Source organism: Coccinella septempunctata, chromosome 8 (assembly GCF_907165205.1).
Source record: "Coccinella septempunctata chromosome 8, icCocSept1.1, whole genome shotgun sequence".
NCBI lineage: Eukaryota > Metazoa > Arthropoda > Insecta > Coleoptera > Coccinellidae > Coccinella > Coccinella septempunctata.
The window spans coordinates 27,712,843-28,001,200 of NC_058196.1; the positions used below are offsets into that span (position 1 = coordinate 27,712,843).

The 288,358-nt window shown below is 36.7% G+C and overlaps 6 protein-coding genes, 2 long non-coding RNA genes and 1 other non-coding gene across 14 annotated transcripts; 3 read left to right on the forward strand and 6 right to left on the reverse strand.

Moving 5' to 3' along the window:
- Positions 1-1,063: 1,063 nt before the first annotated feature.
- LOC123318918 (homeobox protein abdominal-B) lies at positions 1,064-158,389 on the reverse strand. 5 transcript variants are annotated; one of them, XM_044905701.1, is made up of 6 exons: positions 158,127-158,389; positions 73,006-73,090; positions 15,553-15,643; positions 11,463-11,509; positions 5,396-6,190; positions 1,064-2,897 (listed from the first exon to the last, which is right to left on the reverse strand). In XM_044905701.1, exons 5-6 carry the CDS (start codon positions 6,147-6,149, stop codon positions 2,458-2,460), a joined length of 1,194 nt encoding a protein of 397 aa, XP_044761636.1. In that variant the 5' UTR covers positions 6,150-6,190; positions 11,463-11,509; positions 15,553-15,643; positions 73,006-73,090; positions 158,127-158,389; the 3' UTR covers positions 1,064-2,457. The 5 variants fall into 5 exon arrangements, with proteins under 5 accessions (XP_044761636.1, XP_044761638.1, XP_044761634.1 ...); XM_044905703.1 differs by lacking the exon at positions 158,127-158,389 and adding an exon at positions 143,270-143,474 and having other exon boundaries at positions 1,064-2,858; XM_044905699.1 differs by lacking the exon at positions 158,127-158,389 and adding an exon at positions 143,270-143,474.
- On the forward strand, positions 39,186-39,257 carry Trnaq-uug. The gene has a single exon. It is a non-coding gene; the product is annotated as a tRNA-Gln (tRNA).
- Positions 102,167-172,496, forward strand: LOC123318920. The gene is made up of 3 exons (XR_006538414.1): positions 102,167-102,356; positions 135,944-136,293; positions 172,223-172,496. It is a non-coding gene; the product is annotated as an uncharacterized LOC123318920 (long non-coding RNA).
- A 2,857-nt stretch (positions 172,497-175,353) lies between these two features.
- On the forward strand, positions 175,354-178,956 carry LOC123318969. Its single transcript, XR_006538431.1, has 2 exons — positions 175,354-176,489; positions 178,339-178,956. It is a non-coding gene; the product is annotated as an uncharacterized LOC123318969 (long non-coding RNA).
- A 24,601-nt stretch (positions 178,957-203,557) lies between these two features.
- Positions 203,558-204,741, reverse strand: LOC123319409 (S-phase kinase-associated protein 1-like). Its single transcript, XM_044906348.1, has 2 exons — positions 204,354-204,741; positions 203,558-203,974 (listed from the first exon to the last, which is right to left on the reverse strand). The coding sequence occupies exon 2, from the start codon at positions 203,972-203,974 to the stop codon at positions 203,558-203,560; it is 417 nt and encodes a 138-aa protein (XP_044762283.1). The 5' UTR covers positions 204,354-204,741.
- A 2,312-nt stretch (positions 204,742-207,053) lies between these two features.
- LOC123319302 (S-phase kinase-associated protein 1-like) lies at positions 207,054-213,466 on the reverse strand. 2 transcript variants are annotated; one of them, XR_006538462.1, is made up of 2 exons: positions 213,352-213,466; positions 207,054-207,608 (listed from the first exon to the last, which is right to left on the reverse strand). XR_006538462.1 is itself a non-coding variant. In XM_044906192.1 (2 exons), exon 2 carries the CDS (start codon positions 209,666-209,668, stop codon positions 209,234-209,236), a length of 435 nt encoding a protein of 144 aa, XP_044762127.1. In that variant the 5' UTR covers positions 213,352-213,466; the 3' UTR covers positions 209,018-209,233. The 2 variants fall into 2 exon arrangements, 1 of the variants encoding a protein (XP_044762127.1); XM_044906192.1 differs by lacking the exon at positions 207,054-207,608 and adding an exon at positions 209,018-209,668.
- Positions 213,467-216,835: 3,369 nt separating this feature from the next.
- Positions 216,836-234,758, reverse strand: LOC123319046 (neprilysin-2-like). The gene is made up of 11 exons (XM_044905889.1): positions 234,438-234,758; positions 233,873-234,006; positions 233,022-233,283; positions 230,581-230,809; positions 228,099-228,260; positions 227,817-228,031; positions 226,439-226,594; positions 224,501-224,741; positions 222,547-222,715; positions 219,045-219,286; positions 216,836-217,234 (listed from the first exon to the last, which is right to left on the reverse strand). Exons 1-11 carry the CDS (start codon positions 234,461-234,463, stop codon positions 216,920-216,922), a joined length of 2,151 nt encoding a protein of 716 aa, XP_044761824.1. The 5' UTR covers positions 234,464-234,758; the 3' UTR covers positions 216,836-216,919.
- A 964-nt stretch (positions 234,759-235,722) lies between these two features.
- On the reverse strand, positions 235,723-237,367 carry LOC123319047 (S-phase kinase-associated protein 1-like). The gene is made up of 3 exons (XM_044905890.1): positions 237,211-237,367; positions 236,540-236,714; positions 235,723-236,329 (listed from the first exon to the last, which is right to left on the reverse strand). The coding sequence occupies exons 2-3, from the start codon at positions 236,684-236,686 to the stop codon at positions 235,919-235,921; spliced, it is 558 nt and encodes a 185-aa protein (XP_044761825.1). The 5' UTR covers positions 236,687-236,714; positions 237,211-237,367; the 3' UTR covers positions 235,723-235,918.
- A 3,275-nt stretch (positions 237,368-240,642) lies between these two features.
- On the reverse strand, positions 240,643-241,286 carry LOC123318395. Its single transcript, XM_044905006.1, has 2 exons — positions 241,143-241,286; positions 240,643-241,053 (listed from the first exon to the last, which is right to left on the reverse strand). Exons 1-2 carry the CDS (start codon positions 241,284-241,286, stop codon positions 240,643-240,645), a joined length of 555 nt encoding a protein of 184 aa, XP_044760941.1.
- Positions 241,287-288,358: the final 47,072 nt, after the last annotated feature.

The window sequence follows — 288,358 nt, forward strand, 5'->3', positions numbered from 1 at the left end:
TAGATCTCCTCACATCATCCTTTTTTGGCTTATCAATAAGGAGAAGAGATTAAATCTTTATGGCGCCTTTTTGATAACGTTCCTAGTCGAACGCCATCAAGGAGAGCATAGGTCCATTTGATACAGCCACAGTCAGTGGACTAGTAGAAATTTTGATCGCATGAACAAACAAAAATGTAGTCATTTTCATCTCAACTCATTGCCCCCTCCAGACTTTTGTATTTTCTTTCAGTGATATGAGGCGATTTCTTCTTCATATATTGAACAATTTTAGTATTCTTCGAATCGACCTTGACTTGAGACCTTCCCCAAAGCACAACCGTTCTATAAAGGCCTGCATACATGCATACGAAAAATCTGATGTATTTCTATGTGAGGCTTTGGTATAACTAGCTAATCGAGTGCAAGGTGCACGTTAATTTAATATTACATAAAAAGGATGCACTAGCATTATAATCTCTAATCTCTCTCAATTCACGTAGGTTCTATATCCACCACAAAATATGAGCAATTAAATGAGTTGTTTTTCCACGAGTTCCAAATGTTATTTGAAATTATTACTCTTCAATATCATTAACAGTAAGGTAAAACCTCTCCCATTTGTAAAACTAAGTTTAAGGTTAGATATAAATGTCAATTGTCAAGCGAAAACTAGCATAACCTCAAAACCCTTCTATATGTTGGGATATTTCGAAAAGTTATCAATAACTATTGATTTGATTGGTAACTTTCACAATAATATTCAAAAATGAAAGTGCCTACACGCATAACATCATAGTGGGAAGTTTCTATCGTAATTAGCCTTACTGAATTTGGCCAAAGATGACTAATTCATTTCCCCACATGGTTTAAAAAACGACTATTCGAAGAAGGCCAAAACAACTCATAGAATCATCATGAAATATTGATGTTTTTGGATTATCTCAATTTCAGGTAATTTACTATAACTCCATAAAAATGGGTTACTTGTCATTTGTCGAATAATGCTAACTACGCTCTACGCATGCGCCTCTTGTAGTTCCTACTTACCACTCTTATATCAAGTCAAAGTGAATGGGGTGAATAATAATTGAACTCTTTATTAGTAGAGTTTAACTTACAGTTTACAATATAAAACAAAATATAAATGGATGTTTATAAAACACATTTACTGAGACTTAATAATATTCATGTGTATACATATACATATATAAAAACAACAATATGTATTTCTGAACACAACAATTAAAAATACAAAGTCATAATAAAATCTGCATAGGTACAAAATCATGTTCGAAAATTGAACGATAAACAAACCGCAAAACATAATGAATAAATAAAACTTAATTCGTTTTGTGAAAGACGAGAAGATTGCGTAACATAAACAGCTTTTTTCTGGAAATCGACGAAAGAAATCTTACATTTCCAACAGTTAAATTTTTGGGTTCAAACATGACTGAAAGAAGATGATAGAAAACATTCAATTTGCCTATCAACATTTCGAAATTATACAGAGATTTATTTACATAGTCATAATTTCAGAAATTTTCTTATCAATTACATTCACGAAAAACCTAACATTTCAAGTTTCGATAAGTACATAGTTTTTTTTTATAATTAGTCATTAATTATTAAATTCGGATTTCTAGAGAAGGTTTTCCCTTTCAAGTATGTTACAAGTGGAGTTACATTCAGCAGCAATGTAGTTTTTTTCTTCGTGACGAAAATGAAATCTTGCCTTATCCGTATACAACAAGCCACATGTTTACAGGTACCTAAAGAGTATTTAATTATTATATATACATTAAAGCAGGGCCTTTCTCGAAACATACAAATCGTCCTGTTTTATCATACATTCGTTGGTTAGGTCTGGAAGAATGTGTATACGAACCCAAAAAAATGATTCATTCGACAATTTTTTTTAGAAGCTCCTTTTTTAGTGATGAATATTTACACACTCACAGGATAACATTCATATAATTCGAGAAAAGGCTAAAGAGTAACAGTAGAACAGAAAAGATTGAAATATATGGCCGACAGGTGTCAATCTCCTGCAATAATTTACTATACACATTGAACTACAGAAACATGGATTACATAGTACCATTCAGTTACAATCTAATACAAAGACAGTCAAATTTATGTACATTTTGAATTCTTACATGCTGCAAATGAAAATACTTCGTCACTTAACAAAAGTACTTACTTCGCACTTTGAGAAAAAAGATTTGCACAAGCCCAGAAATTCGAAATGAAAGTCTCGCAAGTTCTGATTTACAAATTCAACCTAACTATCTCTTTGGCACTGCAAAGAACTTGTTCATCTAAGGGTGTAGTAGAGTCCACTCGGTTTATCCCTCTTATATGAACTTTTAGTCTTACAACTCTAAGTTTTGACACATTGAGAGGAGATGCAGCCTAGGTCATCAGACCCTGGTTGTGGTGATGACCCAAGACCATCCCTGAGAACCCCATTGGTCACTGGTGATGTTTGAGAGCCCCATTTGGCGGGACGTGGTGGTTGACTACGTGGTGCTGCAGGTGGTGATGGTGATTGGGCAGGTGGTTCTGGTTGTTCGTCACCGAATTGTTGTTATTCTGCGCCTGGCTCGCCTGCCTCTGGGAGTTCTTCTTGTTCTTCATCCTCCTGTTCTGGAACCAGATCTTCACCTGCCTCTCGGTCAGGTTGAGGTTCCTCGCCAGCTCCCAGCGTTTCTGCTTGGAGACGTACGCGTTGAAGAGGAACTCCTTCTCCAGCTCTAACGTCTGGAACTTGGAGTAGGGCTTGCGTTTTTTTCGAACCGTCACCTGGCCCGTCCACTCCAGGGGGTTGGTGGATCCGCCGCAGGGTACACTGACTCCCATTGATCCAAGGGAACCTGAGGAAAAAAAGGGGGATGGGGAGGATCCCCACATAACTGTGAAAATTAGGCAGTCGATAAAAGTGTCTATTGGTGTCTTATTTTATTTCTCGAGTTCCTTTGTTGTATCTTCGATATTGAAACATTTTCGATGGAAATCTATTTTATTACACCCGAAGAAAGAACAATGATTTCAATCGACATAAAATACAACACAAAAGTTACAACATGGGAAACAAGGTATCACAGAATGTTGCCAATTCCTTCCTTAACCGAATAAAATACAAATTTAATCTGCAATTGCAAAACTAAATAAGAATGTATAGCCTTCTGATCATCTAACCATTGAAATATTATTTTTTCCAAGTGCAGATTTTCCTCCCTTTGCATCGAAGCACATCCAAAGATGTAAAATAAATGAAACCCTTAACAAAAAACCTTAAATATTCCCATAATTCTTGAACGCACGACGCATCTAACAACGTTTCATAAAGAGATATCGAGATTTTCCTCCTTTTGCATCGAAGCACATCCAAAGATGTAAAATAAATGAAACCCTTAACAAAAAACCTTAAATATTCCCATAATTCTTGAACGCACGACGCATCTAACAACGTTTCATAAAGAGATATCGAGATTTTCCTCCTTTTGCATCGAAGCACATCCAAAGATGTAAAATAAATGAAACCCTTAACAAAAAACCTTAAATATTCCCATAATTCTTGAACGCACGACGCATCTAACAACGTTTCATAAAGAAACCTGCTTCCAACTCGCTCTAGTCAGCTGTGCTTAATCACGTGACGGCAGTAAATGACGTCGCCGATGCTGCCACGATATAAAAGCGCGGAAATAAAATTGGAGGAATCCAGATGATTTGGCTCTTGTCTACCTTTGTCTATAAATAATCAGATATTCTTTTTAATATTTAGTTGAATATTTACGAACCGGTATACAAAAATTATGGAATGTATATCAGGTTTTAATTTGGGAACTGGTGACAAAAGCAACAAATGAGCATCTGGTCGCTGTTAATCTTCAGACAAGCTTTGAATAACCGCTTTGAATCGTTTGGAAGCGCTCTTAATTAAGCTCTATTGGACATGAGACTCAATTATTTCTTTATGGAAATGAGCCGATGTTGTAGTTATCATGTGGGGGATCTTGGAAAAGGTTGATTCGGACAGTCATCGTCAATTCAGACCCACAATTTAAAAAAATTGAGTTACAAAAATACACCTGCCTTTTCGTATATGGTGAATCCTGAACATGCATGAATTTTTATACAAGACGTACCTATAGCATGAGATGTTGAAAAAACATTGATTAATTTGTAATTGCTAACCATTCAATTTTTAATTTTGGTACAATCAAGTGATTGGTCGACCGTTCGATGCAATTTCCTGTTTTTTTTTGTGATACTGGCAAAACTACCTGTGCAGTTTATTCCTCTGGGAATATAGATAAAAAATCATTTTGCCGCATTATTTAAATGCAAATAGGTGTAATTATTCCGAATTGAAATGAGTTTCGATAATGAATTTTACAAAGTAGAAGTTTGAATTCCCACTTATTATAGTTAACTCGAAGGAATTCAGAGTTTTTTTAGGAGAAAAAGCTAATAAAACTCCGGACCTATTTAAGTTTGGGTTTGATTCCACAGGACTGACAAGTAATCATATTTTTTTTTTGGATCATACAACAATTTTTCATTCAAAGACCAAAAATATTCATTCAATTAATATTTTATGTCGAACAATGAAATGAATGTGAATAAAACTAAAAATTTATGGTAAATCAACGAAGATGACATCCCCAAAATTGGTAAAAACTTGGGTCCTTCGAAATTAACAGATCTCCATCGAAATAAAAGAGAATATCCGCAGATATGTACGAGCAGCAAATTGGCGGTTAGAATAAAGCACATTAAATGGCCGTAAAACAAATACGTGGATACATCTACAACCCAAACTAACCGAATGCACATTTCTCACAGTTACGATCTGCTAGTTCTTAACCTGGGTCAAACTGTATGAATGATTTTTATGGCTTGTTGTTATCGTTCAATCAAAATTTACGACTGCCGCTTTTTTATTGTTCCTATTTAAATATGTAAATCGGTTCTGCACAATTCGCATCGAGCGGCGCCCCATTAGAAGATTCGATAGGATTTTTCGGTGCACCCAAACACCTTCCCATGGATTCAATGTCACTTCCTAGCCCGTACGTGCGTCTTCGTACGTCGGAGGTGTCAATGAACCCGAAATAACACCGAGAGCAGGTTGAAATCGAGCTAATGCGATATGGCCTAGTATAGGGAGACACCCTCGACTTCCGAGCGTATTTTTGAATCGTGCCGCCATCTATCGGAGCAGGATTGAAAGCTTTTATGGTATTAATAGCGCCTTATCTTCTTTCTCGACATAATCGCCTCGGATTGATTTGTTTATTGTGTCCGTATAGGATGATACATTGGAATATTTTATGATATTAATGATTTTGTAGGAATTGGCAACGTTCTTTGAGAGGTAAATACGGATTGATTCGAGACTCACCTGGAGGAGGGTAGGGGGTCGACGGAACCGGTTCCGAGCCGTAGTTCCTGAGTCCGTAGCCGCCGTCGTGTGCGTGAGCAAAAGAAGCGCCCTCGGCCATGGCAGCGACGGCTCTGCCCCGGTCGTCTGAGGGAAGATAAGGAACGGCCTGATGAGCGTCCACATGATGCCTGGACCCCGTCGTGTACGGCGAATAACCGCACCACCCAGGCGACGAGAAGTTCTGATGGCAGGAGGACACTGAAGGGTCCGCACTGGGACCCGCAGACGGCACACTGGAATACTCGTATTTCGGCGTCACCCCCGTGGCCGTGGCCATCGGGGACCAAAGGGACAAGGAAGCCGCCTTCCTGGAGTCCCTAGACGCCGTTGGATCCGACGCCAGGTTGTAGTAAGTCGGGGTGTTGGCGTACTGGTGGTGGTTGAGACCGACGTCGAAGGCACCACTGCCAGCGTGGTGGTTTTCCGAGGGGGAATAGTTCCAGGGTTGGCTGTGATGGGAATGCCGGATGACGCCGGGTTCCGGACAGTCTCCGTACACAGAACTGAGCCTTTTGGCTGGGATTTGAAGGGGACCGGCTGAACCACCGCTGTTGCTGGTGACACTGGCCGGCGACGAGCTGGACGTAGCCGACGTGGTGGCCGCTGGAGGTGCTACAGAAGCCGGACTAGTCATACCGCTGTTGCTGATCGGCGTGGCCGCGCTTTGGGGCGCTGGGGGTGGGCTCTCCTCGTACAGACCTCCGTTCATCATGGACCACCAAGCTACCCCGGTGGAAGACCCTGATCCGGTGGCTGGGGAGGAATTTGGCGGATGTATCGCATGGTCGTACAGGGTTGGGGCCGCACAAGCCACGGGGTCCGCGATGGTTAAGATGATTGTTGCAAGTTGAATTCACACCGTCCACAAGAGCACCATCACACAGAAGTCGAGGTGACGACAAGTCCGAGTTAGTTCCAGGAGGCACGTAGAGTTGTTATGAAAAAGAAAAAACCACTTCAATGAGAAAATTGTCTACAGAAATGTCACTTCTCAACACAGATCCGATACACTGGAAACGCGTCGCGTTAATCAAACAGACGACGTCGTGTACAAAACATCGGTTTTATGGGGGCCGTAAATTAATTTATTGGAGATCGTAATTCTCGACGGGACACTTTCGACCTGTTCGAAAATCGCGCGGTGCGTCCGTCCCCGGTGTTTTTCACCGACCGATTTATCTTATAAGCGGGTGCATCGACTTGCGGATCGCGGCTGAGCTCGTACGCTCGTATGGGGACCAGTCGGCATCGACGTGCAGGTTTGAAATACACACTGACAGACACTGAAGCCGCTGACGGGAGTCGCGTTTCTCATGGAGCGATGCGCGTGCGATCTAGCGGCCCGCGGTCGAAAGCTCCGTGATATCATCGGGCAACGTACGCAGCTATCCGCGAGTTACGTTCAACGGGAATTATCAGCCCGCTCAAGAATAGCTCCTTGAGCGTTTACCCTCCTCGATTTCCCAACATTCTAGGGTCGACACAGCCGTCTAATCTAAACCACCGATTCAAAGATTCAAACCATTCAACTTAAAATTTAACATCGACTCCGCTTTCAAATTTGGTGGAGGCGCCGGTAAGGCCAAATCTAAAATTTTCTCACAGATTTTATGTAAATCGACCTGCCAATAATTCGTCGATGAGACCCGGATTTCTATTGTTGCCGATTGTACGTAACGTAAACATAACCTAAAATTAGTCACGGTTTTACGACAGTTCGAATTCTTAAGGGACGATTCGTCATAGGTAAGAGGGCCTCGAGAGGCTTCTCATTGTGTAGTCGTCGGGATCTTTACGATGTTCGGGAGAAAAACAATCGGGTTGAAATGGGCGTTTACCTAGTTCGGGGTAGCAGGGGGTTTTCTGGATATATCATTTATTAATTTTATTACTGCGGAACAAAAATACATATTTTAGGTTTATTTATTGACTTATTCTTCTTTTAGTGATAATATTCGGTGAATGTTGAAGCTAATAGGGGGGTAGGCATATTTTAATATTTATAAGAAAGCTTTTCAACCCCCAGCTCTCATAAGTGGTATTCACTGAAGATACAGAAGGTGATTTTTAGGCTAAGGTCGCCTGATGTTTGTTTTTGTGGTGTTTTTAGGGCTTGCCATGCCTTGAAACCAACCTAACCTCTCGTGAAATGCAAATTTGCAGCTGAAAACATAACAGCCGCCGACTTCAATATACTTGTTTAATTTATTCGTGTATTTTTTCTTTCACATCCTAATTTTTTTTTAATATAAATATTATTAAACATAGGTATAAACATATTATCAACTGTTTTCTTCATTAACCTTATTATTTTTTCAATCGAAATTCAAAAAATAGCTATATAAAATAATAAAAATAGTGGAGTCGATTGCCCGTAATCATAGTCGCCCGCAGATTATACAGGGTGTTTCATAAACATTGCGAACAAGACAAAATATTGTTCTCTGAGATATTAGGAGTCGAAAAGGTCCTGTAGGCCTTTGTCCGGAAATGCTTCGTTTCCAAGATACAGGGCGTTGAATGTATTCCAAATAAATAACGAATTTTTCGATATTTTCGAAACGGCTGATGATTTTTGAACAAGAATCGGTAAAAATGGATACCTCATTGAGGTGATTATACCTCGTCTTCGGAAACTGCAGTGGCGTGCCTACTGGCCTTTTCTTTCATATTTTCCGATAAAAAAATAGTACGACAAAATGAAATTCAATCCACAATTATCATTCGATTTAGAACTGAAAGAGTTCCTGGATCTTTCTCTAGGATGCACTGCATTCCAATGAAAAATTGAAAACTGTTTATTATAAAAAAATACGCGACTGAAACAATGAATTTTGTTCCATCAAAAAGCTCTGGAAGATGTTTCCAAATCATGAGTTAGCTCTCTCGAAAATACCACCTATTTTGGCTGAAGTTTTCGAAGACTGATGTATAAATCTCGACTACGATCTCTGCCATTATTTCGAGGAATTGATCCAATTGACGCCAACCAAATTGTGGCCCGTTTAACCGAACACAACATGGCAAGATTCGACAACAAATACATTAATTTATGTCCATCGCAGCACCACTCAGGTCAACAACCATAAAAGATATCGTCTCTACCACTCGCTCCTCACCAATAAATCATCCATCAATTAGGAGGATAGACTGATGGGTACTCTCACAAACATCCATTCAGGATCAGAAACTTATCTGGCAAGTGTTGGGTCTGGACGCTCCTAGCGAGGGAGCTCTCTATCTATTTACGACGATGATTCACTCTATTAATTAAATTGACTTGTAACAAGTAGTCGAACGTTTGAGAAAAAATACTTCTGTCGATTCGCCGCGGTATGAAGATGTTCTTGCAAGGCTATAAATGGCAGATGCCATTTTGAGCTAATGAACGATAACTAATGCATAAGTGCTGCGGGTAACAATATAATCGAAGGTAGCTGGTGATGGGAAAAAACAGGTTGATCCGAACAAAAACAAGAAAAACGCAGGCTGCTCTAAAAGTGTGGGTTGGAAGTTTGAATCATCCGTTAGGTGCGACTCAAGAGGTTTTCTTGTGGGTGCGGCAAAATGAGAATGAAAATGACAACTCTGTATCTTGAAGCACACAGCTGCCTTCTTATATCTAAGTACCACATTTCTCCATTTTGAACTATTCTGCATTAGAACTACGAGTCGTCAGAAATTGCTCATTGCAACTACCATTAGACTATGTCATAAGTCAATGCTTTCCAAAAAAAGTGTTCCTTAATTGGGGGTACAAACGAAAAGAGGAGATTCCTTGATTAATTTTAAGAAAAAAGTCTCATAAACATGCGTCCGCAAACGATTCGTTTTCGAGATACAGGGTGTTGAAGTTTGCATTTTTTTCAAGTTTTTCTCTTATAGTATCTACACTTCACAAGATATTCAACTGAAGTTTGGCATGAATGTTATAATTGATAGTTCACACTATGTGACATGCCAATTTCGATACCAAATCTACAGGGTGATATTTTTTTTAAGACTGTCCCCTGCCTTCCCCCATAAATGTTTTTGGTTGATTTGAACAAATTTAAAAAGCAGCTTTGTGGTCCTTTGTAATTTTGTCGTCTATCGAAATCCTCAGAAAAATCCAAATTGTCATAAGAATTGAGTTAGTAAGCTGTGGTGAATAAATTCATTGTTAGTTTTGACACATCAAATTAAACTCGGTATTCCTAAGGATGAACTTGTTTGGATACCAATCTAGAATTTCAACATTCGGTATCTCGAAAACGAAAAGTTTATGGGACTTTTCTTCTTGAAATTACTCAAGGAATCTCCCCTCTCCGTTTGTACCTCAAATTTAGGAACACCCTGTATAGAACTATATCGAAGAAATGGCGAATCTCGCTAAGGGAAAAATCTGCATGGTTTCCAGAACTAGTTGAAGGAATTTTGATTCAGTCTAAAAGACTAAGGAGTCATTATTTGGGTACATATCGAAGAAGCAGTAAAATATCGAGTTTTATTCTACTGAAACAAGTGTTAAAGAGGGTTGTGACAGCAAAGTTGGAGGCAAGGCATTCATCATCAATCACCCTGTTCCTATATGATTTCTATTCGATATTTTTTGGATGATGTGAATAGCACAGACTGATAAATAAGCCTTTTAACCACCAAAACAAAAAGTACCAGTCGTCTAACACTCTAACAATTGTGATCAATCGCAACAAATCCACCTAACTGATTGACTTATATTCCAATTACAAAAGTCCCCTAATGAAACTCCGTCTATTTTGGGAACATTCCACGGTACAGTGCGTAAAAATAAACTTTTCAGCCTTCCATCAAGATCTCCCAACTTTCTCGCCTTAGACCTGCAAATGGCGATTTTCTCCGCCCTTGTATGGCACCCGCCGAGATGATGATGGCCTCCTGGTGCATTCACATTGGAAAGCAGCGCGCAGTGGCGTAGAACTGGGTAGAGGTGGGTGGCCAGTAAGGTCAGCCGTGGCTGCCATGTTCTCGTTGATTGACATTTGGAGGTTATACAAGGGATGGGCTAGAAATGACGTAACAAGTGGAAAGTGTCATTCGAGGGTACTTGGGGGACTCGGTAACGGGAGATCCGAGCTTCGTCATACAGGGTGTCACAGTTTTGATTGAAGAACATTCATCGCGATATTCATGGTGAGTTACTTAAGGTAAAAAAGTATTTGTTGAAAGAATTCAGAGTATATGCACCATGAATCATATATTCTTTCATTAGGATGGAAAATATCATTATTCTCCAGAGTTTAAATATGTGTTTCGTTATTCATTCTATTATAATTATTTTTCCAAGTGAATTTACTGGAGCGGATGTAATGAAAATCCGAAATTTTTACCTGCTGCATAATTGGATTTTTGTGAAATAATTCGAGTTAAAAACCGATGTCGATGTAAAATTTCTGTACCTCTTTCTCGTCATCGACCACAGATGAAGATCCAGGTATTGTTATTAACATATTTAATTGCTTCGAATCCCAGAATATTTGGTGAATGTTGGTCGTTGGAATGTTTGGGAGATCTCTCGCGCGATATTGATTTATACCTGCGATCAGTGGAAAAATGCCATTGTTGCGTGTATAGCTGGTCCCGACCATCGACAAGTGGTATTACAAGAACGTTGCGTCAGAGCCGAGGACTACTGGTAGCCGAGAAGTGGACACGAAACGTAAATGTCAGAGAGGGATCGATTACAAATTCACGTCGGCAACTGGCAGTAATGACTCCTTCGCACATGAATATTTCATAGGGCGATTATAATCATTTCTTCCCGATGCAAACGCGGCAGAAGCGTAAGTTATGCGTGATGTGGTCGAGAGACTTTTCATTTCAGTCGGTGATATACGGATTAGAGGAGTATTCCACATGAGTCTCGGAATTTCACTGCATTATTTCAGTGACGTCACGTTTGGAATTCTACAGGATCGTGTGTTGAGAAATGAGGCATCTATAATCGCATGTACAGGTTCTCGTGACCAATGGGAATAAATTAAGGCGACGAAAAACGTTTAATTACCTCGGTGAAAGCTGGCCAGGGACGTCCCAGGAAATACTCTCGAGAGCCTGCAACAGAAAAAGAAACATATAGCCTCCAAGAATATCGAATCTGACCTGGAAAGAAGCGATTAACTGAAGCACTGTAGGGTCGCTTTATTCAACTACTCCACTCTCAGGTTACCATATTCACCCTCGAGAAGATGCTATCGTTATAGCGACCCACATGTTGTGGTTGATTGACTCATCTAAGTGAAAATAAGGTGAATATATTTTTAGTGAAATTATGGATTTTTATATATAGGTACGGCCAAATCTATTCAGTAGTACAGTTTTGCCAGGAAATTCGCCAATGCGGACTTATTGGTCTATGATGACAGTTCTACCTTGAGAGTATACTATATTCACATTTATTTTAGCAGTCGCTCGGCCATGAAATAATTTTCTCAAGTTTTTGTAACTATAACGGAGTAAGGTTGGCACTCATGAAATGTCGTTAATGTCATAACGCCGTTGCCACAACTTATATGAATTTTTATTGCGAAAACGCCGAAAGTGATTGAAAAAGAGACAGGGTTTCTGGAAGTGCTATATTATATTATATATATAATTCAGGTCCGCTCATTCGAATAGTTATACCCCGACATTCTAAAATCCACAATACGTCAGACGGTAGCGAACATATTCAATGTAAAAGAATTTATATAATGTTTCCTCTGAATCTAAACGACTTATATTTCAGCTGAATATTTCACAATCAGAAAGATTGTGAATGAAGAGGATGACAAAGAATCTCCTTCTATTGGAAAACTCAAAAAAGTGGTGGCATTTGAGAATTTTATGTTTGAGTGAATTAATGGGAAAAGTTTACTACAGGATTTTCGAATGAATGAATGAATGTCACCGTAGAATAAGTTCCCGAAAATTGATTTTTCTATTTTTCATTTGACTTGTCCTATTCATTGTAAATGTCTTAAGGTACCAATAAATACCTAATTATTATTATTATATCAATGTATTAAGATGAACAGCCACACATACGCGCCAGTTGTCCTGTTAATTGTTTATTAATGTGAAATTTTTGTTCAAAGCTGAAGTTCATCTTGACTTGAAACTTCCTTTATTTCCTTTTACTTATATTGATGCAAGATGATTTTTGTTGAAGAATTTAACATTCTTGTAATTATCTGTTAATTCCTTCGGGAGATACCCATTTCCAACCACTGCATCATATGCATTTCATCTTCGGGTTAATATTTTTGAAATCTACAACTGGTGTAACGTATTCAAACTTTAGCCAAAGAAGATAACGAACATTAACTCTCCTCAAGCTAGTGCATATTATGATATTATACTGATCTATTGTATTTTACATGCAAAGTACTGGATTTGGTATGCCTTCAATCAGTTTGTATAAACTTAAATTATGTTCTTCACATATTTTCCGAAGAGATTCGACATACTGATAAAATACGTATAATAACAGAAATTTTTATGTAGAACGGGCAACATAGCGTTGATTTAAAACCCAAAAATGTTTTGACAAGCTTCATAACCCCACATTTACATACTATACACAGTGAAATGTATCAAATTTCTATGGCCAACCGAGTGCTAAAATAAAAGTGAATGAAGTATAGTTGGGGCGTTGTTATACAGGGTTAGAACTATTTAGATAGGGATATCGAAAACCGTTAGAAATACAGCGTAGCTTAAATTACGAAAAAGTTGCGTTATTCAAGGATGTGTGGGTGGGTGTAAACAGTTCCCAAATATCTCTGATGGTTCCTGAGATATCTCTGGAAATCAAGATTATCATTTTTTCTTCATGACACATTTGTTTTTGGAGATAACTAAACGAAATTCGGTGTGTAGTCAAAATCCTATATAGCGATTATACTGGTGTACTATTTTGTTGTAATTTAAGCCACCCTTTATTTTTAACGGTTTTCGATATTCCTATAGTCAGCCTCTAAATATTTCTAACCCTGTATAGCATGAATACTAACCACGTCTCAAGAAGTGCAGTTTCCGTTCCGTGGGAAACTTCAGAAAGCAGTATAATGATGAGTAACGTCCAAAGGGACAAAAAAATACCGGGATTACACGTCAATCTCACGCGACTGTGCCACAGGACCTATTAACCGATCATTACACGAACTGCTCGCTCGTAAATTATATCGATCCTAATATGTTTCCGTTTCTAATTTACGGAACACGTACGGACCGAATAAAACTAAATATAGAAACAAACATCTAATCTTTTAGACAAACATCGGGTCACGTTCAGCAGATATTTGGAGCGGGGGTTGTATCGGGGCCGTGATGCGTGAAAGCTGGCGATATTGCAATTCACCGCCATGACTGCCGAATATATCCCCCCGCTGACTGAAGTCCGACGTGCGGCCGATGCGATACCCGCGTTGAAGGCATCGATTCGCTGGCTACCGCACCATTCTCGCCCGCCTAAACGCTGGAAGAATTTCAGTTATATTTTCTTAAATTGGTGCAACTTTGGAGTCTGAGCCTTATTTGTCGTTTAGTTTGTTAACATTGTTTTAGTTTGCCTTTCACCTCAAGTTCGATTTGTCCATTTCAAATGGACTTTTATGTACAGGCTGGGCAGAATTCGTTATCCACTGAGGGGATCTCGAGAACTATAAGAGCTACAGGAAAACGGATGACACATTTCCCAACTCTTTTTCAGAGAAACAAAGAATGGTGAAAACCGTAGCCTCTTACTATTCTTCGTTTTCGAGTTATTAGCAAAAAAATGAGATATGGACGATTTCGAAAAGTTGTCGTTGTAGTTACAGATCTGAAATTTGCACCTTCTACAGGCACTTTTTTACGTAGAATCCACTGACTAGCTCTGAATGTTTTTTCATTTCGAATCACTAGGCGAACTTTCGTTTTTTTTTTTAAAGCAAACCTTTATTGAAATTGTTATTTTTGAGTTAGAAAAAAATCTTTTCTCAGTAGATTCTACTTATAAAAATGCCTAAGAAGGCTCAAGGTTCAGATCAAAGACAAAAAAAATTTGAGAATTTTTCGAAATCGTCAAAATCACATTTCTGCTAATAACTCGAAAACGAAGAATCGTAGGAAGCTGAGGTTTTCGCCATTCTTTATTTCTCTGAAAAAGAGCTGCAAATGTGTCACCCGTTTTCCTCTAGCTCTTTTAGTTCTCGAGATCCCCTCAGTAGACAACGAATTTTGCCCACCCTGTACGCGGAAGCCTAGAAATATTGCTTGATGCTTATACAGGGTGAGTATTTGAAACGTACAAATATTTCAACAGTAGATTCTTGTTCAATAGAAACACTCTTTTCTTTCACCATTTTTTTCGAATCGGCTCGGTTTAAAAGATACAGGTTGTTGATTAACCATAAAAATGTTATTTTTAGTTCTATCTCATGAACGGTTTCATCGAATGACATGAATTTCAGAATATAGTTTTTCATTTATTTGATTAATCTTTTTCGAACACAAGATATCATCAACGTCAACCAGTTTTCTCATTATGAGCATTAGGTACCATAGAAATACCAAAATTTCAAGGAACCCAACTCTTGAAACTAAGTTGGACGCTATCTAATGAATATTTGAACGCTTTGTAAAATAAAAGTAGTCTTCATATTTTCTCGTATAATGCTCCGTTTTCGAGTAATTTCATATTCAAATATAAAAAAGTATGTGTGAAATTTGAAAAGCTGGCTACTTTGGCTGAATACAACTCTGTTTGATAGATTCATAGATGTGTATTGTCAAAGATTTAGCTAGTTATTGTGAAGGTAATTTTGTTTTTCCAGGGGTGGCACAGCTCATTATGAGAACTTAAAATAAAAATGACTATATCATCCCAATCAGAAAAAATGGTATAAGAAAACAGTGTTTCTTTTGACCTGAAGAATCTACTGCTAAAATATTTTTACTAGTCAAAGGCTCACCCTGTATAGGTACTGTTTATCGAAAACACTTGAGAATTAGTTGTACAGTGCATCTAAACATGTTCCTGAATCTAGATCTCGCAAGCAGTTTGGCACGTCTATGAAATAGACACATTGATTAACCAAAGACGTAATAAATTATGAACTTTGAATTTTACATACCTGTTAGTCAACTCGAAAGGGTGGTAAACTCTCTCCACGTCCCCGAACAGTTTGAAGCATTAGATTTACCACTTTCGGAAGAAAAACGTGCCTGGAAAAAAAATTCGATGAGTCACCAAGTAGATAGAGACGCTCAGGATTCTGGTGTATGGAAACATTTCTTATGTTAAAAAAATTGTGAAATTTCAGTACTCTTCATCTAAAATTTGATGGAGATTCTAATTTTGACGTTAAAATAACCCCAAACAACCCTCGGGCAGAACAGTTAATCAAGATAAAAACTCTCCTCGCGCCCTCCGGGCTCAATCAGAAGCGAGGCCACGTAAAAAAAAAACTTTCCCGTTTACCAAATAAATCACGTCGTCCCAGAAAACCCCATCTTCCGAATAGGTAATTTCGGGGCCCCTCGCTCGAAAAGAAAGCGTTCGTCTGTACCCGAGGGCCGGGGGGATGAATCCTCCCCCAGAAACGACCCTTTCGTCCCTCCTAACGAAACCTGGGGCATTATCAGGACAAGACTGATATAATTGATATTTGCTGGATAGGAGGAACGTGTCCCCACCAACCGACGAAATGAAATAGTTCCAGTTCCGTTGGTCTTTATCTCGGCTGGAATGTCTTCATAAACTCTGATTACTTTCAAAGTCAACGTCGCCCGGGACAAATAACGAGGAGCGCAGGAAAACTTTTGTTTTTCCCCTTTTTATGGTACTTTTTTTTGTTCGGGAACGAACGGGGGATATTCCGCCTTTGACGGTGACGTTATTGCAGGCAGATGGGGGAAAATAAGCGGAACAATTGCCTCTGTCCGAGATTCATGAGATGGCAGGTTTCGTTGGACGCGAAAGGATTTCTTCGATCGAAAAAATTCAAGTTTTCAATTAAGGACGACGTTGATTACTTGAACTCGACATGTAAGGGTCGATTGATGAATCTTATCATGAATTTGGGTGAGGTAAAACAGACTGATCTCGTTTTATCCGAATTACAGTAGTTTGAGAAAGTTTTAGATGATTATTCGAACAATTACGCCTCTCGTAATTTGTAGCCATTTCTGTGCGTATCAATCAGGGGCGACAAGACAAGAATTCTTGTCAGGGTGACAAACTTGCCTTGACGTTTTCTTGACTTATTAAATCTTGTCTTACACGAAAATCTGGTGGTTACCCGATATTTTATTGTTCTGACGAATTCAATATGACGTTGTGCAGTTGCACTCTGTACCTCGTTTAGTTAAGTGAGGTTATTATCACCAAGAAAATATAGAAAGAAGGCTCAATACTCAATAGCAGATCGAAAAAACTCGGCTCTCTTTGGTATCTCCACACGCCACGTCACACAAGCTTCATTGGCGTAACTATCATATAATCAGACAGTGCAATTTGAATAATAAAACTATCCATGCCCGTAGTGTGGAAGGATCTGTAGGTCACGGTTGGGTCTTTTCAGTCACAGGAGGGCACACAGTCGCAATTAGCCCTAATAAGGTATAAGTCAGTTGGCACCGGTTTCTTTTTCTTTTTTGTCTTTTTGTAGCTTAATTCCCGGTAACGGGATGCAGCAATGAATGTCTGGTAGTTCTGTGATGTCCAAAGGGACTGGTATGGAAATTGTGGGACCTCCTTTTAGGCAGTGTATCCCGGTAGAAAAGAACTGTTCCCTAGTGCAGGATACTACGGAAACACGTCATTCCATATACATATGCTTTGAGAGTCAGGAAACCCTGAAATTTCTTCCTGAGGAAAAGGTCAACTTCTACTCAGTAAGAAAATGCAGGAACTGAGTGAGCAAATACTGGTAAATAATGGACCACAAGCCTTCGATTCAGTTCAGAAGAGTCATCAACAGAACAAGAAGACGAAGAATACTCAATAGAAGCAACCTTGTGGTTCCTGAAGGACTGATGACTTTCTGATTCAGGTGTTGATACCACTGTCCTTCTTGGTCCTCCCTCGATTCTTCTTATTCTTTCAGTGGAAGCAGTTCCAATAAAACTTCCATTTCCTCATTAGAAGTGCTAAAAAGCTGTCTCGAAACTTTCAGTCTTGTTATGGTTGGAGAAGAATTCCAAATTCACTAGTCGCTCGATGAGTGCATTCATGAAAACGAGCACTGAAAGAGGCAACACCCCAATTATCCCATCTCAGCACCATCTCTCCTCCATCGTCAATCCCGTCTCTCGCGTATGAATAATTCACCAAATCGACTTCGCCTCATAACAATGAAGAATAATCCAAAAGCTCCGTCGCCCGATCGATTCTGGAGCAGCGATAACACGTAACTTCCTAGGCGAGGCGTTTCTGCTCCTTTTTGGTCCGACCGAAAGCTTTTCCGCCAGCGTGTCGGGGTAAGGAAGCAAAGGGGCAAGGCCACTTAGCGAGAATATCTGGCCGCCGTTTTTACGGTTGAATCTCGTTGCGAACAAGGCCCGCGTAGCGAGTTCGCGGGCGTTACTGATGGGAATATTAAATTGTTGGTTTCGAAGCGCGTTCATTCTGCCTCGGTTTTCTGCGGGTCGAAATTTTTATGGAGTCGGAACCGAGGGAGCTGATGGATTAGGATGGAAATTAGGCTCATCGGTATGGAGAACGGAGTTCGGAGCACCGGAAATTTTCGATGCCATGGGGTTTGTTTGAAAAAAGGACAATTCAAGGATTGAACTGCAGCTCTTATTTAGGGAATTTGTCGCGAAAGATTCTGCGATCCAATTATTTTTCCAGATAAACTGGATACGTTAAGTATACTGCCATTGGGAAAAATGTTCTTGGGCTCTTATAAGCTCCGTTATAGGTGCTGCGGCTTGTTCAAAAGAAAAAAGTAGTTCTACCTTCGGAGTGGATCAAGATATCAATATAATCAATTCACTGGCTTCGACCTGGGAAATTGACAAGCGCCAGAAGCTCAGCGCTTCGTAAGTTCATGAAAACTCTTATTAGAACACCAAAAATCCAGTTTCTCGATGCAAACAAGCAACCAAGTGCATACCTACCTCAGTAAAAAAATTGAAATTAAAGGGAGTGATAAGAGTGATCTAAATTCAAGAAATCTACCTATTTCAGCTCCTTCAGAAATGAAGAAATCTACTAAAAAAACTGTCGAGTTTTTCGTCTAGGTTATACTCCCAAATCACCGCGTTTATACAGGGTGAGTCTTTGACTCTTATACAAATATTTTAACAGCAGATTCTTAAGGTCGAAAGAAATACTTTTTTCCCTTACCATTTTTTCCGAATCGGCTCGGTTTAAAAGATACAGGCTGTTGAAAAACCATAAAAAATGTTATTTTTGGTTCTATCTCACAAACTGTTTTATCGAATGAAAAAATTTCGAAATATGGTTTTTCGTTCATTCGATGAATCTTTTTCGAACACAAGATATCACCCACGTCTTCCAATTTTCTCATTATGACCATCACTTACCATAAAAATACCAAAAATCCAAAGAACCCAACTCTTGAAACTAAGTTGGACGCTATCTAATGAATATTTGAACGTTTGGTAAAATAACAGTATTCTTCCATATTTCTCGTATAATGCGCCGTTTTCGAGTAATTTGATGTTCAAAAATAAAAAATATCTGTGGAATTCGAAAAATTGGGTACTTAGACCAAATGCAACTTTTTTTAAAAGAACCACAGATGTGTAGTGTCACAGATTTAGCAAGTTATTCTGGAGTTAATTTTGTTTTTCCAGGGGTGGCACATTATGAAAACTTAAAATGGCTGTATCGGTTTATCAGGATCAAATCGGAAAAAATGGTATAAGAAAAAAGTGTTTCTTTTGGCCTCAAAAATCTTCTGTTACAATATTTGTACGAGTCAAGGATTCACACTGTATTTTGAATCTATGTATGTGAAATTTTGCACGTTGGTGCTTCTGGTCAGAATCAATTCAGTCGTTTTCGAGGTTTTGAAGGTTGCCAGGATTTCAGAACTGTTTCCAGAAATTTTCTGATCGTCGGGTACTTTTGAATAGAGGCAGAGGCATAAGAAGCTCCTGAATCTTCTGCTAAAAAAAAAACACTTGATTTTACCAAATATTTGTTCATTTTCATAAATAATATAGTTTGAACTCAGCCGAATTCGTGAATGAACCTGTTAAAGTGTTCGAGTTGTAGAGATCAACCTACTGATGTATGCTCTTCATGCATAGGTGAGTTTTCATCAAACAACGCTAGATATTCCACGAAGATGCCGGAAAACTGCAGACGTTAGCTCGGCGTCCATTTGTATTCGCATAGTTTTATCGCTCTTGTCGGTAAATCATAGAAATAAATTAAATTTATGGAGCCGACTCCCTCCTTGTTTCACTCCGAAGAGTTGGCGCGGGATCTAATAAAAAAATCAATTTTGCGAATGGCGGTATTACCATATATATACAATCTCGGGGAAGTGAGCCTAGATCTAGCATGTGACGCCGCACATTCCGCTCGAAAATGAATATATAGTCGAAAGGATGTGATTCGAGATGATCACCATCGGCAGGCGCGCGCGTTTTATGTTGTTTTCGAAGATGCAATTTCCTAGCTTCCCTCTCCGATTCTAATAAATCGGCCGGGCGTTATATTCGTATAAATATGTAGCGTTTAACCCCGGGTCTCGTTGACAATCGGCTCCATTTCCGGAAGGAAATGAATCTGCGTTAAATGTGTCACTTTTAATACAACTCCGTTAGTCAGGAATCGAAATTAGACCTTCGAGGGTACATATGCCCATACGATATTGATATAGTCCTTTCATTTTTATAAAAACAAGCGGTGGACCTAGGAAATTTGACAATTCACGCTGTGTTGTCCGTCCTACAAGGATATATTGAAAAATTCTTAGCCTACTATAGAACCAAACAAAATTTCAATGTCAAAATATTTTATTACTCAACATATTCTTCTCTTAATTGGATACATTCATTACAGCGAATCTGCAAGGTCTCTAGACCTTTCAAAAAAAATGTTTCTTCTTGCTCTAAAGACCCGACCTCCATAGCTTTTATTACCTCCTCGTTGGAAGAAAATTTACGACCTTTTAAACTTTTTTTTCAGATGAGTAAAGAGATGATAGTCGGATGGAGCCAAATCTGGTGAATAAGAGGGGTGTTCTAGCAATTCAAACCCTAAATCACGAATTTTTTGCATGGCAACATGAGATTTGTTTGCAGGGGCGTTGTCCTGCAAAAACAAAACACCTTCGGATGGTTTTCCGCGTCCTTTCTCTCTAATTTTTTCCCGTAGAGTGGTCAGTAATGTCGAATAGTAATCTCCGTTTATTGTTCTACCCTCATCCAAAAAATCAATCATGATTACTCCATGACAATCCCAAAAAACTGAAGCGAGAACTTTTACAGCAGATTTTTGGACACGAAACATCTTAGGTCTTGGAGAACCAGAGTGTCGCCATTCCATCTATTGTTGCTTTGTTTCTGTATCGTATAAATTCACCCAAGTCTCAACCATAGTATCAAAACGAAGTCTACATCGTTTTCAAATCGAGCACAGATCGAACTCGATGTTTCTACCCTTGCTCGCTTCTGGTCAACATTCAAACATTTGGGATACATTTTGCAGCAATTTTTCTCATGTCCAAATTGACGTGAACTATATCAGGAACGCGTTCGTATGAAATATTCAAAGCTTCAGATATCCGTTTTAGCCCAATTCGACGGTCTTATAAAATCATGTCATGCATCGATATTTTCGGGGACTGACACAGAAACTGGCCTTCTCGATCGGTCATCATCTTCAATGGAAAATTTACCTCTTTTGAAGCTTGCAGTCTAATTTTTCACGGTCGCATACGTATTTTCACCATCATCCATCTGATTTTCTCCTGACAAATTAGTGCAAGAATTCACGCAAGAATTTCAGAAGATACTCTTCAAAAGTCTCTAACATACAGGGTGTTTCTAAATTGGAAGTACAAACGAAGAGGGTAGATAACTCAAGTAATTTTAAGAAAAAGAAGTCCCATAAAAATGGGATTGCAAACGTTTCGTTGAGATACAGTATTTTTTCTTAAAATTGCTCAAGATATCTCCTCTTTTCGTTTGTACCTTCAATTTGGGAACACCCTGTATGTTATGTATTTTCGTACATGGCCAAGATGGCCAATTGAAACCCCCAGACATTCCCTCCTCCTTAGAACTTAAAATTAAACGGCATCCTCGCCAACAAGATATCACTTTGTGATGAACCCGTCAAGAGTCCGACCATCCGACCCTTCCTAACCCCCCATGCCAGCGCTCCGCGAGCGGTTCAAAGTCCGCGCCCGACCCGGCCAAATTTAATCAACTCCGCCGGCCCCGACAAGACCTCTCGTCCACGTCGACGGTCCTGGAAACTGGAAGTTGTCAAATCGAATCATGTCCGTCCATTCGGGCAGCGAGCGCAATGATGGCATAAATTACTCATATCTGTCGAGAGGTCCCGTTTTATTGTTATTTGTAAGCCGGGGCTTACACGAGAAAGCTTTCGACCACTGCTGCGGGTGCGCGCCATCAGAAATTGAATTTCGCGAAGAATAAGATTGAACGGACTTTGGGGCAGTGTGGGGTCGGTTCAGGCCAAGGGGGGGGGGACCGAACATGCTGCGATAATGGATGCGCCAATGTGAGCTCAGTGAATGAAGACGATTTTTTCATCTGAATTTCTGGGAAATCATACGTATCACAGTGTATATGAAAACAACCTGCATGTAATTCCGTATATTTTTTGTACTCAGTGATACTAGGGGTTGCCAAGTTCTTGGAAATTTCAAGACAAGAAATTTTATGTCAATGCCAAGATTTCTTGTCAAGAAAACAAGAAATCTTGAAATATCTTGTCTTACCATGAATATACGGTAAAACGTGTTTGTTTGTGGAAAAGATAACATATTTTAACATGAAATAACTATTTCTATTCATTGCACACATTATTTCTGTCAGAAATGTAAATTGAAAATGATAATCTTGTTGAAACTCCAATTGGAATCTAGATTTGCAATTTTCACTTTCAGGCACACTTTTTTATGTTTATTAAAACGTGGTATAATTTTCGCTTATTTATTATTTTCGATGTTGGTACTTGCGTCCACCTGAATTTCGAAAGAATAACAAAATTTATTTTTATCAGTTATCCATGCATTCATTCATTGCCGTATCCCGTTACCGGGTATTAATCTACAAAAAGACATAAAAAAGAGCCGACTGTGGGCGACTGTGTGCCCTCCTGTGACTGAAGAGACCCAACCGTGACCTACAGATCCTTCCAAACCCTGGGCATGGATAGTCACCAACGAGATCTGGCCGCCGCTGTATTCTTCTAGAGTCTCCATTAGAACTATACACCATAGACCTCCACTGTGGCCTGTCTAACGCTAGTTGTTCTCAGTTATGATTGGCATTAACTGATTTTAGGGATTGATGTAGTGTATCCTTAAACCGCTTATATAGGCCTCCTGGTTTCCGGGCTCCCTCTGCCAATTCGCCATACAGAGCTCTTTTGGGGAGTCTTGTGTCTTGTACCTCATTATGTGGCCGCTCCATCTAAGTCGGGCCCTCGTTACTTGAGTTTCAATTGTTGTACAACTTGCGCGTTGCAAGACTTCTGCATTCGAAACTTTGTGGAACCATCTGATGTGCATTATCTGCCTAAATGACGTTGTTGCGTTTGTTCAAGCTGTTAAAGATGTCGCCTGTAGGGCGTCCAGCATTCGCCTCCATAAAGAAGCGTTGGGAGGACCACTGCTTTGTAAACAGCTGTCTTGGTCTTCAGATTGAGGTCGTGATTTTGAAACACCCCGTCCTTTAGCTTTCAGAATGCCCGTGTTGCTGAATTGATACGGTTGTGTATACCCATGTCTAGGTTAGCCCTAGTATTTATGAAGCTTCCCAAGTATTTGAACTGCTCGACCTGTTCTAGAGTTTCATTCTCTAGGCTGATATCCGTTTGAAGGCTTTCTGGCGAACTAACCAGGATTTTGGTTCTGTCGATAATGAGTCTAAGGCCTAAAGCTTCGTATATTAATTTATAGGTGTGAAACATTATCTGCAGATCCTCTGAGCTGCTAGGGACGTCTGCATATTGAAGTTCCGTGATAAACTTTGTACGGGTTTTTGCTCTGAGGCGCTCTAGGTTAAAAAGGTCTCCATCAAATCTGAATCTGATTCCAACACCTCTTACAGGCATACTCATGTCAGCAATTATCGAGACAGTGAACCGAATGGGACCTTCAGGAACAATAAGCCTGTTTAGTGTAGGCCAAAGATCTGTACCAGGAACAATTTACCTGGGTTGTTCAAAGCAGAAGATGGTACCTGCGAGGTCCCCTGTATGGAGAAAGGAAGTATTAGCCTCCATCACTATCTTGGGAGCCCTCGCATGCTCCCTATATAGTCCATCATCATGCCATGGACTCTGGTACCAGACTATAACCGATATCTCCAAGCTTCCTAAGGACGGGTAGATCTCAGAGTTATTCTCCATGAAAGTCCACCACTCCAGAGATGCCTAGGTTTGTATGGGATTCTCATAACCTTCTGCTACTTCAGTGGCCAAGTGGTTACCACCACCAGGAAAGCATGCAGAGTACGGCAGTGATGAACCCAGCTAAAAGGGAACCACTTTATTAGGTTAACGACAGGAAAATGAATTAATTGAAATGTCCTCTTCGAAAACTGCACTCCACACTCATGAATTCCCCATGCAAGCTCCATGAACATCAATATTCATAAACACAAATAATTATTTATAATTACCGCTGATAAAATTCTGTCCGCGCAACATTGTTTGCATATTTACTGGTATGCATTTCACTGACGAAACAATTAACGTGTCGCTTATGCAACGAAAACCGCAGTATTAACGTAGCCGTGCGGTTTTGAATGATTGCCAATTCAGACAACGTCACATCTTCCGCCTTTAGCGGTCTCCAAATTTGGCATATCGATTATCTTAGCGGTCTTAGATTGGTACGTGAGAGATGAGCGTATGAAGATGAGGAATCTTAGATTTCGCAGTTCCCACAAGCATTCTTGCAGGGCACAAAGGTCACAAATAGGACAACGAGTTTATTTCATTTTTCGCATGAAAGATACACTAAGGATTCTACTGGATGGTAGATCTAGGCAAAGTGAAGGGTCTGCATATTTCTGTCGATTTTTTTAAGGATCTCAGCTATTATATTATTGGTTATCTGGATTGGGAAGTGAGGTTTGCTTTCATAACAAATAATGTAATTCAGTTTTCATTTTCATTGTAGATTTTTAACCAGCATCGGCCACATCGATTCAATATTCGAACTGCCGCCGCCTCTATACGAGTATTCTTGGCGTGATTCTGAAGAGGATACCGTCTTTCCACCTGCTTCTTTCGACGATGGCGATTCTCAGAAGAAAGACTACGTTTCCGGACCATGTTATGCCGCGCACAGGAAACTCCGTTCCATAAACTCCTAACGTTGCCGTCCTAAGGAATGGTCGACGGTCTTCCAAATCCTGGTTCTGCATTCAAGCGACGTACGGGCGTGAAAGGCGGGGGATTTGACAGTTTAAAAACCCGCCCAGAATGTTTAAAAGGTAAGGTTCAAACAAGAAGTTCTTCCCCGAGGGATACATGAATTTTCGAAACTTAAATTAGTTCTCATCCCTGATCATCGTCTGAAGATTGTATACTCAATTATTCATAGGAGGATGTATTGATATCTAGACCAGTTCCATGCATAAAAAAATATTGCGTTACCATAGCAACGATCAATAACTCATTAGAAGTGTCAGTGTGAAGTTTGAGATCAAAAAATTAAACTAGTGTTAAGCCCGTTTGCAACAGCCGAGAATTCTCTAGAAAATTTACTCGAGATTTCATGCGCCGTGAATTATGTACCGTTACATACGCACTTTCGGTAGAATTCTCTGTTCAGTTGCGTACTAAATAGTCTCCGCCCTTTTCTTGCGAGAATTTTGTAGAGAATTCTCCAGAGAATTCTCGGCTGTTGCAAACGGGCTTTACGCAATAAATTGAAAGAATGAAGATGTCCACCGAAATTGTGAAAATCGATAAATTAGAGTATCGAGCCATCATCAAGTACCTGTATTTAAAAGGGTTAAGAGGTAAGCAGAGTTACGAAGATATGCTTAATACCCTTGGTGATCAATGTCCTTCGTATGCGACCGTGAAAAATTGGACTGCAAGCTTCAAAAGAGATAAATGTTCTATTGAAGATTATGACTGATCGGGAAGGCCAGTTTCTGTGTCAGTCCCCGAAAATATCGATGCAGTTAATGACATGATTTTATCAGACCATCGAATTGTGCTGAAACGGATATCTGAAGCACTGAATAATTCATACGAACGCGTTCATCATATAGTTCACGTCAATTTGGACATGAGAAACATTGCTGCAAATGGATCCCCAAATGTTTGAATGTTGATCAAAAGCGTGCAAGAGTAGCAGCATCGCGTTCGATCTGTGCTCGATTTGAAAACGATGCAGACTTCTTAAACCGAATTGTTACTATGAATGAGACTTGGGTACATTACTACGATCCAGAAACAAAGCAACAATCGATGGAATGGCGACACTCTGGTTCTCCAAGACCTAAGAAGTTTTCGTGCTGGAAAAGTTCTTGCTTCAGTTTCTTGGAATTGCCATGGAGTAATCATGATTGCTTCTTTGAATAAGGGTAGAAGAATAACTGAAGATTACTATTCGACATTACTGACCACTCTGCGGAAAAAAATTAAACAGAAAAGACGCGGAAAGCTCTCCAAAGATGTTTCGTTTTTGCAGGACAACGCCCCTGCACACAAATTTCATTTTGCCATGCAAAAAATTCGCGATTTAGGGTTTGAATTACTAGAACACCCCCCTTATTCACCAGATTTGTCTCCATCCGATTATCATCTTTTTCCTCAACTGAAAAAAGTTTAAAAGGTCGTAAATTTTCTTCCAACGAGGAGGTAATGAAATCTGGTCTGGTTTGCAGAGCGAGAAGAAACATTTTTTTGAAAGGTCTGGAGAAGTTGCAGGTTCGCTGTAATGAATGTATCCAATTAAAAGGAGAATATGTTGAGTAATAAAGTATTTTGACGTTAAAATTTTGTTTGGTTTTATAGTAGGCTAAGAATTTTTCACTATATCCTCGTAACTATTGAGGAAGAACATATCTGTTTAGAAATTTGTCTGTTTTTCAGAATAAAAACCATACTCAAATGTATTTTATTATTGAGGAGCCTTCATTCTTGACTCATTTTCTGTTTAGAATGACAAAGGACCTTCAAAATATCGAAAATTTCAACGAAATATCTCTTGCTCTTTCAATTTCATCAGATAAAAGGTGAGAAAGTTTTTTTGTAAAACTGCCATTAAAAGTGACACTTTCAATGACAGCCAACAGAGTTAAAAGTGATTGTTTACATGTTTAAAATACCTTCAACCAAGTGTCTAATCTTCAAAATCCATTAGTTCTCCACGACGCTGGAGTAAATCTCGATTTGGCATCGTCCGCTCCCCAACTAATATGTCAGATGGAGAAATTCAATTGACCAGATCGATGGTTCGTTGTTCATCGCCAAAAATGCATTTATTTCCAGAAGAAATTAATGAAAAAATAATTCTCAATCGCTGGCTACTATAATTCTCTACCTTTTACGCAAATTTCGAAATCCATCTCGAGAAATGCCTCGCCTTCCGAGGCGATCCAGTTCGAGAGCCAATTGTGAGCCAGTGACCAGCCAATCATCCATAAGAGTCCAATTATACCCCGATTTCCAACGTATTTCAATTCATTCCTCATCCTACTGGATACCGAGAAAGTTCCCCAGGAATCAATCTTCTACAATCTCCTGTTTTCCCAGGGATACGCCGTGAATATCCCACCCGCGACCCGCCAAATCCTTCACTGATCGCTGAGGCAGGCGAGATCCGAGCAATTCCGTCCCAGTCATCGCCATCAGCGAGATAACGCCCGGCGGGTTCGTTCGCAAAAGGCGAAAACGGCATCCTTTCCGCCATTCGGCCCGTCGAATGAGTCCTACGAAGGCATTTTACGGCGCGAATGGAGGCCGTAATGTGCCGGTCTGACGCGCTGGGACCGGAGACGGGCTCGGTTGATGGAAGTGGCACGGCAAGACGAAATTCAGATGAAATTCGTCGGGGTTATTTCGTACGGGTGAGTTCCGGGAAGATTTGGACGAGTCCGAACTGGGTATTTTCCGTGCGTGATGGAAGACGTTCGGAGGTTGTTTTTTAGCGTGGAATGGTGAAACCGCAACTTTGCGGTCGCGGAAATTTATACTTGAACGCACGATTCTTCCGCTAGCTAGCGTTAGGTTATTTCACGTTTCCAATTAACATTAAACTGACTGTTTCTTGCTCACTCCAAGCTGAAGTAGATGCTAGAGTTCCATATATTTTTCCTCATTTGAAAAACAATTGAATTTTAAGCAAACAGTCGCTCTGACAACATGAAAAATTACAAGAGTTCAACTTCCTTTCTCTTCAAGGTTAAAATCCCAAATTAGGCCAGAAAACTCTCACATATCGTCAAAATTCGAACTTTGTTTTGTGAAAAAACGGAGAACACTTGCGTGAGTGAGAAGTTCAATGAAAAATATGAACCAAAAATGCAACAACTGTACGCGTACTATTCAGACAATATTTTCAACCCTGATTTCCGTCTAAAAGTATTAATTAATACCTATTTTTTCACTTTGATTGATGTTTAGGTTAGGTAGAGGTTTCATGACTTGAGAGATTTTCAAGTAGAAAAATTGAATGCTGTATTAAATACAGGGTGGGCCATTGGAAAGAACTATAAGTATGTACAGCATTTCATGATCATGCTTTGGATAGCAGATTAATCCATCATCTCAAACCTTATAAATAAAGTTTCTCTAGAAAGAGGAGATGATAAGTATACTCCATTCGTTTATATATGTCCATGAAATAATTCTAATTTAACTAGAACAGATTAAGGTTGGCACTCATGAAATGTCGTTAATGTCATAACGCCCTTGCCACAACTAATATCAATTAATATTACAAAAATGCCGAAAGTGATTGAAAAAAAAAGACAGGGTTTTAGGAAGTGCTATTTGGAATTCAGGTTCGCTCATTCAAATAGTAGTTATACCCTGATATTCTAAAATCTACAATACGTCAGACGGTAGCGAACATATTCAATGTAAGAGAATTTTTATAATGTTTCATCTGAATCTAAACGACTTATATTTCAGCTGAATATTTCCACAATCAGAAAGATTTTGAAAGAAGAGGATGACAAAGAATTTCCTTCTATTGGGAGACCCAAAAAAGTGGTGGCATTTGACAATTTTATGTTTGAGTGAATTGATGCGAAAAGTTTACTGCAGGTTTTCGATGAATGTCATCGTAGAATAAGTTCCCGAAAATTGATTTTTCTATTTTTCATTTGGCTTGTCCTATACATTGTGAATGTCTTAAGGTACCAATAAATACCTAATTATTATTATTATATCAATGTATTAAGATGAACAGCCACAAATAGGCACCAGTTGTCCTGTCGATTGTTTAATCATGTGAAATTTTTGTTCAAAGGTGAAGTTCATCTTAACTTGGAACTTCCTTTGATTCCTTTCACTTATGCTGATGCAAGATGATTTTTGTTGAAGAATTTAACATTCTTGTAATTATCTGTCAATTCATTCGGAAGATACCCATTCCGAACCACTGCATCATATGCATTTCATCCTCGGGTTAATTTTTTTGAAATCTACAACTGATGTAACGTATTCAAACTTTAGCCAATGAAGATAACGAACATTAACTCTCCTCAAGCTAGTGCATATAAGGACATTATACTGATCTCTTGTATTTTCCATGTAAATAACTGGATTTGGTATGCCTTCAATCAGTTTGTATAAACTTCAATTATATCCGGCACATATTTTCCGAAGAGATTCGACATTGTGATAAAATACGTAATAACAGAAACTTTTACGTAGAATGGGAACATAGCGTTGATTTAAAAGCCAAAAATATATTGACAAACGTCATGACCCCACATTTTCGCACTATACAGAGTGGAATGTGTTAAATTTCCATGGCCAACCGAGTGCTAAAATAAAAGTAAATGGAGTATAGTTTCAAGTTTAGGTAGGTACCTATAAATTGCTTCATCTAATTCGATGCCAAAAAAAACTTAATAAGCGTTGAATGAGGCAGGATGAGTAGTCAAATTTCAAAAGTAATTTAGTTGTCATCTCAAAAAACCTCATATCATTCTAACGAACAAAAAACGTTATTCACGAGCAAAAAACTAATGTACCGATATTAAAGAGATCGCAAAACACCGTGAACAGTAGTTCATCTTTGAACTGCAGTACGAAAAGACGATTTCGTTCGAAAAACTCAACGCTTTGATCCGTCAATTAATAAACCGGTCTTCAAACACGAGAATCGAACTTGAACGCTTTAAAAAGTCCCCACTTTCAACGCCAATCACGTCGAATATCCGCTGACGATCCCCCCTCCCCCTGAAAAAACGAAAGAAACGACAATCTCTTCCTTAGCCCTCATTAAGCCCCATTCCCATGCTCGGCGTAACCCTCCGCCGATTATGTATTTGCCCCGCGGACTCTACAGACTTCCCGAATTTCCACACCCATCAACGGCGACGATCAAAAGGAATAATTTGATTAATTATGCAGGGTTAAATAGCCCCCGGAAGTTAAATGGCCGGGAAGTTTAGTGTAATGAAGGAGACCGAATGTCTGTTCTTTATTGTGATGCAGATTGGGGCTGAGCAGCGTCCGGAGGAGAAATTTCGTGCTTAGTCGGCAGTGGGCGGTGGGCGGTGGGGGTTGGCCTGCTGGGAATGACGGAAACCCTCGTTTGTTCCATCAGAGTTACCCGGAAAATGGAACTGTATGCAGATAGCACAGACTGGGGTCATAGGAGTTCGCAGAAATGAAGCCAAATATAAAAAAAAACAAGAATAGAATTAAATTACAAATTATATTTTTCCCCAAATTTTAGTAACTTCCTTAGACAAATAATAATCAGGGAATATTCATATTACTGAACTAATTCAAAGGAGAATGAAACAAAACGACTATTCTCCATGGATGGAACTGGATTTTGTGGGAGCTTCTAATTTGATGAATCTTTCGTGCCAAATAATACAATTCTTCATTTTGTTGAAATAGTAGCTAGCTACTACTAATTTGGAGAAGATAACATTCATTCCATATGCAATATATACAGATAATTTAACACAAAAAACTGATCTTTTCCCCGGCATTCTGAAAAAACTTTGGAGTGGCTGGATGTTTTTCTGAACTTCTGAGCCTTCTATTGAGGATGTTCCAAACCTGCTCAATCGGATTGAGATCTGGACTTCTTGCTGGCCATTCTATTCGAGAGACTTCAACCTCTTCAAGGTACTCCTGAACGATGCGCGCACGATGGGGTCTGGCATTATCGTCCATAAAAATGAAATTTTCACGAATGTTTGGGGCAAATGGCACTACATGCTCTTCAAGAATGTTCCTTATATACTTATCAGCATTCATAGCTCCATTATCAACGACCACCAGGTCTGTGCGAGCAGTCAAAGATATTCCACCCCATACCATAATCGATCCTCCCCGAAACCAGTAGTATTCAGGAAATTGCATTGAGTATATCTTTCATGTGGACGTCTGTATACAAAGGAAAGTCGATCACAATGGTAAAGGCAGAATCTAGACTCATCTGTGAAGAGAAATCTTTCCCAATCGGCCTCTTCCCAATGGATCAATGGATATGCTCTCTCGCAAAATCCAAACGCGCCCTTCGATGTACTGGGGTAAGAGCTGGGCCTCTTGCCGCGACAAGAGGCCTTAAATCATATTCTCTGAGGCGATTTCTTATTGTCTGAGTGTTAATTTGCACCTCATGAGTTTGCTCAAGCTGAATTTGAAGGAGGCGAGCGGTTGCAAACCGTTGTCTCAACGAGGAAACTCTCAAGTAACGTTCTTGAATGACAATTCTTGTGTATGTCCACTCTTCTTCTCGCAAAACTACCACTTGGGCACATTCCTCTTGGGTCAAATTGCGTGTTTCGCGTTGCATAGCGATCGAGTGTAGAGAATCAAACGAAAGAAAAACTATTGATCACTAGAATTGATCGAGAACAACTGATTTTAGAATGGAGCCAATACATTCAAAATCTGATAAAATCATCTTTTTTTATTCTGCTGGGAAAAAACATCTGTATTGAAGAAAACCGTTGAAAGCAGATAACATATGCATGCATAATTCTGATAAAAATAATTATCATTGAGAACACCTTCAGTTGTAGAATAAATTGGAGATTTCCATAATGTGCGTTAATATTTGTGCGCAGTGTATTCGATGAATTTTTCTCGAACACAAGATATCACCCGCAGCTAATCATTCTGAAAGTAATTTTTTTTTCCAGGGGTGGCACAGCTCATTATGAAAACTAAAAATGCCTACATATTTCAATCAGAGCTGAATCGGAAAAAATGGTATAGGAAAAAAGTGTTTCTTCCGACTAACCTACTGTTGAATTATTACTACGAGTCAAAGACTCACACTGTACAATTCGGTTTTGTGGACTCACGGAGCCGATGGTTCGTTTTCAATGGCCCACTGTGTATATAAAATAATTTTTTTTTACCTTTTCCTAAATCTCGGCTTTTTCAAGTGAATGAAACTTATGCTGGCTTTCGAAACCTAAAGTGACAAAATACATAGTAGATCTGGAAACTGATCTAGTCTATGTAATTTTTTGTTATTACTGTGTTGTGATACTGAAATTTTCCGTCACGGAGTTTATTCGGGTTTTTCTTCAATTTGGTTTGTCTACACGAAATTCTACGTAGGTATTCTTGAGAGAAATTCAACTCCTACTCTAGCATCCCATAATTGTCGTGGTACCGTGGACGATTGCAGAAAACTGTCGGAATCGCTCGAATTTTTCCTGCTTTTATCAGACAGACATCTCCTTTTACGTCTCCTGCAATCGCCCCATCTGAAGGTGCATTGTATTTTACCGAGTTTACGCCTTTGTAAAGTCGCGTAATCGAAATCGTGGGCGTGTGAGACTTGAGGATAGTTTCGAAAAGCAATCGCGGGGTAAAGAACGAAAACGCGGAACGGTATTTAGATGGGAGGAGGAAGAACAAGGACCCCTTTGTTCTCCCACCGATCGGAAACTTTATTACACGCTCCGCAGGACATACAAATCGGTTCTTTTTCTTCCTACACCGACGCTGCTACGCGCGCGGTCTATTTCGAGTGTCCCGAATTTTATGGACGGTCGTAAATCATAATTTGTTCGCATTTTATAATGAAGCTGTGCCTCGATGGAGTCGTTTCCCTAAACTGATTCTGATTTTTAGGAGACACTGTCTATTAGCGGAGTGAATTGTGGGAAACCGAGACCAGCTCTGACCCTTTCATGGTGGGATTTCGCCATTAATTAGATATAATAAAAAGCTCCTGCGTTGTTTGGATGGGACTCTGCGAAAGAAAAAATGTTGCGAATGGAAAACGTACGCATAGAAATCCCAAACGTAAACTAGACATCTTTTCCCAAGTTGCTGACAGATATCGATGATCAGAGAAAATTACAGGTTTTTGACAATCGATGTCAGATGGTGACATATAGGTTAACAACTATATGACGCATAGACATAGACGTGGACTGCTTATACCATCATGAAATTGGCTATTTTTTAGAAAGAGAGAAATGATGATCGTCAGGCCAATACCCGTCTATTTTCTGTTAACATAGACGACGTGTGGACCTATCAAAATTTTGGAAAAAGACAACTATCTGACCTGATGTTCAGTTTCTCCTTGTTAGTTTTTTTGACCGTATTTCATGTACAGATGGAAAGGAAATGCTTAGTCCATGTCTCTATGTCTAAAATTTGACGGAAGTGAAGTTGGTACAGATCACAGAGCATGGTGGGACATAAATTCGACTCATAGAGTGTAAAGTATGTGTACTCGTACTGTTTTTGGTCTCGATATTTATGGATTTCCATAGAGTGAAAAGTAAGTTTACCTTACTGTGAGTAATTTCTCATAGAGTGAAAAGTAAGTGTACTGTTTTTGGAGTCGATATTTATGGACTTCCTTCTACTATTGTTTTAGACGATTCTAACAAAAATAGTGTTGTGTTCGTTGCCTGATTCGGAACGTGACTGCAATCCCATCTATTATGATTATTTTAAGGCTACTTTTAAACTATACAGGGTGAGTCTTTGACTCGTACAAATATTTTAACAGTAGATTCTTAAGATCAAAAGAAGCAATTTTTTCCTATATCAGTTTCTTCCGATTCGGCCCTTATAAAAAGATACAGCCATTTTAAGTTTTAATAATGAGCTATGCTATCCCTGGGAAAACAAAATTACCTTCAGAATAACAAGCTATAGATATCTGTGGCACTACACATCTGTGGATCTTTTAAACAGAGTTGTATTCAGCCAAAGTACCCAATTTTTCAAATTTCACAGAATAATTTTTGAACATCAAATTACTCGAAAACTTCGTATTATACGAGAAAAAATGAGGAATACTTTTATTTTACAAAACGTTCAAATATTCATTAGATAACGTCCAACATAGTTTCAAGGGTTGGGTTCTTTGAATTTCTGGTATTTTTATGGTAAGTAATGGTCATCATGAGAAAACTGAAAGAAGTGGGTGATATCTTGTGTTCGAAAAAGATATATCAAATGAATGAAAATCTATATTCCGAAATTCATTTCATTCGATAAAATCGTTTGTGAGATTGAACTAAAAATAACATTTTTTATGGTTTTTCAACAGCCTGTATCTTTTAAACCGAGGCGATTCGGAAAGAATGGTAAAGGAAAAAAGTGTTTCCTTTAACCTCAATAATCTATTGTTAAAATATTCCTACGAACGAAAGACACCCTGTATTTTCCATATTAATTTTTTATTTAATGGATGAAAGAACGAGACCATCGAGGAGGCGATGTTAACCTGGGCAACATTGAAGACCCCCCCATAAACCTCACCGACGTCTCATTCCGAACGAAAGGTTGACATGGAAGAAAACAAAACTGGCTTTGTTGCAGGCATAAAAATAATTAAAAGCATATGTGTAAAATGTGACGGTTCCTACGTTATTTATGGCATTGCTAGGCGCTTTGGATACGGCTTATAACCCCTTCGAATCGTAACGGACCCAGTAATGTCTTCTTCTGGCGGCATTCTCCATCTTTGAAGTCCAATAATAATTCATTAGGTATGTTATGGATCGACGTGTAACAATGTTTCGAAAATAGCCGCGTGGTAGATTCGTTCCGAAGGAAAGAGAGGTAACGTCTTGCTTTGAGACGGTTCGACAACTTGTACGGGTTACAAAAGATGGAGATCAGAAGTTAATCCTGCCCAGAAAAAAAATAATACTTTAAAATGAGTTGCTGAGGAAAATATTTCATTTCACCTATTTGCCTCCTCAAAAATTAATCTCCACGTTTACAATGATGATGGTATAGGAATGCCGAAACCGGTATGGATTTCGAAAACACCATAACATAAACTGGTTACGTCCAAACTGTGGACGCACGTTTGTATGTTCGTACAAGAACTATAACATAGAGCGCCTAATGATTTATATAGAGTTCGCCAAATGATTCGAAATTATAAAATATTTTGAGCTCGTCAGTGGATTCTACGAAAAAAGGTCCTGCAGAAGGTTCAAGTTTCAGATCTGTAACTTCAAAGACAAAAAAGTTATGACAACTTTTCGAAATCGTCTGAATCTAATTTTTTTTGCTGATAGCTCAAATACGAAGAATCGTAAGAGGCTACGGTTTTCACCATTCTTTCTTTCTCTGAAAAAAGCTCGGAAATGTGTCATCCGTTTTCTTCTAGCTCTTATAGTTCCCGAGATCCCCTCAGTAGACAACGAATTTTGCCCACCCTGTACAGTCGACACGAGGAATACACGAGGAAACAAAAAATCGAAGGCGACTTCTGTCCGATCAAATCGTTTTTCTACCTCTATAATTGATTCATTAGACTTTTACTGCATGTTTCCTAATGAGAGTCATAATTAATAAATAGATTATTCGTTAAGATACGAGTTTATAGCCGATTGAAATGCGAAATCGGGTTAATATTCATCGATATCAGATCTGAATCTCATCGGAAATGTCAGTTTTTATTGTTCGTAAGTAGATTCATCTGTAGGGATTCATTAACTTGATGATGCTTCCTGTCAATGGAAAAAGGAAACTGGAATTAGTGAGAATCAGGATTCAACAGCACTTAAATCAAAATAGAAATAGGTATAACTCCATTTACATTTATTCTAGCAGTCGGTTGGCCATGAAATAATTTTCTCAAGTTTTGTAACTAGAACGGAGTAAGGTTGGCACTTACGAAAATGCCGAAAGTGATTGAAAAAAGAGACAGGGTTTCATGAAATGCTATTTAGAGTTCAGGTCCGCTCATTCGAATAGTTATACCTTGATATTCTAAAATTCACAATACGTCAGACGGTAGCGAACATATTCAATGTAAGAGAATTTATATAATGGTTCATCTGAATCTAAACGACTTATATTTCAGCTGAATATTTCCAGAAATCAAAAAGATTGTGAATGAAGAGGATGATAAAGAATTTCCTTCTATTGGGAGACTCAAAAAAGTGGTGGCATTTGAGAATTTTATGTTTGAGTGAATTAATGCGAAAAGTTTACTACAAGATTTTTGATGAATGTCATCGTAGAATAAGTTCCCGAAAATTGATTTTTCTATTTTTAATTGACTTGTCCTATACATTGTAAATGTCTCAAGGTACCAATAAATACCTAACTATTTTTATTATATCAATGTATTAAGATGAATAGCCACAAATACGCGTTAAGTGTCCTGTTAATTGTTTATTCATGTGAAATTTTTGTTCAAAGGTGAAGTTCATCTTGATTTGAACTTCCTTCAATTCCTTTTTCTTATATTGATGCAAGATGATTTTTGTTGAAAAATTTAACATTCTTGTAATTATCTGTTAATTCTTTCGGGAGATACCCATTCCCAACCACTGCATCATATGCATTTCATCTTCGGGTTAATATTTTTGAAATCTACAACTGATGTAACGTATTCAAACTTTAGCCAAAGAAGATAACGAACATTAACTCTCCTCAAGCTAGTGGATATTATGATATTATACTGATCTCTTGTATTTTCCAGGCAAATAACTGGATTTTGTATGCCTTCAATCAGTTTGTATAAACTTCAATTATGTTCGTCACATATTTTCCGAAGAGATTCGACATTGTGATAAAATACGTAATTACAGAAACATTGACGTAGAACGGGCAACATAGCGTTGATTTAAAACCCAAAAATGTTTTGATAAGCGTCATAACCCCACATTTTCGTACTATACAGAGGGAAATGTGTCTAATTTCCATGGCCAACCGACTGCTAAAATAAAAGTGAATGGAGTATAGGTAGTAGTTGAGTGACAGTAGTCTTTTGAAGGTTTTAAGAATTCTCTTTATGAATTGGAATTTTTTTCGGTGTAAAAATGTGAAATGATTATCATTTGCTTTCAGGCAATGATCAAATTCTTGTTCAACGTTTTTTCAACATTTTTTAGCATCAAAGGTAACAATAGTAACAGTTGGAGTCATCTTTTCAAAACGGACCGATGTTGGACCGCCGCGTAAAATTTGGCAGCACTTTGAAATCAAAAATTGTAGACGCTCCGATCATCCGAGCCTGTAACAGTTCGTCAGAACAGTTCGGAATCGATAAAAGGCCATTACCAGGTCCCGTGAAATGCCCCAGGTAATTGTTCAGTCCGTCAGGCAATTTATTCCCTATCCATAAATTACATACCCCGTTCGCGAGTCCGCCGCCGAGTCTGAAACGGGCGCAAATCATGGGCTTGCTGAGATCGTAGGCCTCGGGCCTCGAGCTACGCTTAACAAGAAAGCCGTTTCCTTATTGGATTTCCATTTTCTTCGCAGCTTATCAGCGGTTCGAGGGTCCGACGCGGTCAGAGAAGATGTGGGGACATTGTTTGGCATACTTTCTTCGGAAAACGTGGTATTCTCTTATTATCTTCCCGTGAAAACTGACCCTTATCGTCTTATCGTGATTTTCCGACCTTTTTACACTATTGAAAAGTGAATCTTTTATCCAAAGAATGGTGTATCGAGATTGAAGGGCTGGTTTCAAATGATCCACGAAGAATTTGAGAGTAACGGTAACAATGAGATCAAAAATATATGTTGAGTATTCGACATGAATGAATTGCTGTACAGGGTGGGCAAAAATCGTTGTCTACTGAGGAGATCTCAAGAACTACAGCAGCTAGAAGAAAACGGATGACAAATCCTGGAGCTCTTTTTTCCTGAACAATCCCAATCTGAGAACAGAACCGACCTATCATTTCTAAATTCCGAGATATAAACAAAAATTGAGATTTTGATGAATTCGAAAAGTTCTCATAACTTTTTTGTGTTTGAAGTTACAGAGCTGAAACTTGAACCTTCTTAGGCACTTCTATACGTTTAATCACTGACAAAAGATTTATTTCAAATTCAAAAATAACAAATTGCATTCAAGAACACGAAAGTTCGCCTAATGATTCGAAATGAACGAATATTTTGAGATCGTTAATGGATTCTACGTAAAAAAGTACCTGTAGAAGGTCCAAGTTTCATAACTGTACCTTCAAAGATAAAAAAGTAATGAGAACTTGTGTGGAGGCTTATTACACACGCACAAAATATGGTCCTCATGACACTTATGGCTTGATTAAATAAAAGAAATGAAATGAGGTGTTTGTATGAGCAATAATCAACTCATCTGGTGTTTAGTGGTATCAATTGTTGATGCATTTAGAAGCCTTTCAACTTGAACAATTAATATCTTTGTTGAACGAAGGTTTAACTCAGCAATAAGTTGCTAACTGTCTCTGATTTGATTATAGTTATAGAAAGGATTGACCCAATATCTCTCTATAGACCAAACCTTATGTATTATTGCATGTATGTTAATTATCCACTTCAATTTTTCACATCTTCTGTCCTTTACGAAAGATCAATAATCTTCCCGCAGAGAAATACCAAGCAGGTAGATTATACTCGTGGACAGACGAAGGACCAAATTTAAATTGTAAACCGCAAGTTGCCTAGGGCCATATCTCAAGTGCAATGTCATTTCACAGTCGGGTCATAAATAAACGATTATATTAAGTTTCAACCTTGTTGCAGTAAAGCTGTATTTATATTTGTGTAGGAAATGAACTCCACTGGCATCTCCTTATTATATTCCGAGCCTGCTATATTTAAATGACAGATATAACGTTGCATTAGGTATATTTCGTGGTGATTTTACAGACGCCGACCTGAAAACTGCAAATTACGCTTTATTTTTCGTTTTTTGGAGGTTTATCGGTAGATTTGATTTTTATGGTTCTTCTTGGAAGTATCACGTTTGACTCACTCGTACCTTCTGTGAAATTTTCGGGAATAGTGGTACATATATGTCTCAATGTTAAATGCATTGGAATGATTTTCCCCTTCGTTCATCCTAAATTGATATCATTAAATTAAATTAAATAAAAAAATTATTTGACGGATCAGATCCGATGCTAAATCCTCTCTCAGTACGGAGGTTCCATGGTGTAATGGTTAGCACTCTGGACTTTGAATCCAGCGATCCGAGTTCAAATCTCGGTGGAACCTAAACTTTTATCTACCAACCGAATGAAAAACGATTATCAAATGAAAGGTTTTTCCTACAGCTCGCTGAACTTTTTCAGCGACAAATTACATCTGCAATCAGAAGAAGAGAATTATGTACAAACTCAGTTTACGAATTTTTCGTCGCTGCTAAAAACAAAATTTTGGTTCCCATTCAGCATTCAGCATCTCATTATGCGCACTGATGTATTATCGCCATTGGTCACTTCGAGAGAGATCATGCTGCAATGAGTGTACACCGCCGCTAACTAGATGAAACGAGTTTATCTATCCTAGATAACAAAGTTTACGCGCACCTTCCTATGGTTCTGTTCTCCTAATAAGAAATATATTCTGGATGCAATATAAATCAATTCAAAAACTCATTTGTTTATTTAACTAACTTATTATAAATCCCTCCTTTTCTAGAGGGAGATGGATATATATGGCCCGCCGAATTTGGCAAGGTAGAATCCTACTAATACCGTACTGATTCAACTGTACTCTGAAAACATCATCAAATATCGAGATTTGTTTTGAAAAACGCTACTTGATATTCTTTTGTCCCAAATTTTTATGCCATTTTCGATAACTAATTAATTAGTTAATATGCAATTGCAGAAAAAAAACTAAATTCTCCTAATTCCACAAATCGCCATAGTATAGACGAAACCACAAATTGTCATAAAATATCCCAATTTTTTTCAAATTTTATTAGCTTTTTTCCTTCGGAAATCAGAGTCTATCTGCCCCTCGACAAAACGAAGATGCACATGCAATTGCACCGATCCAATAAGTGCATTTAAAATATCAAAGTAACGAGAGTTCATACGAAGTACACCGGAATTTTATATTGTAATTGATCTATGACTACATACGCCGCAACAGGATCCCATAACCCTGAAGAGGTCCGTTGTTTCGACTTCAGAGACGTTCGAGAGCATATGACGTCACAGTATAAACACACATGATCACGTGACGCTTTAACAAGGGCCTGGAAGATCCACACTTTGACCCGGCCGGTCCACCATTCCGCACGCTGCGCATGCGCCCGTTCGAGTGCGTGATTACTTGAGCACAAATCCTACTCTTTTGAAGTGAAGATAAGAGATAAAATTAATTCCTGATAATTGTGATCTATTGATTTGGCTTTATTGGGCTTTTTGGATCATTTTTGAAGGATACTTGCACTAAGATAAAAATTCTGGTTTCTTCATATTTTTATTTAACTATTATAAATAGCTAGAAAGATAGAGCCATTTTAAGTTTTCATAATGAGCTATGCCACCCCTGGAAAAACAAAATTCCCTTCAGAATTACAAGCTAAATCTATGACATTACACCTCTGTGGATCTTCTAAACAGAGTGGCATTGAGCCAAATTACCTAATTTTTCGAATATCACATATATATTTTTTATTCTTGAACATCAAATTACTTGAAAACGGCGCATTATACGAGAAAATATGAAGACTACTTTAATTTTACAAAACGTTCAAATATTCATCAGATAGCGTCTAACTTAGTTTCAAGAGTTGGGTAACTTGAAATTTTGGTATTTTATGGTACGTAATGGTCATAATTAGGAAACTGAAAGAGCTGAGTGATACCTTGTATTCGAAAAAGATTATCAAATAAATGAAAAACTATATTCCGAAACTCATTTCATTCGATGAAACCGTTTGTGAGATAGAACTAAAAACAAAATTTTTTAATGGTTTTTCAACAGCCTGTATCTTTTAAACTGAACCGATTCGGAAAAAATGGTGAAGGAGAAAAGTGTTTCTTTTGACCTCAAGAATCTACTGTTAAAATATTCGTACGAGTCAAAGACTCACCCTGTATATCACAGGAGTTCTAATTCTCATTCGCGATTCAAAATTTTTTTATTGGGAATTGCGACAACACTGGGCTTGCGCCTCGTATCCCCAACCTATAGGCAGGACAGACCAGCCGCTCTCGCAACAGAATCTAGAATCTATTATAAAACCTGATTGGCAAGTTTCAGACAGGCTAATATGCGAAGCCTCGTTGGCGAAATAGCGCGCCGGTTTTTCTACCTGAGAATCGACCGATCGACTATTGCACTTTATTGCAACAATTATTCGAGAAAAACGCATCCGCACACCGCGGTCGAGCGCAGTAAAGAAAATAATTGATATGCTCGGTACAGACGAGATCCTTCTGGTTCGAGCTAATTGGAATGGGGGATTTTTTATTTCGGAGGTTCGAGAGCAAAAACCAGTTGCGTTCGAACATAGCACTTGGACTAGTACGTACAGCTAATCGTATTTTTCGAGAACGGCGAAAGTCAGTTTTTGCACTGTTTTGGGTCGACGAATGCCAGGATAACGGGACAAGTTCATATATTTGCCTGAATGATTGGTATTGCGTGATGAATATAGGATTTTTTCAATACACAGTTCTCTCACTACCCCGACCTAATTCAAAACCAAATCTGTTCCGAATTACTGCGTTCAGAAATAAAGTTTGAACACTACAACAGAAACAGAATTTCATCATTCATTGCGTTGATTAAAGTTAACCTCATTTCATGAGTCAATTGACTAGAAACCTCGAAAAACTCCAAAAAAATATAATGAATACATATATAAACAGAAATATCTATTGAATAAAATATTGCGCGGAAAAAAACACTGAAATTAAAGAGGAAAATTCGAGCTTTCTCTGTCAGGTGGTGAAAAATTATATTACATATCAACATATAGAATTCGAAATATCAATCCCTGTAAATAACGAAAAACACTTATTACTTTTGGATTCAAGCCGAAAACTTTTATTTTATTTTACCAAAATTAATTCGTATTTGATTTTCGTCCATTGCAATTCCAACTTAAAATATAAGACCTATAATTTGGGTATAAGCTGAGGTACTACGAGGATCTATTGAAACATTCTAAGCCTACCTTAGAATCAAACAAAATTTCAATGTTAAAATATTTCATTACTCGACATATTCTCCTCTTAATTGGATACATTTATTACAGCGAACCTGCAATTTTTTCTTTTAGAGTAGTCAGTAATGTCGAATAGTAATCTCCGGTTATTGTTCTACCTTTATCCAAAAAATCAATCATGATAACTCCATGGCAATCCCAAAAAACTGAAGCAAGAACTTTTTCAGTAGATTTTTGGACACGAAACTTCTTAGGTCTTGGAGAACTAGAGTGCCGCCATTCCATCGATTGTTCCTTTGTTTCTGGATCGTAGAAATGTACCCAAGTCTCATCCATAGTAACCATTCGATTTAAGAAGTCTACATCGTTTTCAAATCGAGCACAGATCGAACGCGATGCTTCTACCCTTGCACGCTTTTGGTCAACATTCAAACATTTGGGCATCCATTTTCCAGCAATTTTTCTCATGTCCAAATTGACGGGAACTGTATGATGAACACGTTCCTATGAAATATTCAGTGCTTCAGATATCCGTTTAAGCCCAATTCGACGGTCTTATAAAATCATGTCATGCATCGATATTTTCGGGGACTGACACAGAAACTGGCCTTCTCGATCGGTCATCATCTTCAATGGAAAATTTACCTCTTTTGAAGCTTGCAGTCCAATTTTTCACGGTCGCATACTTAGGACATTGATCACCAAGGGTATTGAGCATATCTTCGTAAATCTGCTCACCTCTTAACCCTTTAAAATAGAGGTACTTGATGATGGCTCGATACTGCAATTTTTCGATTTTCACAATTTCGGTCGACATCTTCTTTCTTTTAGTTTATTACGTAACTCTGGTTTACTTTTTTGACCTCAAACTTCACACTGACACTTCTAATGAGTTATTATTCGTTGCTATGGTAACGTAATATTTTTTTATGCATGGACGTAGTCTAGGCTAACTAGATATCAATACATCCTCGTATAATGAACAGAGTTTCAAATTTTCAGCAACATATAACACTTTATTGTGTAACTGGACGGGAATTGGAAAGTTACCCACGAAACCAGCCGAAAAAAAAAACAATAACTTCCGAATCGAAAACAACTGTAAAACCATAAAACCCCAGAAGTAACGCCAGATACCTGACAACAGCTACACGATGACGGTAGCAGCGAACAAATCGCCCCGGTGTGACCCAATTTTTTTTGCATATTTCTGGATTATACCGCACCCTCTCTACCGATTGTTGTCTCCGTATATAACGGGGATTCTGTGATCTCCGCTCTTTTCGGGGACGCTTGAAGGAAATGGAACATTTAAATGCATGGAAAGATTTACAGCTACCCCCTTGGGACGTTCAGATAACGGGTGGAGCAAAAAAAATTGGAAAGTTCTCCTTGCCGCTTTCTGCGGTTTTATTCTGCGTTCGAGAGGGGGTTGTCGGGGTTTGATTCGGTCAGTTTTAGGGGTAGTATGGATGTGAGGACCGGTGGTTTTGGTTGATTAGTCTGAAGGAATATGGTGAAGGATGATGGTTGAGTGATTTTGTGATAGTGGATGTCTAATACTTAGCTTCATATAAAGATCATTATCAGCACTGGGATTTGGACAAATCGTGGGGTCAATCAAGGTAAAACTGACCTAGGTTTAAAGCAATTTGTATGGTATATTTCGTCTTTAATTTGTTTTTTTAGCATTGCCTGCAATTTTTAATTTTATTTTTATATAAAGCAGAAAACTCATATGGAATTGAGCATTCTATGGGAGGCAAGAAGGCTTAAACAAAAATTAGTGTTCTCCTCATTTTGCAAGGGATGAAATATGACCTTTTTATATCTTATTCTTCATTAGTCTTACTCTGGACGAAATGAGATCGATGGTTGTTAGATTTTAACACTTTTCATAGTGTTACTTATCGTAGGAGACTGGGGAGGGTTGATACGTTTTTTGGAATTTTTATTTTGGAAACTGAATTATATGAAGAAACAGGACTTTTCTTATATTATATAATTCTTCAATTAATCGTTCAACAAAATAAATATAGAAATCTCAAAAACCTAAACATCTTATTCTGTACAGAACGTTGAACACAAAAACATGCAAACTATCTCAAGCCTCCCCACATATGGGAGGATTGATACGATGTACTGGGAGGCATGAGACACCAATTGAAAATATAAGTCCCATTGGCATCACTTGCAAATGTCACATATAAACATTTTTGTGCCTTTTCTAACACCCGCAAATTCTTCGTCGCGCCATTGCGGGCACACCTGGATCCTGATCCAGAATTCCTTTGATATAGAGGATGAAAATGAACCATTGCAATATATATAGGCTACATCTTCGACCTCTCAATCATATTCTTCAACCGTGTCATCCTCATTGTCCGAAATACCCCGGTCTACATACTCTTTCTTTCGTATACCTCTTTTGTTTGATTTTCTTGGTTCTTGTTCTGCCTTGGCTATGTATGCTGCTGGATGTACTAGGATTATTTAGCTCAGTAGGTAGGTCAGCAATGATAATGGCTTGCTCTGGTCCCATAGGTGTAGAAAAATCAGGAAATGGTCGGTTAGTCACTTACGCACAAGAAAAGTCGGCCTCATTAAATACATGGGGATTGTACGGATAAATTCCAGTTATTAAAAATCCCCTTGATATGTTGGATGGTGAAAACGCCTTCATGTAGTCCAATCCAACAAGCTACGGAATATTTTTCGAAGATGATACATGTATCAGGCCTCCCCACGAGAAATGTCTCAAACCTCCCTGAAAGCTATTTTTAAAGTGATTCATGTTTTCATCTTATACTCATATATTTTGAAAACCGAATTAAACTGTAAATTGAGTAGTTTTATGCCTATTTCCCAGTGAAATTTTTGTTTATGCCGAAGAATTAATGCATGATCATAAAACCCTTAGGTAACTTGAGTGAAAACTTACAATTTCTCACCTCGAAACACTCTTTGTTGAATATTTCACAATCAAACTACTGTTAGCCTTACAGATTAACGTCACGCAATGCCCTCTGCCAAAGAATAGTGTTCACTAATATAATACTTTTGAAAACGGCTACAGACCGCGGATATAAGCCTGTATCAAGCCTCCCCAAGTATCAATGCTCCCTAGTCTCCCCTAATTGTTCTAGAAAAACTGGATACTGTAAAGAAAGATTCTTTTCTTATCCGTTTCTTGAAATCTTCAAGTCTACAAACGTAAACTACGAGAATTAAAGACCATTTGCTTGTTGAAATCGGTGAGACACAAATGAAAAGCCAGCCCACATAGATTTCTACGGCTCTCAGGCTCATCGTCGGAAACCGGGCAAAGCAACAAAATGCAACCATTTTATTTAAATTTAAGACCCCCCTTCCAGCCCCCCTAGGCCGGTTCCACGTATATATAATGCATAAAACGACCGTTTGGATGCAATCGTTGTAAATTAGCATTAGCGTCCACTAACTCCATGCTATTTGTGTCAGAATAAGCCCACGAATCTGTTTCTTGCCAAGTCGAGGCCGGCCGGGATAATAATATCACTATCATTACTACCAAGACTCCGAGAAACGCGAATGTGGCGGAATGGTCAGGATTGGACTGTCTAGGAATTCAACCCTTCGGTCAAATCCGAAGAAAAATACCTTCCTATACTATAACAATGTCAAATCATACTCATGCAAGATCATGGTGGCCCATTGATGAAAAAGTCGTGGTAGAAAGCCTTTCTGCCCATTAAGCCGGTTATATTCAATGGTTTAGGAGTTCTGAGCATCTTTTTCTCAATATTTGTAAAAATACCATTCCAACTTTATTGATATTTGAAACTAGCTATAAGGTTGTACGAAAGCAATCACAAACACACACAAAATAAAAAAAAGTTTGAAATTCACTTTTTGAAAGAATGTACAATATATTATTTAAGAGTCAAGCACCGTCATTTGTCAACTGATGAGAAACGCCAATTGATATAGACAGGTCAGTGAAATTTCTTCTGAATCCAAACGACTTATATTTCCACAATCAGAAAGATTGTGAATGAAGAGGATGACAAAGAATTTCCCTCTATTGGGAGACCCAAAAAAGTGGTGGCATTTGAGAATTTTATGTTTGAGTGAATTAATGCGAAAAGTTTACTACAGGATTTTCGATGAATGTCATCGTAGAATAAGTTCCCGAAAATTGATTTTTCTATTTTTAATTTGACTTGTCCTATACATTGTAAATGTCTTAGGGTACCAATAAATACCTAATTATTATTATTATATCAATGTATTAAGATGAACGGCTACACATACGCGCCAGTTGTACAGTTAATTGTTTATTCATATGAAATTTTTGTTCAAAGGTGAAGTTTATCTTGACTTGAAACTTCCTTTCATTCCTTTTACTTATATTGATGCAAGATGATTTTTGTTGAAGAATTTAACATTCTTGTAATTATCTGTTAATTCCTTCGGGAGATACCCATTCCCAACCACTGCATCATATGCATTTCATCTTCGGGTTAATATTTTTGAAATCTACAACTGGTGTAACGTATTCAAACTTTAGCCAAAGAAGATAACGAACATTAACTCTCCTCAAGCTAGTGCATATTATGATATTATACTGATCTCTTGTGTTTTCCATGCGAATAAATGTATTTGGTATGCCTTCAATCAGTTTGTATAAACTTCAATTATGTTCGTCACACATTTTCCGAAGAGATTCGACATTGTTATAAAATACGTAATAACAGAAACTTTCACGTAGAACGGGCAACATAGCGTTGATTTAAAACCCGAAAATGTTTTGACAAGCTTCATAACCCCACATTTTCGTACTATACAGAGTGAAATGTGTCAAATTTCCATGGCCAACCGAGTGCTAAAATAAAAGTGAATGGAGTATACCTACTCCCTCACACGAACGTAGGTTGGCAAGTCAGTGTATTGGTGTTATTGGTCGCCAAATCTCTCATTACGAGTCTCAGGAACGACCGGTGACAACGATCCTGCTTAAATTTAAGCTTATACCTTCTGAATTTGGGTGAAATACATTCGAAATGAGCCGTTTCTTTAGGGATTATCGGACATCTTCTATGATGATCCTGAAGCTTCTCTCTCGAGTCTCATAAAACGCCCCCAAACCTTATTTTACCGTCCGGATGTTGGCAAATCCTACGAGAAATATTGCAACTCGGTTTATTTCTCGGCCGTCTTATATATGCATGTGAGATAAGTGCCTGTTTCACAATGCTGGACCGGATAAACAGGAATCTAAATTATTTCTCGATATAGATACAGTGCTGTATAGCGATGATTCTCAGGAATTTGCACTTCTAAAGTACTAATTCTGCATATATTCCGGGGTTAATATAACCAAAAATACTGTTCGATATAACTATTAGCTCAATTATATCGTTATTGACTAGGTTTTGCTGAAATTTCGTATAAAATCGATAAAATTAGTTGTTGTACCCAAAATGCAGCTTCATACTTATGTGTTTCAGGTGAAAAAAAAAAAAATTGAATAATTGACAAAAACTATATAACACTGCTTATGTCTTTGAACAAGCGCACAAAAGCTCCTCTGACTCTCTCGATTTAATTTAATTTTATGGCTTCACTTCTTGGGTTATTTAGTTTGAATACTCAGTTTATTGTTTTGGGAGTTCCTCAATTCCTCAATTAATACAATCTATTGCCTATTCTCGCTGAGAATAGTTAAGCTACGAGGATGTATTGATATCTAGTTAGCCTAGACCAGTTCCATGCATAAAAAATACTGCGTTACCATAGCAACGAACAATAACTCAGTAGAAGTGCCAGTGTGAAGTTTGAGGTCAAAAAAGTAAACCAGAGTTACGCAATAAATTAAAAGAAAGAAAAATCGAAAAACTGGAGGCATCATCAAGAATCTGTAATTAAAAGGGTCAAGAGGTAAGCAGATTTACGAATATATGCTCAATACCCTTGGTGATCAATGTCCTTCGTATGCGACCGTGACAAATTGGACTGCAAGCTTCAAAAGAGGTAAATTTTTCATTGAAGATGATGACCGATCGGGAAGGCCAGTTTTTGTGTCAGTCCCTATGATATCGATGCAGTTCATGACATGATTTTATCACACCGTCGAATTGGGCTAAAACGGATATCTGAAGCACTGAATATTTCATACGAACGCGTTCATCATATAGTTCACGTCAATTTGGACATGAGAAAAATTTCTGCAAAATGGATGCCCATATGTTTGAATGTTGACCAAAAACGTGCAAGCGTAGGAGCATCGCGTTCGATCTGTGCTCGATTTGAAAACGATGTAGACTTCTTAAACCGAATTGTTACTATGGATGAGACTTGGCTACATTTCTACGATCCAGAAACAAAGCGACAATCGATGGAATGGCGACACTCTGGTTCTCCAAGACCTAAGAAGTTTCGTGTCCAAAAATCTGCCGGAAAAGTTCTTACGTCAGTTTTTTGAGATTTCCATAGAGTAATCATGATTGATTTTTTGGATAAGGGTAGAACAATAACCGATTACTATTCGACATTACTGACCACTCTACGGAAAAAGACGCAGAAAGCTATCCAAAGGTGTTTTGTTTTTGCAGGACAACGCCTCTGCTCACAAATCTCATGTTGGCATGCAAAAAATTCCTGATTTAGGGTTGGAATTACTAGAACATCCCACTTATTCACCAACTTTCCACAACTGAAAAAAAGTTTAAAAGGTCGTAAATTTTCTTCCAACGAGGAGGTAATAAAAGCTGTGGAGGTCTGGTTTGCAGAGCAAGAAGAAACATTTTTTTTGAAATGTCTAGAGACGTTGCAGGTTCACTGTAATAAATGTATCCAATTAAGAGGAGAATATGTTGGGTAATAAAATATTTAGACATTGAAATTTTGTTTGGTTCTATAGTAGGCTAAGAACTTTTCAATATATCCTCGTACAATGAGCTTAAATTAATGTTACCTCATCAAGAAATGGTAACACATGAAAAGTTCCAAAATGTCGCTTTTTCTTAGAAGATATTTGTATGGTAACGAGTGTATTCGACCGAAAGACGTCCAGATTGTTGAATTTAGCCCCATATCACGATCCTTTCAGAACATATACCCTAAATGGAGCCATCGCACAACAAGCACCTGCGTTGATCAATCGCCATTGCACAAATCACTCTTCCCGATTCCTGTCATGTTTTTCATTCAACTTTTTCCGTCATAAAACGCAACATTGCCCATCTCGAGGGGCTTTCGACATAGCCGCGTCGTGTTTGTCCTCGCCTACTTAGCGTAAATGCCTTTGTCGACTAATAATAGCCAGAAACTGCATGTATAGCGTTCGACAAAAAGTTCGGATTGCGTGAATGGAGAGGAAAGACTTATCACGTCGAAATATTTAGAGCATCAGCGGGCCCGGTCTGCCTGCGGATTCTGGGAAGAACGCCGTGGCGTGGCGTGTTTTCTCCGCTCTGGCATGTTTCATTCGCCCCATTTATCTTTATCTCGGGAACGTCTGGGACTGGTTTCCCCCCCGCCGCCCGCGCCTTTTCGTACAAGTCTAATCCGGGAATCGTGCCTTCGACCATTTTCTCGTGAGAGAGGGTGTGCTTTCCATTCGCACGCGATTTCTGACCAAAAAACCAGCGGTCGAAGAAGAGATTGATGGGAATCGGGCTTGGAACGTTGAAAAAAGTCACGAAAATGCACGTTATGTCTGGGTTTTCGAAGGGGTGTACCGAAATTTACGATTGTTTCAGTCTGAAACATGCATATTGCGAAAAAATTGCAATAGATCAACATGAAGTAATGAATTATGTGATTAAGACTAAAACTCAAAATTTTCTCAAGCTGCGTAATTTTTTTTATTTGTGTTATGATATCTTTTACACAGTGGGGCATTGAAAACGAAACAGCTGCTCTGTTGGTCGGCAGAACCAAATTATATAATTTGTGGGACAATTTCTGAGATAAATTTCAAGACCGTATCACTTCAATCCTTAGTTTTACAACCCCAACCCCTGCATTTCGAAACGGGAAGATGGGTTAAGTGGTACCTTATTTGAAAGGAATTTATATTCTGAGCTCAGCATATTTAATTTTTCTCTTTCCGTCCATTAGTTTTTGATATATGTATTCAAATTCAAATTTTGTACATATATACATAATTGGTCATTTCGTTAAACATGCTGTGTGAATAAATCAAATATTTACTAATTTATCCTATGCTTTCGACGATATTCGTCAACTGCCATGCACCAGACATTAAAATATTATTCTTTGTTTTTTTTTTGTTAACAATTGAGGTAAAAATAGTTCGTTCATTGGCATGCAGAAATTATTCTAAAAATTATTGGAATAATTTCCTTATTTTTCAAAAATAACCTGTGCGGGCGAACCGTATAGAAGATTCATCTTCCGAATTGAAGAATAAATGGGTGAAAATTCGATTGATGTACACAGCTTAAAAGAACACCAACATTGTTTGAAATATTAATGAGAATATTTCGAAAACAAATGGATTGAATGGAAAAAATCAAAGACGATGAACTCAGAACAGAAAAGCCTTTCAAATGATGTACCCCATCTTTCTTTTTCAAAATTTAGGGGTTGGGGTTATAACACTAAGGGTTGAAGCTATATTATTATATAGCCAAGTTATTACTTGAATCGGTATTTGGATAGCATTGTGAAATATTTGAGTGAATCGTTAATTTTTTTAAAATTTTTCCATCACAGAAAAATATTCAATGAAGAATATCAATATTTTACTTATTCTTTCTTAATTTCCACTCTTATGAATGCGGAAGAGGAATTTCTTTAAATTAGTTCGATAAAAGGCAACTCTGAAGCTTATTATCAACCTATAATATAATTATATAATTATTATTATATATTATTATATATAATAATATAGGGTGAGTCTTTGACTCGTTCAAATATTTTAACACTAGATTCTTGCGGACCAAAGAAACACTTTTTTCCTTTACCATTTTCTCCGCATTGGCTGGGTTTAAAAGATACAGGCTGTCGAAAGAAATGAATTTCTGAATATAGTTTTTCATTTATCTATTTGATTAATCTTTTACGAACACAAGATATCACCCACGTCTTCCAGTTTTGTCATTATGACCAATATGTACCATAATAAAAATACCAAAAATTCAAAGAACCCAATTCTTGAAACTAAGTTAGACGCTATCCAATGAATATTTGAACGTTTTGCAAAGTATTCTTCATATTTTCTAGTATAATGCTCCATTTTCGAGTAATTTGATGTTCAAAACTCAAAAATATCTGTGAAATTCTAAAATTGGGTAGTTTGACCAAATGAAACTTTTTTAAAAGATCCATAGATCCGTAGTGTCATAGATTTAGCTAATTATTTGAAGGTAATTTTGTTTTTCCAGGGGTGGCACAGCTCATTATAAAAACTCAAAATGGTTATCTTTTCATCACAAAAATTGGTATCTATAGGGAAAAATGTTTCTTTTGACCTCAAGAATCAACTGTTAAAATATTTTTATGGGTCAAAGACTCAACCTGTATATATGACATAAAAAAAAGTAAAGTTTGAGATAAAAATAACAATATCAATGTGACCCGGTAACAAAAACAGTATCAAATAAAATACTCTAGCATATTTCGAATGACAATCTCCAGTTACTTTTTGATGATTTTCAATTTTTTTCTATTATAAATAAAATATTTTGATGAAAATTAAAACGAGACATTGTGAAATTTTATTTTATTAAAGTAAATTACAACCGATTATCCATTTTAATTTTGTTGACGATTATTTATTAGTGGATTTCTTTGTAATTTCTTATTATTTTGGGTTGATAAATTAAAATCATCGTAATTTCCTTCCAGAAGGAAAAAATCAACAACTGCTTCCATTCCCGATGAGGACCAAACAGCTGCCAAAGATGAGGAACCCCACGACGCTGCTATTGTTGCTCCAAAACCGCCTATCTCCAGTATGGCCTCTACCGCCTAAACCACTGACGCCATTACTAGTCGTACTGAAATCGTCTCCATATTTTAGTGTCTTAATTACCGCGATATCGTTCAAGAATGCCGTGATACTTGTGTAATATCTCACAGTGAGTAACTCAGTTCAATTTGTTTTGGTCGATTCCGAGTTGTTTCGACATGAATCACAGATAAAGGTGGGTAAACAACCAGGCTTAATTTTAGGTTAGTGTTTGTCGAAAACGTATACGCTTGGATATACATACTTACGAGCTTTTACGAACGTGAAGCTCTGTTTCTTCAACTATAATTCAAGGTTCTGCTTAAGAATTTAACCATTAAATTGAAAAAATAATTGAAATCCTTAAAAAATGTCGTGTCTAAAGATTTCTCATGAAATATATTCTATAGAACAAAATGGAGCCCCCCATGCTGGTCAAAAAATATAATTTTTAAAATCAAATCACTAACACCGATAGCTTTTTAATCAATGAATGAAAAAATCATGAGGTTATTTATTTATTTATTTAAAGAAAATTTCATAGGGTCGAAAATGTTCGAGAATAAAATTATAATTTTTTTGAATGTGTTTATACATTTTCCAAAAATTCATTTGATATGAAAATCTACCCCTTAATTGATTATAAATACAAAATGATTTCATTTTTGCATTGGCTCAGTCTTAAAGATATTAATTAAAGAAGCAATAACAATAATTGCACTTGAATTCATAATAGATTGTGTTTTTCTCTTAAAATTATGGAAAATGTGGGGGTATAAATTTCAACTGAAAAAATAATTAAATTTAGACTCTTTCCAAATTATCTATCTAATTTTGTACAAAGAAATTCTTCAGATATAGATTTTATACGAAGTTTTACCTGCTTGATTCACGGTGCTCCTCTTATTTATGTCAAACAGTCGTCTATAAAAAAAATAATGATAATGCAATAAATGAAAATGTGTACACGCGTAGAAAACGTAAGTGGCCAACACCACATTTGCCTACATTAACTTTTTTAATCCAACTGCAGCCTCTAATTGATCAATTATCCTTCATTAAATTTCCAGCAATTAGATGCAATTTGTTCATGTCATATTCTATTAATTATTCAATGAGAATAGTAATTTATAAGCAATTGTCTGGGTAGGCCCTAAGATCAACGCATTGTATTTTATTGGTGCGAATCTAGTACAGTACAACGCCTTGGCCTAGTGCACAACAATAATATACCTCCTGCATTGTTAATGTGAGACTAATAGAAGTACACTATAAATCGTTATAAAATTAACATTTTAAACTTATAGTGACTATCATCAAAAAATGGAGTTGGAATTTTATTGGAGAATTCAAAAAACCTAGAATTAGATGAATAGTAAATTAAAGAAAATTAACATGAAATCTTTACAAATTTAACTGATAAATTCTGCAAAAAAAGTTTTTTTCGCGGAATCTGTGCTGATTTTTAATCATTCTGAATAATTTCTGTTTTATTTTTTTTGTATTTTCATGCATTTTTTTCCATTTTTAATTCCATTTAATCTATCAGAACCAGCTTTAAATGGTGGCCATTTTTTTATGGACATGGACAACTTGAAAAGAACTTGGATTTTTAGACCTCTCATAGATACTCGCATGATAAGAGCACATGTTCTACATTGGGACAGAACATCGAGAGGACAGCATAAAATAACGGTAACATGTAATAAGCGCGACGTTTTCCACGTATTTTGTCACGGCATAAAACGAAACGAACAGCCAATCGAGTCTCCAGTTTATGATGTTTCTGGACATGTTAAGGACAAGACGTCAATTACCGATTTTATACATATACGCTTATTTTCGACTTATTTATCGTCCGTACAGGCAATATCGCGTGCGATTATATGTATCTACATAATTACAAGCATGCGCCCATGGAGCCCCTCGGATAACGTTACGGAAAAACGGGCCTGCGACGATTTTGATCTGCCGCCGCCGGTCGTGAAAAATGGAATAAATCAACCGGCTATTATTTTAATTCCTTGCAATGGGCTAATTTCGCCAGAGAGTCCATCTGAGAAATCGACAGTCGCTGTGTGACTGGTGCGATGAACTCGGAGATGGGATTCGAGCGGAGGTTATTTTTAAGATCGCTCATTTATTCTTTTTTTTTTTCAGAGATTACGGTTTCGTTCCAACGAACAGGATTAAGCTAATGGACAAAATCCATTACAGGGATCAAGATATATGGTGCGAATGTTGGAGTGACTTTTCGAGAGTGTGCAATGAACCGGTTGAATTTTAAACATCTGTATGTATTAATAGGTACCCACCTTTTTCATTGACACAATTTTGGAGTGAAGTATTAATTATATTGAGTACTGGCTGTGCCCACCTGCTACGCAGGACCAGTTTTTTCTTCCCTCAAGTTTACTCATTTTACACAGCTGTTTTACTCTATTTAATATACTTTTTTGTAGTCTGAAGCCTTCCTTGGAGAGTCTCCTTCTCAAAAGCCAGATGAAGCTCAAATTTTGTACGAAACTTCAAACCAACATTTTAGAGCCAATTACTAATCTTCAACTCGATCTGATATGTATTTTTCGAAATATTGGGCTTTTTCCGAGATCCAAGCAGCGTTGAGCTAGTTCAGAACCTGGATGGGTGGTTGACAAGAATTTCAACAAGAAGAGGAAGATTCTTTATTTATGAAATACCATCAGTAATTTGGTCCGTACAGGGTATCCCAAATTGCTTGCTTTTGGCCATTTCTAGTACTTCTATAGAAGTACTATCTTCTAAGAAGACTATAGATATGGAAAAACTTTGATAAAAGTTCTGGGCTCGATTTTCGTGGGAAGTCCATTAGTGAAAACTGTTGAACTATACCTTCATTTCTCTTTAAAATATACCTAAACATATTTTTAATATTTTGTTGATTTCACAAATGTGTCATAACTTCTTTATTTTCGGAAATATCTAAAAATGATGATGATAATGATCTTTCTATAGGCAATTTTTCAATGGAAATACTATACTACTACATTTCTTTTAATCTTTTGTGCTGAGGGTGAAAAAAACACCCTCAAACAACAAAGTTTTTCTTTTATTTGTTGAATCTTTTTCATATTTTCTCGTATAATGCGCTGTTTTCGACTAATTTGACGCTCAAAAATTAAAAAATATCTGTGAAATTTGAAAAATTGGGTACTTTGGCTGAATACAACTCTGGTTGAAAGATCCACAGATGTGTAGTGTCACAGATTTAGCTAGTTATTCTGAAGGAAATTTTTTTCAGGGGTGGCAAACCTCATTATGAAAACTTGAAATGGTTATATCTTTTTATCAGGGCCTAATTGGAAAAGATGGTGTAGGAAAAGACTGTTTCTATCGACCTCAAACATCTAGTGTTGAAATATTTGTAAGAGTCAAAGACACACCCTGTAAATGTCTCCTATAAAAGTGAAATAAGGCAAATTTTATATCAGAACGATATGGAACCACTAAAATAAATCACTTTTCAAATTGTATAGTTTTATTCTCTATTCGGGAATCAGTGGGTGGGAAAACATGGTCCTAATGTCTGTCCAGCAAGATGACCAGACCTCAACCCATTGGATTTCTTGGTATGGGGATATGTTACAAATAGACATAAAAGAAGTTGAATATAGTGTCGTATTCCCAGTGAAAAAATGCCTGTAAGAAGTTTTTATCGTTTTTAGATATTTTCGAAAGTAAAAAAGTACCAGGCCCAGGACTCCTTTCAACGTTTTTATTTATCTAATCGAGAGGTACCAGAAACAGACAAAATCAAGCAATTTGGAATGCCCTGTACACGCTGAAAAAATTTCCTGCCATATAATCCAAAAATATTGAATTTTTTTTACGAGAATAATGGATTTTTTTGCCGTTTAAGTACCAACAGCAAAAAACTTATGAATTTTGGTAACAATACTAACAATGAAGATTTATATCTAGATTCTCCAAGAATTATGTAAATGCTGTTCTTTGCTTCAGGTAGACAATTCAAAATGAGAAACCTACTGTACACCATACTCAGACTTCATAAGAGAACGATGTGGATTGAATGCTGTCCTGTTCATGTTACCCACGAACAATATAATGGTTTCTTCGAATTCCGAGAATGAAATGAAGAAGAAAAAGTTGACGCAGTCAAGGTAATATATTGAAATATTTTTCACATTATCTGAATTGCATGAAACACTAATCCATTCGAACTAGGAAGGTCAAATTCTTGGGAATAATTCAGCAACTGCTGTTAACTACGGCGTAGCCTAGAATATACATTCTGCTGATTTTCACGACGAATGAAAATATTTAATGGAGTAACTGGCCTGTGTTTCATTAAGGTTCATGGTTGAACTATACGAACCATTTTCAGGCTGTTGGCTCATATGTAAAATGTAGATTCATACCTCAATTAGCACCTGTTTCAATTATTCTAGCTCGTCAACATTCAGATCGTCCTGCTGGGACAAATCTGCGTATCACAGAATGTTTGTCGGATAAATGAAGGGATTTTACGAATTCAGAGCCACTTGTAGCTTCTCCACACACCTGGCTCCATCATAAAACATTAAAGTTACGACTTTATGATCGATTTAGCTGTAAAACTAGCGGAGGTGTTTATATTCTTAACAAATAACGGCTACTCCATAAAATGTCTGCTTTTCCTGCTACAACGCATTTTCACTACGTGAATTATAGATGTCGCCTTTTTTCTTTCCCTTCCTTCTTCTGATTGTTCTTATGAATGTTCTCACGATTTGTCATATGACATCGGGGTTCACACCTGATGGTGATTCCCTTAAGGCAGGGAAATTCAGAAAAAAAGATAAAACTGTGGTTTTATCCACGCTACTTTCAACAAATATTTCGTTGAAATTTTCAAATTGTAAAGAGTGCTACAATTGCTGGATTCTTTTAAATACACTGCGCAAAAAAAAACTAACGCACATTCTGAAAATCTCAATTTTAATGAAAGTTAACTCCACATTGACTTTATAACTTATTCTTTATGTTCTCTCGGGAAGGTTTTGAACGAAACAAGACACATTAAATGGAAGAAAAATTCAGGATTTCACCGAATCTTATGTGAAAGAAGAGAAATGAACAATTTTCAAAATACTGAAATGCTGATAAGTGATTTAATACTTGGTATTTCCACCCCTTGCGTTAATTACAGCTCGGCAACGACGGTTCATACTCAAAATGAGCGATCTTAAAATGTTCTGATCTAATCCTTCCCAGATTTCTCCGAGTTGGATTCCTAAGTCATTAGTAGCTGGATGATTTTTTGAACTTCTCAGCCTTCTATTGAGGTTGTCCCAAACCTGCTCAATCGGATTGAGATCTGGACTTCTTGCTGGCCATTCCATTCGAGAGGCTTCAACCACTTTAAGGTACTCCTGAACGATGCGCGCACGATGGGGTCTGGCATTATAGTCCATAAAAATGAAATTTTCACCAATGTATGGGGCAAATGGCACTACATGCTCTTTAAGAATGTTCCTTATATACTTATCAGCATTCATAGCTCCATTATCAACGACCACTAGGTCTGTGGGAGCAGTCAAAGATATTCCACCCCATACCATAATTGATCCTCCCCCGAAACCAGTAGTATTCAGGAAATTGCACTCAGCATATTTTTCATGTGGACGTCTGTATACAAGGAAACGTCGATCACAATGGTAGAGGCAGAATCTAGACTCATCTGTGAAGAGAACTCTTTCCCAATCGGCCTCTTTCCAAAGGATATGCTCTCTCGCAAAATCCAAACGCGCCCTTCGATGGGCTGGGGTAAGAGCTGGGCCTCGTGTCATCATATTATCTGAGTGCTAATTTGCACCTCATGAGTTTGCTCAAGCTGAATTAGAAGGAGGCGAGCGGTTGCAAACCGTTGTCTCAACGAAGAAACTCTCAAGTAACGTTCTTGAATGGCAGTAGTTACCCGTGGTCTACCCTGTCCTGGTCTTCGGACATTCATACCTGTCTCCCTGAATCGCTGCAACATTCTGGACACACTTGTATGGGAAACTCAAAACCTTTCTGCAATTCTTGTGTAGGTATGTCCACCCTTCTTCTCGCAAAACTACGGCTTGAGCACATTCTTCTTGGGTCAAATTGCGTGTTTCGCAATGCATAGCGATCGAGTGTAGAAAATCAAACGAAAGAAACTATTGATCACTAGAATTGATCGAGAACAACTTATTTTAGAATGGAGCCAATACATTCAAAATCTGATAATATCATCTTTTTTTATTCCTGCTGGGAAAAAACATCTATATTGAAGAAAACCGTTGAAAGTTGATAATATATGCATGCATAATTCTGATAAAAATAATTATCATTGGAAACACCGTCAGTTGTTGAATAAATTTGAGATTTCCATAATGTGCGTTAATTTTTTTGCGCAGTGTAGTTGATTGAAAGTTATGAATTTTCTCTCACGAATGAGAAGCTTATAAAAAAAATCGAGGACGAAGTTTGATATAGGCTCCGAAATGTTATCTCCATATTGTTGGTTTTTTCAATGGATAAAATTGTTATCAATTGATCTAATGCAGAAGCATTTTCTAAAAAAATTATGGGAGACCTATACTATTTTTGACAAGAAAATTAAACTGAATTATAGTGAGGAATTCTAAGAAATTTCTACGATTTTATATGAAATTTTGTACACGTACTAAAACGAGTTATATCATTGGTAGCTTCAATGATTTATTAGATACCAATAGGCAAATCAAAGTAGAAAAACAGTGTGAGTGTGAGCCAAAATATAAAAATTAAATGATGCTTCCTCGAGTTACATTCAGAGGGCTTTTGTCATTTCTATGCGCGCGTTATAACGATTAGGACTCTCCAATTAGCCCCTAATATCCCGTTGGAGCCAAATTCATACACACAGATCCCGACTAACGACCCCTTAATTGGCAAAATAAAGAGAAACTTGCGCGTCCATATCTGCTACCAACATTCCACTCCAACGACCATTATCGCGAACATGTCTGCCAACTGTCCCGCTCGTTCCGCTCGAAACTGTCAATTTTCCGCCGGTTGGCAGCACTGGGCTCGGACGGCCGTAGCGTAGCAGGAGACGGACATTTTGTAACCACTATAATCATCGCGGAGTTGGACGGCAGATAAATCCTTGGGAATGCGCTCACCTACCCAAATTAATTTGCAATAAATTCGCAGTAAAGGCCAATATGGCCGAACGACGGCAGCCGGATAATTAGGAGGGAGATCGGCGGTTCGGGGAGACGGGGATACGACCTGGGTGGCCGCATACATTATGCCTAATGTAGTCCGGTTATGGTCCCATATGAAGATAAATATTGAGTGGCTGCACTTCCGTGATTAATTATGTTTAATTTGCCTAAAGTATACGGGCACAACACGCGTTATTTCACGAAGAAAAGGTTCGGTACCAAGCATAAATATCTTGAGCGTCTGCCAAATCCATCCGAACGCTTTTCGACGGTTTGAAGGCCCTCCGAGACAAGATTTTTTAAATTTCTTGACTTTTTCTCAAGACGAAACAAGACAACTATACTTCATTCAATTTTATTTTAGCAGTCGGTTGGCCATGGAAATTTGACACATTTCACTCTGTATAGTATGAAAATGTGGGGTTATGAAGCTTGTCAAAACATTTTTGGGTTTCAAATCAACGCTATGTTGCCCGTTCTACGTGAAAGTTTCTGTTATTACGTATTTTATCACAATGTCGAATCTCCTCGGAAAATATGTGACGAACATAATTGAAGTTTATACAAAATGTTTGAAGGCATACCAAATCCAGTTATTTGCATGGAAAATACAAGAGATCAGTATAATATCATAATATGCACTAGCTTGAGGAGAGTTAATGTTCGTTATCTTCTTTGGCTTACATCATTTGTAGATTTCAAAAATATTAACCCGAAGATGAAATGCATATGATGCAGTTGTTGAGAATGGGTATCTCCCGAAGGATTTAACAGATAATTACAAAATGTTAAATTCTTCAACAAAAATCATCTTGCATCAATATATAAGTAAAAGGAATTAAAGCCAGTTTCAAGTTAAGATGCAAAACTTCGCCGTTGAACAAAAATTTCACTTGAATAAACAAGTAACAGGGCAACTTGCGCGTATTTGTGGCTATTCATCTTAATACATTGATGTAATTATAATAATTAGGTATTTATTAGTACCTTAAGACATTTACATTGTATAGGACAAGTCAAATGAAAAATAGAAAAATCCATTTTAAGGAACTTATTCTCCGATGATATTTATCGAAAATCCTATAGTAAATTTTTCGCATTACTTCACTCAAATAAAAAATTCTCAAATGCCACTACTTTTTTGGGTCTCCCAATAGAAGGAAATTCTTTGTCATCTTCTTCATTCACAATCTTTCTTATTGTGGAAATATTCAGCTGAAATATAAGTCGTTTAGATTCAGATGAAACATTATATAAATTCTCTTACATTGAATATGTTCGCTACCGTCTGACGTATTGTGGATTTTAGAATATCAGGGTATAACTATTCGAAAGAGCGGACCTGAATTCTAAATAGCACTTCCTGAAACCCTGTCTCTTTTTTCAATCACTTTCGACATTTTCGAATTTTCGTAATAAAAATTGATATTAGTTGTGGCAACGGCGTTATGACATCAACGACATTTCATGAGTGCCAACCTAACTTAGTTCTAGTTACAAAAACTTGAGAAAATTATTTCATGGCCAACCGACTGCTAAAATAAATTTGAATGAAGTATAGTCTTGTCGACTCCTAGATCTGCCAATACCATTCACGCAATTTCTGGTTCTCGCCATTTTGTCCCCGAGTAGATACTAATCAAGCTTTCAATTTCAGGTCTCTGGAAACTAGAACATGTGAGATTTCCTTCAACCCTCTGATTAAACTGGAATGACAGCACCGCCTGCAAGAAGAGGCAGATAGAGAAGGAGTAAAAAGTAATTTTGACTAGTGGATTCTTCAATAGACGTCAGTTCCTGCCAGATCTATACCTTCTCACCGAGTGAATTATTATGATATTCAGCGCCTAATTGGCCTGCTTCCAAGACTAATCAGGGATATAGTAAAAGGATCAGGAAGATTTTATAACTTCTCGATTGGAACTTCTGCAGCTTGAAGCCGGGAAGATTGGATTAGAGGATTAATCCCGATTGGATTGTGCGAAATAAAGTCTGGGGAATTTGGGAAATTGTAGATTTTGATGAGTTTCTAATTGGGTTTGTCGAAGATATCTGAAATTCATTCAGTTCACTACAATGTTGGCAGATTCCGGAGAAAATTGGTAATCGTTTGATCCTAATTTGGTTGATCAGAAGAAACTGCCAAAAAAGTGACATAGAGATACATTCTGACAGTGAGGCTGGCAGCAAAGCACTGAGCTCGATTTTAAGAGGAATAATTCGAAAATGAGAACATTCCTGTGGTACAGGTGAAGGTACCTAGGGCAAAATATTCCAATCGGCAACCATTTTTTACTTTTCACCATAACTTTTTCTTCAAACTCATCAAAAAATATGTATTGAAATGACGATTTATTCTTTATTGCCTTTCAACTGTGTCCGTGAATGAATAAATTAGATCCTTTGGTCTGTTTTTGAATACCACACCAGCTTATTCCTCACTTGAAAATTTTTTGGTATAATTTGTGCACAAATTGAGTACACACGATGAACTAAATAGTTAAAACTATGCTGGTGCTCAAACTGACATTCTTGAGAAGATCATGGCTGGTTTTGGTTCAAAAACAAAGCAAGGGACATGGGACATATTTTATTTTTCACAGAAATACTATCATTTTCATGATAAAAACTCAAGAAACAAGTTTTCAAACGAAATTGTCTTTCCAATGCACACATTTTGATGTTGATATCTGAAGTCAGTGGAAAGTTATGGTAGTAAATCAGGAAAATATGAGGATGTATGGACATCTAGTCAGCCTAGACCAATTCCGTGCATAAAAAAAATATTCCGTTACCATAGCAACGAACAATAACTCATCAGAAGTGTCAGTGTGAAGTTTGATGTCAAAAAAGTAAACCAGAGTTATTCAATCAATCAAAAGAAAGATGTCCACCAAAATTGTGAAAATCGAAAAATTCGAGTATCTAGCCATCATCAAGTACCTGTATTTAAAATGGTTAAGATATAAGATTTGGACATGAGAAAAATTGCTGCAAAATGGATCCTCAAATGTTTGAATGTTTACCAAAAGGGTAGAAGCATCGCTTTCGATCTGTGATCGATTTGAAAGACTTCTCAAACCGAATTGTTACTATGGATGAGACTTGGGTACATTTCTACGACCCAGAAACTAAGCAACAATCGATGGAATGGCGACACTCTGGTTCTCCAAGACCTAAGAAGTTTCGTGCCCAAAAATCTGCTGGAAAAGTTCTTGCTTCAGTTTTTTGGGATTGCCATGGAGTAATCATGATTGATTTTTTGGATAAGGGTAGAACAATAACCGGAGATTACTATTCGACATTACTGACCACTCTACGGGAAAAAATTAAAGAGAAAAAAAGCAGAAAGCTATCCAAAGGTGTTTTATTCTTGCAGGACAACGACACTGCACACAAATCTCATGCTGCCATGCAAAAAAATTCGTGATTTAGGGTTTGAATCACAAGAACACCCCCCTCATTCAACAGATTTGGCTTCATCCGACTATAATCTGTGTCCTCAACTGAAAAAAAGTTTAAAAGGTCGTAAATTTTCTTCCAACGAGAGCAAGAAGAAACAGTTTTTTGAAAGGTCTAGAGACGTTGCAGGTTTGCTGTAATAAATGTATTCAATTAAGAGGAGAATATGTTGAGTAATAAAATATTTTGACATTGAAATTTTGTTTGGTTCTATAGTAGGCTAATTATTTTTCAATATATCCTCGTACATCTGCAGAATTTCATTTGTTCTACCTTTGAAAAAAATTGAATAAACCCATATAACCATGTCTCCATTTTCAAGTGACGTAACTCTTAAACGAAGCATTTTCAGAGATGGAGCCATCTCTGGAAACTGTTCGTCTTATTTCGAGGTTCTGAACCCATATACAAATTTATTTCTTTTAATCCTGGGATACAATACACTGAATTCTTAGCTGAGTAAGAAGTTCTTATAGATTATCTTAATTCATCTTCATATTTCAACCACCTATACATGTATGAACGATGTCACAGCCTTCTTGAAGAATAATTGGCACTAAATTTCGATACCTATAAAAATGTAGATTTAGTCTTGTCTCTTTTGGGTGTTTCCATGCGACTATAAGAGTTGTTCTCGACTAGAAGCACTGATATTCTCGAATTTTCCACCAAGTCCCGAATCATAATTGGAAAACCGCATATCGCAGTTAACGTAGCGCTTGTCTCTCAGAGACAAGGCAAAGTCGGTCTGGCAACCATACAAGAAGGGCGTTAAAATCGTATAAACTTAATTAGTTCTGAGTCATATCGCGTTACGGATGTGCATGAGCTACGTATTTAAATTACAAATTGCGAATCGCCAAGATCTAAATCCCTTCTTGCACGGAACGCGCGGGAAATTGCAGGTTATATCGATCGCGGCTTGAGACAATGTGGAAACCAAAATGGAAATCGGGTAAAAATCGATCATGGGGTCTGCGAGAGGTCATCTAAACATGAGATCTCTCCAAGACCCTCGAACACATTTTTATAGAAAGTTGTGCCTCAATTGATGCGAGAGATTATAAAAGAATCAGATAAGGGTACATTATCAACGAATATTAACAGGGGTCTATTAAAAAAATTTTTGTCCATACCATCAAATTTTCCTCCAAGTTGCCTCCTTTCATTTCAATTTAATCCTATATGGAAAAACTGAGGGGCAAGAAATTTGACAGTTAACGCCCATTAAATATAACTTTTGACATTTTTTTATATTTCCATTTTTTATATTTCCAAATGTTATGCAGGGTGTTTGAGAAATCAAACTCTCCAATATTTTCCTCAGAAATCGTCGATGCAAGGTTTTTTCAAATTTAAAAATTGATTCAATAAGATGAATTCATTATCCAAATTTTTTTATTTTGGGAATTTTCAGGTAGATTTAAAAAATTAATAAAATAATACTCAGATTCTGTCCAGATAAATTACCAAGGAATATTTTGAGGAGAAAATTAAGAAATAATAAAAATCTAGTTTCTTCTTCAGCATTCAATAGCAGTCTTAAATTTTAACCAAAAATATGTGAAAAATTCTCTGTATAAATGCTTAATTGTTTTTTTTTTAAGAGGCGTCAATGTCCTGCAAACGACATCACACAACTGGTCATGATCTCCAGAAGATACCACGAATGAATAAGAAAAACCCCAGATACATCGAAGGACACCAGTCATCTCCAATTAGTGTCCAAAGAATAAACATTAATTAACATCTCAACATCTTGTGATATGTGAATATATTCGAGATAAACTGTAGAGATGCCATCGATAAGATAAAAATGTAAATGCTGACTTCCAATCAGTATTTCCTGTTCTCTTGTGAATCGAAATTGAGAATTTCACCTAATTTATGTGTAATAATTTTTTAAACAATAATAATTCATGTATCAGTGAGAGGAATCTGAATAAATAACGCATTTAACGATTGTGTTCAGAAATAATTTGAATAATATTAGAATTTTTAAATATCTCATCTCCTTTACTTAACTGTGTATCATTTTGTTTTTTGAAATTGTCATCCATCATATATTAATAATCAAACATTGAATGCTCTGCCTCCAACCTATTGAATTCGTTATTACTAAAATTGAAAAAAATGAAGGCGAACTTCTTGTAGATGAAAAACTTTATAATTGCTCTAACAAGATTGTATTTTCAAAAATAAAAATTAAATCATTTGTAGATTAGCTATATAAACTACATACATCCTTTTATGTGCCGAAACTATTGATCGAATTAACTCGTATATAATTTTATAATGGATATTTATTTTACAAGTATTTAACTAAAGAAATTTTCAAATTTTTTTTTATCAATATCTCATTCCATGAAAATTATCAAAAAATTGTCCATTTAGGTAAATATAAAAAAAATTATTATTTTCATTCTTTTTTTCATACAGAGCAATAACTCTGTTTTCGTACCATAATTGAATTTATTGTATGTTAATTATATAACGAATTAATTGATTTTATTTCAAAAATGTGAAGAAAATAAGTATTTGCCAATATTAGATGTTTTATTAATTTTTTTATCATTGTGATTCGGATCATACCAAAAATGGGGTTTATTTCATCATTTCTACAAATGATTGACCTTAATTGGAATGAAAACCAATAGTCAATTAAGAAATTTTTTTAAAGCATTTGAAAGAGGCCCCCCCATGCCCCCCTGTGCATCGTACACATCTATATAGAATTTCCAAATTTTCTGCGAAACGATATTTCATTATTTTTTTTCAGTCAAGATTTCACTGCCTATGAGCGAAAACAGGATTGAATCTCATGAATTTTCACCACATTACAGCCAAATTTTCCGAAAGAAAATAATCGAATTGGATTAAATTCAAATTTCAAACGATAAACTTTCTTCTTGATTTTATCGAGTTTGGAAGATGAGAAACTCCATCCGGGTTCTTAAAAAAGGTACTCGAGACGGAAACAAAAAAAATATAAGGATAGGCATGACTCCCCTACACGTTATCCAGCGCCATCTATACTTGCAACAGTGAAGTTGCGTTTCTGAGAGGCAACATTATTGCCGGAAACTGTAATGTCACGCGTGGACTTGCAGAAAACTCGACAACGGGCGGACTCCACAAACGTTTTTATGCCGCGTTAATAAAATGCCCATAAATTCGAACGATTGTTTGCCATTATTACGTAGCGGAAAAAGAGAGATGTGCCGAGCATTATAATTATTTATGTTCACTTTCGCTGTTAGCATAGATGACAACATAAAGTCCTACCGAATTAAGACATAAAACGTAAAAGTGTAATAATGATAATGGCTTGTTGCTAACAGTAAAATGCCACTTTGTTAGCATTATAAACTGTTTAAGTACAGCATTTACGGGCTGTGCGGTTAAGAGGACAAACGATATTAATAAATGCACTCTGGACGTACGCCACTGCCTTCACGATGGAAAATATCGAATCTGAAGGAGGTATTTAATCACCACCTGCTAATTAATTTATTGACCATATTCCATAATTGTGGTATGGTATTTTCATCAATTACCACACCCGTATATGGCTTCATATAAGGAATAACGTTTAGAGAATATCTTTCAATTAACAGAATTAGTGGACCATAAATATTCTATCGCCATTGCTGGAAATAAGAACTCTCTGTTGAAAAAAAAAACAATTCGACTCATCCCAAAACCCCCACATATACAAAGTGTCACCTGTCCTTGGCAAATTTTGACAAACTGATCGAAAATATAGAGATATATATTGGTGAATTTCAGGACGTAGATCGATATAATTTTTCCCCATTTTTTGACCTCTGGCCACCCCTGGCAAAATAAAATTAGCTTCAGAATAACTAGTTAAATCTGTGACACAAAATATCTGTGGATCTTTTAAACAGAATTGTATTCAGTCAAAGTCAAATTTCACAGATACTTTTTAATTTTTGAAAATCAAATTACTGGAAAACGGCGCATTATACGAGGAACACTTTTATTTCACGAAACGTTCAAATATTCATTAGGTAGCGTCCAACTCAGTTGCAAGAGTTTTTTTGGTATTTTTATGGTACTTAATGGTCATAATGAGAAAACTGGAAGACGTGGGTGATATCTTGTGTTCGAAAAAGATTCATCAAATAAATGAAAGACTATATTCCGAAATTCATTTTACACGATAGAACCGTTTGTGAGATAGAACTAAAAGTAACATTTTTTTTATGATTTTTCAACAGCATGTATCTTTTAAACCGAGCCGATTCGGAAAAAATGGTATGAGAAAAAAGTGTTTCTTTTGACCCCAAGAACCCCAAGAATCAACTGTTGAAATATTTGGACGAGTCAAAGACCCACCCTGTATATTTGAAAATTATAAAGATGACAATCGTTTGTCAGATATTCTTTTGAAAACTTCAATAATCTTGTGAAAATTTGTCATGAAATGCTGTCTGTTGCACTGCTTTTGATTAACTTACTCAATTCTTCGAAAATTTCGATAATTCTCAATATATCTCGAATTCCACACCCTGTATATACCCAAACTGTCCAGTCATCTTTCATCGCGTTCCGAGCATCCTTCCCCGAAACCCATTTGAATATCGACCGACCTTAGCATAACATCCCAGATATCCGAAGAGCCCCTAGGTATCCATAGAAACACCGAACACAAAAAATACATAAGAGATGAGTCCGGTCGTAAAGTGGACGTCGGCGCGGACGGGGACCGTCATGGGTACAAAGCCCCGTTTAGATACGCTCTTGCTTTTCGCCAAAATACCCTTTTACTCCGGACGTGTGGAAGTTCCAAATCTTATCCGAAGGACTTCCACTGCTTTTTTGCATATGTCATTCCTTCCCCCCCTGTACAACTTCGGGGATAAGTCGGGCAGGGTCCGTCTCTTTGGACGTTTACTATAGGCATTTAGATTTATTGGTGTGATCTACAGTTTATGACGAATACTATGGGATGTTTTATATGTATATTGTCGCAGGACTTATATGTAAAGATGAGGACGAATTTCTGTCTTGAGTTCAGCTCTGTTTTTCCACAGGAATAACAGAAAATGTCTGAAAAAATTTCGATATTTTCGTCGAGGATAAACTATAAATTCATACAAGACGATTCCTCTGTGAAAAGAATAATAATAATTATTAACAGAAGCCGAATGATATTATATTCACAAAAATAGAATAAATTGTTATAGAATATTTCGAGAATTGGGTGTTTACCACATAGGTATACTATCTTCGTAGTTTGTTGAAATTACTGAACGTTATCATACTTTGTAATTATTATAATGGATGTCTTACATTGGTTATCAATTAATGATAAAATACTGTTCGATGTTTCCAAGTTTATTCACGTGAAACATTAGAAGTAACTTATTTTACATGACAGGATGACATATTTGGAACAATGTCACTTAAAATGAATACTCATCGATAATTCGTTGTTTTCTAGATTAAGCGAAAACTCTGTTGGAACATGAAGGTCATAGAATGGAGAAAGAAATTATTACATGTAGAAATACATTATTCATAATCTATAGATTCGATAAAATAATGCAATCCTGCACAACACATCACCTTCTCTAGTAATTATACTCAATCAAATATGACTGAGCATAAATTAATATTACAATGTGAATTGGTTTTAATTATGAGTGGCATTTGTAACGAAAACATTGTACCTATTCTTAAGACATTTAGCGTGAAGTTCATTTTATCCATACAATATATTTCAGGATCAGAGAAGTTTAGGTGACATTTGACATTAGGGGACAACTATAAGAGTTCCATGAGTGAGGATATTTAGATCTATTTCCATTTTTAATTCCAATTTTTTAAATCAACCTCGATATCATTAACTTTTCAGCATTTTTTACCAAAGAAGTTGTATTTCCGAGAATTGTAGTCATTTTTAATTGCACACTCAGTATACTATGTTGATAGAGCAAATATGTACCCACTCAACTGAATCATAACTAAAATTACAATTTTTTTTATCAGAATTGAATGACATTATAATTTATCGTCTACAAAGGCGAAATTTTTAGGCAAAAATGTTTCGAAACTGTGTTTTTTGCTTTGTCATTTTCAATGGTGAAACTTTGGAATATCCACAGTTTAAGGAATATAGATAGGTTCGAGAAAATAATGACAAAATTAGTTTTTCGTTAGACATTCAGTTTTCTCCTTGAAGATAACTGGAAAAAACATGCTTAAATTTGGTGCGAGTCTTGTCTGACACCAGGCAATAAATCTCCAAACTCTTGACAATAATTTCGAAGACAAAACACTCAAGAATAAAACATAAACAATTATTTCAGAGAATATTTTCCTTTAGGTATGGAATGTCCAATATTTTTATCTTGCGAATCTATGTTTGCACACCCTGTAATTGGGGTAAATTACGGTCATCGAGAAACAGCAGTCGAATATAGACAACCAATAATTTCCCAACCAACTTTTACCTCTTAACCAAAAACTTTCCTGGAATTCCTTCTTAGGTCGGCCGCATTCAGTCTTCCAGCCATACACAAGCCTGCCTCCTACCGCGGTCATTATCGGATCTGGTTTTTCTACGAACGGCCAGTGATAAAGAACCAGAAACGTCGAAAACCAGACGTTCCCAACGCCCAAAGATGGCGACCGCATACCTTATCGAGTAATTTACAATGTGTAACAGACGGGGCACCTAAGACGTTCACCAAAACGCCCACAGCCACGGAGATGGTACGTCTCTATAAGAATTCTGGCAATGAACCTCACGAGGGGGCCATGTGGTAAAAATACGCCCGACCGGTAGAGGCATTAATTAAAATGTTGATTGGGGAGAAGCTAAGGATGGAGGATGCACGCTAGATGCAGGAGTGGATCAGGGTTCAAGAGAAAAATACCAATATTCGAGTTACTACGTGGTAAACCAGGCATACGAACTAATCACTCACAAGCCAGCAGACACAACATAGTCTCAGTTTTCAGTTACCTTTATTCAGTGGGCGTACTGTGAAAGCAACACCTCAACCTATACTTACAGGACAATATTCCTGGTGAAGTATGAAGAAATATCTACCATTGATACACTTATATTGTCTGGTAAACCATCGTATTATCAGCCTTTGAACTGTTTCGTTTTGTCAACACAGCACAAATGCCATGAGCAACGTCATATGTCACCGGACAGCCAAATTATCATCATCTTCGACGAAATCACAAAATTCGCTTTTCGACAAAAGGAAAAGACAAGCCAAGGTTAGGAAAAAAACAGTTCTTCGTCAATAGTTTTCATTTTTATTTCTTATTTTAGGTATATTATTTCTCGTTACGTATTTTCTGGTTTAATTTGAATTTTTTCATATTTTTGTTTCTTATTTCATTTAATTCGCTGTTTTCACTGCCCTCCATCTATTTTTCAAAAAATTCTGGATCTGTGTACTCTGTGATCGAAATTACCGATGTCGAACAAAGTTTCCTATGCACTTTTTTCTAATTCAGCATTATTGAAAATGGCAATTTCTCAATTTTCGTTTATAACTCAAAATCTAGTAATGTAAGGTCGGTTCTGTTTTAAGATTTGGCTTAGTCAGCAAAAAGTAGCTCGAGAATGTGTCTGTTTTCTTCTAGCTGCTATAGTTCTCGAGATCCCCTCAGTAGACGACGAATTTTGCCCACCCTGTACAGGGTGGGATGCTTTCTTTGAAAATTGATAGATTTTTCAACAGGAACATTGAGAGTGCCAACAGACATTCTCGATGTATATTCGATTTTGACTCTAATATAATAAGAATGTATAAAGAAAGATAATTAAAGAAGACATTTGGAACTATGTGCACTCAAACCACATTCCATCTTCGAAAATTTGAGACCCAAGTAAAAACAGATGAAAAACCTCATTATACTCCACTTTCCAATTCGAAAATCATCGAGGCATCTCTCCCAGCCTAAAAATCCAAAATCTACCTGCAGATTCGGAACATTTTCAAATTGATTTCAGTCCGTCCCTGCTTAGTACCCTTGGGAACCCGAAGCACCAAACCGAATAAAAATATCTTCAGCGAACACTCATAAGATACCATAGTTAATGAAGCCGCTCCGACAGCTACGAGCTCTGTAAGTAACTAACCCCGTCCTCACACGCAGATAAATCCGGCCTGTATCAGATAAACATGTCAAAACGTGGGGCATGCACCGCCTCATTTCCAGGCCAAGAAGATGAAAATCTCCGCGTTGAACTCATCTGCGACGTTGCCAAGCCGCCTGTATCACAAACAACGCGATTTGATACGAAATTGATAGAAGCGAAGAAAAATATGGGGACCCGACGAGATCCCTGGGGGACACACTCATGCAACACTACCGCGAGTGCTCATCGAAATTGCACCCTTCGTAGAGACACGCGCGTCCGCCAGGTAAACTACCCAGCTTCACGCAACAATGTATTATGCAAATTGTAATAATTGTTGAGTAGTTAAACTCTACACTTTCGATGTAGACAACCACTTAGAGCCAATTAATACCTCGTTTCAATGATGACCAATCAAAGTATGCATACATGGCTTATTATCACAATTAAATGTTGGTATACCTGCATATTAACGATGTAATTGAGTGGAACGATATCATCGATATTGATCGATAAGTCGATATAGGTAAATTGAGACATTAGAAGCCAATTGAGACATTCGAGGCAAAATGGAAAAAATTGAGATCATAATTGAGGAATGATTTATGTTTTCAATGAAACATGAGTTTTATCCAAATTAGATGACTCGTCTATATCCTAATTTGATTGAATCTGTATAATTATAGTTTTTAATATTTGAAGGTGAGGCTTTTTTTTCTACAGAAGGTAGAACAAGTCGAAATGAAGCGTTTCATAAAATATCACCTAGTAAAAACTTTCGAAATGACAAAGTTGAAAAAAAAAAATGAAAATGATTACTGAAATAGATCCTAATACGACCCAAGAACGTTTTTCAGCTGAATTATCGCAAAACAGTGGGAAAAAACTCATCTCCTGCTTCGACCATGTGGTTTGGTTGAGGATATTGGCTCGTTCGATATTGTCATGGTAATGAAAATGGAAACTTAGGATTACCGAATTGTTCTCATTATTTTTTAGTAACTTACACGATTTTATGAAATAGCTCATTTCGATACCAACTGACAGAAAAGACTTAATACACAAGTGTAAAAAATAAAATAATACTTCAAAATTTCACCAATACAATCCGTCTAAATTATTCACGAATTTTTTCACAATGGGCATCAAAATCTTCTTGTTCGAACATTCCAACAATCGTCGTGAAAATGGGATGAAATGGGGAAACATCATAGCACTGTTTCAGCATACCTAACATAAGCATTTTCAAGAAACTGTCTCGATTTTCTACATTTTAATTTCACCCTAAATTGCACGATACAATAATTATATGATTCTCTCAAAAGTGACCTGATGCATCTAATCCGATGAACTTGGTACTAAACCATTCATTGTCCAGCCATATGTTAGTTTGGTTTCGTTTTTGCGATGCCGGAGACACCTCCCATAGCCCTGTACTTGAAATTCAATGAAATTTTGTCGAACTTCTAGGGGTTGTATCTCAGCCATCTTTTGATATTTTATATAGACAATTTTTGGTTGAACGAATTATTTTGATGAGTTCTACCTTCTGTCGAAAAAAGCCCCACCTTTGAAAACACCCTGTATACATTTACATGTATTGGGCATAGCCATAAATATTCAATTAAAATGGATAAAATTTGATGGAATTTTCCAATTCAACTTTTTTTCTTCGATGAAAGAAAAATTTCGAAAATAAAAGATTGATTATAGTGTTAGATTTTCCAATATATTTAAGTTAAAATTCTCATCACTTTTGAGATGACTTAAAACTGAATTTTTTCGGTTATTACAAATTACTCACCCCAACACTCTTCAAAAATCCAAAAAAATGAAACGAGAAATTCACAATTGCAACAACTGCACAAAAAACAAAACCAAAAGAAAGAGTCCACCATCACCCAACAAACTTTTTCACGACAGGTTCGACAATTTTTACATGGCACCACTAGAAATGACCCTATTATCTTGGTCAGTGGGGTTTCACATGCTCAGTCGTTGACTAAACCTTTGTTAGGTAACGTGGATAAAGGACCCCCCAAAAAATATATTCCAAAACTTACCTAAGATGGCCGACGGGACAGATGTGAGATAATTCCAGACAAGCCTGACTTTTCTCTACTCCATTATGGATTGCAATGCGAAAACCTGAAAATAAAGCGTGTATCAATGCATCGATAAAGTAAGTTTTGTGAAAAAAAATCGATTTTATGTTTTAGTCAATCATACACTCCTCATTCTTCGTCGATGAAAATGTTTCTATGTCATATTGTTTGCAGAGTATAAATATGTATTTAACATTTTTTATAACGCACATAAATAATGAGTAAACATTTATTTAACTCACTTGTTGTATAAGTAGGTAACTATTATTCGAAAGTGTCAAATCTGGATGAATTTCTTCATAGGAAAAATTATTAATTTTTTCGATAATGAAAGATAAGATAAACCTTGAAAATTCTTCTTGCAAACTTATTACTGGTTTTTTTTCAACATTTCACATTACTTTTGTTTCACAGATTAAACAGATTTCCTTTAAAAAGTATATCTTTATTCATAAGAATATTATCTACACATTGAATATAACAAGATCAATAAAATAGGAGTAATCCTAACTGATTCATAAAAACAGGATAAGTAGAAAATCATAAATGAAAGTTTCATACTCAGAAACTGAAACTGTAGTTTCTAACTGAACTGAAATTAACTCAAATTGCATCCTGCTGACCTGAGATACCTAGTGAGAATTCCACTCCTCCACCAGCGCGTAAAGCACGCACCATCTACCGCGGCCGGCTAATCTCCCAGACTTATCTCATGAATAATTGGATTAAGAGCCGCAAGACTTTTTCAGCCTCGTAAACGTTCACGGTTCCATTCGAAGGGAATCGAAAATATGATATAGCGTTACGTTTATTTCGTCCTTGGGGCCGGTAAATTGGAAAATATGTATCCTTTCGAGATAAGGCAGAGGGAGTGCCTTTCATACTCCTGCATAACTTAACTAAATTATTGCATTTCTTGACACTCCACTTTGTCCGACGGAAAACGTTCCGAAACCCGATAGGCTCTCGAGTTTATCGCTACGGGTTGGCATTTTTTTTTCTGGAAAAAATTGTAAATGTCGAGGGCAAGCGGCAATAATTTATCGGGTTCAATGTTTCGTTTGGCGGCCGACGTTTTTGCATTCAGAGCAGCGCAAGAGATGCTCTGGACTGGTCCATTTTCGTTGTTGGTGTTTAAATCGTTTCTGACAAGTTATGATTGAATTTTTTTGATGAATGAAATAGCTACGATAATTTTCCACCAAGGATTGGAGACAACAAAGCGAGATGATGATGCACAAAACTGAGAATAGCCTCTGGTTCTGTCGTATGTCCTTCGCAAATGAAAAGGGATGCAATAATGGATACTCAGGGTCGTATGATTATATTCAAAGGTATGGGATTCCCTTCAACTTATTCAGTTGCATTCTGGATACTAGATGAGTTGCATCATGATGTTTGAAATTTGAAAATGAGAGGAAATCACGTTGTCGATTGCAGTTTGTTTGTTTTGTTTTTTGCGTGAGGAGTGGATGAGGTTGCGAGAGTGATTTTTTGAAAGCAGCTTCAAAAACTTCCGGATATACGAAATATAGAGAAAATTCGGAGTGTTCTTTATGTATATAGGATAAACGTTGAAAGGTGAAATTTAAATCTTCTGTTGTGCACCCTTAGATATGCTTCGAGATTACTGTCAGTTCAGGTTCTTTAGAAGCTAGAATGTAACTAAATGTTTGAGTGTAACTTGGAGATAAAAGCGAACTGAATAAAATATTTTTTTCTTGACGGAAAAAAATCACAAAATCCTCATTATGAGAGCGATTTTGAATCTTTTATATGACGTTCACTACATTGGATTTGAGTTCGATGAATCGAATGACTGTAGGTAGGATACAAAACCAACATTCCTCACCTTTCACGAATGCCAATAATTATTAAAAAACTTGAGAATTGAGTGAAAGGCGGTTATTACAAGAACTTATCTGGAAATTACTGCAAGTAAATTTTACATTTGGACATTTTTTCCTCAATTCTTGTGTATGCATTGAAAGAGGAAACTTAGCGATAATCAAAATCGTGAATTCATATGGAGAACTGGGACATAAAAATTCTTGGTGATGTTTTCAAGCAGAAGTTTTATGAGGGCTTTATTCGGCATGAATCTTGATGTTATTCCCTAGCAATTTACATGAACCGAAGGTTTCCTATGCTTTTGCGACTATTGATTATTCAGACCAAAACATCTTTTGTCCTCAAGTTCTAGTTTGTGTTTAGTGAATGAATTTATCGTTTTTTCCTATCTTATTTAAAAATTCTTTCTGAAAATATCAACAGTCAAGAAAATTCCTGTTCGAAGCATTCCAGTATAATTTTTTTTGTCCATTCATTATCATCCAAATGACCTCCTTCAAAACATGTTCGAATTATACTGAACATATATTTCTAAGGTAATATCGCATGACTACATCTAGCTATACTTATGGCTTAGGTATTCTACTCCATATCAGAATAAAAAATTTGCTGTCTTTTTTCAGACACGTTATTCATTACATTACAGAAGAAGAATGTTCTCACAATATAATGTACAATTAATGTTCTTTCCTTTCAACGAGTAAAGATTTCGAGATATACTCTTTCCGTCGGACTCTTACTTGTTGGCAAGAATTATTCTACAATTATTGTACTTGAATCAATTTTAAATTGAATTCTTGCCATATAATTTCTTGACATGTAAGTTATCATTATTATTTATACCCCATTTTGAATTTATTGCAATTAATGTATCAATTTCGGACTTCCATGTGGGTCTCAGCCAATGTTTAGTGATGAGGGTATGATCCACATCGAATATTTGTGGAGGAAATTTAAAAACATGATTTCAACAGAAGAAGAATAATTTGTAGGTACTCATTTGTACTGGGAGTACAAATTTGTTCAATTAGTGTGAATTAATGACTTTGATAGTTAGTTATATCTACAGTATTTGATTCGTACAAATATTTCAACAGAAGATTCTTGAAATCAAAAGAAACTCTTTTTTCCTATACCATTTTTAAGTTTTCATAATGAGCTGTGTCACCCTTAGAAAAACAACATTACCTTCAGAATAACTAGCGAAATCTGTGATACTACACATCTGTGGATCTTCTAAACAGAGTTGTATTCAGCCAAAGTACCCAATTTTTCAAATTTCACAGATTACTTTCAAATTTTCGAACATCAAATTATTCGAAAACGGCGCCTTCTATGAGAAAGTATGAGGAATACTTTTCTTTTACAAAACGTCCAAATATTTATTAGATAGCGAACAACTCAGTTTCAAGAGTTGGGTTTTTTGGTATTTTTTTAGTACGTCATGGTCATAATGAGAAAACTGGAAGACGTGGGTGATATCTTATGTTCGAAAAAGATTCACCAAATAAATGAAAAACTATACTCCGAAATTCATTTCATTAGATTGAACCGTTTGTGAGATTTTTGTATGGTTATACAACAGCCTGTATCTTTTGAACCGAGCCGATTCGGCAATAATGGTGAAGGAAAAAAGTGTGTCTTCTGACCTCAAGAATCTACTGCTAAAATATTTACTCGAGTCAGACACTCACCCTGATTATGGCTCATATATTTCTGCTAGGATTATGTTAAATTGTGAAAAAAATATGAAGAATTTTTCAACAGAGCTCAATGAACAACTATTTATTGTTAACCTATCTTTCTTTGAATTTTGTACTTTAAGTTTTCAGGAAATAACTTTCGGAAAATGATTCAAATTATTATTAACTTACTTATTCATGCATTCTTCTTGAAATTTGGGAAAATATACTTATGTATATCTCCCTATAGTTTTCTCGGTACTTCAATTTTCAACAAAACCATATTTCGACAAATTATGATAGAAAATTCGATGTTAGTTATGCTAAAAAAAAATGAACAAGATTCCTAAATGTACTTTTTCGATTCGAGAATAAAACCCAAAATGTGTGCCGTCCTACGGCACTGAAACATCGGCGCGCGTCAGTGGGGCCGACGCCCGTACCCGCGTATTGATTTCAGGCAGGCAAGATGGCCGTCGTCTGGCCGCGCATTGGGCCCGACTCCGGTACACTCGTCAGTCACGGTAGACTTCCAAGCCACGGCACCCTGCCGCGCTCCCTTCCCCGCCGACACGTCGCTAGCGATCCGAAGCGCAAAGCTCGATCTGCGATGGGTGGCAGGCAGGCAGGGCCCGGCCTCGCCATTCTGCCCCTTAACCCAAGCGCCCTACGAGCTACATTCGCTCGGACCGCGCGGGGTACGTGCCGGAGGCTGAAATGGATTCCCGGAATAAAATAAATTGCAAGACACGCTGCGCTATCTCAGGTCTTGGATGTTTTTGCCGGAGTTATAACCTTCGTGAGCTGCGACCGGAAGTGTCTGATGGTGCAGAAGGAGTTTGCTGAATTCTAATCTTACGGAATGGGATTCGGCGGGAGTAGGAGGAGATGGGGGTTTTATAGGAAAGAAGGATATTGTTCCCTGGGGCCTGGGGGTTTTGAGGTTGACTCCGTCCAAGGGACGGGTTGAGGATCGTTTTAAAGGCTGATGGGTTTCTGGAGGAAGGGCTATTCGGGATCAATCGGTAATTGGGAATAAAGAATGGGGGTCAAGAGTTCCTTGTCCTTCGTGAATAAATGATGGTTGTAAAATGTTTTTTTTCTTGACAATGGTAATTCAGATAATCAGCAGACGGATATATAAAAACTTCATTTTTATTTTAGCACTCGGTTTGCCATGGAAATTTGACACATTTCACTCTGTATAGCTGGGGTTATGAAGCTTGCCAAACATTTTTGGGTTTTAAATCAACGCCAGGTTGCCCGTTCTACGTAAAAGTTTCTGTTATTACGTATTTCATCACAATGTCTCGGAAAATATGCGACGAACATAATTGAAGTTTATACAAACTGATTGAAGGCATACCAAATCCAGTTATTTGCATGGAAAATACAAGAGATCAGTATAATATCATAATATGCACTAGCTTGAAGAGAGTTAATGTTCGTTATCTTCTTTGGCTAAAGTTTGAATACGTTACATCAGTTGTAGATTTCAAAAGTATTAACCCGAAGATGAAATGCATATGAAGCAGTGGTTGGGAATGGGTATCTCCCGAAGGAATTAACAGATAATTTCAAGAATGTTAAAGTCTTCAACAAAAATCATCTTGCATCAATATAAGTAAAAGGAATTAAAGGAAGTTTCAATCGAGATAAACTTCACCTTTGAACAAAAATTTCACATGAATAAACAATTAGCAGGACAACTGGCGCGTATTTGTGGCTGTTCATCTTAATGCATTGATTTAATAATAATAATTAGGTATTTATTTGTACCTTGAGACATTTACAATGTATAGGACAAGTCAAATGAAAAAAAAAAAGAAAAATCAATTTTCGGGAACTTATTCTACGACGACATTCATCGAAAATCCTGTAGCAAACTTTTCGCATTAATCCACTCAAATATAATATTCTCAAATACCACCACTTTTTTGGGTCTCCCAATAGAAGAAAATTATTTGTCATCCTCTTCATTCACAATCTTTCTGATTGTGGAAATATTCAGCTGAAATATAAGTCGTTTAGATTCAGATGAAACATTATTTAAATTCTCTTACATTGAATATGTTCGCTACCGTCTGACGTATTGTGGATTTTAGAATATCAGGGTATAACTATTTGAATGAGCGGACCTGAATTTTAAATAGCACATTCTGAAACTCTTTTTTCAATCACGGCATTTTCTTAATATTCATTGATTAAAGTTGTGGCAACGGCGTTATGACATTAACGACATTTCATTAATGCCAACCTTACTCCGTTCTAGTTACAAAAACTTGAGAAAATTATTTCATGGCCAACCGACTGCTAAAATAATGTGAATGCAGCTGTTGGAGCTTTTACTTGCAAGAAATCATGATTGAATGATTAAAAAATTCGATAGTCTCTGAAGAATGTAAATCATCAATATACTGATTAATCAGTACATAATCATAAATATAAGCGAATACAAAACTTAGGGATGAAAAACAACATTTCCAGTGATGTGTGAGCCTGAACCTTGATTTTTTTCTATTTACGATTCTGTAGCCTTTATGGAAATAAATGTTATTCATTCCTTCGAATATTTTCCAGGTGCAGACAACGCCTTATCAATCTAGGGCAAATATGTGGTTGGCCAGCCAAGGTTTTATTGCGGACTGAAACGCGAAGTGATATAACTCGCGCAATATACTAATGACGTGTTAATTGTTGCTTTTTTCTTACGGTTAACTCCCGAGTTATTGAGTCTTTTATTATTCAACGGTTATCCAATGGAACTTATTGGTTTTAGTTATTGCCCCTGGTGTAATTGCCGTTTAATGGCTTCGCCGCTAGTGTGCGGAAGGTTTTCGGACATCGTTTTCTGTTCGAGAAGAATTTAGAATCGAGAAAAAAATTAGATGTGAAGGTGAAATTCGCTGAGTGTTACGAATCTGAAGATTCTGTTCAATTTGCATAATCAACAGAGTGATCGGAAAAATAGAGATTTGCGATATAGCCATTTTAAGTTTGACCCTTAGAAAAACTAGCTAAAACTGTGACACATCTGCGAATTTTCTAAAAGGAGTTGCACTATATTAGCTTACCGGTAGATTCGGGTGACTTGGGATAGTCCTGTAACTTGGGACAATCACCCTCTTGCAGATTTCTTTGTTTCTTACCATTTATGAGTGAAAGGACAAACTTATGAGATTGTGCAGCGTCTTTTCTGTTAGTTTAACAATTAATTCCTGTTGAGTTTGCCGTGACCAGAGCGTTTGAATTGACAGGAAAATTTAATGAATCCAGGAGAGTAAAAGCGCGTTTTTTTATGGCCCTTATACTTTCTAGTGTCCTCTACATGTGTTTCACTTTGTGCATGTGTAATTTTTTTCTGGGCACGTGGGATATTTGGATATTAGATATGTCATGAATCAAGGTTGTTCACAAATCAAACGGCAACACGGATATCATTAATTTATTTTGTTGTTTCAAAGGGTGACTTGGGACAATGCCGAATAGATACAAGCGGCGCATTGGCAGCAGGAAATATGCCGATTTTTCGTAGGCTATTATTATTTACGTTATTTCCACAAAGAAATGACCAAAGAATGAAAGAAATCAGAGTTCCCTTGTTTTGTTTAGTTTTTTTAAATTTGAGTTGCAATATCTTTACTTTCGCTGTAATAGAGGATCATCATTTAATTTCCTCACCGAATATCAACTATATAATCACAAATTCTAATTTTTAAAAACTATACACCGTCCCAAGTCACCTAGTTCATTTGAGAGTTGAGAAATCAATGGATTTTAACTTGTGTCCCAAGTCTCCCAACTCGGTGGGTGACTTGGGACAAGTATATTTTATTTTTTTCATAATTTATATCCGAATTCTGAAGCATGGTATATATCCTAATCAATAATCATATTAATCATATTCGAACCTCTTTTTCAGATGAAAGTAGGTAACCGTTTTGAAAATATGACAAGTTGAATTCAAAAATCGTCCAAGTCACCCGAATCTACGGTATCAAGAATTTTCATCGAGTATTCTCAGCATCTTTTAACATTTTTTGCAGCATATATTATTTAGCCCACACAACTTGATGCGAACATTATTTTTCAGTATAAAACTGACATGCTTGAACACGTCCTTTGACTTTTTATTTTACAACTTACATGTTCAGTACGTAACCTCGCAGGAAGTAAACATATGTCAATAAGAAACGTCAAAATCATTTAACAATTTGAATGTCCAGTATAAGGAAGTTGACATATGACAATTAGAAACGTCAAAACCATTTGACAATTCATATGTCCAGGAAGGAGGTTGAAAACGTTAAGACCATCATTTCTAAAAAATTGCGGTCAATATCTATAATCCGTATAAGAGAGACCATCCCAGAATAATACCCCGGTAACATCCCCGACCATCCCTCTTGTCGCATGTCTCCGCACCATAAAGGAGCAGATCGATATTCCCTCGGGAAGCGGTCGCTTTTTTCCTTTTCCTCCTTCACTCCGTCTAATTGACGTTTACGTCTTAGCTAGCCGCCCGCCGAGATGGATTTTGCGTCGGACCCGTGGAAGAAAAACATTCATTCCATCTCGGGGAAATTCGCTAAAAGGAAAAAAAGGAACGGGGACCGTAAAAGTCGCGGTACGGGTGAAATAGGACTTGTCGGCAAGTTTTGCTTCTCGCAAAGTGCCGTAAAAGCGGAACGAACGGCGGATAAAAAGTCGGACGGATACGCGGAGTCGAGTCGGCTGAACGAATTGGAGCGTTCCTCCAAGATTGGACCAATTTTTATTGATCTACGTCGTTTTCACATCGTTCATTCGCGAATGACAGCGGTCAATAGGATGAGAGAATTTGAGCACCGTTTGATTTTCTCCTTTCAAATTTGAGGCTCTGTTTTTCCCTTTACCGTAGGTTCGGGTGACTTGGGACGATTGTTGAATTCAATTGTCATATTTTCAAAAGGGTGGCATATTTTTATCTGAAAAAGTGGTTATTCTGGGATGGTCTCGCTTATACGGATTGTAGATACTGACCGCAACTTTTTAGAAATGATGGTCTTAGGTGCTCAACTTCCTACGAGGTTACATACTGCTGGACATTTGGTTTTGACGTTTCCAAATGATATATGTCAGATGAAAAGTCAAATAATGTGTTCAAACATGTCAGTTTTATACTGAAAAATAATGTTCATATCAAGTTGTGTGGGCTTAATAGTCTAAAGAATAGTCTATGCTGCAAAAAATGTAAAGAGGCTCTGGCTAAGAATACTCGATGAAAATTCTTGATACCGTAGATTCGGTTGACTTGGGACGATTGTTGAAAACAACTTGTGATATTTTCAAAAAGGGTGACCTATTTTTATCTGAAAAACAGGTTCGAATATGCTCAATGACTCAGACTATTGATTAGGATATATAACATGCTTCAGAATTCGGATATAAATTTTGAAAAAAATAAAATATACTTATCCCAAGTCACCCACCGATTTGGGAGGCTTGGGACACAAGTTGAAATCTATTGATTTCTCAACTCTCATATGGAATAGGTGACTTGGGACGGTGTTTAATTTTGAAAAATTTGAATTTGTGATTATATAGTTGAAATTCGGTAAGGAAATTAAATGATAAACCCCTTTTACAGCAAGGAAATATATTGCAACTCAAATGTAAAAAAACTAAACAAAACAAGGGAACTTTGATTTCTTTCATTCTTTGGTGATTTTTTTGTGGAAATAACGTAAATAATAATATCCTGCGAAAAATCGGCATATTTCCTGCTGCCAATGCTCCGCTTGTAGCTATTCGGCATTGTCCCAAGTCACCCTATGAAACAACAAACTAAATGAAAGAGATCCGTGTTCCGTTTGATTTGTAAACAAACTTGTTTCATGACATATCTAATATCCCAATGTTCCACGTATTCAGAAAAAAATTACACATGCACAAACTGAAACACATGTACAGGACACTAGAAAGTATAAGGGCCATAAAAAACGCGCTTTTACTCTCCTGAATTCGTTAATTTTTCCTGTCAATTCAAACGCTCTGGTCACGGCAAACTTAACAGGAATTAATTGTTAAACTAACCGAAAGGACGCTACACAATCTTATAAGTTTGTCCCTCCACTCATAAATGGTAAGAAACAGAGAAATCTGCAAGGGGGTAATTGTCCCAAGTTACAGAGGACAGTCCGAAGTCACCCGAATCTACTGGAACTATTCTTTTCAATAAGGTCTGGTACATTTGAAAAAACTCTGTTCTCGAGAAAATGTGTTCAAACATGAAATCGTGCATTTTCCTTTCAATGTAGTATTATTATTGGTTGAATATTTGAAGATACCTTCAGTTTTTCCGTTGATACGTTATTTTTGAAGATAAAAACTCATAACTTTTCGAATGAACCATCTAAATCTTCACTTTTATTAGAGATAATAGACTGAAATTCCCAATATGCATCTCAATTTGAAAACTCTGTTTGATTTAAACATTTGGTTCGAATCGAACCAACATTTTTTGAGTGAATTAACTCAATTTATCGAATCGACCATTGTAACCTCTGTATAAATTTGCAAATTTTTTCCTCAGTTATCCATACTCCAAATCCAGATGCATCTCGAACCATCATTTTCCTCCGAGCATCCACCGCCCTTTTACGACCTTTTCCCGACCCCGCAGGACAAAAAAAACAATTTCAACAACAACGTCCATCTCCTGGAACGCCTCGAAGAAGTCCAGGGCCACGTTTTATGTCCATCAGATAAACAGCGTCGAATTGAAATTTTATCAGGCAACCGCCCGGGCGTCTCGGCCGGCCGAGAGCGTCGCGGCGGTCGTAAAGGCCCAACAATGCCGGAACCCCTTCCTTACAACGAGTGAGTGGGGCCAGGGGGGCCGGGGGGGCCGGGGATAAGGATCAAATTTCCGCCTCGCTCCAGAATTGCGGAAAATGAGTTCCGTATGATCTGAGAAACACAATCGATGGTGTAGGTGCGACCAGGAAGGCCTCTGTTTCGATATACGACCGTTATTTCGCGATGGTGAGGTTGGCAACCCTTCGTCATCGGTTTATTGACCCCGGTGTGGGCGTCCGTGAGAGTGATGCTGGGTTCGCATCGTTGCATATTATGATAAGGTCTCGTGATATACAATTACCTTGAGGTGAAGGTTTTTGATCGTTATTGTTAGTGTGTTGCATTGAAGATGCAAAAATTTTGCTAGATTTTGTATTTTTCTCCTTCTTGCTTAGATATGATGGGTATCGACAAGCGTGGTTATCGAAAAAATCATCGTAAAGCCTAATGTGATGCATGTTCTAGAAGAACAATTCTTCTAGTTATAAATTTCGAAATTTCATCAGCCTCAGTCGAACCGTTTGGTTTGGACGAATTTTTAAGTGATCCCATCTTTTTGGGAATTTTTGGAAGGTTTATTTCCCAGAAAAATCATTGTAGGGCTTAATATGATACATATTTTAAAAGAACAACTCTTCTAGTAATAAATAACGAAATACCATCAACTTCTGTGAAACCGTTTGGTCAAAAACAAAATCCTGGTAAGTCCACCAGAAAGCCTTCAAACAGATATCAGCCTGGGGGATGAAACTCTAGAACAAGTCGAACAGTTCAAATACTTGGGAAGCTTCATAAATACAAGGTCTAACCTGGACACGGAAATACACAAAATCGTATCAATTCTGCATCAAGGGCATTCTAGAAGCTAAAGGACAGAGTGTTTCAAAATCACGACCTCAATCTGAAGACCGAGCAGCTGTTTACAAAGCAGTGGACCTCCCAACGCTTCTTTAAGGAAGCGAAAGCTGGACGCCCTACAGGCGACATATTAAACAGCTTGATCAAACGCAACAACGTCATCCACATGGTTCCACAAAGTTTCGAATGCAGAAGTCTTGCAGCGCGCGAGTTGTATAACAATTGAGACTCAAGTAACGGGGGCCCGACTCATATGGAGCGGCCACATTCTGAGGATGCAAGACACAAAACTCCCCAAAATAGCTCTGTATGGCGAATTCAAAGAGGGAGCTCGGAAACCAGGAGGCCAGTATAAGCGGTTCAAGGACTTGGGAAGCTTCATAAATACTAGGGCTTACCTGGACACGGAAATACACAACCGGCATCACGGGCATTCTGGAAGCTAAAGGACAGAGTATTTCAAAATCACGACCTCAATCTGAAGACCAAGACAGCTGTTTACAAAGCAGTGGTCGTCCCAACGCTTCTTTACGGAAGCGAAAGCTGGACACCCTACAGAAGACATATTAAACAGCTTGAACAAACGCAACAACGTCATCTAAGACAAATAATGCAGAAGTCTTGCAGCGCGCGAGTTGTACAACAATTGAGACACAAGTAACGAGAGCCCGACTCACATTCTGAGGATGCAAGACACAAGACTTCCCAAAATAGCTCTGTATGGCGAATTCACAGAGGGAGCTCGAAAACCAAGAGGCCAGTATAAGCAGTTCAAGGATATACTATCCGTCTGTTCCGATATTCCTGAACAGTACTGTCAGTATTTCAGAGACGATGCCTATTGGCCCAGTCGTTCGAGTTCTATTGTTATTCGATTGCTGGCCAGTCAAACCAGCAATATCGGAACAGGCCCTACATCAATCCCTAAAATCAGTTAATGCCAATCATAACCGGGAACAACTAGCTTCAGACAGATCACAGTGGACGTCTTTGGTCCACAGTTATAATGGAAACTCGAGAAGAAGATAGTTCTGTTTTTGTGTCTTTTCGTAGATTTATTCTAAGTAACGGGATACAGGCTCTGTTTGGTCAACTTCTATGGACGTAAAGAATGTTCCAGATGTGTTCTATGGGAGAAAGATCAGAAAATCTAGGTGGCCAGGGCAATGAATCGACTCGAATCTTCGCAGATGGCGACAGACTCATGCTTTTATCCTCCTTCTGTAAATCCTTATCTTCCCTAGTTTTTCGGTGACAAAAATCAATGCTAACCCGAACTAAAACTTCGAAAACAACGAACCTAAATTGCCGACGTGGATAGAAGCGGATGGTTGGGTTTTTCAATCTTCTTAATCTACTTTGGAAGGAAACCAATCTCGTCTGCGCCATATAACTCGACTGGTGAAGCGGAACATGCAATAATAAATTGGGCGGATGAGGTCGTGTGTATTGCAGTTTATCTAGGAGTTTCATTATGTTCACCTCGTAAAACTCCGCCTTGTTTCGAGAGTTTCGCTGTCGACTGAAGGCAAATATTTTCGTTTCTTATTGTGCCAGACGACAAAGTTTCTTCGAGATGCTATATATTAATGAAGCACCGGGGTCTATATGGAAAAGATGAGACATGATATCTATAGAAGGTACGAAATGTAAGGTTAAATGGGTTATGTTCGAATCTGGTAACTCTTGTGATATTTGACGCTCTTAGAGTTATTTAGGGAGAAAATCTTTAGTTCGCATAATCATATTACGAAATTTGCAGCTTCTCAAGAAGAAGAAAAATGAAACCTCGACGACCATTTTCTTTCATACTGAACGGGAATTCACGACACGTAAATAACGAGAACTGCCTCTCGCTCTACAGATTACTTCCATATCGTTAATCGCCAAAACAACAAGATCTATCGTGACTCCAGCAGATGAAAAATATTTCGCTGACTGATCCATACCGCGACAGAGTAGATGCCGAATTTACGACAAAAAAATTTATCGTTCTGTTTACGTCGGTAGGGTTTGGACCGACCCTTATCAAGAATTGAATTTTCTGGGGGTTGGAATATTTTTGGAGGACGTTCTAGGGTGCAGGGTAATGGGGCGGTAAAAATTGAAAAAATGATGGGAGCTCCAAGTAGTTTCTACAGCATCCAATGTGTCAGAATTTTTTACTGCTTCAAACATTTGATTTGATGATGATTTATACTTCTATGAAGATGTAGAATGGCTCAAAGAGAGATAACTCAAAATACACTGCGCAAAAAAATTAACGCACATTCTGAAAATCTCAATTTTGATGAAAGTTAACTCTACATTGACTTGATAACTTATTTTTTATGTTCTCTCGGGAAGGTTTTGAACGAAACAAGACACATTAAATGGAAGAAAAATTCAGGATTTTACCGAATCTTATGTGAAAGAAGAGAAATGAACAATTTTCAAAATACTGAAATGCCGATTAGTGATTTAATACTTGGTATTTCTACCCCTTGCGTTAATTACAGCTCGACAACGGCGGTTCATACTCAAAATGAGTGATCTTAAAATGTTCTGATCTAATCCTTCCCAGATTTCTCCGAGTTGGATTCCTAAGTCATTAAGAGTAGCTGGATGATTTTCTGAACTTCTCAGCCTTCTATTGAGGTTGTCCCAAACCTGCTCAATCAGATTGAGATCTGGACTTCTTGCTGGCCATTCCATTCGAGAGACTTCAACCTCTTCAAGGTACTCCTGAACGATGCGCGCACGATGGGGTCTGGCATTATCGTCCATAAAAATGAAATTTTCACCAATGTATGGGGCAAATGGCACTACATGCTCTTCAAGAATGTTCCTTATATACTTATCAGCATTCAAAGCTCTATTATCAACGACCACTAGGTCTGTGCGAGCAGTCAAAGATACTCCACCCCATACCATAATCGATCCTCCCCGAAACCAGTAGTATTCAGGAAATTGCACTGAGCATATCTTTCATGTGGACGTCTGTATACAAGGGAACGTCGATCACAATGGTAGAGGCAGAATCTAGACTCATCTGTGAAGAGAACTCTTTCCCAATCGGCCTCTTCCCAATGGATATGCTCTCTCGCAAAATCCAAACGCGCCCTTCGATAGGCTGGGGTAAGAGCTGGGCCTCTTGCCGCGACACGAGGCCTTCAATCTTATTCTCTGAGACGATTTCTTATTGTCTGAGTGCTAATTTGCACCTCATGAGTTTGCTCAAGCTGAATTTGAAGGAGGCGAGCGGTTGCAAACCGTTGTCTCAACGAAGAAACTCTCAAGTAACGTTCTTGAATGGCAGTTGTTACCCGTGGTCTACCCTGTCCTGGTCTTCGGACATTCATACCTGTCTCCCTGAATCGCTGCAACATTCTGGACACACTTGTATGGGAAACTCCAAACCTTTCTGCAATTCTTGTGTATGTCCACCCTTCTTCTCGCAAAACTACCGCTTGGACACATTCCTCTTGGGTCAAATTGCGTGTTTCGCGTTGCATAGCGATCGAGTGTAGAAAATCAAACGAAAGAAAAACTATTGATCACTAGAATTGATCGAGAACAACTGATTTTAGAATGCCAATACATTCAAAATCTGATAATATCATCTTTTTTCATTCCTGCTGGGGAAAAACATCTGCATTGAAGAAAACCGTTGAAGATGGATAACATATGCATGCATAATTCTGATAAAAATAATTATCATTGAGAACACCTTCAATAAATTTGAGATTTCCATAATGTGCGTTAATTTTTTGCGCAGTGTATATACACGAATAGTTGATAATATTAGAATTAAGTGCGTGGTTCAAGAAAAAACAATAATAAGCAATAAACTCTCTTTACATTATACACTGCACATCATTGCTAGCAATAGTAAAAGAAGAAATACTTCGTGAAACTCCTTGCAAGTCATTCACTACATTATGATCTTCCTAATATGCTCTTGAGTATATGAATGTCGAAATTCATATCCATCAATCTCAGCTATAACGAAAGCCGAGTTTCCAGATTAAAATTGCAATTAAAAGCGCATAGTTATATTGTGGCGTTTACGATTTACACCTAATGGCTCATAAAAAACGGAGCGTGAAGTGGCAACAAATTCAATAAGAGCATCGAAGTAGGCATTGCTCCTATGGGCCCGAAGATACCTATTGCCGAAACTAAGCGAGGTGCGACATTAAAAAATTTTATTGTCCCCGGACTCGGTGAGGCGGTAGTTCACACACGTGGTAAAACGGAAGAACCCATTATGATATTGTTACATCAATAAACGTATCTCCCTTTCATCTGACCGTTTGACACGAGTTTATATGTCAATAAAAATTTAATTTCATATATGATTGACGAACTCGTTAGCGTCTGTAAGATTCGATTTCTCCGAGTGTGTGTTTTGTGTGTGTGTGTGTGTGGAGCGAGCGTTTTATAACGAATGAAAATTTTAGCACCTGAACTAAACGACTAGGACCAGGCCCAATGAAGTATTGATTTATTGATGAGTTTATTTGGAGTTAAGACGTAATTATGTTTTATGAAGGCTCGTATATTTTATTCTGGCCGGTTAGTTTTATCACTGAGAGGAAGGAGCTGATTTCAGGATAACATCAAGTAATTGGTTCAGCGAAGCGTTGGAAGATAGGGTATATAGCTACAGCAAACTGTGTGGTCGGTGGAGACTTTAAGGTGATATTTCAAAGGTTTTTTCTTGTCTTTTGAGAATTCTTCAACAACTGAACCCAAGTTTGGTAAGCAAATGTAGGTTTTCGAACATGCTTGATCTCTTGCGAGCAATTTCGAAAGTCTATTTCACTTAGGTTAGATTTTGATCTCAGAAATGGAATTTTTCAAAAATTGCAATTTTCAATCTGCGATATCTCCAGTTATATTCGTCTGATCGAAATGGGATTTCCGGTTATATAAATCAGCGTTGTTTAGGCTTCCACCCTAGCACAAAAACTCGATTTCGAAAATCTCGAATTTTTGGGTCAAAAATGAGCAAGGGGTTAGACCCCCCTAAAATGACATATTTGCTACTCTGTCTGAAAATTAGGATGTTCTATTACTGTCTTAGGATATGGAGTGCATAGAATTTGTTTTGAAGATTCTAGAAAACCAAACAGTTGATGATTCAATAGAGAATTGCACTCTAGAGAGGCCTTCAAAGTGAACTCAAAAATGAAAAGTGGAAAAGCAAAAAAAATTATTTTCTCCTAAACAGGGCCAGATATTTGAAATTTTGGTATGAAAATATAGGTTTTCAAACACGCTGCATCTATTGCAAGTATTTTCGAAAGCCTATCTTCTTTCGTTTAGATTTCCATCTTGGAAATGGCATTTTTCAAAAATTTGCAGATTTCAATCTGCGATATCTCCTGTTATATTCGTCTGATCGAATTGGGATTTCCGGTTCTGTAATCAGGGTTGCATAGGCTTTCACCCTAGCATAAAAACTCGATTTCGAAAATCTCGATTTTTTGGGTCAAAAATGAGCAAGGGGTTAGACCCCCTAAAATGACATATTTGCTACTCTGTCTGAAAATAAGGATGTTCCATTACTATCCTAGGATATGGAGTGCATGAAATTTTTTTTGAAGATTCCAGAAAACCAAACAGTTGATGATTCAATAGAGAATTGCACTCCAGAGACCTCTTCGAAGTCAACTCGAAAATGAAAAGTGGAAAAACAAGAAAAATTATTTTCTCCTAAACAGGGCCAGATATTTGAAATTTTGGTATGAAAATATAGGTTTTCGAACACGCTCAATCTATTGCGAGCAATTTCGAAAGCCTATCTCTCTTCGTTTAGATTTTCATCCTGGAAATGGCATTTTTCGAAAATTGCAATTTTCAATCTGCCATATCTCCTGTTATATTCGTCTGATCGAATTGAGATTTCCGGTTCTATAATCAGCGTTACCTAGGCTTCCACCCTAGCACAAAAACTCGATTTCGAAAATCTCGATTTTTTGGGTCAAAAATGAGCAAGGGGTTAGACCCCCCTAAAATGACCTATTTGCTACTCTGTCTGAAAATTGGGATGTTCTATTACTGTCTTAGGATATGGAGTGCATAGAATTTGTTTTGAAGATTCTAGAAAACCAAACAGTTGATGATTCAATAGAGAATTGCACTCCAGAGAGCTCTTAGAAGTCAACTCGAAATTGAAAAGTGGAAAAACAAAAAAAATTATTTTTTCCTAAACAGGGCCAGATATTTGAAATTTTGGTATGAAAATATAGGTTTTCGAACACGCTGAATCTATTGCAAGTATTTTCGAAAGCCTATCATCCTTCGTTTAGATTTCCATCTTGGAAATGGCATTTTTCAAAAATTTGCAAATTTCAATCTGCGATATCTCCTGTTATATTCGTGTGATCCAATTGGGATTTCCAGTTTTATAATCAGCATTGCTAAGGCTCCAACCCAAGCATAGCAAGTCGATTTCGAAAATCCAGATTTTTTGGGTCAAAAATGAGCAAGGGGTTAGACCCCCTAAAATGACCTATTTGCTACTCTGTCTGAAAATTAGGATGTTCCATGACTATCCTAGGATATGAAGTGCATAGAATTTGTTTCGAAGATTCTAGAAAACCAAACAGTTGATGATTCAATAGAGAATTGCATTCCAGAGAGCTCTTCGAAGTCAACTCGAAAATGAAAAGTGGAAAAACAAAAGAAAATATTTTCTAGTGAACTGGGTCAGATATTTGAAATTTTGGTATGAAAATATAGGTTTTCGAACACGCTCAATCTATTGCGAGCAATTGCGAAAGCCTATCCACCTTCGTTTAGATTTTCATCTTGAAAATGGCATTTTTCAGAAATTGCAATTTTTCAATCTGCGATATCTCCTGTTATATTCGTGTGATCCAATTGGGATTTCCAGTTTTATAATCAGCATTGCTGAGGCTTCAACCCAAGCACAAAAACTCGATTTCGAAAATCTCGATTTTTTGGGTCAAAAATGAGCAAGGGGTTAGACCCCCCTAAAATGACCTATTTGCTACTGTGTCTGAAAATCAGGATGTTCAATTATTGTCTTAGGATATGGAGTGCATAGAATTTGTTCAGAAGATTCTAAAAAACCAAACGGTTGATGATTCAATAGAGAATTGAACTCCAGAGAGCTCTTCGAAGTCAACTTGAAAATAAAAAGTGGAAAAACAAAAAAAAATATTTTCTCCTAAACAGGGCCAGATATTTGAAATTTTGGTATGAAAATATAGGTTTTAGAATACGCTGAACCTATTGCGAGCAATTCCGAAAGCCTATCTCTCTTCGTTTAGATTTTCGTCTCGGAAATGGCATTTTTCAAAAAATTGCAATTTTCAATCTGCGATATCTCCTGTTATATTCGTCTGATCCAATAGGGATTTCCGGTTTTATTATCAGCATTGCCAAGGCTTCCACCCTACCACAAAAACTCGATTTCGAAAATCTCGATTTTTTGGGTCAAAAATGAGCAAGGGGTTAGACCCCCCTAAAATGACCTATTTGCTACTGTGTCTGAAAATCAGGATGTTCAATTATTGTCTTAGGATATGGAGTGCATAGAATTTGTTCAGAAGATTCTAAAAAACCAAACGGTTGATGATTCAATAGAGAATTGAACTCCAGAAAGCTCTTCGAAGTCAACTCGAAAATGAAAAGTGGAAAAACAAAAAAAAATATTTTCTCCTAAACAGGGCCAGATATTTGAAATTTTGGTATGAAAATATAGGTTTTAGAATACGCTGAACCTATTGCGAGCAATTCCGAAAGCCTATCTCTCTTCGTTTAGATTTTCGTCTCGGAAATGGCATTTTTCAAAAAATTGCAATTTTCAATCTGCGATATCTCCTGTTACATTCGTCTGATCCAATAGGGATTTCCGGTTTTATTATCAGCATTGCCAAGGCTTCCACCCTAACACAAAAACTCGATTTCGAAAATCTCGATTTTTTGGGTCAAAAATGAGCAAGGGGTTAGACCCCCTAAAATGACCTATTTGCTACTCTGTCTGAAAATCAGGATGTTCAATTATTGTCTTAGGATATGGAGTGCATAGAATTTGTTTTGAAGATTCTAGAAATCCAAACAGTTGATGATTCAATAGAGACTTGCACTCTAGACAGCTCTTCGAAGTCAACTCGAAAATGAAAAGTGGAAAAACAAAAAAATATATTTTCTCCAAGACAAGGCCAGATATTTGAAATTTCGGTATGAAAATAGAGGTTTTCGAACACGCTAAATCTATTGCCAGCAATTTCGAAAACCTATCTCCCTTAGTTCAGATTTTCATCTTGAAAATGGCATTAATTCAAACCCAGTGCAAGTTCCGCTAGAAATTCGGCTTTCAATCACAAATTCGCTGATTTTACAATGATTTTCCGGTTTCTGGAATTGATTCCCTTATTTAGGGATAGAATTTCTAGCAATAATACATGATCGTATCCCAGACTGCAATCTAGGCACTTTTTCACTTCAATCCGCAGAAAACAAACGGAAAAAACAATCGAGATTGTTTTCCCCATCGAAACAAAGACAGCTATTCTCGATCATACCGCGTTTCGTGACCGATGTGCATGCGCCGGCATACATTAAAGGGGATCTCATCGGATTAGTGCACCTGCACGGGGATTCGGTGCGCCGTAAGTTCGAAACGCCTCCGCCTCGGACTAACAACACAATGTCCGAATTGTTCTGTTGCGTTTTCCACGAAAATGGCCTTTGGCGTGCAGTCGATATTATGGCAGCAGCGCCGACCGCTAACGAGCGTCCAATTAGTGGAAATTGTAATCTCTGATAATGGCAGAGCCAGCCAAAGTCCCGGACAAGTTTGTATCGGACACGACATTGAAGGTTTTAAACGGACGACGGCCATAAATTATGCGGTAAATGCTCGTGTCGGGAATTTTCTGAATGGAAAATGGACGATTTCATGTTTTCGCGATGAATATTCATCGCTCAATGTCGCCTTGAAAACATGAAATATTCTTCATGAAAATTCGTCAGAAGTTTGACTCTCCCTGTATAGTGGAGAAAAAACCAAAACTTAAAACAAAAAATAAGCTCAGATTTCTGATGGGCAGATCAACAAAAAGAAAACAGTAATAAACTCCATATATTTTATATTCTCAAGATGAATAAAAAGCTTCAAACTCTTCCAAGTGGTAGTGAATTAATACAAAGTTAAGCAACTACTCTGGAAATGAAACTATTTGTAATTTCTGAAGTGTTCATGAATCCAATCGATAAAAATCCAAACTTTGATTAAAGAAACTGTGATTTGCTATGTGGGAGAGAGAAGATTTCAATTCCTGAAGAATCTATTAAAATAGCAAAAGTCATCTTTGTGAAAAGTATGTGTACAAGTTGTTCAGTATTTGCCAATGTCTCTTAATTCTTTCATTCTACACAATTATCGTTTTTATGTAGTGTCATTATTGATTTAAAACAAAGGTGATGAAAAATATAGAATGCAGCAAACATAGAGTGATACTGTTGTTAAACACAAGGTTTTATCGTATATCATCCTGTATAGTCTCAAATGCGATATTATGTGAAAGTAAATGACATTGTGTCCACTTTGAACTAAAAATAACCGAATGAATTATGCTCAAGAGTTATCAGATAATCGAAGAAACTCTCAAGGTGACAATTATTCGATTAAGTCTAATCGTCCTACGTCAAACAATTTGACACGGCTATAATGCGTCAATTTAGACAAGCACATTTCTTCAGTGTTATTCCGTTAATGCCGATGAGACATTTCTGTTGTAAGAAGAAGGATAATTGTGCTATTAACGAATGAAATTATCGGTTATTTACAGGAAATGCATAAATGAAGATATATTCGATGAACTGAAGTGATAATGATACCATTATAATTTGAGGAACCAATGAATCTACCTTTTTTGTCTTCGAAAACAAAATACATATGGAACATCAAACTTTAGGAGTGAATAAAACTGTAGAATTCGTTCTTTTTCCAAATGTAGCTAATATACAGGCTGCGTCTTTGGCTCGTACAAATAACAGTAGATTCTTGAGGTCAAACACTTTTGTCCTATACCATTTTTCCCGATTCGGCCCTGATAAAAAGATATAGCCGTTGTAAGTTTTCATAATGAGCTGTTCCACCTCTGGAAAAACAAAATTACCTTAAGAATAACTAGCTAAATTTGTGACACTACACATCTGTGGATTTTTTAAACAGAGTTGTATTCAGCCAAAGTACCCAATTTTTCAAAATTCACAGATATTTTTAAATTTTTGAACATCGAATTACTCGAAAACGGCGCATTATACGAAAAAATGTGAAGAATACTTTTATTTTAAAAAACGTTCAAATATTCATTAGATAGTCCAACTCAGTTTCAAGAGTTGGGTACTTTGAATTTTTTGTATTTTTATGGTACGTGATGGTCATAATGAGAAAACTGGAAGATGTGGATGATTTCTTGTGTTCGAAATAAATTAATCAAATAAATTTAATCATTTTATTCGATAAAACCGATTGCGAGATTACATTTTTTATGGTTTTTCAACAGCCTGTATCTTTTGAAGCGAGTCTACTCGGAAAAAATGGTGAAGAAAAAAGTGTTTCTTATGGCCTCAAGAACCTACTGTTGCAATATTTGTCCGAGTCAAAGACTAACACTGTATATTCGCTGAATCAGTGGATTTGTAGATGAGGTAATATTTTTCTGCCTGAGTGATTTTTAATGATGAAAAACTGAAATCGCAAACTGGTGCTACAGACCTATTCCATTTGGAATGGAAAAATTTTAAAAAAAACATGATAATTTGAAAAAAATTTCATACGAGCGATGAAAAAATTAGTGTTTGAAGATTCTTGTTAACAGAAACAGAGGAACAATCTGTGATCATCACAATATTATAATCTTTACACCATTAACAACGTGTTTTTCTTTTCAAGCAGCAAAGACATATCGGAATTACGATTAGATGGTGAAACGGTTTCTCATATTGCATAACATAACAACTAACTGCTACTAAAATAAGAATTAGTCCTAACAACAGCATCAAATATGAGAGTAGAAGGAACGGCCCTCAGCTCCTCATTCCTCGAACATCAGGAGCACTCTGACCATAGTTGACTTTGAATGAACGCGTCCTCTTAACGACCAATGAAATCGTATCTTAACCAATAAAAGGTGAAAATATCCTCCAACTGGTAGTACCTCGAGATAAGCATCTCGTATACAAAGTTGCATCCCGCAGCCCGAACAACATTCCGAAGCTCGAAAATTACTCGTATATCTCTGGACTAACTGGAGGAAAAATTTTCAATTTTTCTCCGCGTTGGAAGAGACGCAGGCAGAGAACGCGCAACAGACAGGCACGAACTGGCTGACCGGGGTCGTAAATTGGCGTAAGAATATGTCGGCGTTTGGCTTTATACCTAGGTACACACACATACGCCGTACGGGTAAGAGAGTTGGACCGTGGAGGCTGTAAATTACACCAGGTAGTATATTTATGGTTCATGCCACTTCGGCTCTGATATATCCGAGGGATAATTTTGCCGCAATACGGGCAAAAATGCAACGTGTACCGTTATTTATGTAGCGGCTACTGGCGTTTTATAGATTTAGTGTCGTGGTTTCACATTCTTTGTGTACGAAAGGGAAAAAATGTCCTCCAGGAAATTGGGAGTTACTTAGAGGTTGATAATTAAGATTATCCTGAATATTGGATGGTGTAAAAAAGTGCCATCCATCTGCCTTATTGACTATTCGTCTGTGAAATTTGAAAAATTGGGTACTTTGTTTAAAAGATCTACAGATGTGCAGTGCCACGGATTCAGCTAGTAACTTCGTTTTTCCAGGAGTGGAACAGCTCATTATGAAAACTTAAAATGGCTATAACTTTTTATCAGAGCCGAATCGGAATAAATGATATAGAAGAAAAGTGTTTTTTTACCTCAAGAATCTACTGTTGCAATATTAGTACATATTCTTTGCAAGTTCTCATCGACAAATTAAGCATGATATCCAACTCTCAATCTCTAATTGAAGAATAACTTCGATATCGCTGAGTTCTCAGAATGTTTGGGATTTTTGGCAAGGTCGTACATCTACGCCATTCTAGTGTATAAAATCTTCACTTCATTTTTATAACAAGCTTCATTCCACGTTCGCGAGTTCCGTCATCATAATAATCATAATACCTCGAAATTAGCGCTGAAACGCGAGTTGGCGCCCGAGCAGGGAACTAAACGTCTTCTAAAATGGCGACAAATTTTCATATTTCACGATCGATCCGACGTTGGTGGCCCGGCGATTGGAGACGGCGGCAGCGCTGACGATATTTCAATAATGAGAAATTAAGAGGTGGATTATTAAGCAATACGACTTATTGAATTATTAAGCCGCGGTCCGTGATAGACCATTTCGCAGCGTTTGGATGGAAAATTCGATACTTGATTGAATAATAATGCACCGTGAGTTCCGCTTGCGGACCGACCCGCTCGATTCGGAATTTTAACGATCAAGAGTTTCTTGAAGGCTGTTTCACTGCTAAGTGGTTCTTTCGTCGCGGTTTTTTTTTTTCCGCGAAGATTTTTCCCGTAAAACGCGAAATGTCCACGCGAAGTTGGACTGGCGAGAGAAATATGCATTAATTTACTCCATTCACATTTATTTTAGCAGTCGGTTGGCCATGAAATCATTTACTCGAGTTTTTGTAACTAGAAGGGAGTAAGGTTGGCACTCATGAAGTGTCGTTAATGTCATAACGCCGTTGTCACGACTTATATCAATTAATATTACGAAAATTCCGAAAGTGATTGAAAAAAGAGACAGGGTTTCAGGAAGTGCTATTTAGAATTCCGCTCATTCAAATAGTTATACCCTGATATTCTAAAATCCACAATACGTCAGACGGTAGCGAACATTCAATGTAAGAGAATTTATATAATGTTTCATCTGAATCTAAACGACTTATATTTCAGCTGAATATTTCCACAATCAGAAAGATTGTGAATGAAGAGGATGATAAAGAATTTCCTTCTTTTGGGAGACCCAAAAAAGTGGTAGCATTTGAGAATTTTATGTTTGAGTGAATCAATGCGAAAAGTTAACTGCAGGTTTTCGATGAATGTCATCGTAGAATAAGTTCTCGAAATTTGATTTTTTTATTTTTCATTTGGCCTGTCCTATACATTGTAAATGTCTTAAGGTACCAATAAATACCTAATTATTATTATTATATGAATGCATTAAGATGAACAGCCACAAATACGCGCCAGTTGTTCTGCTAATTGTTTATTCATGTGAAATTTTTGTTCAAAAGTTCATCTTGATTGAAACTTATTTTAATTCATTTTACTTATATTGATGCAAGATGATTTTTGTTGAAGAATTTAACATTCTTGTAATTATCTGTTAATTCCTTTGGAAGATACCCATTCCCAACCACTGCATCATATGCATTTCATCTTCGGGTTGATATTTTTGAAATCTACAACTGATGTAACGTATTCAATCTTTAGCCAAAGAAGATAACGAACATTAACTCTCCTCAAGCTAGTGCATATTATGATATTATACTGATCTCTTGTATTTTCCATGCAAATAACTGGATTTGGTATTCCTTCAATCAGTTTGTATAAACTTCAATTATGTTCGTCACATATTTTCCGAAGAGATTCGACATTGTGATAAAATACGTAATAACAGAAACTTACGTAGAACAGGCGTTGATTTTAAACCTAAAAATGTTTTGACAAGCGTCATAACCCCTCATTTTCGTACTATACAGAGTGAAATGTGTCAATTGAGAAGTCAATAAAACTTCTGGTAAATAAGACTACCACTTTGTGATCATCAAGAGTAGGCATAGAGAAACTGCAATTCAGTTCAAAGCCGATTGGAAGGGTTACGACGTATAAGGTGGCAAAGTCAAGTTCATTGACAGAAATGTCAAGAAAAGATTTTTTTTTATTTCTCGACTTTCTCTTGAGACATGACAAGAAGGCAAGAATTCTTGTCTTGCCGACCCCTAAATGTACAGTTCGGTGTAGTTATTGCACTGGTAAAACAATAAGCCTACTTTTCTTCGAAGGTTGACAGTTATGCCGCTCTAGAACCGCTATTGCCAATCAATTGATGACTTTTGTGGCCTTGAATTGAATAATTAGACATTTCCTGTTGCAACTACATATTTACTTTTGCGGACCGAAGATATACCCATTTGTCTATCCATAGTTATCTGAATTCATAACAGTTCGATTTAAACCGAGGCAAATACATTAAATTTTCGCATACTAAGTGAATTTTTAAGTTAACGGTGGCATAAATTTCAAGAATATCCTCAGAACCACGTGAAGTGCCGGTGATTTATTCAGGATCGATGCAGTAAAAACCTATCGGTCGTAAATTATACAGTTTTTCATATATTATGCCAGTTTACTCCTGAATTCGAAGGAATTCATCTCCTGAATCATCCGAGACAACATTTAAACATCTCAATCAGGAATTTATTGATTAATTCATTTTAGGAATTACAACCAGAGAAGGCGATAAAAAATTTGTAAGGCCCATAAAACAAGAGACAAATTTTCGACTGAATGCACTTAAATTTTTTTTGAGGAAATTGCATAAATTTAGCCCACACTTCTGTCCACAAAGTCACAAATTTATCATACCACTCCAAGTCAGAAGAGGCCTAGCAATGCATACATTTAAGACGAAAAAAAAAAAAACAAACACAAAACAACTACCTTGAGACATAACTCCGGGAATGGCAGTCAAAGCCCACTTTCACTGACACTCTCACGCATCGTCAAAGGGTTTAGGGTTCAGCGGCCTTGGACTGGGAGAGCGCGTAAACGTAAACGTCCGCAACATTAACAGTACAATCGCTCTATGATTCGGAACGAAATGGTATCGTACTTGTTGTGGGTCCCCCTCGGCCAACCAGGGGAGTTTCAGATATGCAAGACAAGGGGTTGAAACGCGGGCCCGGGCGGAACCCCTCTACGCGTTTTGGGGCCGAGGATGTAAATTATGCCATCAGGGTCGGCTGTGGGGTGTGAAATTGTAGGTAAACTTGGAAGCGATAGAAGATTGTGCTAAAATATCTATGTGAAGGTTGTTCTTACGCGGATATATTGAAAAATTCTTAGCCTACTATAGGACCAAACAAAATTTCAGTGTCAAAATATTTTATTACTTTAAATATTCTCCTCTTAATTGGATACATTTATTACAGCGAATCTGCAATGTCTCTGACCTTTCAAAAAAAATGTTTTTTCTTGCTCTGCGAACCAGACCTCCGCAGCTTTTAGTACCTCCTCGTTGGAAGAAAATTTACGACCTTTTAAACTTTTTTTCAGTTGAGGAAAGAGATGATAGTCGGATGGTGCCAAATCTGGTGAATAAGGGGGGTGTTCTAGTAATTCAAACCTTAAATCACGAATTTTTTGCATGGCAACATGAGATTTGTGTGCAGGGGCGTTGTCCTGCAAAAACAAAATACCTTTGGATAGCTTTTCGCGTTTTTTCTCTTTAATTTTTTCCGGTAGAGTGGTCAGTAATGTCAAATAGTAATCTCCGGTTATTGTTCTACCCTTATCCAAAAAATCAATCAGGATTACTCCATGGCAACCCAAAAAACTGAAGCGAGAACTTTTCCAGCAGATTTTTGGACACGAAACTTCTTAGGTCTTGGAGAACCAGAGTGTTGCCATTACATCGATTGTTGCTTTGTTTCTGGATCGTAGAAATGTACCCCAAGTCTCATCCATAGTAACAATTCGGTTTAAGAATTCGTTGAAAAAATTTAATTTAATTTTTCTTTTCTCTCGGTTCTCTATTTTTGGCAGAGCCGATTCTGGAATATCCCTCCTCATTATTTTCGATGCTGGGGAGTGCCCATACAGATACAGCGACAATGCACAGTAGACTTTATATAATCGCTGAGGCTAGATTAAGACACCAATAAACTCATAAAATTTAAATTTAAAATTGGAGGGCGTTCTTTAATGGGATAAAGCCAAACTGTCTCGATTTAATCCTCTGCCTTGCAGGTCATGAAAATTCAATACATTTCGAGTTCACAGTTTATGTTTTGTACGTGAATAGGTTGTAATAACTGAAACACACCCTTCTCCTCCACTAGTCCGAATAATTGGCTTCTTTTATTTCTTCGAACCCATCAATTTTTATATTATTATCTATGCTAAAACTGATAATGAAATATGACATATGAAATAGTTCAAATTTGACAAATTGCTTGTCTCTGGTTTTCCATTTTAAAATTATGATACAATAGTTAACTTATCGCTGTTATCAGGAGCAAATTAGAAGTCGATAAATGATTGTCCATCATCAAGTAACATCAGGTACTCAAAAAAGTTGTCTTCGATCACTGAAACCATTTGAAAGTGAAAAAATGCTACGTTGATTGATGTAACTAGATTTCAATCTATGTGCTACGTTAGCACATGGCATTTATAAATTTACCAATTCGATATGGATTCGAAACCTGTGTTTTTGTACGAAATCCTTTCAAACCTTTCTTTCAGCAAACGCCAAACCTTCTGCTGGCATCTTTTGAGCACTCGAAGTGTTTTGTTACACCCAAGAATCAAATTTATAATGAGAACATCACACTAAGCTAACCTAACCTTGTGCTGCCAGCTTCTAAGCACTCGAAGTGTTTTGTTACACCAAAGAAGCAGATTCAAAGCCAAAACACTACACAATTTCAAGTAGAATAAACAGTATTGGATGAAAATCATCTGCATCTATGTTTTTTTTTCATTAAATTATTTTTCGACGATTGTATTAATTTTTTTTTTTCATTTGCATTGTATCGTTTGATGTACAGAGTGTGTATATCTTGAATAAAAAATAGATGAACGAATTGTTGTTGTTTCTTTATGTTAATCAGATACCCTTAACATTTCAGGAAAATAACAACAGAATAGAGAACTGGATAAATTTAAGTTAGTCCTTAGAATATATTTTAGCAATTCATTCTTCTTATATCGATTGAAATTTATTTTGGGAGGATTTTGCATCTCTTCATAAACTTTTTAGGGTTTTCACTCCCAATCTCTGAAACAAAATCAATTAAAAATGAAATCAACGATTTGCTCCTGCGTAAATTCTTGCACTAATTTGTCAGGAGCAAATTAACTAGAAAAAATTGTTGCCTGACAATGAACTCAAAATAAATAACGTTGAAATTATAATTCTTTGTAACGTTTCGGAGTCTATATCAGACTCCTTCATCAGACGAAAAAATCTACTTTTGAAAATCTTCTGAATTGTCGCTTTTTGTCTGACATTAATTGTCAACACACAGAAACAGAGACTGCACAGAAACGTTGATTCATTTAATTTTGAAATTACCGGATGACAGTTCCTTTTTTAGCAAATTGATCCAAATACGATCCACTCCTACCGAACAATTTGCCAAATTATTATCTTGATCTAATAGAATACACGTAGACTCTTTAATTTTTCGTTTAAAATGGTCTGGTTCTGTCATTACACTTAATGTCAAAATCATAGGAATTATCAATCAATTCAACTACTATAACTCCTACTACAAGAACGAATGAACAAAAACCAAATAACCGAGGAACTAGAAATAAAATCAATAGGTCCCATACAAAAAAAAGAAGCAGTATTTCCCTTTCAAAAAGCAACAACATCCAAAGGGACGGAAGAAAGGGTTGCACCATAAATAACCCGACCGGACCGACATTTGCATAGGCGCAATAAAAGAAACCGAGAGTGCAAACAAGAGATCTAGGACGACTCCACTCCAATCAGGATAATTTTTACAGCATGTCGTAAACCAGGCTACCGAACCATATGCATATACGCCGGATCAGTAGCAATAGGAAAAAATGTTATTGTCCGTGGGCAGATTTCACTTTTCAGGTAAGCGTGCACTTTGTTGCGGTGGGATTTCTAACCGCAAGAAAACCGAAAATTAGTTTTCGGATTTTAGCCGAGAAGGGCACACGTTTCGGGGTGAAGTTGAGTAAAGGGTTGAGCAGTATTTTTCGATGGATTTGTGGACTCAAGTCGTATTTTGTAATGTTGCAGATTTACATACGTGAGTTTACTTTTTTTTTTTTCATTTTTTCTCAGTTTTATTAGAAATTTTCATCATATTTTCAATTATTCAAGAATATAACAAAAGAAAATGAACGCCTCAAAATGAGAGATTAAATCTTCTTATGTAACAGTGTAACTGTCTAATCTTATTATAGTGAATTCATACAGTAAATAGAATAAAATGAATCACAATAAAAAGTAAATAAACTTACATAAACGACAGTATGAAACTTTCATGCAAGAAATAAAATAAAACAAAAATAAAAATCGGAACAAAAAATCGCCAAGTTTCATTTTTTCATCTTATTCATTTTATGTTATTTCTTATTTTATTTACTCACTATACAGGGTGAGTCTTTGACTCGTACAAATATTTTAACAGTAGATTCTTGAGGTCGAAGAAATACTTTTCCTATACCATTTTTTCCGATTCGGTCCTGATAAAAAGATTTAGCCATTTTTAGTTTTTTTAATGAGCTGTGCCACCCCTGGAAAAACCATATTACCTTCAGAATAACTAGCTAAATCTGTGACACTAGAGATCTGTGGGTTTTTATACAGAGTTGTATTCAGCCAGAGTACCCAATTTTTCAAATTTCAATTTTAATTTTTGAACATTACTCGAAAACAGCGCATTATGCGAGAAAATATGATTAATACTTTTATTTTACAAAACGTTCAAATATTCATTAGATAGCGTCCAACTTAGTTTCAAGAGTTGGGTTCTTTGAATTTTTGGTATTTTTATGGTACGTAATGGTCATAATAAGAAAACTGGAAGACGTGGGTGATATCTTGTGTTCGAAACAGATTCATCAAATGAATGAAAAACTATGAACCGAAATTCATTTCATTCGATAAAACCGTTTGTGAGATGGAAAAAAAAAACATTTTTTTATGGTTTTTCAACTGCCTGTATCTTTCAAACCAAGCCGAATCAGAAGAAATGGTATAGGAAAAAGGTGTTTCTTTTGACCACAAGAATCTACTGTTGAAGTATTTGTACGAGTCAAAGACTCACCCTGTATAAACTCATCTTTATAGTCCACCATCAATTCCCTTTAAAAAAAATCTACAAGATCTTTTCCATCGTATATGTAGATGGATTTATGACAACAGAAGAAACCCCACCCTCCCAAACCCCCTCACAACCCCTCTCAACCCCAGCCCTGTTACACGAGGGCGTAGACGTTTTTCCGTACGGTTCAAAAGACAAGATACCCCGGGAAAACAAATTCAAATCCTACAAATCCCTTCTCGGAAAGACCGGAACGACAAGATCCAATAAAAATTCCCGATTTTACTACCCTGGACCCGGGCAGAATTCAAGAAGCTGGAAAATTTCCGCATACGAAGCGTATACGATCCGTGGAGCTTATGCGTTGTGATGAAATTGAGTTTAGGTACTTTGAGCATAAGAAGAAAGGAATGATGGAGGGCCAATAGAGAAAATAAATGTGATTAGAAACATAATGGCGATGGGAAATGAGTGAATATGATAATGCCAGGAAAAAATGGTGCAGAGTCATTTTTAGAGTTCATTTCATGAGTTTTCACTCAGATTCCTCCATCTTGTTTTTCGACGTAGAATATAGAATTAATTTCAACTTAATTTCTGGGCATTCACGAATTTCACGAAAAAAATCAATAAATAACAACAGTGAGTGATCACTGTGATTCATTCAGAATGGCGATGTACCCAACAGCAAAGATTGAGTGCTTTTTACAGAGATTTCACTCAAGATTCATGACCAAACCATAGCCGTGTTGTCTTCCCAAAGAAACTCCCACTAAGAATAGCACAGCATTTCCTCGAAAATAGGACTCGTGGATCGAGAATTTTCCGTGCCCAATACTTGACATACCTCGACGGTATTTGTTGGAAATAGGTTAACCGTATGCCACGAAATTGCTGCGGTTGGATTTCGTGTCTGAAGTAAATCACTACGATTCTTTATGCCCCTCGCTGGAATCCAACGAGGTCTATACGTAATATCGCTCAGACAGTACAACGAAAATAAATCTGGCAGAAAGAGTTTGTATGATAATGAAATTGCAGGAATCTGACATTGGATACATAAGGTCTGGAAGTTTTAAGCCACGTTTAGAATTATTTCGATGTTTTCAGGATCTTGCAAATCTATTGGGCAAGTACTAAAATCTACTACTTGCACGCATGTTCATTTAATAATTTCCTAGGAGGGTTTGTTCTTTAATTTTAGGGAAGAAAGGGTTGTAAGCAGAAAATTAAGAATGTGTACTGACAGGATATTCGTGAATGCATTATTTTCGACTAGAAAGCTCAGAGAGACAGTTAGATTTCTAGTTAAATTTTGAGTATTGTGTTAATGTGGCTCATACTTCATGAAAATCTGTAATATAATACAGAATATTAACAAGGATGAGGTTTTTACCACTAATGCTTGTTTCGTGTTGAATGTAGTGGTCAAGAAGCTCATGTTATTAGGTTTTAGCGATCTTGAAAGATCACATTTTCAGATTCAAAAAACATTTAAAAGTCAATATTCGAAAGAACTAACTCAAACTATTGAAAATAAAGTGCCTTTTATTATAAGAAGGATAGAAGATTGAATAAAATTTCGAGATTTCAGTCAAACTTTAACGAAACTTCCAGTTCTAAATCGGGATTCAGCGCAAAATATTTATATTTAGGCTTACACATTCATAGAAAGTGAATCTTGAATTTTTATGTCCAAACAACCAGTTGCGAAAGAAAATCTCAATCAAGAATCATTTTTGCAATGGATAAATAGTTTCACTTGTTGAATTTCGCTCCATAGCTTCGGAGAATTTGTTTTTCTGATTTAAAAAAATAGCTGTCCATCACTAGGAACACAAATTTCGAAAAAATTCTGTATCTCAGAACCTTGTCGATGGATGGCTTTCTTTTCTGCAAGAACCTTCAAATCTTCATTCTGAGATCAATTACCTACCAGTTTTTAACTCGATGAGATATCTGTTTCTGGAAATGCATGGTGAAAAAATTGTGTTTTCTTAGGGAAAGGAACAGCTTTCAGAAAATCATGGAAAAATCTAGTCAGTAGAAATGTTTTTTTACAGCGACGGTTTACAGTATTTCATAAAATATCTCAGCATGAAATTGTTGGCCTTATCTAAGTGAAAAATTCGTGAACTTATGGTTAAAGAAGAGAAGTAAAATGTGGATTTTAGTTTAGAATGTAGAATTAATCTGGCTTTTGAACATCTTCATCCAATCGAGAATTAGGTAATCCTTCACCTAGTCCAATCTTTTACAATTGCGAATAATAAAAACACCCCTATTGTCGATGATCCTCCAGCGCAAACGACCTAATAAATTTTTACTACAAGACCCATAAAAGCACAACATACACACGATAAGCATCTCCAAGAGTTAACCCTGCCATGCGCAAATGTCAAAATGACTTACTTAACGTCCTGTCACTTCACCCCTATCTCTATGGTTCCGTCGCATACACACTCGCGCACTTTTTTCCCTTTTTATCGATCCGACAATGGTCAACAACAATAGTTTCGTCTTATCTCGAATTACCATAGGGGTTCGGCAACAAACAAACTCACAAATTCGACGGCGGTACAGCTATAAGCGCTTCTTGAGGGACATTTCGACCATACGTTGTATAGGTTACATTATTTAAAGACTTGAGCGAGCGCGCAGCACCGTCGTAGGTAAAACATGGCCACCGCGTCGAAAACAAAAGATGGAAGATCGCGTTCGTTTGTTTCTGGACGAGGACGGACTGCAGGGATCAGTCTTGGCGGTGTTTGGGTACGTCTTTCGTCCAATGCCGATGTTCGCTCTGTCGGTAGAACTGGTTTAAAACGTTGTATCGGAGTCCGTGTGGAGCTGGTAGTTGAGAGTTTAAAAATATCCGGGATATATTGTGTTTAATGGGGGAAATCTTGAATTTCCTTCGGAAATATGAAACGGGTATTCAGTTGTATCTTTACCTGATCATCTTACTTAGAAAGCATAATGAGGCCCTAGTTGAAAACTTCAAGATTATAAAACTTCGTGTTTACTTGGACTCTGGTTTTAACTTACTGGTGATGAGTACATCAAAATCAGTTGAAAAAAATGAAAACTATTGCCAGATTGAAAAGTCTACTTAATACTGGTGAAACTTGGGGATACACCCAAAAGTACTACAATGGATGTACCTAAATTATCATTTATGGGCCAAAAGTCTGGCCTGCTAAGTCAAGTAACTACTGGAGATCACTACAGATCTTATACACCCTCATCTGGAGATAGATGATTCTTAGGCCATCCTAGGAATATCCAGGAAAGGTATACGACTATGAGAGAACTAGGAAGCAGATCAGAAAACCTGGTCCTCTCTCACTAAGTATATAACGAATCTTCCAAGTAAAGAGACGATAAAGGAAACAAAATTCGAGAAATATCTGTTGTCAGATATGTGTGTGTCACTTTCCAAAAATACAGCTCTGAGCACTATAATATAAGTCTAATACATATAATTATCCACGAAAAATTTTAGTTTCATGGGACGAATATTTTATCTTATTTTTTATACCAGAAAATTCTTTATCTTTATCGAACTTTTAGAAATATTGGGAAAAGGATTTTTTCTGAAAGCCAAGACGCTTTGGGTGAGCATAGTATCTGTATGGATGATCTCTATACAGGATGAGTCTTTGACTCGTAAAATATTTTAACAGTAGTCAAAAGAAATACTCTTTTCTATACCATGTTTTCCGATTCGGCCCTGATAAAAAGATGAAGCCATTTTATGTTTTCATAATGAGCTATGCCACCCCTGGAGAAACAAAATTTCCTTCAGAATGATTATAAACGCCTCAAAATGAGAGAATTAGATCTTATTAAATTGAGTTCATATAGCAAATAGAATAAAATAAGTCACAATAAAAAGAAAATATACTTATATGAACGACATTATGAAACTTCCACACAAGAAATAAAATAAAACAAAAATTAAAATCCGAACAAAAAATCGCAGTTTCATCTTTTCATCCAACTATCCATTATTGCTTATTTTATGTTATTTCTTATTTTATTTCATTTACTATACAGGATGAGTCTGACTCGTACAAATATTTTATCAGTAGATTCTTGAGGTCAAAAGAAACACTTTTCTCCTATATCATTTTTTCTGATTCGGCCCTGATAAAAAGATTTAGCAATTTCATTTTTTCATAGGAGCTGTGCCACCCCTGGAAAAACAAAATTACCTTTAGAATAACTAGCTAAATCTATGACACTACACATATTGGATCTTTTAAACAGAGTTGCATTCAGCCAAAGTGCCCAATTTTTCGAAGTTCACAAGATTTTTTTTCAACTCAAATTACTGGAAAACGGCGCATTATATGAGAAAATGTAAGGAATACTTTTATTTTACAAAACGCTCAAATATTCATTAGAAAGCGTTTAATTTAATTTCAAGAGTTGGGTTCATTGAACTTTTGGTATTTTTATGGTACGTAATGGACATAATGAGAAAACTGGAAGATGTGGGTGATATCTTGTGTTCGAAAAAGATTAATCAAATAAATGACAAACTATATTCCGAAATTCATACCATTCGATAAAACCGTTTGTGAAATAAAAATAATTTTTTTATGGTTTTTCAACAGCCTGTATCTTTTAAACCGTGCCGATTCTGGAAAAAATGGTAGAGGAAAAAAGTGTTTCTTTCGACCTCTAATTATTGAATTTCTCATTTCTTTTTCTGATGATAGGAAGAATCAAGTTGCTTGGCGACATTCTCTCGTGGAAAAACGCTTCATTCAAAAATTACCAAAAGAGCTGACAAACAGGGTTAACGTCCCTTCCCTAAAGAATCCCCACCGTTTCCACAAAAATAATTATTCGAGATATACGGCTTATCGCCAAAAAAAACCGATAAAGACCGGTATCTTGTACCCCGTAAAAGCCATCGTTATTCTTAATTAAATTCCTCAAATAACAAACCGCACACGATGAAATCCGCTTAATTAGGAGCTTCCAAGGCCCTCTGGATATTCCGTCAGGTGGTTTAGCCGCGAATAAAATGGCTCCCGAAGATGGGAGTCGAAAAAGGTAGCGATGTGAATTGAAAAAAATAATACGCGCACTAATAATGATGAAAAGGACATGTACAACGTGATCTGTCTTAAATTAACTCAATGGTTTGAGAGGATACCTACGTAATAAGTGTGTATATCAAGCAACTACAAAAAAAATTAAGAAAACATTGAAAAAATTGGTTGTCTGACTCTACGAAAAGTAGGGGGATACCAGTCCTAGATCTCCACGAGATGGCAGTCAAGGCTTCTGAATACGAAATCGTATCTGATTGAATAGGTCTGGTATAGTTGACCACTTTAATGAGACGAAAATATGATTTATACCTCGTTGAAAAGAAGAAAAAATAACATTTAATTATGTTTGTAGATACAATGGAAACAAAGGCTTGCTTTGTGAATATACAGGACAAAAAATGACAATTCAAAATATTATCAATAGGCTGTAACTGGTCGTAGGTAGGTAAAGAATACAACAAATTGTAGCTTGAAGTACATAGGTACAAATTTTGGCTTTTACCAACTCGTAGGGCAGACATTTTTGACAGTATAAAATACCAGTCCTGTCGATTTTAAGCCACGAAATGATCAACCCTAGTTTCCCCATTGTAATCGCCATAAAAACCACATGACCGAAAACAAGGACCTGTCCTTCTATCAATGACATACCAGCGTTGAAAGAAAGCAGTACGATATGCATTTAACGCCGTTGTTCAGCCGTTAAAACGATCGAAATGCGTCTTGAAAAACGCTCTATATTCGACAAGCCGCCCACGCTTCATAAGGTTTTTATGACTTTCCACTCGTTGCGATAAGAAAAATCATTGTTGGAAACACGGGCGGGTCGCTCCTAATCGAAGTAAACAATCGACAACCATTTTCCTTATCGCCCTTATCTGTCCCACTATTTTATCGAAAAAAAATATTGGTCGATCCAACTTCCTCGTATGAGTAAGTGCCAATTACAGCCAACCTCAATATCGAAAGTGATTAAGAACAATAGAAATGCAGGAGATATCACATACCATGAAGAAACAGTTATTATAAAGGTTGTTCCAATAATCTATTTGGGGTAAGAAATACCTCATTTAAGAGGCCTTTCTATCCTGAATTCGGCATATTCCTTTTTTTTTCATTCGATCCATTAGTTTTCGAGATATTCAAATTTAAATTTGCTATGCAATGCGAAACACGCAATTTGACCGAAGAGGAATGTGCCCAAGCGGTAGTTTTGCGAGAAGAAGGATGGACATACACAAGAATTGCAGAAAGGTTTGGAGTTTCCCATACAAGTGTGTCCAGAATGTTGCAGCGATTCAGGGAGACAGGTATGAATGTCCGAAGACCAGGACAGGGTAGATCACAGGTAACAACTGCCATTCAAGAACGTTACTTGAGAGTTTCTTCGTTGAGACAACGGTTTGCAACCGCTCGCCTCCTTCAAATTCAGCTTGAGCAAACTCATGAGGTGCAAATTAGCACTCAGACAATAAGAAATCGCGTCAGAGAATATGATCTAAGGTCTCGTTTCGCGGCAAGAGGCCCAGCTCTTACCCCAGCCCATCGAAGGGCGCGTTTGGATTTTGCGAGAGAGCATATCCATTGGGAAGAGGCCGATTGGGAAAGAGTTCTCATCTTCACAGATGAGTCTAGATTCTGCCTCTACCATTGTGATCGACGTTCCCTTGTATACAGACGTCCACATGAAAGATATGCTCAGTGTAATTTCCTGAATACTACTTGTTTCGGGGGAGGATCGATTATGGTATGGGGTGGAATATCTTTGACTGCTCCCACAGACCTAGTGTTCGTTGATAATGGAGCTATGAATGCTAATAGGTATATAAGGAACATTCTTGAAGAGCATGTAGTGCCATTTGCCCCATACATTGGTGAAAATTTCATTTTTATGGACGATAATGCCAGACCCCATCGTGCGCGCATCGTTCAGGAGTAACTCGAAGAGGTTGAAGTCTCTCGAATGGAATGGCCAGCAAGAAGTCCAGATCTAAATCCGATTGAACAGGTTTGGGACAACCTCAATAGAAGGCTGAGAAGTTCAGAAAATCATCCAGCTACTCTTAATGACTTAGGAATCCAACTCGGTGAAATCTGGGAAGGATTAGATCAGAACATTTTAAGATCACTCATTTTGAGTATGAACCGTCGTTGCCGAGCTGTAATTAACGCAAGGGTTGGAAATACCAAGTATTAAATCACTTATCAGCATTTCAGTATTTTGAAAATTGTTCATTTCTCTTCTTTCACATAAGATCCGGTGAAATTCTGAATTTTTCTTCCATTTAATGTGTCTTGTTTCGTTCAAAACCTTCCCGAGAGAACATAAAAAATAAGTTATAAGGTCAATGTAGAGTTAACTTTCATTAAAATTGAGATTTTCAGAATGTGCGTTAATTTTTTTGCTCAGTGTATTTGATAGGTTTTACTCGATGCGTTGAATCAAACAGCATCCACGTCAGCTACTCCCTTCTCGCATCCTGATAAGAGCCAGGAGGACATTTTCCGCAGATGAGTTTCACGCAATAATGACTAAAACGTTTAAAGATCAACCCCCCCCTGATGGTCGTTTCCCTTGGAAAGCAATCAACTCATTGCGTGATGTCATAAAGTTGGAACCCCATCACCAAATGGATCGTGTGTTGTCAGGAGAAACATTTTCTCTCGTGCGGTGAGGTATCATACAGAGTGACACGAAATTCTGCAGATACTTGAGGCGTAAGTTCAATAGCAATAGAAATAAAAATGAAAAATTTCTTAAATAAGATTTTTCTTCGAAAAGTTTCATTATTATGGTTCATTTCCAGAGTATTCTGGATCAAATGTGAACAAAACAATACCCAAGAACTGGGTGATTGATCTCATGACTCTCATAAACCTCCCTAAGAGGCCCTTCTACCTAAGCCCCTGGCATCCCTTCCATTTTCTCATGAATTTTTGATCATAATTTTATTTCGTCAACAAACAAGACCCCTGCCTGGCAAAACGACAAATTTATTTCGTTATAGTGCTCCCTGATTTATGTGTATGAGCACAGTAGCTCTTCGATCTTGTTTCCGATACCGGACTAGGGTCTATTTTGATTCTCTTATCTGCGAATGGGTTTTACCGTCAGGAATTTATGACAGAATCCAGTTTGTCCCCTGAAGTATGTGATAAGTAACTGACGCTCTGTTAACAATATGAGTAGGTACTCAAAAGATATAGGTGAGTTATAGAAGAAGTCATAACAATCCACTGAATGTCTGGTTCTTTAGGTGTTTTATGACAGGGGGGAATGAAAGATTTTTTTATGGAAGTGAAGAATCAAGAAGGCATGATTGAAGTCGACTGGGACAAAATGGAGTTTCAAAACGGTGTAATATTTCGTGATGGATGAAAAGTAGGAACAAGCTATTGAACTATTGTGATTTGTATTTACATATTGCTGAGGAATTATAAGAAAGTTATCTCTTGTTCGGGTACAGACTCATTGTAATACATATGGCGAAAAAAATTAAACCAATAGTAACATATCAGGTACCAAGAGAATTTTTTCATACTCGTTCAAATTCATTTATCTATCCAGTTAACTGAAAACTTAATTAAATAAGTGACATTGGATTTAGAAACAAATTCAAGAAATAAGGGTTCATCAAGAACTCAAACAATTAAAGAGAAAAAAGCTAAACCAAATCAGAAAAATGTCATTTTCGAAAAACAAAAAGATGATGAACAAAAAAGATGATGAACAAACAGAATTATTCAAAGGAAATTAATTTAAAGTTCTTCGAGAAATTTCTCTGATACTCCCATCGGTGTTGAATTCTATTAAAAATGTTGAATATTTGTAAATTACAAAAATCAGTCAGAAAATTAAATTCCAATAATTAGGTTCAAAACTTTCCATTTATTTCGAGTATTTCAGTGCTTTTACTATAGTCAATTAGGGAGAAAATTTTAAGGTTTTTATTGAGGAATTGAGCAGTGTGTTTATTCCTGAAGCTACTTCGTATTTACTATCAAAAAATGTACTAAATATTCTTCCCTGGTAAAAAACACCTAGGAATAAAATATCTCGAATGTGGACTGAAAAACGACCCAAAAAATTCAAATTGATTAAAATTGAATAGTTATCACACATTATAGATACTAGAATGAATCAAGGTTCGTTATTTATTGTAAAGATGTTTTATTTTCATTTTTCATAATTTTTTTACATTTTTTGTTTTATTTTTGGGATATATATCTATATATCTCTCTGTTTTAGTGAGTGATAGGTATATAATTAATTCATTAAAATGATAATCAAATATAAAGTAGTAACAATACAATTTTGAAAAATGGGCAAAAAATTACTTAGAGTATTAGAATTAAGCTTCGGCAGATCCGGTCCAGATAAGGGCAAGGCGTCTGTATAGCAACGTATCGGCGCCAATCCTATTATTTAAACACAGGACAATGATACAAAATCTGAGAGCAACCCCACGATTTATTTAATGTCGACAATAAAACCGAGGTTATTAATGTATTAAAAGGTTCAATCGTAAAATTCCCTTCTCTCGCGACAGTCTCTGTTTGTTTGTACTATTCTTGGTCCCGTAATTCCAGTCGTAAATCAGGAAGTCCCAGATTTCACGTAGTAAGTGACAGCGATTCTCCTCATCTAGATTTATATTTTCCCCGAATTCACAACTGTTGCCGTTTTCAACAAAAACACTGCGTTTTGGCGATGCAACAAGAGTCAACTCTTATTCTGCAGTTCAACAAATGCCTACCTAAATTTAATACAAAAATGTGGGGAAATTCTTTCCAAGAAATCCATATGTGTATGTACATAAAAAAAAGCGTTTTTCAACGCATCCAGAAGTCTGGTAACAGTTCGCGCATTCATGGTAACCGCTGTTCATCATCCAGTTTTACGCGAAATAAGTCTGCAACAGTTACTTAACTTTATCGCACCATTCCATGGAGTATGATCTCACGTTTATGACTTGGAAGAAGTATATCGCTTTTTTGATGTGAATTTAATGCAAATCAGCCACTGGTTATGTGAGAAACTCAAATTTCACACTGGATGATCTTCAAAGGCAAGCAGGATCTGAATATCGTATGTAATAATGGACTCTCTACTAGGATGTTTTTTTTGTGAATATGGTTATACTTATACATTCATACAGATTGTTTCATAAACGGTAGATGTAATAAAATTCATTGTTCGATTGCTCTACACGAGTATTGTTTTGAATAACTAACGGTTTTCAATTTTTTACTGAGAAGTGGTGAGGAATTCGTTATTTCTTGCCAAATATTCAACGCCCTGTATCTTGGAAACGAAGCATTCACGGACAAAAGCCTTAGGGACCTCAGGGACTCCAAATATCACAGAGAATTTGTTAGCGATGTTTGAGAAACACCCAAAAATCACTATTTTAATCATTTGGAGATGGGAAACAGGAAAGAACAAAAACGAATGTCATAAAAAATTATTACATCGCAGATATCTCATGTCACGACAGTGAAGCGGGTAACTTGGGAAACAACAGTAGTATATCAGCAGACATGTATCTAACACTCCCCCATAAACATAACTAACTTAATTTAGTGCGAGCCATTAAGGATAAGTTCTGAGCTTACACATCTTCCCTCGTATATGGCAATTTCTTAGGAAAGCCCATCTGCACAAGAGATTAGTCCCTCAAATAACTCCCTCGAAGTAACTTATATAATCCACATCCCTATTTCACAATAAGGGTGAGGACGAGAGAATGGTAGAAATTATTTTTACAGTATGAACAAAAAGCAACATGAGAACTACATAATTTGATGGTTTATCAACTGGCGAATATATTTTTTCGATGTTAGCCATCTCTTGGTAGATTCACCTTTTAGGCCTCGGCCGTGTCTCATGCCTCGGCCCTCACGGCTCGCCTCGGCAGTGGCTCGGGCCTCGCGGTTACAAAATTCCCCAAACCTCGTTGGCCTGTTTCACGTCCGGTATAAAGACGTAAAATGTTCATATTTCAGCCATGTCCAAATGGGTGGAAACCTCCCCTTCACTGTAATCACGTACAGGACAGAGCGCCATGTTCCCGATTTCGGCACATGGATATCATTTATGGACCCGACATAGGAAACTTCCACCCTAGCGTCGTCGTTCCTTCATAATTGCTCAATAAACGTAATCCGTAAGGGAGCATCGTTTAATTACTGTTTCCATTAAAATAACACCATTCCTCGGGCGGAAATTAAATTTAAACTCCTGATAGACGCTACGCACCGCAACACAGTCTGATAGGGGTCTTACAGGACGGACGGAGTTCTAATTAACATTTCTAGTCGGTAATGAAGTCCTTTAATGGATGAGGGTGGAGTAATCTAGCGCGTGATAAATTTTTGCCGAGATATTACGTTGAAATTTGCTATGTTGAAGTTGCAATCTGGAATGGCTGCATTGCATACCCTGCAGATATGTCTCATAGCAAAAACAGCAACATAATCTTGATACATACATATTGAAATCCCCACTTCTTTCTGTAATAGATAGGTAGCCCAAGATACATTGGACCATGTAGAGTACTTCTACCAATTGATGCCTTATGATGGTGTATATGGAAAAATAGAAGTGATAAACATTTTTTGCTATCATTATTACCATACATCAATTTTTCCAGGATTATTTATACGGAATACGAGGATGTATTGATATACAGTTAGCCTAGACAAGTTCCAGGCATTTAAAAATATTGCGTTACCATAGCAACGAATAATAACTCATTAAAAGTGTCAGTGTGAAGTTTGAGGTCGAAAAAGTAAACCAGAGTTACGAAATAAATTAAAAGAAAGAAGATGTCCACCGAAAATGTGAAAATCGAAAAATTTGAGTATATATCGAGCCATCATCAAGTACCTGTATTTAAAAGGGTTAAGAGGTAAGCAGATTCACGAACATATGCTTAATACCCTTGGTGGTCAATGTCCTTCGTATGCGACCGTGAAAAATTGAACTGCAAGCTTCAAAAGAGGTAAATTTGCCATTGAAGATGATGACCGATCGGGAAGGCCAGTTTCTGTGTCAGTCCCCGAAAATATCGATGCAGTTCAGATTATATCAGACCGTCAAGCACTGAATATTTCACGTCAATTTGGACATGAGAAAAATTGCTGCAGAATGGATCCCTAAATGTTTGAATGTTGACCAAAAGCGTGCAAGGGTAGAAGCATCGCGTTTGATATGTGCTCGATTTGAAAACGATGTAGCCTTCTTAAACCGAATTGTTAATATGGATGAGACTTGGGTACATTTCTACGATCCAGAAACAAAGCAACAACCGATGGAATGGCGACACTCTGGTTCTCCAAGACGTGAGAAGTTTCGTGTCCAAAAATCTGCTGAGAAAGTTCTTGCTTCAGTTTTTTGGGATTGCCATGGAGTTATCATATGATTGAGTTTTTAGATAAGGGTAGAACAATAACCGGAGATTACTATTCGACATTACTGACCACTCTACGGGAAAAAATTAAAGAGAAAAGACGCGGAAAGCTATCCAAAGGTGTTTTGTTTTTGCAGGACAACGTCCCTGCACACAAATCTCATGTTGCCATGCAAAAAATTCGTGATTTAGGGTTTGAATAACTAGAACACCCCCCTTATTCACCAGATTTGGCTCCATCCGACTATCATCTCTTTCCTCAAGTGAAAAAAAGTTTAAAAGATCGTAAATTTTCTTCCAACAAAGAGGTAATAAAAACTGTGGAGGTCTGCTTTGCAGAGCAAGAAGAAACATTTTTTTTGAAAGGTGTAGAGACGTTGCAGGTTCGCTGTAATAAATGTATCCAATTAAGAGGAGAATATGTTAAGAAATAAAATATGTTTACATTGAAATTTCACTTGGTTCTGTAGTAGGCTAAGAATTTTTCAATATATCCTCGTAACATACTTCGCCCCATGAATCGCAATTTATCTTGATCATGCTCCCCTCCCTCCATCGAACAAAATCATGTGTGTAAACTTCTCGAACGCCATGTACGAGTTCCGACGGACTAAATCGTGGGGCAAGACCGGAAGAAGGGCGGAAATAAACCGTTGTAACATAATACCTTAAATTTCGTATTGTGTACAGCAATAAAATTAAACTTATCCAATAAAACCCCTTAATGCGAAAAGCAAGCAAGTTTTAAAGTACGCGCATTACAAGGAGCGGGCAGAGCGCCGGCAGTAAATGTCTGGAAGATATCCCGATAAAATTGGAGCAGACGAAGACGTATATACCGTTCGGGAGATTGGAAAGTGAACTCGTTCAATTTTTTTTTCGTAGGAGTGGAAACTCCAATTTACGACCCGGATTAAAATCAGGCGGATGGGGAGATGGATCCTGGTTGTATCGTCGGATTACGGTTTACATATAGGACGATCGTAAAAATTTCGCATTTTCTCACGACGATCAGCTTATGGAAGATATCTCAATTAGGTTATAAAAAATGGCTAGGCAGACGTTCAGTTTGTCATCATTCTTACTTAGGATAAATGTCATTGGATGAATTGAAAGGTGTTCAAATTTGAAGGGTCTCTAGGGGGTCACCAGTTGCCCCCCTGCCCCCCCTTGGCGACTTCCATGCTATATACTGTGCAGTATAGCTGATTCCTAACCAATAAGAACAGCACAGGCTTATGTGCAGCTTTTTCTAATTATTTTTCTGTTAATTCATTACTTTTCCGTGTCCAGAATGTTTTTTGACAAATATTGTCAATAAAATGAAAAAATATTATATAAACAATAAACTTATTCCAGAAACAATATCGGCAGAAAATGTAAAGCAAGAAAAATTAGGAGAATTTGTCTTCTCAACAAAAATTTTCAATTTAAAATATTCCAAGAGAAAAGCTCAGAAAAAAAAAATGGGACAATTAAGCCCCTTGCAGATTTCTTCGTTTCTTACCATTTATGAGTGAAGGGACAAACTTATAAGATTGTGTAGCGTCTTTTCGGTTAGTTTAACAATTAATTCCTGTTGAGTTTGCCGTGACCAGAGCGTTTGAATTGACAGGAAAAATTAACGAATTCGGGAGAGTAAAAGCGCGTTTTTTTATGGACTTGGTATATGTGTTTCACTTTGTGCATCTGTAGTTTTTTTCTGGATACGTAGGATATTGGGATATTAGATATATCATGAAACAAGTTTGTTTACAAATCAAACGACAACACGGATCTCATTCATTTATTTTGTTGTTTCATAGGGTGACTTGGGACAATGCCGAATAGATACAAGCTGCGCATTGGCAGCAGGTAATATGCCGATTTTTCGCAGGATATTATTATTTACGTTATTTCCACAAAGAAATCACCAAAGAATGAAAGAAATCAAAGTTCCCTTTTTTTGTTCAGTTTTTTTACATTTGAATTGCAATATATTTACTTTCGTTGTACTGGGGGTTTATCATTTAATTTCCTCAACGGATTTCAACTATATAATCACAAATTCTAATTTTTCAAAACTATACACCGTCCCAAGTCACCTATTTCATTGGAAAGTTGAGAAATCAATAGATTTTAACTTGTGTCCCAAGCCGCTCAAATCGGTGGGTGACTTGGGACAAGCATATTTTATTTTTTTCAATATTTACATCCGAATTCTGAATCATAGTATATATCCTAATCAATAGTCTGAGTTTTCAGTTAAAAATAGGTCGCCGTTTTGAGAATATGACAAGTTGAACTCAACAATCGTCTCAAGTCACCCGAATCTACGGTAATGAATTTTTATTCACATATAAATTTTTTAATTGAAGAAATATTGAACTAAAAAATGTTCTGATGCAAAATATCGTAGGATTGTTTTTCTGTATCCCTTTCAGGGTAAAATTGTCAGAATTACAAAAATTATCTGAGTAATATTCAAGAAACTGTCAAATTTCGTTCTTCCCAATTGTTACACATAAAAGATATTAAATAAAATCAAAATTTCAGTCTCAATATCAAAGGCAGTAGCTTAGAGGAAACTTTCGTCGTAGTATTACCACATAAATATTTCAGAAGCATATAGAAATGCTTCAGTTTTTCAAAGCTCAGCACAAATTTGAAAAATTTCCTTGATAATCCTATTTTCACTGCGAGATATTATTGTTTTATGATCAAAATGGAAAAGTTATCAAATTATTTTTGTTTCACATACTCATATTATCTTAAAATCATTCGCAAATCAATCTGAGCATCGATGCTATCCGATAGGCGATATCAGTTCAGTATTCTTGAGTTTCCCATCACCGAATGCGTCATGTGGTTCATGCAACCTCTAGCCCAGTGGGTGGTCGACAGGCCTGCCAACCCTCCATTTTTCACGACCATGCACGGCCTTTCTGACGTCTCTTTTTCACAGTTTTTTCACACGATTCGCCAAACAAAAGATAACAAATTATAGAGGCGGCGTTCCGACTATGACGTTTATCATCCACTTCAATGTCGGATGACAGCTTCCAAAAAACAGAACCGCCATCTTCGAGAGTTGGGTCCGATCGGTATCTAGAATTTTTCGGTTCACATGTCAAGCGAGACGAGAAGCAGGCTTGGGATGGGCCATTGGTGGACGAGGAAAATTGATACTCGAGATAAGCACGAAGATATAGGAACAAGATGAAGTTGATGGTTGTCAGGATGTACCATCTGGAATGATGGAAGTTCACCCATAAACTAATTCAATGGAATTTTATGTTTTTATGAAGAGCAGTATGTGATGCTCCTCATTTTAAACCTTAAATATTTGATATGGTATAAGGTAATAAACGGTAAACTCGAACGCGACACATCTGACGGTATAGTAGAGAAAATTAGTGGACCTAGAACACTTCCTTGTGGAACTCCCCAGTATTGAGTATTGAGGATGAATTTTACTATTCGTTGTTCAAACTAAAAAAGAGAAATCATTGATTCTTATTCAATGACCTCATCTGTTATTTCGCCACCTTTTTTAATTGGAGTCGACATTGTCTATTGGCGGCAAATTCAATTGAGTGAAAATGAGAGAAGAATCCTCCCCTAGGCCATTACCTCATTGAAGTCTCCGACTTTGTAATTAACTTTTATTCAACGTCTGCATTGAATTAGCGCCGTAGACTTGGAAAATAAATTTCGGGAGCGCTTTGTCAAAAGTCCCTTTTATTTCCCCAGGGAATGCGGAGGAAATGACATGAAAACTTGTTTATAAGGTTCATGAATAATAAGACGGAAGGAAAATGTACGTCGCAGTAGACTGCGACCCTCGTTTTCCGGAGGCTTTCCTTAGAAATTCATAGGTTTTTCATGAAATTTACGGCTTTCGCAAAGGACCTACAGTCCCGCCCCTTGCATTTTTCACGAGTGGGGAAAAAGGGGTAAGATCCCTTCAAGGCTAGGACTGGATACAATTTGGAGACGATACACCTTGGTATCGACGACGATAAACTTCGAAAGTTTGATTCAACATCGATGGGTAATGAAAAAAAATTCAAATTGTTTGGATTCTTATTCAATAACTAAAATTCTTTTCGCAAGTTTGAAGAAATCATTATTGAATCTGCTGGTAAATTTTTCTGAAGAAAAAGTGATTTTTCATACAGAATTACGATATACAGGGTGTATTCGAAGGTGCGGCTTTTTTTCAACAGAAGATAGAACTGGTCAAAAGGAAGCGTTTCATCAAAACTCACCTATAAAAAACTCCCAGAATGACAAAGTTGAAAAAAAAATTAAAAATGATTACTGAAATAGATCCTTATACGACCCTAGACCGTTTTTTAGATGAATTATCGCAAAGCAGTGGGAAAAAACGTATCTCCTGATTCGACCATGTGGTTTCGTTTAGGATATTGGCTCGTTCAATATTTACGTTGTAATGAAAATGGACACTTAGGATTGCCGAATTGTTCTCATTATTTTTTAGTAACTTACACGATTTTATGAAATGGCTCATTTCGATACCAACTGATAGAATAGACTTAGGACACAAGTGTAAAAAATAGAATAATACTTCAAAATATCTCCGATAAAATTCGTCTAAATGATTCAAGAATTTTTTCACAATGGGCATCACAATCTTCTTGTTCGAACATTCCAACAATCGTCGTAAAAATGGGATGAAATGGAGAAACATCATAACACTTTTTCAACGCAACCAAAATAAGCACTTTCAAGAAACTGCCTCGATTTTCTAAATTTTTTTTACACCCTAAATTGAACGATACAACAATTATGATGCTCTCAAAAGTGACCTGATTCATCTAATCCGACGAACTTGGTACTGAACCATTCATTGTCCAGCCATATGTTTATGTTTTGTTTCGTTTTTACGATGCCGGAGTCACCTTCCACAGTCCCGTACTTGAAATTCAATGAAATTTAGTAGAATTTCTATGGGTTGTATCTCAGCCATCTTGGATATTTTATATAGACAATTTCAAGGTAAAACGACTCATTTTGATGAGTTCTACCTTCTACCAAAAAACTCTCACCTTTGAAAACACCCTGTATAAGGTTAAAGCCATCGATGTTATTCAATCCATATCAAATTATTCTTCTCGAAGAAAATTGCGAAAGTTTAATAATTTTTGAAATTTTGAGTTACAAACGTCCTCATTAAAAACAATAAACCGAAACCCATGAAAGAAACCATCCAATCATCAATTTCATATTTGCCTCCTACCCCGTATATTATGATTTCAGCAATAATATTTAATTGCTCGTTCTACACTAAATTAACCAAATTCGCTTGATGGTTCATATGAGATCAGTGGCGAAACATAACCTGCTTTTTGCATCCGCGAAGCGAAGGTATACGTGCGTTGGTTTTACGATTATATCATTATAACTATAACTAATATTTAATGCAGCTTTATTGTTTGGAAATGTGCTACGATTCACTCAAGTAGACACTTCGTTTCAGACTTTACGGCCGCCTTGATTGAACACCACTTCCATGCTTAATGGTAGGGTTTGAACGACATCACCATTGGGTTCTGGAGCGTGAAGTACTTCGGGCCAATACGGAAAATTGAGTATGAATGTTGTAGTTATCTCTCAATACGAACATTTCATAGTAAAACGATAGTTGAGATACAAGGTGTTTTCAAAGGTGAGGCTTTTTTTGACAGAAGGTAGAACTCATCGAAATAAGTCGTTTAACCAAAAATTGTCCATATAAAATATCAAAGATGGCTAAGATACAACCCCTAGAAGTTCGACAAAATTTCATTGAATTTCAAGTACGGGACTGTGGAAATTAACTCCGGCATCGCAAAAACGAAACAAAATATGAACATATGGCCGGACAATAAATGGTTCAGTACCAAGTTCATCGGATTAGATGCATCAGGTCACTTTTGAGAGAATCGTAATTGTTATATCGTGCAATTTAGGGTGAAAAAATACAGAAAATCGAGGCAGCTTCTTGAAAGTGCTTATGTTAATTATGTTGAAAAAGTACTATGATGTTTTGATGATGAATTTTTGATGCCCATTGTGGAAGAATTCGTGAATAATTTATACGAATTTTATTGGTGAGATTCTGTATCATTCTATTTTTTACACTTGTGTCCTAAGTCTCTTCTGTCAGTTGGTATCGAAATGAACCATTTCATAAAATCGTGCATGTAAGTTACTAAAAAATACAATTCGGCAATCCTAAGTTTCCATTTACATTACCACGTAAATATCGAATGAGCCAATATTCTAAACGAAACCACATGGTCGAATCAGGAGATAAGTTTTTAAATCTGTTATCCATCCTGTTCATTGGAGTTTGACTGATAATGAAAAACAAGAAATTTTCGTGTCTGCTCCAAATTCTTCATTTAAAATTGCGACATATGTTTCGACACTTACAAAATTAGGGCCATCTTCTGGCATCTGCAGACAAATACAAAGATGTACGAAAACAGTAATAAAATAAAAGATAGCAACAGAAAAATACATGGAAAGAGAAAACAACAGTACAAAGACAACTGTAAATCAACATATATTGAGAGTGGAATTGTAACTGGACTGAGTTCCTGTTAAGTGTCAAATACCGGGTTGTGTGAAATATCAAAACTGGAAAAAAAGGGGGAGGAATGGAATTGGAGTCACCGCGATGGGAGATAAGTTTTTTCCCACTGCTTTGAGATGATTCAGCTAACAATCGGTCTAGGGTCTATTTTAGTACCTAATCATTTTCAATTTTTTTTCAACTTTGTCATTTAGAAAGTTTCCTTAGCTGATTTTTAGTGAAACGCTTCGTTTTGAGCAGTTCTACCTTCTGTTGAAAAAAAGCCTCACCTTCAAATACACCCTATATAATCAGAATAATTAAAGAAAGGAAATAAGACGACGCTATACCAACTACCAAAAAGATCATGATTTCAGGGGCCTCGAGAGTTTGAATTGAAGAGTTATCAACTAACTTTTCTTCGGCAGCTCAAGCTCCGAAGATATTGCGGCCGCACAAAACAACAACCTTTCTAAAGCCTGACCGCTCAATCAGAGCCCACCAATACGAAGCCCAGTAATGGTCCAGGTAGATTATATGGTAATAAGTATCTCCCCGCGCCTCGAAAATCGGTCATCCAAATCCCCAATTAAGAACCGAGCAATTAAGTACTATCTGGGCGTACGTCGTATAAATTTTCCGAAAAACGCCATTAGCCGGATTTTAATCCGGAGAAGTTACTTCGCGATGTTTCTTCCGTCGGTCCGATCTGATCGTAAAACTGACAATTCTTTTAATTCTTTATTAGGCTTAATAAAAAATCCCTACCGTTTCTCGTTCGTCCGACAGGCTTTTTACGGCGGGTCTGGTCGCGATGCAAGATGGAATATTTTAAAATTGGGATGACTGCTCAATTTTCGCCCCCTCCTTTTTCATTCGGCATCATCCGATCTGTTCATTTATTCATGATCTACGATTTTTCTGTGGAATACGCGTGTCGAAAGTTGACCTTCGAGAAATCGCAAAAAAGATGGGGGTCAGCAAAAATTAGTCGGGACCAAACGATTGCAACGAGTTATATAAAACTTCGAGATTTATTACTAGAAGAGTTGCATTTCTAGAATATGTATCACACTTAGATCTACGACAAAAAATATTATTTTCTTCTAAACTGGGCCAGATATTTGAAAATTTGGTATGATTATATAGGTTTTCGAACACGCTGAATCTATTGCGAGTATTTTCGAAAGCCTATCTTCCTTCGTTTAGATTTTCATCGTGGAAATGGCATTTTTCAAAAATTTTCAAATTTCAATCTGCGATATCTCCTGTTATGTTCATCTGGTCCAATTGGGATTTCCGGTTCTATAATCAGCGTTGCCTCGGCTTCCACCCTAGCACAAGAACTCGATTTCGAAAATCTCGATTTTTTTGGGTCAAAAATGAGCAAGGGGTTAGACCCCCCTAAAATGACATATTTGCTACTCTGTCTGAAAATTAGGATGTTCCATTACTAACCTAGGATATGGAGTGCATAGAATTTGTTTTGAAGATTATAGAAAACCAAACAGTTGATGATTCAATAGAGAATTGTACTCCAGAGAGCTCTTCGAAGTCAACTCGAAAATTAAATGTGGAAAAACAAAAAAAATTATTTTCTCCCAAACAGAGCCAGATATTTGAAATTTTGGTATGAAAATATAGGTTTTCGAACACGCTGAATCTATTGCGAGTATTTTCGAAAGCCTATCTTCTTTCGTTTAGATTTTCATCTTGGAAATGGCATTTTTCAAAAATTTGCAAATTTCAATCTGCGATATCTCCTGTTATATTCGTCTGATCGAATTGGGATTTCCGGTTATATAATCAGCGTTGCCTAGGCTTCCACCCTAGCACAAATACTCGATTTCGAAAATCTCGATTTTTTGGGTCAAAAATGAGCAAGGGGTTAGACCCCGTTAAAATGACATATTTGCTACTCTGTCTGAAAATTAGGATGTTCCATTACTATCCTAGGATATGGAGTGCATAGAATTTGTTTTGAAGATTCTAGAAAACCAAACAGTTGATGATTCAATAGAGAACTGCACTCCAGAGAGCTCTTCGAAGTCAACTAGAAAATGAAAAGTGGAAAAACAAAAAAAATGATTTTCTCCTAAACAGGCCCAGATATTTGAAATTTTGGTATGAAAATATAGGTTTTCGAACACGCTGAACCTATTGCGAGTATTTTCGAAAGCCCATCTTCCTTCGTTTAGATTTTCATCATGGAAATGGCATTTTTCAAATATTTTGCAAATTTCAATCTACGATATCTCCTGTTTTATTCGTCTGATCGAATTGGGATTTCCGGTTATATAAAAAGCGTTGCCTAGGTTTCCACCCTAGCACAAAAACTCGATTTCGAAAATCTCGATTTTTTGGGTCAAAAATGAGCAAGGGGTTAGACCCCCCTAAAATGACCTATTTGCTACTCTGTCTGAAAATCAGGGTGTTGTATAACTGTCTTAGGATATGGAGTGCATTAGAATATGTTTTGAAGATTCTAGAAAACCAAACAGTTGATGATTCAATAGAGAATTATACTCCAGAGAGCTTTTCGAAGTCAACTCGAAAATGAAAAGTGGAAAAACGAAAAAATTTATTTTCTCCTAAACAGGGCCAGATATTTGAAATTTTGGTATGGAAATATAGGTTTCCGAACACGCTGAATCTATTGCGAGAAATTTTGAAAGCATATCTCCATTCGTTCAGATTTCCATCTAGTAAATGGCATTTTTCAAAAATTGCGAATTTCAGATTTGTTACTAGGAGAGTTGCTCTGTCGAAATATGTATCACGTTTAGAACTGCGATAATTTTCCTGGAGGTTAAATCGCTCGAAAGTTGACATTCGAAAAATTTCCAAAAAGATGGGGTCAGTTAAAAATTCGTCAAGACCGAACGGTTGCACCTAGGTGGATGAAATTTCGAGATGCGTTACTAGACGAATTTCTCTTTGAGAATTTGAGAGAAATATCATTTCGAATATCCCAAAATGATTTTATCTTCCCCTTCAAATAAGAAATAAATTTCAAGGTAGTTTCCTCTCAAACATACAGCTCCCAAATCATTCCTGGAACCGCCACTGTGTTATACCTACGTGTTTAGGCTAGACAAAGCATACAAAAATGAGAAAAGCTCGCTCAGAGATCTTAAAAATATATATGTATAGTCTGTTCGCTCGCAACGTTGTTTATTTCTAGGTTACCGATTGCGAGCGACGCTGGAGACGCCCACGACGACGTTGAAAATAAATTACGACTTATACACTCCCTCCTGGTTACAGACAAAAGGGTTTTGTCTTCGTCGAAATTGCGGAGTTGCCGGTGTCTTTCGTACAAAATTTGGGGAAGTGTGAATTGAAATGAAATAAATGAGGAATAATTGGGAAAAATTAAAGATAAAGCAAAATCAGAAATAGTGAATCGATTAAATGGTTTATAAAAATAACCAAACTGAAATGAGAGCTAAAAATACATCAATTAAAATTTCAGTTAGATGATTGTTTTATATATAAATTGCAATTTTTCTTTCTGCTGATTGATTTTGAATTCACTATTATTAGGTACTACTAAGAGTAAAGTTTAACATGAAGTTTATTGAAGTGAACGTCATGATTCAACGAGAAGGACGATCTTCGTTGTCCGTAAAGTTCACGTTTATTCAATTTGTTACCTTAACAACAAAGGTCATAATAAACATTTTATAGCCGATATCTGTGTAGCTTTTATTGCTCTGATGGAACCGAGTTGTGACTGCCGATTTTTCCTGTACCAGTTTGTTTATACCGAAGTTATTGTACGCGTTTTGTACAATTCAATGTACCTTGCCATGGCTCACCCATTTGATAGGCATCTAGAAGCCGCATGCGCGATCTAGTTGGCATATCTGCCTACCCAGCGATATCGGTAGATTCGGGTGACTTGGGACAGTCCTGTAACTTGGGACAATTACTCCCCTCGCAGATTTATTTGTTTCTTACCATTTATGAGTGGAGGGACAAACTTATAAGATTGTGTAGCGTCTTTTCGGTTAGTTTAACAATTAATTCCTGTTGAGTTTGCCGTGACCAGAGCGTTTGAATTGACAGGAAAAATTAACGAATTCAGAAGAGTAAAAGCGCGTTTTTTATGGCCCTTATACCTTCTAGTGTCCTCTACATGTGTTTCACTTTGTGCATGTGTAATTTTTTTCTGGGTACGTGGGATATTTGGATATTAGATATGTCATGAATCAAGGTTGTTTACAAATCAAACGGCAACACGGATCTCATTCATTTATTTTGTTGTTTCATAGGGTGACTTGGGACAATGCCGAATAGATACAAGCGGCTCATTGGCAGCAGGAAATATGCCGATTTTTCGCAGCATATTATTATTTACGTTATTTCCACAAAGTAATCACCAAAGAATGAAAGAAATCAAAGTTCCCTTGTTTTGTTTAGCTTTTTTACATTTGAGTTGCAATATATTCATTTTCGCTGTAAAAGGGGTTTATCATTTAATTTCCTCACCGAATTTCAACTATATAATGACAAATTCTAATTTTTCAAAACTATACACCGTCCCAAGTCACCTATTTCATTTGAAAGTTGAGAAATCAATAGACTTTAACTTGTGTCCCAAGCTTCCCAAATCGGTGGGAGACTTGGGATAAGTATATTTTATTTTTTTTTAATTTATATCCGAATTCTAAAGCATGGTACATATCCTAATCAATAGTCTGAGTCATTAAGCACATTTGAACCTCTTTCTCGTCACCGTTTCTGAAATATGACAAGTTGAATTTCAAAATCGTCCCCAGTCACTCGAATCTATGGTAGGTGACGCACCTATCTGTATATCACTCAATAAATCCTCCCCATTTGCAATAATATGGGAGTTAGACGAGTCAGCAAGTCAAAGCATAATGTTCCAATATAAAAACAAGAAACATAATCCAAAAATTAAGATAGAAATTAATGATAAAGATATAGAATGGCAAAATGAAGTAAAATATAGGAATAACAATGATTAAAAACTTGAATATGAATAAACACATAGAGGAAACAGCAAAAAAAGCGAGAAGTATCAAAGGATATCTCTATCCTCTCATAAACCGAAAGAGCAAACTGGACCCAGAACTGAAAGTAAGACTTTACAAAGCAATCATTAGACCCACCATGACATACTGAAGTAAAATTTTAATAATGAATACGAATCAGCTCAAAAAATTTGAAACAATCCAGAACAAGACACTCAGAGAAGCCCTAGACGCAGAGTGGTACACAAGAAACAAAGAGATCAGAGAGATGACAGGAACCACAACAATCGAAGAACACGTAACAGAACTGACAAAAAGAGCCTACGAAAGAATGGAAAGCCATTAAAACAGTGGTACAAGGGAAAGTGTAAACTATGACGAAAACGAAGAATCAAGAGACCAAGAACCAGGTTGAGAGAAAACCTGGAGGAGAAACAGAAAGAGAAAAATTGACCGAGAATAATTTGAAATGAAACAGAAAAAATCACTGGAAAACGAAGTAGAAGATAGCAGCGAGAGAACCAAGTTCTAGACTGCAAAACACAGACACAGGATACAGTCAGCCAGTCGAATACCAATCTGGCAACCTCTACAGCCAAATGGCGTTGGTTCAAGACCATCATAATCCGAATACATCTGGATATTCACTAATAAACCGAAATTTATACGAAAACCCTTCTAATACGGTCCCTTTCATCCACCATCTAATACAGTTCTGGTCCCTTTACGCCTCTTACCTAATCCCCGTCTGGCAGGGAGCTGTAGGTCTCCGTTTGCTGGGATTAACGAAAACGTTTCCTCTGTCCCCTTCGCGCCATGGGAACCGGGACGTGCCTCCAGTGTAGGCTGTCATTAAGGCCCCGGTGAGGTAATTAAATCCGGTCCCATTAATCCTCGAGCAGCGAGCGCAGCTCGGGCTTTGTTCAAAAATAGATGTGCTCTCGTGTACAGGGATGAGGCAGCGTACATCTGATGCCAGCATGGCGGCGGGAGAGGCAGTCGGGGGATGTTTTTTCAGTGCCGTCGCTCCGTCAAGATGCGTAGGGGGACGTTCTGACTAAATAAGAATCTATTGATGAGGGGATTTTTAACTCTACACGGAAGTGACCCCGAGGTGTGTTTATGTATGCAGCATTATACTGAGAACTACTCAAAAATATACGAAAAGATATATAGGGTGCTCCTAACTTCATGCGACAAAATTCAGTACCGCACTGACTATACATCAGTCATTGAACTTTAAAAGAACTGGAAGGGCCTCTTAGGTACCGAAAAACGACGAAAAGTGTGTCCAACTGAGACGGAAGATGTAGAGCAACCCATCTCTTTCTAATGGTTCGGCAACCAATCGAATAACCGCATCAGACGTCGGACGCAGCAGTCGTCTCACTTCAACGCCCCGGGTTGTTTTAGTTTACATCGTTATAATAATAATGATAAGTGGAAGCTGAAAGATATCAAGACCATCCCTATTGTCATTTCATCTACAGGCCAGATACCGAAGAAACTACTGGAGAACTTGAGGAAATTTCAGTTGGACGAAGATATCTATAGAGTCATGCAGAAGGTGGTACTGCTGGGAACGGCGAGAACTGTACGCAAGCACATGGGGAATGCAGAGGAACACCGTCTGCTCCGACAGGAAGTGCGGGTGGAGCAGGAATCCAACCTACAGCAGGGAGCCGAGGAGCGACCCGGACCCGACCCACGAGCCCGAAAACCTGGAAAGGGTTCCAACAGAGCTTAATCCTTTTGATATCTGAGATATCTGGGATAAGTGTATTTTCCTCTGGAGAGGAGTGTGAAAGCCGCAAGGCTAAAGTCATAATAAGGTTCTTTATTTTCTACAGGTTAACACCCAGTTACAGAAAATCTTACAAATAACATCACATGAGTGAAACGAAAAAAGAAATCATAAACCAATTGACAGAGCGCAGAGAGAGATAGATTGCTCTACATCTTCCCTTTCAGTCTTCCTCAGTTTGCCTGCATCGAGATGCCATTCCAGTTCTTTTAGAGTTCAATGACGTCAGTGCTCTCCCCATTTCTTCCAACATGAATTCATTCCCCGATAAACATAATCATCATCATCATTGCTGTATCCCGTTTCCGAGAATAAATCTAGAACAAGTCAAAGAAAAAACGGTGCGAACAGACTTATAAGTCGTATTCGGGTTCGGCTTTCTGACAGTCCGAGAATTGTTCTAGGACTGCGCAAAACTCTTGCGCCCTAGTACTAAATCCTCTGCGCAGTTCTAGAACCATCCTCGGACCGTCCAAAAGCCGAACCCGAATACAGCTATAATTTCTTAGGGCAAAGTGCGACTGTGTGCCCTCCTGTGATTGAAGAGACCCAACTGTGACCTACAGATCCTTCCACACTCTGGGCATGGATAGTCACCAACCAGATCTGGCCACCTCTGTATTCTTCTCAAGTCTCCATTATAACTGTGGACCAAAGACCTCCACTGTGATCTGCCTAACGCTAGTTGTTCTCAATTATGATTGGCATTAACTGATTTCAGGGTTTGATGTAGTATATCCCTAAAAAAATTATACTGGCCTCCTGGTTTCCAGGCTCCCTGTGTGAATTCGCCATACGGAGCTAATTTGGGAAGTGTCTTGCATCCTCAGAATGTGGCCGCTCCATCTCAGTTGGCCCCTCGTTACTTGAGTCAAAATTGTTATACAACTCGCGCGTTGCAAGACTTGCGACTGTGTGCCCTCCTGTGACTGAAGAGACCCAGCCGCGATCTACAGATCCTTCCACACTCCAGGCATGGATAGTCACCAACCAGATCTGGCCGCCGCTGTATTCTTCTCGAGTTTCCATTATAACTGTGGACCAAAGACCTCCACTGTGACATGTCTAACGCTAGTTGTTTCCGGTTATGATACTGTTCTCCTGGTTTCCGAGCTCCCACTGAGAATTCGCCATACAGAGCTATTTTGGGGAGTCTTGTGTCTTGCATCCTCTGAATGTGGCCGCTCCATCTGAGTCGGGCCCTCGTTACTTGAGTCTCAATTGTTATACAACTCGCGCGTTGCAAGACTTCTTTATTCGAAACTTTGTGGAACCATCTGATGTACAGCAGTAAACAGCTTTCTTGGTCTTCAGATTGAGGTCGTGATTTCGAAACACTCTGTCTTTTAGCTTCCAGAATGCCGTGATGCCGAATTGATACGGTTGTGTATTTCCGTGTCCAGGTTAGCCCTAGTATTTATGAAGCTTCCCAAGTATTTGAACTGCACGACCTGTTCTAGAGTTTCATTCTCCAGGCTGATATCTGTTTGAAGGCTTTCTGGCGGACTTACCAGGGTTTTGGTTTTGTCGATATTGAGTCTAAGGCCTAAAGCTTCGTATATTTGTTTATAGGTGTCCAACATTATCTGTAGATCCTCCGAACTGCTAGCGATAAGTGAACAGTCGTCTGCATATTGAAGTTCAATGATAAACTTGGTACTGGTTTTTGCTCTGAGGCGCTTCAGCTTAAACAGGCCTCCATCAAATCTGAATCTTATCCCAACACCTCTTACAGGCATGCTCATGTCAGCAATTATCGACACAGCTATGGCGAAAATATTGAACAGTAGAGGCGCTAATACGCAGCCTTTTATTCCAGAGTTGGTTGAGAAATGGTCGGTTGTAGAACCATTATGCTGTATTCTAGCGGTGTTGTTGGTATGAAGGCTTTTACACACTGCTAAGAATTTTTCGGGTACTCCAAGACGTGCCGTGATTTTCCATAGCGCTCTCCGATTCACCGAATCGAATGCCTTACTTAGATCGATGTAGGCTGTATAGATCCTTGATTGTTGTTCACGGGCCTTCTCTTGCAGCTGTCGCAGTGTGAAAATTAGGTCCACCGTACCTCGATTCGGTCGAAAGCCACACTGGAGTTTAATCCTTCAAGCTGACATCTGTTTGAAGGCTTTCTGGCTGACTCACCAGGGTTTTGGTTTTGTCGATATTGAGTCTAAGGCCTAAAGCTTCATATATATATATATATTTATAGGCGTCCATCATAACCTGTAGAACCTCTGAGCTTCTAGCGACAAGTGCGCAGTCGTCTAGATAGCATATTGAAGTTCCTCATTTCTTCCAACATCAATTCATTCCCAGATAAACGAAGCCCATTCAGCAACCATCGGCCAAAACCAGACCCTGATGGCATTAATCAGATGGACCAATGAGGCTGCCACCCGGAACAAACCCCCTTTCCCGTATATATCGCTTTTACGGCCGCTCCATTTGATTAACCCTGCGTCCGTCCGAAATTTATAATCTATTCGATTTTAATACGTTTTAACGATAAGTTATCTCCGAGGCCCGCGGCCGCTGAAAGGGTTGGATGGGTATACGGCCACGTGACGCCGCGATGCGGGATCGGATGTAAACATCCCCCGTTTTATTTCCGCCATTACTGACCGTTGTTTATCAATTTCGGCGATGGGGGTTATGGGGGGACGCTACCCGCGAACAGCGGACCAAAACAGGGCATCGACGTTGCCAGTTGATACACAAGAGGGTCATTATCAATAGTTGTTATTTTATATTTAATTTTGCCAGCCAGTTATAGGTATATCGCCGAGTAAATATTAAAAATCGTTCAATTAGCCTGAGAACATCAAGGTGTGGATGGTTATATCTATCGATGTTTCAAATAAATTTTTCAAAAATATTTTTGTGAATATTTGTACATCTTGAGAAAAATAAGACACTAAACAATGAAAACAAAAATAGAAATTAAATATCCTTAAATGAAACATCTTGTTCGTTAACAGCGATGCTTCAATTCAGGTTTTTATATTTCATGAAATTCTGTCAGTGTTGAAGAATAATTTTATCAGTTTTTTTGAGCGAAATCCAATTTTTGTACTCGTCTACTATCACAGTTGACACAAATATAAAAAAATTGCATTCAACTAATAGTACTTGTCTCATTTCACTAAAAATATCTACTAAGAGTAATTCTGAAATGGAAAAAAAATTCTAATCAACAGAACAAAGAACAAAACTGAATTAAGCAGTAAATACATACAGGGTGACAATTTAAAAACTTGCCAGTCCAATTATGTCACAACGAGGATGTTTTCAAAGAAAATGCTAGAACTAGTCAATTTTTATTCGGAGGGGGGCATGTTTCTAGCGGAATCATAAGCCAAAATCTCCTCAATCTAAGGTGTAGGGATTGTCACCCCTAAATTTTCAATAGGGAATAGAGGGTGAGCAATTGGAAGAAAATAGTATTCTATAGGGGGACGTATAAAGTCAAGAAACTGTTATTTTTGCAAATCATGGCACTACAGTTATTATGATAACTATGTACCAACTTCACATTTGCTGCACTGTACCATTATTTTTAAAGAGATTGTTCCACAAATAATCAAGTTAGCTGGCAAAATTTGCTTTCCAAATTGCCTCACAAAAATTGCCCCTAAAAGACTTTTTTCCTTCTAAAATAAGTATAAATCTACTTTTGAAAAAAATCTTCTACCATGCTTCAATTTTTGTACCGCAATCACTTAGACTCAAAATCATTCTGAAGAAAATGGTCCTTCAAATTATTCGGATATTTTCGTGAAAAAAATGCATTGAAGAAAAATATAACATCTCTTCATTAGGAAATTGTTTTTGTCGATTTTTCCTACATAAAATTTTTTTCCATGAAATTGTTTATGGTATTTTCCTCCTAACATCCACAAGGAATAGAAATTTTAAAAAATCTTGAATATGAAGCTTCACAATTGAAGAAAGTATTTTTGAAAATTTTTAATTCATTGTCCGATGAAGTAGCCCCATCTACGATCCGAGAAGTTTCTAGATTATTCATTTTGCAACTTCATAAAATTCTTTTTGACAAATTGTGCTACACTCCTAACTCAGAACTAAACACAGATTATATTATTTTCACAAAAATGAGTTTTTAAGCCACGATACGGGTTTCGCTATCACAATATATAGCATCTTCAGGTAAGCTGACCTGATATTTTGATAGCAAAACAAGTGTCGTGGTTTAAAAGCTCATTCATATAGTCTGTTTTTAGTTCAGTTATGGATTTTCATCAAGTATCCTAGCGCGGAAGCAATTTACAAACAATTTATGATTTTCCTCTTTGCATTTCAAGTTTCTGGAGAGAAATGTTTCATTTAAGATTCGAAAAATGGAATTAACATTTTATGGTCCCCCTTAAGAAAAAAAATTCTTAAAAATATGAGCCGATAAACAATTTCGGAAATAAAACATTCTCACTCAACTCAGTTAACCGTTAATGAACTGTTGATCTCGAAGAAGCAATAAATAAACCATAGAACACCGATTTCTGCTGTCCAGAAATTATGTTACACTAACATTACCGTTTTCAATCGTCAACAATAATAATTCAAAATTGATTTACAGCAATTTCATAAATCTCTTAAGGTACGGACGGATTCTTCACGGTTTTCTTATGAATATTCACGGACATAGATCCATGTTTTAATTTTTTATGGCATCGGTTGACTTTCACGATGGGCATTGGCTGTCCCTTGTAACGGTTCAGTGGTTCAGAAAATAATAATAACTTCATTAAAACGTATCTCAGTGTTAGTAACTGATTCTTTGACATATGTTGTTAACGATGTCGAAGGTATTCGAGCAGACTTTTAATAGTGCTGATTAACTTGAGGAAATGACGCCCTATGAATAAACATATTGTTTTAAGGGTCGTTAGAAATCGGAGAAGAATTATTATTAACAGAAAAGAAATATAAATGGAATCCCAGTTTGACAGGGAAAACGGAATGCCAGACGAAAGAGCTATATAGATCATACATGAGAAAAAAAGCTCAAGAATTTTTTTAAATGAGTTTTCAAAAAATTTCGTTCAGTACTTCCTCAAAAAAATCGCGATAACAAAAATTACAATTCTTACACTACACATAAAATATCGATACATATATTGATATGAAAAACTTATGTCTATACCTAACTCTATATTAAATTGTATAGAGGACCCAACTATTTCACGCATAGCTAGAATACTCCACATAACTTTTGCTTCTACCCTAACATTCAGCCGTTGACAAGGTCGTACCTTGTCTCCTTATCTCTTCCCAATTTTTTGTCCCCTTAGCATACAATGAATATGCAATTCAGGTCATTACCATACAAAATGTCAACCTTGACGTCTGGCAGGTTTACGAACGAATTTCGTAGAAATCCTACGAAAGTGAGAATGGATTGCACAAAAAATTTGAATGAGGGACGATGCAGAAGGGATTTCAGATCGAAGGTCTTATAAGGGACAGCTGAGAGGCTGCATGGATTTATATGGCACCATAAAATCCTTTCGGTTGAACAAGATCCTTTGTGGAATGCGAAAAATAAAGCTAGTAGGTACAACAAGAGTAAAGGAAGTTTGAAATTCCATAGGGAACTTGATTCGAGAAACGTACTTATCTATAAAAATAGATAGATAATCAGCTATAGATAAAACTATAGATAAAACTTGCATTATAACATCAGCTCTGATTATCACATATTTTCTTTCAGTTATCTATCTGGTAAATATTTTTCAAATTATAGAAGTACTTCGTGTAGATTTATAATTTCTTGAGATCTAGCAATCGTTACTAAATTAAGTATATTCAATATTCCATTTGTCACATTTGGGTATTGTCCAAATACTAATACTCTAATGTTCATATTAGTTTTAATTTGATATATTGCTTTATATCTTTGTTCACTGACCAGAAACACATTGCCAAAAAAATATTCGCTGACTATGTATATGAAGGCAACACATTATCAACTTCGATATTATATATAAAAATTATTTTCAAAATTCAAAGATTCAAAGATACATAATTCTTATTAATGAAAATAGAAAAGAATATAAATAATACTACGGCAGATCTAATTGATCTTAGGAAAAAGCATTGTTTCTTAGACTCATACTGCTTTGGGTTTCTTGATACATATATATATATAATCCAAAGAAGTTTTATCCAAGTCAAAAATATCATACTTAGGTACGATATAACAAGAAACAATTGGACCATCACTATTCAAAAAGAAAAAATCATGTGTGCCCTCTACAAATGAGAAAAACAAGTTGAGTTCAACTCTAGCTGCCCCTAAATAGTTACCTCTCTTATAAATTCAGACAGACAGAAAGGAACCTACATTTCAAATCTTGCGCGCCCTCTATGCACTTCCCCCATAACTACGTAGTTTCGACTGAACGTTATCAGGGGGCGCGTAGCTTTATGCGACATCTATCCCCAGCGGGATGATTCATATTTCGACAGGAAACTTCTTTCGATTCGATTTATTCAGTTTGCCACTAGCTCTGTCCTCATCAGACAGAGGAAATTCAGACTGTGTTGTGAAATTAAAGTAGACTTGAGGAGTTTGGTAGTCCTTTGAAGAAATATAAAAATATATTTAGTTTCTTCACTTGAAAGACCGAATCAACCCTTTCGCATATCGAAAATGAGCTTCGAGACAATATACTTTTTCATCGATGTTTTTTGTAGTTCCGCAGCGATTCCAACCCTACCGGCAATTACAGGAAGTTTTAAGTGGCGCTTACCAAGATCCCATTCTCCAAGGGAATTTACAGCTGGATGCCAATGACATTCAGAAATATACGACCGTCGTTAAATTCTTCATGGCTTCCCGCCCAATGCACCTCCATCTAACGGTAAACGGAATAATGCCAGGATTCCGGGGTGGGGGTAGAATCCGCAGTTGCTATTGGCCGGCTTCGACTGACGTCACCCGAACCATTACAAAATTGGCGGGACTTCTACATCGTCCCTCCTCCGATTGCCATCATCAGGAACTTAGTGGTGGGGGGTCATACAAGTCGATGGTAACCTACTAGGTGAGTAAATGAGTTTTGCTATCGAAGTCTAATTATTATAAACGAATCTGAGCTATCAGGAAATTCAAGGTGAATGGTTTACGTTGCTCCTGAATACAATAAGCTGACGACAAAAAACAACGCAGGTCGATGCTCGGTAAGACCAGCTATAATAAGAATAAGAGTATACTCGTCTATGGGGCAGACGCGAGAATCAGGAGTCATCTGAGTAGTTCTTAAATCAATAGGTTCAATTTTAAGGTGACGTTGATTCGATTCGTCTAATAGGTATGGAGATCGAAAATTCCATAGAAGCGGTGGATGTATCTGTCAAGACAGATCACAGAATCAGAGATGCAGGTAGTAGTAGATCAAAACAGCTAAAGATTAGGTGTTGAGGTGAATAGAACCGGCGGTAAAGAAACAATGGAAACTTTATGGGTTATCATGGAGTAGTATAGCTAGCTATATCAATATTGCGATGGAATACGTCAGTTTGGCGGAAGTGAAGTTGACAGCGATCACAGAGCGCGGTTGGTTGAATCGACTGATAGAGCGAAGAGAGCTTTTTTGATCCCCTGGCCTAATGGTCAATATCCTAACGAAACAAAGACGTCACTGTAAAGGATAAAGGTTGTAGAGGGACTCGCAGACTAGGCCTACCATATCTATGCAGACAAAAAAATTCCTGTCCAACATAACCCTCCAGGTTATATCATATGATCTACTAATAGCTAATAGCTGACGTTAGAGTGTTTGACAATCAATGTCTGTTTAGTAGATAGAGGTGAATGTCAGTGCGGTGTGTAGATGTGACATTTGTTTGAGTCATAGAGCGGAGTGAACTGTTTTTGGTCTCAGTTATAATAAATGTCATTTCATTCTCATTTTTTTGGCAATGTGGTTCAAAAAAATGGATCAACGGGAATATTTCTTCTGGCGTTACAGTAGTTATAAACAAAACGTAATGAATACATCCAGTGGCGCGTTCTAATTACCGTAATACCAAGTCCAAACAGTATATTAACCACGTTGATCATAAATATCTAGGTGGGCAAACATAAGAACCAATATCTCATTCGATTTTAAACAACTCACTAACAAAGGCCGCAAACAAAATCACTGTATAAGTTAAAGCCGTCGTAGGTCAGTTTTTAGTGGTCCCACTTTCACAGTATGTAAATAGTTGATGGGCGGTATAATTAGCTCGAATGAACCGGCAAACAAATAAAAAGACGAAATGGCATCTATAAAAATGCCTAGATATGTATATTACGATGCCTCCGTCGCCTGCCTACAGCTCAAGAACCACTAGACGCTCAGGTGGCCAGCCAGAGATCAATAAGTAACAATTTCAGACTCGTTATTGTTATGTCCGTCGTAAATTAATGATATTGCCGGTTTATTGCGTGTTAATAATTTATGGGTGAGAAATGTTCTCTTGTAGAATTCGCGGTGAAATTGCTGTATTTTTAGTATAATAGTTGAGGATAATTCAGCGGTTCAGTGCCGAGGCGCATGGGCAGCAACGCTTATAGCTTATAGTATTGGAATGCCGAACACGCGATAAGCCACCTGGTGTCAATTTTTGTAAATGAAAAGTTGGTAGACTTTTGTTTGTCGAGGAACGGAGAATATTTTGGTGTTTTACTAGGAGTTTTCATGACCTGTTGAAAATATCTTCATCTCAGCTTAGTGAACTTTCCATAATTTGGATCCTTTGAGTAAATCTCAAACAGAATGGTCCATTTTATTTTGGATATAGTGGCAATATGTGGAATTCCACAGGGATCTCGCTTTGGTTCGACAAATTCCAGCAGATTCATAATTTTTTGCCACCTACACGATTGGTAACTGTTCTATGTTGAAACCAGCGGATTGAAGGCACCAATCTTCTGATTCACTCCAAAGATCTACCTTTAATCTTGTTTTCTGCTGTTTGGGTTCTTTCTATGTGGCTCTTTGCCCAGAGTCCCCACGAAACTGATCTATAGGCCATTTGAGGCCTAGGATCAGCCTTGCACACTTTCAATTTTGTCTCTCGGCATGTAGCTCTTTCTACCTAGCAGTATCCATCGCTGCCTTCATTTTGTCTATGGCTAGCTCGCTATGGCTTTTCCAAGTCAAACCCTTGTCCAGAGTATAATACCTAAATATTTTACTACATCCTTTCCCCCAAATTCCCTTCAACAACCTCCAGATTGATTGTAGTTCTCAATTTTCTGTTCAACATACTGCTCACGCGCAATATCAGTTCGTTACCTCCGAATCCATAAATTAACAAACTCGTCAATTACGCTGTTAATGGTGTGAAATGAAACTGCATCGCATCTGTGGTAGTAAAGTTGTCTGATGCATTGTTCCACATGTGTCCACGTCCATGATATGAAGTTGCATTATGAAACTTGATTTAAATTCATGAGTAGACCCGCTTTTAACTGCCGCTGCAGACGATTCCCATATAGCGAGTTATGTCAGTGGTAAATTTCCGGATTCTTTCAGATTTCAACATCACATCCTTCATATAAAGATTATTTGGATATTTGGAGAGAGGAGACGTGTCATCATTGAGGCGTTCTTATAATTTATATGCTTGGATGCAGCTCGAAGCAAAAATATCTTCTTAGGAGAAAACGAAAGAGTTATTATGGTTCTCATTGAGTGCAACATGCGTTATATCACATGTTATGTTACCATCATACCGGTTTGGGAGAGTGAAAACCTTCTAAAACAATTTTTTCACCGCAAGTATCTTGCCAAACAGGACTGGATGTTTCCTAACATCTCAACGTTAGCAAAATATTGAAATTGACAGCGATCTGGCAGGAAAAAATGAAATTATGCATAAAAACCCTTTAACGGCGACGCAGAATATAAAACGGTTTTGTTGCGGCCGTACAATAAAAAACAATTTACATTTTAATGGAAAAATTATATGGTAAATAAAGTTTACGATTTTATTTTATGCCAATTAATTCCATAATTGTATCAGTGGCTCTTAAAAATCACTTTTTATTGCTACGATATTCCTTTCCGTCGGCTGGCAAGCGTGGCATATAAAGATAATGAGAAGATTTGTACTGGCGGAGGTGGTCCGATGAAAAGTTCTTGAAAATGTATACATCGAAGGGCCATCTCCAAGAGAAGCTACCATAGAAGCCTTCTTACTGTATCCTTTTTTTCTTGGAAATTTCGCAATTTTGAGATACATCGATGTGAACTACGAACTGAAATCACCAAATTTTATTGTTAATTAAACTCAAACATCGAATAAAAACAAAAAGGTCAATTTCTGCAGTGAACAAAAACAGTTTTTGAAAACCTGGTCCAAATTTTTATATGCACCAACCTTCAGGACACTCAAAATCAACTGCATCATCCGCTGACTAGATTGACCCGAGTGAGTTGGGACGATTTTGAAATTCAACTTGTCATATTTCAAAAACGGTGAAATATTTTTATCTGAAAAAGAGGTTCAAATATGCCTAATGACTCAGACTATTGACTAGGATATATATCATGCTTTCAGAATTCGGATATAAATTTTGAAGAAAAATAAAATATACTTGTCCTAAGTCACCCACCGATTTGGGAGGCTTGGGACACAAGTTAAAATCTATTGATTTCTCAACTCTCAAATGAAAAAGGTGACTTGGGAAGGTGTATAGTTTTTAAAAATTAGAATTTGTGATTATATAGTTGAAATTCAGTTAGAAAATTAAATGATGAACTCCTATTACAGCGAAAGTAAATATATTGCAAATCAAATGTAAAAAAACTAAATAAAACGAGGGATTTTTGATTTATTTCATTCTTAGGTGATTTCTTTGTGGAAATAACGTAAATAATGATATCCTGCGAAAAATCGCCATATTTCCTGCTGCCAATGCGCAGCTTGTATCTATTCGGCATTATCCCAAGTCACCCTATGAAACAACAAAATAAATGAATGAGATCCGTGTTGCCGTTTGATTTGTAAACAACCTTGTTTCATGACATATCTAATATCCCAATATCCTACGTATCCAGAAAAAAAATTACACATGCACAAAGTGAAACACATCTACAGAACACTAGAAAGTATAAGGGCCATAAAAAACACGCTATTACTCTCCTGAATTCGTTAATTTTTCCTGTCAATTCAAACGCTCTGGTCACGGCAAACTCAACAGGAATTAACTGTTAAACTAACAGAAAAGACGCTACACAATTTTATAAGTTTGTCCCTTCACTCATAAATGGTAAGAAACGAAGAAATCTGCAAGGGGGGTAATTGTCCCAAGTTACAGGACTGTCCCAAGTCACCCGAATCTACCGGTGTCACATTCTGCATTTGATACCACTGCTATGAATTTTTACTACCTACGACTGTATTACCCACACCTACCTTACACCGTAATATTCGTAGTAATATTCTTACAGAATAATGAACGAATGATATAAAAATACACACAAACATCGTTTAAGAATAACATTCACAATTGACAAAATACTTGACTGAAATACTTAGTAGATTTTCAGACGCCATTTTGCTTTCGAGAGTACCTTACTGAAATACTGCCAACCTTTGCAATTGCCAGAATCATGCACGAGTCATAGAATCTACTTGCCCTCTGATTTTCCGTCGTTAGTCACTGATCAAATCAATACTTAGTTACCTATAAAAATCGTATGATAATGTTCGTTTTGTTGGTGTTCCTTCGGAACACAGAGAACCGGAATTGGAGCACCCTTTAAACGCATAATCCTCCTGATATTTTCCCCATAATAATGAAAGTTATTTTCACGGCCCTTACATAAACTCGAAAACGCCAACTTCATTAACTTACAGCTGTTAAACCCGCAATTCCTTGTTCTCACCACCCATCGGCGGTATGGCAGGAACGTGCCAAGTGGTGGCGGACTGCGCCTCTCTACAATGTGATAATTTAATGCTCCATTTACAATGTTATAATGTTTCGAGTTTAGTGTCGAGGTGAGTTGCTATAGTGGCCCTCGTAAATTCGCGCGTTTTGAATCGCGCTAATTTGATTATTATAAGCGTTATAGGATCAAAGCATAAAGGTGGATTTTGTAGGAATAGACAATCAAGTTATCCAAATTACAAGAAGTCCATCCTAAGCAACAACAAGATAATATCATGGCGGTTTTTGGATGGTTGTTCAAAAACAGAGCAAAGGACATATTTTATTCTTCACGGTAATACTATCATTTGTTCCATAAAAACTCAGGAAACAATGGAGTATTCAAATGAAGTTTTTTGTCCATGCATAATTTTTACTGATGATATAATACATATTCGAAGCCTATGAAAAGTTATGGTAGAATGATCAAAAAGGGTTGTACATGTCACCCTACTTTAGCTTTCAGGTGCTTCGAAAAATACGAGGATGTATTGATATCTAGTTAGCCTAGACCAGTTCCATGCATAAAAAAAATATTGCGTTGCCATAGAAACGAACAATAACTCGTTAGAAGTGTCAGTGTGAATTTTGAGGTTAAAAAAGTAAACCAGGGTTAAAATGGATGGAACATGGAATGTTTGAATGTTGACCAAAAGCGTGCAAGGGTAGAAGCATCGCGTTCGATCTGTTCTCGATTTGAAAACGATGTAGACTTCTTAAACCGAATTGTTACTATGGATTAGATTTGGGTACATTTATACGATCCAGGAACAAAGCAAAAATCGATGGAATGGCGACACTCTGGTTCTCCAAGAGCTAAGAAGTTTCGTGTCCAAAAATCTGCTGAAGAAGTTCTTGCTTCAGTTTCATGGGATTGCCATGGAGTAATCATCATTGATTTTTTGGATAAGGGTAGAACAATAACCTGAGATTACTATTCGACATTACTGACCACTCTACGGGAAAAAATTAAAGAGAAAATACGCGGAAAGCTATCCAAAGGTGTTTTGTTTTTGCAGGACAACGCCCCTGCACACAAATCTCATGTTGCCATGCAAAAAATTCGTGATTTAGGATTTGAATTACTAGAACACCCCCTTATTCACCAGATTCGTCTCCATCCGACTATCATCTCTTTCCTCAACTGAAAAAAAGTTCAAAAGGTCGTAAATTTTCTTCCAACGAGGAGGTAATAAAAGCTGTGGAGGTCTGGTTTGCAGAGCAAGAAGAAAAATTTGTTTTGAAAGGTCTAGAGACGTTGCAGGTTCGCTGTAATAAATCTATCCAATTAAGAGGAGTTTGGATCAAAATGAAAGTTGACCTATTCGCGAATTTTTCTACAAAATAGTGAAGTACTGAAGATATGAATTTGTGCTTTAATTTTCACTCACTCTCTATGTATATGAGGACACAGACCCCTATAGAAACTTGTAATTATATAATTTGCGATAACTCTCTGGATTTTCCTTGAGTAATTATTCTATAAAAGGCAATTTACATTTGAAATTGCCAAGGATGAATGAGAGATTAATTTGGATAAGATCAATTATCATAAGAGTTGAAATTTATTCGCATATTGAATGAAATTTCGCATAATGCGGTATAAAATTGAATTTTACACTTGAAAATACATTGTCCTTCGAATGTTAAGCTGAAGAAGAAAGAAAAATATTCAATATGTAGCTTTTTAAAAATAATAGTTACATCTTGTGATGAAAAGAGAGTTGACAAAGAGAAAATTTGCCGCGATATATTCGAGTCTAATTGAATTTTACTTTATATTCAACTCATAGACTGGAGAAACGGAAATTATCCTCCTAAACAAATCAATGATGACAATTTGGACCTAGAAATATAAGTTGAGTAAAGCAGGTTATTAGGGATGAGATAAATTCAATAGAATCTCAGAAATTCCCAATTTTTTGCGACTCAGTCATTCGATTCTGCATTGCACAAAACAGGAACCCTCATCACCCTCACCTGAGGGTGAAACGGAAGAAAAGCATTGGAAAAGCGCCGGGAAAATGACAGACCACGGCCTACTAACTTGCGGCCACCTAGACCCATTGAAATCTAAAAACACAGTAACTTACGTGTCGATGACGAAGCTCTATATTGTAACAACGGCGAAAATAGGATCCATAAAAAGTTTAATAAAATTTTTATTCTCACTATTACCGTTCAACTATTATCACACACTCGACACTTGTTATTCTAGTTTCGGATTCATGGCAACGCTTTAGAAGAGTGGTTACGCCCGCTGTTAGAACTTTACAAGTCAACTTCTATGCGCCTGCGTCCGTCTCGACGGAGACATTACGAATATCTATGGTGTATCCGCCGCCTAGATAGCTTCGCGGAACAAATGCTGAAAGCTTTGGGAGGCATGCGCTCAGTCGCTTCCGTCTCCCTTCAACTGGCACCGTCGCGCATCTCACCCTCTCCTTTCAGCTTCGGCCATTATCGCTGAATATTTATGGGGTTTAAGCTCGACATTGGGGCTGATAAATGAATGGAGAGAGAGGGTATTTTTGGATTCATTAGTTACCTCTAATTTATTGATCGCAGACAGGGGGCACCTGTTCAAAGAAATAATCACTGTTTTACTTATAGTTTTTCGATGACACTCCAATGTCAATTGGGCTATGAGGTTAGTTTTCTACCATAACTGGAAAAGTGGGTGTTTTGGCTAGAAATTTCAGTTCCTTTCATGGTATAGGTAGGTGAATGCCTCGTTATGCGGTTAATAAAAAGACAGTTAAATTGTAACATTAAACAATGAATTTCGAACTCATTTGTGTGCAGCTATAAGACTGTCATCCAGGGGTGGAAGCAACTTTTTATGAAATTCAACTCAAATCGATCTGCAGCATATATTTTATTCAAAATATTTGGGTATGGAAACATCGATTCATTATTGCGGTTGATGATAATATAAAAAAAATATCAACTTGTAAAATTAACATTGTTCCATTTGTTCTGAATCTGTTCATAGGACAAATGTATGTTTGCGAATCTATCTGTAGTTTATTTGTGATAGATGATGCGAATCTTCTCAACCGTATCAAATAAAAATGAATTTAATATACTGGGTTTATTTGAAGGTGAGGCTTCTTTTCAACAGAAGGTAAAACTGGGCAAAATGAAGCATGTCACCAAAAAACGCCTATACAAAACTTTCAAAATGACAAAGTTGAAAAAAAAATTGAAAATGATTACTGAAATAGATTCTAATACCACCCCAGACCGTTTGTTAGCTGAATTATCGCAAAGCAGTGGAAAAAACTTATCTCCTGATTCGACCATGTGGTTTCGTTTAGGATATTGGCTCGTTCGATATTTACGTGGTAATGAAAATGGAAACTTAGGATTGGCGAATTGTTCCCATTATTTTTTAGTAACTTACACGATTTTATGAAATGGCTCATTTCGATATCAACTGACAGAAGAGACTTAAGGACACAAGTCTAAAAATAGAATAATACTTCAAAATCTCACTAATAAAATTCGTCTAAATTATTCACGACTTTTTTCACAATGGGCATCACAATTTTCTTGTTCGAACATCCCAACAATCGTCGTAAAAATGGGATGAAAAGGGTAAACATCATAGCAATTTTTCAACATAACGAACAGAAGTACTTTCAAGAAGCTACATTTTTTTTCACCCTAAATTGCACGATGCAACAATTATGATTCTCTCAAAAGTAACGTGTTGCATCTATTCCGATGAACTTGGTAGTGAACCATTAATTGTCCAGCCATATGTTTACGTTTTGTTTCGTTTTTGCGATGCCGGAGTCACCTTCCACAGTCCCGTACTTAAAATTCAATGAAATTTTGTCGAAATTCTAAGGGTTGTATCTCAGCCATCTTGGATATTTTACATAGACAATTTTTGGTTGAAGGACTTATTTTTATAAGTTCTATCTTCTGTCAGTGGCGAAATACTTGAACTTCTAGGGGTTGTATCTCAGCCATCTTGGATATTTTATGTAGACAAAAAAGCCTTACCTTTGAAAACACCCTGTACAGGTTCATTACCATCTTCATCTTACGAAAATTTGTTCATGATTCCCAAAGAAAGGTCGCAGCCAACTAATGAGCAACATTTAACGACCGCGTGTCGAATCCACCCCTCCACCTTTAAATTTCAACCCCCCGGGTAAGTCAACCATCATCGCCCCATGTCCCAAGGCTATTAAGGAGGGTTCCGGCTGACATTTAGATTGAAATATGTTGCAGGGAAAGGCATCAGGGAATTGGATATTTTTGGACTCGTCCTTTTTTTTCAATTTATGGTTTACATGCTGACGGGCACCTGTTTCAAATTTCAACGATGGCGGGGTGCGGGGGTTGGTAAGATTTTGACGGTTCAATTCTGACCTACAGCGGTATGATTTTAATGGCCGTTTCACCATCAGGATGTACAGGGTGGTACAACAAAACTCAATACCTCGAATCTCGATATCTATGTGGAAAATTGCTCGGACCGTCAATTTCTACTGATAGGGGCTTTTTTCATCCCCGTTACTTCAATTTTGAAGCGAAATTTCAGGATAGGATAGTACTAGATGAGATCTTCAACATGAGGTATCGCAACATCCCTCATCCTCATTCAAAATCAAGGGGTTGTTCTCACCCCCGTTAGGGGGTTGCAGTTACGTTATGCAGTTATGTTTGGAGATTTATTATTACCCCTTTCATGAGGTTATGTATTTAAGCTATCCAATTTTCAGGAATGATCTGCATAAATATTACATACCTAATATTTTTACATCTGAAAATTTAAGGTGTCGGAGTTCTTAGTAACCTTCTTTTTAATACAAAGGTTTCATGACTTATGGAGTACATCTGTTTGGCTATTTTTGTAGCATTTTTAGGTAACGTTTCAGTGAAAATCATGTGTTACAATTTGATATTCTATTTCGTCCGTAACTTCTCATCAAGTTTATACGAACTTTTTACTATGCATTCGTTACATTTACATACAGAACTTTACACGAATTTTTTTTGTTGAAAAATGCTAAATTCACCTGAGTGAGAGTGAAATAATGACTAGTGCAGACATGTATGAATGGAGCTTCTACGTTTTATATTGCTGATCATAAAACTGTTAGTGTAATCATTACATGTTAGATATGGAGAGATTTATGTTTATGGCTAATAATGAGAATGGTTTGTTTATGTTACATTTATTCACTTGAATTTCTTTGCGCGTATATCTTAATCATTCGGTTTTATGTTAAACTGATTGATTTTTGACATTTTCGTAGATAAATTTAGTAGAATACACTCATAAAAAGATGCGAATTAAATTGTGAGCGACTGTTCCTATTTATTCATATAACTCCAGTGAATTATGAAGCCCTCCACAACATTACATTTTAAAGGCTGCAAAATAATCGAATATTCATTTTTTGACCAACTATTTGGTCATATAATTAAGGTTGACGCATGACTTTTGCGTTCTAAAGTTCCCAAGCCATCATCGTGTGCACTTGCAAGATTTTTGGAAGGATTTATAACAAGCTCAGATTACCCACTTATAAATGAAAAATATACACATCACTCAATGAGAAATATAAACGAGTTTTCTTTAAAACTAGAGGCTAGGAATTTTTATAAATTGCGTTTGTCTTAGTTCTAGCTGTTACTATTGGTATGACATTTTCCTATACAATGGAATTTTTCCAGGATGGTGTTTTTCCTTGCATTCATCAGGGGAATGCAAATTTATCCTTATCAGTTCTGTCGACGCACGACAAACACGATCCATGGAAGACAGCAAAATTTCGACGAATTCCATCAAAACGTTTTGAAACGGCAGCGTGACCTAAGACATGTTTCAACTTCAGTTACGGCCGCACGATTTTCAATTATTATCATGAAAACGATAAGCAAAATGGTGGATTTTTACGAGGACTTCACGAAAGTTTCAAAATATGCGGGGTACAAACAGAAAAAAATATTCTTGTTACTTTTAGCGATGAGGAAATGATTGTTAGAACCCTCACAATTTTATCAATGATTGTAACATCACAGTTGGCTTTGAATTTTAACCATGCGGCGTAACTCAGGGGTTTTGAACTTATAACGTAATTATTTTTTTTTCTTTTTTCGAAATCAGATTTAGATTCTGTTTTCAACTGAAACTATTTCGAACAAGGAAAATTTCGTTTTTCTTCTATTTTAAATTCAATTTCAACAATAGTGACGGGTTCGAACGTTGCCAGATTTCAAATTTTTGCCGGAGGATCAGGAAAAACTCGCACATGTTGCAAGAAAGCCCTCGTAACCAAAAGCGTGATTTCCGATCCTTGTTTACTCTCAGAAGAGTAGGTAATTTTCCGTCTGAAAAACATCCGAGCAGCCATAGCGTAACAGCATCCGCTCCATAAACCACGTTTACGAATCGGTGAACTCTGTGATATTAATGCATCTGTTTTTGATTTACGACTCGTTCGAATATTTGTTTGATGTTTACAGTAGCTGAAAATGAGAAAATATTTGCTCCGTTTATGTGGGGAGTGTTTACCGTGAGCTCTACGGATCGCATTTGTAATAAGCGCAGAGTGGGCTGCTGTGGAATCAGTATTTTTAGTTATCTGGAAACCTCTACAAATAGATTGTTTGATGCGAGACTATCGACTCAATTACAGATAAATCCGAGAGTTGTAATATTGCATTTCGATTATTAGAATCGGAATTTTTCTCTGTTGCTCATTTAATTATTTAAGATCTCATTTTGAGCAGTGAAATTACTGCAGTAACCGAAGAAGTGTTTCAATATCGAGAGTATCGATTCTTCTACACTGCAGACTGTGTCTCAGTCTGAAGACCTAGACAACTGTTTACAAAGCAGTGATGCTCCGAACGCTTCTTTACGGAAGCGAAAGCTGGACACCCTACAGGCGACATATTAAACAGCTTGAACAAACGCAACAAAGTCATCTAAGACAAATAATGCACATCGGATGGTTCCACAAAGTTTCAAATGCGGAAGTCTTGCAGCCCGCGAGTTGTATAACAATTGAGACTCAAGTTACGAGGGCCCGACTCAGTTGGAGCGGCCACATTCTGAGGATGCAAGACACAAGACTCCCCAAAATAGGGAGCTTGGAAACCAGGAGACCAGTACAAGCGGGGATCCTACTGCATCAATACCTAAAATCAGTTAATGCCAATCATAACTGGAAACAACTAGCGTTAGACAGATCACAGAGGAGGTCTTTGGTTCACAGCTATAATGGAGACTCGAGAAGAATACAGCGGTGGCCAGATCTGGTGGGTGACTATTCAATGCCGGAGTGTGGAAGGATCTGTAGGTCACGGTTGGGTCTCTTCAGTCACAGGAGGGCACACAGTCGCAAGTAGCCCTAAGAAATTTGATCGCACCGATAGTTGGTTTTTGAGTCTTTCTGTAGATTTATTCTCGGTAACGGGATCATCAATGAATGAATGAATGAATATGAGAGTTTACGTCGAGATAATTTCATACAAACATTACTCCATAACTGTAGTGAGCTGATGATTCATCGCATTCAACTTGGGGGGAAGATCGTCCTTGAATTCCTTTTGGAAAATACATTTTTTTCGAAAGGGATTGATTCTACGGCCTCATTTCCTTCAGCCAGTAATATTCAGAGTAAGTATTTGAATTGTAAAAGTATTTCAACAGTAAATTCTTGTGGTCAAAAGAAACACCATTTTTTTTTCGGCCCTGATAAAAATATATAACCAATTTAAGTTTTTATAATGGGCTGTGCCACTCCAGCAAAAATAAAATCTCCTTCACAATAACTAACTAAATATGTGACACTACACAGCTCTGGATCTTTAAAAAAAAATTGCATTTGGTCATAGAACCTACTCCTTTTTTCGAATTTCACTGATATTTTTTATTCTTGAACATCAAATTACTAGAAAACAGCGCATTATACAAGGAAATATGCAGAATACCTTATTTATTTTAAAAAACTTTCAACTATTCATGAGATAGTATCTAACTTAGTTTCAAGGGTTGTGTTTTTTGAATTTTTGGTACTTTTATGGAAGGTAATGGTCATAATGGGAAAACTGGTAGACATGGGTGATATCTTGTGTTCGAAAAAATTTAATCGAATAAATGAAAACCTATATTCCGAAATTCGTTTTACTCGATAAAACCGTTTGTGAGATAGAACTAAAAATATCATTTTCATGGTTTTTCAACAGCCTGTATCTTTCAAACCGAGTCGATTCGGAAAACATGGTATAGGAAAAAAGTGTTTCTTTTGACCTCAAGACTCTACCGTTAAAATATTTGTACGAGTCAAAGACTCACCCTGTATAAGGGGAAGTCGTTGCTATTAATGGTTACCACGTGAAATTACACAATTCGTCTGATCTATAGATCGTTCCCTGTAAATTTCGAGAAGATTCTGATACCTTAACCAGAAATTCCGCTTTTTCAAACGAATTTTTCAATCTTGATCTGAATTTGAAATGTTTCAAAACATAAAATCTGGAATTTTCATCTGATTGTTTTTGAAGCATCATAATTGTAAATACCTAATAACATATTATGACACCGTCATCATCATTTTTACTCCTGACAGGCATAGTTTGCCTTAAGCCTTAAGTTAATACTACACAAGTGATCACGGATAAGTTAGGTAAATTAGAATTTGCCACCCATTGGTTCGTGATTAAGGGAAAATTAACAGTAACGAAGAAAAACGAGAAATGGCTGATTTAATTGGCGTGTAAACTGAGCAAGGCATGCTTAGATTTTAACTGTTCAACCGCAATAACTATGCTGTTAAACGAACCGCTAGGTATCAATCGATTCGCACAACTATCTCCAACTGGCAATATTTAAAACAGCCTGGAAGAAAATATTAAACCAACGCTAAAAGAATATACCCTATGACGAAATGGAAAGCCATGAATGGAGCGGGAAGTGTTGATAAATACGACGGAAACACGTTATTGAAAATATACTGTGCCGGGGCATTAAAGATTTTATTGCTCTTCGCGAGCAAGAACAATAACAACATTGAATAAATCGAGATGCTGATGGAAATTATACAAAAATCCACAGGGTCCTCGGCAGTCATCACGTAGCGGTAATGAAATTTTTTCATTTCGTCGGAAATGAAATTGCGTTTTGATTAAGAAACGAGGAGGTTGGACGCTCAGGTTATGGACGTCATCAGTGATTTCATTGCAGGATGAAATTAATAGTTGATTATTTCAAATTGAAAACATTATCTTCTAATGGAAATTTTAATCTGATATTTTTCGAGATTCATTCTGAATATTTCATGGTGAAATGACGTGGACTCGAGCAATAAAGGTTTGTTCGATGAGAACGCACAAAACCACCAGTATAATCCACCTTTTTCCATATAGCAAAACAAATAAACAGGCTGAACAAGCAGGTGCAGAATTAAATATTTCATTCTCAGATATATCTCGAGAAGAATTTCATCGAATGTAATGATTTTCGGAATGTAGTTTTTCATTGATGTGATGAATCTTCACCGAACACAGAATTCCACACAAATATCCCAGTTTCTTCATAAGGATGTCACTTATGAATATTTGATCATTTCAAAAAAGAGTAGGTAAGTACTGTATGTTCGGGTGACTATTTTGAAATTCAACTTGTCATATTTCAAAAACGGTGACCTATTTTCATGGGAGAAAGTGGTTCAAATATGCTGAATAACTCAGACTGTTGATTAGGATATATAACATGCTTCAGAATTCGGATATGAATAAAAAAATATATATATACTTGTCCCAAGTCACCCACCGAGTTGTGATGCTTGGGACGCAAGTTAAAATCCATTGATTTCTCAACTCTCAAATGAAATAGGAGACTTGGGACGGTGTATACTTTTGAAAAATTAGAATTTGTGACTATATAGTTGAAATTCGGTAAGGAAATTAAATGATAAACCCCTATTAGAGCGAAAGTAAATATATTGCAACTCAAATGTAAAAAAACTAAACAAAACAAGGGAACTTTGATTTCTTTCATCTTTTGGTGATTACTTTGTGGAAATCTTGTAAATAATAATATCCTGCGAAAAATCGGCATATTTCCTGCTGCCAATGCGCCGCTTGTATCTATTCAGCATTGTCCCAAGTCATCCTATGAAACAACAAAATAAATGAATGAGATCCTTGTTGCCGTTTGATTTGTAAACAACCTTGTTTCATGACATGTCTAATATCCCAATATCCCACGTATCCAGAAAAAAAATTACACATGCACAAAGTGAAACACACGTACAGGACACTAGAAAGTATAGGGGCCATAAAAAAACGCGCTTTTACTATCCTGAATTCGTTAATTTTTCCTGCCAATTCAAACGCTCTGGTCACGGCAAACTCAACAGGAATTAATTGTTAAACTAACCGAAAAGACGCTACACAATCTTATAAGTTTGCCCCTTCACTCATAAATGGTAAGAAACAAAGAAATCTGCAAGGGGGTAACTGTCCCAAGTTACAGGACTGTCCCAAGTCACCCGAATCTACCGGTATCAGTTATAAAAGCTTCGAATAGCGTTGTCTTTTAATCCAGGCTCAATCCTCCGAAAATATGATAGATAAAGGAAAAAAGTTTTCCTTCTGACCTCAAGAATCTACTATAGACATATATCTACAAGCCAAAGACTCACCCTGTATGGAAAATAGTGTTAAATTAACAAAATAAAAATGTTGGCACAACCCGTTAAGCTTTGATCAACTGGACACAACGGTCATTTCGCCAGCTAGGATTATGAGACCCTCTAATATTTGGTTACAGTAAATATAACACTTCCAGCGTCGAGAAGCACGACAAAAGAATATATCCGAACTTTCAGCTTGCGTTTGTTTAGTTTCGCTTTTTCTGTTGATTTTCTCGATCGTGTTTGTGTTCGAGACATGGTTTAATGTAAACATCTCGGAGCGTTTCAAATATAGATATGTTTATAAAGCGCTCTTTCCTATGGTCCGGCTCATTCTGTTTCTTCCGCTAAACATACAAATTAGTAACTCAATATCACAGAAGGAAAATAATCTGTTTCATAACTTCATTTAGCCACCCTATTCTTATTCCTACTTCCTAGCCTTCTTTTCGGAAAATAGTGTAGGCCAAGAACATTAATTTGAGCTCTCTGTGCCAACTTAATCTATTGGAAATTCCAAACAAGCGAGTTGATATACATATGACTTTCGATAACAGTCACACAAACTCCATTTAGAAAATCATTTTTAATTTCCAGTGCAACTTGGACAAGTTTTCACGATCTATACTCCATTCACATTTATTTTAGCAGTCGGTTGGCCATTAAATAATTTTCTCAAGTTTTTGTAACTAGAACAGAGTAAGGTTGGCACTCATGAAATGTCGTTAATGTCATAACGCCGTTGCCACAACTTATATCAATTTTTATTATGAAAATGCCGAATGTGATCGAAAAAAAAAACAGGGTTTCAAGAAGTGCTATTTACAATTCAGGTCCACTCATTCAAATAGTTATACCCTGATATTTTAAAATCCATACAATACGTCAGACGGTAGCAAACATATTCAATGTAAGAGAATTTATATAATGTTTCATCTGAATCTCAACGACTTATATTTCAGCTGAATATTTCCACAATCAGGAAGATTGTGAATGAAGAGGGGATGACAAAGAATTTCCTTCTATTAGGAGACCCAAAAAAGTGGTGGTATTTGAGAATTTTATGTTTGAGTGAATTGATGAGAAAAGTTTACTACAGGATTTTCGATGAATGTCATCGTAGAATAAGTTCCCAAAAATTGATTTTTCATTTGACTTGTCCTATACATTGTAAATGTCTTAGGGTACCAATAAATACCTAAATATTTTTATTATATCAATGTATTAAGTTGAACATTCACAAATACGCGCCTGTAGACCTGTGATTGTTTATTCATGTGAAATTTTTGTTCAAAGGTGAAGTTCATCTTGACTTGAAACTTTCTTTAATTCTTTTTACGTATATTGATGCAATGATTTTTGTTGAAGAATTCAACATTATTGTAATTATCTGTTAATTCCTTCGGGAGATACCAATTCCCAACCACTGCATCATATGCATTTCATCTTCGGGTTAATATTAATGAAATCTACAACTGATGTAACGTATTCAAACTTTTGCCAAAGAAGGTAACGAACATTAACTCTCCTCAAGCTAGTGGATATTATGATATTAAACTGATCTCTTGCATTTTATATGCAAATAACTGGATTTGTCTGCCTTCAATCAGTTTGTATAAACTTCATTTATGTTCGTCACATATTTTCCGAAGAGATTCGACATTGTGATAAAATACGTAATAACAGAAACTTTTACGTAGAACGGGCAACATAGCGTTGATTTAAAACCCAAAAATGTTTTGACAAGCGTCATAACCCCACATTTTCGTTCTATAAAGAGTGAAATATGTCAAATTTCCATGGCCAAATATATATAAATGCCCTATTATAAAAGGGGCAAGATCATTTGTATTTGGACTAGGATCGCTATAAGTGATAACGTAGTAGGCTATAGGGAATTTTAGAGTTTTTTTCAGGAAGGTTGCGTGAATCTTTCGGTAACTGGACTTTGTTTTTAGTTGTCCTCATCGTTACATGCTTTTAAACTTTGTGATGGTGGTTTGTAATTATAATTTCCTTTCGATTTCATTTATTATAGTGAGGTTTGTTGATTATCTGCTCATCTTTAAGTTTGAGCCATTAATAGTTATAAATTTGTGCCATTTGACCAGGAGTTGTCAAAACTCGTCATAAATTCCCTCAATCACGTGAAATTCCTTCCAGGCCTCAATTCTCTCCATCGAAACCTACGAACCAGAATCGAATAATGCCTGTGATCAACTTTCATAGCCAACCAAACTCTCCCAGCACCGCCGAAACCAGTTTTCAACGTCCGCGGACCGGCATACTCGATCGCCCCGTCGTCGACCGCTGCTGGCAGATACGTCCCAGCATCCGGCCGGCTCGTATATCACGTCTCCCGTGACAGCCCGGATTCCGAAGGACCAATGACAACGGAGCCCTGGTATCGACCCGACCGGGTATCGTCAGGGCAACCGGTAATCCAAGCAAAGAGTAACAACTCTTTGATCCAAGACCGCACGCTGCGAGGGTACAACTCTCTCCGTTTCGGCCATCGGAAGGGGGGACGACGACGTTATTTTCGGAATGGTAAGTTTGGAATTCCGTCGTCGGAATCCTGCCGATGGGTTTTGGGACGTTGGCGCGGCTTATACGATACCCCGTTGGGGGATAAAATCGGGGATGGGCGGCGGGTGATGTGTTTTTGGTGGTAATTAGTTGATTGGAACTGAGAGGGGTCTTGATGCTGATTTCGGGATGATGAGATTCCTCAATGGGCGATTAAGAAGTATCTAATAGGATAATAGGAAATGATACAGAGCAAGAGGCTATTGAAAATGAACTAGCGGCTCTGTAGGTCAGCTATAGAGTCATTCGGGGCAACTGTGCGCACTTTTGCCTTTCAAGCCATATCCTGTTTCAAATGTTGAAGCTAGGAAAATTAAAACATATTCATAAGATAGAGAATTTTCTAATCTATAAGAAAACATCACAAAGCAAGCAAACAAAAACGTTTTCTTCACGCAAAAAAGAATTTAATAGAGAAAGTCGGAGTGCGTTCACATGCCCCGTATTGCGGGTAAGTGTGCGCACCCTCACGGGGTAAGTGAACGCAGTGCTTAGTGAACCACACAATCAAAGAAATTACAAAATAATGTCATCAAAATGTTACAATATTAAAGAAATGCTGTTTATTGTCAATACAGAAGCGCCTTTTTACAAGCAGTGCATTATTGTTCGTGACACAATTCTTGGTGAAAACAACACTTGATACATTCCCCTGTTGGTGGCTCTTCATATTTTTCTGAACAAATAGGACAATATTGATCGAGTCTTAACCAAGAAAATCAACAATGTCATAATTTATTACTCACCGAGCTAATGCCCATATAATGAATTTATGCGCACACTTTCCCCAGTAAATCGAAATTAGAATTGACGTTCTTATAGAGTTGAGCAGCTAAGAGAACCTAAAATTTTTTATTATATATTTAGATTAATATGCCCATGATCGAATAAAATATTGTTTAATACTGAGGGACTCGGAACTTGGACCTGGCAGAATGTGCAGAGATGCTAAAAATTAACAAGAAAACTAGTGAATTTGATTGATTGCAAATAAAAATTTAAAGAAACGTGGCACGGCGCACTCCTATGAAAAACTAATAAGGCGATTCTGCGCCTTTGCTTCACCCAAATGAACCCCTCTTTCATACATTGCATAGTCGAGATATACGCACTGCGCACACTTACCCACTGCGCTCAGTTACCCCGAATGACTCTACCGTCCGAATTATATAAAAAAACACTCAGATTGATTCCAGGAGTACGACTTTTGGGATCAAATTCAAACCTTCAACTCTTAGTGCTACAACCCCAACCCCTATACAGGGTTAGAACTATTTAGAAGCCGACTATAGGAATATCGAAAACCGTTAAAAATGTAGAGTGGCTTAAATTACAAAAAAGTAATACACCAGTACAATCTCTATATAGGATTATGACTACACACCGAATTTCGTGTCGTTATCTCCAAAAACAAATGAGATATAAAGAAAAAAGGATAATCTTGATTTTCAGTTTTTTTCGAGATATCTCAGGAACCATCAGAGATATTTGGGAACTGTTTACACCCACCCACTCATCCTTGAATAACGCAACTTTTTCGTGATTTGAGCTACCCTGTATTTCTAACGGTTTTCGATATCTCTGTAGTCCTAACAGTTCTAACCCTGTGTTTTGAATGGGAAAGAGAAAGTGATAGGTCATTTGAAAAACCTTCCTTTCTGAGTTCAACATATTCAATTTTTCCTCATTCAATAGATTCCTGTTTTAAATCAAATGAATCTCTGTGAATTTTCCATTTTTTAACTGGGAAGTTGCAGTTGTGAATTTGCTTCAATAATTGTATACAAAAATAATGCGTCGTACAAATATTTTAACAGTGGATTATTCTTGAGGTCAAAATAAACACTTTTTTCCCATACCATTTTTTCTGATTCGGTCCTGATAAAAAGATATAGCCAGTTTTCATGGTGAGCTGTGCCTGCCCTCGAAAAACAAAATTTTCTTCAGAATAACTAGCTGAATCTATGACACTACACATTTGTGGATCTTTGAAGTACATTCAAATTACCCAATTTTTCTCTCGAGAACGGCGCATATACAAGAAAATGTGAAAAAAAGTACTTTTATTTCACAAAACATTCAAATATTCATTGGATAGCGTCCTACTCAGTTTCAAGAGTTGGGTTCTCTGAATTTTTGGTATTTTTATGGGACGTAATGGTCATAATGAGAAAACTGGAAGACGTGGATGATCTTGTATTCGAAAAAGATTCATCAGATGAATGAAAAACAATATTCCGAAATTCATTTCATTCGATAAAACCGTTTGTGAGAATTAAAAATGACATTTTTTATGTTTTTTTGATAGCCTGCATCTTTTAAACCTTGCCGATTCTGAAAAAATGCTAAAGGAAAAAAGTGTTTCTTTTGAACTCAAGATACTACTGTTGAACCATTTGTACGAGTCAAAGACTCACCTTGTATACAATATGTAACTGTCTTTTTTTAAGTACTGGTAATCAAATGGCTTATAAAGTAAAATCGAACAATGGGTACTAATTTTTTCAGCTGACATGAATGCTTTTGTATTTTTTTTTCAGAAGGTACCATAAAACTGTTGCGTGGGCTACTTCTGAATAAATAAAAAAGTTACATACAAGGAAACAAATGTTTCATGAGAGCTATCCAAAGAACTTTATGACAAACTCAGAAAACTGCGATATCTGCTGTTATATTTCTAGCTAGATCAAATTGAGATAGATCTTCGGCTTCATAATAAACATTGCTTAGGCTTTTCCACATGAGAATATTACAGCTATTTCGAAGATATAGATTTTTTGGGTCAAAAATGAACAAAAGGTTACACTCCGGACTCCATTAAAATGACATATTTGCTTTCCTGTCTGAAAATCAGGTGTTTCATTACTATCCTAGGATATGAAGTGTACAAAAGTAACAGTTGCTTTGCAGAATCCACCAGAATTGCACTCTAGAGTGTACTATGAAGTGAACTGGAAAATGTTAAATGGGAAAACAGGAAATTGATGTGGAAATATAAGTTTTCGAACTCGCTGAATCCATTTCTAGCAATTCTAGCATATTCTTCTCAGTTTAGATTGAAAATTTCAATCGGCGATATCCTCCTTATATATGGTCCTTCGGATTTTTTTTTTTTGGCAAAGAATCAGTAAGTGGTGGACCACTTTAGAATGACATATCTACCCTTGTATCTGAAAATCACCCCAATGAGTTGAACGTATAAATGAAAATACTTGATCTATACAAAAAATGTAGTCTTTCAATCTTTCAGCGACCTGTTGAACTTAAAATTGAAAAAGAATCCATCCATAGATGCATAGACAAATCGAATCATTTTTGGATTCCTTTCCCTCATGGATTGAGCATAATATTTCAGGTGGTTATAACGTTAATTCTATCTAAAATCAATACTTAATCGTCAGCTTCAGTTGTGATGTGAGAAACGCCTAAAGATTTCGTCTTGAATTCGTAACGAAAATGTTGTAACTTACAGGATTTTTTACCCTGAAAGTATCGATCAACTGACATGCTGAAGAATCCAATCAAAGTGATCAAAAATTTTATAATCTCATATTCCTATATCAGAAACTGATGTAACGAGCACCAATACAAGACCTGCAGCGGAGTCTAACACTCCACTCTCATTTTTTTTTCAGAGATAGCGTGAAATGGAGTTTCAGCGTTACAATAAACATTCCATTAAGATAACACATACCATCTTGTAGGTTCTGGCAATAAAAAACCCCTCCCGATTGGTCGCACAAGGACGTGTTCATTCCAATAGGTCGAGTTTCCTCCTAACAAACAAACACACAACAATTTTTCTGTTCGACCGTTTACATCAGACGCACACGTGTTTACGAGAACTACCAGACAATTTTCTAATCCGTGTAAAATGTATACGGATCGGGCCACTGTAAACTGTCGAAGACGAACTACCAAACACTGGCTTAATGAATCTATCCAGAGCACTCTTCATCACTCAACGCCGATTCGATAGATTGAATAGGTCGATTCTTATATGGATGTTCCAGACTGATCGAAATCTAAAGGACCTTTCGTGTAAATCTCCCAAGCATGAATGTGTGGACTCACGAAGTGACTAAAGTAATTTAACTTCTTCGTCGTGGTCGGACGGATAGTAAGGAATTTAGTAAGTTGGTGCTAATTACTACGACAAGCATTTGAGTTCTTTCGGCGAGTTGTTTTTGTAGACACACTGTCGTGTCCATATAGAAGAAGTTTTTAGACGGTTACCCTGTTTCCGTTTGTTCCTCTAAGGTATGAATGACGAAGGACGAGTTGACAACTTTTTTTCTTGAATTTTTTACAGATATTCAACGATTCTTGTTAAAATGTTGAGACCACTGAAAAATGAGGAAACTGTTCAATTCAAATGAGTCTTAATGCATTTATTATTTCGCCAAATGCCTGAAATATTAAATTTGGGCAAAAATAGCCTAAAACGGTTCGGATTTACTAACAATAATCTCAACCATAAGTACAGGGTGTATTTGAAGGTGAGACTTTTTTTTTGACAGAGGGTAGAACTGGTCCAAAAGAAGCGTTTTGCCAAAAATCACCTATAGAGAACTTTCAAAATGACAAAGTTGAAAAAAAAATTAAAAATGATTACTGAAATAGATCCTAATACTACCATAGACCGTTTGTTAGCTTACAAATTATCGCAGAGCAGTGGGAAAAAACTTATCTCCTGATTCGACCATGTGGTTTCGTTTAGGATATTGGCTCGTTCGATATTTACGTGGTAATGAAAATGGAAAATTAGGATTGCCGAATATTTCTCATTATTTCTTAGTAACTTACACGATTTTATGAAATGGCTCATTTCCATACCAACTGACAGAAGACACTTAGGACACAAGTGTAAAAAATAGGATAATACTTCAAAATCTCATCAATAAAATTCGTCTAAATTATTCGAACATTCCAACAATCGTCGTAAAAATGAGATGAAATGGGGAAACATCATAGCACTTTTTAGACAAAACTAACATAAGCTCTTTCAAGAAACTGCCTCGATTTTTTACCTTTTTTTTCAGCCTAAATTGCACGATAAAACAATTAAGATTCTCCCGAAAGTGCCCTGATGCATCTAATCCGATGAACTTGGTACTGAAACATTTATTGTCCAGCCATATGTTTATGTTTCGTTTCGCTTTTGTGATGCCGGAGTCACCTTCCACAGTCCCGTACTTGAAATTCAATGAAATTTTGTCGAAATTCTAGGGGTTGTATCTCAGCCATCTTGGATATTTTATGTAGACAATTTTTGGTTAAACGACTTATTTTGATGAGTTCTACCTAATAAAAAAAGCCCCAACCTTTGAAAACACCCTGTATACTAGGTCAGTCTTTGACTCGTACAAATATTTCAACAGTAGATTCTTGAGGTCAAATGAAATTTATTTTTTTTCCCTTACCATTTTTTCCGATTCGGCCCGGATAAAAAGATATAGCCATTTTGGTCAATGTACCCAATTTTACGAATTTCATAGATATTTTTACTTTTTGAACAGCAAATCACTCGAAAACGGCTCATTTTACGAGAAAATATGAAGAATACTTTTATTTTGAAAAACGTTCAAATATTCATTAGATAGCGTTTCAAGAGTTGGGGAATTTTTGGTATTTTTATGGTACATAATGAAGAAGTTGGATGATATCTTGTGTTTGAAAAAGATTCATCAAATAAATGAAAAACTATATTCCAAAATTCATTTTATTCGATAAAACCGTCTGTGAGAAATAAAAATAACCTTTTTTTACGGTTTTTCAACAGCCTTGATCTTTTAAAGCGAGCCGATTCGGGAAAAATTCTTTATTTGATCTCAGTAGTTGTTCTCTGGAATAAAAAATCGATATATTGTATCTTTTTCAATGATCCACTCTGTACAACGATTATATTCACAGAAAATTGTTGTCTCAGTGATATCCGAATGAAACTTTAGTCGACCATCGCCAAAATGAAGCTTCATCGGAATGAAAAGGTGCGATATTACCTTTTATATAAACCGTAAAAACCGACATGATTGAGATTCAGTCCAATATCTAGCCTGCAGCCCGGAGTAAAATTTTCAATTCGTCCTTTTGTGAAAATTTTTAAGGTCGTACCGGCATGTATACCGTAATTTTATTAGTTATCAATTTTATTGAATCGTAAAACCTAGAAATTTCAGCGATAAAATCGATCATATAAGATGAGGAAGGGAATATCGGGAATTTTACGATATATTTCTGGGATTAGCCGAACAAACGTCGGTTTATTCCGAAGACAATAACCAGACTCCCTCAGTTTTTCGACTTTTTACGGGGATGATAAGATGAGGAAAATTGAATTGGATTTTTAGATGCCGCCCTGAAAAATGCAGGGGTATAGAGAGTAGAGGGACACGAATATGTGAAAAATATGGAAAAATCATAAGAAGTTATTGCTTCAGTGTATCTTTTCTTCAATGTTTTTTTCCCAGCAGGAATAAAAAAAGATGATATTATCAGATTTTGAATGTATTGGCTCCATTCTAAAATCAGTTGTTCTCGATCAATTCTAGTGATCAATAGTTTTCCTTTCGTTTGATTTTCTACACTCGATCGCTATGCAACGCGAAACACGCAATTTGACCCAAGAGGAATGTGCCCAAGCGGTAGTTTTGCGAGAAGAAGGGTGGACATACACAAGAATTGCAGAAAGGTTTGGAGTTTCCCATACAAGTGTGTCGAGAATGTTGCAGCGATTCAGGGAGACAGGTATGAATGTCCGAATCTACAGGGTAGACCACGGGTAACAACTGCCATTCAAGAACGTTACTTGAGAGTTTCTTCGTTGAGACAACAGTTCTCCTCCGCTCGCCTCCTTCAAATTCAGCTTGAGCAAACTCATGAGTTGCAAATTAGCACTCAGACAATAAGAAATTGCCTCAGAGAATATGATTTAAGGCCTCGTGTCGCGGCAAGAGGCCCAGCTCTTACCCCAGCCCATCGAAGGGCGCGTTTGGATTTTGCGAGAGAGCATATCCATTGGGAAGAGATCGATTGGGAAAGAGTTCTCTTCACAGATGAGCCTAGATTCTGCCTCTACCATTGTGATCGACGGTCCCTTGTATACAGACATCCACATGAAAGATATGCTCAGTGCAATTTCCTGAATACTACTGGTTTCGGGGGAGGATCGATTATGGTATGGGGTGGAATATCTTTGACTGCTCGCACAGACCTAGTGGTCGTTGATAATGGAGCTATGAATGCTGATAAGTATATAAGGAACCTTCTTGAAGAGCATGTAGTGCCATTTGCCCCGTATATTAGTGAAAATTTCATTTTTATGGACGATAATGCCAGACCCAATCGTGCGCGCATCGATCAGGAGTACCTTGAAGAGGTTGAAGTCTCTGGAATGGAATGGCCAGCAAGAAGTCCAGATCTCAATCTGATTGAGCAGCTGTTGGACAACCTCAATAGAAGGCTGAGAAGTTCAGAAAATCATCCAGCTACTCTTAATGACTTGGGAATCCAACTCGGAGAAATCTGAGAAGGATTAGATCAGAACATTTTAAGATCACTCATTTTGAGTATGAACCGTCGTCGCTGCCGAGCTGTAATTAACGCATGGGGTGGAAATACCAAGTATTAAATCACTTATCAGTCTTTCTTTTTTTCCCTCAATATTTTTTCCAAGTCGGCAACATACAGACTGTTGAAAATCAAAAAAAAATATGTTGTTTTCAGTTTCATCTCACAAACAGTTTTATCGAAAGAAATGAATTTTGGAATATAGTTTTTCAGTCATTTCATGAATCTTCTTCAGTGTGAAAAAAATGATGTGAATATATCAGCAGAATAAATTGCTCATGCAGGTACCTCAGAGAACTATTATGTCGATAAAAATTACCTGAAGCAGCATGGCAAATTTTCAGCATCTCAGTGTTAATGCACGCAATTTTTTTTATTACCTTTATCTCGAATGCGTCATATAAATTGCTGCAACAACCAGTTCCGAACGAATACCTACCCGTCCTGACTGTTCTCAGAAAAGGCTGATCTTGTTTTCACGTCCTCGTATTATTAACTTTTAACGACTCCCGGTTTGTTATGGTTAATTCGGAGAATCAAAGTGGCCACTCATCCTTTTTCAGGTCGGTGAAAAAGGAAAAATTGATGCCTCGGTATAAATGGTTGTTTTATATTTGTACAACCTCCAATTATAAGTACAGTAGAAATAAGACCTCCCATAAAAAAGGCCGATGGTTTGAAAATACATATTGTATTGAGGATATGGACTTGTTGGTATGAACACTTTTTATTGAGACTCGCCTAAAATTTCTTTTTCAAATATCATTCATATGATAAAATAGCGATTATACAGGATATCATAACTTAATCCTCCATAATTTCATTGATATTTTGAATATTGAGACATGTTGATGTATATTAACAGATAGAAATATATAAAAATACAGGGTGCTCCTAAATTGGAGGTACAAATGTGAAAAGGATATATTCCTTGTGATCTTGTATAATTTCAAGAAGCAAAAGGCTCAAACATGGGCCAGTATATATTTCGTTTTCGAGATGCAGGCTGTTGAAGTTTGTGTTTTTATATTGGAATCAAAAAAAGTCTTCAAAACACTTTCATCATCAAAAACACTCAGATCAATTCGATGGGTCAGAACTTATGATGAATTTATTCACCTCAGTTCATAAACTGGAATTATATGGCAATAGGGAATACTCCTTCTGACGAAAATGATGTATTTTTTATGAAATATCTTTGAAACGTCACATTTTGAAATAACCATTTCAACCGTTTCCCAAAAAAAATTAGTTTGAGCACTTAAAAATGAAAAATAAAAATGGGTATTTAAAGTTTAAAGCGTTTTGTGAGAATTGTACAAGCTGGCAACATCGACTGAAATATGCCTTGATAATAAAGGGCAACAAATGCATTATCTTGATGAGATAGAAAGAGATGGCTGTCTATGAAGTCTGCGACGAACGAGGAAGGTCGTAAAATTTTATGGGATTTTTATGGCCGGTTGCAGTTGAAGCTCGCCAGTAAGTACGCGCTCGTAGATCAACAGCTATTATTTTATAAACAAGCTGATCGGACATTGTCTTGTATGTATTGTTGCCAAATCGTGAACTCCGCACAAAGCGATATAAATTTTGAAACCCCATATTTGAAGGATGATTTTGAATAGTTTCCGCGGTGGATTTGAAAAAATCATGAATTAAACTCATACTTATTCAGTTTGAACTTGCATATGCAGTGATAACCCAAATTGAGGAGAATTCCCCATTTTCCTGGGAACTAAAAGATTCACCTTTTTGCTAGATCCACCCTTTTGGACCGATTCGCCAATAGAAGTAATAATGAAGTGATATTCATAAAAACTGAGGACCGTTGAAGATCAAAAGTGTTGGTTAGGTTCATGTTTTTGTGATTGCGAGTGATTTTTATAGACATAGAAGACCTAGGGAGACACGTCTCATTTTTAGGCGTCGTTTCATGGAAAAAAAGGCTCCTAGGGAGAGATTTCTTTTCCTATTTATCAGAAGATGAAGACGAGGTCGTTTATCTGACTTTGAAGAGCGAAACCTCGCTCTTGGTGTGGACGCGGCATTAGATTCAAAGACAGAATGCCGATAGCCTCAAGTCACGTACTTCCAATACATCCTTAGATCGATCTTCATCGTGAATAATCATTCCAATCGATTTAGAGAAGATTGCCTTCGTTTTCGCACCCTGTAGACACGGAATTACCGCTGATAAAACAACATCAGCGTTAGTACTCGTACTTAAGCTTTGAATAGCAACTAAGTAGAGCCAATAATGCGGACTAAAACAAGAAACTTCACTGCTCCACTCAGCGAATGATGTATGTCCTATTAAACGTACCTGTTTATTGTCGATGCCCCCTGTTCTCCAATAATTAAACTCACGCTAATGTCCAGGGCCTCGTACGAGGTAGATTCCGCTCCACGATGCGGCATCGTATGGAGCCAGCCCGTTCAGCCTCAGGTAGACGTGGATTGTCGAACGAAATTTACGAGACAGTCTGCTCATTCTGGGTAACGTAGGCGAGGGCATTCCCGGTCGTTTTAACGCGCGCCATCTTTGACGACCCGGTATGTCGAGGTGCTTTTTGAAGGATACGCACTGATTTATAGAACGTGCTGTTGATGCGTACAAAATGGTGTCCTGGATGACTTTTGTTCGCTAATGAGTTCGGACCAGTTTGATTTTTTAGAAATTGGAGAACAAGGGCTCGATATTTCCTCTTTATCTGTGAATACATAAGGCTTGTTCGTAGAGTGGTTCACAACGGTTGTGAACTGTACAGAGCAAGCGCAAATGGATTTTCGCTAGTCTAAAATGGAATTGCACTTGCTCTGTACAGTTCACAACCGTTGCAAACTACTCTACGAACAAACCTATTGTGTCTCAGAATTGACTTCGACAAAAATCTGTAATTTTCGTTTTGTTTTTCAATTCATTGCTGTATCCCATTGCCGAGAATAAATCTGCGAAAAGACTCAGAAACAGAACTATCAGTGCGATCAAACTCATAATTTCTTAGGGCTACTTGATACTGTGTGCCCTTCTGTGAGTGACGAGACCCAACAGTGACCTACAGATCCTACCACACTCTGGGCATGGATAGTCACCAACCAGATCTGGCCGTCGCTGTATTCTTCTCGAGTCTCCATTATAACTGTGGACCAAAGACCTCCACTGTGGTCTATCTAACGCTAGTTGATCCCAGATATGATTGGCATTAACTGATTTTAGGGATTGATGCAGTATATCTTAAACCACTTTTACTGGCCTTCTGGTTTCCGAGCTCTCTCTGTGAATTCGCCATACAGAGCTATTTTTCGGAGTCTTGTGTCTTGCATCCTCAGAATGTAGCCACTCCATCTGAGTCAGGCCCTCGTTACTTTTGAGTCTAAATTGTTATACAACTCGCGCGCTGCAAGACTCCAACATTCGAAACTCTGTGGAACCATCTGATGTGCATTATTTGTCTTACATGACGTTGGTCCATCTGAGTCGGGCTCTCGTTACTTGGGTCTCAATTGTTGTACAACTCGCGCGGTGCAAGACTTCTGCATTATTTGTCTAAGATGGCGTTGTTGCGTTTGTTCAAGCTGTTTAATATGTCGCCTATAGGGCGTAAAGCTTTCGTTTCCGTAAAGAAGCGTTGGGAGGACTACTGCTTTGTGAACAGCAGTCTTGGTCTTCAGATTGAGGTCGTGATTTTGAAAAACTCTATCCTTCAGACTCCAGAATGCCAGTGATGCCGAATTGATACGGTTCTGTATTTCCGTGTCCAGGTTAGCCCTAGTATTTATGAAGCTTTTCCAGTTTCTAAACTGTTCGACAATGCAACTCTTTTTAAAAGATCCGCAGATGTGTAGTGTCATAGATTTAGATAGTTATTCTGACGGTATTCTGGCACAGCTTATATGAAAACTTAAAACTGCTAACCGTGGTTGTCATAAAGCTTGATCGGGGAATCAACGCTTGATTGACGAATAGACGTTAATTCGATTTCAGTCATGATCATTCTCGCATCAAATTATGATGTTCATACGTCCATTCCATTATTCCAATTATTCTCAATCGCTACTTCTTCAATATATTCAGAAATGAAAAGGTTTCAGTGATTTCGTTTTAACAATCGAGTGACTGTCAGTGTCGTTGATAGGACAATCAAAGTTTTGTGAAACTGATGTGTAGTAGGCTTGTTCGTAGAGTGGTTCACAACGGTTGTGAACTGTACAGAGCAAGCGCAAATGCATAGATTTTCGCTACCCTAAAATGGAATTGCGCTTGGTCTGTACAGTTCACAACCGTTGTGATCCACTCTACGAACAAACCTTATGTCACAGATTCAGCTTTAAGCAAAAACTTGTGCAACTCATAATTTCCGAATAATAAATCACGTACATCGAAACCACCAACTCGGCGACCATAAAAGAAAAAAATCCGGCCATATCTCCCTAAACGTCGGCATCCCTTAAAACGAGATCGCTCCGAATTTCGACATCCTTTTACGACCTCAATTCCACAAGAATCGCAGAACAGAAGGCGGAAACGGTTACTTAAAGGGCCTGTTCCGATATTGCTGAACAGTACTGTCAGTATTTCAGAAAGGATGCCTATTGGCCCAGTCGTTCGAGTTCTATTGTTATTCGATTGCGGGCCAGTACTAACAGCAATATCGGAACAGGCCCAAAATTTATAAAAACAAGCAGAAACCGTCGCGTCGGTCGGACCGGTCTGACAGAAAGCGAAAGTTGGCCTCGTTGGGAAATTGCACGCCATATAAAACTTTGTGTGTTTGCGTCTATATTCAAAACCGGGGGACCCGAAAGTTGTAAAAATAAATCGTTCAGAAGCGTCCGCATAAAATAAAGGGTTTTGTTGGCCGTCGAAGGGTTTCTCCTACTGTTCGGAAGGCCGGAGGTTGTTGTGGCTCTTTTTTGTCTCCCTGTTGTTGCAGGCGTCAAAATTGCCTGAATGTAAACAATCCGAAGAGCTTTCGCTTTCGAAACTAGTTTAGATATCCAAATTTGTTGCATTTATGTTCAAAGTACGCCGCTAAGAATCCCAATGTCTTGCTGACAGTGAGTTCACTGGTTGCTGAGTGCATAAGACATTATGGTAGATTCTTGAGGTCAAGAGAAACGCTTATTTTTATACAATTTTTCCGATTCGGTCCTGATAAAGAGATATACAGGTCGATTCTGTTCGCATCTTGTTATAACATTGCTAAATCTTCAACATTGTTATAATTATAAAATATAGCAATCTGACTGAGCGAACGAATATTCTGTTTCACCGTTTTACACAAGATTGGTTATGAGTTTTGGCCATAGCAATATTGTTGAAAAATAATCGAATGTTTGAGCTGACAACACTGTTTTGAAGGGTAAGATTCTCATTTCATAGAAAATAACACGTAACTCTATAATTGTTCTATGGAAAGGAAGAATAAGTTGTGTTTAATCAAAGAGTATCATAAATTGATACTCTTTGGTTCAAAGTTTTATTCGGTATTTGGATTTGGTGAGTTTTTGGTTGAACTGTGCATCATGTCTTCGTCTTCTTCTTCTTCTTCTTCTTAGTCAGCCTTCCGTTATCCACTGCTGGACATAGGCCTCCCTCATGCTTCTCCATACTGATCTGTCCTGCGCTATCTGAAACCACCTCCTACCCGCATATTGCTTGATGTCATCTAGTCATCTTCTCTGTGGTCTTCCTAAGCTACGCTTTGTCAATCTTGGTCTCCAGTGTACGAGCTTGTATGTCCATCTCGACTGATCTTGTCGTGCGACATGACCCACCCATTGCCACTTCAAGTCTGCAATACGGGCTATAATATCTACGACCTTAGTTCTTCGTCGGATTTCTTCATTTCTTATTCTGTCCCTTAGACTAATGTTGAGCATTGTTCTTTCCATGGCTCGTTGCATTACCCTCAGTTGATTAGTTGTGGTTTTTGTCATCGCCATTGTTTCCAGGCCATAAGTCGCTACTGGCAATATGCATGTCTCGAAAACTCTTCTTTTTAGGTTTATAGGAATTTCGCTGTTTCTAAATATATATTTCAGTTTTCCGAAGGCTATCCAAGTTAGTCTTATCCTTCTCTTAATCTCTGCTGTTTGGTTTTCTTTTCCTATTCTCATTGCGTGTCCCAAGTATATATATTCCTCCACATTCTCGAGTTTTTCACCGTCTATATATATTTGTTCTGTTATGTTGTTATTTAAGGTTTTGGTCTTCGAAATGTTTATTTTCAGCCCGATCTTTTTAGAGGCATCATTTAGTTGATTCACCATCTCCCTCAGCTCCTGTATGCTGCTACTTATAATGACGATGTCATCGGCGAAACGTAGGTGACTCAAGCACGATCCATCTATATTTATGCCTTCAGTTTTCCACTCCAATGATCTAAATACATTCTCATGTCTAGGAATAAAAAAACAACAAAAAATCAGATGGAATTGATTTGATAATCAATCTCCTAGAAATTCTCTATGGATTTTCACTCACTTGTAGATAAAAAGGAACTGTATTTTTACTGATCGCTTCCTCAACCAATCCATTCGACTCTTCTTTCCTTATTCAAGCGAAACAATTCCAGAAACTTTTCTTCATCAGGCAAATTCAAATGGATTGCTGGTGTCCCTAATATATAGAAATTGTAGTCTCATATTTTCGCTATAAAAAAAAGTTCAAGTGAAGGTTTCCAAAAAGTTACTAAAACGAAGCATGTTTATGATTACTTGCCCATTTTCTAAATTTCCAACGCTTGGAAGAAATGTAGAAACAAGAGATTCACTGCCATTTTAAACTTTGTTATGAAATAGCAAGTAGGTACTTAAATGATGCTGCTGATATAGCAAACTGAAATAACAAGATCTTCTAGAAATTGACAGATCATATTGCTCAAAATCAATGATTAGAATACCAGTTTTTCAAACTTTGCTGTGATAGCAATATCTTTTCTATAACCATATTACTATTTCCAAACAGAATCGACCTGAATGTCATTTTAATTTTTCATACTTAGCTATGCCAGTTATGAGATACCTGCAGTAACAAAATTCCCTTCAGAATAACTAGCTTGATCTATGACACTACACATCTTTGAATCTTTCAAAAAAAGTTACATTCAAAGTACCCTAGTTTTTCGAATATCACAGATACTTTTTAATTTTTGAACAACAAATTACTCGAAAACGGTGCATTATACGAGAAAATATGAAGAATGCTTTTATTCTACAGAAATTTCAAATATTGATTAGATAGCATCCAACTTAGTTTGAAGAGTTGGGTTCTTTGAATTTTTGGTATTTGATGGCACGTAATGGTCATAATAAGAAAACTGGAAGACGTGGGTGATATCTTGTGTTCGAAAAAGATTCACCAAATAAAGGAAAAACTATATTCCGAAATTCATTTCAGTCGATAAAACCGTTTGTGAGATAGAACAAAAATAACATTTTTATGGGTTTTCGACAGCCTGTATCTTTCAAACAGAGCCGATTCGGAAAAAATGGTATAGGACCACCTCAAGAACCTACTGTTGAAATATTTGTACGAGTCAAAGACCTGAATATTCATTATAAAATCGTAAAGAATGAAATGGCTGTGACCCCCTCTTAAAATTCGAAATTCACATGCCAGCAACAATCCAACATCTCCGATGGCTAATTCAGCCTAGTTATCGCGGAATTATTCATAAACCCCCCATAAATACACCCGAAATTGAATTGTAAATTAGATATCCGACAGGGACCGTCGAAATTTCTATAAGAGTCATGGATGTGGCCCTTCCCACACGCCAACAAAATCCGAGAACCAGTTTCGGCTTTTACTGGAATGGAAACCACTCTAGCCCCCAGACCGGCTGTCTCATATTTTACGGGACCCCCTCCCCCTCGAAAGAAATATATCAAGGTTCAGATTAAGTTCCAATCCGTTTCTTTTTTCTTTGAACGGTCCCCGACATTTCTCGTCTCATTTCACCAGCCATGACTTTTTTTTAAGCGGACGTCGTGATGGTGCGTCTCTTGGATGGTCGTAAATTCAACGATTTAATGGTTTAGTCCCAGTGACAAGTAATTCTTGATTGGCTTGCATGTTGGTGTTTTAATTGGTGGAAGTTGTCAGGATTTGTATTGTTTATTGTCGAAATAATGCTTATTTATGGTGCTTTCTTATTTTTTTCGACGTTTTGTTCCTCGTGTCTAATTGGGAATTAAATTGGTTGAGGAAAGAGCATAGTATAGTACCTTCAAAGTAAAACGAAAAGTTTATTGCTGTATAGAGGTAAAATTTGAAATTGCCGAAGTTCCTCAGGGTCCGAATTTTCATAATTCGAAGGGACCCAATTTTTCCCAAGCCCTCCCCCTTTTGCACCACGATTTCATGACACCATTATTCCTTTATCTAATTTCCTCAGTTTGAATATCAACTTTGGACCATTTATAAGCCAGCAGAAGTGGAGATAATTCCTTTCATACACTCGGTCTAGAGTCGTAAAACGTTGAAATTCTAAACTCAATATTTTATCACGTCATTAACTAAACTAAATATGTTCATGACATCGCGTAAATCTAGCTAATGCTCTCACTTGAGAGTGTGCTGTGTATTATAATATATTTCTTTACATGCGACTGGTTCTCTTCAGGAGAGCGAGAGTTATTTATGGCGTCTTATTTTGTATTGTTGTTTTGTGCAATGGCATACAAAACGTGCAAAATGTCGTCTACCTACTAACCCATAAATGGGTGGATGGTTCTGGGGTGAATTTGTTCTGGCCTGATAGGAAAAACAACCATCATCTATCGTTTAGATTCGTCAGGCTGACTACGAAAACATAATAGTTGAGGAGACTTCTCACTATTCGAATTTGAAGCTGCTCAAAAAAAATTTACAAGATCGAATCCGAATAACTTGCTCTCTACCTAAAAACTCAATGTATGTAATTCTTTCTAAGGCAGTTAAATGATAACGACAAAATAGAAACAGGGAAAATCAAAAGACATTTGCATTTCATACATTTCATGACCTCGAATACAAAATGGACATCAGTTTGCCTTCCTCGGGCAAACATTGAAGTTTCAACGCTGCCAAACAGGCAGAAGGGGATAAACAGCCAAACTCATTTGTTCGATAATTAAGTTTGGACACGTTCTCTGTGAAACATTAAAGTTTGTGTGTTCTGGCAAAGCAATAAGATTAAATATCAGCCGAAGTTGTCTTAGAGGGTGAGAGGGTGTCGTTGATACTTCATTTCCAGCATGGAAGCGGTATGGCTGAAAATGCAGGGACGGCTCCAGGTTGATTCTGGCAATGGACTTGATCTACTTTTCATTCATGAAAGATGATAACTGTATTGAATTATTTTCGACTCATTTATGAAGAATATTCTTTTTCATTGAAATAGATGAATATGTAGGGTGACCGGCAAAAATACCTATTTTAAGAGTATATAGATTCTTCACTTTTTTCTGTTACCATTTATTCTAATCAGCTCGGTTCAGAAGATACAGGCTGTTGAAAAACCATGAAAATATTTATTTTTAGCTTTATCTCATAAACGATTTCATCGGATGAAATGAATTTCAGATTATAGTTTTTCATTTATTTGATGAATCTTTTTCGAACTCAAGATATCACCCACGTTTTTCTGTTTTCTCATTATGACGATTACGTACCATAAAATTTCAAAAAATTCAAAGAACCCAACTCTTGAAACTAAGTTAGACGGTATCTGATAAATATTTGAACGTTTTGTAAAATAAAAGTACTCCTCATATTTTCTCGTATAATGTGCCGTTTTCGAGTAATTTGATCTTCAAAAATGAAAAATATCTGTGAAATTTAAAAAATTGGGTATTTTGGCTGAGTACAACTCTGTTTAAAAGATCCACCATGTGTAGTTTCACAGATTTAGCTAGTTATTCTGAAGGTAATTTGTTTTTCCAGGGGTGGACAGCTTATGAAATCTTAAAATGGCTGTATCTCTTTGTCAAAGTCTAATTGGAAAAAATTGTATAAAAAAAGTGTTTCTTTTGGCCTCAAGTGTATACTTTTAAAATATTTGTACGAGTTAAAGATTCACCCTGTATAATTTATGACCTATAACGTTGAATTTTAATTCAAGGGTTCATGTTTGAGATTCAAACAAAAAATTATCAAAATACGTGTTCGTTATTCAACACTAGGGATAAACAATTGGAAAAAACTTTATTAACTATGTTCAATATTTGCAGATAGATGTCAAATCCGGACCTCAACATGGCGTTGGATCCAGAGCACGAGCAGACAGACCCAAAACCCCTCTTTATGGATATTAGCTGCTGAGCAAACCAAATAAAAGGAAAATTCAATTAAAGCGCTGAAGCTTCCCAGTGCCGTATTGCATCAGTTTGAATGCCAGACGTAAAAGCCTTCGGGAAAACTGGTTGGGGATTTGTTTTATTATCGTTCTACTTCTGAGCAGAGGACCGAATGGAGAAATAGATTTTGATGATATTGCTTGCTATTATTGACTGATAGAATTAGTTAAATTTCTTTATATTTGAGTTTTTTCAACTTGAATAATCGATTAAAAACACAATTGGTAATTTCATTCTGTAATTAATTTGGTGTCCATTTTATATACCGTGTGCATTCAACTATGTTGAAATAGAATAAAAGTAACACACACATAAAGTCTGAAATGGAAAATGATTAAAACTACTATAAAACGTACATAAAAAATTCAAAATTGCAGAAAAGAAAAGAAAACATTATTATACATATTTCACTTAAAAATATCCGTATCACCGAATTGAAAAGTTCTTATTTGTAATTGAGGGTAGTGGGTGGATGGATCACTTGTCCAGAAATTCTTTCATTTAAAGATTTTAATATTCCTAATATGAAATAGATAAATTCAAAAATTTTATCATACGTCATGTCCGCTCAGCACATTATGAATTCTTCGACAATTATCCATCCCGGAGGGTTGAATCCACCCCTATCTGATAATTATTCCTGTTAACGAGGCCATCTTTGATGCTCAGTTTACAATAGTCGTCTCGGACATAAATTTCAGTAGCGAAATGGAATAAATAAAATTAAATAAACGGTCGCGTACAAAGAGGAGGAATAAAATTTAATTTAATTAAGACGTTTCGGCTGTTTTATGACATTTTTTATGGCACATCCGATAGCTATATACGGAATGAAATGGACGGAGTAGTTTTTGGGATGGGAATCAATCAAAGTTGATGGAAGCGGGCAGGATTCATATCGCAATAAATCCGAACGAATGAAAAAATAGAAATAACCACCGCGACTGGGGTGAAATTGCGGAGTGCGAGACAGAGAGAGAGAAAGAAGAAAACTGAATAGTGCTTTCCAGAGCGGATTCAGCCGCAGAAATGAGTTTATACAGTGTGAATTCTCGAACATTGTTCGAAAAGTTTCAGATACGACGTAATATACTCCATTCACATTTATTTTAGCAGTCGGTTGGCCATGAAATAATTTTCTCAAGTTTTTGTAACTAGAACGGAGTAAGGTTGGCACTCATGAAATGTCGTTAATGTCATAACGCCGTTGCCACAACTAATATCAATTTTTATTACGAAAATGCCGTGAAAAGTGATTGAAAAAAGAGACAAGGTTTCAGGAAGTGCTATTTAGAATTCAGGTCCGCTCATTCAAATAGTTATACCCTGATATTCTAAAATCCACAATACCTCAGACGGTAGCGAATATATTCAATGTAAGAGAATTTATGTAATGTTTCATCTGAATCTAAACGACTTCTATTTCAGCTGAATATTTCCACAATCAGAAAGATTGTGAATGAAGAGGATGACAAAGAATTTCCTTCTATTGGGAGTCCCAAAAAAGTGGTGACATTTGAAAATTTTATGTTTGAGTCAATTAATGCGAAAAGTTTACTACAGGATTTTCGATGAATGTCATCGTAGAATAAGTTCCCGAAAAATGTTTTTTCTATTTTTCATTTGACTTGTCCTATACATTGTAAATGTCTTAAGGTACCAATAAATACCTAATTATTATTATTAGATCAATGTATTGAGATGAACAGCCAGAAATACGCGCCAGTTGTGCTGTTAATTGTTTATTCATGTGAAATTTTTTTTAATTCTCTTGACTTTCATTGATGCAAGATGATTTTTGTTGAAGAATTTAGCATTCTTGTAATTATCTGTTAATTCCTCCGGGAGATACCCATTCCCAACCACTGTATCATATGAATTTCATCTTCGGGTTAATATTTTTGAAATATACAACTGATGTAACGTATTCAAACTTTAGCCCAAGAAGATAACGAACATAAACTCCTCAAGCTATTGCATATTATGATATTATACTGATCTCTTGTATTTTCCATGCAAATAACTGAATTTGGTATGCCTTCAATCAGTTTGTATGAACTTCAATTATGTTCGTCACATATTTTCCGAAAAGATTCGGCATTGTGATAAAATACGTAATAATAGAAACTTTTACGTAGAACGGGCAACATAGCGTTGGTTTAAAACCCAAAAATGTTTTGACAAGCTTCATAACCCCACATTTTCGTACTATAGAGTGAAATGTGTCAAATTTCCATGGCCAACCGAGTGCTAAAATAAAAATGAATGGAGTATACCTACTCAATTTCTTGAAAACAGCATCAATTTTCTTTAGGAAAAAGTTCATTCAATTTTATTTATTGATACCTATCTAGTCTTTATTCTTGCTTATTTTCGGAAACATTAAATTTCATTGTATGTTTTACATTTCTTTATTTGGTTTGAGAAAACTGCATAAACAAGACCAGAAACTTAAGCTACTCTACGTTTATAGAGCAAGGAATATCAATTGAACAGAACAATCTGAAAACTTGGTTGCTTTGTGCGATCGAAGGCGATATCAAACAAGCATATATAGAGTTATTAACCCGTATACCAACAATTCGAATGGAAATGCAGAAAAATAATCAGAAATTCACCTTATCGAAAATTATTTACTGATCGATCTGGGGGTTATTCTTGAATATGTAATGAATTCGTAATTGAAACTGGATCAAAGTGAGCATTTACGGTCAATTTTACGATCGATCTCAATGGTTCCCTTTATGGTTGGAAATTGAAATGTTCATTGTTCGCGTTCACCTTTATCAAAACATACGCACGATAGGATTTATCGTCAATTATTCGACTATTTTGGAATAAATGAGTCTGGTGTTCCTTGTGTGAGATATAATGAATGCGACGTAAAAATTTTATCCCATGGCAAAGTTGCCCATTATAAAAGTTATACCTACCTATACATATTCATGATTTGGGACAAATATCGAATTTTATAAAGGTTCAAATTATGAAATTCCCGATCAAATTTGAAATTCTTTGACGTATTTTTATTCTGACTCTATATAATCTTATACATTTGTAAGAAATTATTCAAAAGGTATTGAAATAATTAGATTATCTTAATTAAAATGACAGACGACAAGCTCTCCATGTGTACTTTTAAAAATTCATGAATAAGATATAAAGAAGCCTCTATGGCTCAGCAATATGAAAACTGGAATGATGATAATTAATTCAGATATATATCCGAAAAGCCATAACGCCATAGTGGCCAATAAAATTTAACACTGATGGGTATATAAAGAGTAAACTTCTCATTGCAGTATCATATAAGAGAACACCCAGGTATAATGATGCTACCGTTTTTTTCCTGGGTAATTTGCTATCGATAACCTGATAGATTATATTTTCTCAATGCGATTATACCTAGAAACGAATCAGTAATGAAAGTATATCTCGCATAAATGAAATCAAAGTTATTAACAGATAAATAATAAATGATCTAGAACAGAAGAAACATAGGATATTTGAAACAAAATTGATAGACTAATCTGATATCTATTGGCCAAGAAACCACTGAGAACACCGTTGTAGAAGGGTTTCTACATCGATGAGCTTTTCAAGGCAGAGAAATCCAAAGCCTTCTTCGAATAGCGTCATGCACTGAAGCCGTAACATCGTTGTTGCTTAAAAAACCACACGACAATTAAACTTAACCATAAGAAACACTTGAAGCCCTAATGGTCATCAAAAAGCCATCAAACAATTCTGCTTGCACCTTGGAAGTTACACATTGTTCACCACAGTAAATATAAATTTTCCACAAGGTATTGGAGCACTCATAACCTAGTTTTTATGTACTTGTAACATCATAAAGAAACACATAAATTGTGGAACATAAATGAATATTTAAGTGTGATGGTCATTCGAGAACGTGTTAAAATTAGCGTTAAAATTTCACGTAATTTAATGATGGATTAAAGAGTGTAATGAATTATTCGTTGTAATTTATATGTCTTGTTCAGTTACCATAACATACTGCAATAATTCACTCTGTGAAATTTATTGTTTCGAGTTTCTTTCTGATTTGTGTGGAACTCTTGGTTAAGTGTTTTGCTGGACTATATTGGAAGATTGCAACTGGGTTGTTTTGTTTCGAAATGTATGTTTGTATTCTTTAACACAGTTGGTAACATTTTTATTTTGAATTTTTTCAACTCATTGAGATTTATTTAATCGAACACTGATGTTGAGGAAATTGAATTCGCATATCTGAATTTTTTTAGGTTTCACTTCATCATTCACGTGTAGAAAGAATCAGTTATGAACTTTCATGAAAAATTCTGATCGAATTAAAAAAAATAACGACCATTAGCGACGTGATTTCTAAGAATCGTAAATAAGGCTCTATAAAAATTACATAAAAACGCCAAAATGCCACGCAAGATGTATACGAGGTAAATCTGGTTATTTATGATCCTCTACGAAAAATATACTCTCGAAGTCCCAACATGAACGTCCATAAGGGAATATGCAAATGAGCAACGTCGCTAGTGAGGAGGTGACCGCGATGTGACTTGACAATACATAAAACTATCACCTTAAGTTATGGCCTGTCGAAAAGATTTTTAATTGTGGATACGTAGGAGGCCAGCCTAAAGGTCACATAGACGACGTGACTCTTAAATAGGGCAACAACATCGAGTCCCTTGTTGAAATTCTTTCGAATATCGGTGAAGTAGGAGTAACGCAAGACGCCAGTTTTAGTTTATAATTTTTTATATTGAAGCTTTGAACACGAGAACAACATTATGACTTTTTCTTAGAAAGTTTCACAACTTAATTAATCACAACAGTAATTGTGATTCTTGTAAAACCATTTAATGTTATTTCTCTTTCTTTGTTTTTATCTCATGCGTTTCTTTACATTATTCTTTTCTTCATGACATTCGTGTTATGATGATAAATTCAATCGGTGATTGGATATGTTTACCTGATAATTGGAACATTTCTTCATTTTTCCATTCTTGATTTGATCAAACGAGATTTTGTCAGTAATTTTATTGGTTGGAATCACAAGTTTAATATTTTGTATATTATCATATTTTTATCTTATATTTCGATTTTATACGATGTTTTTTCTTCTCTCACTCTGAAATTAATCGATAATTTCTCGGTACATATTGTCCACCATTTTTCCCAACTCGACTTATTTTTTAATTACTTTTTTTTCGTTAATAATCTAGGATATCCACTCCGAATGTGTATAAATTCGATTTTCTTTTGTCCGTTCGGCCCATGCGATCTCGATAACCTGATTTCACCTTTTCCACATTGGGAGGACAAAAAACGACATTATTTTATGGCCTTCTCGAAGCGGCCTCACCGGCCAGCCCGCACCGAATTCGTGAAGGCGATTGGACAAGGACAACGAAATCCCATTTTATAAAAAGCATAAATGTCGGGGACCGGGTGGAATATCAGATAACATAATAATATATCACCATGGAATGCTTGTTCATTGGAAATAAGAAATGGTAGACTTAATACCGTGACTAATTTATGTTCGGGATTCGTGGTCGGGAATGGATTGGTCATGAGAGAAGAAAACTGAATAAATCACTCACAGTTATAGTAGTTTCTTTGACCAATAAATGAAAAATGATTATAGGTTCAGTTTACAAATTTCAAATCAAAATTCGAACGAAAAAATCTGATAAATTAAATTTCAGTATAAGATACATACAAAATAGGGTATTTTTAGTTTTGAAGAATCGCTTAGATAGTATTCATTAGTATATTTCCTCTCATTTCATTTCATGTTATATAAAATACTAGTTATATTAGTAAGCCCATAGATTTGCCTTTTCAAACTGATTCGCATTTTCGAGCTGATTCGCTTTTCGTCCGTAGCTCGGGCCTGCGGCCCTCTAATCCACATGGATGATACGATCGAAATGTAAACCTAGCTTCCTTGGCGTAACGATTAAAAATAACATCTTATTTTTCAGGCACGAAGAAGACAGGATCTGCGTTAGCCGAAAGAGAGTCAGCCCAAACGGAAGTAGTAAAACCGGAACCCCATCCTCTATCCCCTATCGGAGTTCTCTCAAATAGATGCGTCGTCACAACCGACGCTCAGGATGTGACTATAACCACTTTAGCTTGGATTGCTTCTTTTCTGATTGAGTCATATACTGCCGGACTATAGAACTTTTATTCCCTTTCGATAATGTCCTCTCTATGGGCTGTCGAGGACATTAAAAGACAAATGAGTTGAGTGGACCTAAGACCGTAGCGAGCAGAAATGAAGGAAAAACATTTCTATCTGAAAATTCCATTACTGAATGCACTATAGCAAATCATTCAATAAATATTCCATTTTTTCTTTCTTTTATATCATATGGTTTGAAATAGGTTCTTGAAAATCAATTCTCTCACTTTAACTAATTTTTATTTATTGTCCCCGAACTTTAAGTTTCGTTTTGTGATATGTTTTTTGTTGCATTATTGTTTTTTCTTAGTCAAAATAATGTGAAATATGTTAACCCTACTTTTTTTGTTATTATTGATGCATTTAAAATTCGTGTATATATTTTTATCACGAAAAATAAACAGCCCCTCCAGAATTTTCAGCCAAATCCGCCCCTTGCTAAGGAGAAGGAATAAATCTACAAGAATCATTTCAATCTTATGAACTGTAATCTTATGAATGAATATTTCTTATTGCATCAGTTATAAGTGTTATAACCCAAAATTCGAATAAAACCCCGAATTGTGTTTATGTCATTCCCGCATGAAATATAAAAATCTTCTCATTTGTATTCATGGGTTCATTTATATCGAGAAAAAGGAGACTATTTCAGATGGAAAAAAGATCCAACCCGAAGAACTGTCGAGGTCCATATCAGGGACTCTGAAACTGATACAATGGGGACGGATGAAAATATGGAGATCGTAAAAAACAAGATGCAGAATTCAGTTAGCTCAGCAGCAATGACATCGAAAGAAGACCGGACATTTGGCGGAGACATAAACCACATTGTTCTTCTTCTTTACGACAGGATCACATCGTGTTCCTCGATAAAATTCCTGGGTTAAAATTATTTTCATGTTTCATCAAGATACAGTTGCAAAATATACTTATAAGTTGAGATTATATCATCACAGGGTCAAGAAAACGAGTTACAGGGGTTGAAGAATTTTAGAACACTAATAAACTAATAAAATAAGGCATGGGGTAAATTTTTTCTGGAAAGGACCGTCAATTATGATATTCACAAATTCTTTGCCTTATTTCTATTATTTTTTTATTATTTTTTTACACTTATAAGTGTTCAAATGATTATAGCAATATCTATTGATTTGACACGTAGGTAGTTAATTATGTAGATGAAAGAAATAAAAATTTAAATGAAATGAATTAGAAAATTTTTGTGCAATCTTACAGGATCTGTAATTATGATTGTTCTCAACAGTGCTGTTGTGTCCGTATGTACTATTTCGAAATCCTGGGTTTCCAGGTTTCCAGGATGAAGCAACATAAGAATATTGTTATGCCAATTTATTCATATACCTGTTTTTCTTTGGAAACTATTCTTTTTTTTTCAGTAGTGTTGTGGCAACTTGATTTTCTTGAGTTTCTGTACCTTTTAGGTTAACGTTATGGTAATTTTGTATTTTTTCCTGTTTATTCACTTGCGATTTTGTAATATACTGAATAAAAAAAGAAAAAATTGTTTGCCATATTAAGAATTCAGAATATAAATGAACATTAATGTATAATACTAAAAACGTTTAGAGATGTATGAATAAAATCGAAAATTGAAATCCAACAATGGAATAAGGGAGGTTATCTAATTTGAAATGAGTGTTTGTTGTTTGTGTCTGATTCTGAAGATACTAATATTATTAGTAGTTAAGAAATATCTACAAAGTAGAAGATTAAGAGACGTTAGCACAGGAAATTTATTACATGCAACAACTTCCCTTAGCTTATGAATAGAAAAAATTATAATAATAATTAAAATAATGAATATTTCACAGCTACAGATTATTCAACATCATCAGAGCCAACTCAAATCGTTTGAAACGCTTTTTGGCTTGAAATTCTCTCTCAATTTTATAAGGAACAATCGCTCAAAAATTATCATTTGTTATGATTTTTTTGGGGTGGGGATCTGTAAACATGAAATTTTTCCAACGGTATGATGATAACTTACATAAATTCCAAGAAGCAGTCGTGCCGGTCGAGGAAAAACCTAACTTAATTAAATCCCGGATAAACGTTTTTAAAGGTTTTTCCATTCCCTCGGGAAAGCGTTTTTTTACGGTTCATTGTTTACGGAGTTTTAGCGGGGAATGTGGAAAAATCCATAAAATTAGAATGAGAATGCACATCCAGGAGCTGCCGACCATATTTAAAGCCCCCCATTTTATGCTCTAGTTATGAGCTCGTCATGTCATATAATGTTTCATGAATATGTGAGTACTTCTGCAGTACACGTTTTTCCACTTTTTCACCGGGGTAATTTTGCCTTGGTCTCGCCCGTTTATTACCCGGTGAGCGTTTCGAATAATCTGCATTCGGGATGGTGTCCGTACTTTGAATAATCCAGTCGTTGCGACTAGAGCATTATTAAAATTGCGAACGTAAAACCGGATTTCGTTTTTCTAATGCGGCGTCCAGACCAGAGCTCTATACTAGGCGTAGTTGAAAACCAACAGAAGAATATGTGGGTTTAATAATTATTCTTTGGTCAGTTAGTCATTGCAGGTAAGTTATGAGACAAATAAAATAACAACAAATACTACTCTCTTCTCAGTAATAACCTCTCAGGAAGTTAACGAAAACCAAATTGTTTCAATTTGTAGTATGTACCCTGAAGATATTCAAATAAAATGTGCGAAATTCAGTTCCTCTCATATTCGCGTTCCCATCAGATTGTTCTGTATGCATATTGAGTAAATTTATTGAGAATTTTGCATACACATGTTCATTCATTGCAGTATCCCGTTACCGAGAATAAACCTACAAGAAGATTGAAAAAAAAATCGTTGCTATCAAACCCTAATTTCCTAGGGCTACTTGCGACTGTGTGCCCTCCTGTGACTGAAGAGACCCAACCGTGACCTACAGATCCTTCCACACTCCGGCCATGGATAGTCACCAACAAGATCTGACCGCCGCTGTATTCTTCTCGAGTCTCCATTATAACTGTGGACCAAAGACCTCCACTGTGATCTGACTAACGCTAGTTGTTCCCAGTTATGATTGGCATTATCTCATTTCATGGATTGTGATATCCTTAAACCGCTTATACTGGCCTCCTGGTTTCCGAGCTCCCTCTGTGAATTCGCCGTACAGAGCTATCTTGGGGAGTCTTGTGTCTTGAATCCTCAGAATGTGGCCGCTCCATCTGAGTCAGGCCCTCGTTACTTGAGTCTTAATGGTTGTACAACTCGCGCGTTGCAAGACTTCTGCATTCGAAACTTTGTGGAACCATCTGATGTGCATTATTTGTCTTAGATGACGTTGCTTCGTTTGATCAAGTTGTTTAATATGTCGCCTGTAGGGCGTCCAGCTTTCGCTTTCGTAAAGAAACGTTGAGAGGAACACTGCTTTGTAAACAGCTGTCTTGGTCTTCAGATTGAGGTCGTGATTTTGAAACACTCTGTCTTTTAGCTTCCAGAATGCCGGAGATGCTGAATTGATACTGTTCTGTATTTCCGTGTCCAGTTTAGCCCCAGTATTCATGAAGCTTCCCGAGTATTTGAACTGCTCGACCTGTTCTAGAGTTTCATCCTCCAGGCTGATATCTGTTTGAACGCTTTCTGGTGGACTAACCTCTTGATTTTTGTTTTGTCAATATTGAGTCCAAGGCCTAAAGCTTCGTATATATGTTTATAGGTGTCCAACATTATCTGTAGATCTTCTCAGCTGCTAGCGATAACTGCGCAGTCGTCTGCATATTGAAGTTCCGTGATAAACTTGGTACGGGTTTTTGCTCTGAGGCGCTTCAGGTTAAACAGGCCTCCATCAAATCTGAATCTTATCCCAACACCTCTTACAGGCATACTCAAGACAGCAATTATCGAGACGGCTATCCTTCTTTTATTCCACAGTTGGTTGAGAAATGATCGGTTGTAGAGCCATTATGCTGTATTCTAGCGTATATAAATATTATTCTTTCGACGACCTAAACAATAGCTTCCGACAAAAATCGCCTATATTTGAAGGCAAGTACTTTTCGTCCGCATACGCTTTTCGTCCGCAAACTCTTTTCGTCACTATAGCATACCAATACTATATAGAGGGACGATTGAACTAATTGGATAGTGACAGCGATATGTATGGATATTAGTAACACTACTCCAGAGCTGTGGGAATTTGCAAATATGTACGTCGACCTAGACGAGGCCATCAAACGAGTAACAACTTACTTTCAAAAAGGTATGAGGTAGACGAAAAAATGTAATATGCACCTCGGCAAAAACTGTCAATATTATCTCGCCTGCGTCGCCTGTTTTTTTAGAGGCTCGACTACAATCCACTCAAAATCGTCCTTATAGATGGTGCCATCTATCGAAACACCACTGAAGTTCGCTAAATATAGACCAATTGGTTGCCACGGATAGTAACCTTCCCATAAAATGGATTATTACTGATTTTTAAGCACGCAGGAATAAAAAGCTTTCACTGCAATTCTATACAGCCAAATGAAATTGTTCAATTTTGTCTGCATCTGAGTATGAGATGAATCAGATGCAAATAAGACATACGAGAAGTATAATATACATATATATGAAAAACTCAATCAGAGCCATCTTTCGAGCGAATTCCAAACTAATTTATTCAGATTCTGACGAATTACAGTTTCCTATATCGATTCAGAAATTGGTGAAATGATAAAAAAATTTAATAAATTTGAAATTCTGTGTTTATTGTTATAAAGATTATGGGTATAAAGTCATGAAAAATCATCCGTCTCCACGACATCTAGCGAGAGTGGGAGGGTCAGACTGATCAATATGACTGCAGCATGAATAGAGTTATTGATTACGAATGCATTAAGTATACATCTTGATACTCCTATGCTCCTGTTCTTGTATATCAAGCTCCCCCACTGTTTTACCCCCACAGACGGAGTGGAAGTGGAAATAAACCCCTGGGGGAAAATTCTGTTGGATTACACTACGAATTTCCACTTCGTCTATTCACGAGATTAGTTGGCAGAAAACTCAATTTGTAATTTATATTTTTTATAATTTCATAACGTTCCCTTCTCATAACATTCATTGTGGGGAATTTCGAAAGCCTATCATCATCTCCCTTCGTTTAGATTCTTACCGTGGAAATGGCATTTTGAAAAAATTGGGTATTTCTGTATTTCAAGCTGCGATATCTCCTGTTATATTCATCTGAACCAATTGGGAATTCAAATGTAGATTGCAGCGACATATTGGTGACAGTTCGAAGTAAAAAGTTAATGCCTTTATGTCATTTTTCTACGTTCCTCGATGTGAACCATAGACCTAATAATACATTTTATTTTATTAGGTCTATGATGTAAACAAACAAATGACAAAAGTGCCTTAACTTTTTATTTACAAAAATAGCCACCAGAGGGCGTATCGCTTGTTTTGAATTCCCAATTGGGATTTCCGGTTCTATAACCAGCGTTGCCTAGGCTTCTATCCTAGCACAAAAACTCGATTTCGAAGATGAGCAAGGGGTTAGACCCCCCTAAAATGACATATTTGCTACTCTGTCTGAAAATCAGGATGTTCCATTACTATCCTAGGATATGGAGTGCATAGAATCTATTTTGAAGATTCTAGAAAACCAAACAGTTGATGATTCAATAGAGAATCGCACTCCAGAGAGCTCTCCGAAGTCAACTCGAAAATGAAAAGTGGAAAAAAAAAAAAATTATTTTCTCCTAAACAGTGCCAGATATTTGAAATTTTGGTATGAAAATATAGGTTTTCGAACACGCTGAATCTATTGCGAGTAATTTCGAGAGCCTATCTTTCTTCGTTTAGATTTTCATCTTGGAAATGGCATTTTTCGCAAATTTGCAAATTTCAATCTGCGATATCTCCTGTTATATTCGTCTGATCCAATTGGGATTTCCGGTTCCATAATCAGCGTTGCATAGGCTTTCACCCAAGCACAAAAACTCGAATTCGAAAATCTCGATTTTTTGGGTCAAAAATGAGCAAGGGGTTAGACCCCCCTAAAATGACATATTTGCTACTCTGTCTGAAAATCAGGATGTTCCATTACTATCCTAGGATATGGAGTGCATAGAATCTGTTTTGAAGATTCTAGAAAACCAAACAGTTGATGATTCAATAGAGAATTGCACTCCAGAGAGCTCTCCGAAGTCAACTCGAAAATGAAAAGTGGAAAAACAAAAAAAAGTATTTTCTCCTGAACAGGTCCAGATATTTGAAATTTTGGTATGAAAATATAGGTTTTCGAACACGCTGAATCTATTGCGAGTAATTTCGAGAGCCTATCTTCCTTCGTTTAGATTTTCATCTTGGAAATGGCATTTTTCGCAAATTTGCAAATTTCAATCTGCGATATCTCCTGTTATATTCATCTGATCCAATTGGGATTATCGGTTCCATAATCAGCGTTGCATAGGCTTTCACCCAAGCACAAAAACTCGATTTCGAAAATCTCGATTTTTTGGGTCAAAAATGAGCAAGGGGTTAGACCCCCCTAAAATGACATATTTGCTACTCTTACTGAAAATCAGGATGTTCCATTACTATCCTGGGATATGGAATGCATAGAATCTGTTTTGAAGATTCTAGAAAACCAAACAGTTGATGATTCAATAGAGAATTGCACTCCAGAGAGCTCTCCGAAGTCAACTCGAAAATGAAAAGTGGAAAAACAAAAAAAATTATTTTCTCCTGAACAGGTCCAGATATTTGAAATTTTGGTATGAAAATATAGGTTTTCGAACACGCTGAATCTATTGCGAGTAATTTCGAGAGCCTATCTTCCTTCGGTTAGATTTTCATCTTGGAAATGGCATTTTTCAAAAATTTGCAAATTTCAATCTGCGATATCTCCTGTTATATTCATCTGATCCAATTGGGATTTCCGGTTCCATAATCAGCGTTGCATAGGCTTTCACCCAAGCACAATAACTCGATTTCGAAAATCTCGATTTTTTGGGTCAAAAATGATCAAGGGGTTAGACCCCCCTAAAATGACATATTTGATACTCTGTCTGAAAATCAGGATGTTCCATTATTATCCTAGGATATGGAGTGCATAGAATCTGTTTTGAAGATTCTAGAAAACCAAACAGTTGATGATTCAATAGAGAATTGCACTCCAGAGAGCTCTCCGAAGTCAACTCGAAAATGAAAAGTGGAAAAACAAAAAAAATTATTTTCTCCTAAACAGGTCCAGATATTTGAAATTTTGGTATGAAAATATAGGTTTTCGAACACGCTGAATCTATTGCGAGTAATTTCGAGAGCCTATCTTCCTTCGTTTAGATTTTCATCTTGGAAATGGCATTTTTCAAAAATTTGCAAATTTCAATCTGCGATATCTCCTGTTATATTCATCTGATCCAATTGGGATTTCCGGTTCCATAATCAGCGTTGCATAGGCTTTCACCCAAGCACAATAACTCGATTTCGAAAATCTCGATTTTTTGGGTCAAAAATGAGCAAGGGGTTAGACCCCCCTAAAATGGCATATTTGATACTCTGTCTAAAAATCAGGATGTTCCATTATTATCCTAGGATATGGAGTGCATAGAATCTGTTTTGAAGATTCTAGAAAACCAAACAGTTGATGATTCAATAGAGAATTGCACTCCAGAGAGCTCTCCGAAGTCAACTCGAAAATGAAAAGTGGAAAAACAAAAAAAAATATTTTCTCCTAAACAGGGCCAGATATTTGAAATTTTGGTATGAAAATATAGGTTTTCGAATACGCTGAATCTATTGCGAGTAATTTCGAGAGCCTATCTTCCTTCGTTTAGATTTTCATCTCGGAAATGGCATTTTTCAAAAATTTGCAAATTTCAATCTGCGATATCTCCTGTTATATTCATCTGATCCAATTGGGATTTCCGGTTATGTAGTTAGCATTGCCTAGGCTTTCACCCCAGCATAAAAACTCGAATTCGAAAATCTCGATTTTTTGGGTCAAAAATGAGCAAGGGGTTAGACCCCCCTAAAATGACATATTTGCTACTCTGTCTGAAAATCAGGATGTTCCATTACTATCCTAGGATATGGAGTGCATAGAATCTGTTTTGAAGATTCTAGAAAACCAAACAGTTGATGATTCAATAGAGAATTGCACTCCAGAGAGCTCTCCGAAGTCAACTCGAAAATGAAAAGTGGAAAAACAACAAAAATTATTTTCTCCTTAACAGGTCCAGATATTTGAAATTTTGGTATGAAAATATAGGTTTTTGAACACGCTGAATCTATTGCGAGTAATTTCGAGAGCCTATCTTCCTTCGGTTAGATTTTCATCTTGGAAATGGCATTTTTCAAAAATTTGCAAATTTCAATCTGCGATATCTCCTGTTATATTCATCTGATCCAATTGGGATTTCCGGTTCCATAATCAGCGTCGCATAGGCTTTCACCCAAGCACAAAAACTCGATTTCGAAAATCTCGATTTTTTGGGTCAAAAATGAGCAAGGGGTTAGACCCCCTAAAATGACATATTTGATACTCTGTCTGAAAATCAGGATGTTCCATTATTATCCTAGGATATGGAGTGCATAGAATCTGTTCTGAAGATTCTAGAAAACCAAACAGTTGATGATTCAATAGAGAATTGCACTCCAGAGAGCTCTCCGAAGTCAACTCGAAAATGAAAAGTGGAAAAACAAAAAAAATTATTTTCTCCTAAACAGGTCCAGATATTTGAAATTTTGGTATGAAAATATAGGTTTTCGAACACGCTGAATCTATTGCGAGTAATTTCGAGAGCCTATCTTCCTTCGTTTAGATTTTCATCTTGGAAATGGCATTTTTCAAAAATTTGCAAATTTCAATCTGCGATATCTCCTGTTATATTCATCTGATCCAATTGGGATTTCCGGTTCCATAATCAGCGTTGCATAGGCTTTCACCCAAGCACAATAACTCGATTTCGAAAATCTCGATTTTTTGGGTCAAAAATGAGCAAGGGGTTAGACCCCCCTAAAATGACATATTTGATACTCTGTCTGAAAATCAGGATGTTCCATTATTATCCTAGGATATGGAGTGCATAGAATCTGTTTTGAAGATTCTAGAAAACCAAACAGTTGATGATTCAATAGAGAATTGCACTCCAGAGAGCTCCCCGAAGTCAACTCGAAAATGAAAAGTGGAAAAACAAAAAAAAATATTTTCTCCTAAACAGGGCCAGATATTTGAAATTTTGGTATGAAAATATAGGTTTTCGAATACGCTGAATCTATTGCGAGTAATTTCGAGAGCCTATCTTCCTTCGTTTAGATTTTCATCTTGGAAATGGCATTTTTCAAAAATTTGCAAATTTCAATCTGCGATATCTCCTGTTATATTCATCTGATCCAATTGGGATTTCCGGTTATGTAGTTAGCATTGCCTAGGCTTTCACCCCAGCATAAAAACTCGAATTCGAAAATCTCGATTTTTTGGGTCAAAAATGAGCAAGGGGTTAGACCCCCCTAAAATGACATATTTGCTACTCTGTCTGAAAATCAGGATGTTCCATTACTATCCTAGGATATGGAGTGCATAGAATCTGTTTTGAAGATTCTAGAAAACCAAACAGTTGATGATTCAATAGAGAATTGCACTCCAGAGAGCTCCCCGAAGTCAACTCGAAAATGAAAAGTGGAAAAACAAAAAAAAATATTTTCTCCTAAACAGGGCCAGATATTTGAAATTTTGGTATGAAAATATAGGTTTTCGAATACGCTGAATCTATTGCGAGTAATTTCGAGAGCCTATCTTCCTTCGTTTAGATTTTCATCTTGGAAATGGCATTTTTCAAAAATTTGCAAATTTCAATCTGCGATATCTCCTGTTATATTCATCTGATCCAATTGGGATTTCCGGTTATGTAGTTAGCATTGCCTAGGCTTTCACCCCAGCATAAAAACTCGAATTCGAAAATCTCGATTTTTTGGGTCAAAAATGAGCAAGGGGTTAGACCCCCCTAAAATGACATATTTGCTACTCTGTCTGAAAATCAGGATGTTCCATTACTATCCTAGGATATGGAGTGCATAGAATCTGTTTTGAAGATTCTAGAAAACCAAACAGTTGATGATTCAATAGAGAATTGCACTCCAGAGAGCTCTCCGAAGTCAACTCGAAAATGAAAAGTGGAAAAACAAAAAAAATTATTTTCTCCTTAACAGGTCCAGATATTTGAAATTTTGGTATGAAAATATAGGTTTTCGAACACGCTGAATCTATTGCGAGTAATTTCGAGAGCCTATCTTCCTTCGGTTAGATTTTCATCTTGGAAATGGCATTTTTCAAAAATTTGCAAATTTCAATCTGCGATATCTCCTGTTATATTCATCTGATCCAATTGGGATTTCCGGTTCCATAATGAGCGTCGCATAGGCTTTCACCCAAGCACAAAAACTCGATTTCGAAAATCTCGATTTTTTGGGTCAAAAATGAGCAAGGGGTTAGACCCCCCTAAAATGACATATTTGATACTCTGTCTGAAAATCAGGATGTTCCATTATTATCCTAGGATATGGAGTGCATAGAATCTGTTTTGAAGAATCTAGAAAACCAAACAGTTGATGATTCAATAGAGAATTGCACTCCAGAGAGCTCTCCGAAGTCAACTCGAAAATGAAAAGTGGAAAAACAAAAAAAATTATTTTCTCCTAAACAGGTCCAGATATTTGAAATTTTGGTATGAAAATATAGGTTTTCGAACACGCTGAATCTATTGCGAGTAATTTCGAGAGCCTATCTTCCTTCGTTTAGATTTTCATCTTGGAAATGGCATTTTTCAAAAATTTGCAAATTTCAATCTGCGATATCTCCTGTTATATTCATCTGATCCAATTGGGATTTCCGGTTATGTAGTCAGCATTGCCTAGGCTTTCACCCCAGCATAAAAACTCGAATTCGAAAATCTCGATTTTTTTGGTCAAAAATGAGCAAGGGGTTAGACCCCCCTAAAATGACATATTTGCTACTCTGTCTGAAAATCAGGATGTTCCATTACTATCCTAGGATATGGAGTGCATAGAATCTGTTTTGAAGATTCTAGAAAACCAAACAGTTGATGATTCAATAGAGAATTGCACTCCAGAGAGCTCTCCGAAGTCAACTCGAAAATGAAAAGTGGAAAAACAAAAAAAATTATTTTCTCCTAAACAGGGCCAGATATTTGAAATTTTGGTATGAAAATATAGGTTTTCGAACACGCTGAATCTATTGCGAGTAATTTCGAGAGCCTGTCTTCCTTCGTTTAGATTTTCATCTTGGAAATGGCATTTTTCAAAAATTTGCAAATTTCAATCTGCGATATCTCCTGTTATATTCATCTGATCCAATTGGGATTTCCGGTTCCATAATCAGCGTTGCATAGGCTTTCACCCAAGCACAAAAACTCGATTTCGAAAATCTCGATTTTTTGGGTCAAAAATGAGCAAGGGGTTAGACCCCCCTAAAATGACCTATTTGCTACTCTGTCTGAAAATTAGGATGTTCCATGACTATCCTAGGATATGGAGTGCATACAATTTGTTTTGAAGATTCTAGAAAACCAAACAGTTGACGATTCAATAGAGAATTGTACTCCAGAGAGCTCTTCGAAGTCAACTCGAAAATGAAAAGTGGAAAAACAAAAATAATTATTTCCTCTGGAACAAGGCCAGATATTTGAGATTATGGTATGAAAATATAGGTTTTCGAACACGCGGAATCTATTGCGAGTATTTTCGAAAGCCTATCTTCCTTCGTTTAGAATTTCATCTTGGAAACGGCATTTTTCAAAAATTGCACATTTCAATCTGTGTTATATCCCTTCGATCCGATTGAGATCTCCGGTTCTATAATCAGCTTGGCCTAGTCTCCCAGCCTAGCCAAGCCAATAGACTCGATTTCCAATATCTCGATTTTTCGTATCGAATATGCGCAAGGTATTAAACCCTCCTAAATTGACTAATTTCGAGGTAAGTACCAGAGGTGACCGCCTTAGTCATGATTCGAACCAGCGAATCAAAATCATATAATAAGATATGCTTCAATTGTTCAAAACTCAGTCCAAGTTGATACGGAAACAACGTCAGTTTGTACTTGTTTCTCGGAATTCAACCTGATATGTTCTCAGCATAACAGCTTTTCCAAGAAACGCACAATACGTCCCCGAACCTTCAAAAAACTCATCCGCACTCCAAATGGACCATCTCTTTCACGTTTTACGGCACAAACGACCTCAACTTTTTTCACTCCTTGAAAGTGCAGTCATTGTTATCTCACTCGTAACTGTTGTTTCGATTTTATGCGTGTTTTATTACAGACAAACGTGCCCCAACATCATTTCCTGCATCCAAAGGCCAGCTCGAGACCGACAGAAAGAGTTAATTCATAATTTCAGTTGGAGACTCTTGCTCGAGCAACGACGATGACGATGATGAAATTTTCTTCGTTCATTCGATGTGTGCCTACGCCCCAAAGAAGCGATTCGGTCGGAGAAGATGATGAGATTAATTTCCATAACTAGCCGTTTGTCGGGCGGTAGCTATAAATCACAATATGTGTTGTAAATCATGTGTGTCAAGTGTTGGGACTGGTGGATGTGAAAACAAAGGAACACCCTGTAGTCGGGATCATTCGGAGGTTTTTTTTTTAGATCGACTGTGCTTTATTCATTCAGTTTTGGGGTCATTTGTATGAGTTTGCGTATTCCAAGTTATTGGAAAGGAAACAAGAAATATTGTGAATCTTGAAATCATTTCTGTGACGAAATTTATATAATTTCATGTTGGTTTTCGTGATGAGTCCATTGGTGGAAACCGTTTCACGATATCTTCATTTGTCTTGGAGATATAACCAAATTTTGATATTTTGTCGATTACGAAAATGTACTATAACTTTTTCATTGTCGAAAATATCTAAACCGATAAAATCTTTTTATAAGCACTTTTTTACTGGGAATACGACACTATATTCAACCTTTTTATGTCTTATATTTAGGATGGAAAAAAATAATTTTTCTATTTGAAATACAGATGGTATCTATTTTTGATCTTATGTTGTACAAAAAAAATATATTTATGTCGATATATTACTTCCTCACATAAGGCAAAATCACCATTTAAGTGAAATTTCAATTTTTCATTGAATTCTATGAAACCATTCAGGTACCACAGAATTGTACACTCTCAGTTTATAGAATTTCTTTCTTTTAGCTGACACATATAAAGAGTGAGCCCTTGACTCGTATAGATATTTTAATAGTAGATTTTTGAGGTCAAAAGAAACACTTTTTTCTCATATAATTTTTTCCAATTCGGCCCTGATAAAAAGATATAGCCATTTTAAGTTTTCATAAAAAATAACCTTCAGAATAACTAGCTGAATCTGTGACACTACACATCTGTGGATCTTCTGCACGGTGTTGTATTCCAAAGAACCCAATATTGCAAATTTCATAGATACTTTTTAATTTTTGAACATCAAATTACTCGAAAACGGCGCAATATACAAGAAAATATAAAGAATGTTATTATTTTACAAAACCTTCAAATATTTATTGGATATCTTTAATTTTTGGTATTTTTAAGGTACGTAATGAGAAAACTGGATGACGTGAGTGATATCTTGTGTTCGAAAAAGATTCATCAAATAAATAAAAAACTATATTCCGGAATTCATTTCATTCGATAAAACCGTTTTGAGATAGAACTAAAAATAACATTTTTTCATGGTTTTTCAACAGTCTTTAACTTTGGAACCGTGCCGTTTCGGCAAAAATGGTAAAAAAAAAAGTTTTTGTTTTGACCTCAAGAATCTACTGTTGAAATATTTGTACGAGTCAAAGACTCTCTCTGTATAACTTTAATAAAATCATGTTATTCATATTACACTCAATTTGAATAAATCTGGAGCAGAATTTGTATCGTCAGTTTTATTTTTACTCATAAAAAGTTCTCAAATTGAGCACACAAATTCGACATCTTTTTCTAACAGACATCATTCAAATGGCATTCTTGAAAAATTGCAAATTTCAATCTGCGATATCTCCTGTTATATTTTCCCGATCTCCGGTTCTTTAATCAGTATTGCCAAAGAAAGCTTCTACTTAAACACAAAAGCGCTTTCGAAACCCATGATTTTTTTGGTCAAAAATTAACGAAGGTTTAGACCCTCTGAAATGGCCAATTTGTTTGTGCGCCAGCAGTTCTATTATTATCCTAGGATATCCGTATGAAACCTGAATATTGTTGCAACAATATTCGTTGAATATTATTGATATATTTTTCTCCGAAATAATGTTCAAGCCAAACAACTTCTACAGAAAAACAAAATATTTTTATTTTCATTCATTTGGGAGCGAAATTAGATATTTCAAGACAAGTGAATTCTTCTGCAATCTACAAATATTATAGAAATTGCATTTCTATAAGCATGAATTCCGTCCTGTTCTTCAGACAACCCGCAGCACCCTTTATCGAGGGGTGGTTATTGGTGGAAGGAAAAGCTTCCATTACAAAAAGGGCGGGACCATCCAATAGCTCAGGTTTAAATATATTGGGGTGGATATCATCCCCTCTGGATATCGATTTTTACCAGGGCTGGACTCCCACTTCTAGAATATGAACCATTGTCACAAATTTTCTGGGGTTTTAGGTAGACCGTGAGAGATAAATATGAAATTTTGTATATTATTCCTGAAGACACAACTTTTAGGAATAAAATACTTGATACAAAGTACAGATAGACTGTTATTATTCGAGAAAATATTTTTGGCGTACCTACTATTAACAGTTTAGTCGTTTCACTGATAACACAACATATTTATAATTTAGAAATGTCCGTTTCTTGTTGAAAAGTTTGATTCATTTAGTTAAGATTATATTTAGGATAAGTGGATATTAATGAATACCAGAGAATCGAATTAAATGGATGATTCTCAAATGTCGCATTACGATTTTCACCTCAATAAATACAATCATTCCCAGAATTATAATCACAAGATCACCTGAATTTTGGTGGTATTCTGCTTTCATCTGTAAGACAATCTGTAACGTTTCATAAGTCTACAGGAAAATTGCAATTTTTGACGTGTTTAGTAATCTGTAGCTTACTGGAATCCGTAACTATTTACGATAAGTAGTTCGAAAGTGACACGGTAAAGAAGATAATTACAGGAACATTTCCAGAATTGCATTATTTACGAATCTGTGAGTCGGACACTGACAGATCGATCGTACGCTACAGATTTGTAACTTACAGATGAAAAGCAGAATACAAGCATTAGTCTTAATCTAGTTAGTCATCGAAACTACCCTGCATAACAACTGATTTGACGATATTTTAACTGACCCCATCTTTTCGGGAACTTTTCGAAGGTCAACTTTCTACAAGCGTCTCTCCCACAAAAATCAGCGCAGATCTAAATGTGATACATACAGAAAAACTGCAATTTCCTTTCTCTTCTGTGGACCTGCTTGTATACTTGTTTTCTCTTGGCATTTTTCTCTTCTCTGGCTGATTTTAACCCAATATCTGTAAAAGGATTCAAATTGATGTTGTATTCAGTGAAATATTTTTCCATCAGTAATTTAGCGGTTATACAGGGTGTATTTAAAGGTGAGGCTTTTTTTTTAACAGATGGTAGAACTGATCAAAATGAAGCGTTTCACCAAAAATCACTGAGGTATACTAACAAAACTTTCAAAATAAAAAAGTTGAAATAAAAATTGAAAATGATGACTGAAATAGATCCTTTAATACGACCCTAGACCGTTTGTTAGCTGAATTATTGCAAAGCAATGGAAAAAACTTATATCGATTCGACCATGTGGTTTCGTTTAGGATATTGGCTCGTTCGATATTTACGTGGCAATGAAAATGGAAACTTAGGATTGCCGAATTTTTCTCATTATTTTTTAGTAACTTACACGATTTTATGAAATGGCTCATTTCGATACCAACTGACAGAAGAGACTTAGGACACAAGTGTAAAAAATAGAATAATATTTCAAAATCTCACCAGTAAAAGTCGTCTTAATTATTCACGAATTTTTTCCACAATGGGCATCACAATCTTTCTGTTCGAACATTCCAACACTAGTCGTAAAAATGGGAGGAAATGGGGAAACATCATTGCAATTTTTCAACATTACTAACATAAGCACTTTCAAGAAACTGCCTCGATTTTCTACATTTTTTGTCACCATAAATTGCACGATACAACAATTATTATTCTCTCAAGTGACCTGATTCATCTAATCCGATGAACTTGGTACTGAACCATTCATTATCCGGCCATATGTTTATGTTTTGTTACGTTTTTGCGATGCCGGAGTCTCCTTCCACAGTCCCGTACTTGAAATTCAATGAAATCTTGTCGAATTTCTAGGGGTTGTATCTCAGCCATCTTGGATTTTGACAATTTTGGCGAAATTACCCATTTCGATGAGTCCCACCTTCTTTCAAAAAAAAAGTCTTACTTTTGAATACATCCTGTATATCCAAATCGTTTTAACAGTATATTGTTCATACTCATCGCCATTTTGCTCACGCATATTGAATGGCCAGTCCGTTAAAATTGTTGCCAGACCATTAATTTGTGTTTTTTCATCCAAGATATAAGATATTTCTCAGCACAGAAGTTCATAAACTGACTCCACACGTATTTTCTCTATTTTTTGTGTTACTTGGTTCTCCAACATTTTTTTTTTCAATAACTTGCAATGAAGCACGAGCAGAACGAAACATTTTCAGTATATTTCAATAGAATGATTTTGACATGACTTGTGGAACTGACGTAGAATGGAATTACCACGGATATGATCTGTGCAATTATTGCATGGCTCCTTCTCTTTCTACAATGCAATTATCGCTATCATTATCAATAATTGCACTGCATTTACAAGGGATTTTCGACAGAAGGGAAATAATCATAAAAATAAACAAAAAATGACATTTTACGTACTAATTTCCGAACGAAAAGTCGACTATTTTGGAGGGCAAGTACTTTTCGTCCGCAGACATTTTTCGTCCTCCAACACTTTTCGTCCAGCCTAACAATATTCGATCCCAGGGCGATTTAATCAATTTTGTGAATACGAATTTGATAAAAACATGAGTGGCTGTGACAATAACTGTCATTTGCTGTTGTCAAATTATTTTTTTAAGAAATCCTCCATTTTCCCGCAGCTTCACACTCGTTTCCACACCAAATACGCCGTGAAAGGACGAACCTCAACATCGAGGCCATTTGCAATATGCGTGCATAGATCCTTTTTACGAGCGACAAAGTCCAAACGTCTTTGCGTTGTCGTAAATAACACCCATCCTGGTCGAGCAAAATGTGCGGGGATATTTTTTCGTGGAGTCGCAAAAGTGCACAATAAATCAGGTCGTTAGAAAACGCCACAAGGACGACCACGAAAAAGAGGTGTAATAAAAGGTAACGTGGAAGCTGTCGCACTGAAAGACCAACAAAGTATTCGTTAAGAGTTTGTACCCTTTCACCGTGGATCATGCTCGCTTGTTGCAGTTGGTGGTCGTTAAATTTTTACTGCCAAAATACTTATCATATGGCTTTTGTCGATACACACATAAATTAGTAGTTTACGACGATCCTAGTTGGTATAGAAGGCGGCGCGCGAAGGTTTGACGATGAAGGAGGTACGATTTTTTTAACGCTGGGTTTTTGGGGATGGTGAGAAAATGGACGGACAAAAAAGAATGTGCGTTTTATGCCGAGCAACAGAAGCTTACTTATTCACAGATGGAATTTATCGTGGGAAATCGAATGATATCTGCTTTGGGAGTATTTGAATTATCTCCACCATTTTGTAGGTTGTAGATGTTGGAGAGAATTTTTTGAAGCTTGCACTTTTGTGATCTCTCCTTGTGTTTGATCCTGATATTTTTTGTAGTTGTATTGTTTAACATCACTGTAAGGCTTGCACCCTATTGTTTGTTTTACTGATTTGATGATATGCAATTAATATTGTAGGAACCTGAAGATAGGATGCATCTAAGTCATCCCGAAACCGGTAATGATTTCTCGAATAAAGTTGTGAGAGAGAAACCTTTAATTGGATATTTTTGTCCTATTTCGAGAACTCACACCACACTTTTTCATTTGAATTATCTACTTGTTATTAAAATACGTAATTTAAAAACATTGAGGCTGAGTTACCTTGTAGTTATATGGTATTTCAAATACTCATGACCCCAAAATGAATTTTCACATGAATACAGTTAGCGAATTGTCAAGAAAGTATTCTCAGTGTTTTCTCAATTTTCATTGTCATCCTCAAACTGTTATTTTCACGAAGTTTCTCTTCATTTATTCTATTGTTCATTCTGTAAGTTTATAAAAATGTCACGATGGATAATCGAATGTACCTATTCCACATAAAATACATCTATTTAGTAATCATGATTGTAATTTTTTTTTCAATAACGATTAATCAGTAACCAAACTTCTTTTTGTTTTCCCTAAATTGTTCAGGCACTGTATTTTTCATTTTATATTTCAAATACATGAATTATAAATCAGTACGTCATATTTAGTAGTTTGTATACACCTTACTGTATTGTGAATAAAATAATTAAAATACTGTATTTTGTTTATTTATATTTCAGATACAAAACTTGGAAATATTTTATATTTGAATACAGCTCTGTGAGTTGTATTTTGATCAAGTATCAACTTCAAATAAATATTTTCGTTGATTTTTCGAATGGCTAATACTGAATCTTGGCCAATTTTCAATTTGAGTTTATAAGTTTTCGAAAATTTTACTGAAACGTGTGTTTCACAGCACCTATTTTTTATTTTTGAATATCAAATTACTCAAAAACGGCGCTTTATACGAGAAAATATAAGGAATACTTTTATTTCGAAAAACGTTCATTCAAAATTCAAAATCTTCATAATATAGCGTTCAACCTTGTTCCAAGAGTTGCGTTCTTTGAATTTTTGGTATTTTTATGGTAGATACATAATGGTCAAATAAGAGAACTGGATGATATCTTGTGTTCGAAAAAGATTTATCAAGTGAATGAAAAACTATATTCCGAAATTAATTCCATTCGATAAAACCGCCTATGTACTGAAAATAACATTTTTTTTTATAGTTTTTCAACATCCTGTAACTTTCAAACCGAGCTGATTTGGAAAAATGCCTATATCATTTTTCCGTGTTTCTTTTGACCTCAAATATCTACTGTTAAAATATTTGTACGAGTCAAAGACTCACCTTCTATAGAAGCGTCCCTAGCAGATTCCATTTAAATCTTCTGGTGAATTCTAAAATATATGTTTTTACTTGTAGTACTTGTACTTGTAGTTCTATGTACTACTTGTAGGCATTTTCCACATGAGTTAGGAACAATATTTTTCCTACTAGCATAAATGAAACACTTTCACGCGGTAAACTTATCGTCGTGAAACTGACGTTATAAGAAACTATATTTTTGTGCGCCCAGCCGCATAGAGAAACGTTTGAATTTCATGATTGGCGCATAGAGACATGCCAAAATTTTATGATTGATGCGACTATTTAATATTTTTCTACGGAAAAGTACCAAACGTCAATGCGTGTGAAAGTAATACTTTCGATATGCTAGTAGCAAAAATACCTTTTCGAATTTTGACATAGAAAGTAAAGTTACATTTGACAAAGCTGAATCTTGAGTCCTTTCAACTGACTTTGTTAAATCAATGTATGTAATATTTCAATTCTATCGAAAGTTGTTCACATCAAAGTAAGTATTATATAAAACGGTTTGATTTGCTTATTATATATGATACAGGGAAACAGGGATACAGGGTGTGGGTAATAAATTGTAATAAATATGTATAACAAACTGTAGTATGCTTTCAGTTTTTGTTGCTGTGGGTTTAACCCTTAATAACCTGAGTTATGATCACTATTCTAATTGAATAAATATTCGTTATAGAGTGTACAAGACAAAAACAACTCAATTTCTGTTTGAAAATTGTACAGTTTTTGTTTGAGAAAAATGGTGTTACATATATGTAACGCTAATAGCTACAGTTACTGAGAAATAAAATAGATTTGCCAGTGAAATTTGCGTTACATATGTGTAACACTAGGTTATTATGGGTTAAGTCACTGGGTAAAGCATGTACCTACTTGAACAACATATTTTCGAAAAATTAAGTGACAAAATTATAAAGGTTAGGTATATATTATTTGCTTCTTGAAATATAACACATAATCAAGTTTTGTGAAATGGGGCAATGAATCTTGAAGGATTGGCGAAATATAAACGTTCTTGAAATTTCCAATTTATTTTTTTTTCAAGTATGGGAAGTCCGGAAGAGTTGAACCCCTTTTCAGTTGTATCTGTAAATGGTAGCCCCTCATTTTTTTGTGTGTAGATATCATGCCCAAATAGGTAACGATACTTGACCATAAGTTTGTTCATCAGGGGAAAAATTGAAAGAAAACAATTTCCAATGACCAACGATTGTCTATGTCAAGGTATCAGCGTATGAAATACGTATTTTCTATTTAAGAGTCACTCTCACTTATTTCCGAGATGTTTGTTACTCTTTTGATCCTTTGTATATTTTTTTATATCTATTTCTATTATTCAATTTTCTTTTTATGAAGCAAACTATTATCTAAGCTCAGTGCAGGAATTTTGGACCACTGAGTCAAGTCTGCCGCACTCCCTTTTAGTCTATTCAACAGATGTTTTCTTGAAACTTTTACAACTATTATTAAAAAGGTTCATCGTTTGTGAAACAATATTAATCAATGAAAGCAATAAAATTGAAGATTAACACGCTCATATTAAACTTTCCAGTGTAACAAACAAAAATTATTCAATTTCTTACTTACTAACAACAAAATCACCCTCTCACTCCCGAACTGTTCTGATGGCAGTCAAAATGGAGCCGCCACTAGGGGTGCCTTGTTACGAGAATGTCTCCTACCTGAGCAAGTCTCTCAGATTACCCCTACACGCCTTAATGAAAAATAAGTCGACAAAATTGAAAAAAAAAATTGAAAATTAACGAAATAATGGCTAGTTGAATTCGAGAACATCTTTAGGATGTATTTCAGATATCGACGCTACATTTCTTGACTAAATGTAACAAGGGCGATCAATATGCCTTGAAAAATTAAACTTGGGGACAATTTTGCGAACGAAGCATCATAAATGATATCAGACCATCGAATCTTTATACCAAAAATTTACGGCTACCCAGATAAACCCCTGATTCCGTCCTCCCCAATATGTCGCCGATCTATTTCCACCATAATGAACGACATCTTGAAATATTAAATTCCCCCAGCGTAACGACCGCGCAGAGCATAAAATTAATTAAATTTGGGGCTTTGGGTTGGCCTGTCAATTTCCCCCGCGACATAAAACTTTAGTGTGCCATGTGTATCTAGGGGTAGTAAAAGATTTACGATTTTCTGCGGGCTCCTATTGGTCCTGGCCAGACTGCGGAGATGAAAGTTCACATATCCTTCGGAGAAATGACTGCAGGACCCCACGAAATGCCTGCATTTCTGGGGTGTAGGGCGATAAATAACTGCGGTATACGAAATGGCGTTCATGGTAATAACACATTGCATTATTCTCCCTTCTAGCAAGGGATGAATAGAGAGAACTGGATGTGAATGCTTTTTTTTCTGCGGTGAATTAATCATCTCATTATACAAAGTGATTCACCGTGGTGGTTTGTCAGAGGTTTATAGAGAACTGATCAAAATTTTGTGCTGAAAATTTGCATGTTTTCCACATGAACTTTTTCCCTAAAATATTTTCAGACTTTTACCGAGAACAACCTTCTACTTTGTTATTTCAAATGGCACCTTCAGTATATCTTTGCAACGTTAGATAGCTGATATAATAGCAATCTAATATGTTTTTCAGAAAAATCTTTGCAATTTTCAATTTTTCCATAGATATGGTATTACAACACTGTTTTCTGTTGGCACATAAAATGTGCATGGTGTGTATGAGAAAATCATAAAGTTGTACAAATCGAATTCACGGAAACTCAAGATTTTCAAATAACAACCTATATTTTCTATTGTTTCAGTCGATTCTACATTTAAAAGAGAGGGGGTTACCTCAATCAATAAACCCTTTTAGGTATCTAAAAAGGAAACTTTCAGAGTTATCAAAGAAATACTCAAAAAACGGGAAGAGAGCCATAATTATTATTATTATTTTGGGACCAGAGAAAAAATGAAGTTTTATGTTTCGATACATATTTTTGATATTACATGTATTGAGTTATCTTTTGAACTATACAGGTAAGTCTTATAAATAACTCTTATATATATTTTAACAGTAGATTCTTGAGGTCAAAAGAAATACTTATTTTTTATACCATTTTTTCTAATTCGGCCTTTACAAAAAGATATAGCCATCTTAAGTTTTCTTGATGAGCAGTGCCACCACTGATGGAAAAGCAAAATTACCTTACCCAGATTAACTAGCTAAATTCTACGCATCTGTGGATCTTTTAAAGACAGTTGAATTCGGTCAAAGTACCCAATTTTTCGAATTTCACAGATATTTTTTATTTCTGAACATCAAATTATTCGAAAATGGCTCATTATAAAAGAAAATATGAGAAATATTTTACAAAACTTTCAAATATTCATCAGATAGCGTCCAACTTAGTTTCAAGAGTAGGGTTCTTTGAATTTTTGGTATTTTTATGGTACCTAATGGTCATAACGAAAAAACTGGAAGACGTGAGTGATATCATGTGTTCGAGAAAGATTCATCAAATAAATGAAAAACTATATCTCGAGATATATTTCATTCGATAAAACCGTTCGTGAGACCAAAAAATAATATTTTTTTAAGGTTTTTCAACAGCCTGTATCTCTTAAACCGAGCCGATACGAAAAAAATGGTGAGGGTAAAAGTATTGCTTTTGACCTCAAGAATCTACTGTTGAAATATTTGTAGGAGTCAAAGATTCACCCTGTATATTATTTTAAGTTGATAAAATGTTGTTGGAAATCGATGTGTCCAATTTCTGAAAACGAATATATAACTAAGACATTTTTATTTCTTATTGGCCTCCCTTCTCAGTATATAAGAAAAAGTTTAATCAGAAACTTAAAGAACAAATTGAGATTGAATTAAGACATTGGTAATCCGTTGATGATTAAAAATATTATTATTAAATTATAAATTACATATTTTTTATTTGCTGTAATATTTCGAAGAATACTACATGTATATGTAGGTACCTATTCACGTGATAAGACAGGAATTGAGGATTACCGATATGGATGTTCAGTTTTTTTAAATTTGATAATTTAGTATCAACATTTTTCTGAACATCTTTTATAGTTTTGTAATACTGAATTCATGTATTCGATTCAATGAGTAGGCTATGAGTATTTACTCAATAGGTACCTATTTTGCTTATACTCAACGCTTGTGAGTAGACATATCGAAAGATAAAACTTGATATGGTATAAAATATAGGGAACATTGAGAATGTTCAGATATAATTAAACAAAATAATTTTCTGCTTTATTCCGGGTGATTTTCGGATTGACCCAACTCATTTTCACAGGACTATGACAGCTTGAAAAAAGATTTTCATTAGATAAGCAATTTTCCTCTCAGCTCCCCAACATTCCACCGTCATCTTGGAAAAATTGAGTACAGTAAAGAAGTAAAGAAAAGCGGACGAGCACAGATAGTCTTTTTGAAAATTCTCCTTCTTTACACTCCTCTATGTGCCCGTTGTTCATGCAATTTGTCACTCGCAAAAAGAATTTGGAACGACAGAGAGTGAAAAAAATATTGTCAATTTTTATGCTTCGTCATTTTTACTAAAACAGTAGTGTTCATATTTTGGACAGTTTGAAATTACTCGGACATAATTGGGCGACATCTGTCAACTCATACTCATACTATGTAAAAGTTCAATATCATATCCTGGATGGTAGTTGCATAGTTTCTATATCGAAAGTACAATTTCATGAAAATAAGTACCTACGTTTCACATTTTTAATCTCAGCGAAATTTCATGTTCGAAATTTGATTTGAAATTTTTGCCAACGATAGCAGAATCTTCAGGAATTCCATCTGGCGCCACCTACAGTACATTTTATAACTTCTGATTTGTCCTTCCAAGAGAGGCCGCCAAATCCCATATCCCAAAGAGCTTCGTGATAAAATCAATACATATATCTCGACAAATGAGAAAACTGCCTGAAAAATAAGGGAACAATAAAATCAGCTTGCATAAAGTTATCACAGATGACGCCCCTGAACTAATCTTGTATCTAGTGACTATTTGAAGGAATATTAGGCAAACTTTTGGAGTTTCTGCAGGGAACATTTGAACTCACATAACTTGAGTTTCAGGTTTTTACATGAAATATGATACTAATTTTATCAATCTGAAATTTTTCCTATTTATTATCTCTGAATTTTTTCAGACATTGTGTTTATAACCGAGTTGATACCAAATTCCGTATAAAAAAATTACATTTACTGGTAGTCAACAATCTTTTAATAATATATTTATAAAAAAAAATTAGTTCTTCTGATAAGGGATACACGTCTCAACGTTTTGTGTTATCAAAAATTCAGAATATCATAATGTTGATAAATCACCAATGATTCTGATATACACCGTGACCCAACGAATATTTTACCCCTAAAAACGGAAATTGAGCTGTTTTTCAAATTCTTCATTTCGTAGTTCTGGTAGGGGTCAAATTTTCGTTGAGCCACCCTGGAAAGGTACCTTATCCTTCGTATCACGTAAAATGAGTTGAAGGATGATTCAATTTTGAATGTCTGCGGGTGGAATCTAACATGTTTCAATAAATTCTATGGTAGAATATACCATAATTAGGTAAATAAAATAATGTTGAAATTTTTAGAGTTTTATTTAATAACTGAACATATATGTACATAAAAACAAGATCAGGAAAAAATATTTGATACATAAAAATTAAAAAGAATGCCTTCATTGCCTTTAGGCGTTGTCACTTAATCATTTAAGAGTTTGTCATGATTTTATAAGTGGCACTAACTTCATGTGGTGACATCCACGACATTCTTTCTGCCATAACCACACTAGTAGCCTCGAGCAGACTTGGAATATCGAGGTAATTGGAAGCTCTTGCAAGATTGAATATTGTTTCCGTGTCGACATCTAAAAACTGATAATCCCAGTCGCAAAGGTAGAATTCATCATCTTCCTCAAGTGGCGGATCATTCTGATGGTAGGTTGACCAATCTATCACCCTCGCTAGAGTGTCTGAGTCTACGTTCGGCAAAGGCACAATTTCGTATTCTATGCCCTCCATACCTAAGGTATCCAACATTGTTTTGATGGTCAAAGAAACGATGGCAACCTCGACTTCGACTGAGAATACATCCCCTTCGGATGATTGTAAATTGATTAAAGGCATCTGAAAAAAACTTCATATTATATCGAAAATTCATATTGGCTGTTAGTAGTTAGAATATGTACAAAATATGTCTTATTGTTTGTCCCTCGTTTGCAACAACAGAATGAAGGAACATTTAGGGTGGAATTCATGATTAAAATCTTTTTCTTTCAATGATCAGACGACCAAAAGATGAGCAACTTCATTTATAAGCACAAACCAATGAAGGAAATTGAACATATTATGTATTATCAACAAAAAATATGTGATATTCGAGAATAATAAGGAGTTTCAAAAAACACTTAAAACAGGATGTGAAAAGGTTGAAAATTTTGAAACAAAATTGTTCTACTCATAACCATATCAAACAGTTTTTTGAATGCAAGCATGAAATACTAACCTTCAACAAAAATGTGAATTCTACTGGAACTTGAAATGAAGACAGCCACTAGGGAGGTATACGCTTATGGTTTGTGACAGGACCTGCTCACAACTAGAAATGGTTTGAAATGAAGGATCCATTTTCTTATATAGGTTGTCCCCAAGTAATTAGGTAAGAATTTCGAAGAAAAGGGTCCACCCTAGGTACATTCATTTAAGTACTTCTTTTCTAACGGATAAAGGTATCGGTGAAAGTTGAAACACGATCAAAAGATCTTCCCAGAAACGATTTACCAACCTACTAGAGATACGTTTACTGCACTTTTGTTCAATTTTATGAGAATATTACTAGAAATAATCCTCTTCAGCGATTTGCAATGAATGAATGATATTGATAATGTGGTTGATGTTCCAAGAACTCTAGAGTAGAAGCTGAAGATTCTATTAAACCTATATATTAAGCTTTTCTTCAAGCGAAAAAAAAGACTCAGAAATCCTGTCAATTTCGAAAATATAATCCAAAAAAAATTCCAGGAAACATCTTCTAATTTCAGTTTTACACCGACAAACTAAAAGGGTAACTTATTATGATAAAAGTGAATATTTCAAAGGGACTTAAGTATAAACGTCGATACCCTTCGAGTTAGTCATTTGAGAAAGTTTATGAACAATCATTATTACTACCTGGGGGTTCGGAGAACAAATTATATCCGTAATTTAGACAATATGGTTCATTTCCTGGAAGGAATTACCATTCTACTAAAATTCGTATTAACCTGAAAGAGGGCCAGGAAGAGAAGAAAACTTCAGCCTCCTTGTATACTCTGTGTTCCTACCAAGATATAGGACCTATGCAAATTATTTGTGTTTTGTGCTAGCCATAGACAAGTCTTCGGAGAGGGTAGTTGTGACCATAAATTCATTGCTTCGTTGTTATTCGAACAGTTATACTTGGTGGAAAGTTTTTAATATTTGAAGATTGTTTAAATTGGAAGTGTGCATTTGCAGTATTTTTGAAGGTATGTGGTGATTTTTAATTGTGAATTTATTGGAAGTAAATGTCGAACATCGAAGTCACTTGAAAAATTAGTAGCATATTTTTGTGAATTACATAATATTTATAATTGTTTGATTCATTTGCGAGATTATTTTTATGGGAGATTCATTCTTGATTTTTAATCTGTGAATTATTTCCATGCCATTAATACAACATAGAAGTTCTCAATAGTTCCTTCGTTATGTTTTGTTGCATTCTGACTATATTTGTAAAACTCTTTTTCCCCTTAGTTCAAACTAAATGAAACATGTTGATTTTTTTCCAGATGACCCTAAACTTACAGACATCTGATGGTGAGATCATCAGGGTGGAACTAGGTGTGATAAAATGTTCTATCGTGATAAAAACAATGGTTGAACATTGTGGAATGGAGGATGGGGATGAGGAAATTGTACCAATTCCAGCGGTGAATTCAAGAACCATGAAGAAGATTCTGGAATGGGCTGAATATCATAAGAGTTATCCCCCCACTTATTTTGAATATGAGGGGGATGAGGTTGTAATCACCTCATGGAATGAGGAGTTTTTTAAGGTTGACGCGAAAACGTTATTTGAAATCACGACGGCAGCCAACTACCTAGATATTCGACCTTTGTGGAAGATGGCTTGCCGTACTGTGTCCATCAAAATTGTGAATGATCCATCGTACTTTCAGAAGTAAAATGGTTCTTTCGATTAGGAAACTTGTGAAAATGTAAAAATATGTATATAAAATAATAAAAATGTGTAGCTGTCATAAAAAGTGTTTCATTTTTACTTCAATAATAATAATCATAATATCTTTATTCCACTGAATACAGTGACGTTAGCAACTTGAAATGTTTTATAATGAACAGAAAAACAGAGTAAAAAAACAAGTGAACAATAAAGTTAAAAATACAAATAATCAAATACATATAAAAAAAAAATAAAAAAAAATATAATATGATGAGGTATTGGGGATGTTCTTATCTTGAGGAGTTGACTTGAATTTTCGAGTAATAGCGTGTACTTATTCTCCAATTTGTGATTTAGGACTGGGATATTGCAGCATCCCAAATAGGAGAAAGTTGAAAGTTCTTAGAATTAGGACAATGGTAGTAAGTATACAAATTCTCAATCAGTTTTAATATCTCCCTTAAACATTCTCTGCAATGAATGAATTGAAAAATATACTATCGAGCCAAATCGTACTAAAATAGCCCGTATAAGATTTTCATATCGAGGGTTACTTTAGAAATGAACATGAAAAAGAAGGAATATTCCGGTCCTCATATTTTTTCGATGTATTTGTGATTGTTGCATGTGAAAAATAATCTATCTACTTCTTTGGTTCTTAATATTGGTCCCCCTTCTTTTGAAGGGGGCATTGGGAATTTTCTTATTATCTCTCATCAAAATTGAACTTTACACTTGTACCAGGCTTCAGATATTTCGATAGAAATTCGAACAAATGAAAAACGTCATGCCTATATCGTTATTTATGGCTTCAATAATTTAGAATGGAAAAAAAGACAAATGTAGGTTGAAGATTTTATAATAACTTCTGGTCTCAAAAACAGCGCACAATAAAAATGTTTTCATCATTATGGAAACTTTAAATGGCCATATCTTCTTATCAGGGCCGAATTGGAAATAATGTTTTGCGGAAAAAGCGTTTTTTCCTACTTCAGGAATCTACTGTTAAAATATTTGTACGAGACATAACTCCTGTCATTGGGATATCGAACATCAATTTAACAAGTATGTAAAACTTCAACTGTTCCAGTTGATTAAAGAAATGATTCTGTTTTTTCTTCGAATTCAATGGAACAAACTTTATCCAATATTGTTTTAAACTTCCGTTTCATATTTTCCTCTCATGAACTTTTCACACATAACTTTCGAAGCATAGTTGAGTAAACGTGGTATGTACAAATAATTAGCAGCTTTCATTATTTCTATCAGTTGTGAAAATGGGAAAGAATCCAAGAAGTATGTATCCCAAGTCGGTACTACGAGATTTCTGCAATCGTCTCCTCTTTGTGGATAGGGAGGATCGTCTTTGTGCTGAATCGCCCAGTATATCACCCAGCTCATTATTTCAGAGTTAACACCGTCAATGGGTATCACCTCATCCTCTAGATCGTTATCGCCTAATGTCTCTAACATTGTAGATATCACACACGAACATGTCATAATTTCAGAGTTGATATTGAAGATTTCTCCATCAGAAGTACGCAGTTTCATAACAGGCATCTGAAAATGAATAATGATATTATTGCAAATGTTTGATTCTGAATTTCGAAATAAAAGAACGTATTGATATCTAGTTAGCCTAGACCAGTTCCATGCATGAAAAAAATATTGCGTTACCATAGCAACGAATAATAACTCATTAGAAGTGTCAGTGTGAAGTTTGAGGTCAAAAAAGTAAACCAGAGTTACGAAATAATTTAAAAGGGTTAAGAGGTAAGCAGATTTACGAAGATATGCTTAATACCCTTGGTGATCAATATAAGGTAAATTTTCCATTGAAGATGATGACCGATCGGGAAGGCCAGTTTCTGTGTCAGTCCTCGAAAATATCGATGCAGTTCATGATATGATGATTTTATCAGACCGTCAAATTGGGCTAAAACGGATATCTGAAGCACTGAATATTTCATACGAACGCGTTCATCATATAGTTCACGTCAATTTGGACATGAGAAAAATTGCTGCACAATGGATCCCCAAATGTTTGAACGTTGACCAAAAGCGTGCAAGGGTAGATGAAACGCGTTCGTGTCCAAAAATCTGCTGGAAAATTTCTTGCTTCAGTTTTTTGGGATTGCCATGGAGTAATCATGATTGATTTTTTGGATAAGGGTTGAACAATATCCGGAGAATACTATTCGACATTACTGACCACTCTACGGGAAAAAATTAAAGAGAAAATACGTGGAAAGCTATCCAAAGGTGTTTTGTTTTTGCAGGACAACGACCCTGCACACGAATCTCATGTTGCCATGCAAAAAATTCTTGATTTAGGGTTTGGATTACTAGAACACCCCTCTCATTCACCAGATTTGGCTCCATCTGACTATCATCTCTTTCCTCAACTGAAAAAAAGTTTCAAAGGTCAAAATTTTCTTCCAACGAGGAGGTCATTAAAGCTGTGCTCAAAAAAACTGTCTGTGACAAAGTGATTAATGTGTTCGTCGTTTTGTATATCTTCGTTAGTGTTCACCAATTACTGATCAAACCTTCCATCTATGTTGTCTGAATTTGACATAAAAAATTGTCATATAGTAATGGAAATGCGCCAAACCTTTTTCACAGTTTTGAAACTTTGCTATTGCATTCAAGTTTCTTCGAAATCAGATTTATGTCTGAAACACAAGGGTCCATATTTGCTCCCGATAGAATTTTACAGGAATAATAAAAGAGAAGAATGACGTTTGCAAAAATCATTACAATATTGCATAATATTTCATTTCATGATTCTGATAGTGTCAATATTCTGAAAGCTCATATTCTTCATCTGGTGAGTTTCCTGTTTACCCACTTCAAGTTTTAAGTCGTTGAGGTTCAAAAAACGCTGCACCTAACCTATTCGACTTATTCATTGAACTTTATTGAAAAAAAAAGAAATTATTTGTGTGGATTCGAAATAAAAATCAAGGAACATTTTATCCTTTATTGAGCCAATGATAAATATTACATAATTTTCGGTATATTCAGAAAAACAGGTATCATCACATAGAATTTTTTTTCAGCTATTCTCTCTTAGCCACACTTCGATAATTAGAAAATGTTTGATTACATATTCCTAAACATATTCACCTACCAATAATTGATTTCACACAATAGTTGATTGATGAACGTTTAAGGAATAATTGTTACAATCTCGAACTAAATTCTTCAACCAATTGCTGATCGGTGTAAAATAAAGTAAGAATCTGATTATTTGGCATGTTCTGCATTCTACTGATCACCTTCTTGCGCGCGATATTCATTAAACTTTGTATGCCTAAAAATAGGGCCGCTATCAGTATTCTGAACAATATTTTATTCTCAACGTTCAAAAATTCCGAATCCCAGGGGGGGATGGTGTCTACGTCGTCCGGCAAGGGATTGTCTTTGTGGTGCGTTGCCCAAGCGATGACTCTCCTCAAAGTGTCAGAATCGACATTAACCAACGGCCATACACGTGTCAGCAAACCTTGCATGCCTACGTCTTCCAGAACATCGGATACGAGATGCGCACATTTTATGACCTCATAGTCCACATCGATAACGTCATCGTCCGTTGTCTTCAATTTCACTAATGGCATCTGAAAAACAAATTTGGTGATGTGAGGCTATCAAAAACTTCAATAAGATATTTACCTAATGTTTTATTATTATTATCAAACGTGATGTTCGATTCACCTCAGTCTATCTTGAATTCTTAAGAACGTTACAAGTGTGCCAAAGCGATTGTAAATTTGTAGTAGAATTGAATGGTGTAATCCGTGGAAGAAAAAGTGACGCTATTTGGTTCAGTCGGAAACAAATAGAGGGTGCATGAAAGAGACGAAGCGAGGGACTTGGCTGTCTTCGGTCATGTAGCAATGAATCCGACCTTTAGTACTAAGAAATAATAACAACAGAATACGCCAATAATATGGAAATATCCCAATATATTTTCGAAAAATTTTCAACCATCAATTATTTCACTTGAAGAATTGTTATAAGAAGTCACGTTTTTTATGTGGAACATCCTGTATAACATATATACTCCATTCACATTTATTCTAGCAGTCGGTTGGCCATGAAATAATTTTCTCAAGTTTTTGTAACTAGAACGGAGTAAGGTTGGCACTCATGAAATGTCGTTAATGTCATAACGCCGTTGCCACAACTTATATCAATGAATATGCCGAAAGGGATTGAAAAAAGAGACAGGGTTTCAGAAAGTGCTATTCAGAATTCAGGTCCGCTCATTCAAATAGTTATACCTTAATATTCTAAAATCCACAATACGTTAGACGGTAGCGAACATATTCAATGTAAGAGAATTTATATATTGTTTCATCTGCGAATCTGAACGACTTATATTTCAGCTGAATATTTCCACAATCAGAAAGATTGTGAATGAAGAGGATGACAAAGAATTTCCTTCTATTGGCAGACCAAAAAAAGTGGTTGCATTTGAGAATTTTATGTTTGAGTGAATTAATGCGAAAAGTTTACTACAGGATTTTCGATTAATGTCATCGTAGAATAAGTTCCCGAAATTTGATTATTTTATTTTTCATTTGACTTGTTCTATACATTGTAAATGTCTCAAGGTAGCAATAAATACCTAATTATTATTATTATATCAATGTATTCAGATGAACAGCCAAAAACACGCGCCAGTTGTCCTGTTAATTGTTTATTCATGTGAAATTTTTGTTCAAAGGTGAAGTTCATCTGGACTTGAAACTACCTTCAATTCCTTTTACTTATATTGATGCAAGATTATTTTTGTTGAAGAATTCAATATTCTTGTAATTATCTGTTAATTCCTTCGGGAAATACCCATTCCCAACCACTGCATCATATGCATTTCATCTTCTGGTTAATATTTTTGAAATTTACAACTGATGTAACGTATTCAAACTTTTTCCAAAGAAGATAACGAACATTAACTCTCCTCAAGCTAGTGCATATTATGATATTATACTGATCTCTTGTATTTTCCATGCAAATAACTGGATTTGGTATGCCTTCAATCAGTTTGTATAAACTTCAACTATGTTCGTCACATATTTTCCGAAGAGATTCAATTGTGATAAAATACGTAATAACAGAAACTTTTACGTAGAACGGGCAACATAGCGTTGATTTAAAACCCAAAAATATTTGACAAGCGTCATAACCCCACATTTTCGTACTATACAGAGTGAAATGTGTAAAATTTTCATGGCCAACCGACTGCTAAAATGAATGTGAATGGAGTATAGTAACAAGTGAGCTTCCTCACCACGAACTAAGTTTGCATTCTATGGTTTTACTTGTTTTTTCTCCTCTTTTCGAACTATTACCTAACCTCACAGCTAACAACTACGAAATCTTGAGAAATGATACAATAAATCCATATGTAAACTGGCGGATGTCTTGGCGGAAGGTGGCCGTGAGACAGGCTTACAACTCGCTATCCGTATATTCCACCGATTCACGGGAAAATAGAGCAAATATCTCCTGGGAGGAGATGGGATCTCGCAAAGCGTTCCCAGTAGCTTCAAGGAGAGCGAGACCAGATTAGCTGGTCCTAAGAAGTTGGCGAAAGAAAATGCAGTCGGGATTTCTCGCAGGAGGCATTGATGCGTTCCCTGCAGGGCGGCCCTTTGATCTTTTTTATTGAAAGACCATCTATTTCCTACATCATCGTCTGCGAACAATAACATTGTGAACGAAAAGGAATTTGAATGCTCTCCGATATATAGGTTTCGGTTTTTTTGGATGCTGTACGGATAGGAGATCCTCGTGTGCATTTGGCGATTGGATTTGGAATTCACCCGAGGAGGTGGGTTCAGGGTCTTTCAAGTTTGAGTAACCCCATTAACAAAATTCTTTGATAAATTTACTCTACATTATATCATCTCAAATCCTTATAATGGAGGTTTAACGGCATGAAGACCGAAATTGAATTTTGAAAAAAGTACCACCCAGAGCAGGACTCGAACCTACGTCCCCCTGATTACCGGTCAGGTACTCTTCCAACTGAGCTACCCAGGCAGACGTGATGATCCATCTGCAATGTCTGGAGTTCGAGTCCTGCTCTGGGTGGTACTTTTTTCAGAATACAATTTCTGTCTACATGCCGTTGAAACTTTCATTACCATAAAAATACAGAAAATTCAATGAACCCAAGTATTGAAATTAAATTGGGCGCTATCTGATGAATATTTGAACGTTTTCTAAAATAAAAGCCCGTATAATGTTACGTTTAGTGTCACAGATTCAGTTTGTCGTTCTGAAGAGAATTTTGTTTCTCCAGGGGTGGCATAGCTCATTACAAACACTTTAAATCGCTTAAAACACAGAACACATACGTAATAGATTATTTATTCCTCGAAATGGTCGAAATCATATCATAATTTTCAGAGTTATGAAACTTTTTGTGGAGAATTTGAGTTTTAGGAATTGAATCTCCACTCACCACATAATATCCATCACATGCGTCGATTATTTGAACATGAATTCAGTTTGAAAGGATTAGAATGAACGAACATATTATTCAATCCGATTATCCATAAATGATCAACTAGTTACATCCCAATTGTTATTATAGTGAAATAACGTTGAGTGAATATTGATTTTGGCTCGTTATTTTCAATTTGATATTAAATACAAGTAGATTTTGGCAAACCTAATGGTTGCGATTCGACATATTTCCTATATGTTTCAGATTTCGCTATACCACATACATGATACATGATATGATACTGTAACCTCACACAGTGTACATAAGATGATTAGCCAGTATTAAATGATATTTCATTTTGAATTTTCATGAATATTAGTATAAGTATTGGGAATTCAGCTATTTTATACAATATCCAGCGAACAAAACAAAAAATAAGTTTCATACAGTGATAAAAATATATTAGACGAAATGCTTGTGATAATAAAATGAGATCAGGTCATTGTTAGATCAAAAAATTTTCATACAGAAAACAATACACAATTCGAACATTTGTGTAAGGTGTGATCAGTCATCAACAAAAAAGAAAAATTGAATGAGTGAAACTACCATCAATTTCGATATTTTCTATTATTTCTGATTACTTTTTATGTATTTATTCTTTCTCGAATAATGTTTTTTCACTCCTCAATTTATCTTTATATTTGTTTCAACCTCATAGAATGGTTGGACTTAACCTTGAAACTTCCTGAAATAATTCCTCCATTTATAGGAGAAAATTGAAAATACACTAAAATAGATTAAACTTCTCATAACAATTACTAAAGAAAAATTTCTACTCACTTTGAACAGTTAATTAACGACACACAAAATAAAAATACGGTACAATTATTACAACAGTTTTAGTTGACGTCACACAAATAACTGAATAAAGATTCTACCTAAAATCAATATACATACGAACATATGCGAACAAAAAATTTAAAGCATTAACAACAGACAATTCCAACCCACGATAATTCCAAATGAAATCCAACAGATGTCATGATGAGCAGGTACTTATTAGGCTACAGATGTGCCAAAATATACGTTCTTCTATTTTCAGTTAAATATTCTTGTCATTAATAGTATTGAATTGTTTCCTTCGTCCTAATAATGTCAACTTATCCAGAAAAATCTGAGTAACAACAAAAGTTGGCTTATTTCATCCCCTCGATTTATTGGCCAAGACGAAAAATGGAATTATTAATTTATCAAACAAAAAACACAACAATGTAGTCGAGTGTATGTACCAAAGTTCCGCTGCTGACTCCCAAGTTGTCCAATAACAGATCACGTGGAAATAATTCGCTCACCCAGACGTGGACATCGCATTTTCCTTTCGAATAGGACGCAGGAATCTGCAAAAAAAACCTGATACCGGGGGGGACGGTCTTTTCAGCATGTGAATTTTTAAAGTGTGTAAAGATCGCCAAAACGTCAAAGCTTAATGTGAATATATAGGTGAGTTCGGTATAGAAAAGAGCACACTCTTCTGCGGCCACTTAGTTCCTTTGTGTTGGGGGTGAAAGCATTCAGATCAGAATGAATGTGTTTGGGGACGACCCAGTGCAGTGGCGGCGATTTCAGGCCTGAAATTTGGGGATTAGCGATTGTAAATGCTCAATGTTTTATACAAATTCTCCGTTACGTAATTGATTCAAATACAAAATATTTGCTGATTTAAAATCAATAAAGTTAAGATCTGAATCACTCGAAATATATTAACAGAAATACCGTTGAATCTAGCAAGAGTGGATGCTCATAATGGTTTCGGTCTCATTCGACCTCGTCAGAGCAACACAACGCCAACCTCGACGAAAATACACGCCGCCACCTTCACTGTGAGAGTTAGCAAAGTGTATTGCAGTTGGAGAGCCCAAGAGGGAAATTCGGGATTTACTCTAGCGTGTCAGATTAATAAAAGGGAAGATACCTTGGAGCCTGGAGTACCTCTTCTAAAAATTACATCTGAATATATAGTCTAGAAGAGACAGAATAGTAAAAAAAGATCATTGTACATACTCGAGCGTGTAAGATTGAGATATATGTTGTTAATTAGATGTTGAAAAGTAGGTATTCTCTTTATCTGACAATTTAAGCGACACGTAAATAAGTAAGAGGGCGCCAAACTTCACGTGTACATTCTCGAGCGCGGTGGATTTTTTCTTAATTTGAAGCTAATGATTCAAGAATAACGGAAAAATGTAATTTGACAGTTTCAGCAAGCCGAAACAATAAAAATTGACCATAAGGGTCACACAAATCAGTGTTTTTGAATTATCTCCTCTCCTGGGCTTCAAATTGTTTCAAATTCATCATAAAAGTTGTAGAGCATAACATTTTCTACAAATTTTGTCCGAAGCAATTTTTTTTACTTTTTAACGTCTCTGAGGCGATGAATGTCCCTTAGACTGGGTTTCTACATTGACCTTGGCTTTTCGCATGTGTGGCTAAGCTCCTCGCCTTTATCCTCTAGCTCAAAAACAGTTAGGGGTAGGAAAAATTGCTTCAGACAAAATTTGTATAGAATTTTATTATCTACAACTTTCATAATGAATACAGAAACGATCAGAGGTACAGGAAGAGAAATATCTTCAAAAACATCCATGATATCATCTTTAAACTGTCAGATTAAGAAAACCGCCCTGATTATTGCCAGATTAATGGGCCAACACGTCTGCAACACCGAGATTAACCATCTGTATGAAAATCTGACACGCTCGAGTATGTACAAATAACGATTTTTTTGCATTTTCAAAAGACCGCTGTCTCTTGAAAAGTACCTTCATTAACATATCCTCTAAAAATCAGACATGCTCAATTTCTCTTACCATTTTCAACTCTTCCGTACGGCTAGCCCCACCATGCAAACTGTCAGATTAATATGAATTCATTATCAAATAAGACACATAGGGCATGTACGGTATCATAATCTGACACGCTCGAGTATGTACACCTGACGATTTTTTCTCACATCTTTGAGCACCTGCAGACGCTTTCCCCACCACTGAAAGTGCATTAACCATAGAACCTTCTTTTCTTTCTACCATCTTATCTTCAAAATCCACTAGGTCTCCACGACTCTGAATCCAACTCTGTTTGAGAGATCAGAGATGTGTAGTGTCACAGATTTAGCTTGTTATTCTGAAGAAAATTTTGTTCTTCCAGGGGTGGTATGGCTCTTTATGGAAAAAATGTTCCAATTTTTACGTGGGCTCCCTATTCTTACCGAGGAATCTTCTGAAGAATTTCCCCGTCTACGTTACTGCCCCCGAGGCTGTCAGCCCTCCGCCACATCCCCCCCGCATTCGTCACGGATGAATCCACACTGCAGCATCACATGCAGATTTGAATATCTCCAGGCTTGGCGTTCAGCGTCGTGTTAGATGTTCCGGATTATTACATAACGCCATATCATAAGCGCGAATGAATTTTCAATTTCGCGCCCTTAATGCTTGTTCTTTTTCCATTACTGCGCGCCGCCAGCCCAGGGGGGTGGGGGGATTACCGCTGGATAACGTTTTTATGGCGGTTTCTCGGTTTCGAAGGCGGGAGCTTTGTGGATCTCCAGAAATTTGCTTAAAGATCCAATGTATCCGGAAAATTGCTTTGAGTCTCATCACGCTGAATCGTTAAGTTTTGATCAATAGGAGCAGGGATGATGTCAGGAGCGTTTTGTCGGCTGCTATTAAACAATTATTCCTTTGTTGGAGTTCTCTGCATTTCTTGCGCTCTGTAATGAATATTGCTTTGATGCTACACAGCGTCTTCGTCATCTGTTAATCGCTTATTGAGAAACATTGTCTGAGGTCATGAGGGGAGAAGGTGTTCATCCAGCCAAGTGGAAGGAATTCAAATTTTTGGTTAAGGTACAAGTCATTGCTAAAACAATACAGGGACTGGTCGACTTTGGAATCCCAAGTGACATTGCGTTAAATTTTCAATTTACCTTTTATTCATAAACTGAAGTCTTTCATCAATTTCAAACGGAGAAGGAGCTGAGTTCCTCTGACGAGGTCAAATGGGACCAAAACCATGGTCAGCATCTGCTGTTCTTCGGTGGAACGTTCTCCATTTAGTGGTCCTGACGATGGCAAAATTGTGTGCTTCAATTCAGATCGTAACACTTGTTGATATTCATATCGGCGGATGGCATTAATCTGAATTGATTCTTTTCTGAAGCGGTAACAGAGCAGTAATAATTAAAAAGAATGCATGAATATATCTTTGGACTGTCGATATTTGCCCCAATTTGGACAGTCGCTGACATATAAACAAAAATAAACTGATTTTGAGGCTGATATCATTCATCAATTTGTACAATATGAATAATTTAATTTACAACATCCATCTTTAATCACAGATTATCTCAAAATATATCACATTTCTTCTCGAAATTCATGTTGTCCCCAGAGCCACAACTGAAATCCTCCACGAATTCCTCGATATTGCTGACGATTCCATTGACTCTCACTTTCTCTACAGAATCTAGATAGTTGGTGTACTTGGCACAGAACGGCCTTGCGAAATACACCCAAAATAGCTGTTCTGGAGGCAGTTCTACCCCTGGCAGATTTGGTTCCCTACCATTCCTCTCCAACCAATGTTTGTAAGCTTCATATGACGCTTTAACACCGGCTAAATGCATGAGGTCTTCTTCGGAGGCTTGGGTAGCGTTGTGTTTCTGTGGAAAATGTTGAGGAAAATATTAGAATGTGGTTTCCTTTGACCTCAAGAATCTACTGTTAAAATATTTGTACTATAGTCAAAGATTCACCATTCACCCTATAAAGGGTCAGTCGTTGACTCGTTCAAATATTTAAACACGTCAGTTATGTTCATCACATATTTTCCGAAGTGATTTGACATCGTGATAAAAAGCGTAATTGCTGAGACTTTACGTAGAACGGACAACACAGCGCTGGTTTAAGATATAAAAATGTTTTGACAAGCGTCATAACCCCATATTTTCATACTATACTCCATTCACTTTTATTTTAGCAGTCGGTTGGCCATGGAAATTTGACACATTTCACTCTGTATAGTACGAAAATGTGGGGTTATGACGCTTGTCAAATAATTTTTGGGTTTTAAATCAACGCTATGTTGCCCGTTCTACGTAAAAGTTTCTGTTATTACGTATTTTATCCCAATGTCGAATCTCTTCGGAAAATGTGTGACGAACATAATTGAAGTTTATACAAACTGATTGAAGGCATACCATAGCCATATGCATGCAAAATACAAGAGATCAGTATAATATCATAATATGCACTAGCTTGAGGAGAGTTAATGTTCGTTATCTTCTTTGGCTAAAGTTTGAATACGTTACATCAGTTGTAGATTTAAAAATATCAACCCGAAGATGAAATGCATATGATGCAATGGTTGGGAATGGGTATCTCCCGAAGGAATTAACAGATAATTACAAGAATGTTAAATTCTTCAACAAAAATCATCTTGTATCAATATAAGTGAATGGAATTAAAGGAAGTTTCAAGTGAAGATGAACTTCACCTTTGAACAAAAATTTTACATGAATAAACAATTAGCAGGACATCTGGCGCGTATTTGTGGCTGTTCATCTTAAAACATTGATATAATAATAATCATTAGGCATTTATTGGTACCTTAAGACATTTACAATGTATACCACGAGTCAAATGAACAATAGGAAAATCAATTTTCGGGAACTTATTCTACGATGACATTAATCGAAAATCCTGTAGTAAACTTTTCGCATTAATTCACTCAAACATAAAATTCTCAAATGCCACCACTTTTTTGGGTCTTCCAATGGAAGGAAATTCTTTGTCATCCTCTTCATTCACAATCTTTCAGATTGTGGAAATATTCAGCTGAAATATAAGTCGTTTAGATTTAGATGAAACATTATATAAATTCTCTTACATTGAATATGTTCGCTACCGTCTGACGTATTGTGGATTTTAGAATATCAGGGTATAACTCTTTGAATGATCGAACTTGAATTCTAAGTAGCACTTCCTGAAACCCTGTCTCTTTTTTCAATCACTTTCGACATTTTCGTAATAAAAATTGATGTTACTTGTGGCAACGGTGTTATGACATTAACGACATTTCATGAGTGCCAACCTTACTCCGTTCTAGTTACAAAAACTTGAGAAAATTATTTCATGGCCAACCGACTGCTAAAATGAATGTGAATGGAGTATATGCTGAGCGGAATGTATCAAATTTCCATGGCCAACCGAATGCTATAAAATAAAAGCGAATGGTGTATACTTACACCCTCTTTTGAAAAGTTTAATGAATGTAATTCTATAAATTCTCTTTCCTGAGAAGGAAAAGAGGCTAGTATTTTCTACAAATAAGGAATATATCGCCACTCTTGAAAACAAAGGCACCAATCCAGAATTCCGTTTGAGTGCAACGATCAATTTTCGTGGCCGCCTTGGATTTATCGCAAAAAACGAACTGATTATCCGCAGTCAAACGCGGTATTTATTATTTACATGGTCGTCTGGGGTGGTCGTCCTCCCGAACAGTCTGCCCAAACATTTAAGCCTGTCTTCGTAATTCAGAAGGGTGACAGGGGTCCACCAGCTCTTGGCCTCTCCCCCCATTTCTTTGTGTTTCGTCGCTGCGAATATTTGCCATACTTTATTGCCGATGACAGAGCCAAGTGCGCCGTAATTCAAGTATTTTGGCCGGTCCTTCTCGTAGTAGATGCTGTTGAGGATGCCGACTGGGACCACTGAAAAAAAAAGGTAATTGATGTTTCCCACTGACTATATACTTTTGGTGGTTTTTGAGCAATCTCACCATGAATAATCAGATAAGGACGAATGGACTTGAAATTTGGTTTATCATTTTACAGGCTGAGTATACTGAGTGAAAGTAACGCACAAAATTCATATTTATGGTAGTTACTTTTTTGTAGAACAAAGGCTAGCTATAAACAGATTTATTTTAAATCACGCAACTTCAACGTGCCATGAATAATTGAGAATTTTGTCATCCTACTTCCATGAGAGGTGAAAGGTAGTTGAGTTTTTCCATGGTAAACCTAATGGTTGAGGAACCCAAGAGGAAAATTGGGGATTTACTCGAAGGTTAATATAGGGGGAGTTACTTTTTACCCTGTAGAGTACTTCTACCAAAAATTAGACATGTATATAGGGGGAATTGTCTAGTAGGGGAGACTAGGGAGCCTTGATACATGGGGAGGCTTGATACAGGCTTATATCCGCGATCTGTAGCCGTTTTCAAAAGTATTATACTAGTGAACACTATTCTTTGGCAGAGGGCATTGCGTGACGTTAATATGTAAGGCTAACAGTAGTTTGTTTGTGAAATATTCAACGAATTCGATGTGAGAAATTGTAAGTTTTTACTCAAGTTACCTAAGGGTTTTATGATCATGCATTAATTCTTCGGCATAAACAAACATTTCACTGGGAAATATGCATAAAACTACTCAATTTACAGTTTTATTCGCTTTTCAAAATATATGGGTATAAGATGAAAACATAAATCACTTTAAAAATTGCTTTCAGGGAGGTTTGAGACATTTGTCGTGGGGAGGCCTGATACATGTATAATCTTCAAAAAATATTCCGTAGCTAGTTGGATAGGCCTACATGAAGGCGTCTTCACCATCCAACATATCAAAGGGATTTTTAAAAACCGTACAATTCCCATGTATTTAACGAGGCCGACTTTTCTTGTGTGGAAGTGACTAACTGACAATTTCCTGATTTTTCTACACCTATAGGACCAAAGCAAGCCAGAATCATTGCTGACCTACCTACTGAGCTGAATAATCCTCTCGATTACTCTCCCAGTACATCGTATCAATCCTCCCATATGTGGGGAGGTTTGAGACAGTTTACATGTTTTTCTGTTCAACGTTCTGTACAGAATAAGATGTTTATGTTTTGCGACTTCTATATTTATTTTGTTGAACGATTAATTGAAGAATTATATAATATAAAAAAAGTCCTGCTTCTTCATATAATTCAGTTTCCAGATTAAAAATTCCAAAAAACGTATCAACCCTCCCCAGTCTCCCCTACAGCCTGACGAAAATGTGTGGGAGGGCGCCAAACTTGGCGCGACGTGTACATTCTTGAGCGCGGTGGTTTTTTTTCTTAAATTGATGCTAATGATTAAAGAATAACGAAAGAAATATAATCTGACAGTTTCAGCAAGCCGAAACAGTAAAAATTGGCCATAAGGGTCACAAAAATAATTATTTTTGAATTATCTCCTTTCCTAGGCTTTAAATTGTTTCTGCATTCATTATAAAAGTTTTAGAACATAACATTTTCTACGAATTTTGTCCGAAGCAATTTTTTTCTACGTTTGAAAGTTTCTGAGATACAAGCCGATGAATGTACATTAAACTGGGTTTCTTTAATGACTTTGGCCTTTCGCATGTGTGGGTAAGCTCCTTGCCTTCAATACCCTCTAGCTCAAAAACGGGCAAGAAAAATTGCTTCAGACAAAAGTTGTATAGAATTTTATTATCTACATCTTTCATAATGAATACAGAAACGATCAGAGGTACATGAAGGGAAATATCCTTAAAAAAGCCTTGATATCATTTTCAAACTGTCAGATTAAGAAAACCCCCCGATTTTTGTCAGATTAATGGGTCAACACGTCTGCAACACCGAGATCAACCATCTGTATGAAAATCTGACATGCTCGAGTATGTACAAGTAACGATTTTTTTTTTGCATTTTCAAAGGACCGCTGTGACCTTGCATCAAGTCTGAATTGTCAGCTACTTGAAATGTAACTTCCTTTGGGTCCAATTAACCCATCCTCTTAAAATCTGACACGCTCAAAAAAATATTTTTACCATTTTCAACTCTTCCGTACGGCCAGCCCCACCACGCAAACTGTCAGATTAAGATGAATTTATTATCAGAGACACGTAGGGCATATACAGTATCTTAATCTGATACACTAGGGTTAGAGTATGTACAAGGTGATTTTTTACATCTTTGAGAACTTGCAGACGCTTTCCCCACCGCTAAAATTGCATAAATCATAGAACAGTTTTTCTTTCTACTATCTAATCTTTAAAATCAACCAGGTCACCACGACACTGGAGTAAATCCCAATTTAGAATCGTCGGCTCCCCAACTCCCCTTTAGCAAAGTGTAGTAAGTAGTAAGTAGAGCATGGAATTGCTGTATGGGATGGAAGAGCAAGAGCTGCAACCGTTGCTCAAGATCGACTAATCAGAATCAATAGGCCAATCTGACAAGCTATAGTTTTTGTTCAAACAATCAGAAATTGGGAATAGCGGCGGTTTTAAGGTATCCATGGGCACTGTGTATTGTGAAAACAATGAAGGATAATGGAAGTACGACAGCGTTTCAAAAACAACTTTTTAATTAAGCGTCTATTCGTCTGTATATTCAGACTTATTCACTGCTAAAATTATAATAAATCGAAAAACAATAAACATCGATTATTTGTTTAGCCTACAACGATTAATTTTGGGTGAGTCTCTCTTGTGTGTTGGATGTCCTTTATTGTTTTTTGATTTATCATATTTTTAGCTGTGAAAAAGTCTGAATATACAGACGAAACGTCGCTTGATTAAAAAGGCTGTCCTATTTCCATTATCCTTCATTGTTTCCATAACCGATAAGGACGTGAATATTATTCTAATGTGTATAATGAACATGTCTTGATATCAACATATCTTTTCGGTGGTGGCACAGTGTGCGTTTGGATAGAAATTTGTTTTTATGGGTGCAACTATGATAGCTGGTTAAGGTGATTTGATTGTAAAACCTTTTACGTCTCAATGTGGTGAATAATTTTCCATTCCACAGTTGAACAGGATGAGCAGGCTGAGCAGGCTGATAGACCCACCCTGTAACTCTAATTTATTTACGACCGAAACGAACAACTAATTACCCCCGCTTCCGAAATCTTCTTACGGAATTCGGCTCAACGGCGCGAGGGTTCACGACCCCAAATTCCAACACTTACCAAGAATGTTATCGAAGGGTGAAAGTGCGATATTGAGTCCTGTGACGAAGTCTGGATCCTCCAGCCAGTTCGTGCGAACCCGCCGACTAAGCTTGCGGAATTCGGCATCCAATCCGAATTGGTCCAGGTTCATCACTGACAAAAGGAGATTGTCCTCGTAGATTTTCACCTGGGAATAAGACGTCGATTTAGGTTTAGGCGAGAATGGGGAATTCTCCTCAATTTCGGTTACACAGCATATGCAAGTTTAAACTGAATAATTATGAGTTTCATTCATGAATTTTTCAAATGCACCGCGGAAACTATTCGAAATCATTCTACAAATATGAGGTTTCAAAATTTGAATCGCTTCGTTTCTAGTTTACCATTTGGCAACACCGCCTACTAGAAAAACAATGGCTTGTTGATTTACAGCCATCATAAGGCGCGTACTCACTGGCTAACCTCAACAGCAACCGGCCATAAAAATCCCATAAAATTTTACGACCTTCCTCGTTCGTCGCAGACTTCATAGACAGCCATCTTCGTCTATCTCATCAAGATCAATATTTGTTCTCCTTTATTATCAACGCATATTTCTATCTAAGATGAATTGATGGAATATAAACCGAGCACTGCATTATGGGTTGGAAATCGAGAAATATTGATGTCAAATGAGAATCAAAAATGTTTCAAGTCAATTTCAATTTTAAACAGCACAAGTGGAAATGTTCTTGAGTATTTCTTCCAAAAATGGTTAGATATGCTTAGGTTAGTTAAGGTTAGGTTAGCTAAGGTTAGGTTATAGCCCACGATACTAAATTGGGATTTACATGAGCGTCGTGGAGACCTAGTGGATTTTGAAGATTAGATGGTAGAAAGAAAAAAGATTCTATGATGTGTATGCACTTTCAGCGGTGGGGAAAGCGTCCGCAGGTTTTCAAAGCTGTAAAACAAATCGTCAGGTGAACATATTTTAGCGTGTCAGATTAAGATACTGTATATGCCCTTCGTGTCTCTGATAATAAATCATCCTAATCTGACAGTTTGCGTGGTGGGGCTGGACGTAAAGAAGAGTTGAAAATGAAAAAATATTTCTGAAGTGTCAGATTTTTAGAGAATATGTTAATTGGACCCTAAGGAAGCTACTTTTCAAGAGACTGATAATTCGAACGTGACGCAAGGTCACAGCGGTCCTTTGAAAATGCAAAAAAATCGCTACTTGTACATACTCGAATTAATCTGACACTAATCAAGGGGGCTTTCTTAATCTATCAGTTTGAAGATGATAACAATTTTTTTTAATATCTCCTTTCCTGCACCTCTAATTGTTTCTGTATTCATTATGAAAGTTGTAGATAATAAAATTCTATACAACTTTTGTCTGAAGCAATTTTTCATACCCTTAATCGTTTTCGAGCTAGAGGGTGATAAAGGCGAGGAGCTTAGCCACACATGCGAAAGGCCAAGGTCAATGTAGATCCCCAATCTTATCTACATTCATCGCCATATATCTCGAAAACGTTCAAACATAGAAAAAATTGCTCTGGACAAAATTCGTAGAAAATTTTATGCTCTACAACTTTTATAATGACTGCGAAAACAATCTGAAGCCCAGGAGAGGAGATGATTCGAAAAAACTCAGTTTTGTGAACTTTGTGGCCAATTTTTATTGTTTCGGCTTGCTGAAACTGTCAGATTATATTTTTTCCGTTATTCTTGAATCATTAGCTTTAGATTTAAAAAGAAGTCACCGCGCTCAAGAATGTACACGTGATTTTTTTTTGCAAGTTTGGCGCACTCCCACACATTTGTGGCACGCTTAAATTGTCAGATTACGAGATTATATACTTTTCAACATGTAATCAACCACATATCTTAATCTGAAACGCTTCTGAAATAGCTATGCGTTCAAAAACTGCACAAAGTACAAATTGGTAACCATTCTTTCACTGAATCATTCACTTATACTCACTTCACCGAAGGACGTACAAAGCTGATTCAATGAACTGAGATCCTCGTAAGAAACGATGTCGACGGCGCTATCCAGTAGTTTCTCCAAAATAACCTTCCTGGACACATCGTCAATCCAGTCGAGACCGCTCAGGATCTCTTTATATTGGTCCTTTATGTTATGGACCATATCGGTAACATCCCGTCTCGTTTCTTCGTCGAAGTATTGTTCGATATAAGCCGACGATATGACAGGACCCATTCTGAAAATTCATTTAGTTGCATTAGGAGTGCAACGGACAGTGAGGGATAGTGGACATTGTTATTTTTCAATGTATAAGAAGAATGGAGGGTATTGAGAGTATAGAATCATGTTTTAAATCATTAGATCGGAAGTTTTGTCTACCCATCAGTTTGGGTTTTCACAGTTTCAGGTGTAAAGTTATTTTTAGTACTGGTAGTAAGTACAAAATCATTTAAATTCACAATTTACCGAACAACAATTTGACAATTGACATTTTGACAATTGACAAGTGGAGAATGGCAGTGTAAAATTTGGTCCTATCATTTGTGTTGCACTTCTAAATGTTCGTAGGACCACATGATATCCAGAAATGTACTATTTACTTATCTAAAGAGGCAACAACGCCAAGTCGATGAAATCCCATAAAACTACGTTGGCAACGAAATTTTTTAATTGCATCCCAACGGATGATTCGCATCCGACCGCAGAGGCTCTACGCATACTTCGAACCATACGGATAAGTAAACACTTCGATCGATAATTTTAATTAACCGAATACAGTGGATGTTTCTTTGTCAAAGAAACATATGTTTCCCCCCGGGGACCAGGGACGATTGTACTTTACACGGTTTTCACGTAGGCTATTGCTTCTGCAAACATTCGCAGTTCCATGCTGTACTGGAAGTATTGAAAAATGCAGATTTTAATTCCAAATACAGGGTGTTTTCAAAGGTGAGGCTTTTTTCGACAGAAGATAGAACTCATCAAAGTAAGTCATTTAACTAAAAATTGTTTATATAAAATATCCAAGATGGTTCAGTACCAAGTTCATCGGATTAGATGCATCAGGTCACTTTGGAGAGAATCATAATTGTTGTATCGTGCAATTTAGGGCGAAAAAAAAAATGTAGAAAATCGAGGCAGTTTCTTGAAAGTGCTTATGTTAGTTATGTTGAAAAAGTGCTATGATGTTTTCCCATTTCATCCCATTATCACGACGATTGTTGGAATGTTCGAACTAGAAGATTGTGATGCTCATTGTGAAAAAATTCGTGAATAATTCAGACGAATTTTATTGGTGAGATTTTGAAGCATTATTCTATTTTTTACACTTGTGTCCTGAGTCTCTACTGTCAGTTGGTATTGAAATGAGCCATTTCATAAAATCGTGTAAGTTACTAAAAAATAATGAGAACAATTCGGCAATCCTAAGTTTCCATTTTCATTACCACGTAAATATCGAACAGGGCAATATCCTAAACGAAACCACATGGTCGAACCAGGAGATAAGTTTTTTCCCACTGTTTTGCGATAATTCAGCTAACAAACGGTCTAGAGTTGTATTAGGATCTATTTCAGTAATCATTTACAATTTTTTTTCAACTTTGTCATTTTGAAAGTTTTGATTTTTGGTGAAACTCTTCATTTTGAGCAGTTCTACCTCCTGTTGAAAAAAAGCCTTACCTTCAAATAAACCCTGTATACAACGTAATATAAAAAGCAACGCTAGAATTTCAAGTAACTTGTTGCAAGACACTATAATTTCATTAAGAAAAAATAAATGATAATAAAATTCAAATGAGGACTATAAACTCAATAATTCATATCAAATAATAATAATTTATAAACAGAAAAAATAGAGTGATATGCCTACACTTTATATCTTGAGAAATGAGATTCAAAAAAATATGTACCAAATATTGATGGACCACTCACTTTTCTTTCACAGATTCAACGCACATCTGCCACCTTGGCCTTCTTGAAACAGCAGTCAGAGATTCCATATATTCATGGGCTTTATTCACCAAATCACTCGGCATGAATTTGATGAAGTACTGTAGCGTATGCCAAGCCACAAAATTTGCCAGAACTCTGAAATTTAATTTAAGAATGAAGGATGTTTAAAGATTCTTTCAATATTCACTTTAATCATTTGTGATTTCATTCATGTAGTTTACTAATTACTGAGCATTTTTTATTGTTATGCATTTAGACATTAAGTACCTACACTGTTGTCTTCTCTTTAATTCTTTTTTGCTTAATTGCTTACTGCAATTAATAATAAAATAATGCCTGCAGGCATTATTCACTCTGTTGAATAATAAATTAGATAATAATGTCATTTCAGTTTTGTTGCTTAGTTCCTAACCTAATTATATTATTAATACATTTTACCTTTTTTAACTACTTCGTATTTTTCGTGTTTATGACTCCAGGCATGCGATTACATTATAAGTAAATAGATCAGATGATAATCATCAGTTAATACTTATGTTTCTGTTGTTAAAAACAAGGAAGTAACTAAGCAATAAAAACTTGAATAAAATTATCATCAATAAACAACAAACCCCTCATATCTACAAACGACTGGAACAGAATAACGCAATAAATCCACTACAAGAGTAAGAGAAGAAAATCAGCAGAAGCAAATATGAGGGAGTGAATTTCTTGCCGTTTTGCTCGAAAAGTAAGAAATCCGCAATCGGAAGGGCCCTATTCAATTTGTTGCCATATCTCACTCAAAAAAGTCGCTCTTGTAAATTATTGACGAGAGTCTATCGAGCAACGAAAAGCTCGAGATGGTGGAATGAATATAGAGAAGATACGAGCGATGCAAACCCGATGGCGGATATTGCGGAAATATCGGAATATCTAAACATATCGATCAGAGCCCGAAATAGTTTGTTTATAGTTCGCCGGCCGGACCTGCTAGCTGCACAGCCACGTTTACAGTTATGGGATCGTGAGCAGGCCAAGGAGAAACTAGGGTCTTTCTGAAGTATCAGTTGTGGGATTGCATAATGTAATCTTGGCTTGTGCGTCGTTCAATCCGAGATCGGGAGTTTCTGCCAAATTGTTTCATAATTAATAGCCCCGAGATATTGGCGGCTGCCCGAGCTCTACAATAGTTTCGTACGCCAAGCCACTCTGCTGACCCTTCGAATGTTACTCTTTATCTCAGGGAACATGGGAGAATCATTTGTATGATGATTTTCTCTTCGTAGCCATCATGGTTGAACGTATGACAGTGTTAAAACAACGTAGTAGACTTATATATCATTAAAATTAATTAAATTCAACTCAAACATCTCACCGTTTACTTGTATTCAGCATCAAATGCTCCAACTCCCTCAGATAGAAAGGATCTGGCACCAGAATCTGGTCATCGTAGCCAAACTTGGCACCCGGTGATAAGATACCATTTATGTATTCGTACCAGTTGATACTCCTGAAGTCGTATATCAGTTCTGACAGCACATACAGATTATACAGGTTGGTCATATTGTTTCTCATGCCGTTGTTGGAAATCTGGAATGAAATGGAGATAAAAATTCAAGGTTCCCCTGAAAAGGGTTCGGGAAAATAATGTACTGACCTCTGCTAGTTTCTTCGTGAATTCCAAGACATCTTTCTGTTCAATCCTAGCATTAACAAGGCTGGAACCGAAGTAGACTGCTACTTCCTCCATGTACCGTAGGTAGGTACGTTGGATGTCAGCGTCTATTGGCTGGTTATGAGTTTTATAGGGATCACTGAGCTACAACAATCAATAATAATCAGAATATGCAGATTTATTATTCATTTATTCTTTCATAATATTGCCTCTGAAACCATCATCTTGGATATAGACTGCTCAATGGAATCAACACATGCAAACTATACGGAGGTAAGAAACAGAACACCCAGTATTAATGAATTAGGCACCGAAGTGATCGACTGGCTTCGTGCAGAGAACGGAGAACGACCTTGAAAAATTCATAAACTTCAGTGATGATTTCAGACTTTGTTTGGCCATATATAATGGTTGTACAAGAGTGAGAAGGCTCGGGGCAACAACCTTCGTGGTTCCCAGTCCGACAGAGGTCGCTTTAGAATAAATATAAGTGTTGAAGAGCTAAATAAGTCAATAAGGTTAGGAAGTAACGTCAATTTAATTCTGTACCGGGTGATTGTTTATATTTCATTCAATAGCTATCTCAGTTAACATTGGTCTTACGAAAACCTTTAAGTGGAAACACTTGAAGAAATTGTTGCACTGGAACCTTACAGTTTCTGTATCGATAATACTGCATTTAAAGAATGGAGTCTTTGATATACAGTTACTGTATAGTTTCAGCATTGCAGCGTCGAGGGTAGGTAGGTACTAACGTTACAGTACGTTATTCTAAAAAAAAACACTTTTTTCTCATACCATTTTTTCCAATTCGGGCCTGATAAAAAGATATAGCCATTATAAGTTTTCATAATGTGCTGTGCGAAAGTACCTTTAGAATAACTTGCTTAATCTGTGACACTACAGATCTGTGGATCTTTCAAACAGAGTTGTACTCAGCTAAAGTAGCCAATTTTTCAAATTTCACCGATACTTTTTGGTTTTTGAACATCAAATTACTCGAAAACACCGCATTATATGAGAAAATATGAGGAACAGTTTAATTTTACAAAACATTCAGATATTCATCAGATAGCGTCCAACTTAGTTTCAAGACTTGAGTTATTTGAATTTTTGGTATTTTTGTGGTACCTAATGGTCATAATGAGAAAACTGGAAGACGTAGATGCTCTTGTGTTCGAAAAAGATTCATCAAATGAATGAAAAACTATATTCCGAAATTCATTTCATTCGATAAAACTGTTTGTGCAATAGAACTGGAAATAACATTTTTTTATGGTTCTTCAACAGCCTGTATTTTGTAAACCGAGCTGATTCGGGAAAAATGGTTAAGGAAAAAAGTGTTTTTTTCGACCCCAAGAATCTGTTCAACTTATTCAATGAATAAAAGTTTTGTTTGATCAAATGAATTTTTTTTTGGATTATTATACAAACAGAATATGGGATCCGTTATTGCGAGGCAGTTTCTTTATCATTTGAAGTGCATTGCTGTACATTTTTGTACAGACTATAGAATCATCGCTGTATTCTAAGTGCAGCAACGCTGAACTATATTCATATATGAAGTGGTACCCCTCAGAAGCTCCGTAAGCTTGTACGAGTTCGGAGAATCAGTTGTGTTCTGTGTAGGCTTTGTTACTGTGTCTTCACGCTACCTTAGACACAGCACTGTCGATTTGAACCCAACAGTGAATGTTGGTCCGTACCCGCATGGACTAGAAAATTCCTTCTCTAGCCCGGGATCGAACTCGGTACCTTGTGGTTGAGAAATTATGAGCCGACGCTTCTAACCACCAAGCTACGGACGCTATACTGTGGCTATGCATCAAATACAGTTTGTACTGTATATACAGTAACTAAGAAGTTCAGCGGGACGTATACGGTCTGTTTAGATAGATTGAGTTTAGCATTTCAAGGGCAGCAACGCTGTACTGTTTTTATGCAGTGACCAATCAAGGTTGAAACTGTAATTCACAACATTTCTGCTTACAATTCACATCAAACAGGGTTCTTTTGGCAGAATTCGAGAGAGCGAACACCTGTTAAAAGTAAGAAAATAAACTTTCACCTAATAACCAGTTCCAATAATGAATTTCCTTCGGCATCCCTCACCCCTTGTCAAGAATCGGACCTTTCCCTATAGGATTCGATTCCGTCGGCCAACAACTCTATCCCGAGTCATCTCGGCCCGTCCTAACTGATCGAGCACCATTCCCTCACCGAAGCAATCTAAAGCCCCAGAACTTTCTCGTGCCCGAATACGTTTTCCGCGGAATTAAAAACGAAACGGGTGTAACTCAATGAAAACATCACGTGAATTCATCGAAACAGCTCCGGGACGAATTCAAAGTTGTTTTTTCCGAGAGATAAAATCCCGAAATGAACGTTACGCTAGAGAAAACAGGAAGGAGATAACCCCGTACCGTTTATGGCGGCAGGGTCTCGGATTAAAATTTTCACTCACTTGTAAAACGTATTTGGTCGGGTCTTTTTTATCCCGCTCCACAGACACATCAATGAAAAATTCGAAATTGACGCCCATCCGTCTGAGCTTGTGCACGGCCTGCTGCCAATCAAACTCCTGCTCGTTCCAGTTGTCGCCCTCGAGTATCGGCCATCCGCCCATCCTTCTGAAAATTTGTTTCATCCACTTCAATCCGTCCGTCTCGAGGGCTGATTCGTTCATGCAGGCCCTGAAACGGATTAATGCGACATTGTTAACAGGATAAGTCGACTTTTTTTTAGAGGAGATGGATCAGACGGAAGATTTCTAGTACCCAGAGTTGTTGAAAAGGGCAAGGGAGTTCATAACTTATATTTTTCGGTGTCTATTACTTGTCTGATACATTTGGGATTAGCCCGTTTTGTTTCTCGATCATTTCCACATTTTCTACGTTCGTTGTTGCACCTTTAAGGTGCCGAGGAGACACAGTTAGAAATATGTTCCTTATTTGCTATGTATCATTTTGAGACCACGCAGGAAACGCGATTTTAAAAGATATATTTGTGCCATATTTGTGATGTATCATTTCGAGATTATGGAGAGAACAATATTATATGAGAGTTTTATGATCCCTGGTGAATTATTTAGAAATTGTTCTTAATTGTTTCGTTTTAACATCATGAAGAGAACAGGATGAGCGAAAGTAGTGAAGGGGTTTTATTGATTTAGTTCTTGGAAGGGGGGGTATAATTACAACCAGTACCGCCCCCGTGGGTGCGCCCCTGACTTGAAATCGTTCGATAGGTACTTTAAGAGATATCCATCTCTGTAGCCATCTATCTGGAAAATCAAGCTCAATGGACAAAAGAGCCAAGCAATATTACTACAGAAGAAAAGAATGCGACCCACAACGAAACTGGATGTTGACGGCGAAGAAATCGACTGGAAAAATGAAGCCAAATATTTAGGAATAACGCTTGACAAAGGACTTACTTGGAAAAGTCATATCGAACAAGCAATCGACAAAACGAAAGCAGCGATGAATAGACTCTATCCTCTGATAGGAAGAAGAAGCCACATGTCGAAAGAGACAAAATTGAAGATAATCAGAGCCGTTGCTAGGCCTCAACTGACTTATGGATCAGAGTTGCCTGGGGTTTCGCGGCAAAGAGCCTTATCAAAAGAATTCAGGCCACTGAAAACAAGCTGCTACGATGTGCAATAGATGCACCTTGGTTTGTCAGGAATAGACAGATTTATAAGGACCTGGAATGGGAAACCATAACGGAATTCATGAACAGAAAAGCAGAGAAATTATTCGAAACAGCGAAAAACCATCCGAATCAAGAACTCAGGAGACTAGTGGATTACGACCCAGAGGAAGACAAAAGGAGAATGCGAATTTACCGAAGGAGACCAAGAGATCAATTAAAAAGAGATTAAAATAACAACAGAAACTTATTGAAAAATTCAATAAAGTGTTAATCCAATAGAGGATAAACACATAAATCCCAGCACGATAGTGTGCGAGAAGAAAACCGACCAAGAGAACGGTTTATAGGCAAATGCCCGGAACCAAAATTCAAGAAGCAGTTGAGGGTTTTTAGTGGGTCTCGAGCTCAGGAGAGTGAGAAACCCCACACTGTTCCCCCTCAGGAGGGTGGTTCGTCTGTCTTGCAGATTTTCCCCCTGCTACACCAAAAAAAAAACATTATGTATTTCTTTTTCCCCAGATTAATGATTGAGAATTTCTTCTATATTTGCGATGTATCATTTTGAGATCATGGAGGTAACATGATTGTATGAGCGACATATTGGGAAATAATTCTTTGGTCCTTGGACATAAATGAATTTCCTCAAATACCTCATCGAATTAATATATGATTTGTTAAAATATTTCCTTGTCAACAATGAATGATACTAACGTTGTTTCTTTAAAATCCAGAATTTGAGGTCAATATTCATATTCCTTTCACTTTGCATTAGGAATATTACGAAAATGAGTTTTGAATATATGCTGAGCGAAAATATAAGGTATTTCTCAATTTTTTATAACAGCATTTTTCTATTTCTCAAAGGTATCAGCGAAAGAGCTAATAAGGAACAAATATTTACATGATCTATATTCGCTCCAAAAAGGTCATTTATGTTATGTATTTGTGACGAACAAAGAAATCTATAATAACAGAGGATAATCCGCTTAATTAATTGAATAATTTCAACATGAATTTTTTTATCTTGGTTTTGGAGAAGTATGTTCTTATGCCTAGGTATTTCTTGTACCCAATTTTCTGCTTTGGCCATATTCAAAAACTTATTGTCGATTTTCCTGCATTTTTTCAATCATATGATTACTGTAAAGAGAAGGGATAGTCGCTAATGTGGGTAACGTTAAATTCCTCTTCCGCTCGAAGCAATTCTTTTCCAATATAATAAGTGGACAGTAGAAACATCAAAATTACCTATAAAATTTTTTCGCTTGACCTAGAGGCTCGTCCGATAGATCAGCCTGCTCCAGCATGTTCTTAATCCTCGATTGGATCTCCTCCCTCATAATATCCGGTGCAGTGCGGAAATGCTCCCTCTCCAGGTTTGTGTTTTTCAGGAAATTTCCGCAGGAGAATTTATAGAAGTCGCGGCACGGATCCAAGCCAGCGTCGATTTGATTGAGCAAATTCATAGAGCTCTCCAGGCAGGTTGAACTGGTGCATATTTCCGGTTTTCCTGAAAGAGAAATAACTCAGATACTTTGGGAGTACACAACTCGAGTTTTAGGTAATACTGGACATGTTTTCATGTTCGGGTTGACCTCAATGATAGGAGTTGCGGAAAAATAGTCTCCTATCTTGAATTCCGAGTCTTGAGGTGCAAGAATTCACGAATATAAAGGAATTAATGGAAGAAAAAACCATTACATCAGTTAGAATAAAAAATATTGGAAATATTGAATTTACTTTTATGTTCAAATAACTCAGCAAAAAAAATTTCGAAAAAAATTAAAAAATTAATCGAATGAACAATTTCAACCATTATGCTGGGTAGATTTATCACAAAAGAAATAAGACACCAACTTCTACAAAAAGTTTATGGAAAACTAAAAATTGTTTAGCTTACTCTTCTCACAATAAGAATATCAAAAATAAATTTGTTTTCATTTTTCAAAATTTGTATTAGTGAAACTATGCTAATTTTTTAATTTTAACATTTTGAAGTTGAAATTGATACCGGATTTTGTTATATTTTATATTTCTCAATGAGCGTTTTCACTGGATGAAGTTGAGCACGACAAATTTCAAATTTAGTAAGTACTTACTCAAAATGATGTACAATAGAAGAACGACGAGGAATATTGTTACAAAAACAACTGCTAAAAGAATAAGACGCTTCTCCAATTTTGATCTTGGCATCCACAATTTCTCATATAAATTTTTTCGTTCTTTGAGATCTCTGAAATGCAAATAAATATTGAAATTATTCATTTATTTTTTTTATGATAAGAAATAATTTTATTCATCCCCTAGGAAAAGTACATTTATATAGGAAATGTCAAAGAAACCAATTGCTACAATTCAGAAAACAATAAAATAAAAGGAAACTCTATATAAGATAAGTAACAAAACAACGATGCAGAAGAGAGTGCAAATGAAATTCATGTATTGAAGTTACACAGTAAAAAACGTGTTGAATAAATATTTTTCTGTGAAATTTTAATAAATGAATTATTTGCATATTTGGCAATTAGTGGTTGAAATGATTGCAATTTGAAATAAATGTAAAATGGCAAAAATTTTAAAGAATGTAAACCTATTCAAGCAGTGAATAGTGCGGAGATTTCAGCTCTGATATAAAAAAACAATAGAATCAATATATATACTCACGATTTTTCCTCACTTTTTTTACCCATGCTAGCCGAAATGGATTACATCAATATCTAACCACAAGTCACAGAACAAATATAATAGACGAACGCTCATGAAAGTCACGAAACGTATGATACAATAGTTGCAACTAATTCAATGATGGATCGGTTATTAAGAGATACCCTAATTAGTGACCGCACTAATAAAAACCTTTATTAAGTACTCATTTGACGGTGCCATTCATCCAGCAAGGTGTTATTCAACGTCGAGTATTTTTGAATGCCAAACGTTGAGTGGGTGGTTCCTCTAATGGTCATTGTCGTGCATGTTGTTGGTAAGTTATGCGAAATCAACTGTGTAATCACCAGGAATTGACCCAGGCTGCAAGCGTAATCTATTTATAGACGTGAGAAATGACGCGGTATTGTATAATTAGGGGGGCATTATTTCCAGATGAAAATTGTGGATTTTCGAAATTGAAATATTTCTTCAACCTAAACATATTTTTCTAGGTATATTTTATAGGTGAGTCTACGCCACTGGTTTAAACGCCCGTTAAGGTGTGGCACCGTTGATTGATTAGGATAATGAAGACATCATGAAATGTTCTCAAAAAGTTTAATCTCGCAGAAGGAATAACCCTTACAGCAAATTTTCGAAAAGAACAACGCATCTGACACAGATTAGAAATTGCACCTGTTCATAAGGACCTAACCTACTGTAACCGCAGTATGGTCGCATGATATAATCTGACCATACCATCCTATTTGATTCAATTTTAGCCTATCAGCGCTGGATTCGCACACGTTATAATGCTACAAATACAGAAACAGGTGGTCTTGTGATACGCTTCACACGGTCCTCGATAATTTATTTGTGACAATAGAATATCTAGGCACAAATCGGCAGGATATCACCCAACCCAATGACCCAATTACCAGGAATTCATCATAGCCATTCTCCAACTGGGAGAGATTGAACATGCAGGCATGAAATGAAAAATTTCGCACCACTGGTGAATGGAAGTGTTCTCGAACTTTTTATAAAGTATAGAAATGAAGATATCAGTATATGAGAATAAATGTTAACACATATGAAATGCTTATCATGAGCACATAACCTGAACCAAAATGACTTTCTAAAAATAATTTGCAGGTAGTTGAGGGTATTGATTTCATCGTTCTCATGAATGCTTTCTTGGAAGGGTATTTTCGAAGAGAGAAGGATGTTTTTCTCATCATATCTGCACTAATATTCATAAACCTCGTTACAGAAGTGCGAGAGTCAAATTAATAACATCAAAAACATAAAACAGTCTTATTATTTCAGTATATGTTGACACAATTATGTTTGTTTTATGGAGAGTACAGAGTACAACTAAAACAGTTTAAACTATGCAGGTCACTCGCCTACCTCATTAATATATATAACAAAAAACAACAAACACCTTTAAAAATTTTACCTACATTACAAGTCATAATATCTATACAATATTCAAACTAACATCGAATCAAATAGAAATGCATTTCACAAGGCCTTTTACCTCGTATTCTGCTGACGATCTTCTTGCATACAACCTTCATCAAGCTCTTTATTTCTAAATAATCCGCAGCTAGCAATATATCGCATAATATTTCTTTATCAACATTGAAAAATTGACTGTCCCAGCTAGGTAGGTTATCCGGATTGTCATCAGTTTCGAGAATCATATAATCATCCTTATGATGCGTTGCCCAAGTTTCTATCGTATTCAAAACGGTTGAGTTAACTTGTATCGGTATTTCCATTTCTCCCAAATCGTCTACGCCCAGATTGTCGACCATATGTCTTATTACAGAAGAGCATCGCATAATATTTAGGTCCAAAAATCGTAATTTTCCGTTAGACGTGCGTACTTTCAGTAGACATATCTGAAAACAAAATTGGTTTTGGGTTTCTAGCTTTTCAAGCGATATTTTCTACTTTGTGTTGTGCAAACTGTAGTTAGAAATTTAATATTCTGTGCTTGAAAGTAGTGCACAGCTTCTGGAATACCATTGTCATTTTCTACATTTGATATAAACCGTAAGTTCAGGGACTAGCCATGAAATAAATAAATACATTTCATGCTGATGACTTACAGAATTCTTTGCTTTTTTACTGGAACTTTCTTCTGAATCAACCACTACTTCTTCATTTCTCAATCTTTTACTTCCTTCTCCTATTTCAGCATTATTGAAAGTAGATGTGGAAGGTTGTTGTTCCATATTTTCTTTATCACAGTCCATTGCTGATTGAAGATTTTCGAGTGGAATTCTGAAAATATATGAATTCCAAGGAATAATTTTCATAAAACAAAAACAACAGATGTCAAATTAAAGAAATTAGAACATGGAATAATTATAATGAATATCTTGATAGTGAAAAGTTCAAGCATGTGAATATTATCAAGGTTTCCTTCAAAACGAAGCATTATTAGATATATTTAATAATTTTACTCAGATAACGATAATATAAAACATAAATTATTAACAAAGTTCATTTACTCTTCGAATGAAAGTAAAAATATGTAGGAATTTGTGAACCTTTTCTTCAGCTATTGTGTTTATTGACTTTCCCTTTATTGATATGTGTTTCTGTCTTCGAAACAAGTGCAATTTTGTTGATGTAAATGTATTCGTTAAGGAAAATAAAATTTTGACCCATCTCGAGTTTCTCGAAGAAACTATTTCGAAATTTCCAACAGATGGTCATGTTGACCATGTAATGAATGGAAGAAACATAAGCGTAAACTTAACACTATAATACTCACGTTAAAAATGGATTTTACAGTTGAAAACAACTTCAGTCAAAATTAAAGTTATTGCAAATATTTAACAATTCATAGTCCACAAGAAGTCGACCAGTACATATGCGACAAGGAGAAGAATGATTAAATGAAAAAAGAAATATGTGTTTTTACCAGAATGCGGCGAATCAAGAGAGAAGGTTATGTGTTTGCCTTTATTTATAACCATTTCTGTGGTCTCTTCCAGCTCATTGAAAAGTCCTTGAATTGAAAGATCATATTTCCAATAAATGGATGAAAAATTGAATGACACATATAATTTAATGTGAACTTTTAAAGTTTGAAAAGCATAAAAATTTTTCGTAGATTAAAATTACTATTAAATGGTAAAAAAATTGTCGCTTATATTCATAATGATATAGTTATGGGTACCTTTTATGTATGAATAAAATTGTCAAGGATTTCTCAACAATCGGGGTGGTATATTATATTTGATCAATCTTTGGAGACCCAGCGTTGTTTGCTTGAGTGAAACGCATATAACGGCAGAGATAACAATAGAAGAAATAAATATTGATGGCTATGAAATACTAAACTGTGTTTCAAATAACAGCAGAACTGGAGGAGTACTGATTTTCATGAAAAGAGGGTTGACTTACACACCTAAATATAAAATCATAGAGCACCCTTATTTGTGGCTCCTTGCGGTCGAAGTGAAGATCAATAGAGACAAAGTACTCTTGGTGACGTTGTATCATCCCCCGGGTGTGCGGGTTTCTAAATTTTTGTCTGTCTTGGAGGAATTCTTGGAGGAAATTTGTTCATTTGGATGATATATTATTTGTTTGGGTGATTTCAATTTAGATTTCAAGAAAGCAAGCTTTTATTCCAACAAATGCAGGTTGATCATCGAACAGAGTGGTTTGGAACAAATCGTCTCCGAATATACTAGAGTAACCGAAAATAGCTCAACACTTATCGATTATGTCATAACGAATTGTAAAAAAATGGAACATACCGTTCACCTAACTCCAAAGATCTCTGACCACTCCATTATAACTTTGACATTAAATAATTGCATCGATAGATCAGATCCAACTTTTCAGAGCAAACGTTCTTACGCAGGATATGATATTGGTATTTTTCAGGATCAGTTGAGACAGAGCCATTGGAATAGTTCTTCTATTGACGTGAATACCTTGGCACTAAATTTTGAAAATCTAATCAGTGAATCATTCGATAATATTTGTCCTATCAAGAAGAAAACAAAAAAACGTGTCCCCCTACTTCCTTGGTTATCTGATGATATAAAACATATGATGAAAGCTAGAGATGTTCTTTACAGAAAAGCTGTATATACAAAAAATGAAATTCATTGGAAAGAATTCAAATCGCTCAGGAATAGAGTCGTGAACGCATTGAGACTGGCGGAAAGAGACCACTTCTACAGTATTGTTGAGAACAGCTCGAGTAAAAATATATGGCACAATCTGAAAAAACTACAAAATGAATCTTCCTTCCCGAGTTGTATCTGTTTCGGTGATGTAATTGTACGAAACACAGTAGAAATAGCTGAAAAATTCAATAATTTCTTCGTCAACAGTATACAAGAGATAGTCGCAAACATTCCAATTAGATCAGAGGACTACATTTTCTTGCAGGAGGTTGATTCTTTTCCGGGGTTTAGCAGTTTTTCGAAGGTGAACATGAGGCAACTCAGAGGTTATGTCAGATCGTTGAAAAAGACTTGTAATCCGGAGGATGGTGTAACGACGGGGGTGTTCAAGGATGCATTCGAGGTGATAGGAAACTATTTGCTGGATGTTGTGAACACTTCATTGGAATATGGTCGTTTTCCTGACATATGGAAGACTTCTGTGGTCATACCGATTGAGAAGATACCGGGCACTAATATTTGTAGTGAATTCCGAGGAATACACACATTTTCGGTATACGAGAAAATAATAGAAATGGCTGTTAACGAGCAAGTTTTGGGATATTTGAACAAGAATCAGATAATTATAAAGAATCAGTCTGGATTTAGGGCGGGTCATTCCTGCGAAAGTGCTCTCATTAGTATCTGTGACGATTGGTTGAAAAGAATTGATGATAATAAGATAGTGATCGCGGTATTTATCGATTTTCAGAGAGCTTTCGAAACTGTAAACAGAAAGATTTTATTACAAAAATTGAAGAAGATAGGATTCGACGGGCTTGTTTTGGATTGGTTTGAATCTTATTTGGAAAATAGGAGACAAAAAGTTAAAATCAACGATGTTCTTTCGGAAACCTTGGAAAATATATGCGGCATAATACAGGGAACAAAGCTGGGGCCCTTGTTGTTCTTACTTTATATTAATGATATTGTGAAGCCTATCAAATACTGCAAATTATCTGCATTTGCCGATGATACGATGATATACATAGTGGGAGATAATGTCGAGGAGATGGTTGCATGTCTGAATGAAGATTTAGAAATATTGGATGACTGGCTAGCAAATAATCAGCTCAAAGTTAATTACACGAAATCAAATTTCATGCTGTTTGGAAGGGAATGTACACTGAGAAGAATCGAGAATGAGCGAAGTATAGAGGTCAAAATTGGAAAAAACATCCTAAAAAAAGTTGATTCGATTAAATACTTGGGTGTCAGATTAGACCGAAACTTGAGTTTCAAACTACATGCCGAATATATAACATCAAAAATGGCACAAAAAATCGGCTATATAGCTAGATTGGGTAATAAGATCAACTTCAAGACCAGAGTATTACTGTTTAAAGCACTTGTTATTCCACATTTGGATTTCTGTAGTTCACTTATGTTTGGCTTGAAAACATTTTTAATTGATAAGTTGCAAAAAGTTCTGAATAGAGGTATGAGAATGGTACTTCGATGTGGTAGAAGAACTCCAATCAAAACTATGTTAGAGACGTTGAACTTGATGAGTGTTAAGCAACGAATCACATATAAAACTTTCGAACTCATTTATAAAATTCGAAATAAAAAATTACCCGAGTATTTGCATGAAAACCTGAAGTATGCATCTGATATCCATGGATATCCAACTAGAGGTAGAGATAAATTTTTTGTTGACACGTTTCGGACAGATTGTGCATCTCGATCAACATTGGTGAGGGGCTTGGTTTCTTATAATGGTTTGCCACGTGAGATCGGGGCCTGTAGTAACCACAGAAGATTCAAAAATTTATTGTCCAAATATGTGAAGGAGAACTATAGATGATTTATGTTTGAAGTTTTATTTTTCTTGTTGAATTGTAGTAACTAGTATTTTTACTAATAAAAGGTATTATTATATTATTATTATTAATAAAATCAGAAATTTGGTTTTGAATTATTTATTTGCTTAAAGTATAAAAATTTACAACTATGTACAAGCATCATCTTGTATGCAAAAACTCGGAGAATCTTCATACAATCCTAATCGAAATAATCTTTCAGTTGAATTTGTCTAATTTTTTGAACGCTTGTTCGAATGTTGACGTTTTACATTCTCCGATTTTCTTACATAAAACCTCCTTTAGAGAATCTATTCTAAGGAAGTACGCTGCCATGAGCATGTCAACAAGGCCTGGTTTATTGGCATTCAGGAATCTTTCGTTATATTTTTCTAATTTCTGACGAGTTTTTTCATCTGTAGCTGGTGTATTCGCATGGATCCTCGCCCACTGAAATATTTTCCTGAGGATGTCCGAATGAACCATCGGAACGTCAATGGCATCATCCACAGAGTTATCCTCGTTAATATCCAGACAATCTATCATATAGACCAGCGTATCCGAGCATTCCAGATATTGATAATTCACTTTCAGGAGACGGCTGTCCCGAGACATCAAACGAATTTTTAACTGTAAAAAGAAATAATAACGATTGAAGGATCAAAATTCTGAATTCTCAAATTTCAGGACTTTTCACGTGGAAATGTTTGATTACTTACATTTTTCCTTGCTGCCCTCCTGGCTACAGCTTCCGGAGTGTACTCCAATTTCTCCGGTATTGAAGATTTACTTCCTATCACAACGTCACTGAAGTAGTCAAGGGCAGAATTTCCTGACGTAGGCGGGCATTTAAAGTCACTCATATTCTGAAATCTGAATAAAAACGTTTTTGTTGGAACGTTAGGCATGAAATCCGTTAAGAAAAACATGAAAATATGTATAAATGAAAAGATGAAATAGAGAAATAAATTTATTTACCTGACACTCTTCCAATTATAACACAACTCCCGAAGAAGATTCACAATTGAAGTTCGTATACTGAAGATGTTGAAAAGGGTACTTTTTGATATGCCAAAAATTTCTTTCGAAGCCAACTTGGTTCACTTCTACCAACGAAGAAGAGACTGTGTTTGGTTCTGTCACTGAAAACCTTTTATACCATTCTGGTTTGCCCAAATCCTCCTCGATTGAAGGCATCATAATTAACATTTTCTTGGAAACCAACATATAGAGTGATTAAAGGGTAACGAACAAATGTTTTTCCTTCAGTACCTGATCTTAAATAAAAATACTTTCACATATTGTATTCACTCTAATGTAGGTGTTGAGAATTTATGATATCTTTTGTAGCAGGTATAAGAGGTTAAGTTAAGTACCTTCCGAATCAATTAATCTTTCTAGGAATTCCTCACAGACTTCAGGTACGCCTGAAAGTTTAACGATTTTTGATTTATGCGCTCGTGTGAGACGTACAAAAGTTGGATTTTGGTCAATGTCGATACAGAAATTTATTGCTCGTCGTGTATACTGAGTTTTCGAATGAGTTTCATTTCAGTTTATGAAAAATCAATTGTCTTTTTTCCAAAAAAGAAACCATGATGCCACATCTTACTTAAAACGATAATTGGGAAATTCCAGAATTGCCAGAATGTTTCATCTGAAACTTAACGACTTATACATATTTAGCTGAATATTTCCACAATCAGAAATATCGTGAATGAAGAGAGTGACAAAGAATTTCCTTCTATTGGGATACCCAAAAAAGTGATGGCATTTGAGAATTTCATGTTTGAGTGAATTAATGCCAAAAGTTTACAACAGGATTTTCGATGAATGTCATCGTAGAATAAGTTCCCGAAAATTGATTTTTCTATTTTCCATTTGACTTGTCCTATACATTGTAAATGTCTTAAGGTACCAATAAATACCTAATTATTATTATTATATCAATGTATTGAAATAAATAGCCACAAATACGCGCCAGTTGTCCTATTGATTGTTTATCATGTGAAATTTTTGTTCAACTGTGAAGTTCATCTTGACTTGAAACATCCTTTAATTCCTCTTACTTATATTGATGCAATATGATTTTTGTTGGAGAATTTAACGTTTTTGTAATTATCTGTTAATTCCTTCGGGAGATACCCATTCCCAACCACTGCAACATATGCATTTCATCTTCGGGTTAATATTTTTGAAATCTACAACTGATGTAACGTATTCAAACTTTAGCCAAAGAGGATAAAGAACATTAACTCTCCTCAAGCTAGTACATATTATGATATTATACTGATTTCTTGTATTTTCCATGCAAATAACTGGATTTGGTATGCCCGCAATCAGTTTGTATAAACTTCAATTGTGTTCGTCACATATTTTCCGAAGAGATTCGACATTGTGATAAAATTCGTAATAACAGAAACTTTTACGTAGAACGGGCAACATAGCTTTGATTTAAAACCCAAAAATGTTTTGACAAGCTTCATAACCCCACATTTTCGTACTATACAGAGTCAAATGTATCAAATTTCCATGGCCAACCGAGTGCTAAAATAAAAGTGAATGGAGTATAGAATCAATACATAATTGTTTGTTTACATCGAGAAACGCACAAGGTTTTTGATTTTTTTTAAGAACACGTGGAGTGCCGTTCTTCTGGCGCTTGTAAAACCTCTGGGTTAAAGCCAGCGTATTAAATCTACCCATCCTCTTCGGAGGTGAATCTATTTTTAATCTTGTTTTCAATTCTTCCTGCGGTTTTCCGGACCGAGCGCAACTTGACCATAAGAGATTATTTTCATACGTTCAGTATCAAAAGGCCGCACAAAGAGGAACAGTCAATCAACCCTTCATCCCCCTGACTGACCTCTGATTCTGTTCCGGCAACGCTCTGTTTGTCAGCAGTGCATAACCGAGCCGCGCTGCCTCTACAGATCCGGATCGCACTAATGGACAGGACGCCACAGACAAATCAAGCAGATTAAAGGGCGGCATCACTGGAGCGATATGCCCGAACTTGAGCATGCGGTGAATAGGATCAATTCTTCACGATTCCGATTTATAGGTCTTTCCGGTGCTCTAGGTTAATTATTGTCGGAGGAACTCCGGGTATCCATTTCGAGGATCTGTATCCAGTGAAAAAGTACAACTCTTCTTCGGATTGTGGAGTATTGAAAAAGGGGAATATTTATGATGGACAAATCCCGATGTTTGAAATCGGTGAAGATTAGGGAAACACGGATTTATCTAGGATCTATCCATTTTAGGGAAGCAATGACGCCAGGAATCAATAGAAAAACAACATTGCCAGATTGTCCAAACTATCGTCTTGTTGTTGACGAGAAATAATTCATGATAATGAAGAATTGTAGTGGGATTAGCTTTTTCCATCATTTTGGCTTATTCTATGCACTTGCCAGCCGTCTTCAGGAAATATCTGGTTACTAACCAGAAAGAGGATTTCTTTCACGTCACACTCCATTCAGAAATTTTCTTCAAATTTCACTTTTCTAATCATAAAATTTTGCTTCATTTCTATACTGGATTCCATTTCTGATACAGGATGAGTCTTTGACTTATACAAGTATTTCAACAGAGTAGATTTCTGAGGTGAAAAAAAAATCTTTTTTCCTTTAATATTTTTTAGTCTCTAGGCCTATAGGCCTATACAACCTAAGTCTTCGACTCGTACAAATACCTCAACAGTAGATTCTTGAGGCCAGAAGAAACATTTTGTCCTATACCATTTTTATATATAAATATATAGGTTAGGTATCCATTTTAAGTTTTCAGAATGAGCTATGCCACCCCTGGAAATCTAACACTGAATTTTTTCTAAGGATTTTATGTACCAAAGTACCCTTAGAAATAAGCTACTATATTAAAAAAACAAGCCTAAGCTTACAGTTTTCATTCCAGTTGGTGAACGCACCTCTAGTATTTCTAATGCAATAAATGAGTTATTGCAATTTCGTAGGCTATAAATAATGAATATTATTCTCTTGATTTTAGATGATATCGACGAATTTATCTTACAACCACTCATATAATTTATGATTCTGATCTCATTTCTTTTGGTACAGATTCAAACATAACTCATTTAACCTTCAATTTCATATGAATGAGTGATATTTTCTCTGATCGTGAAGCGTTGCCATGTTAACAGAAACAGAACATTATAATGGCAAGACAACCAAATTCCCTTCAGAATAAAACAGTGGGTTTCATAAAACTTTGATTGTATGATCAACGTTGGGAAAGTAGAAATCACTGAAACCTTTCCATATATTGAACAAGTAGCAATTGAGAATAATTTAATGGACGTATAAACATCATAATTTGATGCGAGAATGATATTCTGAATGATCATGACTGAATTGTAGATTGAAAACAAATTGACGTCTGTTGGTCAATCAAGCGTTGATTCCTTGATCAAGCTTTATGGAACCCGAGGTGAATCTATGACCCTATACACCTGCAATGTATTCCAATTTTGTGAAACTTTCAAACAGGAATGTATTCGGCCAAAATATCCAATTCTTCGAATTTCAGAAGAAGAAGAAGAAGAACCCAACTTTTAAAACTGAGATGGACGCTATCTGATGAATATTTGTTTTATAAAATAAAAGTATCCTCAATATTTTCTTGTATAATGCGCCATTTTCGAGTAATTTGATGTTGAAAAATAAAAGTATCTGTGAAATTCGAAAAATTGGGTACTTTGACCGAATTCAACTGTCTTTAAATGATCCACAGATGTGTAGTGTCACAGATTTTGCTAGTTATTCTGAGGGAAATTTTGTTTTTCCAGGGGTGGCACAGCTCATTATGAAAAATTAAGATGGCTATATCTTTTTATCAGTGCCGAATCGGAAAAAATGGCATAAGAAAAAAGTTTGTCTTTTGACCTCAACAATCTACTGCTAGAATATTTGTACGAGTCAAAGACTCACCCTGTATATACAAGTGAAAGATTTACCTTGTATATTCCACAGCGTTTTAATTTTTCTCGGAATATTTTTTTCCATTGATAGCTTGGAAAAATTCCTAATGACCCATTCGATTCAACATTCAGCAGTCAATTTTCCATCAACCGTTATACGCCGAGTAATCCAGGACTCTGTAAAATTCTCTCCTGGGCATGAAAAGACCGCCAGTTCCTCCTTTTTATCGGAAAAATCCGAAAACGCAGTCGTATACCACCTTAACTACCCCATTTTTTTCATTCAATTAGATGCACCGGATTGAAAAAGGACTGATTTCCAGAGCCAGGATTAAGCGAAATCTAGTTGTAAAGGTCCAGATTTAAATGAATCAATTTCCATTCTCCCAGAGCGTTCGGACAGACGAAGCTATCGAGGCATGTCGGTTGGATAATGAGCTTATTATGTCCGGATCCGCTACAAGAGGTCGCCACATGCATATGGCCGTGCAGTCGGGGATGGAACAGAAGATGATTGTTGGATTATGTTCGGATGAGATTCGATTCTGAACAGAGTTGCATGGCGAACAACGATCCATAATTTCTGTACGGAGACGTTGCTTCGTGATCAATATCGGGTGTCCGGTTATTAACAATGGAACTGGTGCGTTTGTGCCTTTTGAAGAAACGGGCATATAAGGAAAATTCCTTGAATCATTTACCTACGGTTACTTCTGCATAATGGTGAGGTGGTGATCACTTGAATAACATCTGCCAATTAGTTATACTTCACTTCTTACGTCTTCTTTCGATTCAGAATTATAATTCATTCACGAAACTGTCTTCGGACAACCAATGCAGTAAAATTCGTAAAGATTCTCGACAAGTTTCACATCAAGATATGCAGAAATCATATGGCATCGTTTTATTGGTTAAACTTGCGAGATTTGTTGATTTTAGACCATATTTTTATAGATTCTTCATTAATTTGTAAGAATTCATTCGAATGAATGTCCGTCAACCTGATAATGTTCTCCTTTCTCTTAGATTTTTGAGAAATTGCAAATTTCAATCTTCAATATCTTCTGTTGAAAAATAGAAGAACAAAAAAAATTATTTTCTCGTGAACGGTGTCAGATATACCAAAGTTTGGTACGAAAATGTAGGTTTTCGAACATATTGAATCTATGGCGAATAGTTCCGGAAGATTATCCCCCTTCGTTTAGATTTTCATCGGTGAAATGGCATTTTTCAAAAATTTGCAAATTTCAATCTGCGATATCTCCTGTTATATTCATCTGATCCAATTGGGATTTCCGGTTCTATAATCAGCGTTGCCTAGGCTTTCACCCTAGCACAAGAACTCGATTTCGAAAATCTCGATTTTTTGGGTCAAAAATGGGCAAGGGGTTAGACCCCCCTAAAATGACATATTTGCTACTCTGTCTGAAAATAAGGATGTTCCATTACTATCCTAGATAATGGAATGCATAGAACTTGTTTTGAAGATTCAAGAAAAACCAACAGTTGATGATTCAATAGAGAATTGCACTCCAGAGAGCTCTTCGAAGTCAACTCGAAAATGAAAAGTGGAAAAACAAAAAAAATTATTTTCTCCTAAACAGGGCCAGATATTTGAAATTTTGGTATGAAAATATAGGTTTTCGAACACGCTGACTTTATTGCGAGTATTTTCAAAAGCCTATCTTCCTTCGTTTAGATTTTCATTCTGGAAATGGCATTTTTCAAAAATTTGCAAATTTCAATCTGCGATATCTCTTATTATATTTATCTGATCCAATTAGGATTTCCGGTTCTATAATCAGCGTTGCCTAGGCTTTTACCCTAGCACAAAAACTCGATTTCGAAAATCTCGATTTTTTGGGTCAAAAATGAGCAAGGGGTTAGACCCCCCTAAAATGACATATTTGCTACTCTGTCTGAAAATAAGGATGTTCCATTACTATCCTAGAATATGGAGTGTATAGAATTTGTTTTGAAGATTCTAGAAAACCAAACAGTTGATGATTCAACAGAGAATTGCACTCCAGAGAGCTCTTCGAAGTCAACTCGAAAATGAAAAGTGAAAAAACAAAAAAAATTATTTTCTCCTAAACAGCGCCAGATATTTGGAATTTTGGTATGAAAATATAGGTTTTCGAACACGCTGACTTTATTGCGAGTATTTTCAAAAGCCTATCTTCCTTCGTTTAGATTTTCATTCTGGAAATGGCATTTTTCAAAAATTTGCAAATTTCAATCTGCGATATCTCTTATTATATTCATCTGATCCAATTGGGATTTCCGGTTCTATAATCAGCGTTGCCTAGGCTTTCACCCTAGCACAAAAACTCGATTTCGAAAATCTCGATTTTTTGGGTCAAAAATGAGCAAGGGGTTAGACCCCCCTAAAATGACATATTTGCTACTCTGTCTGAAAAATAGGATGTTCCATTACTATCCTAGGATATGGAGTGCATAGAATTTGTTTTGAAGATTCTAGAAAAACAAATAGTTGATGATTCAATAGAGAATTGAACTCCAGAGAGCTCTTCGAAGTCAACTCGAAAATGAAAAGTGGAAAAACAAAAAAAATTATTTTCTCCTAAACAGGGCCAGATATTTGAAATTTTGGTATGAAAATATAGGTTTTCGAACACGGTGAATCTATTGCGAGTATTTTCGAAAGCTTATCTTCCTTCGTTCAGATTTTCATCTTGGAAATGGCATTTTTCAAAAATTTGCAAATTTCAATCTGCGATATCTCCTGTTATATTCGTCTGATCGAATTGGGATATCCGGTTATATAATCAGCGTTGCCTAGGCTTCCACCCTAGCACAAAAACTCGATTTCGAAAATCTCGATTTTTTGGGTCAAAAATGAGCAAGGGGTTAGACCCCCCTAAAATGACATATTTGCTACTCTGTCTGAAAAATAGGATGTTCCATTACTATCCTAGGATATGGAGTGCATAGAATTTGTTTTGAAGATTCTAGAAAAACAAATAGTTGATGATTCAATAGAGAATTGAACTCCAGAGAGCTCTTCGAAGTCAACTCGAAAATGAAAAATGGAAAACCAAAAAAAATTATTTTCTCCTAAACAGATCCAGATATTCGAGATTTTGGTATGAAAATATAGGTTCTCGAACCCGCTGAATCTATTGCGGGCAATTTCGAAAGCCTATCACCCTTCGTTGAGATTTTCATCTAGTTAATGGCGTATTTCGAAAATTGCAAATTTCACTCGAGAATTTGTCAAGACCGAACGGGGGTACCGAAATGAATTAAGTTCTCAGATTTATTACTAGAAGAGTTGCTCTTTCAGAATATGTATCACATTTAGATCTACGATAATTCTCCTGGAAGAAAAACTACTCACAAGCTGACCTTAGAAAAACTCCCAAAAAGATGACCTTTTTGTTCCTCTGTCCAAAAATCTCGACTTTTCCATGACTAGAACAACAGCCACCGACCCAAAATTCAATCCGAAAGGTGGAACGAAAAACACTCGACGATGTTATTCTAACTATACGCCCGCGTTCTTAATAAACAGCCTCTCCGTACCAGGACCTAGATTTGAGCGTCCCTAATGGGCACAATGTTTCTATTTATTCCTCCAAAAGGCTATCTGATTTATGACAACGTATTTGTTTCTGCTACGATCGTCCCGATCGCACCATCGCTGCGCAGTTATTTTTCGCCGTTTGGAACGTTTTATTTTTCTGCTCGGTGTTATTGTGTTTTGTCACTGGAGATTGGGTCCGGGGGTTGATGGATTCAAAAAAATGTTTTCGTATTGTCGCTTGATTTATTTGGACTGTATCGAGTTGTTTTCCAGGCTGGTTGGTTCGAACGCGGATTGGTCGTTATGATAGGAGAAACGTTGCAAATTCATACACAGGGTGGAATGCTAGAGTAGCTATACAGGGTGAGTCTGCGACTCGTTCAAATATTTCAATGGTAGATTCCTGAGGTCAAAGTGAACACTTTTTTCCTTTGCCATTTTTTCCGAATCTGCTCGGTTTGAAAGATACAGGCTGTTGAAAAACCATAAAAAAATTATTTTTAGTTCTATCTCACAAACGGTTTTATCGAATGAAATGAACTTCGGAATATGGTTTTTCATTTATTTGATGAATCTTTTTCGAACACAAGATATCACCCACGTCTTCCAGTTTTCTCATTATGACCATTTCGTACCATAAAAATACCAAAATTTCACTTGAAACTAAGTTGGACGCTGTCTAAGGAATACTTGAATGTTTTGTAAAATAAAAGTATTCTTCATATTTTCTCGTATAATGCTTCGTTTTCGAGTATTTTGATGTTCAAAAATTTAAAAGTATGTGTGGAATTTCTAAAATTGGGTACTTTGGCTGAATACAACTCTATTTGAAATATCCACAGATGTGTAGTGTCACAGATTCAGCTAGTTATTCTGAACGTAGTTCTTTTTTTCCAGGGTGACACATCTCATTATAGAAACTTAAAATGGCTATATCTTTTTATCAAGGTTGAATCACAAAAAATATTATGGGAAAAGTGCTTCCTTTGACCTCAAAAATCTACTGTTAAAATACACTGCTCAAAAAATTCAACGCACATTATGGAAATCTCAAATTTATTCTACAACTGAAGGTATTCTCAATGATAATTATTTTTATCAGAATTATACATGCATATGTTATCCACTTTCAACGGTTTTCTTCAATACAGATGTTTTTTTCCAGCAGGAATAAAAAAAGATGATATCGTCAGATTTTGAATGTATTGGCTCCATTCTAAAATCAGTTGTTTTCGATCAATTCTAGTGATCAATAGTTTTTCTTTCGTTTGATTTTCTACATTCGATCGCTATGCAACGCGAAACACGCAATTTGACCCAAGAGGAATGTGCCCAAGCGATAGTTTTGGTAGAAGAAGGGTGCACATACACAAGAATTGCGGAAAGGTTTGGAGTTTCCCATTAAAGTGTGTCCAGAATGTTGAAGCGATTCAGGGAGACAGGTATGAATGTCCGAAGACCAGGACAGGACAGGTGCCATTCAAGAACGTTACTTGAGAGTTTCTTCGTTGAGACAACGGTTTGCAACAGCTCGTCTCCTTCTAATTCAGCTTGAGCAAACTCATGAGGTGCAAATTAGCACCAATTAGACAATAAGAAATCGCCTCAGAGAATATGATTTAAGGCCTCGTGTCGCGGCAAGAGGCCCAGCTCTTACCCCAGCCCATCGAAGGGCGCGTTTAGAGAGAGCATATCCATTGGGAAGAGGCCGATTGGGAAAGAGTTCTCTTCACAGATGAGTCTAGATTCTGCCTCTACCATTGTGATCGACGTTTCCTTGGATACAGACGTCCACATGAAAGATATGCTCAGTGCAATTTCCTGAATACTACTGGTTTCGGGGAAGGATCGATTATGGTATGGGGTGGAATATCTTTGACTGCTCGCACAGACCTAGTGGTCGTTGATAATGGAGCTATGAATGCTGATAAGTATATAAGGAACATTCTTGAAGAGCATGTAGTGCCATTTGCCCCATACATTGGTGAAAATTTCATTTTTACGGACGATAATGCCAGACCCCATCGTGCGCGCATCGTTCAGGAGTACCTTGAAGAGATTGAAGTCTCTCGAATGGAATGGCCAGCAAGAAGTCCAGATCTCAATCCGATTGAGCAGGTTTGGGACAACCTCAATAGAAGGCTGAGAAGTTCAGAAAATCATCCAGCTACTCTTAATGACATAGGAATCCAACTCGGAGAAATCTGGGGAGGATTAGATCAGAACATTTTAAGATCACTCATTTTGAGTATGAACCGTCGTTGCCGAGCTCTAATTTACGTATGGGGTGGAAACACCAAGTATTAAATCACTTATCAGCATTTCAGTATTTTGAAAATTGTTCATTTCTCTTCTTTCACATTAGATTCGGTGAAATCCTGAATTTTTCTTCCATTTAATGTGTCTTGCTTCGTTCGAAACCTTCCAGAGAGAACATAAAAAATAAGTTATACAGTCAATGTAAAGTTAACTTTCATTTAAATTGAGATTTTCAGAATGTGCGTTAATTTTTTTGCGCAGTGTATTTGTGCGAGTGAAAGACTCAACCTGTATAACGATTCGTTAGATTATGTTCTCTAATTCAGAAAAAGCATTTTCAGAGACCTGCATTTGGCAATTTTACTAATGAACTCCCAACTTTAGTTAAACACATCGAAAAATTTTCTCATAGAGAGCATTTTCCCCACTATACCTGTGTTTTTAAATATATTTTCACCGCCGACTACGGTAGTTCGAATTAAAAATTGAGCTCTTGTAGAATTTTTCTACTTTTTACTGACTTTCTCGTCTTTATGAAGCCGTAATTCAAAATATACTTGACACCATAAAAAATGTTCCACTGAGCGTTTAAGTGTTGTCCGATATCTTGATTTCAACAATTTTTAAAACTTTATGAAGTATCGTATGTCTTATTTTTGCACAATTTTCAACTTTTCAAACTAGTTTATAATTCAAATCAAAAACTGGAATGTTATTTAAACCTAGCACTAGAATTTTTGCGAAATTTCGTGAATTCACAATGGGAAACTTTGTAATAACTCAATAACATGTTTATCCACCCAATTTTCTCAAAATTGTCCACGCCAGGACGAATCGAATCGCTTCCGCTTAAATAATCCCACGAATTCTCACATTCCGAGAATCATTCCGTGTAAAACTGCGGGGATATTTCGTCCGAATTATCGTCCTTTCAGGGGGGGATTTCATCTTGAAGTTATTTCAGGGATAAATATTCCTAGAATCATGCCGGATCCAGTCTTTCGAAACGGTAAAAAGAGAATTGTTCGCGGAAATTCGCGAGGATGCTACACCCTCCCCACCGCCAATTCCCGATTAAACGATACCCCAAAACTCGATTTATATCGCCGGTTTTTCTTTTCTTGCGAATCCGAGAGGAAAGAATTCCTAACGCCTTCGGAAACCTTGGGATTTCTTTCGTCAACAACAGAAGTCAGTGGTGTTATGAAAGCCTAGCAAGACTGCGATATGGAGATGGAATTTACGATTTGAATCGAACTAGCCAACCTCCGTAATTCAGGATGTCACCGGAAAGACCTTCCCATTGAAGATGCTGACCTCGATTTCAGACTTATTTGACCTCAACAGATGCGGAACTACCTAACTATATTAAATAATGCCATGCTGCCAAGTGCAAGAAAAAATTGTTACTCCACACATTTTTTTTTGAGGTTATGGAGGGAAAGTCGATCTTGGCTTGCTACCAAGGTATTTCATTTCTTTCTGGCATCTGTCAGCCTTGAATAAAATTAGAAGATTTTGTATCTGTCCTCAGTGAGGTAAGAGTTGTGTTGTTTTGATGAGGTCAAACAACACTGAAACTATGGTCAGCATGTAATCTTATTCAATGGGATGGTTATTGCATCGGGATTTTATTATCTTCATCCTTTTTTTGAGTTCATGTGAATGCCTGCTTTATTTATTTAGGTATATTCATTCCTGTGAAAAGGAATTTCTAGATTTTAGATTTTAATGATGGTTGCGGTGCACTGCGACCTCAAGGTCTGTCTGAAGCTAGTCGTTCTTGCGCTGACTAGCAATGGCGAGGTACTCTGTCGCCAGGTAATCTGGTGATACAGGATCTGCACTCGTCTGTTTCTGCTAGACCCCATTAGGTGCTCCCTGAGGTCTCAATGCCCCATAAGGCTTCCAGATTTAACTACTACCTACAGTCAACGAATGTACAACCATTCGTCAAGCGACTGCAGGTGAGTCGAGAGGGTTCTCGAGCAAGACCACATTGGGTCAGGAAAAAACATTAAAATGAAGAACAGTGTACTCCATTTCAACGTTAGAGACTTATTATGCTAAGGAGGCGAAGGACTGCTATACAAATGTCAGCTTTGCTTTGCTACTAGAATAAAATGTCGGACCTTCACTTGGCAACGCTGTAAGAGAACTTTCTTTTATCATTCAGATCCAATAATTGCATGAGAGTCTATGGCATTATACGTCGTTTCCTTGAATTCCGCACTTGTGGACCATAACTGAAGTAAAGTAACTTGAAACCCAAGAAAAGTCGAATAATAATAATAATATATCTGCTGCGTACTTGCACTTCGATTGGCAACGTGGGACCACGTCACTATGGTGATAACTGAAGAAGGCGACGCTCAAAATGAAGGCCTCAAGTCTATTGGTCACCGTCATTCACATGAATTGACGACGTTGCCAAACTTTCAACAGGAATTTCTCTCATACCGTTGCAGAATTAGTAATTCTATATTACCATCCATGAAAAGAAAAATAATGAATAATATTCATACACAGTGCTTGAACGTCAACCGTATCAATTCGGCATCACGGGCATTCTGGAAGCTGAAGGACAGAGTATTTCAAAATCACGACCTCAATCCGTAGACCAAGACAGCTGTTTACAAAGCAGTGGTCCTCCCAACGCTTCTTTACGGAAGCGAAAGCTGGACGCCCTACAGGCGACGTATTAAACAGCTTGAGCAAACGCAACAACGTCATCTAAGACAATTAATGCACATCAGATGGTTTCACAAAGTTTCTAATGCAGAAGTCTTGCAGCGCGCGAGTTGTACAACAATTGAGACTCAAGTAACGAGCCCGACTCAGATGGAGCGGCCACATTCTCAGGATGCAAGACACAAGACTTGCCAAAATAGCTCTGTATGGCGAATTAACAGAGGGAGCTCGGTAACCAGTAGGCCAGTATAAGCGGTTTAAGGATATACTGCATCAATCCTTAAAATTAGTTGATGCCAATCATAACTGGGAACAACTAGCGTTTGATAGACCACAGTGGAGGTTTTTGGTCCACAGTTATAATGGAGACTCGAGAAGAATACAGCGGCGGCCAGATCTGATTGGTGACTATCTATGCTATGTGTGGAAGGATCTGTAGATCGCGGCTGGGTCTCTTCAGTCACAGGAGGGCACACAGTCGCAAGTAGCCCTAGGAAATTAGGGTTTGAGAGTACCGAGTTTTTTATTTCAATCTTTTTGTAGGCTTATTCTCAGTAACGGGATACAGCAATGAATGAATGCTTGCACGAACTTTGAAGATCTTTTGAATATCAAGAACTTACCCTGCATAAAGTAATATAACCTTATCGACAATTTTATAGCCTATTGTTTTCGAGCTCCCGCAATAACTTCTTCTCGAGAATAATTAAAGAGACAGTTAAAAAAATTCAAAGCGCGGTTAAAACTGTGCTAAACGTCTTATTACCACCTCCTCATCCCTCGGTTGTTGGACAATATTCCCGACTCCGTTTCAACAGCGAGCGCACGTCAAAACTTGTTCAAACTCCTTCAAACGTGAAACTAACGAAAATTTACCACCGCGTAGCTTTTTCCTACGGCGGCGGCATGAAAAAAATCGCATCTTTAATGGGGGAGAACTTTCCTCAACTTTCCTTGAAACCATAAAGGGGTGAGTGAGGTACTTGCATCCGATATTATATCTTCATTGAATAATTTTGCTGGTTAACGTTGTCCTCCGCCGCCGCCTTGCGCAAGATGAGGTCCGGGTGGTGGGGGCTGAACCCGGGCGCAGCGTCCCCTCCCCAGTACGTAGCGCGCTTTCGCTTGACGCTGACAGGATCGCCTAACCTCAATCTCGACCTCCGGAATTGTACCCCCGATCGGCGGCGTTTGACGTCTGAAAAATACGCGGCCCGACCGCTCCTGCTAGCTGTCGATAGACGTGCGGTCTGTACCTGTTACGTCGCTGGCTTGTATGTGCGCTTCCACCGCGATTTGATTCGAGTTATGTGCATTGGTTTTGTTCAAGTGAACTTTTTGGAATTTGGGGGTGTTATCATTGGATGTTTCTCCGGATAATCAGCTTTAAGACGGCCGGTGAGTCCTTCGATACTTTGATGGTTTCATCGCACAGTATTTTGGAAATTGAAGGACCATCTGCGCCACAAAAGTTGAGGAAGTTCTGGGATTTTGTGACCGATTCCTTTCTACCAAATGTTCATTTATGAGAAATATTATATCTAATTGTTTTTTTTTTAGTTTCAGTTATGTTCTTGTCGTTTGAGTTTCTACGAATTTCGGATCAGTTATTGTTTGGCATTCTTCAACTCTGATTCAAAATTTGAAAATGAAGTTAGTGAGTCCGTAGTTTCCATCGTTATCGAAAGATCGAGAAGAGGACGACCAAGATCTACCACTCCTGCACAAGATCGGTAACTGACTGCGTCTACCCCTAAAGAGCCTTCGGGTAGTTGTCGAGTGGCTTTTAAACGCTTCTGGTGTTTTGGTTACGATTGAAACATGTCGTCATAGACTTGAGACGTCAATCTACATTCTTGGCGACTTTGACGACGCTACTTCGATTGGAATGGGCCATTGGCATCCGAATCGAAACGATCAGTGGAGATCTGTACTGTCCACAGATGAATCGATGGTTTTTGGATAGTCTACTTGTTGTGGTATGGACCCATCCTCTGTTGGTCAGAAATCGCAGATCGGTTCAGGAAGTTCATCCTTTTAGGGGTGGTACAGTTGCTGTTTGGGGATGCATTTGTTCCAGTGGACGTACAGAATTGTTGGGGCTTAATGATACCATGAATGCGCAGACTTATAAAGTGCGAGTCATTGAACTGTCGTGCTGCTATTGGGTCAAATTTCTTATTTTTGTGCTATAATGCGTACGGGAGTCGTCCATTTATATGGCCCTCTCGACTCCCAGACATCAATCCCATTGATCTCTTTGGATCAGCTACAAAGAGCCTTGGATTCTCTTCAGCCACCTCCACGAACACTTCAAGGACTTCACCACAACTCTGAAGAGAAACTGATTGAGGCTACTTCAACAATTTGATCGGAAGTATGCATAGGCGTTATCAGGCTGAACTTTGTTTTTCAATTGGAAAAGTTTTAAGAATGAAGACCAATCTTGGTCTGTGGAACTGAATAAAACATTCTGGATTCATAGCAACTTTTCTGCCCTATATTTCGTCTTTCTCTGGCTACAAAGATGATTAAATAAAGAATAAGTTGACAAAATGTGATCAGATAAATTGGTATATACAAACTCATAAAACTCTTGAAGATCATTACACAAAGACGATTAAAAATAGAACAAATACACCATAACACAATTCTCTGGTTGGAGACTGACTAGATTGTCTCTTTGTCGAATTCACACTATCAATTTCCTAACTTAGAAAACCTATATTCTGCAAGATAAGAATTTTTCATTGATGAAGTCAAAAAATAAAAATGGCAAGTAATATTTCTCGATGAAAACAAAAGATTTTGTACTAGAGATACTAATAATAAATTTTCACCCGAAACTGTAAAACTTATGAAGGCATATGCAAACAATATTTTAGATAAGTGAGTAATCATTTAGATTTCCAATGATGAAAATGTTAAAAAACATCTCAAAATTTCTGACCCTCTTCAACTCTTGAGAAGCACCTTGAAGGACCCATTCAACGATGGAAAAATTTAGATTTTTCTCTCACAAGTTCGTGGTTCATTTCAAAAAAATCATTGAATTATAGAAAAATTTGAAGGAAAAGTTTTTCACTACATGTGTTTCGCTATCACAATAGTATGTTCAGGTAGACAAAGGTATTATATATTATATCAAATGCTACCCTACAATTCTGTTCAACCGAGGTTTACCCCTATTTATGTTCTTGGACAAATTCGACTTCCACATGGAAAGGGGTTGATAATTAACAGATTTTATCAAGGAATTATTTCAGATATGTGACTGACTTGAAGTTTCTCGTGGAAAGCCGCTCATCTAAGCTTTCAAAGATTCGATTTTGCGAAGAAACCCTGCATTTGGAAATAACCGAATTCGATATGGTTGAAATTCCATTTATTTCTTTCAGAAAGTTGCTTCTTTCCCTCCCCCTTTTCATTCTCTCACGCACGTCTCTCCGTGATACAAGGTAAATGTGTGGAAAATTCGATTTGGCTCATAATGTAATACTCCTTCTTCTCGCATTGTTCGGGAAAACTTGGGCATCGTCCCATATTGTCTCCAATTCTGGTAAGTGACCCTTGGAAGTGAAATCTTGTCGAAGCGGCGGTCGGTATTGGGTGAACAACTTTGTTCTCTTCGTTCTCCTCAAAATTCAGGACATTTTTAGCCAGACTGGTAATACATTGGACCAAGGAGAACGTCTTCATTTGACATTACAAGATATACTTCATTTCTCGATGAATAATTTCTCCTCAATTGGATATCAAATAGATTCATATTAGATTGTAATATATGGAAATGAATATTGGCATGAATTTTGCATCAAAACGTTAATTATGATGACATTTTGGTGGCATATGACATGCGCTACTTGACAATTGTATGTTTGAAACGAAGGAAACGGTGTCTGAAATGCGACATCAGTACTTGCACACTCTGTATTTGGGAATTACCAGAAATCTCATCTTGAATAAAACCCAGCTGACCTAATAACACCCACAATAACATAAAATAACCCATTGGAGAGCATCAACATTGGGATTACAGTGAAACATGATAAACTCATTGTGTAGAAATGAGTGTACCTACCATAAATTAAGAAACATTTACCTTCAATAACATGAACGAAGAGTAAACAAAACTCGGAGCGTTGCAGATACCTACTTTTCTATGTTCTAATGCGATTCTAAGTGGAGACCAATCTTCCCATCTTCAAGATGCACCGAGGACATCTAAAACGTTGTCCCTTGACAAATTGAATGTTCTCCCGGGGTATTATGAGGTAATAAATAGGGAGTATTTGAAACAAGGGGGATAATTATGAGGTCGTTACTATCTTGATGAAGCGTGAGACGCTGTACGTTCCCTACGTTAGGAATTGGTCGCATAGAGCCGAAGTCTCTACGAAATTAACCTTTGGTTAAATATGAAAATTGAAGGAATTGAATTTCATTTATTGGAAATTGTACCAACGAATAAAATTTATCGATGAATTTAACACAATTTCTTGTGTTAAACTAATACACAAAAAATTAAAAAATGATGGATCCAAAATAAGAGCGATTATTGTGAACTTGTGAAGCGCCAATTAATTTTTGACTTGCGCATTCACCAATTTGCAACGGTGTAGTATTGCAAATTGGTGAAGGCATCATCGAAAATTTATTGATACATAAACCCATCGTTATTTTCGACAATAATCTGAAAACGTGCTGGAAAGCATTTCAGCGTTCGTGTGGAATTGATGACTTCAATCAAATTATCAGATTTTTCTCAAAAACCTGCTTGCTTTTCATGAACAAATAGGACTTTCTAATGGTTTAACAATTTTCGAGGAATTCGATGTAAATTCGACTTATCAGGTAGATTAGCCTATTAGGTAGACTATTTTTTTCACATATTTGATTTATCCGCTTATACTGAGGTATACAGGGTGAGTGTTTGACTCGTACAAATATTTTAACAGTATATTCTTGAGGTCAAAAGAAACACTTTTTAATTGGTGAATTCTAAATAAATACCTGTACTTTTGAATCGTTGAAAGCAGCAAGAATTTCTTTTCTTTTGAAATGAAGGAGCCTTAATCAGACCTCATTCATAACTCACCCTTTGTTTTCGTCAAGGAGGGTCATCCCTACTCAATACAAATTGTGAATTTCGACATTCTGAAAACCGAAATAATTATGAATTACTGAAAGACATCTCTACCTATTCTTTTGTACCCTATACACCTTTTTTTATTGTGGTTTCCGGAATGAAGTTCAAAGCAATTTCAGAGCACCTATATCGTAATATATGACCCTACACCCTCACCAGGAATGATTTTGTCAGAACACTCCGTTTTTTCCATATTAAACTATAATTGTTCATCCCGTTTATATAACCTAACGAGCTGCTTTTGCCTTTGAATGCACATCGAATTTCGCATTTTTCTCGAAATGGAGTAAGCGTCACATTCAGCGGAATATGCGAAGCGCACAAAATAAAAATTCAACTTTTGCAGCCTTTCATCTGATTCCACTCGATGACTTTCGCGTCTAGATGAGAAAGATCCTGAAAAGAATTATCTAGGGTATTCGTGATATTTCACTTCCGTTCCACGGCTTTTTGTTCATTCGACTGCTAGTTGAGCAGAGTTTGGAAAATGCTTTCGTCTATTCCTCCCTTTCCCAAAGAGGCAACAGCGAAATGAATTGCAGATTCGGTAAATGAGGGAATAATTTCTGGATTCTCTGGGGCTAGGCCACGTGTACTGTGAATGCTCATTTTTAAGCGATTCTTCTTGTTTGTTCACGTTCATTCAGCGAATTTTTTTTAGTTCGTCAATCATCGGTTTGGCAAAAGTAAATGATGGTAGTGTTCCCAGCCACTCCTTAAATTTATTTACAAAAAAAATATTTCCTCATTTTTATTAAACCATTGGAACATCAATTTTTGTTACATCATTTTGACAAAGAAGGTCTTCTGTAGTTTCTTGTTAGCATTAACGAAGTATCAACAGGTATCTATACTCCATCCATTTTTATTTTAGCACTCGGTTGGCCATGGAAATTTGACATATTTCACTTTTTATGATAAGAAAATGTGGGGTTATGACGCTTGTCAAAACAATTTTGGGTTTTACATCAACGCTATGTTGCCCGTTCTACGTAATAGTTTCTGTTATTACGTATTTTATCACAATGTCGAATTTCTTCGGAAAATATGTGACGAACATAATTGAAGTTTATACAAACTGATTGAAGGCATACCGAATCCAGTTATTTGCATGAAAAATACAAGAGATCAGTATAATATCATAATATGCACTAGCTTGAGGAGACTTAATGTTCGTTATCTTCTTTGGCTTACATCATTTGTAGATTTCAAAAATATTAACCCGCATAAGATGCAGTGGTTGGAAATGGGTATCTCCCGAAGGAATTAACAGACACTTACAAGAATGTTAAACTCTTCAACAAAAATCATCTTGCATCAATATAAGTAAAAGGAATTAAAGAAAGTTTCAAGTCAAGATGAACTTCTCCTTTGAACAAAAATTTCACATGAGTAAACAATTAACATGACAACTGACGCGTATTTGTGGCTGTTCATCTTAATACATTGATATAACAATAATAATTAGGTATTTATTGGTACCCTAAGACATTTTAAATGTATATATAGGACAAGTAAAATGAAAAATAGAAAAATCAATTTTCGGGAACTTATTCTACGATGACATTCATCGAAAATCCTGTAGTAAACTTTTCGCATTAATTCACTCAAACAAAAAATTCTCAAATGCCACCACTTTTTTGGGTGTCCCAATAGAGAGAAATTCTTCATCCTCTTCATTCACAATCTTTCTGATGACAAAGAATTTCCTTCTATTGGGAGACCTAAAAAAATGGCGTCATTTGAGAATTATATGTTTGAGTGAATTAATTCGAAAAGTTTAATTTTTTTATTATTCATTTGATTTGTCCTATACATTGTAAATGTCTTGAGATACCAATAAATACCTAATTATTATTATTAATTATTATTAAGTATTAAGATTAACAGCCACAAATACGCGCCAAATGTCCTGTTAATTGTTTATTCATGTGAAATTTGTGTTTAAAGGTGAAGTTCATCTTGAATTGAAACTTCCTTTAATTCCTTTTACTTATATTGATGCAAGATGATTTTTGTTGAATAATTTAACATTCTTGAAATTATCTGTTAATTCTTTCGGGAGATACCCATTTCCAACCACTGCATCTTATGCATTTCATCTTCGGGTTAATATTTTTGAAATCTACAACTGATGTAACGTATTCAAACTTTAGCCAAGGAAGATAACGAACATTAACTCTCCTCAAGCTAGTACATATTATGATATTATACTGATCTCTTGTATTTTCCATGCAAATAACTGGATTTGGTATGCCTTCAATCAGTTCGTATAAACTTCAATTATGTTCGTCACATATTTTCCGAAGAGATTCGACATTGCGATAAAATACGTAATAACAGAAACTTTCACGTAGAACGGCAACATACCGTTGATTTAAAACCCAAAAATGTTTTGACAAGCTTTATAACCCCACATTTTCGTACTATACAGAGTGAAATGTGTCAAATTTCCATGGCCAACCGAGTGCTAAAATAAAAGTGAGTGGAGTATACTTGTCAATGCACTCGTCTCCTATGGGATGGTACTGAGTACTTTGAAACGTAGGTACGTCATCCTAATTTATGGATCACCGAGTCCTTGAAATGAGAAGTTTGACAAGTACCTACTACAGGGTTCTTTTGGTACTATTCGCTCTAATGGGGAATTCTCTTCAATTTTTGTTATCACTGCATATGGAAGTTTAAACTGAATAATTATGAGTTTCATTCATGATTTTTTCAAATTCACCGCTGAAACTATTCAAAATCATCCTTCAAATATGGGGTTTTAAAATTTAAATCGCTTTGTGCGGAGTTTACGATTTGGCAACAGCGCATACGAGATAATGAAAAGAACAATGTCCGATCAGCTTGTTTATAAAATAACAGCTGTTGATCTACAGGCGCGTACTTACTAACGAGCTTCAACTGCAACCGGCCATAAAAATCCCATAAAATTTTACGACCTTCCTCGTTCGTCGCAGACTTCATAGACAGCCATCTTTGTCTATCTCATCAAGATAATGCATTTGTTGTCCTTTATTATCAAGGCATATTTCAGTAGATGTTGCCAGCTTGTGCAATTCTCACAAAACGCTTCAAACTTTAAATACCCAATTTTATTTTTCATTTTTAAGTGCTTGAAATAATTTTTTTTGGGAAACGGTTGAAATAGTTATTTCAAAATGTGACGTTTCAAAGATATTTCATAAAAATACATCATTTTCGTCAGAAGGAGTATTCCCCATTCTACACATCTTCGTATACGAGATAAAAAACTTGTGATAACATAATTGTTATTATGTTCGCCATCTTGAATCAAGATGAATCTTGATCGAATATTCGTAGGAACCTTTGAAGAGCCTTGAGAAATTACCGAATCTGATAAAATTCATCAGAGGAATATCCAGCATGAGCCAGCTTCGTTCCGAAGTAATCAACAGCCGTCTTCCTAATCCCCTCTAATCACCACCTCATCCACGTTAAATCATTAATCGACTGGCATTATTCCCGAGCATAAACTGTCGGAAATCTCCCCGATACTCGCGAATAATTCCTCCGTGAAGTAATCCGCAGCCCAGAACCGTACAGTATCGATTCCGTCTGGCCCATCCGATCATACATTTCGGCGATTCGCCGTAGACGTTTATGGTTTCGGCGAGCATTAATAAATCTTTTGTTGCAGCCCTTATCTACTCCTTGTCTTACGGGGAGTCGTTAAGTCTTATAAAAATCGACGTTTCTCCGCTGAAAGCCGGGGCGTTTATGATAAGCAACGGTCCTCGAATCGCGCTTGTTGTCACAATAAATAGCCGCCGAGCCCCGGCGTCAAGCACGGTTATCGCCGGTGGCGGTATGCGTCTTTATTAGTCTTTTATTCGGGGGACGAATTGAGTTCTGCGGAAACTTTATTGTCGACTGATGGGGATTTCTTTTCTTTCAACTTCTCTCCCGATCGTCCCGCGCTGATATAGACGTATCGGGGATGGGATGAGGTTGGAACCGAGATGGGTACTTGAATTTTTAGCCGTCTTCCGATATCCTTTTGTTATTGTTTGCCTCGATTTTGCTCGGTTTCCGTGACGCCCAACTGGGGTTGATTGGAGGGTTTACGCGCGTTAGGAGGTCTTGTAACCGATGTTTCTTCCTCATTATATGGGCTTTCGTGGGTATTTTACGATGTTCCTTGACAAATTAGAATATAAGGCTCAAGTAACATGACACTGTGCGAAATAACCTATTGAACCTCGTCATTAAGGTCATTCGGGGTAACTGAGCGCAGTGGGTAAGTGTGCGCACTGCGTATATCTCGACTGTGCAATGTATGAAAGAGGGGTTCATTTGGGTGAAGCAAGGGCGCAGAATCGCCAAATTAGTTTTTCATAGGAGTGAGCCGTGTCACATTTCTTTAACTTTTTATTTGCAATCAATCAAATTCACTAGTTTTCTTGTTAATTTTTAACATCTCTGCAAATTCTGCCAGGTACAAGCTCCGAGTCCGACAGTGTTAAACGATATTTTATTCGATCATGGGCATATTAATCTAAAGATATAATAAAAAATTTAGGTTCTCTTAGCTGCTCAACTCTATAAGAACGTCGTCAATTCGAATTTTGGCTTACTGGGGAAAGTGTGCGCGGATAAGTGTGCGCATAGATTCATTATAAGGGCATTAGTTCAGTGAGGAATAAATTATGACATTGTTGATTTTCATGGTTAAGACTCGATCAATATTGTCCTATTTGTTCAGAAAAATATGAAGAGCCACCAACAGGGGAATGTATCATGTGTTGTGTTCACCAAGAATTGTGGCACGAACAATAATGCACTGCTTGTAAAAAGGCGCTTCTGTATTGACAATAAACCTCATTTCTCTAATATTGTAACATTTTGATGACATCATTTTGTAATTTGTTTTGATTGTGTGGTTCACACTTACCCGCAATACGGGGCATGTGAACGCACTCCGACCTTCTCTATTGAATTCTTTTTTGTGGAAAGAAAACGTTTTTGTTTGTTTGCTTTCTGATGTTTTCTTATAGATTAGAAAATTCTCTATCTTATGAATATGTTTAAATTTTCCTAGCTTCAACATTTGAAACAGGGTATGGCTTGAAAGGCAAAAGTGCGCACAGTTGCCCCGAATGACTCTATGTGACGACAAGTTATCAAAAATTCGCTGCTCACTGGAAGCATCTCGAGAACTCATTCATTCATTGCTATATCCCGTTGCCAGGAATGAATCTACAAAAAGACGAAAAAAGGAAAAAAACAAAAAGAAAAATAAAAAAAAAATAAAAAGGAGGTGCGAACAGACTTTTAATTTTTCAGGGCTAATTGCGACTGTGTGCCCTCCTGTGACTGAAGAGACCCAACCGTGACCTACAGATCCTTCCATACTCCGGGCATGGATAGTCCCAAACAGATCTAGCCGTCGCTGTATCCTTCTCGAGTCTCCATTAAAACTGTGCACCAAAGACCTCCACTGTGATCTGTCTAACGCTAGTTGTTCCCAGTTATGATTGGCATTAACTGATTTTAGGGATTGACGTAGTGTATCCTTAAACCGCTTATACTGGCCTCCTGGTTTCCGGGCTCCCTCTGTGAATTCGCCATATAGAGCTATTTCGGGGAGTCTTGTGTCTTGCATCCTCAGAATGTGGCCGCTCCATCTGAGTCGGGCTCTTGTTACTTGAGTCTCAATTGTTGTACAACTCGCGCGCTGCAAGACTTCTGCATTCGAAACTTTGTGGAACCATCTGATGTGCATTAATTGTCTTAGATGACGTTGTTGCGGTTGTTCAAGCTGTTTAATATGTCGCCTGTAGGGCGTCCAGCTTTCGCTTCCGTAAAGAAGCGTTGGGAGGACCACTGCTTTGTAAACTGCTGTCTTGGTCTTCAGATTGAGGTCGTGATTTTGAAACACTCTATCCTGTAGCTTCCAGAATGCCCGTGATGCTGAATTGATACGGTTTTGTATTTCCTTGTCAAGGTTAGCCCTAGCATTTATGAAGCTTCCCAAGTATTTGAACTGCTCGACCTGTTTTACAGTTTCATACTCCAGGCTGATATCTGTTTGAAGGCTTTCTGGCGGACTTACCAGGATTTTGGTTACGTCGATATTGAGTCTAAGGCCTAAAGCTTCGTATATATGTTTATAGGTGTCCAACATTATCTGTAGATCTCGAGAACTATAAGATTTAGAGAAAACATCTTCGAAGATATTTGACCTCTTTTTTCGGAACAATGAGATATCATAAAGCAGATCATGGACATCTCGATTCGTTTTCGAGTTAGAGAGGGTGTTTCGAAAAATTACTTTTTCAAATACTTCGCTAAATCTTGGCTTATGTTCGAGATATTCAAAAAATCCCAAAACCTTTTTTGTATTACCTTTTATGTTTTATATGATACGTATAACGAATCATAGAAATCGATTACCGTTTCAGAGATATGGAGGAGAGTTGGTGTTTTTTAAATGGGACACCCTATATTTTTCAGCTCAGTTTTGTAGTCGCAGATTTGTAAAATAGTATCCCGTTACCGGTTTTTCAAGAATATCATCCTGTTCCATGGATATATGGTTTATAGCGACTGTAGCTTGGCGGTTAAATCGTCGGCTTAGTATATTCCAACCACAGGGTACTGAGTTCGATCCCGGGCTAGGGAAGAAATTTTCTAGTCGATACGGGTTCGGGCTGCCATTCATTGTTGGTTTGAGACATTAACAGTGCTGTGCCTAAGGTGGCTTTAAGGACCCAGTAACAAAGCCTACACAGAACACATTGAACTGGAGTGGCATCTCGAAGCAGGCAAAATAGACAACCTGGCAGGGTGGCAGGCAAACTGAGGAAGACTGAAAGGGAAGATGTAGAGCAATCTATCTCTCTCTGCGCTCTGTCGATGGGTTTATAACGATGTAAACAAAAACAACCTGGGGCGTTGAAGTGGGACGACTGCTGCGTCCGACGTCTGATGCGGTAATTCGATTGATCGATTGGTTGCCGAACCATTAGAAAGAAATGGGTTGCTCTGCATCTTCCGTCTCAGTTGGACACACTTTTCGTCGTATTTCGGTACCTAAGAGGCCCTTCCAGTTCCTTTAGAGTTCAATGACAGAACACAACTGGTTCTCCGAACTCGTACAAGCTCACGGAGCTTGTTGTTTTTCCTAGTTATTAAGTGATGACGATCAGAATCCCATTTTCATATACCTAATGTCAATTCTCTTCGAGATCGAATCTCATTATTCTCTCCCTGGGGAATACACACCGCTTGCCTCTTTCATTACGCCCAGTTTTCATATTTTCAACAGATACGGCGCCCGGATCGGGGCTTGCCGAAACGGAATTGAATTATGTCTTGATAAGTTATGGGAATTGAGGAGCGTGAACGCAGGTAAAGGTGGGCCGCGGAGGACGAATGTTCTTTGGCTAATCTCGCCTCTGCTGCGGATGTATATCTTTGAAATTTCTCCGGAGATACTGGACCCGAAAGGGGGAGGGTATCTGCGCAGCGTTCCCAACCCGGTGTGGAATTATTCCGTAATAATTTCGATACACGGATGAACGTCTAAATCCCCTTCGTATTGGGAATTGCGGGAGGGTGGAAATGTTGGGGTTTTATGCCCTCGAAAACGATTATCCGACGGCTGATAAGACGCAGAATTATTGTATTTTAACGACAAGAGTGGTATTGAAGAAGTACAGTGACCACATTTCATTTGTGTACTGCGAACAGTTTTTTTATGCCGATTTTCCATCGACCATAACTTGAAAAATAAACTTTTCAAGAAATATCTGTTTGCATATTCGTGTTTTACGGCCTCGAATTAGTGGAGAGTATAAATTTGGTTACGATCAGAGATCAAAAATTTTTTTCAAAAAATCGTATTTTTTCCATATGTATGGAAAATTTGAAAAAAAATTTTATCTCTTCGATTTGCACCAAAATTGTACTATTTACTAAATCGAGGGCGTAAAACACGAATATGCAAACAGATATTTCTTGAAAAGTTTATTTTTCAAGTTATGGTCGATGAAAAATCGAAAATTTTGGACCTTCGCGGAAAAAATCATAAAATCTAAACTGTTCGCAGCAGATGGTTAAAAAATAGTTTTCTTTATTGGCAAAGAACCAATCTATCACAAAAAAAATTAATTTCATGTGCGGTGCCTTTTTTCTGGCCGCTATAGCTCCTAAAAGTTGATCAATTTTTTCGAAATTTTCCGGTGAAAGTGATTTTTTCCCTAAGTTCTGATCCTAGAAAAAATCTAATTGCATATTCCTAATCTACGACCTCGAATCAATTCAAAAAATCACCCTGGTTGAAATCGTTCGAAAAATAAAAAATGTCGTTTGATGAATAATTCCGAAAAAAATTTATTCATCTAACTATGATGACCCAGGTCATTTTACTCACTAATTCGAGGTCGTAGACCACGAATATGCAATTAGATATTTTGTAGAAACAGTATTTTGGGAAATAAGTTTCTTTGAGTGCAAAATTTCTAAAAAATTGGTCGATTTTGAGGAGCCCTAGCAGCCAGAAAAAAGACACTGAGTATAAGCTGATTTTTTTGGTGATAGATTGGTTCTTTGCAAATAGAAAAAACTACACTTCATTCGTCTACCGTGAACAGTTTAGTTCTTATGATTTTTTCATGGAGATCCAAAATTCCCGATTTTCCATCGCCCATAACTTGAAAAATAAATTTTTCAAAAAACATAAGTTTGCACATTCGTGTTGTACGCCCTCAAATTAGTGTACAGTATCATTTTGGTTGTGATCGGAAACCAAAAATATTTTTCATAAAAATCGCAATTTTTCCATACATATGCATGGAAAATTTTAAAAAAATTTTATCTCTCCGATTCACACCAAAATTGAATTATTCACTAAACTGAGGGCGTAGATTACGAATATGCAAACAGAATTTTGCTGAAAGGATTAGTTTTCAAGTTATGGTCGATGGACAATCGAAAATTTTGGACCTTCGCGGAAAAAATCATAAAATTGAAACTTTTCCTGGTAGATGAATGTAAATTAGTTTTTTCTATTCGCAAAGAACCTATCTATCGCCAAAAAATCAATTAATGTCCAGTGCTTCTTTTCTGGCTTCTACATTTTCTCAAATTTGACCAACTATTCCAAGACTCCGAGACTGCCACCTGTCGGCGAATATAAGGTGGCACATTGTTTGAAAGAACTCATAACTAATGCAGAGGTGTAGATTTGATGGTTCCAGTAACAATCCTCGTAGAATCTTTGAGCAGAGTATCGATTTTATTGACGTGAGCACCGTTGAACCAAACAGAGCAACAGTACTCAGCAGCAGAAAAAATTAAGGCCGAAGATGCCATACGAAGTGTGATGGCATCAGCTACCCATGAAGAATCAGCTTATTTTTGAAGTATCAATCAAGCTCAAAATTCAATGAAGAATCTAATTTCATTCCGAGATAATTTAGTATTGCAATTATGTTGTAAAAATCATTGAAAGTTCAATTTTCTATATTTTTGATGATTATGTAAATATAGATAGGAAACTTTTATTTTGATTAGTACAACATATAGACAATGAATATATATAACAAATTAATTTTCAGTTTGTTTTCACCGTTACGATATTCCTGAATGCATCTGATCTGGGAATAACCTATTGTTCAGAATAATTTCGATATGAAAATGATGGAAATATGAACGCAACACACAAAATTATTTTGTTGGCGAAGTTCTGTTTAGTACGTGAAATCATTGGTTCAAAACCTTGACTCCATATCTGCATTACTCGCAACAATCAACTGTCAACATCGAAAACCATAAATAATAAAAAAATCCTGTTTGAAATTTAATTTCAACAACATTTCGTCGCCATCACGCCAGGACCTCTGATGGAGGTCCCGTTTTCGCAGATTGGTTCGAAAGAATAGACAACAAGGAACCGGCAATAATTTCATTTGATACAGCGATTCGTATAAACCTCCCAAAGTGGAAAAATGAAGAATCTTCATTCGAGAGAAGGGGCTATAACGTTCGGCATACCATCTGAGAAATCTCGGATGCTGCATCACGTACGTACCTCATTAAAACTGATTCACGTAAAGGAGAAAATGGATAATTCGTTTATGAAACGGGAAAATCTTGAAGGAGGTTTTATTGGGTACGTTCTGGTAATTATTTCGATGAGGAATATCTTGAGTTGCCATGAAAATAAATAAGCGTAATTCATGTTTTGCTTTTGATAATGGGCCTCTATAAACTCAGTGCATTTTTGCATCTCCTACAGTCAATATTTCACTATGAAGTTCATAGCGTCCGTAGCTTGGTGGTTAGAGCGTGTGCTCAGTATATTGCAACCAGAGGGTACCGAGTTCGATCCCGGGCTAGGGAAGAAATTTTGTAGTTGGTACAAGTCGGGGCACCTTTCACTGTTGGGTTTAAATTAACAGTGCTGTGCCTGAGGTGGCGTAAAGACACAGTAACAAAGCCTACAAAACAAATGGTTCTCCGATCTCGCACAAGCTTCTGAGGGGTACTTGAGTACCTACGGAGAATCAGGATAATATAATATGATAGGAGGAAGAGGGCGGTAGCTTTGAATAAAAAATTATAGCAGACTAAAAGGACAGGAACAGTAGTAGAATCAGTGGCTGTCTGTTAGAGACGACACAGGACATAAGAGTCGAAAAATGTGTACTACCTCTCCAGGTGGACGACAACCATTTAAAAGAGTATATCTTCTCTGAAACCGTGTCAGAGATGAAATATCTCGAATGTATCGCCAATCCCTTACGTTCCTCCTGATTTGGCAACTTATAACCGTCCACCTGAAATGTTATCAATTCACCAGACCCTTGGCGAAGACAACAAAAGTCCGGCCGTACGAAATCTCATTTTCTCTCGCAATTCAAAACCCGATATTTCGCCGGCGATATCGCAGCTACAAAGTGAATCATCCCCACATAGCCGGGATCAAAGCGGAACTTTGTATGTGAAAAATCGTAGTTCCTTTCTGGTCTGAAACCATAAAAATTGCGCCCCTTTCAAACCTCGGCGAATTCGATCACGCCGAATCGTTCTCCCCCGGAAAGAAATTTATTGTTAACAATTGCTGAGAGCGATTTAACGTATCCAATTCGGCGGTCAAACACGCTGAAATTTTCCATTGAAACTGAGTCGATCACTTTCGTTACAATGAGTCCGACAGATCGGATGCTGGAAAGCATGAACTGTTTCGCCTGTTATGCCTCTAGCCTCTAAGCGACTCACGTGGAAGAGCCCTCAAATGCACAGGGTGTTTTCGAATTTCGAAAGCAAGTCTGTTTTTTGACAGAAGGCGGAACTCACCCAAATCGCCTGTTTTAAATATTCAAGGTGGCGGAGATATCCTCAAATTCCAATGAACATCTGAAGAACTAGGTGTATCGTGAAAGAGAAGTGAACAGTGTAGAAGAATTGGGATGAAAATTGAAAAGTGGACGTGAAATTGTTTGCTGTTAACGTTCTTCTTATTTTGTAGTTGGGGAGCCCAAGAGGCAAATTCGAGCGTGTCAGATTAATATATGGAAAGATACCTTGGACCCTGTTTAGTATAATACCTCTACCAAAAATTCGACCTGTATATGGAGGGAATTGTCTAGGACAGCCAGTCAGAATAGTAAAAAAAAAAGATTATAGTACATAATCGAGCGTGTCAGATTAAGATATATGTGGTTAATTACATGTTGAACAGTATACATTCTCTTAATCTGACAATTGAAGCTTGACGAAAATGTGTGGGAGGGCGCCAAACTTCCAAAAAAAAAACGTCAGTTGTACATTCTCTAGCGCGGTGGCTTTTTTTCTTATTTTGAAGCTAATGATTCAAGAATAATGGAAAAAAAAATCTGATAGTGTCAGCAAGCCGAAAAAATAAAAACTGCCCATAAAGATCACAAAAATCCGTTTTTTTGAATTATCTCCTTTTCAGGGCTTCAAATTGTTTTCGCATTCATCATAAAAGTTGTAGAGGATAACATTTTCTACACTTTGTGTTCGAAGCAATTTTTTCTACGGTTTAACGTTTTTGAGATATATGGCGATGAATGTACATTAGACTGGGTTTCTACATTGACCTTGGCGTTTCGCATGAGTGGCTAAACTCCTCACCCTTATCGGCCTTCAACTCGAAAATGGTTGAGAGTATGTGAAATTGCTTCAGACAAAAGTTGTAAAGAATTTTATTATCTACAACTTTCATAATGAATTCAGAAACGATTGGAGGTAGAGGAAGGGAGAAATTTTGAAAAAACGCCTTGCTATCATCTCCAAACTGTCAGATTAAGAAAACCTATCCTGATTAGTGTCAAATTAATGGGTCAACACGTGTGCAACACCGGCATTAACTATCTATATGAAAATCTGACACGCTAGAGTATGCTGAAGTAACGATTTTTTTGCATTTTCAAAGCACCGCTGTGACCTTGCATCACGTCCGAACTGTCAGTATCTTGAAAAGTAGCTACCTTTGAGGTCAATTAACATATCCTCTAACAATCTGACACGCTCTAAAATTTTTTTTTACCGTTTTCAACTCTTCCATACGGCCAGTCCCACTACGCAAACTGTCAGTTTAACATGAATTTATTATCAAAGACACGTAGGGCATATACAGTATCTCAATCTGACACGCTCGGGTATGTACACCTGATGATTTCTTTTTACATCTTTGAGAACCTGCAGACGCTTTCCCCACCGCTGAAAGTGCATACATCATAGAACCTTTTTTTCTTTCTACCATCTAATCTTCAAAATCCACTAGGTCTCCACGACGATCTCAAGTGCGGGTAGGAATGTGCCTATGTCAAGCTTGTGAACGATTGAGATTCAGATGATTTTTCAGTTTCAATTATATCTCACAAATTCATCCTAAGTTGCTGAGTGATTACAACATTTAAAAAAAGAGTTATAAAACAACGGACTGTGTGATCGATCCTAATAGTCAAATTGGTCAATGCAAACCAATTTGAACTCAAAAATCTGTCTATTCTGTTTCTAATTCTCGAATGGGGAATATTTCACTGACAATAGAGAAAAAGTGATCGCAATTTTTCCATCTGCCAATAGCCAAAACGCGCATAACAAAAACGCGAATTGAAAGCTTGCACTATATCCCATTTCGACGCAGAACAAAACAAAAATAAACCCGAATTTTTTCAACAAAACGTCATGTCCGCATTGTGCACGTGCCTCGTCCACAACGCATGTGTCCATTTGGGCTCGCATTTAATTAGAATGGTCGTATGATTCCTGCGTCTCGCGCTGCGTCAGTTCGAATAACGTTAAACGTTTTCAAAAGACCTAATTACCCCTCGTTATGGGGCCGATGCGCGATGTGTTGTTCATGGCCTACAGGAAGAGGGTTGCAAGAGGGGGATGATCGTGGTATAACAACGATATTTGAGGAAACATGGGGTAGAAATTGAGTTATGAAAGAGTGTCCGAAAAGGGTATCAGGACATTTGCTTTATGACGGTTGGAAAAATTGGTATTATGTGATGTCACAGCGTTTTTGTAATAAAGGGGAGGAAAGAAATATGTTTGGGGGGAATTTGCCAACCGCAAGTTCACGTTCAGCAGAGATCCAAATATGCCGATTTAAGAAAATCATGTAGGTTGTTTTACATAAAAGCTTATCTTCATGAATACACTCACACATACTTGTGTATTCTACGTTTAAATGTGGTTGAATAGAGGTTATTCAATAAGAAATGATTTCTTATCGTTCTGGCCCAAAGTAATCAACAATAATCTTATTACTGCTATTACTATTACTACTAAGCAATAATAAGTAAGTCTCTTCACATCAGCGTTGAATATGGAACTATTCAAGAACACGTTAATTCAACAACCAATAAAAAACGTGTTTTCTACGTGCCTTTACAACGTGTAATCAATAATGAGTAAGGAATGTTTCATCAACGTTGTATGTGAAACTATTCAAAATAGTCCTTGTAGTGTCCCCTCAAAATTTAATTAATAGGATGTAAGAAACGTTTTAGGAACGTTTAAACAACGTTTCCTTCACTCACCATGAAGGTGCTACCGTGATAGCGATACACTTGTCGTAGTGAGAAAATGGTGTGTGTTTCAGTAGAGATTCTATGTAATTATGATTGGACTTGTCATATACTCACGATGCTTGATGGTTTTACGTTATGCCACTTGTCTGAAGGCTGTACGATAATATTTATGCGAACTTAAGTACGTTAATACATATTTTAGTCATTCAAGATCCTTACGAATAAAAAAAACCAACCCTCAACCTTGAACTGGGTTATCAATTGTCCTGTTCACTCCTAGATCCAAGCGGGGGAGAGGTTTTCGTATTGAAAACCTCCAAGATAGTGATAAAAAGCCTTTCATTAGCGAGTTACATGACTGAAAGCGTCTCATCAACTCGTTAAAAGTTTGTGCTTCGGCTCAGAACAAGCAAGTAACGATAGGGTAAAGTTTCGCAATACTTGCTAGGAGGATTTCATTCAATAAGCAATTCGCTTTCTATGCCACTCAGCTTGGGAGACTGATCGAATAACACTCCGGAGTTTCACAGTTATTTTGAACTAAATAGAAAAATTTTTTCATTTGTCACATTATACATCTGTAACGTCTGATCTGCACCCTGTAACTTCTTTAGAGTTAAGAGTATGACATCAAAAATTCTCAAAAATTTTTCGATAGCTCTTTTTTCAAATTCATTATTACAAGTATTGAGTCTAAGTAACTCTCCATATTGCAGTTCCAACTCTTATGTTTGAGTATTTCACGAAGTCCATAATAAAATCTGGTCGGAAGGAAACGATTGTGGATTTTGAAATATTTGGTTGGAGCAAATAGGAAGGGACATATATTCACTGCATCCATCACAAGGTCCCTGACCACAGGAATTCGCATACGGGATATGAGAAAACGTTCCTTGAGATCAAAAGCTCAATATTTATATTGCTCCTTCAGTGGCATTCTTGATATCCCAGTTTTACCTTATTCGAAAGCACTCAGGGATTTGAGAGGGAAAAACCCCTCTGAATATTACATTTGCCGTTCGTAAAAATTAAAGAACGATTTAAAAAAAATTGTACTGGAAACATGAAGACAAACCGTAAAAATCCAAAAATAGAGGGCTCAAACAATCGTAGACATAAACAGTTACTACTAAATAAATAATTTTTGAAAGCCAGCTGGATAATTACCCGATCAAGCTTCGTGAAATCGGACATAAATATTCATTCTAGTGAGACCTTATCTTACGCTCCCCGGTTTCCATTTCTCAAGATCCAAATGAGTGAAATATATGGTTTCGAATACTCCCGTCAAGGTGAAAGATGGTCCTTCGGAATCTAAGCATCCGATTTGGCTCTATACCCTGAGACATCATTGTTCATGATGAATGTTCAAGATGGGCTTGAAGATACGAGCACGATATGTTACTGATGGAGCGTTATTTCATCGAAAAATGCCTGAAAGATCTCCACGTTTGTGCTGAAGAGAATAGCTTTTCTTCGTGATACTTCTGAATTAATCACTTGAGAATTGAACAAATCATTGGGGGTAGACCAGGACCGTCAAGTTCGAAAAATGGTAAAGGCAAAAAGTGTTTCTATTTTCTTTTATTCGAGTCAAAGACTAACCTGTATATCTTTTCCATATACCTTAAGAAATTTAAGGACAAAATAAATCAATCTTCTGCTACTGCCAAACGATTTCCATCCCTCAAATTTGAGTCGATGATTTCATCATTACATGGAGAAAAATCACGTCTATTCGGGTGAGATAATATTCCTGCCATCGCCAGGCAAGACATCCTGCTCCTTCCATCCTCAGACCTCATCCACACAATAGAATAACGTCAGGTTATCCTTCCTGGATATTGCGTAATAAAGGTTATTTTTACGCCGGTGAAAGTGATTGATGATGCCCAAAATACAATCTCCGTAACTTTGGGGCGTGGCCGAGTGAAAACTGTTGCGGATTCCATCAACCTGTGTCACGAAAATAAGCTACCTTTGTTCAACATTCCGTATCATCGGAGTAGGTATCGGATTTTCATCCATCTAGTCCACCGTTTTATGGCATTTTCAGAAGAATAGGGTGGAAATGGGTTCAGGAAATAGGAAAGTGTGATGTATGATAAAAAAGTCCTGAACCTGACTCTCCTGAAGCTTAAACACATCGCGTAAACTGTTTTTTGCATGTCTAGGAAGCCAAATATTGTTGGGAAGGTCATTATAATTGATTTTTCCACCAAAAATCACAGTACATGAGATGAAAATGCCTAGAACTGCGTGTAAGTAATTCAGATGAACATTTTCACGCCAGGTGAGACTTGAAACTTATGATAAAAACCTTAGCACGAACGTAAAATCAATTTCATTGAATTGAAATTAATAATTTTATTAAAAAACTCATTGAAGTTAATGACGTTGAATGAAAGTTTTTTCTCGTGGTATATAGAAATATATTTATGTATGTAATTTGCTTTGGGAACTACTCAACCTGCATTATTACAGTTAAGAAAGCACAACATCTTACTTCCACTATCTACAGCATGTACCATGAAAATTACTACAGTCGAGAGAACTTCTTTCTTTCGGAATAGCTTCCTGCTCCCCCAAGGAGAGTTCTTGATTTCATGAACTGCCGTTTGAATTAATTAGACTGCTTCTCAATCTTTTCGGGAAGAACTGCTTTTAATTTTCTTCGAAACGTTTTCGGTATACAAGACAAAGCGAATAGCACGTCGTCGCTGCTTTGTCCTCACTTTTTGATGCCACGAACTGACAAGGATTAATATAGTAAAAGGATTCCTCAAATGGTTCGTTTGTCGAATCGTCGTACTCATTTTTTGCGTGGAAAGGGAATATCCCAGATGAAAGTGTTCTTCGCTGACCCGACAAAATTAGTTACCGCAATCTTTCTCTGGTTCAACCGGAAGATGTTTCAAGGATCGATGAATTTTTTATCCGACGAATATTCGGAGTTCCATATTTGTGTGAGTGACGATTTTTCGTGAATATTCATCAGCAAGTATAATGGAATTACGAATACATCAAAGACTGTCCCTCTTTTATGAATTTTTAATAGATAATAACCTCTTTATCTATGGAGATGAGTCTCAAACATGAAAATCTTGTAGCGAAGATCTGAAGAACTCAGGAAAATCATCACTTGGAAGGCCGCATTTGATTCTGATGAAAAACCCAGCCAATGAGCAAGACTGCTCCATGAAGATACACTGCGCAAAAAAATTTACGCACATTCTGAAAATCTCAATTTTAATGAAAGTTAACTCTACATTGACTTTATAACTTATTATTTATGTTCTCTCGGGAAGGTTTTCAACGAAACAAGACACATTAAATGGAAGAAAAATTCAGGATTTCACCGAATTTTATGTGAAAGAAGAAAAATGAACAATTTTCAAAATACTGAAATGCTGATAAGTGATTTAATACTTGGTATTTCCACCCCTTGCGTTAATTACAGCTCGGCAACGAAGGTTCATACTCAAATATGAGTGATCCTTAAATGGCCTGATCTAATCCTTCCCAGATTTCTCCGAGTTGGATTCCTAAGTCATTAAGAGTAGCTGGATGATTTTCTGAACTTCTCAGCCTTCTATTGAGGTTGTCCCAAACCTGCTCAATCGGATTGAGATCTGGATTTCTTGATGGCCATTCCATTCGAGAGACTTCAACCTCTTCAAGGTACTCCTGAACGATGCGCGCACGATGGGGTCTGGCATTATCGTCCATAAAAATCAAATTTTCACCAATGTATGGAGCAAATGGCACTACATGCTCTTCAAGAATGTTCCCTATATACTTATCAGCATTCATAGCTCCATTATCAACGACCGCTAGGTCTGTGCGAGCAGTCAAAGATATTTCACCCCATACCATAATCGATCCTCCCCCGAAATCAGTAGTATTCAGGAAATTGCACTGAGCATATCTTTCATTGGACGTCTGTATACAAGAGAACGTCGATCACAATGGTAGAGGCAGAATCTAGACTCATCTGTAAAGAGAACTCTTCCCCAATCGGCCTCTTCCCAATGCATATGCTCTCTCCATCCATACGCGCCCTTCGATGGGCTGGGGTAAGAGCTGGGCCTCTTGCCGCGACACGAGGCCTTAAATCATATTCTCTGAGGCGATTTCTTATTGTCTGAGTGCTAATTTGCACCTCATGAGTTTGCTCAAGCTGAATTTGAAGGAGGCGAGCGGTTGCAAACCGTTGACTCAACGAAGAAACTTTCAGGTAACGTTCTTGAATGGCAGTTGTTACCCATGGTCTACCCTGTCCTGGTCTTCGGACATTCATACCTGTCCCCCTGAATCGCTGCAACATTCTGGACACACTTGTATGGGAAACTCCAAACATTTCTGCAATTCTTGTGTATGTCCACACTTCTTCTCGCAAAACTACCGCTTGGGCACATTCCCCTTGGGTCAAATTGCGTGTTTCGCGTTGCATAGCGATCGAGTGTAGGAAATCAAACGAAAGAAAAACTATTGATCACTAGAATTGATCGAGAACAATTGATTTTAGAATGGAGCCAATACATTCAAAATCTATTAATATCATCTTTTTTTATTCCTGCTGGGAAAAAACATCTGTATTGAAGAAAACCGTTGAAAGTGGATAACATATGCATGCATAATTCTGATAAAAATAATTATCATTGAGAACACCTTCAGTTGTATAATAAATTTGAGATTTCCATAATGTACTTCAATTTTTTTGCGCAGTGTATAATGGTCAAAGATGATAAGTAAGAAACATTACGTCAACATTGAGTAAGAAACTATTCAACAACCCATTAGGTACTCTAACTACCAATATGAAGTTTTTGCACTTCCATCTCCTCAACGTATATTGCATAAAAATTACTGAACGGTATATCAACGTTGAATGAATAACCATTTAAAAACCCGTTGATTCAGCAACTAATATGAAACATATTTTTATCGTATCCTCCCAACGTTTATTCAATGAGATTTAAAAGGTAAGGGTCAAGTTCAAAGGAGCTAATGAAACTCGCAAATTTCTGTAGTGGTTTCCACCTTTCTCAGTCCACAAGACAAGAATGTCAATAAGAGGATTTTGAATTGAAAACGAAAGTTGGCATGCCTACATTTTCTGAATGTCACCGTTTGTCACCAACGTTACTTCGAAACGAAATGGCAACGTTATATTTTCGTAGAATTTTAGTTACAAAAGAATGGTTGCTGAAAAACCTAAAGTAAACGTGGAGGTAACCTGAGCGTTGACAAGCGCTCTCTTTTTCTTATGCATTGTTCCAAATTTGACACATTCAAAATCGTCTATGATAAAATCTCTATGATCCAGCATCGAACCATAATATCCGTCCTCAATACACCACCCGGCGCAATCAATCAGAATTCTAGTCCCCCACAAACGCAAATACTCTCTCCAGCATCACGTAATCATCATCTTGATGGGACTATGACAGCCGCTGTTTTTGCGCAATTAGTACCGGGAATCTGATTAACAGAGCGTTTATAACCTGTCCGATCGATACGGAATTCCGCGGCATCTAAATCGCTGAAAATTGTCAATTTGGCTCGGTTTCATTACTCGCCATGCCTGTTCTCGTAGGAACAACGCGATGTTTGTCCGCCCACACGGGATGAAAATTGGGCGTCAATACTGGTCGATGCAGGGTGGAAATGCAGAGGTGCATTTAGGTCGAGTGAACTTTGATATACAGTAATGGTGAGTTTATGCAGAGTTACCAAGAACTATTACCTGAGAAGGTTACCAATCTAATAGGCATCTTTCAATGAGGTTGGTTCCTTTCTTAGGTATATGTTCTTAGTTATTCTGCGTAAACATTCCAGAAGATGTTAAATGGAGTATACAAGAAGAATTTTCACGCATTTGATCATTTGCACTGTTAAAAATTGGCCATGCTCCGTCCGACTCTGCCCTTGTCTACGCTACTGTCAAGTTCCCAAATCTCAAGTGCAAACTCTATGGTGCCTTAGACAACGCAATTGACCGATGCAGAAGGCCCACTCTAGAGATGTCAAGGCTTTCCGTTTCTTCTGAAACGAATCATATTCTTTTTGTTCACGTTGATGAATCTTATTGTGTTAACCTCAAATATTGTAAATTCCCTATCAGATCATCTCATCTACGTTTTTCTACATAAGGTCTTCTAGTTCAATACTGGTGCTAACTAGTTCTTCGCAAAAGGTAATGCTCTCAGAATCAGAATTATTAATAACTTCATTTTCATGTTCTTTTCATGCTTTTATTCTGTATTAAATGTGTCCACGTGTGAATTATACAAGAATCTTTGAACAGATTTATAATCCTTAACACTACTGCTCAATTGATATGTTCATTCGAGTCATGAATGTGTCCCATCAGGAATATGTATATTATTATTTTTATATGGATTTTCAGACCTCTCTTGGTTTCTCACATGGCAATGAGTATGTTAGACCAGAATTAAACTATCTAATGTCTGTCTCATTTAAAAAGAATGCTGATATATTGTCTTCTCACTTCTCTCATTTACATATGACTAATTATTGTTGCTAAGTTTCAAATGAATGAATTCTCATGTGCTTCAGAGTGGACCCTGGATTTAGTTGATTTCCTTCAGAACACGATACTAGTAAGCCATGATACAGTACATGACAGTCTCTTGTCCTGTTCCACCCTGGAAGGTCTGCTCTGGTAATCGTGTATTTTCTCAGTTGGTATGATCTCCTCATTATACTTTGTATTTCTATAGATATATTCTCAAATTAATTCAACTTGCTCGATCTACAGATAAGTTTTCAAGCCTGATCTTCTCGAAACCAACGATTAGTGATATGAGTAAAATATTCCTACTCTTATAAATAACTTTTCGCATATCACCTAGATGTTTTCAACTCCTAGATTCCACACGAAATTAATCTGAATAATTTAGAACGGAAGGAAAGAGTTTTCCTTCCAGAATAAACATTTTTCTTGGATTTCATCCCCCATCAAAGGGAGCCGACGGAGAAAATGCATTCAATTCCGCGCTCTCCTCGATGGCTCGTACGTATACTTGAACTATATTGAAGTTGGCAATTATCACGTGAATGTTACTACCCTAATTAACAAGTTTCTGAAATTCTCCCCCATGTTCAGTAAGCATAATGTCGAGAAAGTTGGCAAGATTATGTCGGAATACGGGATTCTACGGCGCACAGGATTCCGTTTACTTTGCCATATAGTTATCGCCGGACTCGAATTTCTACGAATGAGAAAATTCATTGAGGAGTTTGTGCTGTGCATACAGGTACACGTATCGGTGTTTGCGATCCTCCAGAGAGATCAAGTTTCCAGTTGGAGTCGAAGGTATTGCCGTGTCTTCAGCTTCGAGTTTGACTTTGTGAAAGTGGAGCATAAGGTATGCAACCGTCATCAGGATGATTCGACGTTCGTGATGCAATGTTGTCGGAGGGAAACTTTCCTAACTGGAACCCTTGATATATCTAACAGCATAATCATACGTCATGGACACAAATGGAATTTGAAGTAGATACTGTAGGCATTTCAGTCCAAAAAAGTCTTAGTTAGCAATTATGGACGTCGTTCGATTGACTTCGAAGTATGTTCAAGGAAAGAAAAAATAAAATAAATGCACCAACAAGAAACAGTAATGGAGGAAGGTACACACTGTTGTGATCTTGAACATGAGCTTGAACTTTTTCGATGATCTGTTAATGTCGAAACATTTATTACTGATCACCTTTTTATCCTGATGTCCACTTACGAGCAACGTCAACAAATTATTTAAAATTGCTTCTAAAGAGGGCACTTATTTGCGCTGATACAGAATCCCTTGAGCAAATGCAGAATAACGAATTTTCATATACCTATCATCGAGTAGAAAGAACATCAACTCAACACCGTATGATGGCTGATGCAACCACAAAGTTCATTCTAAATGAGTGTCGTATAATTTTATTCTCCTCGTGAGCAGCATCATTGGAGTATAAATCCCCCTTTAGCCACTGCATATATGATACTAGCTGCCGCGCGAACTCTGCATAAATTCAAACTGTGAAGTATCAAAAAGCCATGCATAGCAGATCTGGTTATAAATTTCCTGGTAAGTTATCTTAATACTCACTTCCTTATTTATAAGGTACTTGAAATGGTCAATAAATCCTGTTTTATACTTGGAAGTGGAATAACTCCGATACCCCTAAGTCAGCAGCTTTACTAGAATGGCATTAATAAATAAAAATTTGGAGTTTCGATCATATTTTCCATAGAAAATAGCTCATTTGAAGGTGAGTGGGATGCAACATACCTGGGTCAATAATTTTCAATTTTCATAAAAAGTATTAGGCGTTCTACAGGGTTTCATGATTTCGGACCTAAGATATCTAAATTAAGTGGATGTTTCTCTCGAGAGGAGTGTGAAAGCCCCAGACAAAATTCAGAAAAATTTTTACACATCTGCCAAAAACAATGTGGGAATGGTAGAAGGCAAGAAATGTTAGGAAATACATCAGGTTGTTTACAAGAAGCAACCATTCATTTTGCAACCAAAATTCCACGGCAATACACTGCGCAAAAAAATTAACGCACATTATGAAAATCTCAATTTTAATGAAAGTTAACTCTACATTGACTTTATAACTTATTTTTTATGTTCTCTCGGGAAGGTTTTGAACGAAACAAGACACATCAAATGGAAGAAAAATTCAGGATTTCACCGAATCTTATGTGAAAGAAGAGAAATGAACAATTTTCAAAATACTGAAATGCTGATAAGTGATTTAATACTTGGTATTTCCACCCCTTGCGTTAATTACAGCTCGGCAACGACGGTTCATACTCAAAATGAGTGATCTTAAAATGTTCTGATTTAATCCTTCCCAGATTTCTCCGAGTTGGATTCCTAAGTCATTAAGAGTAGCTGGATGATTTTCTGAACTTCTCAGCCTTCTATTGAGGTTGTCCAAAACCTGCTCAATCGGATTGAGATCTGGACTTCTTGCTGGCTGTTCCATTCAAGAGACTTCAACCTCTTCAGGGTACTTCTGAACGATGCGCGCACGATGGGGTCTGGCATTATCGTCCATAATAATGAAATTTTCACCAATGTATGGGGGCAAATGGCACTACATGCTCTTCAAGAATGTTCCTTATAAACTCATCAGCATTCATAGCTCCATTATCAACGACCACTAGGTTTGTGCGAGCAGTCAAAGATATTCCACCCCATACCATAATCGATCCTCCCCCGAAACCAGTAGTATTCAGGAAATTGCACTGAGCATATCTTTTATGTGGACGTCTGTATACAAGGAAACGTCGATCACAATGGTAGAGGCAGAATCTAGACTCATCTGTGAAAAGAACTCTTTCCCAATCGGCCTCTTCCCAATGGATATGCTCTCTCGCAAAATCCAAACGCGCCCTTCGATGGGCTGGGGTAAGGGCTGGGCCTCTTGCTGCGACACGAGGCCTTAAATCATATTCTCTGAGGCGATTTCCTATTGTCTGAGTGCTAATTTGCACCTCATGAGTTTGTTCAAGCTGAATTTGAAGGAGGCGGGTGGTTGCAAACCGTTACCTCAACGAAGAAACTCTCAAGTAACGTTTTTGAATGGCAGTTGTTACCTGTGGTCTACCCTGTCCTGGTCTTCGGACATTCATACCTGTCTCCCTGAATCGCTGCAACATTCTGGACGCACTTGTATGGGAAACTCCAAACCTTTCTGCAATTCTTGTGTATGTCCACCCTTCTTCTCGCAAAACTACCGCTTGGGCACATTCCTCTTGGGTCAAATTGCGTGTTTCGCGTTCCATAGCGATCGAGTGTAGAAAATCAAACGAAAGAAAAACTCTTGATCACTGGAATTAATCGAGAACAACTGATTTTAGAATGTTGCCAATACATTCAAAATCTGATAATATCATCTTTTTTTATTCGTGCTGGGAAAAAACATATGTATTGAAGAAAACCGTTGAAAGTGGATAACATATTCATGCATAATTCTGATAAAAATAATTATCATTGAGAACACCTTCGGTTGTAGAATAAATTTGAGATTTCCATAATGTGCGTTAATTTTTTTGCGCAGTGTACAACGTTAAATTAGCGTTGTTGAGATGCGAATTCTTAACGTTGAATTTGAGGAGGAATAAAACGTGGAATTTTCGAATTCAATTGGAGTTGACATTTTTTGTTGAATCAACGATGAATATATGTTGAGGAACCACGATAAGATAACTTATCTAATTGGTGGTTGAAGTAACGAGTCGAATCGTATACGTTGATTCAAGGTTAAATCAACTTATGGTTGAATTTAGGTTCGAGGTTCGAGAAAGCCCCATTACGTATGTGAAGTGACCTTCAACTTCTGCAATCCTCACGCATTCAAGCCGAAAGCTAGCTTCGGAACTCACACTCGGCGGATTTATGACATATTTCCAGCGCCACATTCAAGGTGTGACAGTGTCAGATGTGTATTTTTCAACAGCGAAACTCTCAACTGCAACAATATAACAAACTACGTCCATATCTCTCGCAGGATAGATATCGTGAATTTCCAATGACAGCACACCGACTTACAGAGTAAACTTTCGCGCCCCAGAAATTATGATTTAAGACGTTGAACATATCGATTCGCCCAGGCAGCCCGCAGTCGACTTTTTCGATGTCGGAGCGGCGGGAAATATACGAGGCAGGCGTCACTTGAAAAACTTCTTTACACGCAAATATGTATGAGGATAAATAGCATTTTTAATAAAATACTCTTGAAGAAGGAAAAACACGAGGGTCGCCTTTTATTCACGGTGTCGGGCCGGCCATAAATTATTTTTATTACTCTTTCGCCAGCTATATAAATTGATACTACATTCTGGCGGAACTATTAATTTCGGAAAATGGCAGAGGAACAAATAATGGGCCATATCTCACGATAGTAGAACGTATGTTGATGGTTTCTATCCGAGATGCATATTTCACTAGTGATAATGGTGACAGCGGTGGGATTGCGATGAATGTGTTGATGTGCATCCATTGGAGTATTTGGCTGAGATGCCTCGAGGAAGGTGTTTGGAAATCATTTCATCGACTAGCTTGCTCTACACTGACCATGAAGAAGTGGCGTAGGATTATTGGCTAATTTTTTTTTTATTCATGAATATGTAAGATATGTATACTGTATTCATATTTATTTTAGCAGTCGGTTGGCCATGAAATAATTTTCTCAAGTTTTTGTAACTAGAACGGAGTAAGGTTGGCACCCATGAAATGTCGTTAATGTCATAACGCCGTTGCCACAACTAATATCAATTTTTATTACGAAAATGCCGAAAGTGATTGAAAAGAGAGACAGGGTTTCAGGAAGTGCTATTAAGAATTCAGATCCGCGCATTTGAATAGTTATACCCTAATATTCTAAAATCGACAATAGGTCAGACGGTAGCGAACACATTCAATGTATGAGAATTTATATATGTAATGTTTCATCTGAATCTAAACGACTTATATTTCAGCTGAATATTTCCACAATCAGAAAGATTGTGAATGAAGAGGATGACGAAGAATTTCCTTCTATTGGGAACCCAAAAAAGTGGTGGCATTTGAGAATTTTATGTTTGAGTGAATTAATGCGAAAAGTTTACTACAGGATTTTCGATGAATGTCATCGTAGAATAAGTTCCCGAAAATTGATTTTTCTATTTTTCATTTGACTTGTCCTATACATTGTAAATGTCTTGAGGTACCAATAAATACCTAATTATTATTATTATATCAATAAATTAAGATGAACAGCCACAAATACGCGCCAGTTGTCCTGCTAATTGTTTATTCATGTGAAATTTTTGTTCAAAGGTGAAGTTCATCTTGATTGAAACTTCCTTTGATTCCTTTTACTTATATTGAAGCAAGATGATTTTTGTTGAAGAATTCAACATTCTTGTAATTATCTGTTAATTCTTTCGGGAAATACCCATTCCCAACCACTGCAACATATGCATTTCATCTTCGGGTTAATATTTTTAAAGCTACAACTGATGTAACGTATTCAAACTTTAGCCAAAGAAGATAAAGAACATTAACTCTACTCAAGCTAGTACATATTATGATATTATACTGATCTCTTGTATTTTCCATGCAAATAACTGGATTTGGTATGCCTTCAATCAGTTTGTATAAACTTCAATTATGTTCGTCATATATTTTCCGAAGAGATTCGACATTGTGATAAAATACATAATAACAGAAACTTTGACGTAGAACGGGCAACATAGCGTTGATTTAAAACCTAAAAATGTTTTGACAAGCGTCATAACCCCACATTTTCGTACTATACAGAGTGAAATGTGTCAAATTTCCATGGCCAACCGACTGCTAAAATAAAAGTCAATAGACTATACCTTCGAACATGGACCTGATCGTCTTTCGACTTTATCCCTAGATCTTCCAAATTTGTGATACATTCTCGACTGGAAAGTTTTCGTGGCAAATCCCATTATTTGAGGTTAAATCTTTATCGATTGATGGTGACGATTGCGAAGCCGTCAAAACGAAATTACCGCGCGAACAATCGTCATATCTCACTCAAACGGGCCATTCCCCATAATCCATACATAAGTTTCGCCATCATCCTCACTCCCAAGAAGCAGCCCGATTATAACATTGTCTGGAATAGGCGGCCACTCGAGTAAATTGAGGCCATAAAAGTAGATTGGGTAAACCGCTCTCTAACAACGAATGTTGAAAATTCGGCGCAATAAATACTTGAAGAAAGTATTACCCACTTTCCTCATTTACACCGCGCGAAAGAGCGATTGTAAAGTCGTTAAGAACGTTCTAATATTTCATCCTGCCAGAGATAATTCTTCAGCACCGTCGGATTTCACACTTGTGTTCGCGCGAAATTAATGCCTAAAATATTTCTGAAGACGCCGAATAAATGCGGATCCAAGGATCGAAGGCGTGAGAATGGCTTATGTCCCCGGAGGAAGGTGTTTGTGCGGACTGTTTTCCAACGCTAAGAACAGGATCGTTATCGGAACGCAGAACAAGATGTTTTTAACGAGTCTGAATTGTCCAGGCGTGAATAAGGAAAATTCAGGACACTGAACGATGGGTGATCAAATGAAAGTTATAAATTGATTCGGTTTTCTCCGCGATAATGAACCAACAGTTGGAATTTCGAAGGCGACAAATTATTCGTTTAGAAACATAGTCCTTGACAATCCCTATTGGGGAATTTTCACCTCAAACTTTGCCTAAAAACGCATGCTGGAAAATCTGATCAAACCGCCCTCAGACCCTTCCACATTCCTTCAATCCACTTCAACTATAGTCTGCGTTTTTCATGTCGACCAACCTTCAATTGAGCAACCATTATTTACCGGCAGGACAAGATTTTCACTCAACTATTTGGTCTGGAGGAATTTTTAAGTGGCTCCATATTTTTTCGGAATTTTTAGAAGGTCAACTTTCGACTCGCGTATCTCCTAGAAAAATGGTCCTAGATCTAAAAATCATACATATTCTGAAAGACCAACTCTTTTAGTTTAAAATCTCGAAATTACATCGACCTCGGTGCAACCGTTTAGTCTTGACGAATTCTCAAGTGACCCAATCTTTTTCGGAATATTTCGAAGGTTTACTTTCCTGATGGAGTGAGAATAAAGAAATTTCAAGTCAATGGAAAAGATGCCCTGCAATATCAAAAGCTTATTATGTGAACAAATTTGACATCACTACAGTAGGGGAGACTTGTTCAGGCAGGAGACTTGAACCACCTCAAATATTTCTATTCTAATTTCGCGCTACCGGTATCGTAAATAACTCGCGACATACTCGTAACAAGGCACCACTAGTGGCGGCGCCATTTTGGCCGCCATCAGAAGAGTTTAGGAGTGAGAGGGTTGAACGTGATTTTGTTGTTAGGAAGTAAGAAATTGAATAATTTTTGTTTGTTACACAGTCTGAAAATTTTAATAGGTGCATGGTGTTATTTAGATTTATTTCTTTCATTGATTAATATTGTTTTAAAAACGATGAGTTTTTTCAATAATAGTTGTAAAAGTTTCAAGAAAACATCTGTTAAGTAGACTTAAACTGAGTGCGGGAGACTTGACCCATGATATGGTCGGGGGACATAAGCAGTGGTCCAAGTTTCCTGCACTGACCCTAGATAATAGTTTGCTTCAATAAATAAAAATTGAATAATAGAAATAAATATAAAAAATATACAAAGATTCAAAAAAGTAACAAACATCTCGGAAATAAGTGAGAGTGACTCTGAAATAAAAAACATGTGTTTTATACGCTGATACATCTGATGAAGAAAACCTTGACTCAGACAATCATTGGTCATTGGAAATTGTTTTCTTTCAATGTTTTCCTGACAAATAAACTTATGGTCAAGTCTCTCTCGCCCCCTGTTCAACTCTCCCATGAGTTAGGGAGACATGATCCAATTTTCAATTCCTAAAAAATGAATTGCTGGGCTCAAAATGTTCATCTCACCATCACTCTACTGTTATCTATCGTTACCTATTTGGGCATGATATCTTCACACAAAATAATGAGTTTCTACCATTTACACATACAACTTGAGTGAAAAAGGGTTTAACTAACAGGGAGGCAGGGTTTTTTTACGGATGTTTTTCTCTAAGCTCTTGTATCATGCGTCGAATTGTATGGTATTCCGTTATTCTAACCTCTAAATTACATCGAGATGAACTGAAGAATCTGAGAAAGTTTAAAAGTATGGAAAGAATGATTTTGCATATACCTAAACTTTGAAATTTCCCCATAGATTCTCCCCATATTGTTCCCTTCCAAATACTACCAGATCCGTTTTCGAACTGATTGGTTTCATGAGAGACCATCATAAAATCTGGATATGATTCCTTAAAATAATCATTAGTAGACACGCTACATGGTGACCCAAATTCCATGGAACGATTTTGGCCACGCACTATTTTGTATAATAGGGGAAAGAGAGAAAATGAGTATACCTACATTCTAGATATGAATCCCAAAATCGCTCAGGCTTAGCCGAAGCAGAATCGCTTAAAAGTGAGGATGAGAACAACATTGTAATAGAGAATACTCCTTCTGACGAAAATGATGTATTTTTTATGAAATATCTTTAAAACGTCACATTTTGAAATAATCATTTCAACCGTTTCCAAAAAAAAAATTATTTTAAGCACTTAAAAATGAAAAATAAAAATGGGTATTTAAAGTTTAAAGCGTTTTGTGGGAATTGCACAAGCTGGCAACATCGACTGAAGTATGCCTTGATAATAAAGGACAACAAAT

Bases quoted from the DNA above. Each gene is read 5' to 3' on its own strand.
- LOC123318918 (XM_044905701.1), bottom strand. From the start codon at position 6,149: ATGATGAACGGAGGTCTGTACGAGGAGAGCCCACCCCCAGCGCCCCAA. The intron at 2,898-5,395 runs GTGAGTCTCGAA...TAATTTTCACAG, and splicing joins GACCCCCTACCCTCCTCCAG to TTATGTGGGGATCCTCCCCA.
- LOC123319409 (XM_044906348.1), bottom strand. From the start codon at position 203,974: ATGCCTTTAATCAATTTACAATCATCCGAAGGGGATGTATTCTCAGTC.
- LOC123319302 (XM_044906192.1), bottom strand. From the start codon at position 209,668: ATGCCATTAGTGAAATTGAAGACAACGGACGATGACGTTATCGATGTG.
- LOC123319046 (XM_044905889.1), bottom strand. From the start codon at position 234,463: ATGGGTAAAAAAAGTGAGGAAAAATC. The intron at 230,810-233,021 runs GTAATTTTGATG...AATCCGTTTCAG, and splicing joins CAAGCGAAAAAATTTTATAG to GGCCTGCATGAACGAATCAG. The intron at 226,595-227,816 runs GTGAGATGTTTG...ATTAAATTTCAG, and splicing joins ATGCTGAATACAAGTAAACG to AGTTCTGGCAAATTTTGTGG.
- LOC123319047 (XM_044905890.1), bottom strand. From the start codon at position 236,686: ATGGACTGTGATAAAGAAAATATGGAACAACAACCTTCCACATCTACT. The intron at 236,330-236,539 runs GTAAGTCATCAG...TTTTGTTTTCAG, and splicing joins GTAAAAAAGCAAAGAATTCT to ATATGTCTACTGAAAGTACG.
- LOC123318395 (XM_044905006.1), bottom strand. From the start codon at position 241,286: ATGAGTGACTTTAAATGCCCGCCTACGTCAGGAAATTCTGCCCTTGAC. The intron at 241,054-241,142 runs GTAAGTAATCAA...TTCTTTTTACAG, and splicing joins GGAGGGCAGCAAGGAAAAAT to TTAAAAATTCGTTTGATGTC.